This window comes from Hemiscyllium ocellatum, chromosome 33 (assembly GCF_020745735.1).
Source record: "Hemiscyllium ocellatum isolate sHemOce1 chromosome 33, sHemOce1.pat.X.cur, whole genome shotgun sequence".
Lineage (NCBI taxonomy): Eukaryota > Metazoa > Chordata > Chondrichthyes > Orectolobiformes > Hemiscylliidae > Hemiscyllium > Hemiscyllium ocellatum.
This window is the reverse complement of record NC_083433.1, coordinates 12,901,925-13,162,211: the sequence shown is the minus strand read 5'-3', so window position 1 is coordinate 13,162,211 and position 260,287 is coordinate 12,901,925. Positions and strand designations below refer to the sequence as shown.

The window sequence follows — 260,287 nt, the reverse complement described above, 5'->3', positions numbered from 1 at the left end:
TGTCACTGAGTCAAAATCCTGGAATTCCCTCTAAGGACATTGTGGGTGTACCTACAGCACATAGACTGCAGTGGTTCATTAACCGAGTCCATTCATTGTTGGAAACCCCTCAATAATCTCATCCCTTAATCACTGATGAGGGAATACAGCCTTTGTCAATGTAACTTACCCTTTCTATTTTGGCTCTTCTAATCACAGTATCTATCCGTCTATGCCGCTCCTGCTGACCCAGAGTCTATTACTTTTTTTTTGGACCAATGTAATTACCTGCGACACCACTACCTGTGACTTGATGTAACCAGTATAAAGTTAGAGCCATCTAGTGACCAAAACCAGCAACCACTCTGTGACTGTTGACATGGAAAAATTGAAAGGATGATATTGGCAGTGTGTAATCAAAAACCTAGTAAGGTTTTGGAAAAGAAATTTGGCCCCGACATGAGATGTTCAATTAGTTATGTGTTTTTCTTTTTTTAGTTTGAATGTCATTCTTCCATGATCGAGAATGGTAAGAATATTACATAGAACATAGAAAAATACAGCGCAGTACAGGCCCTTTGGCTCTCAATGTTGCACCGACCCAAGCCCACCTAACCTACACTAGCCCACTATCCTCCATATGCCTATCCAATGCCCATAAAGAGGGAGAGTCCACCACTGCTACTGGCAGGGCATTCCATGAACTCACGACGCGCTGAGTAAAGAATCTATCCCTAATATTTGTCCTATACCTACCTCCCCTTAATTTAAAGCTATGCCCCCTCGTAATAGCTGACTCCATATGTGGAAAAAGGTTCTCATTGTCAACCCTATCTAAACCCCTAATCATCTTGTACACCTCTATCAAGTCACCCCTAAACCTTCTTTTCTCCAATGAAAATAGCCCCAAGTGCCTCAGCCTTTCCTCATACGATCTTCTTACCATACCAGGCAACATCCTGGTAAACTTCCTCTGCACCCGTTCCAGTGCCTCCACATCCTTCCTATAGTATGGCAACCAAAACTGCACACAATACTCCAGATGCCCCCGCACCAGAGTCTTATACAACTGCAACATGACATCAGGACTCCGGAACTCAATTCCTCTACCAATAAACGCCATCTGCCTTCTTCACAGCACTATTTACCTGGGTGGCAACTTTCAGAGATCTGTGTACATGGACGCAAAGATCCCTCTGCTCATCCACACTACCAAGTATCCGACCATTAGCCCAGTACTCCATCTTCTTGTTACTCTTATCAAAGTGAATCACTTCACACTTAACTACATTGAACTCCATTTGCCACCTTTCTGCCCAGCTCTGCAGCTTATCTATATCCCGCTGTAATCTGCCACATCCTTCCTCACTGTTAACTACTCTACCGACTTTCGTAAATTCTGCAAACTTGCTCGCCCAACCTTCTAGCCCCTCCTCCAGGTCATTTATAAAAATGACAAACAGCAATGGTCCCAAAACAGATCCTTGCGGAACACCGCTAGTAACTGCACTCCAAAATGAACCTTTACCATCAACTACTACCCTCTGTCTTCTTCCAGCCAGTCAATTCCTAATCCAAACCTCGAACGCACCCTCAATGCTATACCTCCGTATTTATTGCAGTAGCCTACCATGGGGAACCTTAATCAAACACTTTACTAAAATCCATATACACCACATCTACCGCTTTACCTCGTCCACCTCCTTAGTCACCTTCTCAAAGAATTCAATAAGGTTTGTGAGGCACGACCTGCCCTTCACAAAACCATGCTGACTATCCTTGATCACCTTATTCCTATCCAGATGTTCATAACTCCTATCCCTTACAATTCTCCCTAAGACTTTGCCCACAACAGAAGTGAGACACTCGGCCTATAGTTACTAGGGTTATCCCTACTCCCCTTCTTGAACAAGGGAACCACATTTGCTATCCTCCAATCATCTGGCACTATTCCTGTAGACAACGAGGACATGAAAATCAAGGCCAGTGGCTTTGCAATCTCCTCCCTTGCTTCCCAGAGAATCCTAGGATAAATGCCATCAGGCCCAGAGGGCTTATCTATTTTCACACTTTCTAGAATTTCCAACACCTCTTCCCTACATACCTCAAAGCCGTCCATTCTAATTAATTGTGACTCAATATTCACATCGGCAACAATGTTCTGTTCCTGAGTGAATACTGACGAAAAATATTCATTCAGTGTCTCTCCTATCTCTTCAGCCTCCACGAACAACTTCCCACTACTAACCTTGACTGGACCTATTCCTACCCTAGTCATTCTTTTATTCCTATAATATTAAACAAATATTCTAATAATTGTTTACTGGGCTCCTCCCAACAGCAGTAACTTGTCTCCTCTTGGTCCTGTAACATTTTTGTATCAATGATCCATATAGCCTGATAACCAGGGACAGTAAGGGCTAACAGTCTGCCAGTCCAATTTGCTATCTTCCATCAAACATAACAAGATCCCTATCACCTCGATGTCTAATATATGTAATTCTCTGTGTCTGACTATATTGCAGTATCTGGATGCATTGCATGTCTGATCTAGTCTCTAAACATTTTTCTCTCTCTCCTACCTCTTTTATGTCTCCTCTGTCCCTCTCTTCCTTCACCCTCCTTGCTCACACTCCATATTTATTTCTCTCCCATCTCCCTGTTTTTCTCTATTTTCCCTTTCTTGCTGTCTCTCTTTCCCTCTGTTTCCTCTTCCCACTCCTTTCTCTCCAATCTCTCTCTCTCTCTCTCTCTCTCTCTATCTCTCTCTCTCTCTCTCTCTCTCTCTCTCTATCTCTCTCTCTCTCTCAATCTCTCTCTCAATCTCTCTCTCTCTCAATCTCTCTCTCTCTCAATCTCTCTCTCTCTCTCTCTCTCTCTCTCTCTCTCTCTCAATCTCTCTCTCTCTCTCTCAATCTCTCTCTCAATCTCTCTCTCTCTCTCAATCTCTCTCTCTCTCTCTCTCTCTCTCTCTCTCTCTCTCTCTCTCTCTTCCCCCTCCCACATGCTGCTCCTCTCTGACTGCCCTTGCCCTCTACTCCTCCCCCTCCCTTTGGCCCCTCTCTCCACTTGTCTCTCTCCTTTTTTTTCCCCACCCCCCTGCCCTCCTGTGCTTCTCTGTCTCCTCCCCTCCCTCATGCTTTTCTTTGCCACCCTTTCATGGATACTGTGGCAAAATTGACTATTTCAACTCTGCCACCCCCGCACTGCAGCCAAGAAGGAGTGGTGAGGTGAGTGTTGCCCACATTGAAATTATCAGTCTCTTCTCCCTAAGCTATTCACAGTCGCCTGCATACACCAAAAATGTCCTTTTATCTGTTGCCTTGTCTATCTGCGAACAACACTTCTTGCTACAATCACTATCTCATCATCAAGTCTCTATCTGCATGAGAGAATGGAGGAGTTTTTTTGAGTGGATCTTGATACTCAACTGAGGTCATTCCTGCCTTTGAGATCATTGTTCTGAAAAAGTATTAAAACAACAAAAAAATTACTTTGGCAAGATCATGGGAATAAAATCCTGGAACTATGGAGTGGATTCTTCAGCATCTGGAGGGCAAGAACAAGAATTCAGGTGCCTTGGGTGACTAACACACTTTGAAACAAAGTGCTTGTAATTATCAGATTCCCATTCGATTTGTCTGTTTTCAAATTTGCCATTGAGTCAAAGAAAATCGAGATTTGTATTGTGATTCAGCGCAAAAAGAGACCAGTCAGCCCATCATAGCCATTCTAGCTATTCATTCAGTGTGTTGAAGTTCACTCAGGGCATCTGAGTTGCTGTGGCAACGATGGTGGCAAAGTGATGGCAAAGGCTTCAATTTTCTCTCCGTCACTTGGCCAACCAAGAATCCCTCCCTTCTTGCTGTCTGCCCATGGCAGGTGTTTAAGGATCTTCGGGTTGATACTAAATCTAGTTTGGCTGCATTTCCTTGAAACTTAAGTTCCGGAGTGGGGCATGAAATTGGAGCTGTTGGTCCAGAGGCCACTTCTCAACAAGATCTTCCTTGCTTTTTGGTAAAGCTAAGCCTTTTTCCCGACTGATTTTCTATAGTACTGTCAACCTTGTCCTTCAAGAGTTTTTCCATATCGTTTTTTTTATATTATTGAATTTGCTTCCAGTACTTTCGTTGTCTGCACATTCTGGATTTTCTATTCATTCATGGGATGTTGGTGTTGCTGGCTAGGCCAGCATTCATTACCCATCCCTAATTGCTGTACTCTCAATCGTTACAAAATTCAGTTGGTTCATTAATGTCCTTTTAGAGAAGGAAATCTGACATCCTGCCTGGTCTGGCCTACATGTAACTCCAGACAACAATGTACTTGACTCTTAACCACCCCCACAAATGACTAGCAAGATGATAAGATCGGGGCCATTAGGGATGGGGGAAAAAAATGATGGCCTTGCCATTGATGCCCATATACCTTAAGCAAATTGACTGTAGGGTGCGTTAGGATGAATTGAAGATGAAAGTGCTGTATAAATTCCAGTTCTCCTTTACCGGTTAAGTAAGAAATTGAAACACTGACAGGAAAGCATAATTTAAACCTCACTAAATGTCAGTTTTCATGAATTAGTTACACTGAACTGCGTATAAAAGCTGTACCAGAACTTACTGAGTGAACTCTTTAATGATTGTCACGAGGAGTTGGCTTAATGTTGAACTATTAATAACTAATTACGTACCATTCCTCTCTGTACTATTGTCTCCTTAAAAGCTGTTTATGGGGATCCTCGATTATCCAGACGAGGTGGGCCGGCATTCAGTTAATCGATTAAATTACTTTCCTCTGGAGCTCGGAGTTTTTAAAGTCTGCTCCCCATTCAGGAGATTGCAGCAGCACAAGGCGCACGAGCCCACGGCCACCACGTCTGCCGCCCACAAACTGTCGAACACCTCTCCCTGTCCCCCGACACCGCCCCCGCCTCCCGCCCTCCAACACCGACTCCTGCCCAGCACTGCTCCTGGCCCCTCATCCCCATCCAACACTGCTCCCTCCTCCTCTCCAGGGCAGCCAGACTGGTCACCTACAATAAGACTGCTGTTGCTGCCTTTGTGGGGCAAGTCTCCACATAGTGCACGTGCGCACACACACTTTTTACTGCAGCGTTTTGACAGGTTCCACTTCTGCCCTGTACAGGACAATGATGGAGAGATTATTGTGGTAGGGGGGACTTAGGGTACATTCTCTGTAGGACTCCAGGGAAATTATGGAGAGAGAGAGAAAGGGTGGGCAGTCAGTCATTTAATCAATGTAAGCAAACGACGCAATCACTGCTGGAAACACATTTTTGATGCAATGTGTCTATCAGGACTGCGAGATCTCCATCACATAATCCGATTTTCGGATAATTGGTATTTGGATAACCGAGGTGTCCTCATGTACAGTGGAATCTCAAGTATCTTTGAAACATCAAAATGTGCTTCGCAGGAGTGCTTCAGAGGCCTGAGCTCTAGAAGTAAGTTCAAATCTCAGTACAACTGATGAAATTTAAATTTAATGTAATAAATTTAGAATTGAGGTAAATTTCAGAGTTGGAGTAACCATTAAACAAGTACATTTTTGTACAACCTCCCTCTAGGTTCACTTTTGATGTCTTTCAAGGGAGGAAATCTGTCAATCTTAACTGGTCTGACTACCTGTAACACCAAAGGTCACAACAGCCATTTAACTGTCCTCTGTAGTGGCCTAGCTGGCCACTCAGTTTCATTAACATCTACAGGGACACTGTACCTACGCTACATGGATTCCACAACTTCAAGAAATGGCTCCTTTTTGAGGGGCAGTTAGGGATGGACAACAAATGCCTGGCATGCTAGTGTTGCTTACATCCCTTAAATGAATAAAGATGAAGCATTAGAACAAGTTAGTCCAAGGGGTGGTTTTTAAGAAGGCTAACAAATTTGAGAGTAAATTCTGAAGGTGTAGACACCAATGGGAGACACTAGCTTATTTTTGTTTACATGAGAACTTAAAAAGAACATTGCCTAATCGGTCCTTCAAGCCTACTCTGCCGTTCGGTAAGGTCACGGTAGATGTGATTGTATCCTCTGACTGTACTTTCTTGCTTGGTCCCACAACCCTGCACTGCTTTGTCAATCCAGCTCAGCCCTAGATTCAACAGCCATAAATATAATCAATGACCAGCCTTTTGTGCTTTCTGGGGCAGGGAATTCCAAATACCAATAATCCTTTGGAACAAAATTCCTCCTCATCTCTGACCTAAATGGGAGACCCCTTACATTGAGACTCTCTCCCCTAACTTGTGACTCTCCCACAAGGGGAAACATCTCTTCACACCTCCCCTGTGAAGACCTCTCAGAATCTTTACACATTCAATAAGATCACCTCTGATTCATCTAAATTCCAATGTAGATCCAATCTTTTGTCATGAGGCATCATGTCTGTTAAAATTGCTTATCTGCTGGTATCCTGTGAATTATTCATCAAAGGTTGGTGATGAGTTGATACACAATCTCTTGTAGATATTTTCTTATTAGCCCGTTCAAGCATCTCTTGAGCAGGTGCTCCACAATGCTGGCTAACTTACTTAGTCTTTTCCAGCATTTGCTGTTCCACCCCTCTTTGTGGGTTTGATTAGTTAAATATGGAGTGCCAGCACCATCTAGAGTTCTAATGAAGTAACTACAGGGGAGGATCCCTGGCTTTAAATATTAAACAAGAACTGAGGATACTTAAGATCTGAAATAAAAACAAGTTGCTGGAGAAACTCAGCAGGTCTGGTAGTATCTGTGAATTCAGAAACAAAGTTAAGATTTGGAGTCCAGTGGCTCAGATGCTGTCAGACCTGGTGAATTTTTCCAACAATTTCAGTTATTGTTCTTGGATTAAATATCCATGATTATCAACATCACTGTCATAGTAAAGCCACTCATTTGCAGTTATTAATTTTATTCTCATATTCCACCATGTCACTCATCCATGTCGTTTTCAAAAATTCGATATGTAAATTCCAGCACCAAGATTTTGTGGGTGGGGTTGATGTGTGTTGATTATGGCAAGGACCAGAGCACACTTTGTCATTTACCTTGGGGGATGATGTTGCACTGTAGCAATCACAAGCTGACCAGGAAACTCTCCAACTCTTATAACCTACCTGTGGTGTATCAAAAGGAATTGCAGATTGATACCCAACCTGTTTGGCTTCATTGTGACACGTTCCATGAACACGGACCATCTGGCCCAGAAATACAGGTGCTACCCACTGCCACAAGACCTTCGTTATTCCAGTTGCAGACAGAATACATATTCTCCATGAAATTTGTTCTCCTTTATTTTATTAGTAATTCTACTTCTACACAGTGTGTTGGAATATTTGAATGCTACTTCTGTGGAAATGACATCCATTTGAACAACAGTGGTTCCTAATCTCATGGTTGTTATGCAGAAAGTGAATGGGATGAAATGTATGGTTGCAACGTTTAATTAATCTCCCATATCCCTACACTCATCAAATTCTGGACTCTTGATTATTCTATGGTCATGCCTACAGCTGCCTGAGTGCCAAAATATGGAATCCCTTCCCTAAACCTGCCCGCCGCCTAGACTTGTTTACCTCCTTTAAGGTACTCCTTATAACCCACATCATTAACCATATTTTTGGTCACCTGTCCAAGTATCACCTCTTGTGCCATGGTGAGAACCTTTTGATAACTCAAGTCTTTTTGAAACGCCTTGGAGAGATTTGGCTACATGAACAGTACTATATAGATGCAGCTTGTTGTTGACTGTGATTTGGACTTTGAATGGAACTGGGGCAAGAGGTGTTGAAGGATCTACACAGGAGCTGAATTTCATTGCCATAGAGTGATAAAGCACAGAAAGAGACCATTTGGTCCAAATAGTCCACACTGACCATGTTCTCAAACCAAATTAGTCCCACTTATCTGTGTTTGGCCCATATCTCTCTAAACTTTTCCTACCCATGTACTTATCAAAATGTCTTTTTTTAATGTTGTAACTGTACCTGCATGCACCACTTCCTCTGGCAGTTCATTCCACATTCCACTCATTCTCTGTGTAAAAATGTTGCCACCCTTTTTGTTTCACCTCTCACCTTAAAAACATGCCCCCTAATTTTGAACTCCCCCCACAGTAGGGAAAAGACCCTTGCTATTCACCTTATCTATGCCCCATATGATTTCATAAATTTCTGTAAGGTCACCTCCACCTCTTGCATTCTAGTGAAAAAGGTCCTAGCCTATCTTTATAACTCAAGCCTTCCATTCCCAGCAACTTCCTAATAAACATTTTTCGAACCCTCTTCAATATAATAGTATCCTTCCTATAGCAGGGCAATCAGAACTGGACACTATACTGTAGAAGGGGCCTATCTAACGTCCTGGAAATTCTCAACATGACATCCCAACTCTTATACTTGAGGCTCTCAGCAATGGAGACAAGCATCGAAATGCTTTCTTAACCACTTGTGACACAAATTTCCAAAAATAATGTATTTGAACCCCTTGGTGTCTCTGTTCTTCAGCACTATCCACCACCCTACCATTGAGTCCTTGTTTGTTTTATCAAAGTGCAACACCCTGCATTTAGCCAAATTGAGCTCCATTTGCTGCTACTCAGCCCATTCACCCAATTGATCAAGATCTTTTTGTAATCTTTGATAGCCTGTTCACTGTATCACCGATTTTTGCCTCCTAACCATGTCTCCTAAATTGTCATCCTGATTTTTTTATATAAATGACAAGCAAAAGTGGACCCTGTATCGATCCCTGTGGAACACTGCTGGTCACAGGCCTCCAGTCCAAAAAAACAACTCTCCACCACCACCCTCTGTCTCCTACCATCAAGTTAATTTTGTATCCAGTTGGCAAGTTTTCCCTGAATCCCATGTGATCTAACTTTTCTAGTTAGTCTACCATATGGAACCTTGTCAAAGACTTTACTAAATTCTATGTAAACAATGTCTACTGCTCTGCCCTCATCTATCTTTTTGGGTTACTACTTCAAAATACTCAAGTTTGTGAGACACTATTTCCCTTACATAAAGCCATCTGACAATCCTTAATCAATGCTTGCCTCTCTAAATGTATGTAAATACTATCTATTAGAATCACCTCCAACAACTTACTCACCACTGAAGTCAGACTCTGGTCTGAAGTTCCCATGCTTCTCCTTAAGTCATTCTTAAATAAAGGCACAACATTAGCAAACCTTCAGTCCTATAGCATCTCATTCCAGTTTCAATGGGCCGAATGACCTAATTCTACTCCAATGTCTTATCGTCTCATAGACTGAGTATCAGTGTTGAGTTTGTTGTATTGATGGAAGTAGTCTTGTATCCAAAGAAGGGCTGCTGAAAGGATGGTCCTTCCCAAGAAGTAGACACTATAACATGTTTCTTCATGTCCAGGACTGTGTGTAAGGCATTAAGTGGTCTCCATAAAGCCAAAGAATTTTCAATACCAATGTGTTCTGCTGTCTATTTTCTATTCCTCCTTGCTACTTGTTCTAGTACAAAGATTCCTCTGTCTAGTAAGAATAAACCTCAACCTTGACTGAAGGGGCCTGAGCCATGGGGATGTTGCATGACTAACTCTCTCATCCCTCATTGCTGTTCCAAGATAGGTTTTGGGCAAACCCTATTGTTCCCTCAGCATGCACAATTGCTCCAGTGCAATTGTTGTGGTTTGGATCACTTTGGCTTTCAGTGTATTAAGCATAGAAGGTGTTCAAAGAACTTCATTGAGGGTGGTAAAACTGATAGAATCTAGGTGATTATGAGGATTGGTCAGAGCAAATTTGAAAGCAGGACTTTAAAAAGGGATGGGATTTGTAGGCTAGTTCTATAGCGTGTGGTTCTGGATGCCTGCAGAAGCATGGATTGACGCTAAAAGAACATTTTGGGGAAAACATCCCAGCATAACAACTCCACTACCATTTCTAGATCTTTATAATGTGGCAAATAACACACTTTGGGTCAACTTACTTTGAAACATTTTGCAAAAGGTGGAGTGATGGAATTCACACCAACTCAAAATAGAATTCATACATTTGTGGGTCTCAGACCCTTCTATCTAACATTCAAACATCCCACATTTGTATAGATTTGCATTAGACTAAATCAAACTCAACTCAGCAATGGAGACATGAGAAATGAAGAGCATTTTAGAAGCCTGAAATGGATCTACTTCTGACTGGGATTCACTTTCGGATCTTCTGATCAGATGCCAAATACTCTAAGTTAGAGAGCTGTGGTGAAGGAAGGGCCACTGCCTTTCCTCATTAACTTTGCAAAGCTCCATTTAGATACCACTTCATGTCTACATTATAGTTGCAAAGAACAACACTACAATCTGCCATTCCCAGTAATCTACTTAGCAACCTTATTTTGATCTAATTGTGTACAATGTATTCTTAACTGTGTGTGATATGTATGTTTTAATAACGGGTCTGATTGATGTGATATTGGCTATGATTATTGACATGTGAATACAACCAGTATCCTGTAAACAAATCAATACAGGTCTATATTTAAATCTTTTATCTTGTGCATTTATTACTCTTCATCTATAATAAAACTTTTATTCTTTCTTTTGTGTGTTAGTGCTTTTGTTTGTATTTTTGCCCCAAAGATTCCACCTTAGAAAACAATATTCACCCTTAGTTTTTTGGTTCACAGAGAGAGGTAGTCAGTCAGTTGCTGAGCTATTCCACCATTCATAGAATATAAAACATAGGTGGAGATGGTCAAGAGCATTAAGTTCCTAGGAGTGATGATCATCAACAATCTGTTCTGGTCCACCCACGTTGAGACAATGGTCAAGAAAGCACAACACTATCTCTGCTTCTTCAGGAGGCTAAGGAAATTTGGTATGTCCACAAGGACTGTTACCAATTGTGATAGAATACTTTCAATAGTACATCTATCTGGATGCATCACAGCATAGTATGGCCACTGATCTGCCCAAGACCACAAGAAACAACAAGAGAGCTGTGAACACAGCCCACTCCATCAGGCAATCTGGCCTTCCATTCAGCTATACACCCTGCTGCCACAGGAAAGCAGCCAACATTGTCAAAGACTCCTCCCATTCCGGTTATACCGTCTTCCATCGGGCAGAAGATAGAGAAGTTTGAAAGCACATATGAATAGATTCAGGAACACCTTCCCCACTGTTATTAGACTTTTGAATGGACCTCTCAAATATTAATTCTATGCAACTTCTCTGTGGCTGTAACACTGCATTTGGCACTCTGTTCTGCTACCCTGATGCACTTTGTGTACAATCTGCCAAGATAGCATGCAAAGCAACACTTTTTTGCTGAATCTCAGTACACGTGACAACAGTAAATCAGTCAATCATAGGAACAGCCCTATCGACCCACCATGTCTCAGCTGACCATTACGCCATTCTATTCCAGTCTTTCAGCTGCACATGGTCTGTATCCCCTTATTCCCTGCTTGTTCGTGTGTCTGTCTAAATGGCTTGAAAACATCACTATCACATCTACTTTTACCATCTCCACCATCAATGCATTTCCAGGCATCTCCACTGTCAGTGCATTTCCAAATACCTCCCACCTGTGTAAAGAAGTTGCTTCACATATTTGCTTTAAACTTGCCCCCACTCACTTAAACCTTTATCCTGTAGTGTTTGAGATTTCCACCAGGGATTAAAAAAAAACTCCTGACTATTTGCCCTTTCCATACCTGTCATAATTTTATATACTTCTATCAAGTCATCCCTTAGCCTCCAGAGTTCTAGCAAAAACACTCCAAGTTTCTCCAACCTCTCCTTATAGCTAATACACTCCAATCCAGGCACCATGCTGATAAAACTCTTTTGTACTCTATCCAAAGTCTCCACATCCTTCCTATAGTTTGGGGTCCAGAACTGCACATAATACTCCAAATGTGGCATCAGAAAAATTTTATGCAGGTGTAACATGACTTTCTAACTTTTGTACGCAATGTCCTGCAGAAGTTGTCAAGAATGCCATACAACTTTTTTCCCATCTTATCCAGTTGCGTTGTCACTTTCGGGAGCTATGGACTTGGACCCCATGATCCCTCTATATATCAATTCAATATTGTAGTACCCTGAAGAGTGTTGAACAGAGAGACCCAGAGGTTCAGGTACATAGTTCATTGAAAGCGACATCACACGTAGACAGGGCGATAAAGAAGATATTTGGCATGCTTGCCTTCATTGGTCAGGGAATTGGAGTTGGGATGTTGTGTTACAGCTGTACAAGACATTGGTGAGGCCACTTTTGGTTAGCACTGCACACTTGTAAATTGTTTGTGCACTTTCCAATTTAATAAGGATATTGCCAGCACTGAAGGGTTTGAGTTGCAAAGATAGGCTGGGACTTTATTCCTTGGGCTCTAGGAAGTTGAGGGGTGACCTTACAAGTTTCTAAAATCAGATGAGGTACAGATCAGGTGAATAGCAAAAGTCTTTCCGCAGGGTAGGGGACTTCAAAACTAGAGGGCATAGCTTTAAGATGAAAGGAGAAAAATTTAGAAGGAACTGTGGGGCAATCTTTCCTGTGGCAGTTTATTCCACATTCAAACCATCTTCTGTGTGAAAGTGACAGAGGTGGGTATAATTATAACATTTAAAAGATATTTCGACAGCTACATGGATAGGAAAGGTTGAGAGAGATATGAGACTAGATTAGTTTGTGAAACCTGGTCGGTATGGACGAGTTGGACCAAAGGGTCTGTTTCCTTGCTGTATGACTAACACAATTTTAAAAACATATGCCCCTCTGAGAGAGAAAAAAATACTTCATCTCTGGTTTAAGTGGGTGATCCTTGATTTTTAAACAATGTCTCCTAGTTCTAGATTCTTCCATAAGGAAACATCCTTCCCACATCATGCATGTCAAAACCCCTCACGATTATGTATGTTTCAATCAAGTCGCCTCTTATTCTTCTGAACTCTAGCAAGAACAAGATTAACCTGTCCAACTTTTTCTGTTATGACAACCCACCCATTCCAAATATTACTCTGGTAAAATAAAACAAACTGCCGATACTGAAAATTTGAAAACAAAACAAATTGCTGGACAAAGTGACCAAACTGGTAGATGAGAGTAAACCGGTTGATGTGGTGCATATGGATTTCAGCAAGGCGTCCGATAATGTTCCCCACAGTAGGCTATTATACAAAATGTGGAGGAATGGATTTGTGGGAGACATAGCAGTTTGGATCAGTAATTGGCTTGCTGAAAGAAAAAAGAGGGATGTAGTTGATGGAACATGTTCATCTTGATGTCCAGTTACTAGCGGCGTACCACAAGGGTCGGTGTTGGGTCCACTGCTGTTCGTCATTTTTATAAATGACCTGGATGAGGGCTTAGAAGGGTGGGTTAGTAAATTTGCGGGCGACACTAAAATCAGTGGAGTTGTGGATAGTGACAAAGGATGTAGTAGATTGCAGAGAGACATAGATAGGATGCAGAGCTGGGCTGAGAGGTGGCAAATGGAGTTTAATGTGGACAAGTGTGAGGTGATACACTTTGGACGGAGTAATAGGAATGCAAAGTATTAGGCTAATGGTAAGATTCTTGGGAGTGCAGATGAGCAGAGAGATCTCGGTGTCCGTGTACACAGATCCCTGAAAGTTGCCACCCAGATTGACAGGGTTGTTAAGAAGGCATACTGTGTTTTGGCCTTTATTAATAGAGGGATTGAGTTCCAGAACCAGGAGGTTATGCTGCAGCTGTACAAAGCTCTGGTACGGCCACACTTGGAGTATTGTGTACAGTTCTGGTCACCGCATTATAAGAAGGATGTGGAAGCTTTGGAAGGGGTGCAGAGGAGATTTACTAGGATGTTGCCTGGTATGGAAGGAATGTCTTACAAGGAAAGGCTGAGGGCCTTGAGGCTGTTCTCGTTAGAGAGAAGAAGGTTGAGAGGTAATTTAATAGAGACATACAAGATAATCAGAGGGTTAGATAGGGTGGACAGGAAGAGTCTTTTTCCATGTATGGGAACGGCAAACACGAGGGGACACAACTTTTAACTGAGGGGAGATAGGTATAAGACAGATATTAGAGGTAGTTTCTTTACTCAGAGAGTAGTAAGGGTATGGAATGCTTTGCCTGCAACGGTCGTAGATTCGCCAAGTTTAAGTGCATTTAAGTCGTTATTGGACAGTCGTTATTGGAATAGTGTAGGTGGGATGGGCTTCAGATTGGTATGACAGGGCGGCGCAACATCGAGGGCTGAAAGGCCTGTACTGCGCTGCAATGTTTTACGTTCTATATGTTCTATTATACTCAAGTTTGGCAGCATTTGTGGAAAGGAAGCAGGGTTAACATTTTTCTGAAGAAGGGTTACTGGACTTGACATGTTAACTCATCTCTCTCCACAAGTGCTGATAGACCTGCTGAGTTTCTCCCACAATTTCTGTTTATGTTTTATTAACTCTGGTAAACTTTCTCAGAATAGCCTCCGATGCATTGACATTCTGCCTTAAATAAGGTTTGTAAAGGACTATATATTTGCTGTGACACTGATTTGCACTTCCTCCAACAGTGATTATTAATGTTGATTCATGAATATATAACACCCTTGAAAGGGACAGGGACAACTTCCAAAACAAAAGGCACTACTGATCTGTTCAGCAAATATGGGGCACAGGAAATATATCTGGGTGCTCCAATGTTGGGTGAGGGAGTGATCTGTAGATTGAAAAGGAATGATAAAATTAAGCTAAAGTGGGACAAGGAATTTAGACCATCTAGAAAGATAAAGACAGCAGATTCACAGGAAAACTACCAGTTGCAAATTCTCCTCCAAGACACATCATCCTGACTTGAATATATTTCAACATTCCTTCACTGTTTCTAGAACAGCATTGACAAGATTCCTACACGCACCGACTGCAGCAGTTCAAGAAGGATGCCCTCCCTCCTCATCTCCCCCACAAAGTAGAAATGGGCGACAAGTCAGGGAAACCTCTGATCTATATCCATCTTGGCATGCTCTGTAAAAACTCTTAAGTTTCAACAAAGTTATCCCTCATTCTTTGTTCTCTTAAAAGGTAGCGAATCTTTGGAATTCTTTACCACAGAGGGCTGTCGAGGTGGGGTCATTAAGTATAACCAAAGCTGATAAAGACTTTTTAATCAGCAAGGGGATCAAGGGTTATGGGAAAAAGTAGGAAAGTGGTGTTGAAAATTATCAGATTAACCACGATCTCATTGAATGGTGGAGCAGGCTCAATGAGCTGAATACCGCTTCTCCTATGTCACATTGTTTAAGAAATACAGATGCAGTCTCCTCAATCTCTCCTGATAAAACAATTCCAGGAATTAACCTGGTGAATCTCCATAATGTTCCCTGTGTACCCCTCTTTCAATAAAGACACCTAAACTATCCATCCACACCCTGATGTATTGCAGCATTCCTCCAGCAGTTGTCAGAGACACATTCAATCTTATATAATCACATTTTATATATACCGTACCTCGGTATTATGAACCCAATATGTTCTGATATACCCAAACCTCACATCCGATAAACTAGACGTTTCTAACATTCCTTGGCAGAACTGGGGGAAAAGAAAGTGAACATATACAATTTTGATTCTCCTGCTTTCAACCCATAATGGAATGAGAATCATCATCAAGGAACTGATTAGTCTCACAAGAAGAGGTTTTATTTATGGATGGCTTACAGGAATTGCATTTCTATCAATAAGAAATATATAGGTTGCTCAGAAGGAAAAAGCCAAATTGATGATATGAGTCAATCACTTAGATTGGAACAGATTCAAAGAGGTTGGATGAGGTCTGCTCTCCCTGAATATTTATGTTCTGTGGTCCTTGTGTTGAGTAATAGGAATATTTTTCTACATTGTGCGATGGGTGTTACTCCCAATTCAAGTGTACAAAAGCCAGAGGCTAAGTAATCTAGAAAATAGGAATAGGAGCTAAATGGATTTTTAATTAATAATGTGTTCTGGAGAGAGGGCAGGAAGATGGGGTTGAGGCCAAGCTGAGATCAACCATGATTGTATTAAATGATGGAGCAGGCTCGAGGGGCTGGATTGCCCACTCTGGTCCTAGTCCTTTGTTCTCACGAACCTTTCAGCCCTTAAAACCTGCTCTACTAATCCATTCCATACATGGACCATCTTTAAGCCTTTCCTAAGAGGGGGAATTGTCACTAATGGGTCAGTTTGAATAGAACTAAGATTGCCCAGACTAATTTTAGGCAGCGCCTTTGAGACTAGTGGCAAGGGAAGATCTTCATCCAAGAAATCTAGACTGGGTTTGAATCCATAACTCTAGAGAGGAAAGCTCAGTGTTGAACCATGTCACCCACCATCCACTATGTTTGGTGGAGGCTCTCATGAAATCAAATCTTTTACATCCAGACACTTGACAGAACTGCATGTTCCCAACATTTATTACATTTCTTAATTTCCAGCACTCATTGGTTGCTCCTTTTTTTTGTGTGGGAGCTGGTATGGTATTGCAGACATTTTAAATGAACTTGAAGGAAGCTATTTCGAAGTCTCCCCACACGGATATGTAGTCGATTTTATCCAAGGATAATCTGTTGGGGAACTCTATCACATGATCATTCGGGAGCTTTATTTCAAAGCTGTCCCCCTTGAAAGTGACATATAGCTGTGGAAATAAAGAAAAGAAAGATTTGAATATGAGTAAAACGAAGCTAAAAAAGACAAACTGGACCTACATCCTACTTCAAGAAGTAGGAATAGGCCGTTTGGCCCATCATACTGGTTTGCCATTCAGTAAAACCATGCACCAGAATCCAGGGAGGTCTTGACATTGTTACTTTGGGGCAAGATCTCAGCCAGGTGATTGATTTTGCTGACTCCATCCTTGCTAATGGTGGCTTATCATGGGAACCTGACTTCCCATAACAATTGGAAAGCAAATAGATTCTTGATGCCAAGAGGATGACTTTTGCAAGACAACCATACAAAATATTTTCCCTGCACCATTAGTTTTAAAATTATTTATTGAAAATGTTCACACGTAAAAATATTGCCTCTATGGTTTGACTTGCAATCTTTCAACTATTTATCATTCATAGAGACAGCACAGCTGTAAGCAACCTGTGTGGGCTTTATTCGGCAAACTTGTGTGATGTAACTATTCCTCCTGCATTTACTGCAATAAAACTCCCTGCTTTGATCAGGAGATGCTACTGTACGGTTGGTAATGCGTTATAATTTTACCACTTCACTATTTGCGAAGGGAAGCAAGGTTACCTTGGCAATGCTTAACATTCAGGCTGCCCTTACCTTGATTTCAATCCCTTTGGCGCAGGGGAACTCCATTTCCCTCTGCTCACTGCCCCAGCAGCCATCGCACTTCGAGTTGCAGACAATTACAGCACCATCAACATCATCGTGGAAACGAGGGTTGAAGTGAAGCCCAAGATGACCTTCATTGCTCCCCAAGTTCACCGCAAATCTGTGGCCAGAAAGGAGTTGGAGAATCAACCATTTTCCCCATTGTTTGTGGTCAGTCTGGGAGGGTGCTGCGTATTTCTGCACGTATGAGGCAGAAGAACAGCAACGAGGAAATAACCAGATAAACTGTCCTGTTGGTGAAGGGGTAAATATTATCAAGGACTCTGGGAGAACTCTGTTCTCCACTGGAGACAATAAAAAAAGGTCTCCTCAGTTGAAAGTTGATGCAGTGTTCAATTTTTTATGCTTTATTATATGTGTCTGCTAACCAATCTATGCCACTGTTTGCTTGATTGGTCAAGCCTAGGTGTTAAGGAGAGAAAGATAAATAGACAAGTAGGAAGCTACAGAAGCTGAAAGTTGAAATACTGTATGGTGGAGACATTTTAAGGCATTAATTCTGTAAAAAATCTTCATGAAAATCAATTGACATCTTTGCATAACTCGAGAGATATGAAATATTAAAAAGTTTGCATATTTGACAGTGTAGCTTGCCCTCAGTTCTATGCTCACATTTATGGAATGGGGTTAAAACCACAATGTCCTTGTACTCTGAGCTTTATCAGTACACTTTCCTTGTTTATGTGAACTATACACAAATTTATGCATACTTTTGTACATTGATGTTATATCTGTTTGCAGTTAGAATTTTCTTTGCAAGCATTTGGTCAAGAAACAGGGCAAAGAAGAACGAAAATTAAATCTTACCTGTCTGCATCATCAGTAATCTTTCCTTTAATCTTCAGAGTTTGTCCGCTCTTCAAATTAACGTTATGCATTTCAAACTATTTTCAAAATTGGAAAGAAGACAATGTCAATACTACCACACATAATGACTTTCCTTTGCAAAACTCCCCACAGATTACCACTATGAACAGGTTTGAATTTGTACACGTATTCTCACAAAGGTACTGAGTCATAGAGTTACACATCTGGGCTGAAAGAGGTAAGGATGAGCAGGTTAGGCCTATATTTGTTTGAGTTTAGAAGAATATAATGTAAAATTGCCACAGTCCTACAAGCCCACCGTGCTGCTGTCTCACTGGAGACAACTAATGATAATTCAACCTGAGAGTGACCATGCCACAGGTGAGGGAAAAGGTTGAGGTGAAAAATTGTGAGCACAGAGGAACCTCAATTATCCAAAGGACACGGGTGGTTAATTGGATGCCAGATAATCGAGTGCCAGATTATAGATAGATATATATATTTGTTCGGATAATCTAAACTTCGGATAATCAAATGCTGGATAATCATGGCTCCTCTGTACGTACACACACACACACACACACACACACACACACCCACCCACATGAACATGATGGTGACATCTTTTCTTCTACAACCTGAAAGCTTTCAATTATTTTACCATGACTCAGTGGTTGGAATCTTTCTTTTGCATAATGAGAGGCAAATTGATTTTCTACTGAATAGTACTGGGATGACTATACATGATCACATTAATCACTATTGATAATGATAGCTGATATGTTTTATGGTTTTCTGTGTGTTTGTCTGCATCATATATATCACCAGAGAATCATGTTCTTGTTGAGCCAGATGTCTTGAAGTTTCTGATCATCATTAACAATTTACTTGGCTACAAATCACAGACTAACGCAATATAATCTGGTTCTGTCCAACTCTATTTTGATTTAGTCCCTGCCCTCCCCTTCACTGTTTGATCACACAGCATTGCCCTTTTTGATGAGAAGGGCACTGCTTGTCACTGGCCACTCAGGTGTTTTCCTATTTTTCCTGGTGGTGGAAATTGAATAAAGAGTTGTACACTTTGTGTCTTTCACTGTGTCTCACACCTGCACACACACACACACGCCATGGGTGCTGGCGAAAAAATAAGCACTACCGCCAAGGGGATAAAAAAAAACAAACAGGAGATTTTTGATGAAAAAAAATAAACAGGTGAATGCCTGCCCCTCTTCTGCGGTTACGTTCGAGCCCGGGTGTCCTTGGAGAAGGAGCACGCGGTGTCCACCAACACCCTGGAGTTGTTCAGGGAGAGGTGGGCGCCGCAGGGAGTGGAGTGCATCATTTCCCCCTCCAACTCTATTTTGATTTAGTCCCTGCCCTCCCTTTCACTGTTTGATCACACAGCATTGCCCTTTTTTTTGATGTGAAGGGCACTGCTTGTCACTGGCCACGCGGGTGTTTTCCTATTTTCCTGGTGGTGGAAATTGAATAAAGATTTGTACACTTTGTGTCTTTCACTGTGTCTCACACCTGCACACACACACCATGAGTGCTGGGGAAAAAATAAGCACTACCGCAGTTAGGCGGTAGTGTGGGGGAATAATATAAGAGAAAAAAAAGAAAGAAAAAAATATATAATCTGGTTCTGTGCTAACTGCAGACTGATTTAAGTAAACATTCTATCCTGACTCCAATTTACATAGAGAGAGCAACTGCAGTTGAGTTGGGTACCTTTACATTGACACGTCATATGTCATGTCATAAAGGTACAAGTCTTCAAAGTTTGTGAGAAGATTTGTAGCTCGGGTGCTCGTTGTTGTGGTTCTGTTCACCGAGCTGGGAGTTTTTGTTGCAAACACGCACTCAGATGACAAACAACACGAATTCGATTGGGGCAACACCACTATTATAGGGCAAGCCAAACAGAAAACAGCCAGGGAATTCCTAGAGGCATGGCACTCATCCACAAATTCTATCAACAAACACAACGACCTAGACCCAATATACCGGCCACTGCAGCAGACAGCAACTGACAACCAGAAGCGGCAGCGACACACCACTATAAATGCCAGAGGAATCAGCACAGAAGCGCTTCACAGGAGGCTCCCAAGCACTAAGGATGTCACCTGGAAAGGGGACGAAACTCCCAGCTCGGCGAACAGAACCACAACAAGGTACAAGACTGTTGATCTAGAATCTATGCAGTATTAAATCCACCTTTTCCTTTGAAAAAAAAACTTCTTTATTTATTTGTGGGATGTGGGCATTGCTGCCTGGCCAGTATTTATTGTCCATCCCTTGAGAATATAGTGGTGAACTACCTTTGTTAAATATTGCAGTCCACTTGCTCTATATTGACCTGCAATACTGTTAGGGAGGGAATTCCAGGATTTTGATCAAGTGACAATGAAGGAACAGTGATACATTTCCAAGTCAGGATGGTGAATGGCTTAGAGAGGGACATGCAGGTAGTGGTGTTCCCATGTATCTACTGCCCTTACCCTTCTAAATGGAAGTAGCCTTGGAGTGAAGGGTGCTGCCTGAAGATCTTTGGTGAATTTCTGCATTCCATCTTGTAGAAGGTGCACATTGCTGTTATTGGGCGTTAGTGGTGAAGGCAATCGAAGATTGTGGATGTGGTACCAATCAAGCAAGCTACTTTGTCCTGGATAGTGTCAAGCTTCTTGTTGGAGCTGCACTCATCCAGGCAAGTGGAGAATATTCCATCACATTCCTGACTTTGCTTTGGAGATGGAGACAGGCTTTGGAGTATGAGAAGTAGAGTTACTCGCCACAGCACTCATAGCCTCTGGCCTGCTATTGTAGCCACTGTATTTATATGGCAAGTCCAATTAAGTTTCTGGTCAGTTATAAGCCCCCCAGATCTTGATAGTGCTGAATTCAGTGATGGTAACACCATTGACTGTCAAGGGGTGGTGGTTAGATTATCTCTTATTAGAGATGATCATTGTCTAACATTTATGTGGCACAAATGCTACTTGCCAGTTGTCAACACAAGCCTGGATATTGTCCAGATCTTGTTGTATTTGGACATGGACTGCTTCAGTATCTGAGGAGTCGCTACTGGTGTTGAACATTGTACAATCATTAGTGAACATTCCTATTTATGACTTTATGGTGGAGGGATGGTCAATGATGAAGCAGGTGAAGATGGTTGGGAGTAGGATATTACACTGAGGATCTCACAGAGATGTTCTGGAGCTGAAAGGACTGGCCTCCAGCAACCACAACCATCTTCCTATGCACTAGCAATGACTCAAACTAGTGGAGAGTTTACCTCCTGATTTCCATTGATTCCAGTTTTTGTAGGCCTCCTTGACACCATTCTTGGTCTAATATGGCCTTGATATCAAAGGTTGTTACTCTCACCTCACCTCTAGAATTCAGTTCTTTTTTCTATGTTTGAACTAAGGCTGTAATGCGGTCAGGAGTTGAGTGCCCATGGCAAGGTAATAGACTTTTTAAGTAAATGTGTACAAGGATGTACACAGGTATTTTGGACTGAATCTTACCTTTTTCTGGCTAAGTCCAAGATTTTTGTAGAAGGTTTTCCACTGTGAGACCTAGTAGGTTTTCCTGCAGTACCTTACCAAACTTGACTTGTTAACTACCTACCCTGCCTCGATGGTGTCAATTATTCCCAGTTACAGAGTACAGCATGGAAACCGACCCTTTGGTCCAACTTGTCCATGCTGACCAGAAATCTTAAATTAATCTAATCCCATTTGCCAGCATGTGGCCCATATTCTTCCAAATCCTTTCTATTCATATATCTATCCTGATGCCTTTCAAATGTTGTTATTGTATCAGCCTCCATCACTTCCTCTGGCACCTCATTCTATGTACATGAAAAGTTGCCTCATAGGACCCTTTTAAATCTTTCTCCTCTCACCTTCAACCTATGCCCTCTAGTTTTGGACTCCCCTAAACCAGGGAAAAGACCTTGGCTATTCACCTTATCCATGTCCCTCATGTTTTTATGAACCTCTATAAGGTCACCCCTCAGTCTCCGATGCTCCAGGGAAACAAGCCCAACTTATTCAGCCTCTCCCACAAACTTTCCAACCCTGACAACATCTTTATAAATCTTTTCTGAACTCTTTCAAATTTCAAACAATCCAGAGCAGGAACAACTGAATTGGATGCAGTTTTCCAAAAGTGGCCCAACCCATGTCCTGTGCAGCTGTAATATGACCTCCCAACTCCTATTCTCAATGCACTGTTCAATAAAGGCAAGCATACCTAATGCCTTCCTAATATCCTATCTACCTGCAGCTCCACTTTTAACTAACTATGAACTTGCGCTCCAAGATCTCTTTGTCCAACAATGCTCCCCAGGACCTTACTATTAAGTGTATAAGTCCTGCCCTGATTTCCCTTTCCAAAATGCAACATGTCACATTTATCTAAATTAAACTTCATCTGCCACTCCTCAGCTCGTTAACCCACCTGATCAAGATCCCATTGTACTCTGAGGCAACCTTCTTCGCTGTCCGCTACACCTCCAATTTTGGTGTTATCTACAAACTTACTCACTATACCTCCTATGTTCACATCCAAATCATTTATATAAATAGCAAAATGTAGTGGATCCAGCACCAACCCTTATGACACACCACTAGTCACAGGTCTCCAGCCTGAAAAACAACCCTCCCTCCCTACCTTCTGTCTTCTATCTTCGAGCCAGTTCCGTATCCAAATGGCTAGTTCGCTCTGTATTTCATGTGATCTAACCTTGTAACCAGTCTACCATAAGGAACTTTGTTGAATGCCTTACTGAAGTCCATATACATTACATCTAACACACTATCCTCATCAATCCTCTTTGTTATTTCTTCAAATACCTCAATCAGGTTAAGGAGACTCCATTTCCCAAGCACAAAGCTATGTTGACTATCCTTAATCAGTCCTTGTCTTTCCAAATACATGAAATCCTGTCCCTCAGGATTCCTTCCAACAACTTGCCCACCAAAGTGTCAGGCTCACCGCTGTATAGTTCCCTGGCTCTTCCTTACCACCTTTCTTAAATACTGGCACAATATTAGCCAAGTTCCAATCTTCTGGCACATCATCTATGGTTATTATGATCCAGATAACTTAGCAAGGGGCCCAGCAATCAATTCCCTAGCTTCCCACAAAGCTCTAGGATACACCTGATTAGGTCCCAGAGATTTATCCATCTTTATGTGTTTTAAGACACCCAGCACCTGCTTCTTTGTAATATGGATATTTTTCAAGATGTCACTATTTATTTCCCCATGTTCATTACATAGAACATAGAACAGTACAGCACAGAACAGGCCCTTCAGCCCACAATGTTGTGCCGACCACTGATCCTCATGTATGCACCCTCAAATTTCTGTGACCATACGCATGTCCAGTTGTCTCTTAAATGTCCCCAGTGACCTTGCTTCCACAACTACTGCTGGCAACGCATTCCATGCTCTCACAACTCTCTGTGTAAAGAACCCGCCTCTGACATCCCCTCTATACTTTCCTCCAACCAGCTTAAAACTATGACCCCTCGTGTTAGCCATTTCTGCCCTGGTAAATAGTCTCTGGCTATCGACTCTATCTATGCCTCTCATTATAATGTATCCTCAATCAGGTCCCCTCTCCTCCTCTTTTTCTCCAATGAAAAAGTCCGAGGTCAGTCAACCTCTCTTCATAAGATAAGCCCTCCAGTCCGGGCAGCATCCTGGTAAACCTCCTCTGAACCCGCTCCAAAGCATCCACATCTTTCCTATAATAGGGCGACCAGAACTGGACGCAGTATTCCAAGTGCGGTCTAACCCGATCTCATGACTCTTAAACTCAATCCCCCTGTTAATGAAAGCCAAAACATCACATGCTTTCTTAACAACCCTGTCCACTTGGGTGGCCATGTTAAGGGATCTATGTACCTGTACACCAAGATCCCTCTGTTCCTCCACACTGCCAAGAATCCTATCCTTAATCCTGTACTCAGCTTTCAAATTCGACCTTCCAAAATGCATCACCTCGCATTTATCCAGGTTGAACTCCATCCATTACCTTCCATATCTTTCTCCACAGCAAACATTGACGCAAAATACTCATTTCGAATATCCCCCATCTCTTGCAGTTCCACACATAGGCGGTCTTGCTGATCTTTAAGGGGCCCTACTTTCTCCCTGGCTACCCTTATGACCTTAATATATTTGAAGAATCACTTTGGATTCTCCTGAACCCTACTTCATATCCCATTTTTGCACTCCTGATTTCCCTTTTAAATATACTGCTACTGCCTTTATACTCTTCTAGGGATTCACTCAATCTCTTCTACCTGTATCTGACATTTGCTTCCTTCTTATTCTTGACCAGAACCTCAATTTCTCTCATCATCTGGCATTCCCGACACCTACCAGCCTTGCCCTTCACCCTAATAGGTACATACTGTCCCTTTACCAGCGAACATCCACCCTCAATCAACTTTTGAAATTTCATGCCTAATACTGTCAAAATTGTCCTTAATCCAATTTAGAAGTTTAACTTTTAGATCCAGTCTATCCTTTTCCATTATTATTTGAAAACAAATAGAATTATAGTCACTGGCTCCAAAATGCTTCCCCACTGACACCTCAGTCACCTGCCCTGCCTTATTTCCCTTCTTTAGTAGGTACATCCACATACTGAATCAGAAAACTTTCTTGTACACATTGAACAAATTCCTGTCCATTTAAACCCTTGACACTATAGTAGTCCCAGTCTGTGTTTGGAAAGTAAAAATATCATACCATAACCACCCTATTATTCTTACAAATAACTGAAATCTCCCTATAAAATTGTTTGAATTTCCTGCTGATTACTAGGTGGGGGGGGGTCTATAATACAATCCCAATAACATTATCATCCCTTTCTTTTTTCTCAGTTCCACCCAAATAACTTCCCTGAACATCTTCCCAGGAGTAACCTCCATAAGTACAGCCATAATGTTACAACTAATTAAAAATGCCACTCTCCCTCTCTCTTGCCCCCACTTTCTATCCTTCCTGTAGCATCTATACCCAGACATTAAGCTACCAGTCCTATCCATCCCTGAGCCATGTCTCTGAATGGCTATGTTTCCAAGTCCCATGTTCCCAACCATGCCCAGAGTTCATCTGCCTTCCCTGTTAGGCCTCCTGCAATGAAATAAATGCAGTTTAATTTATCAGTCCTATCTTGTTCTCTGCTTTGTTCCTGCCTGACCTGATTGACTTGCCCCTTTTCCCAAGGGTACTAGTCTCAGACTGATCTCTTTCCTCACTATTATCCTGGATTGCAACTTCCCCTTCCCATTACAAGTTTAAATTCTTCTGAGCAGCTCTAAAAAATCTTCCCACCAGTACATTAGTCCCCTTCCAATTCAGGTGCAATTTATCCTTCTTATACAAGTCATTTCTATCCAGAAGAGATTCCAATGATCCAAAAATGTGAATCGTTCTCCACTGCATCAGCTCGTCAACAATGCATTCACTGCTTTATCCTCCTATCCCTATCTTCACTAGCTTGTGGTATCTGAAGTAATCCAGATATTACTAACCTTGAAGAACTCCTTTTTAAATTCTTGCCTAACTTCCTATATTGTCTCCTCAGAATTTCATCCTTTTCTCATTCCGTGTCATTAGTTCCAATGTGTACAACGACCTCCTACTTGTCCCTCTCTCCTTTGAGAATATCTGCACCGTCTCTGAGATATCCTTATCCTGGCACCAGAGAGGCAGCACACCATTGTGGTATCTCACTGTCAGCCACAGAAATGTCTGTCTGTGCTTCTGACTAGAGAGTCCCCCTATCACAATTGGTCACTTGGAACCTGGCATACCCCTTGTTACATTAGGGCCAGTCTGAGTACCTGAAACCTGGCTGTCAATGCTGCATTTCCCTGAGAGTCCATCACCCCCTACATTTTCCAAAACAGCGTATTTGTTTGAGATGGGGATAGCCATAGGAGACTCCTGCACTACCTGCCTCCCTCTCCTCTCTTTCCTGGAGGTAACCCATTTACCTGATTGTATCTTTGGTTTATCTCCCTTCCTGCAACTGCCATCCTTCACTCGCCCAACTCCTGTATATTCCTCATTGTCTCTAACTGCCTCCTAACCAATCCATGCTATCCAATAGGATTTGCAACCAAACACATTTCCTGCAGACATAATCATCAGTAACATGGAAACACTCCCTAATCTCTCACATCCAACAGGAAGAGCACATCACTCTATTAAAAACTGTCTTTGCACTTTAACAATCTACAGACCCAGAAAATAGCACAGTCTTACTGTTCTGTAAACACTGCTCCAGCCTAACTTAGTACCTTTTTAAAATATTTTTAGTGTGTAATCAAGAGACAGATCGCACTAAAAACATATAATCAAAAAAGAACCAATTCTACTCACTGTTAAAGGTTTACAGAAGAACAGTAAGGTTACACTTAAAAACTAGCAATTAGCTGCTCTTCTGTGTGAGCGACCTCCCCTGCACCCCCCACCCCACCCCCTGACATAGGTTTCTCCGAGATCAGCTATAAATTTAGTTGTTTGTTAATTTTACTTAGATGAATTCCAATGTCCATAGATAGTTGAAACAAAACAGCAGAGGCAGTTAGCTATGCAGCTCACTGGCTGGGTTAGATAGCTGTGCAGGTTGTACTACTCCATTTGATTTACTTCCCATATAGTCACTGTCTTTGTTTCTCTTCTTCCTTTTTAAAGTGTCGTTGTTTTCGTCTTTTTCCCCAAATTTACAAAACAATGCAACAACTTGTAAAACTGTAATTACTTCTCCTATAATTTGAGCAAATCAGCTCCAACACTCAAAATACCTCAAAATAAAGAGCAGCTCTTACAGCCTCAGTTTTTAGCCCCTCCTCCATCTTAGGTTACTGATTCAGAATCACCAGAGAGAAAAGAGAAAGAAAAGATGGAATCAAAGTCAGCTGATTCAACCACCACTAGTGGGCACTGACTTGCTGAAAGTGTTGCATGGTGATCAACACATTACAATTGAAAGGAAGTGCCTGCTGCCAGTGAGTAAACTTGTTTGTTGCCTGAACATAAACCTTATACAATTCTGCTATTTGTGTTATTGAACCTGTATTGATCCAGTGTAGTACAAAGACCTTACAGTACAAACGTCAGAGGACAATTGTTCAGCCATAATTGTTGAGAGAGATGATGAAGTTTTGAAAAGGTTGTGCTTCCTTTCTTTGGAACAGAGGTGACCAAGGGGACATCTAATTCAGGTATACATGCCCAGTAAGAATAGGTAGGAAGGAGCTTCTGTAGAGACATCAATAGCCAGGGAACATCAATTTAAGGTTTGATAGAAAGGTTACAGGAGAGTTGAAGAGAACATTTTTCAATGAGGAGGTCATAGAATCATAGAGATGTACAGCATGGAAAAAGACCCTACGGTCCAACTTGTCCATGCCGATCAGATATTCCAACCCAATCTAATCCCACCTGCCAGCACCCGGCCCATACCTTTCCAAACCTTTCCTATTCATATACCCATCTAGATGCCTTTTAGATGTCGCAATTGTACTAACCGCCACCACTTCCTCTGGCAGCTCATTCCATACACATACACCCTCTGAGTAAAAACATTGCCCTTTAGGCCTCTTTTATATCTTTCCCCTCTCACCCTAAATCTATGACCTCTAGTTCTGGACTCCCCCACACCAGGGAAAAGACTTTGTCTATTTATCCTATCCATGCCCCTCATGATTTTATAAACCTCTATAAGGTCACTCCTCAGCCTCCGAAGCTTCAGGGAAAACAGCCCTAGCCAATTCAACCCCTCCCTATAGCTCAAATCCTCCAACCCTGGCAACATCCTTGTAAATCTTTTCTGAACCCTTTCAAGTTTCATAACATCTTTCCAATTGAAAGGAGACCAGAATTGCATGCACTCTTCCAACAGTGGCCTAACCAATGTCATTTTACAGCTGCAACATGACCTCCCAACTCCTGTACTTAATACTCTGACCAATAAAGGAAAGCATACCAAATGTCTTCTTCACTATTCTATCTACCTGCAGCTCCACTTTCAAGGAGCTATGAACCTGCACTCCAAGGTCTCTTGGTTTAGCAACATTCCCGAGGACCTTACCATTAAGTGTATAAATCCTGCTGAGATTTGCTTTCCCAAAATGCAGCACCATGCATTTATCTAAATTAAACTCCATCTGCCACTTCTCAGCCCATTGGCCCATCTGGTCCAAATCATGTTGTAATCTGAGGTAACCCTCTTCGCTGTCCACTACACCTCCAATTTTGGTGTCATCTGCAAACTTACTAACTATACCTCTAATGCTCACATCCAAATCATTTATATAAATGATGAGAAGTAGTGGACCAGCACTGATCCTTGTGGCATTCCACTGGTCGCAGGCCTCCAGTCTGAAAAACAACCCTCCATCACCACCCTCTGTCTTCTACCTTCAAGCCAGTTCTGTACCCAAATGGCTAGTTTTCCCTGTATTCCATTAGATCAAACCTTGCTAACCAGTCTCTGGGGAACATTGTTGAACACCTTGCAGAAGTCCACATAGATCACATCTACTGCTATGCCCTCATCAATCCTCCTTGTAACTTCTTCAAAAAACTCAATCAAGTTTGTGAGACATGATTTCCCATGCACAAAGCCATGTTGACTATCCCAAATCAGTCCTTGCCTTCCAAATACATGGACATCTTGTCCTTCAGGATTCGCTCCAATAACCTGCCCACCATCGACGTCAGGCTCACTGGTCTATTGTTCCCTGACTTGTCCTTACCACCTTTCTTAAACAGTGGCACCACGTTGGCCAACCTCCAGTCTTCCAGCACCTCACCTGTGACTATTGATGATATAAATGTCTTAGTAAGAGGCCCAGCAGTCACTTCCTGAGCTTCCCACAGAGCTCTAGGATCTCCCTGTCAGTATATTAGTCCCCATACAATTTAGGTGCAATCCTTCCTTCTTGTACTGTCACTTCTACCCCAAAAGAGCTTCCAATGATCCAAAAATTTGAATCCTTCTCCTGTACATCAGCTCCTCAGCCATGCATTCATCTGCTCTATCCTCCTATTTCAGCCCTCACTAGCTCATAGCATCGTGAGTAATCCAGATATTACTACTCTCGAGGACCTCCTTTTTAAATTCTGCCTAACTCTGTTATCTCCCTTCAGAATCTGAACCTTTTCCCTTCCTATGTCATTGGTTCCAGTGTGTACAATGACCTCCTGCTGGCCCGTCTCCCCTTGAGAACATTGTGCACCCTCTATGAGACAGCCTTGATCCTGGCACCAAGGAAGCAACACACCATTCTGATTTTTCGCTGCTGGCCACAGAAACATCTGTCTGTACCTCAGACTAGAGAGCTCCCTAACACAATCAATCTCTTAGAACCCAGAAACTTGGCTGTTCGTGCTACGTTCCCCTGAGTATCCATCAACCCCTACATTTTCCAAAACAGCATACTTGTTTGAAATGGGGATAGCCACAGAAGGATCCTGCACTAATTGCCTACCTCTCTTACCTTTCCTGGAGTTAACCCACTTATGTGACTGTATCTGTGGCTTTTCCCCCTTCCTATAATTGCAATCCATCACATCCCCTTGCTCTTATAAATTCTTCATTGCCTCTAACTGTCTCCAACTGATCCATTCGATCTGATAGGATTCACAACCAATGGCATTTATTGCAGATATAATGCTCAGTAACCTGTAAACTCTCCCTAAATGCCCACATCCGACAAGAAGAACATATCACTCTACTAAAGGCCTTTTTGCTTCTTTAAATCTACAGAGCCAGAAAATAGCAATGTCTTATTCCTCTACAAAATACTGCTCCAGGTTAAATTAATACTTATGGCTTATATTTTAAGTTTAATCAAGACATACCTCAATAAAACATAGAATCAAGAAAGAATCCACTCTACTCACTACTGCAGACTTACTGTAAAGACACACTTAACATATCCATTTATCTGTTTCTGTGCTGTGACCTCTCCCAAACAGGTTCCTCCAAGATTAGTTGTGAATTTCACTGCTTGTTAATTTTCCCAGATGCACTCAGATGACCAGCGATACATGAATTCAAACAGTAACTGTGCAGGCATTTCAAGACATCCAGCACTCCCCCTCTGTAATATGAACTATTTCCCTACATTCTATATCTTCCATGTCCTTTTCTACAGTAAATACTGATGCAAAATACTTGTTTAGTATCTCCGCCATCTCCTGCGGCTCCACATAATGGCTACCTTGCTGATCTTTGAGGGGCCCTATTCTCTCCCTAGTTACACTTTTGTCCTTAATGTGTTTATAAAAACCCTTTGGATTCTCCTTAAGTCTATTTGCCAAAGCTATCATATGTCCCCTTTTTGCCCTCCTGATTTCCTTCTTAAGTATACTCCTTCTGCCTTTATACTCTTCTAAGAATTCACTTGATCTATCCTGTCTATACCTGACATAAGCTTCCTTCTTTTTCTTAGCCAAACTCTCAATTTCTTTAGTCATCCAACATTCCCTATACCTACCAGCCTTCCCTTTCACCCTGACAGGAATATACTTTCTCTGGATTCTCATTATCTCATTTCTGAAGGCTTCCCATTTTCCAGCCATCCCTTTACCTGCAAACATCTGCTCCCAATCAGCTTTTGAACGTTCTTGCCTATTACCATCAAAATTGCCTTTCTCCAATTTAAAAATTCAACTTTTAGTTCTGGCCTATCCTTTTCCGTCACTATTTTAAAACTAATAGAAGTTGAAAGTTTGGTTAAGAAAAAGAAGGAAACATATGTCAGGTATAGACAGGATAGATCAAGTGAATTCTTAGAGTAGTATAAAGGCAGAAGGAGTATACTTAAGAGGGAAATCAGGAGGGCAAAAAGAGGACATGTGATAGCTTTGGCAAATAGAGTTAAGGACAATTCAAAGGGTTTTTACAAATACATTAAGGACAAAAGAGTAACTAGGGAGAGAATAGGGCCCCTCAAAGATCATCAAGGCTGCTTTGTGTGGAGCTGTAGGAGACAGGGGAGATACTAAATGAGTATTTTGCATCAGTATTTACTGTGGAAAAGGACATGGAAGATATAGACTGTAGGGAAATAGATGGTGACATCTTGAAAAATGTCCATATTACAGAGGAGGAAGTGCTGGATGTCTTGAACACATAAAAGTGAATAAACCTTTCACTGCATGAAAAGATGGCACAGACGGAAATTCTCAACGTATTTCAAAAAAGCTTGGGCAAGCCAAACAAAACTGTAGGAATTGGAAAGTAGTACAGACAGCTGCCACAATATGACCTCCTGTTTTGTCGTGAATTTATATGAATCCATAAACATAATACTTCCTTTTAAATGATTAGTAGTGTCACATTACATCATGTCCCTTCTATTCATATGGTCCCCTATCTATATTGCTTTCCTGATAAGGCCCACCCACTTATAGTTTATGTCTTAATAATACTTTTAATTGCTATTTCCTGCTGAGGTGTAACTCATTGCCACTTACTAAATGTATTTTTGAGAGTGAGAGAGAGAGATGATGCAATCCAAGTAAGCTAATTCAACCGCTGTCAGCAAACGGAGCATTGTATCCTCTTGGAATCCACTTACAAAATCTTGGTTTTCCCCGAAGGAACAAAGGAATATAGAGTTATTATGATGGACCTGACCACTCCCATCTTGCTTCTTGAAAATTATTTTTAAATTATTGGCAAATCTAGGTGAACGATCAAAGTCTGCAGCAGTTGGGTTGGAAAGAGTGGTAGAGAAGATTGAACTTAAGAAGATAAGAAACAGGAGTAGGCTATTTGGCACCTCGGGTCTGTACCACCATTTAATAAGTTTATGACTGATTTGATTTGGCCTCACCTTCACTTTCCTGTGTGTTCCTCCATGGCCCTTGACTCCATTGTGGTGGGGGAGAAATTTCTTCACCCAGAGAATGGGTGAGCCTGGGGAATTCTCTGCTCAGAAAGTGATTGAGGCCAAAACATTGAATATTTTCAAAAAGGAGTTAGATCTGATTATGTGGGCTAAAGGAATCAATGGGTCTGGGGAGAAAGCAGGAACAGGGTACTGAGTTGAATGATCAGCCATGATCATATTGAAAGATTGAACAGGCTCGAGACCTGAATGGTCTACCCCTGTTCCCATTTTCTACATTTCTGTTTTTTCTCAATATGAAATCTGTCTGTAGCTCAGCCTTGAATATTTTCTATGGCTGACAATGCAGAGGGTAAACCATTGTACACTCTGGTGCTTCCAAATTTCAAATAGCCCATCATAGCTTAGTGTTGAAGTGACTGGACAAAGCAACAAATTGCAGTTTGACACCTTTTGCATTAAAACCTAAGGCCCTTCATAGGGTTAGAATCTGACAAAATAAAATTTACACCCAAGGTGAAGGGATGACCTGAAACATCATTATTGATATAGGGTTTTAACAGGGTTGTAAAGTAGAAATGGTGGGAGGGAACTCAGAGCATGGGCCAGAAAATCTACTTCAACATGAACACTAACGATAAAACACATGCTTATATTGATGGTCAACTTCAAATATGGTGAAGTGACTTTAAGAAGCACTTGTAGCACATCAACTAAATCAAGAGAAGCTATACTCAAAATAATTTGTACTTCCCCAGTCTATATGTACGCTGCCTGATGCCCTGCAGACCATTTAACATCCCCAGTGTGGAATCAACTGATGAAAAAGGGGCAACAGCTACCTTCAAAAGTCTTGAGTGGGAGAAATTTGGATAAAAACAATGACTTTTAATTGTATAACATCTCTAACATGAGAGGGGGTGCCAAGGCACATCACAGGATTATTCTACAAAATTGAAGTACATAATATTGAGATATTGGGTCCAGTGAACAAAGCTGGAACAATGAACAAAGAGCCGAGTTTTGAAAAGTGTCTTAAGGGAGGAAAGTGAGATAAAAGGCAGAAACATCTAAGGAGATAATTCCAGAATTTAGGCTCAGGGAACTGAAAGCACAGTCACTAATGATGGAGCAATTAAAACCATGAATGCACAAGACACCAGAATTAAGAATAGTCAACATTTGCCAACCATTCGCCTTGATCCATTAAAGACTTAACGGCAAAATACTTTAGATGTTGAAAATCCGAAATAAATACAGAAAATGCTGGAGAAACCCAGCAAGTCTGGCAGTATCTATGGGTAGAGAGAAACAGTTAAAGTTTTGAGTCTGGTATGACTCCTCAGAACTAAAAGGTGTTGAAAATTGTTTTTTACTTTGCACAGGTTCAGAGGGGGAGAAAGAAGAGAGATGGAACAGAGACCCAGTGTAAAAAACAAAGGGGTTGTTGATAATGGAGAAAAGAAAGATGTAAAATGGGTGTAAATTAAGAAATGAAAGGGAGAGAATTAGTGTTGACCCTATGTGCAAAGTAATCAAGACACCAAAACGACATGGCTCTGAGGCAAGAGTAGAACAAGATGTTTCTTTCCCCAGCGAGGAAATAATAACATTTAAACAGGAAGAATGAAATCAGTTTTACATTGATGTCTCCAACTTGTAGGCATCCATTATACTGAATTACAGCTGATCTCGGCCTCAGCTGTATTTACCCATTGCAATTCAATGACTCTTGATTTCCTTGACTAACAGGGATATTACTGTTCTCAGGTTTCAACCTGCAGTTGTTCCCCTCTATGATCACAATCCTTTCTGAAAGATTCTACACTCCTTGATGTGGAGGTGGAAAAGCTTGGATTTTAAGATTGTGTCACTTCACTATTGAATATCTCAGAAGTATATTTTCCAAACCAACCTGTCGGACCGTAAAATTGTACAACACTGAGGAGGCCATTTGTTCAATCAAGACTGGACTGGCTATTTCCTGGTTTTTCCCCATATCGCTTGAACCTTTACTCCTTCTTCAATAACAGTCAAATTTGTTCAACGTGATTTTAAGCATTTGTATAAAGTTTCCTCTTTGTCTTCTCTGCTCCAAGAAATCAAACCCAACTCCTTCACATTGCTCATTCATTGTGATCCCTCAATCCAAATAAATATTTTCCGTACCCTTTGCAAAGCCTTCACCTCATTCCAAAAGATTGGTGCCAAGAATTGGAAGTAATACTTCAAGTAACTTGAATCCTTTTAAATGCTGCAATCTTATTGGCACTCAGGTTTCCCATATTCTAACCTAATTTTATCTTCCTTGCAATGCATTTGCATTCCTGCAAAAAGTTAAGGTCTGGCTTGTACGAATTAGTGTGACTGAAACCAGTTCTGTATCTGAGCGGAATCAAATTATAAACGAAACATCACTTCCATGTTTTGAAATGGGCCAGAGATTAGCTTTTTGTTTAATGGCATTTCAAGTAAGACATAACATTAACTTGAGTATGCTTCCTCTTTAAACTTTTGACAATTTGGCAGTACTCTACTGAAAAGGGTCTTGGTCCCTTCTCCTGGTTAAATACAAAGACAAAATGATAAACAACTTGACAGTCCATGTACTCTACTCACCGGCATCTTGTATCTACAGAGGAAGCTTAAGTACGTGAGGGAAGTTGTGACAGTCTTGTGAAGAGACAAACGTTAGCAGAACTGAGCGCATATATTAACCAAAGTGTGTTAATCATTGATCATGTTGCGTATCAGTTTTAAGTCCACTTGCAAATGATTTATAACAGTAATACAAATACAAAGCACTTTTCACTACAATGAAATGTCACACTTTGCAGCACATTAAATGCTTTTCATATGTTGTCACTGCTATAATGGAGGAAATGTGACAGTCAATTTATACAGCAATATAATATAATTAAGAACTATGGCTGTTGGAAATCTGAAACAAAAAAATGCTGGAGAAACTCAGCAGGTCTGGCAGTATACATGGAGAGAATTTATGGGGACTAAGTGGCACAGTGGTTAGCACTGCTGCCTCACAGCGCCTGAGACCCGGGTTCAATTCCTGCCTCCAAACTGTGTGGAGTTTGCACATTCTCCCCGTGTCTGCGTGGGTTTCCTCCGGGTGCTCCGGTTTCCTCCCACAGTCCAAAGCTTATGCAGGTAAGGTGAATTGGCCATGCTAAATTGCCTGTAATGTGAGGTAAAAGGGGTAAATGTAGGGGTATGGATGGGTCGGTGTGGACTTGTTGGACCGAAGGGCCTGTTTCCACACTGTAAGTAATCTAAAAAAAACAGTAAGTTCCTGCAGACTGTAATGTTGTTTGCAATAGATTGGCTAGGACTGTGAGGGTAACTTCCTTATTCTTCTTAAAAAGAATGTGGTGGGGTGTTTTGCATTTATCTGAGAAGTGCCTCATTTTGACATTTCATTTGAAAGCTGGCTGTGCAGTACATCCTGATAACCATTCTGGAGTAAGTGAGGGCTGCAGATGCTAGAGATCAGAGTCAAAACGTGTGACGCTGGAAAAGCCCCATATTCCTAATGAGGCGTTTACACCCGAATCGTTGACTCTCTTGCTCCTCAGACTTTGCCTGACCTGTTGTGCTAAACCATTCTGGAGTGGAACTTGAACACTGTGACCCAGGCTAAGGAGTGCCATGTGCTGATGCATGGCAGACACTTACATGATACGTGCCCTGAAAATGATCTATATTTTCAGTATCGAGTTCAATAATTTTAAGGCCTGAACTCTCCCATGTTCTAGCCCCCAACCCCACACACCAGGCCTTGTTATAACACAGTCTACCATTACACACTACTTATTGTTAGCCACTAAACGTCTCCATTAACAGCTTTCACTCTCCTCATCAGATCGTTATCCACTCCTTTGTCTGTCCAACTATTCTCTCTCTTTGGGCTCAATTCCCATTTATCGTTTACTCCTTACCCACTGTTCCCACCCTATCCTCTGCATGTACAGTGACATTTTCCTAGCTGCCATCAGTTCTGAGGAAGGGTCCCCGGACGTGAAACATTAACTCTGATTTCTCTTCTTAGATGCTGCCAGACCTGCTGAGCTTTTCCAGCAACTTCTGTTTTTGTGCACTTATCCACTTTCAGTCCATCCATTTTTTCCAAATGGCAACACAGTAGATCCAGTAAATGGAAGAAATTTCCTGGGCACCATCCAATTCTCAAAGGCAACACTGGAACTGATGGCTTCACTTTGACACACACTACTCACACATTTAGTCAGTGATGGGCAGTACATTGAATGCCATATAGACTCACAGACTCAGATATTTACAGCACAAATGAGGTAATTCAGCCCGCTATATTTGCAGAGTCAACAAAGATCTGACTAGATTAGATTACTTACAGTGTGGAAACAGGCCCTTCGGCCCAACAAGTCCACACCGACCCGCCGAAGCGCAACCCACCCATACCCCTACATTTACCCTTTACCTAACACTACGGGCAATTTAGCATGGCCAATTCACCTGACCCGCACATCTTTGGACTGTGGGAGGAAACCGGAACACCCGGAGGAAACCCACGCAGACACGGGGAGAATGTGCAAACTCCACACAGTCAGTCGCCTGAGTCGGGAATTGAACCCGGGTCTCAGGCGCTGTGAGGCAGCAGTGCTAGCCACTGTGCCACCGTGCCACCCTACATTACTCCCATTTTCCAGCTCTTGGCCCAAAGCTGTGGAGGCTATGGCAACACAAGTGGATATCTAAATTTAACCGAAATGTTACAAGAGTCTTTGACTCACCCACCCTTTCAGACAGTGAAGTTCCAGAATCCCATCATCCTGGGTGAAAACATTTCTCCTCGACTCTCTTCTTAGCCTTCTATCTCTTACCATGAATTTATGCCTCTTGGTTATTGATTAAGTGCCTTCCTATCCATTCTATTTATAATCTTGTATATCTCTATCAGGTCCCTTTTCAATCTTGGTCAGGTTGTGCCGTAGTTTCCAGTACTCCCACCTGGGCCCATTTATTATATAAACCTCTTTTGTCAAAGCGCTATGCAGTGTGTGCTATAGTCAGGTTTCTCAGGTATACGTGGAATTTTGGCATTTATTGCTTAATAAATGGAGTCTAAAAATTGGATGGAATTATATTGTTGCAACTGCACAAGGCATCGATGAAATTCCATCTGGGGTAATGTGTATAGTTTACATCACCTTTCTTGAGAAAGGATACAGTTGCAATTCAGAGGAGGTTCACCACATCAAATCCAGAGGTGAAAGACTTGTCTTCTCAGGAGACATTGAGCAGTTTAGGCCTATACTCACGAGAGTTTAGAAGAATGAGAGATCTAGTTAGGGTACATATGATGCTAATGGAGATTGACAAAGTAGATGAAGAGTTTATGGGGCAATCTAAAACAAGAGGTTATAGTTTTAGAATAAGGGATGGCAAATTTAAAACAGAAATAAGGGGGAATTAGGAGGAATTACTTCTCTCAGAAGGTTGTGAATCTGTTGCAATTCACTGGCCCACAGTGTGTTAGATTTCAGGACACTGAATAAATTTAAGTAGGAAATCGATTTTTAATTAATAATAGATTAAAGAGTAATGGCGAGTGGGCAAAACAGTGGAATTCAGGTTGAGTTTAGACCAGCCATGATTGTATTGAAAGGTGGAGCAGGCTCGACAGGCTGAATTTCTAAGTCCTTATGTTCATGAAGTGCAAGTTCTTAAAGGAAGTAAGTCTACCAAAAGTAAGTCCACCTACTTTAAATTGGAGCCAAGAGACACAGAAATGTCTTAATTGGATCCCAGGCTGAGAAATCAGGTAAATATGAATGAAACAAGATGCAAATCCTTTTCTTGATATTTGGTTGACCTACCAGAGTGCAGCATTACATACCTGTGCCTCCTATTTACTCACCCACTGTCCTATAAGTCTTTCCTTCATGGTGTTATGGCCAAAGGCAAGCAGACGTGGTATATAATATGGGAAAATTTGAAGTTACTTTGGTAGGAAAACAGAAATGCAGACCTGGGTGTTCTTACTCACAGGTCAAGAAAGTTAACATGCAGTTGTAGCAACCAATTAGGAAGGTAAATCTAATGCTGACCTTTATCACAAGAAGATTTGAGTACAAGGATTAGTAGTATGGCTACAGTTGTGCAGAGCCTTGGTGAGACTGTACCTGTAATACAATGTGCAGTTTTGATCTCCTTACCTAATCCAGGACATACATGCCACAGATGGAGTACAATAAAGGTTAACCAGACTGATTCCTGGGATAGCAAGATTATCCTATGAGGAGAAATTGAGGAATCTGGCTTCTGCATACTCTAGAGTTTTGAGGAATGTGAGTTGATGACATTGAAACATACAATATTCTTACAGGGTGTAAGAGTAGATGCAGGAAGGATGTTTCACCTGGCTGGAGTGGGGGAGGTGTCAAAAATTGGGTCAGAATCTCAGAATAAGGAGAGTGAGAAGAAGATAAATTTCTTCACTCAGAGGGTAGTGAATCTTTGGAATTTTGTTCTCTAGAAGGCTGTGGAGGCTTAGATAATGAGAAAGGTCAAGAGAAAAGTGGATCGATGTTAGATATTAAATTATCAAGAGATATGGGGTGGAAATTGACAGAGGAGATGATCAGATATGATCTGCTTGAAGTTCACGTTCATGGGATCAGCTGGCATATTCCTGCTCTAATGAGGTCTTCTGCAATTACCAAAAAAAGCAGACAGGGCCAGGGTTTATTGTCTCATCAGAAAGACAAGACCTTGACCATTTGAGACTCCCTCAAACTCACACTGGAATGTCAGCTTTCAAACCTCTAAAGCTACAACCTTGCTATGTAATGTGGCAAGAGTACTACCTGTGAGCCACCGCTGATTTTTCTATTCTGGTCTTTTGAGAAAATTAAAAGCAATTAATCAAATTAACAAATGAACAGTCCCTATTTTAATATAATTTCTTTAAAATTTCTATGGTAATGAATTTATAGGCACTTGGTTAAAGTTAGGGACAATGAGAAGCATAGTCAGCGGGGGACTTCAACTATCCAATTATTGACTGGGATCACTACAGTACGAGTACTATAGATGGGTCAGTTTTTGTCCAGTGTGTGCAGGACGTCTTCCTGACACAGTATGCACAGTATGTAGACAGGCCTACAAGGGGCGAAGCCACTTTAGATTTAATACTGGGTAATGAGCATGGCCAGCTGTTAGATTTGGAAGTAGGTGAGCACTTTGGAGACAGTGATCACAATTCTGTCAGGTTAATTTTAATGATGGAAAGGGATAGGTGTACTCCACGAACAAGAGTTACAGCTGGGGGAAGGGAAATTACGGTGCAATTAGAAAAGATTTAGGAAGCGTAGAATGGGGAAGGAAACTGCAAGGGATGAGCACATTAAAAAATGTGGAGTTTTTTCAAGGAAAAGCTCCTGTGTGTCCTAGATAAGTAGGTACCTGTCAGGCAGGGAGGAAGATATTGAACGCATGAGCCATGGTTTACTAAGGAAGTGGAATCCCTGGTCAAGAAGAAGAAGGCTTATGTTAGGACAAAATGTGAAAACTCAATTAGGGCACTTGAGGGTTACAAGGAAGTCAGGAAAGACCTAAAGAGAGAGCCCAGAAGAGCCAGAAGGAGACATGAGAAGTTGTTGGCGGATAGGAATAAAAGAATGATGGGAGTTAAATTAGGGCCAATCAAGGATAATAGTGGGAAGTTGTGTGTGGAGTCAGAGGAGATAGGGGAAGCATTAAATAAATGTTTTTCGACAGTGTTCACTATAGAAAATGAAAATGTTGGTGAGGAAGATACAGAGATACTTGCATCTAGACTACAAGAGATTGAGATTCACAAGGAAGAGGTATTAGAAATAATGCAGAATGTGAAAATAGACAAGTCCCCTGGGCCAGATGGGATTTATCCTAGGATCCTCTGGGAGGCAAGGGAAGAGATTGCTGAGCCTTTGGCATTGATCTTCAAATCATCATTGTCTACAGGAATAGTGCCTGAGGACTGGAGAATAGCAAATGTGGTTCCCTTGTTCAAAGAGGGTAGTAGAGACAACCCTGGTAATTACAGACCAGTGAGTCTCACTTCAGTTGTTGGTAAAGTGTTGGAAAAGGTTATAAGAGATAGGATTTATAACCATCTAGAAAAGAATAATCTGATCAGCGACAGTCAGCACGGTTTTGTGAAGGGTAGGTTGTGCCTAACAAATCTTATTGAGTTTTTTGACAAAGTGACCAAACAGGTAGATGAGAGTAAACCGGTTGATGTGGTGTATATGGATTTCAGCAAGGCGTTCGATAAAGTTCCCCACAGTAGGCTATTATACAAAATACGGAGGAATGGGATTTTGGGAGACATAGCAGATTGGATCAGTAATTGGCTTGCTGAAAGAAAAAAGAAGGATGTAGTTGATGGAACATGTTCATCTTGGTGTCCAGTTACTAGCGGCATACCACAAGGGTCGGTGTTGGGTCCACTGCTGTTCGTCATTTTTATAAATGACCTAGATGAGGGCTTAGAAGGGTGGGTTAGTAAATTTGTGGATGACACTAAGGTTGGTGGAGTTGTGGATAATGACGAAGGATGTAGTAGGTTGCAGAGAGACATAGATAAGATGCAGAGCTGGGCTGAGAGGTGGCAAATGGAGTTTAATGTGGACAAGTGTGAGGTGATACACTTTGGACGGAGTGATCGGAATGCAGAGTACTAGGCTAATGGTAAGATTCTTGGGAGTGCAGATAAGCAGAGAGATCTCAGTGTCCATGCACACCGATCCCTGAAAGTTGCCACCCAGATTGACATGATTGTTAAGAAGGCATACTGTGTTTTGGCCTTTATTAATAGAGGGATTGAGTTCTGTAACCACGTACAAAGCTCTGGTACGGCCACACTTGGAGTATTGTGTACGGTTCTGGTCACCACATCATAAAAAGGACGTGGAAGCTTTGGAAAGGGTGCAGGAGAGATTTACTAGGATGTTGCCTTGTATGGAAGGAATATCTTACGAGGAAAGGCTGAGGGCCTTGAGGCTGTTCTCATTAGAGAGAAGAAGGTTGAGTGGTAACTTAATAGAGACATACAAGATAATCAGAGGGTTAGATAGGGTGGACAGGGAGAGCTTTTTTCCAAGTATGGGAACGGCAAACATGAGGGGACACAACTTTAAAGTGAGGGGAGATAGGTGTAAGACAGATGTTAGAGGTAGTTTCTTTACTCAGAGAGTAGAAAGGGTATGGAATGCTTTGCCTGCAACGGTAGTAGATTCACCAAGTTTAAGTGCATTTAAGTCGTTATTGGACAGGCAAATGGACGTACATGGAATAGTGCAGGTGGGATGGGCTTCAGATTAGTATGACAGGGTGGCGCAACATCAAGGGCCAAAGGGCCTGTACTGCGCTGTAATGTTCTACATTCTATGTAATTCAAGCCTGCACTGAATCACACCAATGGATTCCAAATCCATTACCTTAACCACTCGGCCATAACTACAGATTAGTCATGTTGTTGTATTCTTTTGAATAACTAAATAAGAAATCAAACCAGATTAGACAACATTAATAGGAAATAGTCTCTTAAAGAAACACTGGACAAAGCCAACTCCACAAATTAAACTTAAAATTTAAAACTAGTTGTAGGAGGAGCACCCGAATTGCCTGTCAGTCAGGAAAGACTCAAGTGTATCAACAGAAATCACACACTCCCTCTCCAGGGGCAAATCCCTAACTGTTAATGCTTGAATTTGTCTATTAATTGCAGTTTGAAACACTGTTAAACATTTATTTAGCATGTCTCACAACCTCCAAGTATTTCACTACTGAATTAGTGATGAAAAAGTAGTTTTGAAGTGTAGCTGTCAGGTAGGGAACAACAGAGGCCAAATTGCTCACCGCAAGCTCCCACAAACAGCATTGTGACAATGCTTTTCTTTGAAGTGGTGCCATGGGAACATTTATGACCAAGTGTGAGGGCAGATAGGTCCTCAGTTTAACAAACAACAGCATCTCCAACAGAACTATAGTTAGGTCTCAGCTTTGTCTGAATGTAGCATCTGGATCAGGAGGTGAACCAACAGCTTTCATACTAAAAGGTAAGGTGGTAAAACACGGTGCCTTGTACATCCAACACTCATGATGTATGTTTATTCCGAATTACCATTCCTATTATTCATGAACAGAAATAATTATTAATGGGGAATAAATGGTATCAACTTGGGAATGAGATTGCTGATATTAAAAGTACGGCCAACACTGAGTTATAAGACACAGGACCTAAACAAATACGGTATTAACATAAGCTGGCCCTTCATGGTTTCAGAAGAACTGACTTTAGATATTCTGTTTCTCACACGTTCCCATTATTTCTGTCCAGACCTGGCTGCTGTAAATAGTAATAATTAACTCAAATTTGCAATATTAACGGCTAAAGTCCTATCTCTGTGATATTAAAGATAGGAAATAATTGCATGTCATTGCTTGTCAATGACTCAACTTATTTTGGTACCGGTCTGTGGTTGGTACATACAAACATTATTCTGTTACAAAAGGAAGTACAGTCAAATGCTAAACGTCCAAAAGAGTTAGAAAAGAGAAATTAGAAATATGCTACATATTACAAAGTGTAATAGAAGTTTGGAACTCTCTTCCATAAATGACAGTTGATGCACGATCACTTATTAATTTTAAATCTGAGATAGATAATCTTTTGTTAAGCAAAGATATTAAAATATATGGAGTTAGGCCACAGATCAGCCATGATCTTATTGAATGATAGAACAGACTTATGGTCTGAATGGTCTACTCCTGTTCTTATGTCCAATGATTCTATGTCAACAGCACCTCCAACATAGTAACAAAAAAAAACCCTGCCTGACTCATGGCAGTATAATCTGACAAACTACAGAAGATTAAATTAGGACAGGTGATTAAAGGCTCACCACAGTGGTAGCTGTACCATCTACAAATGCACTACAGCAAATAATCAAGACCCCTTTAATAACACCTCCTAAATCTGCAATCTCTACCATAGGAGATGCGTGGATCGCCAACACTTGCAAGTTCCCTTCCAGGTCACACACCTGATTTGGGACTATATGGCCGCTCCTTCACTGTGGTTGGGTCAAAATGCTGAAATTCCCATGGGTGAATTTACACCCTAAAGATGGTAGCAGTTCAAGAAAGCAGTTGAAAAGATTTACAAAGATGTTGCCAGGGTTGGAGGATTTGAGCTATAAGGAGAGGCTGAATAGACTGGGGCTGTTTACCCTGGAGCGTTGGAAGCTAAGGGGTGACCTTATAGAAGTTTATAAAATCATGAGGGGCATGGATAGGAGATATAAATAAAGTCTTTTCCCTGGGGTGGGTGAGTCCAGAACTAGTGGGCATAGGTTTAGGGTGAGAAAGGAAAGATACAAAAGTGACTTAAGGGGCAACCTTTTCATGCAGAAGTGCTGGCAAATGAGACTAGATTAGGTTAGGATATCTGGTCAGTATGGATTAGTTGGACCGAAAGGTCTGTTTCTATGCTGTACTTCTCTGTGACTCTACGACCTTCAGGGCAATTAGAGATGAGTACAGATGTTACCTCAACTTAGAGATGTCTACATCTCCTAAAAGAACGTTTTAGAAATCTGATGAACAGGTGTAAAAATATCTGGCTAGGTTGTCTAAGTCATTGCATGCCATCAGTTGGGATGGTGAGCGGTCATGCTATAACCCTGGTACAGCTCCTTATATGACCTTGCTTGTCCTGTTTTAGTTAATGTGATAGAAAGTCTGTAGGACATAGTTCACCCCTGTAAAAGAGCTAATGAAATTTGACAAAATAATCCCCTTTGTTTATTAAACGTTCTTACAGATTAAACGCACAAATAGATAAATGACATACCAGATGTCAATCACTTCCAACCAGAGGACAGCAAATGCAGTGGTGAAACTGTAAAATAAGATTTGTCATCTCTTTGTTACTCACAGACAGCAGTGACATTATCCTGACCTTTCGAGAGAAAGACTGTTCTGGGGAAAAAAAGCATTTTTTAAAAAATCCCAAACTTCATTGCATATTTAAGTTTGATAGATTAGCCACCATTCAGCTGAAATGTTAAACATAGAACATAGAACATAGAAAAATACAGCGCAGTACAGGCCCTTCGGCCCTCAATGTTGCGCCGACCGAATCCTACCTAACCTACACTAGCCCAATAACTTCCAAATGCCTATCCAATGCCCGCTTAAATGACCATAAAGAGGGAGAGTTCACCACTGCTACTGGCAGGGCATTCCATGAACTCACAACCCGCTGTGTAAAGAATCTACCCCTAACATCCGTCCTATACCTTCCACCCCTTAATTTAAAGCTGTGTCCCCTTGTAACAGCTGACTCCATTAGCGGTAAAAGGTTCTCAGTGTCTACCCTATCTAAACCCCTAATCATCTTGTACACCTCTATCAAATCTCCCCTAAACCTTCTTTTCTCCAATGAGAACAGCCCCAAGTGCCTCAGTCTTTCCTCATACGATTTTCCTACCATACCAGGCAACATCCTGGTAAACCTCCTCTGCACTCGTTCCAATGCCTCCACATCCTTCCTATAGTATGGCGACCAAAACTGCACACAATACTCCAGATGAGGCCGCACCAGAGTCTTATACAACTGCAACATGACCTCAGGACTCCGGAACTCAATTCCTCTGCCAATAAAGCCCAGTACACCATATGCCTTCCTCACAGCACTATTTACCTGGGTGGCAACTTTCAGAGATCTGTGTACATGGACACCAAGATCCCTCTGCTCATCCACACTACCAAGTAGCCTACCATTAGCCCAGTAATCCATCTTCTTGTTACTCCTACCAAAGTGAATGACTTCACACTTAGCTACATTGAATTCCATTTGTCACCTTTCTGCCCAGCTTTGCAACTTGTCTATATCCCGCTGTAACCTGCCACATCCTTCCTCACTATCCACAACTCCACCGACTTTTGTGTCATCCGCAAACTTACTCACCCAGCTTTCAAGCCCCTCCTCTAGATCATTTATAAAGATAACAAAAAGCAATGGTCCCAAAACAGATCCTTGAGGTACACCGCTAGTAACTGCACTCCAAGATGAACCTATACCATCAACTACTACCCTCTGTCTCCTTCCAGCCAGCCAATTTCTAATCCAAACCTCTAATGCACCCTCAATGCCATACCTCCGTAGTTTTTGCATTAGCCTACCATGGGATACCTTATCGAACGCCTTACTAAAATCCATATACACAACATCTACTGCTTTACCCTCGTCCACCTCCTTAGTCACCTGCTCAAAGAACTCAATAAGGTTTGTGAGGCACGATCTGCCCTTCACAAAACCATGCTGACTATCCTTGATCACGTTATTCCTATCCAGATGTTCATAAATCTTATCCCTTACAATTCTCTCTAAGACTTTGCCCACCACAGAAGTCAGACTCACTGGCCTATAGTTACTCGGGCTATCCCTACTCCCCTTCTTGAACAAGGGGACCACATTCGCCATCCTCCAGTCTTCTGGTACTATTCCCGTTGACAATGACAACATAAAAATCCAGGCCAATGGCTCTGCTATCTCCTCCCTAGCTTCCCAGAGGATCCTAGGATAAATGCCATCAGGCCCAGGAGACTTATCTATTTTCATCCTTTCCAGTATTCCCAAAACCTCTTCCCTACATACTTCAATGCCATCCATTCTAATCACTTGTGACTCAATATTCACACCAGCAACAGTGTCCTGTTCCTGAGTGAATACTGACGAAAAGTATTGATTTAGTGTCTCTCCAATCTCCTCCGCCTCCACGCACAACTTCCCACTACTATCCTTGACTGGACCGATACCTACCCTAGTCATCCTTTTATTCCTGACATACCTATAGAAAGCCTTTGGATTTTCCATAATCCTACCAGCTAAGGACTTTTCATGTCCCCTTCTCGCTGCTCTTAGCTCTCTCTTTAGATCCTTCCTGGCTACCTTATAACTCTCAATCGCCCCAACTGAACCTTCACGCCTCATCTTTACATATGCCGCCTTCTTCCCTTTCACAAGGGATTCCAATTCCTTATTAAACCACGGCTCCCTCACAAGACCCTTAACTCCATGCCTGACTGGTACATACTTATCAAGGACACTCAGTAGCTGTTCCTTGAACAATCTCCACATATCATTAGTATTCTTCTCTCGAAGCCTGTTTTTCCAATCCACACATCCTAAGTCATGCCTCACTGCATCATAATTTCCCTGCCCCCAGCTATAACTCATGCCCTGCAGTGTACACTTATCCCTCTCTATCACTAAAGTAAAAGTCACCGAGTTGTGGTCACTGTCCCCGAAGTGCTCACCTACCTCCAAGTCTAACACCTGGCCTGGTTCATTACCTAGAACCAAATCCAGTATAGCCTCACCTCTTGTTGGCCTGTCTACATATTGTGTCAGGAAACCCTCCTGCACACATTGGACAAACACCAACCCATCTAACGACCTCGAGCTATAGCTTTCCCAGTCAATATCTGGGAAGTTAAAGTCCCCCATAACAACCACCCTGCTACTTTCACTCTTCTCCTGAATCATCCTCGCAATACTATCCTCTACATCTCTCGGACTATTAGGAGGCCTGTAGAAAACACCTAACAGGGTGACCTCACCTTTCCTATTTCTAACCTCAGCCCAAACTACCTCAGATGGCAAGTCTTCCTCCATCATCCTTTCCACCGCTGTAATACTATCCTTGACAAGTAATGCCACACCTCCCCCTCTTTTACCCCCATGTCTGACCCTACTAAAACATTTAAACCCTGGAACCTGCAACAGCCATTCTTGCCCCTGTTCTACCCACATCTCTGTAATGGCCACAACATCGAAGTCCCAGGTACCAACCCACGCTGCAAGTTCACCTACCTTATTTCTTATACTTCTGGCATTGAAGTATACACACTTCAATCCACCCTTCTGTTTACAGGCACCCTCCTTCGAGATTGCTGCCTTGTTCATAACCTCCCTACACTCAAGGTCCTGTACCCTAAAGCTACAGTCCAGGTTCCCATGCCCCGGCGGAGTTAGTTTAAACCCTCCCAAAGAGCACTAGCAAACCTCCCCCCAAGGATACTGGTGCCCCTCAAGTTCAGGTGTAGACCATCCTTTTTATAGAGGTCCCACCTTCCCCAGAAAGAACCCCAGTTGTCCAGAAACCGGAATCCCTCCCTCCTGCACCATCCCTGTAGCCACGCGTTTAACTGCTCTCTCTCCCTGTTCCTCGACTCTCTATCACGTGGCACGGGTAACAAACCAGAGACAACAACTCTGTTTGTTCTAACTCTGAGCTTCCAACCTAGCTCCCTGAAAGCCTGTCTGACATCCTCACCCCTCTTCCTACCTATATCGTTGGTGCCAACGTGGACCACGATCTGGGGCTGCTCCCCCTCCCCCTTAAGGACCCGGAAAACACGATCAGAGACATCACGTACCCTTGCACCTGGGAGGCAACATACCAATCATGAGTCTCTGTCGCCCCCACAAAACGGCCTATCTGTACCCCTCACTATTGAGTCCCCAAGAACTATCGCTCTACCTTTCTCCACCTTTCCCTTCTGAGCAACGGGGCCAGGCTCCGTGCCAGAGGCCTGAACCTCGTTGCTTGCCCCTGGTAAGTCATCCCCCCCACAAGTATCCAAAACGGTATACTTGTTCTTGAGGGGAATGACCGCAGGGGGTCCCTGCACTAGCTGCTTCCTCCCATTCCCCCTCACTGTCACCCATCTGTCTATAACTTTCGGAGTAACTACTTCCCTAAAGCTCCGATCTATGACCTCCTCTGCCTCCCGAATGATCCGCAGTTCATCCAACTCCAGCTCCAGTTCCCTAACACGGGTTAAATCAAGGTCTCTATTACCTATCTGCTAAATCAGATGTTAAAATGATTCCATGATATGCATTTGAAGGAGAACAAAGATGTTTCTCCCTAGTGTCCTGGTCAAGATGTTTTCCCTCAACCAATGCTATTAAAACAGACTAACTAGTCATTTCATGCAATAATATTTGTGGACTTTGCTGTGTGCAAATTGGCTGTAAAGCTAAAGCTGAAAATGTGTTGCTGGAAAAGCGCAGCAGGTCAGGCAGCATCCAAGGAGCAGGAAAATCGACGTTTCAGGCATGAGCCCTTCTTCAGGAATGAGGAAAGTGTGTCCAGCAGGCTAACATAAAAGGTAGGGAGGAGGGACTTGGGGGAGGGCCGTTGAAAATGCGATAGCTGGAAGGAGGTCAAGGTGAGGGTAATAGGCCGGAGTGGGGGTGGGGGCGGAGAGGTCAGGAAGAAGATTGCAGGTTAGGAGGGCGGTGCTGAGTTCGAGGGATTTGACTGAGACAAGATGGGGGGAGGAAACTGGAGAAATCTGAGTTCATCCCTTGTGGGTGGTGGGTTCCTAGGCGGAAGATGAGGTGCTCTTCCTCCAGCCATCGTGTTGCTATGGTCTGGTGACGGAGGAGTCCAAGGACCTGCATGTCCTTGGTGGAGTGGGAGGGGGGAGTTGAAGTGTTGAGCCATTGAGTTGTTGGGTTGGTTGGTGCGGGTGTCCCAGAGGTGTTCTCTGAAACATTCCGCAAGTAGGCAGCCTGTCTTCCCAATATAGAGGAGGCCACATCGGGTGCAGTGGATGCAGGAAATGATGTGTGTGGAGGTGCAGGTGAATTTGTGGTGGATATGGAAGGATCCCTTGGGACCTTGGAGGAAAGTAAGGGGGGGGGTTTGGGCGCAAGTTTTGCATCTCTTGTGGTTGCAGGGGAAGGTGCCGGGAGTGGAGGTTGGGTTGGTGGGGGGGGGTGTGGACGTGTTGAGGGAGTCACAGAGGGAGTGGTCTTTCCGGAACGCTGACAGGGGAGGGGAGGGAAATATATCTCTGGTGGTGGGGTCTGTTTGGAGATGGCGGAAATGACGACGGATGATACGATGTATGTGGAGATTGGTGGGGTGGTAGGTGAGAACCAGTGGGGTTCTGTCCTGGTGGCAGTTGGAGGGCAATCGCCACAAGGACAGAACCCCACTGGTCCTCACCTACCACCTCATCAACCTCATATACATCGTATCATCCGTCGTCATTTCCGCCACCTCCAAACGGACCTCACCACCAGAGATATATTTCCCTCCCCTCCCCTATCAGTGTTCCGGAAAGACCACTCCCTCTGTGACTCGCTCATCACGTCCACATCCCGCCCCCCCCACCAACCCAACCTCCACTCCCGGCACCTTCCCCTGCAACCGCAAGAAATGCAAAACTTGCGCCCAAACCTCCCCCCTTACTTTCCTCCAAGGTCCCAAGGGATCCTTCCACATCCACCACAAATTCACCTGCACCTCCACACACATCATTTACTGCCTCCACTGCACCCGATGTGGCCTCCTCTTTATTGGGGAGACAGGCTGCCTACTTGCGGAACGTTTCAGAGAACACCTCTGGGACACCCGGACCAACCAACTCAACCACCCCGTGGCTCAACATTTCAACTCCCCCTCCCACTCCACCAAGGACATGCAGGTCCTTGGACTCCTCCGTCGCCAGACCATAGCATCACGACGGCTGGAGGAAGAGCGCCTCATCTTCCACTTAGGAACCCTCCAACCACAAGGGATGAACTCAGATTTCTCCAGTTTCCTCATTTCCCTTCCCCCCACCTTGTCTCAGTTGATTCCCTCGAACTCAGCACCGCCCTCCTAACCTGCAATCTTCTTCCTGACCTCTCCGCCCCCACCCCCACTCCGGCCTATTACCCTCACCTTGACCTCCTTCCAGCTATCGCATTTTCAACGGCCCTCCCCCAAGTCCCTCCTCCCTACCTTTTATGTTAGCCTGCTGGACACACTTTGCTCATTCCTGAAGAAGGGCTCATGCCTGAAATGTTGATTCTCCTGCTCCTTTGATGCTGCCTGACCTGCTGCACTTTTCCAGCAACCATTTTTAGCTCTGATCTCCAGCATCTGCAGTCCTTACTTTCTCCTGTAAAGCTGAAGTTCAATTAAACAACCCCTTCATTAGGTTTGAAATAGTTTAGGGTATCCCAATGACATAAACAACGATATAGTAGCAAATCTTTTGGTGGAAGAATAATTTAGAAATAGATGAGCATAGAAACCATAACAGAGGAAGGCTTTTTGGCCCAACTGTTTCAATGAAGTTGGTGCTACATTTTCAATGCATCTGAACATAAGGAATGGGAGCAGGAGAAGGCAGTTTGGTCCTTCGAGCCTGCTGTGCCCTTTCATCTGCTTTGACCCCGACTTCCTGTACTATCCCTATATTTTGTACATTATTGATCTGTGTGTGTATGTATATTGATATAAGAATTTTAATGAGGTTCAAGGTCTGAAATAACCTTGCTTCAGTAAGGAAGCTGTCACTGAACTATGCAACAACCCAAGCCTCAAACTATGGATAATGCAAGTGGACACAGCCTTAATGTCACTTCTCCAGAAAGGCAATGCTACATGACCTGAGCGCTGTACCAACATGATAAACTTGATAATTGATTCAACTCTGACACTGACAGCTTGAATTTCTCAGAGGGGAGAGTGCATCACTCTGACAATGATTTCCACCTATCCACTCCACCCTCTCCTCCCTGACCTATCACCTTTATCCCCTCCCCCACTTACCCGTTGTACTCTATGCTACTTTCTCCCCACCCCCACCCTCCTCTCGCTTATCTCTTCACGCTTCAGGCTCACTGCCTTGTTCCTGATGAAGGGCTTTTGACCGAAACATCGATTTCGCTGCTCCTTGGATGCTGCCTGAACTGCTGTGCTCTTCCAGCACCACTAATCCAGAATCTGGTTTCCAGCATCTGCAGTCATTGTTTTTACCTCAATGATATTACCTAATTAACAAATAATTACTTGTTAGGACAGAATTGAAACATTGCTCAAAAGAGACATAGTTTCTGTTCATTCCTATTTGCCCTTCAGAAGATGATGATGAGTCGCTTTCTTAACCTGCTGCAGTCCATGTGGGACAGGTTGACCCACAGTGACATGAAGGAGAGAGGTTTGGATTTGGATGCTGCAGCACTTAAGGACAGCGATATTGTTTCCAATCAGGACAGTGTGTGGTTTGGAGGAGAATGTGCAGATCTTGGTCTTACTAATATGTCTCTTGTCCTTGTGCTCTTGGTCGTGGGTTTGGGAAGGTGCTGCTAGAGGCAGTTGGGAAGAGTTGCTGAGTTTGTTCAGTGTTTGCATGTGTTTTCATTCTTTCATGGGACATGATCATCACTGAAAGGCCAATATTTGTTGCCCATATGTAAATGTTCTTGAACTGAGTGGTTCACTAAGCTACTTCAGAGGTGTGTGTGGATCCATTACTGTAGATCTGGAGTTACACATGGGCCACACCAAGCAAGGATACCATTGTACTACACCATTAACAATCAGTGGCAGATTATGGAATTCCAGATTCTTTTTAGGAATCACTAGGTTTATTAATGACTTAAATAAAAGTTGTGGATGCTTGAAATCTGAACTAAAATCAGAAAGCTCTGGTTATACTGAGCAGATCTGGCAGCAGCGTCTGTGCAAAGAGAAACAGAGTTAATGTTTTCAGAGCAGGGACTCTGCTTTTCTGAACAGTCACATTGGACACGAAATATCAACTCGGTCTCTCTCTTCACAGATGCTGCTCTCAAACCTGATGAGTTTCTCCAGCAACTTTTTGAACAAATCAATTAATTGCATTTTTAAAAACTCTTTCACAAGATGCGGGGATCGCCAACTAGGTGAGCATTTATTGCCCAGAAGGAAAAACCAGGAAAGTTTGTTTTGTATACCTTACAACAGTGCCCCAATGTGACTGGTGTATTCATTTCCAAATATTACTGCTTAATCCTTCTGGATGCCCACTCCTAGCTGTCCTTGAGAAGATGGTGGCAAGCAATGTTCTCCCTAAGCTACACTGCACACATGATGATTGACGTCATTCACAGCATTGAACTTTGGAAGTTTCTGCTACACGCCAGAGTAGAAGAAAAAATAATTGCAGGAACTTAGGTGGTGAGCTACCTTCTTCAAAGTCTGCAGTCCTTTTTTGTACTGTTCATTGATATGGCGAAACCTCTCAGATCGTTAGCGTGAACTTCTGGAGGGCTCATCTGGTGACGTTAGCCCTGTGCCTCCATCTATATTTATGCTTGAAACATCGATCCTTCTGCTCCTTGGATGCTCCCTGACCTGCTGTGCTTTTCCAGCAACACACTCTCAACACTGTAGTCAATCATCCCCAGGATAGTCATTGCTAGTATAAAAGGAGTAGTGAGATGCCTACCTCTTTCAGAGCAGCATTAAGGATGCCTCTTCCTTTAAGTAAAAAGTGAGGTCTGCAGATGCTGGAGATCACAGCTGAAAATGTGTTGCTGGTTAAAGCGCAGCAGGTTAGGCAGCATGCCGGGAGTGGAGGTTGGGTTGGTGAGGGGTGTGGAGCCGGTAGTGGAGGTTGGGTTGGTGGGGGGTGTGGAGCCGGGAGTGGAGGTTGGGTTGGTGGGGGGTGTGGAGCCGGTAGTGGAGGTTGGGTTGGTGGGGGGTGTGGAGCCGGGAGTGGAGGTTGGGTTGGTGGGGGGTGTGGAACCCAACCTCCACTTCCGGCACCTTCCCCTGCAACCGCAGGAAATGCAAAACGTGCGCCCACACCTCCTCCCTTACCTCTCTCCAAGGCCCCAAGGGATCCTTCCATATCAGCCACAAATTCACCTGCACCTCCACACACATCATCTATTGCATCCGCTGCACCCGATGTGGCCTCCTCTACATTGGAGAGACAAGCCGCCTACTTGCGGAATGCTTCAGGGAACACCTCTGGGATGCCCGGACCAACCAACCCAACCACCCCGTGGCTCAACACTTTAACTCTCCCTTCCACTCCACCGAAGACATGCAGGTCCTTGGACTCCTCCATCGCCAGAACATAACAACGTGACGGTTGGAGGAAGAGCACCTCATCTTCCGCCTGGGAACCCTCCAACCACAAGGGATGAACTCAGATTTCTCCAGTTTCCTCATTTCCCCTCCCCCCACCTTGTCTCAGTCGATTCCCTTGAACTCAGCACCGCCCTCCTAACCTGCAATCTTCTTCCTGACCTCTCCGCCCCCACCCCACTCCGGCCTATCACCCTCACCTTGACCTCCTTCCACCTATCACATCTCCATCGCCCCTCCCCCAAGTCCCTCCTCCCTCCCTTTTATCTTACCCTGCTGGACACACTTTCCTCATTCCTGATGAAGGGCTTATGCCCGAAACGTCGAATTTCCTGTTCCTTGGATGCTGCCTGACCTGCTGCGCTTTAACCAGCAACACATTTTCAGCTGCCTCTTCCTTTAAGTCATGATTTGGAGATGCCGTCGCTCCGAAAGCTAGTGTGCTTCCAATTAAACCTGTTGGACTATAACCTGGTATTGTGTGATTTTTAACTTCTTCCTTTAAGAGTAGCAGTAAGGGTGCCTGTCCCTTTAAGAGCAGCAGCAACAGTGCCTACTGTGCAAGACAAGTGAGAGTACCTGCCCCTTTAAGAACTGTCATGAAGATGCCTAATCCTGACAGAGCAGCTGTGAAGTTGTCTACTTCTTTAAGAGCAACAATGAGGCGCTGGCACTAAATGTGGCGTGAAGATGCCTACTCTTTAATAGCAGCAGTGTGGGTGCCTGTCCCTTTAACAGTAGCAGTGAAGGTCCCTACTCCTCTAAGAGCAGTGAGGGCACCTGCTCCTTTAAGAGCAGTATTGGTGCTGGGCCTTTTTATAACAATGAAGGTCTTTAATAGCAGCAGTGTGGGTGCCTGTCCCTTTTACAGCAGCAGTGAAGGTGTCAGCCTCGTTCAGAGCAGCACTGAGCGTGTCTGGCCCTTTAACAGTAACAGTGAGGGTGCCTGCTCCTTTAAGTGCAGCAATGGTGCCTGATCTTTGCAGAACAGTAGCGAGCGTGCCTGGCCCTTTAACAGCTGCAGAGAAGGTGCATATTTCTTTTTAAGAGCAGAAGCGGGGGCGCCTGGTCGTTTCGGAGCACCAGTGAGGGTGCCTGGCCCTTTAACAGCAGCAGCGAAGGTGGCTGCCCCTTTAAGAGCCAGCGCCACCTGTCGGGGGGAGGAGAGAAGTTGAAGTTGGATCCAAGATGGCGGCGCCGCCGGAGGAGGAGAGTTTGGAGTCGAGACTGAGTGAGTGTGAGCGGCAGAAAATAAAACACCCGCCGCACAGACTGACAATAAATAAACACGGTTATTTTCGGGGGCTGGGGTGGGGCACAGACTGGCATTGGGCAGCTTTTATATTTCTCTCGTGAAAATTAAACGCGGGGCCCACAACCTTGTGGAGCTCGCCTCAGAATATTCTAGAAGGCCGATTTCGGCTCACGGAGGGTGGGTACATCTCCAGGAGCGGGGGTTTAAAACGTGCTTTGAAGCTTCACTCTTTTAAAAACGTCGCTTTTATTTTTGTGCCCGCGGCGGCAATTGTTGGCTGTTTTATGTGGATTTGGAAGGACTAGGGGGTGGGGAACGGGCAGGAAGTGGTGATGATTGACATGTTCATCGACCAATAGCCGGCCAGTTGGCTTTGCGTCATCCGCCAATCAAGGAGGTGCTGGGCGGGACTTCCGCTCCTGTCTCTTTATGAATGGATCTGGCTTCAGGAGCAGCCTACCTCTAGTGTCTGGAGCTGGCTTTAAGTCTGTCTTTATATTGACACCTATGAGCTTGGGTTCAAGACAGGCTGTCACCAGACTTCAGCTTCTTTGTACTGCATCAAGACTCAACATTATGTTTTATCAGGTGAAAGTGAGGACTGTGGATGTTGGAGAGTCAGAGTGAAAAATGTGGTGTCTGGAAAAACGCAGCAGGTCACAAGCATCTGTGAAACAGGAGAGTTGACATTTCGGGCATATACCCTTCATCAGGAATGTCGACTCTCCTGTCCTTGGATGCTGCCTGGCCTGCTGTGCTTTTCCAGAGCGACAATTTTCGACTATATTTTGCCACACTGCCAGAATGATGTGGATACAAAGAAGGTTTATCAGGATTTTGCTTGGTATGTGGGATTTTACCTATGAAGAAAAGTGGGAAAGACTGGGTTTGTTTTCACTAGTATGCAGAAGGTTGAGGGGTGACCTGATGGAAGTTTATAGGATTGTGAATAGACTAGATTAGATTACTTACAGTGTGGAAACAGGCCCTTCGGGCCTACAAGTCCACACCGACCCGCCGAAGCGCAACCCACCCATACATTTTTACCCCTTACCTAACACTACGGGCAATTTAGCATGGCTAATTCACCTGACCTGCGCATCTTTGGACTGTGGGAGGAAACCGGAGCACCCGGAGGAAACCCATGCAGACAACGTGCAAACTCCACACAGTCGGTCGCCGGAGGCGGGGATTGAACCCGGGTCTCTGGCGCTGTGAGGCAGCAGTGCTAACCACCGTGCCGCCCACGGTGTTTTCCCAGGGTCAAGGGGTCAATTACTAGATGACACCGGTTCAAGATACTGGACTGTGGCTGGTTATGGGGTTTAAAAGAGATGTGCGAGTCAAGTTTTTCACTCAAAATGTGGTAAGTGCCTGGGATGTGCTGCCAGAGGTGGAAGCAGACCCAACAGCAATATTCAAGAAGCACCTTGACAAATTCATGAATAGGAAGGGAATAAAGGGATACAGATCCCATAAATGAAGGCAGTTTTAGTTTGGAAGGGCAAAATGTGTCAATGCAGGCTTGGAAGACCTGTTCCTGGTTTGTTTGTATATGATCAGACGTCCTTACAGTTACATGATGGTCTTAGTGTTATAGTGTCATACAGCATAGAAACAGCTCCTTTGGCCCATATGTCTCTGCTGACCCGCAAGCACCAAGCTATGCTATTCACATTTACCTCCACTTGATTAATAGCCTACTACACCTTGGGGATTGGCCAGGAAAGTAGGCTTGAGTTTTTGGATGAGCCACAATCCTGTAAAATGGCAGAACAAGCTCAAGGGGCTGAAGGGCCTACTTCTGTTTCTCATGGTCACATGCTCTTGTGTTTTTGGAAGACTGCACTTAATCCTCATTGTCTAAGGACATAAGGAGCAGAATAGGCAATTTGGTCCCTTAAGCATGCTCTGCCATCCAATGCCATCATGGGCAGGTCTTATCTCTGTCTCAACTTCACTTTCCTGCTTGCTTCCTATAGCCCTTCAGTGCATTACTCATTAAAAATCTGTCTGCCTCTTCCTCAAATTTACTCTCCTGCTGCACTCTGATGATGAATTCCACAGATTTACCAACCCTTAGAGATGAGTAAAAATTGCTTCTCTCAGTTTTAAATTTATCAGCCCTTACCTTGAAGTATGACCTCATTCTAGGTTGTCCCAAAAGGGGAAATCTCCCCTCTACACCTACTTTGTTAATTCGTTTCAGCATTTGTATTCTTCAATTAGATCTGCTCTCATTCTTCTAAACTCTAGTGAGTATAGGCCTAAGCTGTTCAATCTCTCATCATAAAATAAATCCCTCACCTCTATAATCTCGTGAATCACCTTTGAACTCCCTTGAATTTAACTACATCCTTCCTGAATGGGACCAGAACAGTACAAAATACTCCAGGCATGGTCTCACTAAAGCTTTGGACGGGTGCAACAATACTTCCCCACTTTTATTCTCTATTCCTTTAGAAGCAAATGCCAAAATTCAAATTGTCTTCCTTATTACGTGCTGTACCTGCATATAGCTTTCTGCGATTCATATCCGAGGAAACTTGTACTCTGAAGTTTCTCAGCTGGTGATTTGCCTCGCGGTTCTCCCGACAATATCCTCATTGTTTTGTCCAGTCGTCTTCAGTAAACATTGCGTGGTTCTTCGCAATATGCAGGAGAGGTATCCGCATTATTTTGTTACCTGCGGGAAGCCCCATCCCCCCCTCAGATAATGAGGGGTGAGTATATTCCATGAGCTCTAACTCTGATGCTTGTCAGTCCACTCCACAAGTTTCTTTCCATGTGTTTATAACACATTATTGTGGCTAAATTTCAGCTTCTGCCTCGCTATCACTTTCTCCTTAACTCTTCCCCAGCAAAGAGTAGCTCTAACATCATCACCAGGATGCTACATGATCCTGAAGCCCTTGTTCAATAATTTGACATGTTTATGCATTGTGGACCAGGGAATGGTGCTTTTACAAGAGATCAGCCCATTTCTGTGTACTCAGGCCGCCTTGTACATGAGCTGTAGGTTTCTCACTAAAAGTCTACCTATAGTTGTTTGGTCATTTGGAACTTGAGTATTGCTGAACAAAAAGGTGTTTTGTCAAAGCTTCTTCCTTGCGTTCATTGTTTGTAAGAAATACAAAGAGGGAACAACTGCATTTATGTTACACCTTTTGTATGTGTTAAGTGTTATTTTCTTTGGTATTTCTTATGAATTGTCCTGATGAGTGCAAAATAAAGATCTTCGACAAAATGTAATGAGTGCAAAAGTAAACTTTTACCCCTCTCAGTTCCAAGGAAGAGTCATGTTGAGCTTATATATTAATTTTGTTTCTCTTTCCGTAAATGTAGCTAGAGCTGATGAGTTTCTCCAGGACTTTGCTTTCATCCCTATCCCTCCCTATTCATTGGATCCATATTTGTGGCAACCAGCCTTAATTTGTGAACTCTGGAGTATGATGTGTAGTTTTGATCCTTTTGCTTAAGGAGAGATTCTTGCATTGGAAGCAGCTCACTCGACACATTCCTGAGATGAGGACGTTGTCTGGTGTTGAAAGTTTGGACCTATACTCATTGAAGTTTGGGAGAGTGAGAAGCGATCTTCTTGAAACGTCAGATTCTGAGGAGGCTTGACAGAGTAGATGTTGCAAGGTTGTTTTCCTTTTATGAGGGAATCTTAGAGCTAAGGCCGCAGTGTTTCCCATTTAAGGTGGTGATGAAACAATTCTGCTTTCAGACAATCAGTCTTTGCAATTCTGACTTCCAGAGAGCATTGCAGGCTGGTTGATTGAATACATTCCACTCTGAGCTCAATAAATGTTCTGATTGATAAGGGAACCAAGAGTAATGAGGGACAGGCAGGAAAGTGGAGTTAAAGCTCTGTCAGATTAGCCCCAATATTATTGACTGTTTGTGCAGGCTCAATGGGCTGAATGGCCCCTATTTCTTATTCTTTTGTCTTTACCCATTTGCGATACTCGATAAAACATATTGCTGTGACCAAGCTACTGGCCACTTGCCCTTGAACCTATTTTGTGTTGTGTAATGGCAAATTATGCTTCAAAATATTCCTGTGAAGTGCCTTGGAGTTATTTACTTTTGAGGGAGCTGATTTACATGCATTCCTTTTTGAAATGCAAAGTTCTAGATTTAAATCCTGTTTAAGGGCTTGACAACTAAATTAAGATCAAATTTTCAGTGTCGTGCCAAGAGATCCTGCATTGCTAGATGTGCTGACTTTCAAATAAGACTTTGCACCAAGGTCCTTACAGTTGCTTACATTGAAATGAATTATCCGTGGCACTATTTCAAAGAGGAGCAGGAGAAGTACCACAAGTGGCTTGGCCAATATGTATCAATCAATCAGCATTTCAAAAATAAACATGTCTGATTATTATCACAGCTAGTTGTGGGACTTGCTGTGTAAACTTGCTGCTGTGTTTTATACATTAACTGTGTCTACGCATCAAAAAGTGTGGAATTTACTGTAAAGTACTTTGAAATATCTTGTGAAAAGTACTTTTATTAATAGTGTTGCTTTCTAACTGCATATGTTAAAATTAAAAGGAAACTTCAAGTTGTCACCATCTTATCATTTCAAACCATACAGTTTTAATAGCTATTAAAACACAGGGTCGAATAGAAGAATAAATGGGTAATTCATTTATATTTATTTCTTTGTAGATCAAACTGCATACTCCTTGGGTTATTTGTTGGAGGCAGAATACAGGTCATACTTAACCAGCCCCCATGCACAAAACCCAAACAAAACATCTGCTGTTCAATGTGTTTTTCAGATGACAGCTCTTTCTGAACAATCCAGAATGCACCAATAACCGCACTGACAACCAATTTTAGATAATCAGTGAAGTTTGTAACATAACTCACTAGAAACTATATGTACTCATGGTCCTTTCATAGAAAACATGGACTTTGTCAGACAGGGAATGGCTACAATCACCTGGTTTGTCTTCTATCATAATTTTAAAAAATGACAAGCTGGAAATACTCAGCAAGCCAGGGAGCACGTATGGAGAGAGTAACACTATTAATCTGTCAAGTTAATGATCTTTGATCAGCATTGCCATCTCAATGATTATGTTGTAATGCCAATGGATCGTTTGATTTAATACTTTAATCTGGGCTGCTGCGGCTGAATAGACTCTTCGTTTGTAATTCATCTCTTGCATGATAAAACTGTATAAAACAGTCAAACTAAACTTGACACCATACCACACAAAGAGATATTAGGGTAGGAATTTTGGAGGTCTGTAGATGCCTGAAAGTGGCAACACTAATGGATAAAGTGGTCAAGAAGGCATACAACATTCTCTCCTTCAACTGGGACATCGAATGTAAAAGTTGGTAAGTTATGTTACAGCTGTAAGCAACTTTGCTTGGGCCACTTTTGAAATGTTGCATGCAGTTCTTGTTGCCACACAATTAGAAGGTTGTGGATGCTTTGGAAAGGGTGCAGAAAATGTTTGCCAGGAGGTTACCTGGCCTGGAAGTCTTTAGTTATGAGGAGAGATTTGATAACTCAAATTATCTTTCCATTGAAAACAGAGGCCGAGGGACGACCTGATACATGCCTACAAAATATGAGGCAAAGATAGGGTAGACAGGTAGATGCTTTTTCCCAGGATGAAAAGGTCAACTACCAGAGGGCATAGGCTCAAGTGAAGGGGGAGATGGTAATGGGTGCCTGGAATGCATTGCCAGTGCAGATGGTGGAAGCAAGCACATTAGCAACATTTAAGACGTATCTTGATAAATGCATGAATGGGGGTGAACAGAGTGATAGGAACTGCAAATGGGAAATAGTGGGTCTAAATAAGGATTAGGAATCAACCCAAGTTTAGTGGAGTCGAAGGGCTTGCTCCCATGCAGTATTGTATTGTACTACTGAGACCTGTAGGAGCTGAAGACATGGCTGTGACTGGAAGAGCAATTAAAGTCAAAATGTTGAAGAGTCTAAAATTGTAATGTAGAGAGATCTGAATTGTCGTAAGGTTAGGAAGGGGCAAGGCTAAAAATGGATTTATAAATGAAGATTCTAAGATTAGAAATATTGTCATCTGATGGCCCATATAGATCAGTGTGTGTAGGAATGTTGGATGTACAGGTCTTGTTGCAAATCAGGGTGTGGCTTGTAGGCTTTCCGATAACCTGCAGTCCAGCAGCAAGAGTTTTTACTGGGTTGCATTTGGAAGCAAATCTTCTTTTCCTTGGGTGATTTTTGCTGCCACAGTCACGTATGTTCCTAGACTCTGAAATGCCTAAATATGTTCAGTTAAAGATTTGAGTGACAAATTGGCGACAAATCTGTGGCTTTTATTGGAGGTGATTTTTCAATGCTGGTGTTGCAGGGCATATGAAATAGTGTCTCTAATATTAGTGATGCAACTGCACTGGTGGAAAGTGTGTATTAGAGTATATAGGATTAATTGTATTTACTAACAATATTTGCGATAGAGGAGTGGATGTTGGGAAGATGTTTCCATTGGTAGGACTAGGACCTGAGGACAGTCTTCAGGTAAAGGGAAGACCTTTTAGTGCAGAGATAAGAAGGAACATTTATGGAATTCACTGCTACAGAAAGCTCTGGAGGCCAGGTCATTGTGTCTGTTTAAGACGGAGCTAGACAGGTTCTTGATTGTCAAGAGCTTCAAGGGTTACGTGTATAATGGGATTTAGAAGCTTATCAGCCATGATTAAATCTACTCTGCCATTCAACGGGCTGAATGGCTGAATTTCTGCTCCTTTGTATTATGGACTTAATTTTATAATACAAGGACAGGAAGGATTTATTGGTCTTGGAGGCAGTACAGTGTAGGTTTATAAGAATGATACCTGGGCTTCAGGGTTGAGCTATGAGGAGCGATTTATATAAATTAAACCTGTTTTCTTTAGAATTTAGAAAGTTAAGAGTTGGTCTGACTGAAGTCTTTAAGAAAATACATGGTAGGTAAAGATAAACTATTTCCATTAGTTGAGGATTCTAGTACTAGGGTAGAGTCTAAAAATTAGAAGCAAGTGGTTCAGGAGAGATGTTAGTAACCACTTCTACACAGAGGATGGTAAAGGTTTGGAACACTCTTCCACAAGCGGCAGTTGACACTAAATCATTTGATAATTTTAAATTTTTTTTTAAGCCAGCATGTTAAGAGATATTCAAAGGACTCAATAGCCTACTCCTATTCCTATCTTCTCAGAATAAGGAAATCTTGCTATGATTGTCCAGGGATGATGAGAGGTTAAAATAACAGTGATGAGATTACAGAAATAGTTTATCAAGAATGATGTGTGACTTGGGAAAGTGTATTTCGAGCAGGAGTGACATTGGATTAGCTACATGTCTGTAATTTGTGTTAGGCGCAAATTGACATGGTAATTTAGGAATGTTTTAAAGAAATATATTATTAGCTCTTAGTGTTTTATCTGGGTGTCAGAAAATGAGCAGCTTCGAGCCAGCCCCATGTATAATATATTGCAAATTCTGGCTCTTAGCCTGGCAGTAGAATCCTAGAGCTATTTAGTTTTATTTTGGGTTTACATTTCCGAATTTAGTCATGTGAATTCTGAAAGCATGATCTTGAAAGTCAACCTTCTTGAATCTAAACCAAATTATGCTAAGGTAAAATTGAATGACTATCCAAATGCAATAAAGCTATGTTTTGTAGATCAGATTACTAAGCTAGATGACAATGTAGTTACGCTGCATGTTCAGCATTGGTGCAAAGTGGCTTTGGTTTCATGCTTCTAAACAAAAGTGCCAAGGCTTGAGTTTACTCCAAAGTACTGCATTCAGGTCAGGCCCTGCTCTGGATTTAGGCTCAGTTTACACTAAAACTGCAGTGTGTGGTACAAAACAAAACCATTTCACAACATTCTGCAGTAGTAATTTGATTGTAACCTGTCAGTAGACAAGTTTTAAGGTGATGTTACATAGCATTGACGTTATGTAAGTAATGTATCCCAATGCTCAGATGTTTCAATGCCTAGCAACAAGTTTTTGGGAGTATTATATTGGCTGTTGGTATTCTCAAAGGTTTCAGTCACTAAATGACACAATACTGGATTGCCTTGTAAATTCAGTGTGTGAGAATGGCTTAACTTTGTGTAGAATAACATGCCTTTGACGAGAGGCTGGATTTAAGAAAGGGCCGTAACCAGAAGGACCATAACTCAAGAAACAGAAGTTTATTATAGAGTTTTGAGAAGTTTATTATGAGGTTTTTCAGTGAATCCCAGAATGACATGCCAATCCAATGCCTTGTGCCATTCATGATTCATCTTGTTGCTATTATTATGATTAGTTGAATAGGACATTTCCCTCTTGAATGTTGAGACTAATGGTTTGAGGCAAGTTGAAGTTGTTGAGCCTCAAATACGTTGGGATTGCATCCTTGTTCTTCCTATTGTGCTTTCTTTACTTTTGAAAAAAAATTGGGGAAACTTTAAGTAGCAATTTTTAAAGTTTTTGGTTAATAACTGTGTGTACATAAAAGGACAACTTATCAGTTCACTTTGAAGAAATATGCTTTTGAGATGACTTGATGATAGTAGCCCAAAATAGCATTCAGCTGACTTGCAGTTAAAATCCCTGTGGGATCTCCATAGCAGATCACTCCTGTACAGAGGTGTAGCTCACTTAGTGTAAACGTGGAAAAAAATGTTTTTGTACACATCGCTGAAACATCAAAACCAGCTGATCCTATTTCCCCCGAGAAAAGATTTGTCTTGTCCCGTGAGTATCTACAGTGTTGCAGTAGTGCTGCTTATGAGCTGTATGACATTGATTATTGCCCAAACAGCAATTTCCATAAATTAAACCTTATTATCATATGTAGAAATTTGCATCTGCCTCTGAACTCTTAATTTAGTTTTCTGTTTATGATTGCAATACAAAATTTGAGTATTGCTAAAAGAACGTGTTGTCAAAAATTTTAATCTTGCATTCATCAGGACAAGTGCAAGAATGCCAAATTTCAACTGATTGCAATAATTTATTCTACAGAAGGAACAAGGTGCTGATTGACAATTCAACTTCTAGCTGAGGCGTTACCTTGGAGAAAGTAGCATTAACCTACAGGCTTCCTAAACACTCTCACTCAAATTAACTGGCTTCAAAAGAAAAAATAAATGTTATGTTACAGTTGCATCAGCAAGAGGACTGATAAAAACAAGTGTCCCCTCAAACTCTATTTTGATTTAGTCCCTGCCCTCCCCTTCACTGTTTGATCACACAGCATTGCCCTTTGATGTGAAGGGCACTGCTTGACACTGGCCACCCGGGTGTTTTCCTATCTTCCTGGTGGTGGGAATTGAATAAAGATTCGTGCACTTTGTGTCTCTCACTGTGTCTCACACCTACACACACACACATTATGGGTGCTGCGGAAAAATAAGCACTGCCGCAGTTAGGCGGTAGTGTGGGGGTTTTAAAAAAAAAATTAAAACAAGTGTGAACTGAAGATAGCCCTCTTTACTGCTGCGACCAAAAGCTGTATGTGAAGTAGAGATCAGGAACATTTAGAAGTTATCTTTATAGTTCTTACACCCATTCAGCCAGTGGAAACTAATGGACATCTTCGTATGCTTGCATTCATTTTACAAAAAGGCAGTTGAGAATTGGAGGTGTATAGAACAGTTGGAGCACAGAAGAACATCATTTGGCCTGTTGTGTCTGTGCTGGTTCTCGAAAGAAATGGCTTATCTTGTGCTATTTCCCTGCTGTTTTCCTATAGACCTCCATTTTTCCTTTTTTTTTGTTTCTTTTCAGATATGGAAATATGATTTCTGAACTCTGGATATATTTTCTTAAAAGATTTAAAGATCTCAGCTAGTGGTAATAGTGGGGAGATCCGATCCCAGAATGAAACGTGATTTTATTTGTAATTCGGAAGTGGTTATAAATCAACCATGTTTTCCAATTGATTTAATTTGTTTGAAGGGATTGGAGCCAGGCAATCATGACTGAGATCCTTGATTGGCCCAGGTTAATGACCCCAATCAGGAAACCCTGCTGACCAATTTAAGCAGGAGGGGGCCCTTTATGGCACAGTAGTAGTGTCTCTGCCCTTGGAACCGGAGACCTGGGTTCAAGTTCCACCTACACCAGAGGGGTGTAATAATGTTTCTGAACAGGTTGATTAGCAAAATAACTTAAACAATAAAAAATATAACAGGAGATTCAGAATCTCCTCAGTTCGGACTCTGACTCCGAACTGGCTGGCTACAGCCAGTATACTGTGCACAAGTAAATAAAGGATGACTTGGTGATGGGGTCTTAGCCTCTGTGCAGTTATTTCAATGTCAAAAGCCCATTAAGGGAAGTACAATCATCAAAAGTGAGAGGTAGTGGGCAAACCTGGTTTGATAGACCTGTGAATCACCTGATGAAGGAGCGTCGCTCCGAAAGCTAAGGTGCTTCCATTTAAACCTGTTGGACTATAACCTGGTGTTGTGTGATTTTTAACTTTGTACACCCCAGTCCAACACCGGCATCTCCAAATCATTTCTGAACATTGACAGAGATAGAGATTTTCTCTAATGCTGTCTGTCCCCCTCCTGAGGCACTCATCCATCCAAGATAACACACTGATTTCTTTTTCATTGAACTGTAAGAAATAAACTGCTGGGGACTACCATACAGCACATCTACTAGAATGGAGCTTTCCTTCTGAACTGCCAACTGCATCTGGTCTTTGACCATCTACTACTGTTGGTCATAAAAGCTCAAGTTAACCTTAAGCAGCATTTATCTCTCCAGGTAGCTTGTTGAGTCATTTAACTTGTCACGTGATTTCTTTAAAATGCTGTCCACAACTCACTGGTCCCAATGACATTTTTTAAAAAAGCAGTTCAGTCTTCACAGCACTGAAAGCCAAAATAATTTACAATCCAGATTATATGATGAACCTTCTTCACAATAGATGCAGCATTGCAAAGCTTTCCAATATCTTAGAAACCACTGCTCAGAATTATTGACATTGTAGGTATCATTAAAGTTCAACACAGTAGATTAAATACATCATGAAAGGCAACAATGCAACTGTGATTTCAAAATAGAATTAGATATTAGCAAAAATAAGAACTGTAGTCCTGTGAGTTATGCACCACAATCTCTTGTGTTCATTGGAGCAGTTCCAAATGACAGGTGAGAGAACCTCCCCACAAAAGTACACATACGCGCGCACCCAATATGCCCAACACACTCCCCCTCAAAGTGTAAACATGCCTGTTGGAATTAATTCACCCACATATGAGTGAGGAGTCACTCAGCTAGCTCATTGGTTGATGTGATGGACAGATTCCTTAAAACTACTTTATTCTTGGAAAATTATTTTCCAGAGACTGTAGAGCCAGTCGAAGATCACTGAGGAAATCAGGGAAGTTTAAAGTGAGAAAACCTGGATGGATTGTGAACCTGGCCTGTTTCACCGATCACAAATTGTGCTTAGTGTGAAAACCCAAATGCAGCATGTTTTAATTAAGAAATCCCAGAGCAACTTAACACACTGGTTTCTGAATATATATGTATCAATATATGGCTTGGCGCATACTGCATCTTGAACATTCTGCCCAATCTCAACAGTAAGATCTTGCTGAGATATTTGTACCATCGATAGTCACAGGTGAGGTGCCAGAAGACTGGAGGTTGGCTAACATGGTGCCACTGTTTAAGAAGGGTGGTAAGGACAAGCCAGGGAACTCTCGACCAGTGAGCCTGACGTTGGTGTTGGGCAAGTTGTTGGAGGGGATCCTGAGGGACAGGATGTACATGTATTTGGAAAGGCAAAGTCTGATTACGGATAGTCAGCATGGCTTTGTGCATGAGAAATCATGTCTCTCAAACTTGATTGAGTTTTTTTAGGAAGTAACAAAAAGGATTGATGAGGGCAGAACGGTAGCTGTGATCTATATGCACTTCAGTAAGGCATTCAACAAGGTTTCCTGTGGGAGACTGGTTAGCAAGGTTAGATCTCACGGAATACAGGGTGAACTAGCCATTTGGATACAGAACTGGCTCATAGGTAGAAGTCAGACGGTGGTGGTGGAGGAGGGTTGTTTTTCAGACTGGAGGCCTGTGACCAGTGGAGTGCCACAAGGATTGGTGCTGGGTCCTCTACTTTTTGTCATTTGCATAAATGATTTGGATGTGATCATAAGAGGGACAGTTAGTAAGTTTGCAGATGACACCAAAATTGGAGGTGTAGTGGACAGCGAAGAGGGTTACCTCTGATTACAACAGGATCTTGATCAGATGGGCCAGTAGGCTGAGAAGTAGCAGATGAAGCTTAATTTAGATAAATGCGAGGTGCTGCATTTTGGGAAAGCAAATCTTAACAGGACTTATACACCTTTTTAATGGTAAGCTTCTCCAGAGTGTTGCTGAACAAAGAGACCTTGGAGTGCAGATTCATAGCTCCTTGAGAGTGGAGTCGCAGGTAGATAGGATAGTGAAGAAGGTGTTTGGTATGCTTTTCTTTATTGGTCAGAATATTGAGTACAAGAGTTGTGAGGTCATGTTGCGGCTGTAAAAGGACATTGGTTAGGCCACTGTTGGAATATTGTGTGCAATTCTGGTCTCCTTCCTAACAGAAAGATGTTGTGAAACTTGAAAGGGTTCAGAAAAGGTTTACAAGAATGTTGCCAGGGTTGGAGGATTTGAGCTAGAGGGAGAGGCTGAACAGGCTGGGGCTGTTTTCCCTGGAGTGTTGGAGGCTGAGGGGTGATCTCATAGAGGCTTATAAAATCATGAAGGGCATGGATAGGATAAATAGACAAAGTATTTTCCCTGGGGTGGGGGAGTACAGAACTAGAGGACATAGGTTTAGGGTGAGAGGGGAAAGATATAACAGAGACCTAAGGGGCAACTTTTTCACACAGAGGGTGGTACATGTATGGAATGAGCTGCCAGAGGAAGTGGTGGAGGTTAGTACAACTGCAACATTCAAAAGGCATGTGGATGTGTGTATGAATAGGAAGGGTTTGGAGGGATATGGGCAGGATGCTGGCAGGTGGGACTAGATTGGGTTGGGATATCTGGTCGGCATGGACGGGTTGGACTGAAGGATCTGTTTCCGTGCTGTACATCTCTATGACTATGACTTTAGTCATTGAGGTGTTGCTAAGGAAGAGCCGCAAGGCTGATGCCCCACCTTGAGAGTTACAGTAATACAAAAGGCTATGAACAAATTGGGCTCTTCAGCCAGAACAAGAAAAATTTGAGAGGTGTTCTTGTCCACTTAGAAGGAAATTAAGATAATTACTTTAAATAGAGTTGGAGATGGAGCCAGAGGTTTTGTTTAATAAACAGTACATTGAAGACTGTGAGGGAAGTTTATGTAGTAATGTATGAATTGGCCTCCTAACTAGAGTGGTGGAAGCAAAAACTAATCATTTAACCAGTATCCATGATGGTGAGTGGATAGGCATTAGAATAAGAAGGAAAAGGTTGAATGGGATTCTTCAATGAGTCAGTACACTCTGTGCTGAATGGCCTCTTGTGTTGCAACATGTAATTTCATATTGCAATAATTTCTTTAACATTGTATATCAGTATTCATTGATTGAAATATTGCTCCAGTTTTTAAATGAAAGTTTTAGTCTTAGGATTTATGAAATCATTGTTTACTTTGAATTGTTTCTACATTGGGTAGAATCACTTTTGATCTGACTTGATCTGAGATTTTTGCAGCATAGGGTGGCACTCCTAGAGTTGGAGATTTTGTCTTCACTTGACACAATTCCCAGATTTTGTTTGTATTCTCAGCTGTTGACGTTGAGATTTGCTGTACACTCTTCCCCCTTTTATTCTTTGCAGCATCTAAATCTATGGATCAGATACTTCTCTCCAGTACTAAAACTCAGCCTTGGGATTTTAATTATTGCTTTTTGATCTGATTTTTGCAGTCTGTTTAGGGGTTCAGCTGAACAGAAATGTTTCAAGGTCAGTTTTGGTGAAGTTGTTTCTGTCACCTAATGAAGCAATCAAAACAGGCATGGCAAGCTTTGCATTGGAAAATTTTAGATCAGCAGTAAAGCGTAGCATATTTGTTCTAATATTGAAAGGGTGCTGTGTAATGCGAGAGAAAATTTGTTAAAATACTTGTCTTTATCCCAGTTTCCAAAAAAATGAATGAAAAGGAGTTTAGTACTTGTGCCAAATATCAGGAAAGAACTGTTGATTTCCTAAGTGTCTTTTAAATTCTCAATGTCTCAAAGCATTTCTCAACCAACAGTAATCACTTTGTTTTGGGCAAGCGCAGTGATTTGCATGCAAGAACTAGCTAATCTTTGGAAAATGTTGGATAGAATACCAGCATAACTCCCCAATTTTCAAAGATTACTGTTTAGAGGGATATGGGTTAAGAGCTGTAACTGGGACTAGATTAATTTAGGATACCTAGTTGGTATGAATGAGTTGGACCAAAGGGTCTGTTTCTGTGTTTTATATTCTGATTGTAAGTCGTCATAGAAACATTGTAGAGTACTGAAGTATTAGTGCTGAAGCCCCTGAAGTGTGGCAATGCTTGAATCAAAAATACTTTTATAATATTCAGACTTAACCAGGGTTATACAGTTATTCCATTTAGACAATGGTCTGTTTTCACAGATCATGGTTGAACAATCAGGTCTGTAATCTTTGCAAAACTTTCCCTGTCCTGCCCTAAAGCCATGTACTCCAGATAGAAACCATTTCGGTGCAAAAACAGTAATGTTTTCCAGCGCGATAAGAAAATGTTATACTTTGCATGTTGTCAGTTGTCACGATATCTTCATAAGCCATCCAGTCTTGTGACTGTATTCAAATGTTGAATATCTCATTTGAAATAAATCTTTTTAAATGGCAACGATACCATGGTTTGTTGGTGCTTCAGTGTTTGGAGGTGATAGTGTGCAAGACTGTAGCTTTTCTCATATAATAAAGCTGAAGACGCAAGTTGACTTTTGCCCTGACTTCCCACCCTTTTCACCTTTGCTGTGCCGTAGCTTGTCATTTTGAGTAAAAGCAGCCTTCTTTGATCTTGTCGTGTTTTCTTTATAAATATGTATAGTTAAGGAGCCGTTTCAGTGGCTGTGGAGTAGGGTCATAAGCCACAGAGTTTATAGTAAAGACCACAGTGTCATGCAACTGGATCAATATATTGAACAAACCTAGATTGCTGTTAAGTCTTTCGTCTTTTAGGATGGGTTGCAGGTTTCAATTATCCTTTTTCAGATCTTTATTGCTTTCTTGCATTTCTGCAGAAGCTTGATGTCTGTGTCGATATGCACGATCTTCTTGGATATCCTCTCCACTTTGAGCCAGCAGTGGTATCAATGGTAGCCATGATGTGGAGGTGTTGATGTCTGTGTTGGACTGGGACCTACAACCCATTCTAAAAGATGAAAGACTTAACAGCAATCCTAGATTTGTTCAATATATTGCTTCAGTTGCATGACACTATGGTCTTTTGCTATAAACTGTGTCTAATGATCGTGCTCCACAGCTACAGGACGAAGGAGCATTGCTCTAAAATGTAGTACTTCCAGATAAACCTGTTGGACTATAACTTGGTGTTGTGTGATTTTTAACTGATTTATGTCATGTGTTTCTAAATGCTCCACTATTTGAATTTTTTTAATAGACTAATATTTTCCCATAGAAGGTGTGAAGGTAACAGACTTACAGTTACCTTTTCTTTGTCTCCCTCCCTTTTTGAAGTAAGGGTGTTACATTGGGGTAGTTTTCCAATTCTCTGGGTCTTTTCCAGAATCCAAAGATTCTTGAAAGCTTAGTATTTCTGTAGCTGCTTCTTTTGAAATCTTAGAATGCAACCCATCAAGTCTAGGGAACTTACTAGCCTTTAGCCCCATAAGGTTTCCCAGTACATTCTTTTTTTGTTTAGTCCTTTTTGTTCCCTTGATTTTTTTTTTAAATATAGCATTCTTTTGGAATGCAATTCGTGTTCTATACCATGAAGACTGATGCAAAATATTCATTCAATTCTTCTGTCGTTTCCTGATTCCCGATCTTATTTCCTCAGGCTGATTACAGAATGAGCCTATGTTCATTTTGGCCCTTTTTTCTTTTTTTATATATGTTTTTGTTTTACTTGCTAGTTTGCCGTTGAAGCATGTTGATACTTTTAGGCCATCTTTGTTGTCTTAAAATTTTCTCAACGCTATGGTTTGCCACTGATCTTTTCTGTCTCATGTGTTTTTGTTTCAGTTTGTTACTGCCCTTAACCTGCTTCCTAGAATCCTTCTGCCTCACTAAACTAAATCTTTCCTGTGAATCATGCGCTATTTTCTTAGATGTCTGCCATTGTTCTTCAACGATCTTTTTTGCTAAACTCCTTTTCCAATCCGCTACAACCAACAATGCCCTCAACCCAATGTAATTACTCTGGTGTAAGTACAATTATTTTTAATTGTTTCTGTCTTTCAAACTGAACACTAAATTCCTCCTTTTTGTGGTCCATAAGGGATATTTTATGAGATCATTTTATTAGGCCTGTCTAATTACATGTCACCGTATTCAAAATAGCCTGAACCTTGGTTGAATCGACTGCATTTTGTTCTAAGAAACTGTCTTGAATATGCTCGATGAATTCTTTCTCATGGCTTCCCATTTGATCTACAAGATTTAAGCCACACATAATTATTATACTGCCTTTTCATGTCATAATCATCTCCTGATGTATTCTCTCTTTCCCAGCAGAACTGCTACTGGCGGGGGGCCTATAGATTGTTCCGACCAGTGTCTTAATTTCCCACTTAGTTCTTACCCCTCTCCCTGCCCAACCTGGATTCTACACCATCCAGTCCAAGATCATTTCTTACAATTGTGTCTCATACTAACAAAGCTACCCCACAACCCATCCTTTCTACCAGTACTTCTGAAAAGTCATATACCTCTAAATATTTAATTTTCTAGCTTTGATCTCCTTGCAACCATGTCTCTATTGGCTAGAAGGTTATACCCACTAACCTTGTGCCATTGTATTCAATACAATAGAATTAAAATAATGTGCATTTCAGAGCACCCATTTTGCCCTTTTACCACTTTTGACCCTATTTGCTGCTTGTCTTTATGCTTGTATAAATTGTTGCTTCTTACCCATTCTAGGAATCATTATCAAAATAGTTGCCCTGCAATGCTGCCATATCCTTTTGCTTTGTGAACCTATGGATCCCCCCTCCTGAATCCTCCCCTCCAACTAGTTTAAAATGACTCTCTGCAGCCGCAAGTATTCCATTCACCAAGGAACCAGACCTAGTACTTTTCAAGTGAAGCCCATTTAACCTGAACAGCTGCCTGCTGTCCTAGTACTAATGCTCCAATAACATTAAACCCATTTTTCCCACAGCAAACTTAAAGCTATACATTTAATGTATTTCCTTTATTTACCATATGTCAGCTGGCCTGTGACTCCGGTCATAGTCTCAAGATTATTACCTTAGAAGTCCTGCTTTGTAGTTTAGCTCCTAACTGTTCAGTCTTTCAGTATAACCTTTTATCCAGTCCTATCAATGTCATCATATCTATTTGGATGATGACAAACGAACTCCTCCCCTTCTAATCCAAATTCCTCTAAGGTCATGAGGATATGAGCGTAACTCTGGCATTGATTAGATCCCCTACAGTGTGGAAACAGGCCCTTTGGACCAATCAGTCCACACCGACGCTCCGAAGAGTAATTATTCTCCCACTTGAATGGTTCTTCGAATCACTGTGTCATGGTCAGATTGCTCACCCTCTCTGCAGTCCTCATGGCTTGAAACACCTCACCTGTTGGACAGTTGCAGAGGCAGGGTCCTTGAGACCTATTCCTTGGGTCCCCATGTCTTCCTGACCTACGTTTGCAGTCCTGTCCTTAATCACAGGCCATTGTTGAATTACCTAATCTAAGAGTATGACTGCCTCCTGGATCAAAATGTATAAGTAACTTTTTCCCTTCCCTGATGTGATGAAATGTCAGCAGTTCGGACTTGAGCTCTTCAAGTTTGATCCAAAGTTACTCTACAAACAGTTGCCACAGATGAATTCAACCTAGATTACCTCTGTGTCTAATATGTCACAGCAGCAACACCTCCCCCGATCTGCAATCATGATCATATTTTAACCTGATTGTTAAATGAATCCATCTCTAGTATCCCTGTTCCTTACACTTGCTTAATGCACGCTGAACAATTCAATGTATTTTTTTCATGCAGCAGTATCAATGTTATTTTAATATGATATTTTTAAGAAAAAGAGGGAAAAATAACTAGAGACCTAGCAGAAACTAAAGTCCTTACTTTAAAGACTAGTTTGTTGGGAAATAAGTTTACTTGCTGAACCATCGGGGAAATATACATTAACATTTCAGATTGACTGCTTGCTTTAACTTGTATTAAAGAAACCATTCCAGGCATTTTCTCAAAATGGATCTATTTTCCACAATCCTTCAAAATTCAAGTCCTCAAAGAAATGTTAAACATGAAGTGTCTTCATAACAAAGTCAAGGAAATTTTGTGATAGTAATTTTCCAGTCCTAGAGCTGACTGGATCATGACAGCAAGATTCATCATCTGGAATTTATAGTAATCTGTGTTTATTTTGTTTCCAACATAGATAAAGCCACAAATCCTTTAAATCGAGAACTGGAATGGAACTACATTCAAGAATTTTGTGACCAGCTGAACAAGGAATTGGAAGGGTAGGTACTTCATGAAAATCAGCGCAATTGGACAAACAGCACTGCACCCATTTGTTGAATCAGTTATACAAATATTTACAGTGACCAATAACAAACCTTGGCTTTTGTGCATCTTATCTTTTGGTGGTTGAAGATTGGCTGATCTGAGTCAATGAAAAATGTCAAGTTTTGTCAGCGAGCCTGAAAAACGAAAATTGTGTTGAAGGATATGCAGGATGACCCCAGAAGTTGGAGTAATTGTAGAACTGTAGGCACAGATGTAGCTTCAAATTTGCACAGTTATTCAAGGTTAGGTTTACAATGCATTTGTGACCGTGGCCTCATTTGGCACACATTGCCATCCACTAAACATACTGGACATTAAAATGGGATTTGACTTGTTTATGTTGAGTCATCCCGTTTGAACCCAGTTGCTAAAGGTGAAGGAGATAGCTAGTACTAGTGAAGGCATACCTGTGAAGGGATTGGAGAGATTCTGGGAATCATAGCTAAACAAACTGGTTGAGATAAGAACTGATAACATTCGAGATTAGATTGGATGGGTGGATGAAGATAAAAGGGAATAGACATGGATAAGTTCATTTAGACCATAGGGTTGCATCATTTTGATTATTCAAAAATGTACCTGTAGATTGTTTTCTTCAATTCATTCACTGGATGAAGGTGTAACTGGCTGGGCCAGCATTCATTGCCCATCCCTAATTGCACAGAGGGCTGTTCAGAGTCAACTACATTGCAAAGGGTCTGGACACTCATGTAGGTCAGACCGGGTAAGGATACCAGTTTCCTTCCCTAAAGGACATTAATGAACCAGATGGGTCTTTCCAACAATTGACAGTGGACTCATAGTCACAATTAGACTCTTAATTCCAGAGATTTCTGTGATTGACTTCAAATTCCACCATCTGCCAAAGTGGGCTTTGAGCCCGGGTTCCCAGAACATTGGGTCTCTTGATTAGCAAACCAGCGATAATATCACTAGGTTAGGATTGCTTATTAATTCACAGTAATGTCACAACAATGTGAACTTGCATCTTGTTTAATGTTCTGTTTTGTAGAGTATCATGCATAATGCTGAATCATTCTTACACTTCTCTTCCCTTAGACCACAGCTTGCCACAAGATTTCTGGCACATAAGATCCAATCTCCCCAGGAATGGGAAGCTATTCAGGCCTTGACAGTAAGATTTACTGTAACTCTTTGTCTGAAGCCTTTTTGCTGTTAAATGATCTTGATGGATATCGATATTATTTAAGGGATATGCTGAAAGTGTGGGCAAGTGGCATTGAATCGAGATGATCAGCCATGTTTTTTTTTCTAACTGAATGGTAAAGCATGCTTGATGGGCTGAATGATCTACTTCTGCTCCTGTGTTCCTAAGTATTGAGGTCTGAATCTATGATTTTTAATTTTTAAATTTTTGTAGACTTTGTTTCAGCTGATTATTTTTCAGTGCTTTTAAAAACGTTAAAAATACCATTAAAAGTTTCGCATTATTTTGGGAAAGGCTCCACCTTGGAGCCCAACACCATGTAGTTACGGCGAGGAGAATGGTAATGGACCACTCCTGTATATACCTGGAGTATCCTGCAGGTTGGTGCCACAATATAATAAGGGCAACTTTTAATTTTATTGGAATGTGAGCTTTGCTGGAAAATCAAGCATTTGTTGTTCATCTTAAAATGGCCATCCTTTCTTAGCAATTGGGGATGGACAGCAAATGCTGCTTTTTTTGTTAGCCAGACCCACATACTATTAAAATAATTAAAAGTTGCCCTTTTGGTGACAGTCTGTTGGAGGCTGCCGCACCATCTGTAAAACGAAAACTATAAAATTCTACACAATTTATAAAATAAGAATCACTCTGCTGAGATACTCATTGACATTTGCAGTTGGGGTCTGTCACCATCATGATGTGATAAGCAACACTTTCGGTCCTAAATGTCAATCTTAAAAATGTCACCAATTCAGAACCTACTGTGCACTTGGCTTGTGAGATTGTATTTTTCTTTATTCATGGGACCTTCTGTTCAGCATTCAGCTATTAACTGGCATGAATTCACTTGCTAATCATTTCATCATTATTATTTGAACATCTCATTGCAGATACACTGATTTCTGTAGGTCTGCAGGGTGAAACAAGAACATGAACTTAAAATTTTCTGTTTTAAGCAATCCCATAATGGCTGAGGTACATTCTCTGTTCAAGCCATTCATACCAAACTGCCCTAGATTTGATCCTGGGTATTAGTTTTGTAAAATCAGGCAAGATTGCCCATCCTGATTGTTGCCCCAATCAAAAGTGCAAATATTGGACAAGAGCAGGAGATTACTTCATTGTAACACTGTCCACAATTAGAAAGCCCACGGTATTAATGAACAAAAGTGGCATGTAAAACATGACCACTAGCATTAGATACCAAAAGGTGACTAATTCCCATGAAACCAGGTTCCCAGTGTACAGCCAGTGGAGCTAAATTTCTGTAGAGTTTTCTCCTCTCCATCCTCCGTAACTTGGCTGAAATTCCAACCAAATCACATTTTGCTTAAATTCCTGGGTTCCAACTATTCTTCTGCCAAAGTTAACGTCAGATGGGAGGAAGATCTCTACAGAACCTCAGGAGAAGGAAGGAAGCATGTTTTATTTTATTTCAAGAAGTGAAAGGGCAGTGAAGCATGGATGAAAAGATGAATGTATTTTTTTTTAATTCATTTTATTCAGTGTCAAAGAAATTTAAATTTCTCAATTTTTGTTCAGGTCCTGGAGACATGTATGAAAAACTGTGGGAAGCGGTTTCATAATGAAGTAGGAAAATTCAGGTTTTTAAATGAATTAATCAAAGTGGTGTCGCCCAAGGTAAGTCTATTGTAGGGGATTCCATAATCTTTTAGCCTCATTGTACCATGATGGAAAATAGATGAGCAAATCTCTAGTTGACTTGCTTGCCATCTCATTCTCGTGACTAAAATATAGAGTACTTGTTTGAGCATAATGGGCACGTTTGTAGAGCAAAGGAAAATGTACCTTGTACCATATGGCTGCAGGAACAAAGTCATAATAACATCATATATGGAACTGGAGCCTGGGACTGGAGAGCTCCAAGTGAGATGTCCTCTTGTAGCATCTGTGTATTGTGTTACAATAAAGTCAGCTGTTGGTCACTCACAATTGTAAATTTCTCATTGCAGTTGCAATAGCAATAGAGCTGACATTGTATGTTATTTTGCGTGGAAGCTTGCTTGAGATATGAGTGTCTTCATTGGTGACTAATGCAGAGGACCCTGGAAACCTGTGTTAACAGCTCAGAAGAGTATGAAAAGATACTGAAATTAGGAGGGCCCCTCAAATGATGCAGGTGACCAAATTGACAGTCTAATCACATAATGCCTGTTTGGATTTGTCTTTTGAGAGAGATTAAAAATTTGAAAATCCTAAAGAACATGGTGCTCAATGTATCTTTCCTGCATATGACTTCCCAGGGAAATGGAGTAGCACTGAATGGATTCTTTATTGGTGGTTTGTACTGCTGGGTTTATCCTGGGTAATATGCCAAGAATTCCAGAAAGTGATTCAAAGAGCTAACGTTTCCATTTTACAGTGGGGCTGCTTCATTGCTTTACCGGTTGCAGAAAGATTGGAATGTCAGCATTGAAAAATGTTTGAGTTTAAAAGCTAGTCTCTTCAACAAATAAATGGAGTTTCCATATAAGAATTTCCTTATTTACCTCCATGGGTTCTTCCTGCATTTAAATTTACCTTTGAGTTGAAGCAATATAATGCATCCCTTACCTCAATGTACCAGTTGAGAAATCTCCTACAGTCTGCTGCAAGCCCATTTTCACTGGTGAATATTTGCATTGGGCGATACCTATAATTCCATGCACTATAAGGTCGGCCTTATTGGCAACCTTGTAAACAGGACCAGAGCCCCGTTTGCCGAGCTTGGAAGATGTATTCAAAGTTTGAGCAACAAATGGAACTAGATGCTTCACATGCTGTTATGCATTAACTGCACTGGGGTTGATGTTCTGTCTGCTGCACATGAGTAATCTAGTACATGAAGTTCAGTTTATGATGCTTTCTGCGTAGGCCAAATGTCCCAACAACTTGTAGATCATTATGAAGCAGCATGTTTAAAATAAGTACTGACCGTGCTCGACCAAACCTTGCTTCCCCAAACTAAAAGAAATCTCCAACCTTGAGTGTTGTCCAATCACAGAATCTCCTCTAACAATTCAGAAGTGCTAGAAGTAATACTAACAACCAAATCAAAATTATAATTTAGTCTCGTTTATGTTTGTCAGAAGCTGTACTTGTACTTATGCATATGCAGGAGCTGTGCTTTGCAAACAAATAATGTGAACACATTACATATTTTCAACTAAGCAATAGCTTGGGGTTGACTATTTTTTGGTGCATTCTCAGCTAACTGATCAGCACCCTCCTCTCATGCTGTATAAATTGTTCCCTTTTGAGATTTGTTATTCTTTTGATTCTCTCCTGGTGAATGTAAGACAATGAGCTTCAACAGCATGTCTCTTTTTTTTTCTCCAGCAGTGCTTGAATTCTTTATTGTTTAGTTGCACTATTAGTAATTCTAATTTGTGGTTAAGGAGTGTTTTAACATTGTTTTTCCCATTAGTATCTTGGAACGCGAGCTTCTGAGAAAGTAAAAGCTAAAGTTTTGGAACTAATGTTCAGCTGGACAGTGGGTCTACCAGATGAGCTGAAGATCACAGAGGCCTATCACATGCTTAAAAAACAAGGTTTGTTCAGTACTCTGCTATAAACTACTGCTGTTTCTGACAATACGTCCTGATCCTGAACTACACAATTCTATTGAATAACCACTTTCTGTACGTAAAATTCTGTGACTCTGTCAATCTGCACTATTATTCTAAAAGTTACTGTATCAATACCTGTCCAAGTATGTATACTTCATTAAGATGCAATAAATGTTTTCCAAAAACTCTTACTCTTCTTGGCAAGAGTAATACCAGAACCGAGTAGTGATACCTATCAGAAAGGATTGAACAGACTGGCGTTCTTAACTTTGCAAAAGTCAAAGCCAGAGGAGAGTCTGTTGGAAGCCTTTATCATTATCAGAGAGTTTCTACGTGGAGAGACCACAACTAGTGATCCCAAGTATAACATAGTTACTAATAAATCAAGAGAAGTTTCTTTACCCAGGGAAGGGGGTTAGAATTGTGGAATTCACTGCCACAAGCTTTAATTAAGGTGATTTGTAGGAGCAAATTTAAGAGGATGGACAAACAAAAGAGTGAGAAAGAATTGGAAAATTATGCTGCTAGAGTTAATGAAGAAGGGTGAGAGGAGACTCATGGAAAGCATAAATATTAGATTGGGCTCGTTGGACCAAATGACCTGTTTCTGTGCTGTATGCTCTATGCAGTCGTTCATTGCGAATGTGTCCGGCTTTGGGTTTGACCATTGATTGGCAGCACCAAATACTGTGGAATTCCATGTTTGACGTGTTGTCAGGGTGAGCAGTTTTTGTCTACTTGGAGACTGTAGCCAAGGTTCAATTAGATGAGGAATTGTCATTTTGTTTGGATGTCTTGCAGGTTGGATTTAGCCTCTTTTTTTTCTTGTGTGAAATCCAATTGATTTAGAGAAGTCAGTGTTTGCCCATGAGTCACTGTGACTCCTGCAAAAACTTTCCTTTTGAGCAGACGTAAATGGCTGCAAACAGTCCCTAGTTAACACAGATTTTCACTGAAACATAGGCTCCTAATTTGTACATTCGTAAGTAGGCTATTAACCCCTGAGCCTGTTGTGCTTTGCAATAAAGTCATGTTGAACTGACTGTGGATTTAGCTCTATTTCCTGATAACCCTTGATATTCTTACACTCTTCTGTTAGTAATGAATCCATCTACCTCTGACTTAAAAATATTCAGTGACCTGGTCTTCACTGCTGTGTGGGGAAAGAGTTCCATGGAGTCGTAGAATTTTTACATTGTGTAAATGGGTGCTTTGGCCCACCATGTTGATACAGGTCATCATGTTATTTTTAATCTCATTTCCCAGCACTTGGTCCGTAGTCACGTCTTCAGCTTTCTTAAAAACTTCTGCCTCTACAACCATTTTAGGCAGTGAGTTCATTTTCTAGGTGAGTTTTTTTTCCCCTCAAATCCTCTCTCAACCTCCTATTGCTTGCCTTAAAACTATTCACCTGGTTATTGACCTCTCCACTAAGGGGAAATTTTATCTCTATCTATGCCTGAACTCTGTGCATGTCAGTCAGGTCCCCCATTCAGCCTTCTCGGCTTTAAGGAAAATGACCCCAGCCTATCTAATCTCTCTTTGTCGCTGAATTGCAGCAGTTCAGGCAACATCCAGGTGAATGTCCTCTACTTGTTCCCCTTAAAGGGGAATACAATACTCATCTCTCCACTAAATAGGCACTGTTTAATTTTAAACTGTGTCCACTAGTTTTAGTGTCTTCCACAAGAGGAAATGTGAAAGAGGCTTCATTTTTTTTAAAACTGATTCCAGCAAATTGAACGCATAATGTAAATTTTAAAGGCAAGTGGTTTGAGTTGAAGACCAGTGATCAGTTGCTAATCAGTGTTAAATTTTTATTTTAAAACTTTAAAAAATGCTTCATGTTTGCTTGTTATAAAGATAGAATCAGTTATTAGTAAGAAGTAACTTGATGAGAAAGAGATGAAGTACAAAGAGGCAGGTTATAATGGATTTGGAGAGAGTACTAGCAAGTTAATAAGCTGAAAAATCAAAGTTACTAAATCAGAGCTTCTCATAGCCCTGTCTTCAGTGTGTTTCTCACATTGGCTGAGTTGCGTGGAAAGTGTTTTGCTGTTTGCTGCGAATTTTCTGTGTTAATATTTTGCTTTACTATTCCACAGGAATTATAAAACAGGATCCTGTGTTACCTGATGATGAACCCCTTCCGCCGCCACCTCCACGCTCAAATGCCATGTTTGAAGATGAGGAAAAGTCTAAGGTATTTTGTCCCTGTCCCACTGTTTGCAGGAACCAAAACTAAGGACACTGCTGAAGCCAACACTGTTCATGCTGTACTATTAAATTACTCTCTCAAATCTTAAAAAGATGCACTTTAAAGAAATTACCTGCGTCAGCATGCAGGTAAACAGGAAAACAGGTAGTAAATTCCTCACAATGTGGGATCTCTAAATGTAATCAAAGGGAACATTTAATCTTCAGGTCATGTCAAGGTAGAGAAGAGGAGCTAGTTTGGACCCTGATAATTCATGTCATTCATTTTAAAGTGTGAATTCTATATTTTGTTTGAGTAGATAGAAGTGCTCAAAATACACAAGGATGCAGGTAAAGTATTCCTGAGAGTCCCCATATTGCCTGTAAAAATTCAATAACGCGGGTAGGTGCTTGAAAAGGCTCAGCAGGTCTGGCAGCATCTGTGTAGAGAAATCAGAGTTAAAGTTCCAGGTTCAGTAACCCTTCCTCAGAACTGATGGTGTCTAGGAATAAGGTTAGGAAGCGTCACTGGACCCAAAACATTAACTTTTTCTCTTCACAAATGCTGCCAGATCTGCTGAACCTTTCCAGCAATTTCTAACTTTGTTTTTGATTTTCGACATCCGCATTTCTTTCAGTTTTTATCATAGGGGAAAAGCCAGCGGTGATTGGATGATCAAGGTGAATTTAGCGTTTAAAAATGCTTGTAGTTCGAAGGGCTGTTAATGGAGTGGTAGTGTCCTTATCTCTGGTCAAGAAGGACTGGGTTCAAGTACCTTCTGCTTCAGAGGTGTCAAATGTATCTGAGTAGGCAGATTAAAAGTACTTTCAAGCAGTTCCAAAGGCTCGTTGCAATGGTAATGTCCCTGTCTCTTAGCCAGAAGGATTGGTTTCAAATCCTATCTGCTCCAGAGATATTTCGTAACAGCTCTGAACAGTGTTGTTTCAAAAATATCTGTACTACTGTGAATCTATGACTTGTCTACACCTAACCTTGTTAAACAAACTGGGTATTTGGATGGCACACACCTGGCAGTATTGACTGCAGTACCCTTTCTGCCCCTGGCAGACAGCGATTGTGATCTGTACTTATATAAAATAAAAGCCAAGCTTTTCCCCATTGGAGAGTTGATTTCTTGTCAGGGAAAGGTGAAAAGTTATGTTTGTACTGCACGGTGTAGATTTACAATAAAACCTTTACAGCTTAAACCGATATCAATATGTCAAATTATGAGTCAGGAGCGAGGGGTTGAGAAGGGGAAGAGGGGTCCACAAAGGGTGGAAAGGGTCTGAAAAGGGTTGCAAAAGGCAGAAGAGATTTTTCAATTTTTCAGCAAAGGAATACATCCCTACAGGGAACAGAAAACTGAGGTAGTAACTTCCTCACAATGTGGTATCTCTATATTAAAGTCCAGGTGCTACTCTCTGGGAAAATATGTTGTGGTTCTAGTGTAATGAACACTGTCAATTGTAAAACTTAATATTGAACAGTTTTATTTCAGATAAATTTGCACTTTTTTGTTTTCACACACCTCAAATGTTTTGCATACTATGAATTACTTGAAGTCCATTGCTGTGTTGGAGATGGTTTAGCTATAACCTCACTAATCCTCAGAATATGTGATTAGATGTCTTTTGTGTATAGAAATATGTCAGTTATTTTTGCTTAAAAGCATTTATTGCTGACTTGTGCCTGCCAATTTAAATGTTGTATCTAGGATTCGTGGATTTAAATTTAATGGATCAGTAATGATCAATGGAGATATTCATAAATTGTAATTACGTTTTGATGCGTAACAGTTTGGGATGCTGGCTGGAGTCATTGTAATATTGTTACAGTTCGTGGAAAAGTTTGAAGAGTAACTTTGAAAAGTCATAAGCTTTTTAATATGTAGGCTAGTGAAAGTTAGTAGGCTAGCTTCCTGTTTTGGCTGAGTTCACCATGAAGGACTCTCCTTCTCAACCTGTCCCCTAACTTGAGGCATAGTGACCCTCGAGTTAAACTCACTACCAGTCGCCTCTCACTAATCTGAGAGAAGCCCGATGCTCTGGTAGGACTATGACAACTTTACCTTTTTAGTGTTTGCGCCTTGTTATTGTGAGACAATCAAGAACCTTAATGCTGGAGCAGAACTTCTGATTTCTAGTGTCTGAATAACTTAGGTTTTAATTTCTATTACATGAGGTGCTTTGAAGGTCTGGTGTTTAAAGCTTTTAGAGTTAAAAACTCCAATCTGAATCTTCAGATAAAATAATAGCTGGAATGACTCCCTAAAATCAGTGGGATTTTTTAATGAAGAGTTGTGTTAAAGGAGCAGGCATACTTATTCATTTTTCCAACTGTGTAAATAAGTAAGTTAGACATACATTTATCAGGTTCCTTTCACAACCTACGGATGTTCCAAAGCGTGTTACAACCATCAAAGTACATTTGGTGTATTGTTACTTTTGTTTAACAAAACTTCATGTTTGCAAGCCCACTCGGTTAACTGGTCAGGAGAATGGCCCGGTTTATATCTATTGCTGTTGTAGTATTCATTCCCATCACTAGATGGTACTGCACATTTATGTTTTCACATTAGCTCTCAAATAGTGCAGAGTTTTAGTATGGTAGCACATTTGCATTTGATATGTAAAATGCCTTTGAACCATTATCAGGAAGAGAATTGGCAGAAGTTTTGCCTCTTGATTGATTGATTTTTCTTTTAGTGCAATTTTCTGTTTTAGCTACTGGCCAGACTTCTGAAGAGCAGCCATCCAGAGGACCTCCGAGCTGCAAATAAATTAATCAAGGAGATGGTTCAAGAGGTGGGTCTTGTTGTCTACTTGGATGTGTCCAGTAAAAGTGTATATTAATATCTACATGTACTTTTCTGTATCTCCATTTTCACTTCTGCATCTCATAATGTGGAGGTGTTCGTGCCAACAAATGAATTTTTGCCATCCCAAAGATGAATCTTTGCCATCCCAACTGTGTCATCAACAAAATGTATAGCAGTAACTCACCAGAATGTCTTTGACAGCATATCAAACCCACACTCCCACAAATGGACAAGGACAGTAGGTGAGCTGCCTTCTTGAGCCACTGCAGCCCATGTGATAGCTGTAGACCCACTTCCTCCTTGGGGAGGAAATTCCAGGATCTTTGACCCTGCAATACTGAAGGAATAGCGATATTTTTCCAAGTCAAGACGGTGTGGAGCTTGTGTCTGCTACCCTTATTAGACTTCTAATCTAAGGAGTCTTGGAGAATTTCTGCACTGTAAAGAGTACACGTTCCAACTGAACGTCAGTGGTAGAGGGAGTGGATGTTTGTGGATGTGGTGCCAATCAAGTGGGCTGTTTTGTCCTGAATGGTGTCAAGCTTCTGCAATGCTGCAGCTGCACTCATCCAGGCAAGTAGAGAGTATTTGATCACACTCGTGATTCATGCGTTGTAGATTGTGTGCAGGTTTTGGGGGAGTCAAGAGACGCTAGATTTCTAGCCTCTGACCTAATATTATAGCCATTCTATTTATATGGCTAATCCAGTTCAGTCTCTGGCCAACAATGACGCCAGAAACCTAATTGGAAAAGTGATCTGATTAAAGTCCACCTCAGAGGTGTAAAACTACTGAACCAGTCAGGTCATTGCCCACCACCCCATCACCCTCATTTTCTGTTTTTTCCTCATATTGCTAATAATTCAGTAAAGGTGTTCTACTTGTAGAAATTAGATTAGATTAGATTACTTAGTGTGGAAATAGGCACTTCGGCCCAACAAGTCCACACCGACCCGCCACCCACCCATTCCCCTACATTTACCCCTTTACCTAACACTACGGACAATTTAGCTTGGCCAATTCACCTGACCTGCACATCTTTGGATTGTGGGAGGAAACCGGAGCACCCGGAGGAAACCCACGCAGACAAGGTGAGAATGTGCAAACTCCACACAGTAAGTTGCCTGAGTCAGGAATTGAACCCGGCTCTCTGGCGCTGTGAGGCAGCAGTGCTAAATAATGTTGTATTAAGAATGAGGTCTGTTCTTTAAACTCTTTAGGACCAGAAAAGAATGGAGAAGATTTCTAAAAGAGTGAATGCAATTGAAGAGGTGAACAACAATGTTAAACTTCTGAGTGAAATGCTGGAGAATTACAGCAAGAATGAAACATCTGAGAGTAATGAAGAAATAATGAAGGTACATATGGGACAAAAATATTTTTATCAGGCTGTGATTATAATGTGTACATGTTTGTCAAAGTGAGCATCATCACATGTGGAAAATAAAGCTTGCACCTAAATAATGTTTGAACCATTGAACCTGCTAGAACACTGGCTGCAACATCATTCATTGGTAAACCATCCCAGCAGTACATTTCCTATTTTTCCCAATCCTGGTGCCAGTGCCCGGTGACCCCTCCAACCCACTTCTCCTCTGCAACGCCATCCGAGATAATTACGCTTTTGAGATTCGGCTTGTTAATTTTGTGCCAAACTCTTCATATTTACTATGCAGGGCCTCTTTCCTTGTTCTCTTTATCTGGCTGGTGACTGCATGGACCATGATGACTGAAACCCTTTCCTACTGCAAATTCTTCTCCAGCCATGAGCATATGCCCGAAAAACTGGTACTGGCCAGGTTTTGTAACTTTACACATTAGGGATATACTGTATGGTTTTTGGGGTTATTAGATTGACATAACCCCTTGTGAAAACATTGTTTCAATTTAGCCTTGACAGCATGTGACCTTGTGCCTTCTCCAGACATAAGAGCCTTGCATGCAACAAGATATCCTTAAACCAGTTCCCCTCAGAAGTAAGGAAGTATGTAAACAGCGGTTCAGTTGAGAGGGACCACATGTTACATAGTGCAAAGAGGTTCCCAGTTGTTGTTGGAGTAAAATTATAACAACTTCACACTCTCTGCACTATATCTGAGGCAGCGAGTGATGGATGACAGAATTGGAAATATGTCCTCTTCCTCTGTGCACAAAAATACACAAGTGCACCATTGGTTTGTATCATTCCTCCGATGTTGAAGTGTATAACTTACCAGCAAAGCAAAATGCCTTTGCAAGTTAGGAGCTCATGTTGGGAAGTCCCAGATTGTGTCCTTTTGAGAGGATTGAGGGTGTTATCATAGAGCTATGCGCAAGTAGTTAAATGGAAAAATGCTAAATGGGGCGAAGTATTTCAGAGTTTCTTATGTTGGTGCTTCCAGAACCATTACGGAGGAACTTGGATTCTCTAAAGATAAATGCAAGGTGCTGTTTTTTGGGAAAGCAAATCTTAACAGGACTTATACACTTAATGGTAAAGTACTAGGGAGTGTTGCTGAACAAAGAGACCTTGGAGTGCAGGTTCATAGCTCCTTGAAAGTAGAGTCACAGGTAGATAGGATAGTGAAGAAGGCATTTGGTATGCTTTCCTTTATTGGTCAGAGTATTGAGTACAGGAGTTGGGAGGTCATGTTGCGGCTGTACAGGACATTGGTTAGGTCACTGGTGGAATATTGCGTGCAGTTCTGGTCTCCTTCCTATTGCAAAGATGTTATGAGACTTGAAAGGGTTCAGAAAAGAGTTACAAGGATGTTGCCAGGGTTAGAGGATTTGAGCTGTAGGGAGAGGCTGAACAGGCTGGGGCTGTTTTCCCTGGAGCGCTGGAGGTTGAGGGGTGACCTTATAGAGGTTTACAAAATTGAGGGGCATAGATAGGATAAATAGGCAAAGTCTTTTCCCTGGGTTTGGGGAGTCCAGAACTAGAGGGCATAGGTTTAGGGTGAGAGGGGAAAGATAGTAAAGAGACTTAAGGGGTACGTGCATGGAATGAGCTGCCAGAGGAAATGGTGGAGGCTGGTACAATTGCAACATTTAGAGGCATTTGGATGGATATATGAATAGGAAGGGTTTGGAGGGATATGGGCCGGGTGCTGGCAGGTGGGACTAGATTGGGTTGGGATATCTGGTCAGCATGGATGGGTTGGACCGAAGGGTCTGTTTCCATGCTGTACGTCTCTATGACACTGGCAGGGAGTATTTCATTCGGTTAATCAAATTCTGGATAATCGAATGCCGGATAATATTGTTTAACCAAGCACTGGGAACTTGCGATCTTGCCGGATAATCTAATATTTGGATAATCGAATGCTGGATAATCGAGGTTCCTCTGTAATCAGTTTAGGATTATTAATGGCCAGAGGAGTTTGTCATCCCATCTGTCTAGACTACAACAGGGATATTTCCGGCACAGCAGCTCCCATAACTCATCCTGATTCCACATGCTTCTAATTGCTTTTAACTTGAAGTGAGATACTTGGAGGATATTTGTTCATTTTCCTTAATTAAATTATTCTTTTGTGCATGTGCTCGCTGCAGGAATTGTACCAACGATGCGAAAAGATGAGGCCCACACTATTCAGATTGGCCAGTGACACTGAGGACAATGATGAGGCACTGGGTAAAATAAATGACTAAATCTACTTAAATTTTATTTACCATATGTATTATTGTATGGATAATTCTGTTGGTCCTAGGCCAGAAATCACACGATGCCAGGTTATAGTCCAACAGGTTTATTTGAAATCACAAGCTTATGGAGCGCTGCTCATTCGTTACCCAGTCCAACACCAGTACCTTCACATCATGGCTGCCATCTATTAGTTCTAGTTCAACAAATATCCAATTATATGAAATAGCTATAATTATTCTATTAAAATGAACTTCTGTCACACCATGTAGATGTGATGTATGTGGGAGAAGTGAGCTTGCTACATGTAGGTGAAACATCTTTCCTGTGTTTACATACATGCGACACTATTGAAAAGAAATGAAAGCAAGAATTGGCTTCTAACTGACCACACTTTGCTCCAATTAGACTTTGTGGCTGTGTAAACAAATTGCATGTCATATATGCACAGAGGTACAGCAGATGTAACTCTAAAATAAAAGCACAATCTACTGGATTGTGCGAGAATCTGTTCAAATGGCTGGCATTATTTTAGAAACCTGAGCATATTTTCTGTTTCTGATGGAAAACACCTTGTGTATTTCTGTCATTTTCTCCTTGAGTTTTCTCATTTTTATAAGACTTGGCCATCGTATCCAGCTAGAATTTATAGTTGCTGCATGGCCTTATGATCCCTCGGGGCATATGAACTGCAGGAAGTTAAGGAGCAGTAGGTGCTGTAAATGAACAGGTTGTGTTTAAAAAGTTTACATGCTCATTTCCAACTTTGTTTTATTTTTGCCTCAGCTGAAATCCTTCAAGCAAATGATAACTTAACTCAGGTCATTAACTTGTATAAGAAGGTAGTGAAAGGAGAAGAAGTTAATGGGGTGATCGATCTGCCAAACATTAAAGGTATGTAATGTTATCTGGTACATTTCCCTTGACATGTAGTGCCAAATGCAGCAGAATGTAAAGCATATAGATGTATCAGACAGTTTCACGTTCAACTGCGTGTGTGTTATCTCATCTTTCTCAGCTTGTAGTGTGCAGCCTGTAATATTACTTGCATTTATAAAGCACTTTGTCTCTTCTCAAAGCACGTCTTCCATAGACAAACTCTTGAGGGTACTGTTGTACAGTTACTTGGCAGCCATCCTGAGTCAGAAATATCTCCAGCAGCGATGACATGAATAGTCAAATAATTGTTTTCAGTAGCTTTGACTGAGAGAATGTTTTTAATATTCATAAACTAAACATGGGCATCACTGGCTAGAGTAAAAAGTGAGGTCTGCAGATGCTGGAGATCAGAGCTGAAAATGTGTTGCTGGTTAAAGCACAGCAGGTTAGGCAGCATCCAAGGAACAGGAAATTCGACATTTCGGGCCAGAGCCCTTCATCAGGAATCATTCCTGATGAAGGGCTCTGGCCCGAAACGTCGAATTTCCTGTTCCTTGCATCACTGGCTAGGCCAGCATTTATTGTCCATCCCTAATTGCCCAGAGGGCAGTTAAGAGTCAATCACACTGCTGTGGGTCGGCAATCATGTGTATAGCCAGACCAAATGAGGACGTCAGATTTCCTTCTCTGAAGCATACTAGTGAACCAGATGGGTTCTTCCTGACAATCAACACTGGTTACATGGTCATCATTAGACTATTCATTCCAAATTCTTAATTGAGTCCAAATTCCACCATCTGCCATGTTGGGTTTTGAACCCAGATCATCACTAGAGTCTCTGGATTAATAGTCAAGCCATAATGCCACTAGGCTGAAAAAATCTCTTCCCCCTTTCCCAAGGATTCTTTTACAGCCCACCTGAACCAACAGAATAGTTCCTACTTTGGCTAGTTGGTTGGACAGCCAGTTAATAACATCAACAGCATGGTTTCGATGCCTGTACCGGCTGAAGTCAATGAAGGTCTTGCCTTCTCAACCTCTACTAAGAGGTGGTGACATTCAGGCTAAAACTTGCCAAAAGTTGTCTCTCTGTAATGAGAGCTGATGGTCCTCTGTATTGTAGTCACTTTTGCTGATATCACATCTGAAAGATGATACAACTGTTCCTTACACATTTACAAATTTAACAGCCTCTTCTATCAGATGAATTACGAGTATGGGACTTGAACACACAACTTTTGGCCTAGAGATCATACTGTAGCCAACTGAGTCATCATCGATGTATCTGTATGGTAGTAACGTGACTTCACAACTGATCATTTCTTGGACTCGATGATATTGAGAGGAAGTCAGCATGCCTCCAAATAACTGGGTTAAGACTCTGCTAAACTGATATGATCTATGTGCAATGCATGTGGACAGAAACTGATAAAAGTGCAAGACCCAGAGAAGCTGCAAATGAGAAAACTAATTTGGAGAATCTTGGTTCAGTTTTTGGTAGTATGTGGTTCCATATCTAAATTGCCCACCTTTCTACACCATAGTGCACACTCTGGATTCTTTTTAATAATGGTTACTTTAGAAATGCTGGTGTATCACTGGTACAATTGAATCAGCTTTGGGAGATTTTAATCAAGCTGCATAATTGGTTAAAATAGAAGAATTTTAAGTCCAAATTTAACCAGTCCTGAATGATCTATTGCATTTTGATGGCCCGAGATAATTGTAACAACTGCTTTGCTACCTTTCTGACTGCAGCTTGTAACATACAATAATTGGGTTTTCCAGCATTTTGCAAGTACAGAATGTAGATAGTCTAGAATTAATCCGTGCCCACTTTATTAACATCAAGAATATGACAACTTGTGGAATAATCCATTGACTACTGGGTCAGTACACCACTATGTTTGAAACAGTATCCAACCAAAGGGAGGGAGCAGAGGCACATTCTTGAGTAGCCTTATCTCCATTCCATGTTCGGTGGTTCCCAGTCACAGTGCAGCACTACTAAAATGTTCTGTCGATTTGGAGCTTATTTGTGCTTTTATGCCCCCCCAAAAAGCTCCATATAGGAATGAGTGAAGAATAATTTATTTTGTCTTTTTTTCAAATAAATTTAAACTAATTGATAACTAAATTGGCTTCATAGTGGGGGTTGTTTTTTTTTTAAACTATAGTTCAGAAGACTTGCATGCTTTGTGACTTAATATGCTGTTAACTTTTCTTTGTTATTTAGCCAGCAGTTCAGCTCTACTAGACCTGACGGGGTTGGACACTGGCTCAAATACTCCTTCCTATCCTGCTGTCCCTGCCAGTAAGACCTGGAATCCTGATCTGGCACAGGAACTAAGCAGCTCTGTATCATTACTAGACGATGAATTAATGTCATTAGGTGAGAATTATTTTTGCATTGCTTCTCTCCAAACGTGACATTTTAATATCCCCTTGTTAGCGTAACATTCTACTAATTGTAATTCCAGCATATTAGCTGCTGAAACCCTTGTCTGTGCCTTTGTTACCTCCAGAATTGATTATTCCATTGGTTCGCTGATCTGTTCCACCTAAAGCTAAGCTCATGTAAAACTCCGCTGCCCCTATCTAATTTGTTTCAAGTTTTACTCACCAGTCATCTGTCTGCTGACTTCAGTTTACTCCTGGCTCAAAATTAACACGTGAGAACTTTTTAAAATCCTCTTTGGATTTGATCCCCTCCCACTCTGTAACCACCTCTAGCCCACAAGCATCTAAGCCCTCTCTTTCTGATGTGTCATCTACCAACCAGCAACTTTAACTGCTCCACTATTGGTGATCATGTTCTTAGCTACCTAGGCCCTAGCTTTCAGTACCTTGTTGACTTCTTGTATATCATGTTCAAACTTTATTTGATTATGAGTTTTGGAATGTCTTTTACTAGTTAAAGGTGCTATATAAATGCAAGTTGTTCTTTGCTTGTGTGGTGTATAGGTTTGGTTTGATTTTAGAGAGTTTACCTTATCTAGGATGTTATGCATTGGTGCTCAACTAAGTTATTAGTGTACTGTTGTAAGAGATTTCAACTTCAGTGAAGTAGATGGATGTTCATGTCTAGTAGTTAAATGCTGAGCTCCCATACAAAAAGTCCATAGCTTTAAGTCACTAGGGTATCTTGCCTTTTCAAACTTTCATTTACCACAGTTGTGAAAGTTTGGTTTTATTCCATATCAGAAGATTTACTGATCACTAGTGGGATATTGGAAGGAATTAACCATTTTGTGGATTTGTCGATTAGAAACTGATTGGTGAGACCTCTGCTCAAAATTGGCCCAGTCTCTACTTGGTCCTTCAGAGAAGTGACTGAACAGCTCACAGATGCCATGGAGGTACATTTCATCCCTGATCTGAATTGCTATGTTAGAATCTTCTGTTACAATTCTCTCCTGTTTTTCTCACTGAAGGGCTGAATGATCTAGTTCCTAATGCCGTACCTTCATCACAGTCTCTTGAATCAAGTAACTGGAATACATTTCAGGTAAGAAAATACAGGATATGGGTCTTGATATTGTATTTCATGTAGCATTGAACTTAGCATATGACATTTTAGAGAATCATTGTCATCCAGTGAAGAAGAGATCCTTTGACCTAATCTGCACCAAAAACAGGATACCACTTGGACATTGTGAAGTTTCCTACCTCTATTGCCCTCCCAGTGATGTTGCACTGTCCCCTAGATGGAATACAGTTTGCTCAAGTTCCCTCCTAGCCTTCACCTTTAAAATTTGTTCCCTTGACATTGACCCTTGAACTAAAAAAAAAGCAACTTGCCTTCTGAAGGAAGAAGGAAAATAACCTTATCAGATTTGGTTCTGAATAATGTTTGCTAATTAGAATCAATTAATTGTCTATCGTGGTAAGCCTAAATCTGTAAACCATTCACTGAAAAGCAAACCATATTGGAAAATTTAAGACTTTGCTTTAATACAGCATAAAAGGTTCCTGCTCCCCAAGTTCAAAGTAAAGATTCGGTAATTATTTTTAGAAAAGTATTCCAAAATTTATATATTTTGAAACTGTAGTTTCAGTTGTCAAACCAAATTTACTATGGCTTAAACTTGAAACGTTAGTGGTTTGTTTTTAAAAAAAAAAAGAGATTAATGAGATAACAATTTTGGCATGCATGCTATATAGCAGACTTTACAGTGAATTATACAAGTTACACTGAATTTACAACACTTCTCATCTGTGCTGATGTTTATACTTCACACAAGTCTCGTCTCTGCACACTTAATTTTACTTTATCAGCATGACCTTTTACACCTATCTCCCTCGCTTATTTGATCCAATTTCTCTCAAGTGCATCTGTAGTTATCTCAGTTGTTCTAATTTCTCCTTTCTGGATAAGCAAGTTTATCTGAGTTCCCATTATTGCCTCTAGTTTTATACTTTGCTGATAGCATCTCCTCATCATTTATCCTCATAAACACCATCATAAATTTTAAGGCTTTGAGTAGGTCTCCTCTGTCTTCTGTTTTCTAGAAAAACATGCCCCAGCCTTTCCAACCTTGTCTGTTGGCGCTAACTTCTCAATTTTGAGATAATTGTTTGTAAATTATTTGTAAACAATTGTAATCGTTTTTGAACCTTCATCAGTACTTCCTATTTTTTTTTTGCTTTCATAATACATAAAAGACGTGCTCACTTTCCATAACAAAAACACATGTTATATTTATCCCCACTAGTCCTCTGAGTCTGAAGAGCTGAGTGGCCCCGTAACCTCAGCAGAATCCGGCGTATTGTCCTCTGAGTTGTTGAAGCCAGCAGCTTCGACAGCTGGCCAGCAAAATCCTGCCCCTGCCTGCGTGCCTGCATCCTCTGGGAGCAGAGCCTTGGATGACTTGGATATGTTGGGGAAAACCCTCCTTCAGCAGTCGTTGCCTCCAGGATCTCAACAGGTCAAATGGTAAGACACTGTGGGCAATGAATTACAAGTGCATTTTGAGCTAGCATTGTCATTGTATCTTACCTTGTTGTGGGGAATGCAGCTCATCCAATGATTCCCACCTCTGCCACCAGTAACAGCTGTGCGCCATTGGGTTGCCAGCGGTTCTTTTTGAGGAATAAGACAGTCATATAGTATCTGAACCTTTTTTTTAAAATGAAAAAAATCTAAAAGGTTATAACTTGTAGTGGAACAAGGTTCTCAGAAGACAGGAAGAAGCCTGAAGGGTTTGGATCAGAGTGGTGCTGGAAAAGCACAGCAGGTCAGGCAGCATCCGAGGAGCAGGAAAATCGATGTTTCGGGCAAAAGCCGTTCATCAGGAATAGAGGCAGGAAGCCTCCAGGGTGGAGAGATAAATGGGGTAAATGGAGGTGGTGGAACTGGGGAAAAGGTAGCAAAGAGCCCAATAGGTGAATGGGGATGGGGACAGAGGTGATAGGGCAGAGGGGAGGGTGGAGTGGATAGATGGGAAGGGAGATTGGTAGGTAGGACAGGTCATGGGGATGGTGCTGAGCTGGATGGTTGGAACGGAGGTAAGGTGGTGTTGGTGGGGGGGGGTGGGGGGGTGGGAGGGGGAAATGAGGAAACTGGTGAAGTCCACATTGATGCCCTGCGGTTGAAGGGTCCCAAGGCGGAAGATGAGTCATTCTTCCTCGAGGCTTCGGGTGGTGAGGGACCGGCGGTGAAGGAGGCCCAGGACCACCATGACCTCGGCAGAGTGGAAGGGGGAGTTGAAATGTTGGGCCACGGGGCGTTGTGGTTGGTTGGTTGATTGATTGATTGGTGAGGGTGTCCCAGAGATGTTCTCTAAAGCGCTCTGGGAGGAGGCGTCCAGTCTCTCCAATGTAGAGGAGACCGCATCGGGAGCAACAGATACAATAAATGACATTGGTGGATGTGCAGGTGAAACTTTGGGTGTGGAAGGCTCCTTTGGGGCCCCGGATGGTGGTGATGGAGGTGTTGTGGGCGGAGGTTTTGCAATTCCTGCCGTGGCAGGGGAAGGTGCCAGGATGGGAGGGCGGCTTGTTGGGGAGTGTGGACTCGACCAGGTAGTCACGGATGGAACGGTCTTTGTGGAAAGGGGTGGGGAGGGAAATATATCTGGTGGTGGTGTCTGTTTGGAAGTAGCGGAAATGTTGATGGATGATGCGGTTAATGCGAAGGTTGATAGGGTGGACTGTCCTTGTTACGGTTGGAGGGGTGGAGTCTGAGGACGGAAGTGCAGGATGTGGATGAGATACGTTGGAGGGCATCATCAAGGGAAATTGCGATCTCTAAAGAAGGAGGTCATCTAGTGTGTTCTGTGGTGGAACTGGTCCTCCTGGGAGTAGATATGGCGGAGGCAGAGGAATTAGGAATACTGGATGGCATTTTTGCAGGAAGTAGGGTGGGAAGAGGTGTAATCCAGGTGGCTGTGGGAGTCGGTGGGTTTGTAAAAAATGTCAGTGTCAAGTCGGTCGTCCATAATGGAGATGGAGAGGTCCAGGAAGGGGAGGGAGGTGTCAGAGATGGTCCAGGTGAATTTAAGGTCAGATTGGAATGTGTTGGTGAACTGCTCAACCTCCTCACGGGAGCACGAGGTGGCGCCGATGCAGTCATCAATGTAGCGGAGGAAGAGGTGGGGAGTGGTTTTGGTGTAAGATGGACTGTTCTACGTAGCCGACAAAGAGACAGGCATAGCTGGGGCCCATGTGGGTGCCCATGGCTACCCCTTTGGTCTGGAGGAAGTGGGAGGATTCGAAGGAGAAACTGTTAAGGGTGAGGACCAGTTCAGTCAAATAAATGAGTGTGTCAGTGGAGGGGTACTGTTGGGGACGTTGAGAGGAAGAGACGGAGGGCTTGGAGGCCCTGGTCATGGCGGATGGAGGTATAGAGGGACTGGATGTCCATGGTGAAGATGAGGCATTAAGTGCCAGGGAAGCAGAAGTCTTGGAGGAGGTGGAGGATGTGGTTGGCGTCTCGAATGTATGTGGGGAATTCCTATACTAGTGGGATAGGACAGTATTGAGGTAGGTGGAAATGAGTTCGGTGGGTCAGGAGCAGGCTGAGAGAATGGGTAGGCCGGGGTGGTCAGGCTTGTGGATCTTGGGAAAGAGGTAGAATCGGGCGGTGCGGTGTTCCTGGATGACGAGGTTGGAAGCTGTGGGTGGGAGATCTCCTGAGGTGAATGAGGTTCTGTACGGTTTGGGAGATGATGGTTAGGTGATGGGGAATGGCGAAAGTGAGGACTGCAGGTGCTGAAGATCAGAGCTGAAAATATGTCGCTGGAAAAGCACAGCAGGTCAGGTCAGGGATGATTCCTGAAGAAGGGCTCATGGCCGAAATGTCGATTCTCCTGCTCCTTGGATGCTGCCTGACCTGCTGTGCTTTTCCAGCAAAACCTTTTCAGCTCTGATGGGGGATGGAGTCATGGTCGAGGGGGCAGTAGGAGGAGATGTCTTTGAGTTGGTGTCTCCGTGACCCTTTTTTTAAGATTAGATTAGATTACCTACAGTTTGGAAACAGACCCTTCGGCCCAACCTGTCCACACCAGCCCTCCGAAGCGTTATCCACCCAGACAGATTTCCTACTGCACCTAACACTATGGACAATTTAGCATGGCCAATTCACCTGACCTGCACATCTTTAGACTGTGGGAGGAAACTGGAGCACCTAGAGGAAACCCACACAGACACAGGGAGAATTTTCCAAACTCCACACACAGTTGCCTGAGGCTGGAATCGAACCTGGGAGCCTGGTGCTGTGAGCCACCGTGCCAACCCTTGTTAATGAAATAAGTAGAACGTCTGTACAAACCCCTTTCTCCCTCACAAAGGAGAGTCCTCCGTATGAATATATGTAATTTCTAGAGCATGAAATTCATTGCAAATCCAGCGGGGATTTTTTTTTTGTTTCTTGAGTCCCAGTCTTTTTGAGTGCAAGATGGAAATTTTTAACTTTGTTTTCCTTGTTCCTTAAAGTTAAATGATTATAAAACACCTTTTCTGACCAGGGGTAGGCAAAAACGCCGCAGTATCCATCAATAACATTTTCTTACAATTGTAATTTGCTTTACCAATAGGTCAGCTCCTCAGCAAAGACAAACTCTTCGAGATCTCCAAAATAAATCGAACACTAGCACTGCAGTTGCCTTGGGCACGTCGCCACTTTATCCTGCTTCAAGCAAGAGCGTCTCGCCAGTTTTAAGCACAGCTCTTTCCGCAGGCCTTGCCCTTCAATCTGATCAGCCTGCAGCATTTACAGGCAGCTCTAACTTACCCACAGCTTCAGCTGCACCATGTATAGAGCAGCCTGGGATGCAGCACGATGCACAAGGAGGCCTCAAAACCTCACCTATGCCTCAGCAGGAAATTTCCCTCACTAATGTTTTAGTACCTCTAGAATCAATTAAACCAAGTGAGTATTTTCACCTTGTTCTTTACTTTAGTGCAGAGGCTGCAGTTGTTCTCCTTTTTGTGGCAGACTGTGTTAAAGGGAGTTCTGATGAAACTGTTTCTGTTGGCAGAGGGTCCTTAGGCAGATGGCACTGGTTTAAAGTGGTTGGTTAAAGGAGGACATGAACAGTTTTTATGATCAAGTTGCAATCTGGAATGGACGATCGAAAAGGATGGTGGAAACCAATTCAACAGTAACTTGCAGGATAAGCTTGTAATGGAACATTGATCGGAGCAATAGGACAGGAGGAGTACACCTATTAGATAGCTCTTTCGAAGAGCTAGTGCCTGGAAATCTCCTGGGTTATTATTCCATGATTATGAAATGACTTTGGGAGCATTCACTTTGCAAAGACACTTTAGCAAGTCATTTGATAAGGTTCCCTATTGTAGGCTCATTCAGAAAGTGAGGCATGGGATCCAGGGAAATCTGGCTGTCTGGATACGGTATTGACTGGCAGAGAGTGGTAGTAGATGGGAAATATTCAGCCTGGATCAGTGATCAGTGGTGTTACGGAGGGATCAGTTCTGGGACCTCTGCTCTTTGTGATTTTTATAAGTGGCTTGGATGAGGAAGTGGATGGGTGAGTTAGTAAGTTTGCTGATGACATGAAGGTTGGTGGAGTTGAGGATAGTGTGGAGGGCTGTTGTAGCTTGCAACAGGACATTGACAGGATTCAGAACCACAGTGATAAGTGGCAGATGGAGCCCTGAAGAAGGGCTCATGCCCGAAATGTCGATTCTCCTGCTCCTTGGATGCTGCCTGACCTGCTGCACTTTTCCAGCAACACATTTTCAGCTCTGATCTCCAGCATCTGTAGTCCTCACTTTCTCCTAGAAGATTTTTTACCCAAGGTGATAGGGTTGTTAAGAAGATGTATGGTGTGTTGGTTTTCATTAGCAGGGGGATTGAGTTTAAGAGCTGCAAGGTTATGCTGCAGCTCTATACAGCCCTGATTATACCACACTTTGAATATTGTGTTCCGTTCTGGTTGCCTCATTATAGGAAAGATCTGGAAGCTTTAGAGAGGTGCAGAGGATATTTACCAAGATGCTGCTTGGACTGGACAGCATGTCTTATGAAGAAAGGTTGAGGGTGCTAGACCTTTTCTCATTGGAGTGAAGGAGATAAGAAGTGACTTGATAGAGCTGTACAAGATGTTGAGAGGCACAATTAGAGTGGATAGCCAGAAACCTTTTTTTTTCCCATGCGGAAATGTCTATCACGAGGCGGCATAAATTTAAGGTAGTTGGAGGAAGGTTTAGGAGAGATGTCAGAGGTAGGTTCTTTGTGTAGAGTGGTGGGTGCGTGGAATGCACTGCCAGCAGTGGTAGTAGAGTCAGACACATTAGGGACATGTAAGAGACACCTGGAAAGACACGTGAAGGATATGTAGTTTAGTGTGATCTTGAGTGCTGTACTGTCCTATGTTTTATGTAATTTCATGAGCTGGCAGAACTGCGTTTTATATTAAGTACTACAAAAGTGAAGAGCTTTGAAGACTTTTTTTGTTTGGTGCATGTGTAATGGTGGGGGAGTAATTTGCTCCTATCTTACAGACGTCACTCAGGTGTTTAGTCCCATATGTGAGTGTGTGTTGCTGGAAAAGCACAGCAGGTTAGGCAGCATCCAAGGAGCAGGAAAATCGATGTTTCAGGCCGGAGCCCTTCTTCAGGAATGAGGCTGGGAGTCTTGGGGGTGGAGAGATAAATAGGAGGGGGTGGGGCTGGGGGAAAGGTAGCTGAGAGTACAATAGGTGGATGGAGGTGGGGGCGAAGGTGATAGGTCAGAGAGGAGAGTGGAATGGATGGGTGAGAAGGAAGATTGACAGGTGGGACAGGTCATGAGGGCGGGGTTAGAGGGTCCCAAGGCGGAAGATGAGGCGTTCTTCCTCCTGGCATCGGGTAGTGAGGGAGTGGTGATGGAGGAGGCCCAGGACCTGCATGTCCTCAACAGAGTGGGTGGCTGGGTTGAAATGTTCGGCCACAGGGTGGTAGGGTTGATTGACACGGGTGTCCTGAAGATGTTCTGTAAAGCGCTCTGCGAGAATGTGTTTAGTCTCCCCAATGTAGAGGAGACCGCATTAGGATAAAATAAATGACGTGTGGAAGTGCAAGTGAAACTTTGGATGTGGAAGGCTCCTTTTGGGGCTGTGGACAGAATGAGGGGGAAACATGTGGGTGCAGGTTCTGCAATTCCTATGGTGGCAGAGGAAGATGCCAGGAGGGGAGGGTGGGTTGTTGGGGAGGCTTTTCCAGCAACACACTCTCAACTCTGATCTCCAGCATCTGCAGACCTCACTGTCTCCTGTTTGGTCTCATAGATGATAGCAGATTTCCTAGCCAACTAGTCTGCTTCTGACTGTGAGCATTAGGCTTTTATATCTCACTGAGCCCAATCCCAATCTCATCTAGCATCCATACAGGCAGACAGACACATGCAGTAACTTTCACAGTCTGTCCCTCATTCACCCGTCTCTTGCACATCTTGTTATGTGATGTGGAACAGATGATGGTTCAAGATGAAGGGAGAGAGAAGATGCCTGACCAACATTGGTTGAGGTGTTTGGCAAAAGGTTAGAGGGCAGTGCTGGATGAATGGTAAGTGCATGGTGTTAGAGATGCTCACTGTATGGGAAATGGCAGGTGGGAGAAACTACTGTTGCAGCATTTTATGATCAATACATTTCACTTGACTTTCTTCTCCATCTCTGCCACACAGGTAGCATCTTGCCAGTTACTGTATATGATAAGAATAGTTTTCGAGTTCTGTTTCATTTTGCGAAGGACCCTCCACCAGGACAGCCAGATGTTTTGGTTGTTGTCACTTCCATGATCAGTACGGCACCACAACCAGTGAAAAATATAAGATTCCAAGCTGCTGTTCCTAAGGTATAACGGACCCCAGGGTCCTTCTTTATATTAGCTCTTTTCCACATTCTTTGTGCAAGTTGTCATTTTGCAAGATTGGATTATTTTTAAATGTAGTTACCCTTCTCCTGAATGGACTAACTCTGACTTGCATTCCATAGAACTAATTCCTTAATACTTTCCCAAGTATCTTGTGTCTTATCCCACATCTTGGAGTTAGCTACTCCATTGTGATGGTCTACTGGTCATTATAAGTTATATTTACACAGTCTGCATTTTCCATTGGGATTCTGTAAACAGTGATCAGAAGTACGATGTCTTCTGATGTATTCATCTGCTGTTCAGGCCATGTATTCTAAGACTTGGTTGTAGTGCTGTTTCTGCCACTGTAAATGGCAGCATTGTCTCGGGACTGAATCTGGGATATCTCTGATATGTTGCTCACTTCCATGTTTTTTTTATTATTCTTTCATAGGATGTGAGTGTTGCTGGCAAGGTCAGCATTTGTTGTCCATCCTTAATTGCCCTTGAGCTGAATGGCTTGCTTGGCGATTTCAGAGGGCAATTTGGAATCAAATACCATAGGTCTGGAATCACATGGACTGGATCAGTCAAGCATGGCAGATTTCCTTCCTTAAAGGACACTAATGAACCAGATGTGTTATTATGACAATCAACAATGGTTTTGTGGTCCTCATTTCCAAGAGGAATTCTGGATTTGTTGAGTGAATTGAAATTCCACCTGCTGCTGTGGTAGGATTTGAACCAGTATTCCCAGGGCATCAAAAACAAGATAGAATGGAGAAACTCAGCAGGTTAGGCAGCATCTGTGGGGATAGAAATATCATTGATGTTTCGAGCCAAATGTGACTCTTTGGGGAGTCATATCAGGCTTAAAACATCAACTCTTTCTTTCCCCACAAATGCTGCCAGACCTGCTGAGTTTCTGTTTTTCAGAGTTGCAGCATCTGCAGGTTGTTCCCAGAGTATTAGCATGGATCTCACTACTAATACTCGAGTGACATTACCTTTATGTCAGTGTATCCCCCTAAAATCATTCAGCTCTTTGATCAGAATCTTTTCCCCAACCCAGAGAATGGGATAGCTTTTCAATTTGCAGCTTCCATTGGTAATATACCATCCGCAGCTTAGCTACTGAGCATCCCACATGTCCTCCAATAAATTGAGTCCCTTAGGTGGCCCTTTGTCTATCAGCTGCTGAAAGCAGAGCATTCTGCCTCAGCAGGCTGGAAGACATGACAGCAGGGAAAAATATAAATCATGACTTTCAAGGCCAGAGGACACCACTTAAAAATACGGGGTAAACCATTTAAGATAGAGATGAGGAGAAACTTCTTCACCCAGAGAGTGGTGGCTGTGTGGAATGCTCTGCCCCAGAGGGCAGTGGAGGCCCAGCCTCTGGATTCATTTAAGAAAGAGTTGGATAGAGCTCTCAAAGATAGTGGAATCAAGGGTTATGGAGATAAGGCAGGAAGAGGATACTAATTAGGAATGATCAGCCATGATCACATTGAATGGCGGTGCAGGCTCGAAGGGCTGAATGTGGCCTACTCCTGCACCTGTTGTCTATTGCCAGCAGCGGTGGGCCTGTGTAAAACTCAGCCTTTAATTCAGTGCTTTCATTGAAACTGCTGGATGTTTTTTTTTAAAAAAAGCACGAGGTTTCTGTTTTATGATTTCTGGCTCCATTTGCCATTAATAAACTTGTTTAGATAATTCCTTCTTGAATTAGAGATGCAGGAAGCGGACTACACATACAGTCTGTTTTGGTAGGTTATTTTATAGAATCCCGATGGTGTGGAAACCAGCCCTTTGGCCCAATAAGTCCACACCAACTCTCCGAAGAGTAACCCACCCAGACCCATTCCCCAACCCTATATTTACCCCTGACCAATGCACCTAACCTACGCATCCTTGAACACTGTAGGCAATTTAGCGTGGCCAAATCACCTGACCTGCACATCTTTGAATTGTGGGAGGACACCGGAGCACCCGGAGGAAACCCACAGACGGGGAGAATGTGGAGTCTGCACACAGACACTCCCCCCAAGGCTGGAATTGAATCCAGGTCCCTGGAATTGTGTAGGCAGCAGTGCTAACCACTGAGCCAGCATGCCACCTCTTTTATTGTTCCCCAGAATGGATAATTGGCTTCAATCCAGAGGCTAGAGATTGAGAATCACAGCTCCATATTAAGTATAGCTGACCAGGAGACTCTCCTGTTCTTATCACTCACTGTAAGTGCATTAGAAGGATTTACAAACTAATGATCAACTTGTTTGGCCACACTGTCAATGAACCTCTCATAATTGTCAAATCTGTGGAAAGTTTCAACCAAGTGCTTCTGATTCAAAGTCGGAGACACTACCCACTTCACCAGAGATCTTCATTGTTTGCAATCATAACCCTTGATTATACTGCTGCCTGTATTTCATCCTCAGCCTTCCATTTATCCGATGTGTCTAATCTGATGCTTTCACACCATCGATGAACAGCACTTACTGTATATCAAGAATTTGGGCATGTATCTTTATTAACTGTCAGATATAGCTGTTGGGAGAACTTTAGCTCATCAGGGGTGTGAACCAATAGGGAATATTGGGGTCAAATGCTGGAGTGTACAAAATACTTTGAGAAGCAGATAGCATTTGTTTGTGAATGGAATATCATTGTGGGAAGCTGGAGTAAGGAAAGTATTGCAGTGCTGGAGAAGGAAGGTACCTGAGGGTTCAAAGAATCAATTTGGCAAGAGCTAATGATCAAAAAGGTTGCAATTGCATTGTTTAAGACCATAAGAAATTGGAAAAGGACGAGGCCATTCGGCCCCTCAAGCCTGCTTCACCATTCAATAGGATTGTGACTGATCCAACTTTCCTCGCATCCACTATGCTGCATTTCCCCATAACCCTTGATTCTCCTACTGATCAAGAATAAATCTATCTCGGCCTTAAGTATAAACAAGGTCTCTACCCCCACAGTTCTCTGTGGCAAGAAGTTCCAAAGACAACTCAATCCTCTGAGAGAAGAAACTCCTCTTCATCGTGTTCTTTTGTAAAGACAGATGCAAAAATATTGATTATTATTATTAACACTTAAATGTCTCTAGCCCTTGTGTAAATCTCTGTTTTGATGCCCCTTAATTCTGAGACTACGCCCTCTGGTCCTAGACCCTCTTTCATGTGGGGAAATGTCTTCTCATATATGAGCATCCTATATATTTCAATGAGATCACTGTTCATTCTTCTAGACTCCTATGAGTTCAGTCACAAGCTGTCCACTTTTGGTCCCAAGATAATCTCTCCATACTGGGAATCATCCCAGGGAACCTTCTGTTAACTACCTCCAGTGCTTGGTGTAGTTTATAGACGACCAATGGGAGCAACTTGGGGGAAGATGTGCAGGGAAATTACAGAGAGGTGCAACATTCTGGAGTGAATATACCTCCCTGAGTGCAGACTGGGACAGAAAGGGAAAAGTGTTAAATGTTCCAGATTGTGTTCAGGAAAATCTTCTACATTGTGTCCAGCCCACAAGAAAGGACGCGCTAATGGATATGGTTCTTGGAAATGACTTGAGGCAAGTACCTCAGATATCAGTCGAGGAATGTTTAGAGATAGCAGTCACTGTATAATAACAACATGTGGGATGATAAAAAAGAATAATAGGAAATCCAGAGTAAGAATAATTAACTGGGAGAGAGCCGACTTGAATAGGACAAGGACAGAACTGTACAACATGGAATGAGAGGTTGATGGAAAAAATCTGTAGCAGAACAATAGGCTCCCTTTAAAGAGGTGAAAGTGAAGACCGCAGATGCTGGAGAGTGTGGTGCTGGAAATGCACAGCAGGTCAGGCAGCATCTGAGGAGCTGCATCAATGTGGATTTCACTAGTTTCCTCTCTTTCCCCCCTCACCCCCCCCCCCCCCCCCCCCCCCCCCCATATCCCTGTTCCAACCCTCCAACTCGGCAGCGCCCTCATGACCTATCCTCCCTGTCCATCTTTCCCACCTTGACCTATCACCATTACCCCCACCTCCATCTACCTTTCACACTCTCAGCTACCTCCACAGCCCCTCCAACCCCCCCTCCCATTCATCTCACCACCCTCTTGGCGCTCAGCCTCATTCCTGATGAAGGGTTTTTACCCAAAATGTCAATTCTCCTGCTCCTTGGATGCTGCCCGACCTGCTGTGTTTTTCCAGCACCACACTCTCAACTCTACCTTCAAAGAGGAGCTGGGTTCAATTACAATCCAGGTATATTCTCTCAAAAGTGAAAGGGAGAATAAACCATTTCAGAGCTCCCTAGATGAGAAAGCTGATAGCAATTAAAATAGAGGAAAAATATGTGCTTATGACACGCCAGAAAGGTTCATTTGAGAACCGAGAGGAATTTAGAAGTTTCAGAGGGGAGGCGAAAAAGCATATTCGAGAACGGCACGGTGGCACAGTGGTTAGCACTGCTGCCTCACAGTGCCTGAGACCCGGGTTCAATTCCGGACTCAGGCGACTGACTGTGTGGAGTTTGCACGTTCTCCCCGTGTCTGCGTGGGTTTCCTCCGGGTGCTCCGGTTTCCTCCCACAGTCCAAAGATGTGCGGGTCAGGTGAATTGGCCATGCTAAATTGCCCGTAGTGTTAGGTAAGGGTGTGTAGGGGTATGGGTGGGTTGCGCTTCGGCAGGTCGGTGTGGACTTGTTGGGCCGAAGGGCCTGTTTCCACACTGTAAGTAATCTAATCTAAAACCAAAGAGAGATTGAGAAAAGACTGGTAGCCAACAGAAAGAGGAATCCTAAACTTTTCAATCTGCACATAACTCATATGGTTAAAAAGAGCAGGAAGACCAATTAAATACCAAAATGGGGATTTACACACAAGGGCAAGAGGTATTGCTGGAGTGTTTAATAATAAATCATTAATATTTTTGCATCTGTCTTTACAAAGGAACTAGATGTTTTCTATGCCATGGTGAGAGAGGAGGAATCACAGTCACTAGAAGGGTTCAGAATTGATAAGGAATAAGTGTTGGGTAGACTGTAGGTGTTTAGTGTTGACAAGGCACCAAGACGAGATGCATTGAAGGAAGTGAGAGTAAAGATTGCAGGGGCGTTGACTATATTCTTTGTCTTCAGTAGCCTCAGGAGAGGTGATAGAGGACTGGACTACTGCAGGTGTTCAGCCCTTGTTCAAAAATAAGCACAGAACAGTCATGTTTAACTGCTGTGGTGGGAAACTTTTAGAAATAATTAGTCAGAAAAGAATTATCATTACTTGTTAAAAAAAGTCTTCAACCATCACTATTACTAATCTGGAAACTTGGTGAAAGTGCAAAGCGTTTATTTAAAATCAAGAAATATGTAAAGCCGGTAAATATTGAGGCCACAATGATTGATGTGATTTTAATTGCATGAGATATATGAATTTCTTCTCTGCTTTTTTGGTCTGGTGAGCTATTTCCCATCTTTGGTTCTTGTTGTCTCCATATTTCTTGCTGAGAACATCGAAGCAAGAGCAAGGCCATTCAACCCACTGAGCCTGCCCCACATTATGAATCGTGACTGATTATCTCCTCAATGCATTGCGTCCCTAACTCTTAATGTCATTAGTTTCCAGAAACCTCCAGTCAAGGCCTTGCAGTCATCTACAGCCTAAAGATTGCCCTCAAAGATCCTGAAATCAGTTGTCTTGTGGCAGCAGAGCGCAAGCTTTCTCCTTCTCTTTAATTTTACTCCTTGCATAGTCCGAAGGGTTTTTTTTAAGAATAGTGTCACTGACTGACTAGTTTGGAGAGCAGGAGATGTGTAAAGCCTTAAAAAAGTGTTAGGCTGCTTTACAAAATGTTGTTCATAGGAACATGGAGTACACCATTGAGCTCCTTTGAGCTTATGCTGCCATTTAGTGAAATTATAGCTGATCTCTGACTGGTATTGGTTTAAAGATAATGGGGTTTTGATGACAAAAATCTGTCAGTCTGGTTTTGAACATTTTAATTGACTCCCCAGTCTCATTTTGAAGGAGGATGTTCGAAAATGCCACAGCCCTTTCGGTGAATAAATATATTTTATAACATCATCCCTAAACAGTCTGGCTTCAGTTTGCGTTACATCCCGTTCCACTGGGCGCTCCTACCAGAGGAAATTGTTTTTCTCTTTTGCCTATTTGTGACCCCTCTCCTTTGCTGTCTCACCTGTTCGCATCCGCGCTCTCTCACCCATTCTCTAGCTGACCGACTCATTGTGAAAATTTTTAATTGCATCGTTTTGCAGGTCATGAAGGTCAAGCTGCAGCCTCCCTCTGGCACCGAGCTACCAGCATTTAATCCAATACTTCAGCCTTCTGCAATTACACAGGTCTTGCTACTAGCAAACCCACAGAAGGTGAGTGTGCTTTTAATTATTGTGCACATGTTAACACACTAATAACTGAGGCAAGTGATTTTGGCAGAGCAATAACTTATCCCCTCTAACCCTGTCTCATCGCTGATCATAAGCAGTCTGAAGAATGTTTCTTTGTTAAAATGGTAACATAAATGTTCACTGCTACTGTACAGCACTGCATTGTATAATCAGTCTTGACGTGTATGTACATCATCCCTCTTGCTCAGTTCAAGAAAGTATTTTCTGCTGCCTTGTGGAAGGAGTTCAATATTAGGGGTTGCTTAATATAAAATAGTTGTGAATAAATTCTCAGAAAAAGCCATTTGAAATCTTAGGATGATCATTCCTGCCTGGTTGGGAGAGTGTCTCTAAGCCGAGGTACATGTTCAATGCTGAAGATTATGAACCATACCCAGTGGCAAATCCACCAGAGCTTTTGGTGATAGTAGAAGGATTAGAATGTTTTGGGGCAATTGTTACTCCTAGACAGAGGACCCTTTGGTAAAGGGCATGATTCCTAGAGGGACTCATGAGGAAGGCAATGGGAAAGTTCCTCGTGCATCCGAGAGTACTGGTGCCTTTTGAAGTTGAAAATGGGTTCTCTCGACAGAACCCATGGAGGAAAGCTTGAGGCCAAAACATGTGGAGAAATGAGCAGAGGACCTGCCCTGGGACAAATCATTACAGATAATTCCAAGAGGGAATTGAGGTGCAACTTCTTTATCTAGAGAGTGGTTAGAATGCATGACTTGCTGTTGTGGGGATTATTAGAATAGATAGTCTTCAAGGCTGGCTGGATGAATAGATGCGAGAAAAGGTAATGAATTGGACGTGTAGATAAGTTCCTATAGATCTTAAACACTAACACAAACCAGTTAGGTTGAATGGCCTCTTGCAGAGTGCAGATCCTGTGTAATTCCCAAGAAGGCAAAGAGGTGAACTGTTCAGATGACTCGGTCAGTGAACAAGGCAAATGAAAGAATGTGAGGTCCTCCTCTCTGGAAACTTTCAATCCTACTGTGTTGATGTTCCTGGTCCTTGTCATGGCTTAGCATAGGAACAAAGGTAAGACCTACACATGGAAAACACAGGAACCCAAGCACAGTCTCTTCAGAACTCAAGATGTTCAATACTCCACTCAAGTGAAAACCAGATAGTTTGATTTATTTTTAATAGGGCTGATGATATTGCACCTCTGTTGTTAAGAGGTAATTTGTTTCTTTTGGAAAATGTTCTTGTTTGGATGTTTATGAACAAAAGACTAAAATGCAGTATCACTCTTTACAGGAGAAAGTCCGGTTACGATACAAGCTCACATTTACATTGGGCGAGCAAACCTTCAATGAGATGGGAGACGTAGACCAATTCCCACCTCCAGAGTCGTGGGGAAAGCTCTAACTGGGTCATAAACAAGGACACTATACAATACTACTGCTCTGTTGTTGGGTAACCACCACCAGTTTTGCTGATAAGGTGAACAACGGGCAATGATAACTAAAACTGAATCCTGATTTCAGTTGATTTCTGATTTCTAAGGCAGATCTGATAGTACACCACACTAATCTGGAACGAGACCTCTGTCCTGCTATTGGGCAGGATGCTGTTATTCCCTCCTGTTAACTGGCAATGTCAAAATAGTCCCTTCTCTTTGTATGGTGGTGTTACACCTGATGTCAGTGTATGATAAAATTGTTCAAAAATTTGTTGTTCTGCCTGGCTTCAAAGTCTCCTTTTTCTGAAGTACATGTTTTACTCTTATTCCCAAATTGAATCAGTGTAGGTTTCCCAGTTGATGAGGCTAGTATGGACCTAATACATGAGGACCAGAATATTTGATTCCTGCTCCGAGCTAAATCAGCCACTATCAGTTAGAGCAACACCGCTGCATTGACTCTGTGCTAGCAAGACTGAAATCAGACAGCAATTCCAATTCAAAGTTTTAACAAGTGGGCCGTCCTCCGAAGTGCCTCTCTGGGTCATTGGGGCTTGACTGCAATATTCTTGGTTGTCAAATACTCCTCTGGCTCATTTATGAAGATTGACCATTTGGACTCTGAAATGGTGTAGGGAGTGTAGGTTGTGGGATAACAAACCATCCAGCAAAAATCAGCCCTTTTTATTAAAGGCAAATATTTTTAGAAATTTAATTTTAAGATTGAGAGATTTTTTTTGTCTTCCTCAAATACAGTATCATAATTGTGACTTGGCACAGTGGTTGGATTGTTTGATTTGCACAGTTTGGAGTGCGTCAGCATGCCACACTCCGAGCTTACAACCTAAGAAGTTCAGATATGGTAGCAGAGAATCTCTTACCAATGTTCCCCTGGAGAGTGTATCATTATAGATTCAACCAGCAATCTATTGTGAATTTTGATCTCGCCCCCTGGACAAGTTCAGCAAGTTCATTGTGGCACTGCAGATTCTCCTTTTGTACTGAATGAGGACAGGGGATATTTGATGGGGTTTTCCATCATCCCATGTTCAAATGACCCAGCCCCTCAATTGTAAACAGGTAATTCACTTCCTGTCCGGCCACTAAGCACGCACAGTTGGTTCTCTGTGCCTTCTGGATGACCCAAACAGGCATTGATATTAAGTGCAGGAGGAATATTCAGGCAAAACTGATGGTACTGACTGCAAAATGCGCACACATTGGGAGAAGCTATTGCCCACAGCCCACCCCTGCTGCCTTTTTGAAACTATATAGCTGCATTTATCTTTCAAGGCATACAGTGCAAATATTCTGCGAGCATGTTTCTTAGGCCTTCACTACATCCGGCGTAAAAGCAGTGCAGATGATGATGTAATCCAGGGGAGGACAACTACTTTAGACTGCTGGTCTCTGGTTGAGTGTTGCAGTTTTTGAGTCCTTTCAGTTTACAATTATTGGAAATATTCGTGCGGCCCCTTTAAACAATGAAATAGAATTGATTGTGTAGGGACTATAAAACTGAAAGCCCTGTTTTGGCTTATCAGAAGATGTACCGTATAGTTGCCACGTTTGTGTCCCTGCACAAATATTTAAATTCCGTTCAAGGATAAGCCATTAATCTGAGCATTTTAGAAGCAATGTTGTGTAATTTGTCGTTTCTGTATAGAACATAAAATGCAAAAATAGAAGCTTTCTATTTCCTCCCAAAATTCTATTGGAGCTGGAGCTGGTAGTGGAAAGGGGAGTGTAACCTGGTGACAGATGGGGCAGGAGGAGGCAGAAACTGTAAAACATTAGTAGCTTCTGCTCAGTAAGTGATTCTATATCATGCTGAAAAACCTTTTAAAAATTTGGTAGTCGTGACATTAATTGCAGTCAATTGCTGAATGACCTAGTAGAATGTTCTAATGACAATAAATATTGTTCACCAGTAAGGTTTTGAAACAATCCAGTAGAAGATTTATGATGGTAAGGGCTTTTATTTCTAATTCTAATCTGTGTCTTTCCATGAAGATGGAGGCTGGTGAATTCCGTACTGTAGTGTTTTCGTTTATCCAGTGACACTCAAGAAGCTTTTTGGGGGATATATTTATTTAATGTGATAGGTTGTAAATTTTACAATTGTACAGATTTACATTAACTTTTAATTACAACTCATTTAATTGTTTGATTCAAATTTGTCAGTGCTTTGTCTTTTAATAATGTTTTTAAACCCTCCACCAACATGACCTAAGGCTCATTATCTTGTTTTTTTTTTTTGGCTCCTTATCGCTTATAAGGACCTTGTGCACAAATTGAATGCCTCACTTGCCTGCATTAATGTTGAAAGATATTCCATTAGTTGAAAAGAACTTTACAACAGTCTGAAATTATGAAGTTTTTTTGCATAAATGCAAGTTCTTTTCAATTGAATTATTTTTTAGCTGTAATGTTACCAAATGTGAATTTGAATGATCAGGAGTTAAGATGATGATCCAATAAAGTTACAAGATTATTAACTTCACCCTCCCCAGTATAATTTCAGCATTGCTGTCACAAAACTAGTTTATATTTTTGTTTTTCCATAAGATATCATTGAGTGAAATTATATCAATCTGTCTGTGGACTATGCTGTTTCTCAATGCCTTCTACAACCTGTCACATTGGACTACATCCAATCTGTTTAAGATTCTTGAGAGAACTGCAGAACTTTATCTCCAAATTAATTGAATAAATGTTCAGAAGGACATTGAGTAATGATTTTAAAGTCCAGTGCAGCCTTCAGAGCTTATCATCCTGTGGTCCAACAATCCTGAGATTATCTCTTCAGCGGGGAGAGGGAGCTTTTTGGCCTTGCTTCTTAAACAAAGCTGGGATAGAAGGGCAAAGCAAAATACTACGGATGCATAAAACCTGAAAATGTTGGATGCACGCAACAGTTCAGACAGCATCAAAAAGGAGAAACTTCCACATACCAGAGCCATGTGCACACCTGAAAAGTGAGAGGTTGATGAGCAAATTAATAAGATCAGAAAAAGAGGGGGCGATATGTAGTGTGTATTTCTTTAAAAAGAGCACCGAACAAGCTTTGGCTGAAATCCAAAGGAATGAACAAAAAATTAAGAACTTTTAAGATAAAGGTTTCTAAATGGCTAAAGAAGTAGCTGACCCAAAGAGTGGGGGAGTTGGAAATCTTAATCTGGTCTCGTCTGAAATTAAAACTGTTGATAAACAGGATATGGCTTAGGTCTGCAAGGTTCGGACCCAAAGGGGGTTGCAAGGTATTTTGGAGAAAGATTACATTGTTCTTGCAGGTAAAGTTCCAGTTTCATTCCCATACGATGACAAGCAGTTTTACTTCGCGCAAAACTGTGTAGTACAGGTAGTTAGTTTCCCCAGGAATTAATATATGTAGGTGTTTCTGACAATGAGCCAATTTCATGCTGTGATAAAAAAAGATGTTTTGTGATTATATCTTCAGTAGCTGAACTGCTAAATTGCATTGATTAGGAGTGGGGTTCACATAGCACGTGGTACAAGTTTGCCGTTTTAATGTATGATTCATGGAACTTTCAAAGAGCTAAAATAGAAATCAGTAGGAAGGAGAGAGTGTAAGGTGAAAGTGCTCCTCTGTAACATAAGGGGCAGGAGCGTATTTGGTTTTATCTCCCCAGTTGTATTTTTATCGAACTATTTCATTTGTGTAATTGTAGCCATTCTTAAAATTACTCTGCACTTACTCTGTTTATAATGTGGGACAGATTTATTGACAACCAGAAGCTACACAGCCACAAGAGTCACATGTATAATTGTAACACTAATACTCAGATGCTCTCAACTGTCAGGGTATGGTTAGTACATACAACATTAAGCTGCGTTGGTGGTCCTTGCAAATAGACTACGAGTCAGTCAACAGGCTGCACCCTAAATAGAACTTGATTTTCCAAACATTGCCAGTGGCATGGCTTACATTGGATTCTGCTTGCCCTTTCAGTCATGCAAGATGGGGATCCCTCCTTCTGTCAACTTCTCGTCAGTGGTAACTCTGCAATTTATTTTATAAGGGAAGTTACTTTGAGTCAGAAAGGCTTGTATTTACATAGCCCCTCAGGATGACCTCTGTGCTCATAGTCAGATTTTTATTTTGAAAGGCAGACACAAGATACACAGCAAGATCCCACCATCTGTGAACAACTGATAATTGTTCAGAAGCGTTTGAGAATTAATCTGCAGCAGTGTTTGATTGCCCCCTTTTTCTCCCGCTAAGAGCGTGAGCTTCAGAGGTCCCACTGATTTTCAGATCTCTGACTGAAATGGAGAAACAGCTGTAAGCTCCAACAGGAGCTGCATAGAGTTAATTATAAGCCATTGTAACTTCCCATTTCTGAAAGGACAATCTTCTTTGGTGCCTGCCTACCTGTGGGGAGGGAGAGGTTGGACCGTTTGTTCTCAGTACATAGTGTACCATTGATAGTAGTGAGTTTCACCAAGGTACTGGCTTCTGGCAAGTTTGTTTTATTGAGGCCTAGAAATTGGTCATATCTGAATTGCATGCACCAGGTGAGCTTGGTAATAGGGCCAAGGGAAATTGACTTGTCCTCATTATCTTGCTATTGGTGAGTTACTGCAGCTGTGGAGGAGCTTGACGACAGCAGGTGAGACCTGGATGGGTATGGTGGTACAGTGATTTTATGTGGAGCTCCCCAATAGATCATGAAAGTGAGTTAATTCTTGCCTCTCCAATGGAGCCCTGTTACACATCTAAAGAAACTGGCCATGAAATGACTAATTTGGCACCTTACTTGTGTATGCAAAGAGACTAATGTCTGTTTGGGTCATGCACCCTGGCTTGTTCCAGAGCAAACCATCCAAAGTGGCGTGCATGCAAATTTCTAACATGAGGTGAGCATAGGCATTTTGATTGCCATCTTGGATCCTTAGGTATTCATTTGATACAATCTAATTTCTAGGCCATTAACAAGTTATCAGCCTTCACAGTATAAAGTGGCTGCAGCAGCGTTGCTGATAAAATGTCTTCTGGACTATGTTCACTTTTCTTCTGTTGCTATTGTTAATTTGATTCAAGGACCCTCTTTACAGCACAGTCTTCGTTTTTGTCTATTTGAAATGTTTGTACCTTCAGTGGTTCGATGTAACTGGCCCAAGTCAGCTTGGGTGTGCTGAAATAATGTATGAGGAAATATTAATGAAACAGACATGATGGCTGGAAAATATGTCACTGTTCAGTGACTTTACAGACCCCACCAGAAAGTAAAAATTTTAAAAATGAAAATCTTCAATCTCATTACCCATTACCAAGATGAATATGGCCTGTCAACAGAAATTGGCTTTGGCTGACTATTATTTTGTCCCATGCACAGTGATACTACTTAGGTGTGTCACCTTTTTGCTAATGCAGCTTTCACTGAATCTCCAGTACCTTTTAGGGCTTGTACGAGCTGAAATAATTTCTTAAAAGGTAGTTTGACCACTTCAAACAGCAGCTGACAAGACCCACCAAGCATAGAGCCATGTAAGGCCTTTTGAGAGAGTCGATAACAAGTGTCAGCAGTGAGTGTATCACCTGTGTGGTACATTGCCAAGTGAAATCTTAATTCCTTCAGGGAAATGCGATCCATCTGTTCAAATTGGAATCCTTGCCCAGGTTGTGTTTGATCTGCCTCAGAAAGTGGAAATGTGTTTAGTCTGAGCACAGAGGTGTTGTTTCCTTTATTCTAACACAGCTTATCTATTTGTTCCAATAAATACCCTTTGTCTCCCCTGCTTGGGATCTGTAGAACTGACTTGTGTATATATTTATATGGTCTTTTGGAATTATGTACATTTAGAGCAAAAATTTATTTATGGGAATTAAAGTTTTTGTTTTCCTGGGATTGTGAGAGTCACGTGATGTACACTAGGTGTCTTTTTTCTTTTGTGTATATCTTTTTCTCAATAAATTATCCAAGATCTTTTTTTTATTTTTCTATCAGATTTCAAGGGAATCTTTTTACAGTTTTCACAGTAAACAGCAGAAGTGACTGTGCCCGTCTGTCAGAACTGGACTTGAACCCAGATTCTGCAAATAAAAAGCAAATGTATGATGAGCAGTGCAACTGTAGCCTGTAGAACTGAAGGAACTTTACATTTTCAACACTGATGCAATAGTGAGCGAGAGAGAGGAGGTTAATGAAACATTGCTTACTATTTGATCTATCAGCAACGTAAGTACTTTAGTCTCTGTTGTGTCTGGTGCATGATTACCAACTTCCATGTTTAAAATAGTTGAAACAACATTTTCACTCATGAGATGTCTCTTGGAGTGTGTTCGGTTTACCTCTGTGGCCCTCACTGCAGCCCGGTCTTTATTTTGTCTATTCAAAATGTTTCCTTCAATAGTTCAATATAACTGGGCCAAGTCAGCTGAGGTTCGCTGTAATAATGTGTGGGCAAATGTTGGTCAAACAGCCCTTCCTCAAGAAGGGCTCATGTCCGATTCTCCTGCTCCTTGGGTGCTGCCTGACATGCTGCGCTTTTCTGGCAGCACATTTTCAGCCCTCAAACAGACATAGTGTCTGGAAAATATGCCACTGTTCAGTGACTTGACAGACCCTGCTGAAAAATAAAAATTAAAAATCTTTGACCCATTGCCAGGATGAAAATGATATGGCAACAGGAATTTGGCTTTTCTTTTTTACTTGGGAAGTGATGCTGAGATGAAACCCCAGCCTTTTTTCTCTCGTGCTGTTTCTCGCACGTTATCTCACTCTCGCTCTTTCACTCTCTCTCCTTTCTTTTCCCCGCCCCCTCTTTCCCCCACCCCACGCTCGCTCTCTCTCCTGCCATTCACTTCACCTATACCTTCCTGATTTTGGAAACCTCTACGGTTACCCCTCAACCTCCTACCCTCTACGACAAAATCCCAGCTTGTCCAGCCTCTCCTTATAATTCAAACCCTCCATTCCCAGCAACATTCTGGGATACCACTTATTGAGATTATATAGCATGTTCCATACAATTGTGCTCTTAACATGGCTGACTGAATGAGCAAACTTTATCAGGTACGCTACAAAGAGTTCATCCTGAGCAGAAGGGATTTTAGCTCACTGAACAGAATCACAGAATTGTTATAGTGCACGAGGAGGCTGTTTTGTGTACAGTGGCGCTCTGAGCAGTTTCCATTAACACCTGGAACCTGCATGTTTTCTAAACATTGTCCAGTGTTTAGATTTCACTAAACATCTGATGCCCTGTTCAGCATATCAATTGAACAGGTCTTTGCCACACTTCTGGTCGTGCATTTCAGACCCTAACTAGCTGTTTTAAAGATGTCTTTCTCCCCTCTCGTTTTCTTCTTTTGAAAAAAACATGTTAACAAAATCACAGTATAGTCTCCTCTAGCCCCCTCTTTCTCTACCTTCCTCTACTCTTTCTTTCTCTCCCTGTCTGTCTCACGTGCACATACTCATACACTCATCACTCACTGAAACATGTGTGCACTCTTTTTCTGTCCATCTCCACCTCCATGTGTGTTCTCTCCCTGCACACTCCCTCCCCTCCGTCATCCAATACAGTGTGTGGCCTTATTGAGAAAACATGCACGTTATGTTCCCATTTCCAAAGGTGGTGAGATAGGGAGTGTTGAGGTAGCAGTGAGGATGGGGAAGGACTGGACAGGCTGGGAGCGTGGCAAAGAAGTGGCAGATTGAATATAATGTGGGCAAGTGTGAGGTTATGCACTTTGAAAGCAATAACAGAGGTGTAGATTATTTTCTACACAGACAAGGCTTCAGAAATCTGGTGCACAAAGACTTAGGAGTCTGAGTTCAAGAATTCTCACAGTTAATCTAGGTTTGATTGGCAGTTAGGAAGACAAATGCAGTGATAGCGTTCATTTCAAGAGGGCTAGGATATAAGAGCAGAGTTGTATTACTGAGGCTCTATAAGTCTCTGTTTAGACTGCATTTGGAATATTAGGAGCAATTTTGGGTCCCATATCTAAGGAAGGATGTGCTGGCCTTTTGAGGTTCAGAGAAGGTTCACAAAGATGATGTCAAGAATGAAGGGCTTGTCACATGAGCAGTTGAAGACTGGCGAAAGTGAGTACTGCAGATGCTGGAGATCAGAGACAAGTGTGATGCAAGAAGGGTTGATGAAGGGCTTTTGCCCAAAACGTCGATTTTTTTGCTCCTCAGATGCTGCATGACTGCTGTGCTTTGATTAGTAAGTGGATCAAGAATTGTAGACACAAGGCAGGAGAATGTGTTGTGAAACACATCAGCCATGATCAAATTGCAGAGTAGACTCAGTGGGCCACATGGTCTAATTCTGCACCCATGTCTTATGGCATCAATGCCCAAGATTTTGTCAAGACATCTGTATTCTCTTACCTAAAGTTCAACACAATCACATTGTACATCTTTATCAGGATAGTTGACATGGTTGATTCCACCATTCCCTAGATGTTGAGGGAAGAAATACCACCTTCCAAGGGATGAAATGCACGTGTGTAACCATCTAAGGCGGAAGGAGTCAACATGGGATTACTGCTGCAATTCAGAATTAAGGGCCTTCTGCCTTTGAACTGGTTTCCAGTCCTTGGAATTTGAATCACCCCAACAGGGAGGGGCATGAGTCCTGGTACAAGGTCGTTTAAGAATTTTAGAGCTGCTCCCTGTAGCTGCCACCTCAACATCTAATTGACTCTGTAACTTAACTGACCCTGCTCAGCTCATAACCCTGTATACCTACTTTTCTAATTGATGAGAGTCAACTGTGCGACACTTACGTATCTCATGGCTGTGAATGGGTAAGGTGCCAGCAAAGAATCCTGGAAAGCAGTGCTAATGTGAGGAATGACATAGCACATGACTCTTATCAGAAGTGCTCAGCCTGAGAGTTTGGAAACAGATGAAATTAAGAGTGAAAGTATCCGTGCTGAGAACGCCAGCGATGCTGTGGGGGAGCAGGACCAAGTGAGCCTCCATTTTCAGTAAACTGGCACAGACTCTGGTTGCAGGTGAGAAGTTGTCTGTTCAGCCCGTTATGTCATTCTGTTCTGCGGTTCCTCCAAGCGCACATGTTTGTTAGATGGACAACTTGATTAGCTGATTTTGTACAGCCAGCACATTGAGGCTAAACAACATTGAACAGCAGGAGTGATGAGCTTTTAATCATTGATTCAAGAGAGTTATTTATTCCAACATTGTGTTGGCTTTTTGTAAGACCTGAGCAGTTGGTCCAGCTGAACATCCTGCAAGATGGCAAGAAGTCATACGTAACTCTATGCTAATCTCAATCTGACCTTTGCCCATGTTCCTGTGATTTGTTTATCCTTTCAGCTTTATGTTCAATCTTGATCTCTCTTGCTCTCAATCTCACAGCTAAGTTGGGGATAATGGTCCCAGCCTGTTAATTCCAGCCCCAGAGGTTGCAAGAACATTTTGGAGAATTGTTAAAGCATCAGCTTAGAAAGAGTTGAACAAAAGAATTGAATTGGGAAGGTTTTTGATAGAAAATTATAAATTTATTAGTCTATTTACAGCAGAATACCTGCAGTTTGTTTTCCACAAACCAGATTTTCAGCCATCTTTAAACAAATATACATAAAGTTTATAACAGATAACAAAATACATACATAGCTTTCTAAACCAGGCATGTATACAAATTGTTTCCTTTCTTTCACTACTTAAACAGTGACAGTTGGAGAAGATCAAATTTCACTGAAGCCATTTCCTTAAGTATAACGTAATGTTGCTCTGTGTATTACAAGATCAGTTTAGTTCAGTTGGCTGGATGGTTGGTTTGTCATAAAGGGTGGCGCCAACAGCATGGATTCAATCTCCACACCTGCTGAGGTTACTATGAAGGTCTCTCCTCCTCAACCTGTCCCTTCACCTGAAGTATGGTGGCCCTCGGGTTAAATCACCGCCAGTCATGTATCTCTAATGAGATCAGCCCTTTGGTCTGGTAAGACTATGGCGACTTGACTGCTGCTGTCAAGTGTGTAATCTCTAATTGTGCTTTCAGACTTGCACAAATGTAAAGAGCTAAACGATGAAAGATAGGTTTCCCACAATAACTGAAGTATAAATGTTGGCCGGGCACTAAAAGAATAGTGTAGCTTGTCTTCAAGTAGTATCTCGGGATCTTTACACCCACTTGAGAGGGCAGGAGGACCAGGCTTCCGATAATACTGACCACGCTCAGTACTGTACTGAAACATCAGCCTGGAAAACCAAGTGTTGGGACTTGAAGCCACAACCTTCTGTTCAAGATGCAGCAGTGCTAGCTACTTAGCCACAGCTGCACACTCTGCAAGATAACAAAACGTCTGAAGAAGTCCTATTCGACTTGACATGAAGCCTCTTACTGTTTCTGCAGCTGTGGCGAGACCTGCTGGGTTTTCCAGCTCTTTCTGCTTTTAGTATAGAAGTCAGCAGCATTTACTGCTTTTGATTTAAACTTGTTAATCTCATCTACATTGCTAATAAAAAGGTATTGGATCTGTCAGAATAATAGCTTTCTGAATAGCTTGTTCATGCTCTGTGTTTAAAAATAATTTCCATTTCAGAAATTTTGTCACTTGTTGAGATGTAGCCCAAAAAGAATAAATGTTCAGGGTAACAAAATTCTTGAAGGTGGGCTAAGTAGCTTATCGTAATTAAAGATTCAGTATCAAGGGACAGTGTATTTGAACCATTCAAAACACAGCATGAAGTTTGTAGAACTATTAGTTTTTATTTCTAACCTCTATTTATTCAGTGCTTTATTCATTAAAACCTACTTGACACCGATAATACATTAGATATAATAATCTCTTTTTAAAAAAAATTCATTATTAGACACTCAATATGTCTGTTCAGTAAGTTTCAATTGAACAATGTTTTTACACATTTCAATCTATAAAGTCCTAATGATAGCAAGGCAGTCACTGGTGCTGGGAAACTGTCCACACCACACATCAAATGTCAGCAGTTATCTGAATCAGTTGAAACACAGCGGCTGTAAAAGGAGTCATTTTCAATTGCTGCCAGTATTTAAGAACATAGGGAGCAGAAGCAGGAGGAGATTATTTGCTCCCTCCACTTGCTGCACTATTCAGCAAAGATCAGGACTAGTCTTCAATCAACTCTACACTCCAAAACTTACCCCCATCTTCTTCAATTATCTTAGTCAAGACAGAGATCGTTAGAGCTATACTCAGCAATCCATGTACAGAATTCCAAAGATTCATAATATATCAAGAAAGATGTCTAGATCTGGGTCCCTTATTTTGAGACTCTGACCCCAGTTCTGGACCCTTCAACCAGAGGAAACATCTATTCTGCAAAGGTATTCGATAACCTCGTCCTTTCTTATTCTTCAAAACTCCAGGAAATATAGGCCTTGTCTAGTCAATCTGTCCTTGTAGGATAGACCCCTCATCTCCGGAAACAGTCGAATGAACTTTCAATGAAGTCCCTTTAGGGTGAGTAGATAATGCTCTTTGATAAGGAGACCAAAATTGTGCGTAGTACTCCATGTATGGAGTCACTAATGTTTGATATGTGTTATGGGATACTAGGAGGACATTTCTGGCTAAGCCAGGATTTGTTGCCCATCCCTTATTGCCCAGAAGGCAATTAAGAGTGAGCCATGTTGCTATGGGTCTGGAGTCACATGTTGACCGCATAAGGTAAGGAAGGCAGTTTTCTTCCCTAAAGTACATTAGTGAGCCAAATGGAATTTTACCTGACAGTTAAGAGTGGTTTCTTGGTCATCACTTAATACATAGTTCCAGATTTCTTTTGTTGAATTCAGCTTCCACCATCTACCATGGCAGATTCGAATCTGAATCCCCATAACATGACCTGGGTTAGTGGATTAACAATCCAACGATATTATCACTGTCATTGCCTCCCCCCTCAATCACTTATAAGGCTTCTGGTTGAATGTGAGGCCATGATTCAACAGTTATCCCAGACAATATATTTAGAACTTAAGCATGGAAGGTCTAGGAGAAATCCACAATACGTGTCAATGGAACATAATTGTTACTATTGCATATTCATGCTCCTACATAAGAGTGCAGGTTCAGTGGCAATTTTCAGGCTATGATAGCACCAATGAGCTTCTGATCATTTATGATTATGACTGTAACTGGAGCAAAGGACAATACAAGTCTGTCCAAAGTGTAATTCACAATAAAATAATTCAGAGATTTATGCACATCCTGATGGAGGAACGCTCAGGGATTATTTTGGAATGGTCCAAACAGGTGTAGTCACCAAAAGCACAAGTTCACACAATACAGGTGACTCGCTTATTTATCCAACCACTTGAGAGGTAAGAAACAAAGTGCATCCTTTCAATTTGACTTGTTGACAGTTAACTTTTTCTTTCGAGAAGCTACCATGTCGTAGAAAGGATCCCGCGTGATGCTGGCTCTGAAATATAATACAAACACAATAAGTTTGATTTATAAGAGGGAAAAGACAGTAACTGTTATCACTACACGTTATAACACAAAATACTTCACTCACTTAACTTTTGAGTCCACCGTTTATGTGAAGATGTTCAGGTGTCAGGAATAGTTCTGTCTTATTTAATTTCTCCTTTTTGTCCATCACCATTGTCTTGTGCCTAGCACCATCATCCATTTTGTTATTTAACCTTTCATCCTTTTTGTTCTGTCTCCCTCCCTCCACACCCTCCTGTCACCATGCCCCCAAGACACCTACCTCTACAACTGGCTTTGAAGCAACTACACCTCATAACTTTTTTTTTTCCCAGCTCTGTTGAAAGACCATCAAACCGATACATTAATTCTGTTTCTTTCCCCACAGCTGCTGCCTGACCTACTGAATATTTCCTTCTGTTTTTGCACTATCTGCCAAATCCTGCTTTAGAGCTAATGTACAGATTGTGCATTTTAAATCATAATTTATTCTTGTGTTCCGTAAGGGATTTGTTCAAAATCTAGTCCTCACTGGGTGCACTTGTTTGGTATTAGATCATTAACCAGAAAAGATTGTAACAATTTCGACTAACTGCATTCTGACAAAAAAAATCCTTTAAATACTTTAGCTCATTCAATCACACAGCATTACGGCTCAGTTTTACCTGATTGATTTAATCCATTCATCTCTCTCTTCCCTCGACGGGGCAGATATCCTGTAAAACTGGTGGTTCCCTTCAACAACCCGTCCATCATTGTGTGTTTTGCAGGCTTTAATGGTATGACCTTTGCTGTTGGGACTATACAAGTCAAAGCAATTCTGTAACATCAAAGTAGGTTGGTCTGTGGTTAGTCTGTTTTTCTGTGCAAATATAACCTTCTTGCCTCATATACCTTTTTGTCATCAACGTCCTGGAGGTTACCATTGACCAGAAACTTAACTGGACCAGCTGTATAAATACTGCATCTACAAGGAGCACTTCAGAAGTTGGAACAGGCAGGTGGAGAGTAACCTCCTGACTGTCCAAAGCCTGTTCACCTTTCACAAGCCAGGAATATGATGGAATACTTTTCACGTGTCTAGAGGAATGCGACTGCAATAACACTGAATATGCACAACATCATCCCAGAGTAAGAACCCCAGCTAATGGGCACCCATTCACCAGTTGAAATATTCATTGACTTTATCCCTGGTGTATTGGTTTGTGCAAGCCATAAGATGCACTGAAGCAATACGCCGAACCCATGACTACAATCACCTAGAAGGACAAGTGTAACAGATGTTTGGGAACACCACCTGAATGTTTTCATTTCCAGTTTTGACTTGGAAATATATATTGCCATTCCTTCAGTATCGCTGATCAATATCCCAAGACTTTCTCCCTAAATGCACCATTGAATTATGGGTTGCCAACTCTCATAGGTTTGTAATCAAAATGTAAGTTTGCATTCAAAAAAATGTGTACCATTTTAAAAGTCATTTTCTGTGAAGAATTTTATTTGATATAAAAATCACAAGAGATGAGAATGCAAAAAAGGCCATTTGATTGGACATGGGTGAGGAGTGGTTCAGGGGTTAGCACTGCTGCCTCACAGCACCAGGGACCTGGGTTTGATTCCAGCCTCAGTCAACTGTGTGGAGTTTGCACATTCTCCCCGTGTCTGTACTCAGCTTTCCTCCCACACTCCAATGATGTGCAGTTTAGGTGGAGTGGCCATTCAAAATACCCAAAGTGTTCAGAGCTGGGCAGGCTAGGTGGATTAGCCATGGGAAATGCAGGGTTACAGTGATAAGGTTAAGGGCTGCTGGGTCTAGATGCATACTCTTTGGAGGGTCGGTTCGGACTCGATGGACCAAATGGCCCCTTGCTGCACTGTAGGGATTTGAAGGACGTTAGTGAATCAGATGGGGTTTTCCCAATAATCAACAACAGTTTCATGGTCATCTTTAGCCTCTTAATTCCGGATTTTTCATTGAATTCAAATTTCACCATCTGCCACGGTGGAATTTGAACCTGGGTCCCCACAATATTACCTGGGTCTTTGGATTAATAGTTCAGTGATAATACCACTAGGCCATCATCTCCCTTTTCTTGCCTAAATGGCTCATTTTAACCTCCTCCTTTCCCATCTCTCTTATTTTTACAACTACAATTGCTCATAGGTGAAAGAAAACGTTTAAAGGGATATGGGCCAAATGCTGGCAAATGGGACTAGATTCATTTAGAGTATCCAGTCCGCGTGATGATTTGGACCAAAGGGTCTGTTTCCGTGCTGTACATCTATATGACTGTATGTAAAACATCTTGTGATATTTCCCCAGGCGACGCTACAGCAGGAAAAAAAAAATCACTGTAATCTTTGAAGTCTCAGGCAACTCCAGCCAGGTGTCATCTCCGGCCTACAAATGGGGCCTAGTCAGACGGAAAATCACCTGATCCCTTCTCAGCAAGCAACAAAACCTTGGTGCTGTTTTTAACTTTCTGTCAAGTCTCCAATGAAAGATTTCACTTCCTATTTTAAATATCTTGTAACCCCTTTAACTTAAAATATGAGATCTTTTATTTAAATTGCATACCAATTTTCTGGAGTCTTCAGACACTTTGACACATAAATTTTCCAAAGGAATAATACCGCGGGGTTCTTTATCCTGCCAAAACAGAACAGAGCAGTGCCTTTGTTGGAAATATCTTACTGGAAAATGTATATTTTGCTAGAACAAAATGTAGTCGTGCACCCAGAGGTGAGGACAGGTCCTCAAGTCTTGGCTAATACAATGCTACTTCTGCACATTCAGCACGAGTGAGAGCAATTCAAGATGTCTCACTTCCCAACTCTTAACAAACCTGCGAGCTGTTGTAAGAGATGCCCAGATCTTTGGATAGGTTTACTGCCAACCCTTCCTCGAACATTAGTCATCGAAGTGTACTCCTATTTAGTGGTGAAGGATTAACATACTAATAAATCATCAGAAGAGGTATATACTTGAGTAACAAAACTATTACCTTCCAGTAACAAAATATTACATGAGCTCAAGACTTGTTAACCACATTAGCACTGGGGAAGAGATATTGTTATCTCGCAGCAAAATTTTCTAATCAAACTGTTCAGGGATGTTATTGATGCATCACTGTAGCAGGTGGGAAAGGAACCCAAGTCTCCTGGCTCAGAGATAGGGGCACTACCATGCAAAACAAGGAGTTCCCCCTTTACCTCCTAAGAGAAAGTTTCTAATAGGTTTTATTACACACCTCTGTAACAGGTGGGCCTTGAACTCAGGTGTCCTGGCTCAGAGGTAGGGACACTACCACTGTACCACAAGAGATTTCTATCCCACCTCCCCTCCCCCCCCACCTTTGTTTCTTAAGAGAGATTTTTTAAGAGTTTTTTTGTGCACCCCGGGGGCAGGAGGACCTCCTGGTTCAGAGATACTGACACTACCATTTTATTTCCTATAGCTATTGTAATAGTCTATGTAATACAGCTGCAGATTGTAAAATTTATAATGTACAACAAACTGACTAACTCCTCCCGCGAGTAGGTAAAATATAAATAACAATATCTCAGTGGGTAGAACTATTCCTAAGCTTCTGGATAACCTAGAATGAAAATCACAGAATTGTTGCCAGTGCAGACAAAGATCAATAAGCCCATTACCAGTCTCAGATGAACTCTTTCTATAATAGAAAGTGAGTTTCTCATTGTGTTTTGGGTTGGGGGAGACGGGGGTGGGGGTGGGGGGAGGTGGTGGTGTGGAGGTTTGTGGAGCTGTAGTGGAATGAAAACATATTTGGATTTGGAATGTTCTCCCTTTTGAGGAGAATAGCATAATGATTGCGAGTATCACTGTTACGTTGTCAGTAACAAATCCGATAAAGCATTCAGATTATACCTTTATATGACTTGGGGAAGCAGTCTCAGTTCAACGTGGGAATGAACTATCCCCTCAATGGCTCCTCTGCTTCAATGTGATTGGTTGTGAGATCAGCAGGAGTTCAGTCTCTGGGTAATGGGCTGGGTTGGCCACATTCGTGGATTTGAATTCTTTGCTCCAGTTGTGGATCAAGTGACCTATTTTCCCTGACTCTGAAAGCTGGGATGGACCAAGGAGTGGCACATAAAGTTTAATTTAGGTACTAGCGAATTTTGAGAAGATTTGTAGCTCAGGTTAAGGTTTTGGATGTAGGTTTGCTCGCTGAGGTAGCATTTCGTCACCATACTAGGTAACATCTTCAGTGGGCCTCCAGGCGAAGCACTGCTGCTAATTTATGTGTTTGAATTTTTTTGGGTTGGTGATGTCATTTCCTGTTCTTTTTCTCAGGGGTGGTAGATGGGGTCTAACTTGACGTAGAGTTCTGGTTGGAATGCCATGCTTCGAGGAATTCTCGTGCATGTCTCTGTTTGGCTTGTCTTAGGATGGATGTGTTGTCCCAGTCGAATTGGTGAAGAAACATCTGGAAATGAACCTTCCAGCTCAGTGAGCAAACCTATATTAATTTAGATACGTGTGAGATGTTACATTTTGATAAAGCAAATCAGGGCAGGACTTATACACTTAATGGTAAGGTCCTGGGGCATGTTGTCAAACAGAGATCTTGGAGTGTTGGTTCATAGACCCTGAAAGTGGAGTTGCAGGTAGATGGCATAGTGAAGAAGACATTTGATATACTTGCCTTTGTTGGTCGGTGCATTGAGTATAGAAGTTGGGACATTCGTTAGGCAACTTTTAAAATACTGCATTCAATTCTGGTCTCCCTGCTATAGGGAATATGTTGTGAAACTTTAAATGGTTCAGAAAAGATTTAGAAGGATATTGTCAGGGTTGAAGGGTTTGAGCTACAGGGAGAGGGTAAATAGGCTGGGGCTATTTTCCTTGGAGCATCAGAGGCTGAGGGGTGACCTGAAAGAAGTTTATAAAATCATGAGGGGCATGGATAGGCTGCATAGTCCAAACCTAGAGGGCATAGGTATAGGGTGAGAGTAGAAAGATTTAAAAAGGTGGTTGAGGGCAACATTTTCATGCAGAGGGTGGTGTATGTATGAAACTAGCTGCTAGAGGAGGTAGTGGAGGCTGGTACAATTACAACATTTCAAAGGCTCTGGATGGGTATATGAATAGGAAGGGTTTAGAGGGATATGAGCCAGATGCTGGCAAATGGGACAAGATTAATTTAGGATATCTGGTTGGCGTGGATGAGTTTAACTGAAGGGTCTGTTTCTGTGCTGTATGACTCTGACTCTTAATGCAACGTGAAACTTTCTCTAACAGTGAGTGGTTGAAGTGAGCAGTTTTGATGCATTTAAGGGCAAGTATTTGGACACGTATTAGAAGGAGCAGGGAACGATTGTGATAATAAATTTAATTGAGGAAAGATGGAAAGGATTTCAACAGGAGCATAATCGATGGTATAAACTGGTGGGGCTGAATGGCCCGATTCTGTGCCTTACCTAACTTCACTTTACATGAATAAAACATGACTTACTGTCGTGTATTCGAAGTAATACAGGCAGTTGTCTGTCAGAATAAACCAACGACGTTTCCATGTCTTCACGCGGCCTCCTGTAATGACAGTGGGGCGGGGGGGGCATTGATGAGGGGCATCATACAGTAGATTATTTAGACTGCCCCCCGACCTCTGTGACACAACGTGAACAGATCACAGCCATATACAGGAAATATCGTAACTCCATCTCTGACCCCACTCATTCTGCCATTGAAACCTCAGAAACTGAACTTTTGTCAAGTGTACTGCTGTTTTAAACTAAAAGTAAACATCCCCAAACACTGTCCCCATTAAACACTCCGAGGACAGGGACAGCATGGAGTTAGATACAGAATAAAGCTCTCTCTACACTTTCCCCATCAAGGACAGGGACAGGATGGGCTTAGAGACATAGAAAGGCTCCCTCTACTCTTTTAAAATGAGAGTAAAGGTCTCTGCCTTTTTAAAATGAAAGTATTTTCTACACAGTCCCCATCAAACACTCCAAGGACAGGGACAGCTCATTCAACTCTTCTGTACTGGAAGTTAAGTTCTCTTGATACTGTCCCCATCAAATACTTCCAGGGCAGTGACTGCACAGGGTTAAGCATTTAGTGTCTATTCTTGCCCTGAAGAGCCTCTCCTCATCTGGAGACACATGAGATAGACAAAGCACATGATTACATTTGGTTTTCCCTAAACAGACAGCTGGCCCATCATCAGAGGCTAGATGCCAATCCACATCCAGGAGTGGCTAACTTGGAGTCTATCCCACTGTTTTACTGCCCTGCCTATGTAGGAGTGTTGGAAGGGTCTGTAGATTGACACACCCGTTAGGTTGTGTTATGAATGCACTTTCTGCATCCATCAAGTCCTGGAGTGGGACACACAACCAGCGCCTTCTGATTTAATGACAGAAGTTTTACCCACTGCACCACAAGACTTCCAGATAGTGGGTAATATATTTCACATCAATAGGGCTCCTGGACTCCCAGTGCAGAAGTCAAACTTATGTCATACCACCACTCCACCACACCCCATCCCTCTCACTGGATGCAATGGGCTGCCCCTCAGCCATTTAATAGCCCGAAGGGCATTAAGTTCAGAGCTGAACTTCCATTTCCCCATTGAGGGAACAAGTCTTTTCTCCAAAAGCTGTCAGCCAGTCAAATGACCAGCTGATCTCTGCTCCCATCAGTGCCATCAGAAGAGGTGGCCAGTACCGGAATTACAGTTGGCCCCAACACACATCGTTGTTGCATACAGATGGAAGGGCTACGTTGTGGAGGAGAAAGTGTGTGTGTGGGGGGAGGAGTCCAGGCGAGGAAGCAAGACAAGATTTGTAGGAATGGAGAGCTAGGTTGCAGAGCCCAGATTAACAGAGGAAACATGGGGAGGAGAGGGTTGAGAAATAGAGAGCCTGATAGACCAAGGTAGACCGTAAAGTGACGCATCTTTCACCCTTTCCCATCAATAGCCCAGGATCTGGAATCCACTGGGCTGCCTCCTCCTCCCTCTACAAGGGGACAAAATTTCGGAAGAGGCCCTTGAGTGACTATTTATGGTGCACAATTATCCCAGAGGTGGTGGGCAGGGGGAACCTGACACCTCTCCACCGCCCAGTTGTTTTGGGGGTCAGGAATGAGTAGGGAGGTGCTATCAAAGGCACTGGAAATGTCATTTGAATCCTATGCCTGAGTCCTCCACCTGCGCCCACTCCCCACATCCTGTGGAATAAGAAATGTTGCCCAGTGAGACCCCCACAAAAGATCACATACAACATGGCCCTGTGGCCATTTATCTATTACTCTGGTTGTATTTGGTCCATTATCCTTAAATGCTGTCAAAGTGCACAGGGATTATGTATCTTTCACTCACCCAGTTTCGAAAGCCATCCTTCCCTATCTGGGTTGAAAAATGTATGTGTTAAATCATTCCCATCATCCTCTGGGATTTTAAATGGCTCGTTCCGGATGCTCTCATACAAATTCTGTACGAAAATAATCAAAAGGTGGGACGAGGTGTTACTTGAAATTGTTGTAATCTGACAATACAATTTGATGCAAAGTTCCATCCAACTGACTTCAAAATCCCTGACATTGCAGGCTGAGTCCGTCAGGAAGGATGTATTGTCCTAGGGAAGACTGATGCAGCTTCACCAGATACTGGGGCTGAAAGAGTTAAGATATAGATCAGCCATGATTAAATCAAATAGCAGAACAAGCTGATGGGGCTGATGGTCTGCTCCTGTTCCTTGAGGGTAGACCTGGGGTTAGACTTGCACAGATCATTGTACATGGCAGGACAAGTGGAGGGGGCAGTTATTAAGGACACAATGACCTCAGCTTTATTAATAGGAGTACAGAGAACAAGAGTTAGATGGTGCTGTTGGACTTGTACAAGACACTTCTTATCAGGTAGTGTGACCAAGCACTAGATTAAGGCTCCAGTCTCTTTGGCGGCAGGGGTTCAAATCCCACCACTGCCAAACCCTCCTTTAGGGCAGCACGGTGGCTCAGTAGTTAGCACTGCTGCCTCATGGCACCAGGGACCCAGGATTTATTCCCACCTAGGGCGACTGTGTGGAGTTTGCACATTCTCCCTATCTCCCCTGCGTAGATTTCTGCTGGGTGCTCCAGTTTCCTCCCACAATCCAAAGAATTGCAGATTAAGTGAATTGGCCATGCTAAATTGCCCATAGTGTTAGGTGCATTAGTCAGGGATAAATATAGGGTAGGGGAATGGTTGTGGGTGGGTTATTCTTCGGAGGGTTGGTGTGGACTTGTTGGGCCAAATGGCCTGTTTCCATACTGTAGGGAATCTAATCCAATACCTGCTAGACTTCTGCTGGAGTATTGTGTCCAGTTGTGGGTGGCACATTATAGGAAAGATGTGAATGCGCTGGACAGAGCACAGAAGCGATTTACAAGACATGGTTCCAGCTATGAGGGTAGATTGATGAGGTTGAGACTGTACTCCTTGGAGAGAAGGCGGCTGAGGGATTTGATAGAGGTTTTCAAAATCACAAGCAAGCTGAATAGTGTCGGTAGAAAACAGCTGTTCCTACTCATAAAAGGAACAAGCGGAAGAGGACATAGATTTCAAGTGATGTGCAAAGAAGCAAGGGCAATGTGAGATAAGAATGTTTTCACACAACGAGTCGATGATTTATTACTCTCACGTGTACCGAGGTGTTATCTTATGTCTTTACAGGCAGATCATACTATACAAGTGCATTAGGCTAACAGAATAGAGTGCAGCTAAAGTCCAGAATGCACTGCCTGAAAATGTGATTGAGGCAGGTTCAATTGAGACATTCAAGAGGACTATTCCCCCCTCCCCCCATCCACTAGTGGGCCACAGATGTTTTGTTTTATTAACCCAACCTGTTGAGAGATGTTCTTACACACCTCTGGAGCAGATGGGACTTGAACCCAGTCCAGAGGTAGGGATACTACCACCGCGCTACAAGAGATCTTATAATTTTGAAAAATTATTTTGTTTAACCTATTTTTCAAGAGGGTATTAGATAATTAATGGGACAGAAACAACAGGCAGGAGTATGGGGAGAAAGCAGGGAGATTGGCACCGGGTAATGATGCTCATTTCAAGGGTGCAGTGCTAGTACAATGGGCTGAATGACCATCTTCTGACCCATCTTTGGGCAGCACGGTGGCTCAGTGGTTAGCACTGCTGCCTCACAGCACCAGGGTCCCAAGTTTGATTCCCGCCTCAGGCAACTGTCTGTGTGAAGTTTGCACATTCTCCCCGTGTCTGCGTGGGTTTCCCCTGGGTTTGCTCCAGTTTCCTCCCACAGTCCAAAGATGTGCAGGTCAGGTGAATTTGCCATGCTAAATTGCCTATAGTGTTGGGTGCATTAATCAGAGGGAAATGGGCCTGGGTGGTTTACTCTTTGGAGGGTCGGTGTGGATTGGTTGGGCCGAAGAGCCTGTTTCCACACTGTAGGGAATCTAATCATAACGCTTCTGTGTTACCCAACCTATTGTTCTTTCTTTAATTACACCCAGAAATGCCCTTACACACAACCGAATGTTTTACTCCCACATCATCAAATCCCCTTTTTTCTTCTCATCTATTACCCATCACCAGTAAAGTGCCGTGTTCTCCAACTGATGAATTTACACAACGCCCTTTAAGGGTAATAGACCATCAAAGGTGAGGGAGAGTTTGGGAGAGGGGGAGGGTCACCAAATCAATTTGGAGTTGGAAGCCCCCTGTTGTTTGTCAATGAACCAGGACCTTTGTCAGCTACAGGCAGTAAATGATGAGCAAATACCTACCCGGAGAAGATCCTGAGGAAGATCCCCTCCGTTGTTAATCCCACGGTTCATTGTTATAAACCTCTCCAGTGTTGGCTTGTCCTTAACATTGGGATTATGGAGACTTGTGTTCAACATGATTATGGCAAAGGACAACACGTAGCAGGTATCTGCAATGAAAGGTAAAAGGTTAGACCTTAGGATGCATCTGCAAATCCACACTCTGATCAAGTAATTCCAAGACAATAAGTAAATGAATGATAACTCCAACAAGTTTGTTTCCAACCAGAGGCTTGTTATAAATCCCAGGGCAATGTTCACTTGTTCTATTGAACGATGTTGTAAGAAAAACATAATTATATCTCAAAGAGTTAGCACAATCCTCTGAGCATAGAGTAATACAGCTCACAAACATGCCCTTCAGCCCACTATATTATGCTGACCAACAAACACCAAACTACACTAATCCCATTTACCTGCACTTCGTCCATAGCCAGCTATGCCCTAGCATTTTAACTGCTTTTCCAGAAGCTTCTTATATGTTGTGAGAGTACCTGCCCCTACTACCCTCTCAGGCAGTGTGTTCCATATTTCTACCACATTTGGGTAGGCATGGTGACTCAGTAGTTAGCACTGCATCCTCACAGCACCAGGGACCTGGGTTTAATTCCCCCCTTGGGTGACTGTGTAGCCACGAAACGACATGACCAGCTATCCCTAGTAGCCATACACTCAGATGACAAACAACATGAATTTGATTGGGACAACACCACTATTATAGGGCAGGCCCAGCAGAGAACAGCCAGGGAATTCCTAGAAGCATGGCACTCATCCACGAATTCTATCAACAGACACATCGACCTAGACCCTATATACCGGCCACTGCAACGGACAGCAACTGACAACCGGAAGCGGCAGATTCAAACCAGTATAAATGCCGGAGGAATCAGCACAGAAGCGCTTCACAGGAGGCTCCCAAGCACTGAAGATGTCACCTAGAAAGGGGACAAAACGTTTGCAAGAAAAACTCCCAGCTCGGCGAACAGAACCACAACAATGACTGTGTGGAGTTTGCACATTCTCCCCATGTCTGCGTGGGTTTCCTCCAGGTGCTCTGGTTTCCTCCCGCCGCCCAAAGATCTGCAGGTTAGGGTGGATTGGCCATGCTAAATTGTCCTGTAATGTCCAGTGATGTGCAGGCTAGGTGGATGAACCATGGGAAATGGAGGGGAACAGGGATAGGGGAAGGGGTGAGTCTGAGTGGGATGCTCTTCAGAAGATCAATGGCCTGCTACCACATTGTTGTGATTCTGTGTTAGAAATGTTTCCTCGGATCTTCTGTCAGCCACTTAATCCTCGCCTTCAACCTATTCCCTCTGGTCTCAAATATATCTCCCACTGGGAAGAGATTCTCATGGTTTATTCTGCCTACCCCTCATAATTTTGTATACCTCAAACCAGATTGCCTCCTTTACTCCAGGGTAAACAAGCCCAGTCTATCCTGTCTCTCCTCATGACTGGAAATTTCCATCCCAAGCCATATTCTGGTGAATCCCAACTGCACCCTCTCCAGTGCAATCAAGCATTTGGCCTCAGCACCATTCTGTGACCAATCATGGTGAAGACTGTTCCCTACCATGTCTCATTCTTCAGCCCAAAGGGAGAATAAACAGAGACCATGATAAAGCACTAACGTCTCTGGTCTAGTCACACAGAGGCCCAGACTAAATCCTAGCCATGACATTGAACATATCTAGGAGGTAACCTTGGTTGGGCTGACCATGACAATGAACACTGATTGACATAAAGCCTATCTGGTTCACCAGTGTCCCTTCAGGGAAGGTTATCCCTGCCCTTACCTAGTTTGGCACACTTATGACTCTAGATCTATTGCAATGCGACTGATGCTTAACTGCCCTCTGAAATGGCTGAGCAAACCACCCAGTTCAAGGACAATTAGGGATCAGCAACAAATAGTCTTGTAGGTGAGAGCAGGAGGTGGAAGAAGTTAAAGAGGTGCCCCCCTAGTCGATTGTGTCAGCTATGGCTCGGTGAGTAACACTGTTCTCTCTGAGTCGAGAAGGTTGTAGGTTCCAATCCCACTCCAAACTCCTTAAGCACAGAATCTTGGACTGATGCTCAAATGCTGAGGGAGGCCTGCACTATCATTGATTTTAGACACAATGTTAACCCACAGCTCCATTTGCCATCTCAGGTGGTAGTTAAAGATTGCAAGGCATTATTTCTCAAGCTCTCTCCGGTGTGCAGTCATCTCTCACTCAATACCTAACCAGATCTATTATCTGGCTATTATTACCTTGCTGTTACCAGAAGCTTCCTGTGCATTCTAACAGTGACCACATTTCAACAAGTACTCCATTGGTTCACAAGTGGTTTGGGATATTCTGGGACCATTGCTTTGCAATATAAATACAAACCTTTTTCTTTAAATTGCTTTGGTAGTGCCCAGGGTTAGTTGAGTTTATAGAGGATGGTGACAGAGTTAGTACTTGCTGGATAGTGTCACCTATGGCAACTGCGTGGAACTACCCTGGAGAGATTGTACTGAGGTCAGCTAGGTGGACCTCATAGAATATGAGTTCCCTTATAGGACCTGATTTACAGCCCCAATCAGGAAGCCCTGGCTGACAGATATAAACAGGAGTGTCTTCCCCCTCCAATTCTATTGTGATTTAGTCCCTGCCCTCCCCTTCACTGTTTGATCACACAGCATTGCCCTTTGATGTGAAGGGCATTGCTTGTCACTGGCCACTCCGGTGTTTCTTTGCTTCCTGGTGGTGAAAATCGAATAAAGATTGATACACCTGTTGTCTTTCACTGTGTCTCACACCTGCACACACACACACACACACACACACACACACGACATGGGTGCTGGGGAAAACATAAGCGCTACCGCAGTTAGACGGTATTATGGAGATAAGAAAAAAAATTCTAAAAACAGGAGTATCAGGGATTCCAAGAAAAGAAAAAGAGGCATTTCAGACATTCTGTTCACTCTGAGAGCTGGCTCTGAGGGAGCAGGACTAGAGTCAAGGGCTGTCTATATAAAAATAAAGGGTGAATTGGTGATGGGATACCGGCCTCAATGGAGTTATTTCAGAAAACATAAATAAACAGGAGTGTCAGGGCTTCTGCTCACTTTAGGAGTCGGCTATGTGCTAGTATGGACCATGGACATGTAAATAAAGGTGACTGGGTGACAGGATACTGGCCTTTGTGGAGTTATTTCATACACAGTTGACTTGGCAGGACTGAATGGGAAATGACAACTCAACAAAATTGAATGTTGAGAGGAAAGTGCCACTGAAAATTGTGACAATGGGTAGAAGGTTTACGAACAGGCGGCGTGAAAGTTTATGACAAATAATTTTCCCTGTAATGTTATTGGAAGCGTTAGTAAAGAGCTTGACCGTTTCCTACCTGTTGATTGAAAAACGTCTGGGTTGCAATGGCAGTACTGTGTTGCAAACGCCTCCATCATTCTGTCGATCTTCTGTGCTTCACCCGGCAACCGGAAGCTCCATAGAAACTGCCTGCAAGTTAGAGGAAGCATATAGTTTGGGAAAGCATTCAGGTAGAGACACACTGCATTTTTTTTTTGCACACTTCTGTTTTTTTTTATTTTTTTATTTTACCCCCAGCACCCATGGTGTGTGTGTGCAGATGTGAGACACAGTGAAAGACACAAAGCGTAACACACTGCACTATACTGGGGACAGAAGGGGAAAATAATTGGATATAACATCCTGTTCAAATGAGAGGTTGTGATTAGATTCCCTAATCTAATTTATTATTTTCTACAACATGGAAACAGACCCTTCAGCCCAAACCAACCCTCCGAAGAGTAATCTACCCATTCCCTATATACACCCCTGACTATGGGCAATTTAGCCTGACCCATTCACTTAACTTGCACATCTTTGTGATTGTGGGAGAAAACCCATGCAGACACGGGGAGAATGCATAAACTCCACACAGACAACTAAGGCAGGAATTGAACCTGGGACCCTGGTGCTGTGAGGCAGCAGTGCTAACCACTGTGCTAGCAAAGAAATTTTACAATTGTGGCCTGGATCTGAATGTAAGAATGAGGAATAGGCGGTTCAGCCCCTGAAGCCTGCTCTGTCTTTGATACGATTGCGGTTCATCTCATTTCTGCCTCAACTCCAGTTTCCTGCCTGCTCCCCATAACCCTTCAACCCGTCACTAAATAAAAATTAATTTATCTCCTCTTCAAGTTTATTCCGTATTCCGGGGGAGTGAATTCCACTGATTCATGACACTTTGAGAGGAATCATTTCTCATCATATTAAAAATAGAACAAAGAGCTGCAGTCGCTGAAGGTCTGGAATAAAAAGGTATCAATACGGAAAGAGAAATCTGTAATTATCTGGCTTTTCTTTATTCTTTCTGGAGGGTCAGTTTTGTTCACAAGGACAGCAGTTGCTGCTCATCCTTGAGCTGTGCAGCTTACACAGCTATTTCAGAGGATGGTTGCTACAGGTCTGGAGTCTCATGTAGGAGTTTGCACATTCTCCCCGTGTCTGCGTGGGTTTCCCCTGGGTGCTCCGGTTTCCTCCCACAGTCCAAAGATGTGCAGGTCAGGTGAATTGGCCATGCTAAATTGCCTGTAGTGTTAGGTGAAGGGGTAAGTGTAGGGGTATGGGTGGGTTGCGCTTTGACGGGTCAGTGTGGACTTGTTGGGCTGCCTCTACAGTGTAGGTAATCTAATCTAGGCCAGACCAGCTAAGGATGGCAGATTTCCTTCCTGTCACTGAACACTATATTTTGAGCTGGTGAAGAAAAGTCTCATTCCACCAAAGTGGATGATGAAGCAGGTTATCTCAAAGTACAAGAGAGATGCTTGATCAGGTGGGCCAAGGAGCGGCAGATGAAGTTTAACTTAGATAAATGTAAGGTGCTGCATTTTGGTAAGACTTATACACATAATGGTAAGGTCCTGGGGTATGTTTCCAAACAAAGAAACCTTGGGGTGCGGGTTCATAGTTCCTTGAAAGTGGAGTCACAGAAAAACAGCATTGCGAGAAAGTGGTGTTTGGTACTCTTGCCTTCACTGATCAGTACATTGAGTATAGAAGTTGGGAGATCATGTTATAATTGCACAAAACATGGGTAAGTCCCCTTTTGGAATTCTGCATTCAATTCTGGTCTCCCTGTTATAGGAAACTGTTAAATTAGAAAAGGATATTGCCAGGGTTGGAGGCTTTGAGCTACAGGGAGAGGCTGAGCAGGCTGGGGCTGTCTTCCCTGGAACGTCAGAGGTTGAAGGGTGACCTTATAGAGGTTTATAAAATCATGAGGGGTGTGGATAGGGTGAATAGTCAAGGTTTTTTACCAAGGGTAGGGGAGTCCAAAACTAGAGGGAGTAGGTTTACGGTAAGAGGGGAAAGATTTAAAAGGGACCTAAGGGGCAATTTTCACAGAGGTGTTGTGTGTTTCAACTGAGTTGCCAGAGGAAGTGGTGGAGGCTGGTACAAGTTCAAGGCATCTGGATGAATACATAAATAGGAAGGGTTTAAGAGGGATGTGGACCAAATGCTGGCAAATGGTACTAGATTAATCTAGGATATTTGGTCAGCATGAACAAATCGGACCGATGGATCTGTTTCTGTGCTGTTTGATTCTATTTTGTATGAAATTGTTAGTTCATTACATCATGATAGAACTTGAACTGGCAAATTACTAATTACATGGCATTGCCGTGCCCCATTATCTCCCCTGTAGTTACCTAACAGTTTCACACAAATATTGTCCCTTGCCACTGCCTGTTAGGAAGTGATAGGAATTGTCAGCTGCACTTTAATGAAACCTAGAGGAGAGTGGTAGGGAAATGGTTAGAAAGGGAATGAGGGTAGATAGGTAAAAATGAAAGAGGGGACCAGAAATTGAAGAGATTGGAGGTAGGATAAGCGGGAACAATTATGACAAAATGATGGTTTGGACGGTTTGTACAGGAAGTGACACCATGGAGGACCCTCCTGACTCTGAGATTCCTTACCTCAGTGCCTGCACAAGGTTGAGATCTGCAAACTCATGAAGCTCAACAAAACATTGTAGGGTCTTGATGTATGTTGCCTCTCTGAAGAAAGAAAAGCAGAAAATAAAACTAAAGCAGTGTTTCTTCAATTAAATTTATCAACTCTAGCTGGACACATTCCCAGAGATTTCTCTTGTTTCCCATCAACATCCCCACACACACTCTCACCTCCACTCCCTTATCTAACCCCACCCTCAACTGCACATCTAACCCCACATCCAGCCCCCCAACCTCAAATCTAACCCCATCCTCAATCCCACCCCATATCCCCCTCACCCCACCACTTTATCTAACCTCATTCTCACTCCCACCCTTACCCCATAAAAACCCCCACCCTCACTCCCACCTGCAACCCATATCCAACACCACTCTCACTCCTTCTCCCACCCCACCCTCACACGCACCACTACCCCATATCCACCACCATTTCCATATCCCACCCTGCTCTCACTCCCACCCCACCCATATCTATCCACACCTTTACTCCTATCCCCATTCCTATATCCACTCCCAATCTCATTGCCAGATCCAACCCCAACCTCATCCCCATATCCAACACCACTCCACCTCCAACCTCACTCCATGTGGTCATCACTACGTTGCTGTTTATGAAGGTCAGTGAAGAAACTGGCCGCTCCATTTTTTAAAAAAATATTATGACGTGGGGGTCAGTTTTGATCTGTTAACTGTGGCTGGTTTGTGATGCAGAGTGATGTCAATACGATTCCTGTATGGTCTGAGATAACTATGACAGATTTTCCCTCTCAATGTCTCCCTTTGCCTGATGAGCGGTGACACCACCAGTTGCCTCTCTCTCTTATGAGACAGACAGCAACCCTATGGTCTCGTAAGACTGTGACAACTTTACCTTTATTATAACTTGACACACGAGCGTATGCCATTGGCCTTAAGACTTGAGTTCATAAACCTTGCTTTTTAAATGCAAGTTAATTCTGTTTCTTCCACAAGTTTTTAGGGACACACATTTTACTATTAATTAATCCTACAACCTTTATTCGATATGGATCTCACCTCTCTCCAAGATAGTCTCCTATGGCTGTTTTATGCAGGCCTTCCCCCTTGTATAGGAACTTGGCAACATCTTCTTCCTTCGGAGATAACAATTTGTTCTCTACCAAATACTCTATACCCTAGGACAATGAGAAAATGAATTATTAGCACAGCTCCTGTTGGGTTATATCCCACAGTTAGTACAGAAGTATGCCTTTAAGAAACATTCTCGTATCACTAAATCATAACATGTGGCCTGAGCATATTAAGGTCTCAAACTCTCTCTTACCTCAGATCATTTGAAGCATGGCAGTCGACTGGAAGTATGCTGCTCTGTTGAAATCTAATAGCTTTATGTTAGCCCAGACACTTATGTGCCAGACGAATGTAGTACTTGTACATAATAGTTCACTAATGTCTGTTGGATTCTTCAATACCACAAAACCCATTTTCAGTTTCTTATGGTACAGGAGATAACCTAATCAGGAAAAATACTCTGCTGGGGACTAACTCTAACTAACTTTATATTAACACCTGTCTGAACCTACTGTGCTTTCACTCAGACACCCCAGAATTTGGAATGTTTTCAATAAAAATAAGATTGCATTTGAGTGAATCAAAAGTACCTGATATTAACAACTTTGTGTATTTACAAAATGCCTTTAACCTTGTAAATGTTTGACAGAAAGCCACATCAGGGATATTAAGATAGGTGAATGTGAGGTTCTAATTTGTTGTGGGGCTTGTAGGAGCTGAGAATAACAAAGGACAGATCGGGGGTTTAATGTTGTATGAAGATTTTCTTGTGGTGCAGTGGTAGTGTCCCAATCTCTGAGTCAGAAGTCATATTTGTTCCAGAGAGTGTGTCTCAATATCTGTGAACTCGTGTCCCTGGAACAGCGCTGAAATATATATCCAAAAAAAGATTCAAAATGCTATTCTAATTCTAGTGGGTTTTAAAATTGAGGTACTTTCCTCACTTTAGTTCTTCATTATTTATTTAAAAGGCCCGGTTGTCATGGACATCGCAAAACACCTTTTGCAAGTGTGACACCACGACATATAATTTCTGTGAAGAGGGCACTTGTAGTGCAGTGGTAATGTCCACATCTCTGAGCCAGGAGGCATGGGTTGAAGTCATGCTTGTTCCAGAGGTGTGTCATAAAATGTCTGAGCAAACTGACATGTAAATAATGTGACTCAATGGGTCATGACAGATAGAAAGGTTTTGGTCTAACTGGCACGTTGGTTATGTCACCGTGCTGCCCTATACAAGTCAAATATTGTGTAAATCAACTCAAGAGGACACCTTTCAAAGGGGCATAGTAATTAAAATAAAGCAAAACTTCAATGGAAAATTATTGAATTAAGATATAATTCCAGGGGCTTTTGATAGTGCAGTCCCAGAGTGGTCACCTGGAAACACAATGATCACTGGAGATGTTCATAGAAGAATTTTCTCCATTTTGTTGCCCACTTTTCTTTTTGATTTTGTTTAATTGACTCTCTCAGACTGTCAGTGAGGACGGCAATCTGATCATGATATTGTTAGCATCGTGAATGTAGAACAGACCAAATAAACCAGCTAACCTTTACCTGTCCATTGATTTCCTGAGTTCATACTTACAAAATAATAATTACCATCAAGCCTTCAAAGTTCTTTTTATCTCTATTTCGAAGACTTTAGCATTTGAGTGAGATATCAGTTAATCAGCTCTTCAGGTTGAGAATAGACTTTGGCATTTTTAATGTGCATCTTTGTTTCCTGTGGTTTTTCAGTGTTACTGCCCACACAACAAGCTGCACTCGACAACAGCGTTCGCTTCACCTTGCTCTCCCTCCAGCGAATTGTTTGCATCTCAACAAACAATGCAGTGTTTTGCTGCACGTTAATCTAACACAGCATCACACCACACTGTCTAGGTTAAGAATGGATCGCTAAGTTCAGGCCATTCCTATCTCAGCTCAGACCAGACAAAGCTGAAAGCATAACTGAGCCCACTGGACTGACCTTGGTTTGACCAAAGCGCACACATATCCCGTTCAAGTTGTTTGATGGAGGAGAGTTTTGTCTCTGTAAGACCTCCTCCAGCCCCACAACTTCTGAGGGCATTGTGTTCCTCCGAATGCAACTGGATGGGTATATGAACAGGAAGGACTCATATGAGCCAAGTGCTGGCAAATGGGACTAGATTAATTCAGGATATCTGGTCGGCTTGGACGAGTTACACCAAAGGGTCTGTTTCCGTGCTGTATGACTTTATGATTCTAAACCTCTCGCGCTTTCTCCACACCCTTCAACCCACCAAAGGGGGTGAGGCCATTAATCATCCTGACTCTAAACTCCGGAGCTAAATTTCCACCCCCCGCCAACTCCCTCCCTTCTTTCAACACTATGCTAAACCCCTTACCTCCCGAGTGAAGAGTTGGGCCACCTATCCTCAGAGCCCAGGACAGAGGCACTACATCAGGGCCCAAAACCAGAGGGCTTGCTGTGTTCTGGTTGGGGACAGGACCTCGTGGTACCTGGGTCAGGGAAGCAAGAGGACCAAGCTAGGAGCAGCACCGGGCCTGTCATTTGTTTCCACACCCCTGCTGTAAAGTCTTCTTTGGCTCAGTGTCAATTTTTGTCTACTTCTTGAGTTGGTTGGGGAGCAGTTCTACTACATTTAAGGGTGCTACATAAGGGCAACACGGTGACTCAGTGGTTAGCGCTGCTGTCTCCCAGGGATCCAGGTTTGATTCCAGCATCAGGGGACTGTCTGTATGGAGTGTGCATGCTCTCTCTGTGTCTGCGTGGGTTTCCCCTGGGTGCTCTGGTTCCCTCCCACAATCCAAAAGATGTGCAGGTTAGATGGATTGGCCTGTGGGAAATTGCCCATAGTGTTGGGGGGTGTACAGGGTAGGTGGGTTAGTCATGGTATAGATGCTACTGGAGGTTACAGGGATGGGGTAGATGCTCTTCAGAGGGTCAGTGCAGACATGATTGGCTGAATGGCCTCAATCTGCATTGTAGGGATTCTATGAAGTGTCCAAAGATTTTCTCTTTTTGGAGAAAACGGAAATCACACTTCTATGATGTGGTCCTGTCCCTTTCAGAGCAGGATATGGACTCCATTTTAATTCCTGGAGGTTCCAGAACAATACAGGAGAGCTGACAACCTCGTGTTGATCGGTGATCGTGTGACACAGTTGCCATGGGAATCCATGTTGCCATGGTGCCGTGCATGTTGCAGTTTAGAGCTATGGACAGTGCAGGCTCCAGCAATCGCTCCGTTCGAGGGCTGAGCAGTAATCCCACTTCCTCCTACTCTCACTGCCAGCTATTGGAGGGATTTGAAGATTGATACTGAACTTGATTGGAACACCACTCCCTTGGCTGTCAAAACCTGGAGTGGGACATGAATCCAGAATCTGCTGGCTCAGAGACAGGGGCATTGCCTGCTGGTACCACCAGTTTTCCAAACCCTGTTGGTTGGGACCATGAAGTAATCCAGAGCGATCATAAAAGAGAATGTGTCAAAGGACTGGAGGCTGCGCACAATTTTAGAAGCCACAGTTTATCACCTGATCTCCAAAGTGAAAATGAGTGAATCAATGATCATGAACCTTTGGTCCATGTTCTTGCAAAGCTGAGGGATGGTCAAGTTGAGAACTTGTGTTTGTTTTTTTGATAAAATTGTGAAATGCTGCCTATACAGAAGGAAGCCATTTTGCTCATTGTGTCAGCGCCAGCCCTCTGTAAGAGCTTACTTTTCTATTTTATTCATTTGTTGGGTGAGGGCATTACTGGCTACTCCAGCATTTACTGCCCATCCCAGAGGGCAGTTTCAGAGTGAGCCACTTTGTTGTGGGTCTGGAATCACATGGAGGCCAGACCAGATAAGGACAGCAGTTTCCCTCGGATACGTTAGAGAGATCTTTGAGAATGAGAGAAAATGTTACCAAAGAACAGTTAACCTCTCGAAACGGAAGACCTATCAAATGTTAGAGACTCTTCCCTTTACGGAATACTTTAAACTCTGCAAATTCTAATCTAAGGGTATTAAGCGATGGTGAGGTGCAGAAGAACAAATTATTTTTGCAGTGTGGCACTGTGCTTTTCTTATGGTTTCCTGTCATCGCTGCTAAGTGTGCCACAAAAAATGTAACTGTGGACAATCCTGAGTCAGCGCAGGCATTAACCCTTTCCCCACCTTGCCTTCTTGAACCGCTGCAGTCCACCTGCTGTGGGTTGACCCATAATGTCGTTTGCGAGAGAATTCCAGGGTTTTGCTCCAATGACACTGAAGGAACAGCGATATAATTGCCCTTTCAGGGATCCAGGTGGACAGTGAAGCTACACTGAGGAAGTGGTTTAAGAAACCCAGGACTGTTTTTCTCAATGGTCTCGCTGTATTCTTCAATCTCTTCTCAGTCCAGAAGATTGTCCCATTTTAATCCAATACCTTCCCTTGTAACCCCATTCTGCAGCTTTACTATCATTTTGAGTGAAAAACTATTCTCTGGCTTTATCTCTTTTCATTGAATCAAATCTGTCATCCCTGACTCTGAAGGACTGAGCAAACAACTCCCAGGGAACTTTATTTGTTCCATTCCCTTCACCATTCGGACTACTGGTCCTCAAAACTGGAGAGAGGAAGTTGGGATTAACCTTTGCTTTTTGGAAGAGCAGCCACGGATGGATGGACTGAATGGCCTCCTTCTGTGCTGTACCATTCTAAAGTGTGTATGAAAGCACCGTAGAATGGTATGGATTCTAATCATTGCGCATCTACCATTGACGTCTTTAGAAATAGGGTGGAACAAAAAGACAAGGACACAAGAAATAGGAGCAGAAGCAGACCATTTGGCCCATCAAGCCTGTTCCTCTATCCAATAGAATCATAGCGGATCTTGGGCTTCAAGTCCAATTTCCCACCATAGAGTCATAAATCATAGAGATGTACAGCATGGAAACAGACCCTTCGGTCCAACCCATCCATGCCGACCAGATATCCCAACCCAATCTAGTCCCACCTGCCAGCACCCGGCCCATATCTCTCCAAACCCTTCCTATTCATATACCCATCCAAATGCCTCTTAAATGTTGCAATTATACTTGCCTCCACCACTTCCTCTGGCAGCTCATTCCATACTCATACCACCCTCTGTGTGAAAAAGTTGCCCCTTAGGTCTCTTTTATATCTTTCCCCTCTCATCCTTAACCTATGCTCTGTAGTTCTGGACTCCCCCACCCCAGGGAAAAGATTTTGTCTATTTACCCTATCCGTGCCCCTCATAATGTCAGATGTTTTGTAAACCTCTATAAGGTCACCCCTCACCCTCCGACACTCCAGGGTGTACAACCCCAGCCTGTTCAGCCTCTCCCTATAGCTTAGATCCTCCAATCCTGGCAACATCCTTGTAAATCTTTTTTGAACCCTTTCAAATTTCACAACATCTTTCCAATAGGAAGGAGACTAGAATTACACGCAGTATTCCAACAGCGGCCTAACCAATGTCCTGTACAGCCGCATCATGACCACCCAACTCCTGTACTCAATGCTCTGACCAATAAAAGAAAGCATACCAAATGCCTTCTTCACTATCCTATCTACCTGAGATTACACTTTCAAGGAGCTATGAACCTGCACTCCAAGGTGTCTTTGTTCAGCAACACTCCCTCGGACTTTACCATTAAGTGTAATTCCCATTTACAGCAGAAGTTGGGAAAGAAATAGATCAACGGCAGATGAGAATGAAGAAGGAAGGTGCTGGTGCTGGAAAGGGATGGGACATAGAGAATAATCAATAGAAAGCCAAATCGAATACTCAATACCTTCTTGGGGTCCATGTTGAATTTCTTCTTTCCCATGGCCATCAGCTTGTTCCTCTCCGCAAGTGTGCTAAATGAAAAGGGAAGGAAAATTCTGTGAGGAATATCACTCAACATTGAACTCTAATCGGAACTGGGCCCTGTCTTCAAGGAAACATCTTGGAGCAACAGCATTGTCCCAGATTGAGCAGGCTACTTTCCTTTCTCTGATATTTCAAATGTAAATGACAGGCAAGAGGATTGCCTACCGTTACCTTTTCCTAAGTCTCTGATATTGAAGTGGTTGTAAACTAACTGCACTTGCTGTTGCCATGATACCATTCTCCCAGCAGTAACAGCCAAAAGGACCAGTTAAGGTCACCTGGGTTACTTATTTATTCAATCCTGCAGACTGCAAACCTATACTTGACTTCCAATATAACTGCAATAGATCCAAGAGCAGGTAAGAGGTTAGGAATACTGTGGCAAGTAACCCATCCCCTGACTCCTCAAAGTCTGCTCACCATCGACAAGGCACAAGTCAGGAGTGTGATGGTATTCTCCCCACTTGCCTGGATGGATGTAACTCCAACACTTGAGAAGATCCACACCATCCAGGACAAAGCAGCCCGCTTGATTGGCACCACATCCACAAATATTTATCCTTCCACCACCAGTGTACACCACCAGTGTACAAGATGCACTGCAGAAAATCACCAAAATTCCCTCGACAGTGCCTTCCAAACCCATCTAGAAGGACAAGGGCAGCAGATACATGGGAACACCACCTCCTGCAAGTTCCCCTCCAAGCCCCTCATCATCCTGATTTGAAAATATATCGCCATTCCTTCACTGTCGCTGGGTCAAAATCCTGGAAGTTCCCTCCCTAAGGGCATGGTGGGTCAACCCACAGCAGATGAACTGCAAGAAGGCAGCTCACCTCCACCTTCTCATGGGGGCAACTAGGGACAAGCAATAAATGCTGGGCCCAGTCAGTGACACCCACATCCCACATGTGAATAAAAATAAAAACATTAATAAAAATTAATTCTATGCTGCTGGGTTCAGCAATTAGATTAGATTAGATTGGATTAGATTAGATTACTTACAGTGTGGAAACAGGCCCTTCGGCCCAACAAGTCCACACCGACCCGCAGAAGCGCAACCCACCCATACCCCTACATTTACCCCTTATCTAACACTAAGGGCAATTTAGCATGGCCAATTCACCTGACCCGCACATCTTTGGACTGTGGGAGGAAACCGGAGCACCCGGAGGAAACCCACGCAGACACAGGGAGAACGTGCAAACTCCACACAGTCAGTCGCCTGAGGCCACCAACCCAGAGACAGCAGGGATCCTTCTGTAAATAATGTTACAAACCAGACCAGACCCCTCAAAAGATTTTACGAAGGTTACCTAGGCCCCAGTGATTCCCTATTTTAAAGGCAAGTGTCATGTTCTGTGTTCCAGATGCAATGCGACTGGTCAAACTACTCGACATGAAAAATACATTATGTTCAAACACTGTAGTTAAAATACAGCCAAAGAAGGAGGAATTTGGAATAACAACTCTACTGGAAAACTTAACAGAATGATAGCTGCAGTAACTATCACTAATTAGCTGTTCCAAAATAGTAACATCCCATAAACACATCCCTTGGCAAAAAGGCAAATTCAGTAAAATAGATTTGTTTGTCAGGTAACCCAGCAGCAGAGAGAAACCCCAGCTTCTAGCTGTAACTGAGAGAGGGAAAAGATAGCCTCTACCTCTTCAAAACTCCAGCAGCTTCTGCCGTGATGAGATTCCAACAGCGACTGCTTAAATCTAGCCCTAAAACAAAACTAGAAATCCTAGCCTGAGAGAGCTGGCCACACCCATCCAGGTTGCTTCTATTGTTCCAACCTTTGAAAACAAAAACACCTCAAGGCCGCTAAAGCTGTTTAGGTAACCACAGACAGCTCAATGTCTCTAACTCAATCTCTCTCAAAAAGTAACCAGGATACAATACACCTCTTAAAGATACATCATCATCACAATAAGCAGATGGGGATTAAATGACGGCACATTCTTTTCCTGCAATTTTAACTCTGGCCTGAATCAAAAAGATCCGATTAGGTTTTTTTTTCTCTTGAATATATTCCTGGGATGTAACCCTGGCTGGCAAGGCCACCATTGGTTACCCCTGGTCATTGCCCCTTGTGAAGGTGAACTGCCTTCTTACAACCTTGCAACTCTGTGGCATCATCACGAGGTTGCTCCAGGGTCCTAATCCTAACCCATCAAAAGGTATCTGCCATCATATCCCAACAGGTAGTTAGGCAACTGAGTTTGGAAAGGTGGGCAGCGAGAAACAATAGTTTCAGTCTTCTCAATAATTAATTGGAGGAACATTTGCTCCTTCAGTACATCAGGTAAGCAGTTTGCTAATTTAGTAACAACTGGGGAGGGCTGGTGACGAATTTGGACGTCATTGAACATTGGGAGACAGAGTGCCTGCAGGTGTAGACTCATTTGGCCGACCGAGAAAGAATGCAAGTCTTAGACATGTGATGATGTTGTGTCTTTTAAAAGGTTATTTTGTTCTGGTTTTGTTTTGAAGAGTGATTGTAAAGAAGAGGTAAAGCACTGTCTCTAAGAAAGTAAATAACTTGTGATGGATTGGGTATTTTTATTTTAAAAGTTGGAACGATGGAAGCAGCCTGGGTGTGGCCAGACCTCCCAGACCAGGATTTCTAGTTTTATTTACAGTTTTAGGTTTAGATTTAAGCAGAAGCTATTGAGGTCTCTAAAGAGTTGGGAGCGTCAGCGAATGTCTCTTGACTGCTATACTCTCTGAATTTTCTCTTGATGGTTTTTTCTCCTGGATTAGAGAACTTGGGCCAAAGGATCTGCCTCGATGCTGTATGACAATAACTGCATGTGAGAATTCGTGTGAGAGTTTTCCTTTTTGTCAAAGGGTGAGTTTATGGGATGTCACAATATTGGGACAGTAATGTTTACTGTATCTATTGTTCTGTTCAGCTTCCCGTCCATTAATTTATTCTAAATTCCTCTTTCTTTGGTCGTATTTTCATTGCTCGTGTTTACATAAATGGTGTTTTGCCAGTTTGACCAGTTGCATTGTATTCTGAGACACTTTACATTTGCCTTTTAGAATAAGAACATTTTGGGATCTCGGCCACTTTCTTAAAATATTTCTGAGGGGGTCTGGCCCATAACAGACAACCGTAAAATATCCCACGTCACTTCACCGAACGGAATTTGATACTGATGCCCACAAGGAGATTGTTAGATGAAGGGGACGCTTCAAGGAGCATCTCAATAAGGAGAATAGAGAGTGAGTAGGTTCAGGGAGGCAAATCCCCAGGTGAGGCATAATCACATATGGTTAGTAATATTGATAATATCGACTGGTAATAATATCCACCAACATGGTGACTCAGTGGCCAGCAGTGCTGCCTCACAGTGCCAGGAACCCGGGTTCGATTCCAGCCTCGGGCAATTGTCCATATGGAGTTTGCACATTCTCCCTGTGTCTGTGTGGGTTTCGTCTGGGTGCTTCAGTTTCCTCCCACAGTCTGAAGATGTGCAGGTTAGGGTGGATTGGCCATGCTAAATTACCCATAGTGTCCAGGGATGTGTAGGTTAGGTGCATCGACCATTTCTTCTCGAAGTTCATTCCATACAGGAACCACTCTCAAAGTAAAACATCGCCCCCCCCCCCCATGTCTTTTTTAAATCTTTCTCCTCTCACCTTAAAAATATGCCCCTCATCTTGAAATCCCACACCCTAAGGAAAAGACACCTATACCCCTCATGATTTTATAAACTTATATAGCTTCCTATGCTCCAATGAAATAGCTCACCTTATAACTCAAACGCAACATTCAGAGCAACATCCTGGTAAATCATTACTGAGCCCTCTCCATCTTAATAATATCATTCCTATAACAGGGCGACCAGAACTAGACGTAATACTCTAGAAGAGAACTCAACAGCGTCTTGTACAACCTTAACATAACATCCCAACTCCTATACTCAAAGGTCTAAGCAATGAAAGCAAGTGTGCTAAACAATTGAACCAACTTATCAATATTTGACACAAACATCAAAGGATTATGTACCTGAGCCCCCAGGTCTCTGTTCCACAACATTACCTTAGATCCTATCCTTTTCTCTGTTATGTGGGTTTTGTAGTGCTCTCCCAAACAAAATTTGAAAGAATTGCCAATTGGAAATGAGCTTTGAAATGAAGTTCCATTTTGACATGTACAAAATGTGTCACATTCCAAACGTGTCCAGTTTTATTCCTTTCAAATACATCTATTCAGATTATCTCACCTACTCTGTGGTAGCACATACTGCATTCATATCAGATATTCCCAAACTCGTACTGAAGAGATAGGTTGAGGAATTTTCCCACAAACAACACAGCTGAATTCACAGGTGGCATGGTGGCTCACAGTGCAAGGGCCCCAAGTTCAATTCCACCCTCAGGGAAACTGTCTGCGTGGAGTTTGCACGTTCTCACCGTGTCTGTGTGGAGTTGCTCTGGTTTCTCTCCGCAGTCCAACGAAGTGTGGGTTAGGTGGATTGGCCATACTGAAATTGTCTGTTGTAGTCAGGGATGTGTGGGTTAGCTATGGAAAGAGTGGAGTTACAGGATGGGGTGGGTCTGGGTGGGATGCTCTTTGATGGGCTGAATGGCCAGATTCCACACACTGTAGAGATTCTATGATTAGTCTCCACTTGATTTGTTTCCCTACTGCTGCTAGTTTCACAAGACTTTACTTTGGATCATCGTGGCTACAATTTTTCTTTGTCCTATACCACCTCTCTGACTTTCTTTCATCATCTGAAGCACATTAGTTCTGGATCAAGTGACTTATCCATGACTTCCAGACTTATAGTCAGACTGCATCTGATCGTAAACACATTGATAGAGACTGAACACTGCAATTAGCCAAAAAACACTCCATTATCTTTATTGCATGCAATTCTGGTCTCCTTCCTATCGGAAAGATGTTGTGAAACTTGAAAGGTTCAGAAGAGATTTATAAGGATGTTACCTGGGTTGGAGGATCTGAGCTACAGGGAGAGGCTGAACAGGCTGGGGCTGTTTTCCCTGGAGCGCCAGAGGCTGAGGGGTGACCTTATAGAGGTTTACAAAATTATGAGGGGCATGGATAGGGTAAATAGATAGTCTGTTCCCTGGGGTCGGGGAGTCCGGAACTAGAGGGCATAGGTTTAGGGTGAGAGTGGAAAGATATAAAAGAGACCTAAGGGACAACTTTTTCACGTAGAGGGAGGTACGTGTATGGAATGGGCTGCCAGAGGATGTGGTGGAGGCTGGTACAATTGCAACATTTAAGAGGCATTTGGATGGGGATATGAATAGGAAGGGTTTGGAGGGATATGGGCCGAGTGCTGGCAGGTGGGACTAGATTGAGTTGAGATATCTGGTCGGCATGGACGTGTTGGACCAAAGGGTCTGTTTCCATGCTGTACATCTCTATGACTCTGTGGCTGTATATGGTGTCACTACCAGGATGGGTAGATTTTTTCAACAAATGTTTTCTAAAAACTTTTCCTTCAATGAATATTTGGTGCATCATGACAGACTTCTTCCCAACTGTAATAAAAGTTCTGAAGATGTCATACTGGACTTCAAAACATTAACTCTCTCACTCTCTCTCCACAGATGCTGCCAGACCTGTTGAGTTTCTCCAGCATTCTCCACATTAGTAATCCTGAGGCCCTGGAATAGATGATCTGAGTTTGGCTAGTAATTGTTCACTACTCACCCTTCCTCTGTGTAATTAAAGTTCTCAAGCTCAGTGATGATTTTTGCAATTTCCATCTTCAGTCTCTGCAAGAGAGAGTTCACAATTACGATAAGGACCCTGGCAAGGGAAACAGCAAGAGGGACGTGGGATACATTCACTGCTAAATGGTATTTCAGAAACTTCCACAGAATAAGCTTTCTAACAAAGCTGTATCTTGTGAAATAAAAGGGATCTGGCAGCATAACTAGCTGAGTGACGGGCAACACAGAGCAGGGATAAATGCTTGTTTGTTTTTGAACTGGAGGACGATATAGAATGAGGTTTCCCAAGGGTCAGGATTGGAATAGTTGCTTCTTTTGATGTACATTAAGAATCCAGACTTGGATGTACAGAGCTCAGTTTTCAGAGTGCGAGGAGAATAGTGATAGGTTGACCAGAGGGTATGTGACAGAGAGAGAATGTAATAGACAGCAAGTAGGAAGTGACTCATTTTGCTCGGAAACATGGGGAGAGGCAAAATGCCTTCAAATCCCACCATGCCAGATGGTGACAATTTGAATTCAATAAAAATCTGGACCAATGTCAACCATGCACCCATGGCTGATTATTGTTAAAAACCCATCTGGGTCTCAAATGTCCTTTAGCAAAGGAAATCTGCTGTCCAAACCTGGCCTACATGTGACTCAGACCCACAGCAATGTGGTTGACTCCTAGCTGCCCTGTGGGCAATTAGGAATGGGCAATGAATGCTGGCCCAGCCAGCAATGCCCTCATCACATGAGGGAATGGAACTAAAGTTGGAATGGCATCCCTCAAACAAAAGCCTTCAGTGACAAGCTGGCTGTAGTGACTCTTCATGTTTTCAAGACAATCTACATGGATTCTGTTTACTTGATTCAATGGGCTGAATGGCTTACTTCTGCTCTGTGTCCCATTCTGGGTTTATTTATAGCTATAACGAAAATAACTATTGCTGCGTAATCCCTAGGCATGTGCTTGGTCTTGGATGCTGCAATGCAGGCTGATGATAGTTTCTGGTCATGAGATGATATCCTGGCTTTTGGCCCATCCACATATCGAAATCTTAAAGCAACAACACTCTTCAAATGATTGGGCCTCACGGGCAACTTGTTTCAGAAAAAAATGAGCTGCGGAAATAGATATCAACACATACTACATCAGTGCTGTGCACCACAGGCATGAGGAGAGAGAAAAAGAAGAAAGGTAGGCATGAGATGGGTGGTACACTGGCTCAGTGGTTAGCACTGCTACCTCACAGTGCCCGGAACCTGGGTTCGATTCCCACTTCGGGCAACTGTCTGTGGGGAGTTTGCACATTCTCTCTGTTTCTGCTTGGGTTTCCTCTGGGTGCTCTGGTTTCTTCCCACAATCCAAAGATGCGCAGGTCAAGTGAATTGGCCATACTAAATTGCCCATCGTGTTAGTTGCATTAATCAGGAATAAATGTAGGGGAATGGGTCTGGGTGGGTTACTCTTCAGAGGGACAGTGTGGACTTGTTGGGCCGAATGGCCTTTTCCATACTGTTGGCAATCTAATCTAAAAGAACAGACTAACCTGGATGTTATTGACGGTGGAAGGGTAGATTAGAAAGGGGTTCAAAAGGGCTTACTTGGATTCTGTGTTTGATAAATAGAATGACAAAGGAAATAATCAATTAAGTTGTGACAAACATTAATAAAGCACTATTTTGGCCAAAAATTAAGTATCAAGTCACACTCAGGTCATTATTAGAACAGGTGTGACACTTTTAAATGGGTGCCGAAAGGGTTTACAAGAATAGACTCTGGAATGCAGAACTCCATTTATGTGGTACTGGGTAACACCAGAGCGGTTCCCTTCAGAGGAAAGAGCATGATAGGATATGTGACAACGATGTTCACAGCATGAGGATAGGTAGAGAGCAACTGTTCCCACCAACAGCAGGGGTTTGAAAACAGGAGGACACAGACCTCAGGTAAATGGCAAAAGAAGCAACAGCAGAGTGTGCAAATAAAAGTTTTACATAGCGAGTGGTTAGCATCTAGGGCAGCACGGAAAGGTTGGGCTGAAGAGCCTGTTTCCATACTGTAAGTCTCTCTGACTCTATCTGGGCTGCACTGCCTCAGAGTGTGGTGGAGATAGGCTCGATTGTGGCTATCAACAGGGATTCGGATAATTACCTGAGGAGAAAAAGATTTGCAGGGCTACTGGCAAAGTGCAGGACAGTAGGTGATGAGCCGTCACATAAAAAGCAAAATACTGCAGATTCTGGAGAGTTGAAATAAAAACAGGAAATGCTGGAGAAACTCAGCAGGTCTGGCAGCATCTGCGGAGAGGGAAGTCATTAGTATTTGAAAAATGAATGAACTATCTCCAGAATCCTGAAGAATGGACATATTGGACCTGAAATATTAACTCTGTTTCTCTCTCTACAGATACTGCCAGACCTGCTGAGCTTCTCAAGTACTTTCTGTTTTTATTTAATTCAGATGAGCTGTTAGTTGTTGCAGAAAGCTGACATGGACAGGAAGGGCCCAAAAGGTGGTAATTATTCAGATAATTATCCAACTTCCTGTAGATAGCCACAATGGAGCCTACCTACACCTGAGGCAGATAGAGTCAAAGAGGATTACAGCAGACAGTAAAGAAGGCAAATGGTAACTTGGCCTTCATTGTGAAAGGTTATGAGTACAGGAGCAGGGATGTGTCGTTGCAGTTACACAGGGCCTTGGTGAGGCCACACCTAGAATGTTGTGGGAAGTTTTGGTCTCCTTTTCTGAGGAAGGATGCTCTTGCTCTCCAGGGAGTGCAGTGAAGGTTTCCCACGCTGGTTCTGGGGATGGTGGGACTGGCGTACGAAGAGAGATTGACTAGGTTAGCACAGTTTTCACTGGAGTTCAGATGAATGAGAGGTGATCTCATAGAGACTTACAAAATTCTAACAGGGCTAGACAGGGTAGATGCAGGGAGGATGTTCCCGATAGTGGGTGTGCGCAGAACCAGGGGTCACAGTCTGAGGATTCAGGGTGGATCATTTAGGACGGAGATGAGGAGACATTTCTTCACCCAGGGAGTGGTGAGCCTGTGGAATTCATTACCACAGGGAGTAGTTGATGCCAAATATTGAATGTGTTCAAGAGACGGCTAGATATAGCACTTAGGGTGAATGGGATCAAAGGTTATGGGGAGAAAGCAGGATTGGACTATTGAGTTGGACAATCAGCCGTGATCATGATGAAGGGTGGAAGTGACTTGAAGGGCTGAATGGCCTCCTCCTGCTCCTTTCCTCTTTGGTTTAATAGTTTCCTTGCCACAGCCATTCAATGGATCTGCAATAACTGGCCAACTAGAAATGTTTGTACTATACTGCTGTACCAGATCTTATCTGATAAGCTCTGTAATCTTCAGCTCCTTGGTTTAAGACCAGGCGATGTTAATAACTGGGAAACCAGGTTCATGGAAGAGCATTCTCAAGATAATTCTAGCTCACTTGTCAAAGATAATCTGGACATCCAAGTAATCTTTCTGTTCTGCACTGGACCAGAACACTGAAAAGGCTGTCTTCCCTCATGGGGGAGTCTCGAACCAAAGGATCTACCATTGAAAATGGAGATGAGGAGGAATTTCTTCTCTGAGGAATTGTTTGGAATTGCCTCCCCAGTGAGCAGTGAGGCTGGGTCAGGAAATATATTCAAGGCTGAGCCAGATGGACTTTCGATTGACAAGGGTTGTGGTGGGCAGCAGGAATAGGGAGTAAGTGGGGTTAAGGGCACCATTAGATCAGCCATGATTGATTGGCAGAGCAGACTCTTGGGGTCAAATGGCCTACCCCTGCTCCTATGGGCGGCACGGTGGCACAGTGGTTAGCACTGCTGCCTCACAGCGCCAGAGACCCAGGTTCAATTCCCACCTCAGGCGACTGACTGTGTGGAGTTTGCACATTCTCTGTGGGTTTCCTCCGGGTGCTCTGGTTTCCTCCCACAGTCCAAAAATGTGCAGGTTAGGTGAATTGGCCATGTTAAATTGCTCGTAGTGTTAGGCATAAGGGAATGGGTCTGGGTGGGTGGTGGGTCGGTGTGGACTTGTTGGGCCGAAGGGCCTGTTTCCACACTAAGTAATCTAATCTATTTCTGATTAATCCATATGATCTGGTCATCTGTCATTTGACGGCTAACAGCTCTATAACTGATGCTGTCATCTTGAAAGAGAACAATATATTCCCCGGTGATGTTATTTAAATACTTCTGAGGAACAGACAAGGGGCAGCAATAGAAAGTTAAATGACTGAAGTATACCCCATTTTGGGGATGCTTGCAGTTTCCCTGAGAAATATAAAACTAGGAGCAAAAGTAGGCCATTCAGCCCTTCAAGACTGCTGTCCCATTCCATGTGACCATAGCTGATCATCTCTACATTATGTTGCCGGCCTCTCCTCTTTCTTGAATATACTTAGTGACCCAGCTTCCACTCTGGTACTGAATTCCAAGGCTGACCACGCTCTGACTGAAGAAATCCTAAATTAATTCCCCATATTTTGAGATTGTGACCCCCTGGTTCTAGACACCCTAACCAAGAGAAATATCCTCCTTGCATCTGGTGTGTCCAGCCCTGCTAGGACTTTATATGTTTCAAACAGAGAATGTTGTGAAACTTGAAAGGATTCAGAAAAGATTTACAAGGATGTTGCCAGGTTTGGAGGATTTGAGCTGTGGGGAGAGGCTGAACAGGCTGGGGCTGTTTTCCCTGGAGCATCAGAGGCTGAGGGGTGACTTTATAGGAGTTTATAAAATCATGAGGGGCATGGATAGGATAAATAAACAAGGTCTCTTCCCTGGAGTGGGGGAGTCCAGAACTAGTGGGTATAGGTTTAGGGTGAGAGGGGAAAGATATAAAAGAGACCTAAGGGGCAACTTTTTCATGCAGAAGGTGATGCGTGTATGGAATGAGCTGCCAGAGGAAATGGTGGAGGCTGGAACAATTGCAACATTTAAAAGGCGTCTGGATGGGTATAGGAAAAGGAAGGGTTTGGAGGGATATGGGCCAAGTGCTGGCAGATAGGACTAGAGTAGGTTAGGATATCTGATCGGCACGTAAGAGTCAGACCTAAGGATATGTTTCCGTGCTGTATATCTTTATGCCTCTATGACTCATCCTTCTCAACTCTAGTGAATACAGACACAGTTGAACCAAATTCTCCTTATAGAACAGTTCTGTCATTCCTGGTATCAGTATAGTGAACCTCCACTGCACTCCCTCTATGGCAAGGATATCCTCTCTTAAGGAGGTAGATTAAAACTGCACGCAATGCTCTGGGTGTGGACTTACCAAGGGCATGTTTAATTATAGCAAGACATCCCTACCTCTGAACTCAAATCCTCTAGTAATGAAGGCCAACATACCAACTCTTTCCTAAGTGTTTGCTGCACCAATCGGTTTACTTTCATTGGGGAGAAATCAGAGTTAATGCTTCTGATTAGAACGGTTCTGAGGAAGGGTCACTCGACGCTCTGGTCAGCATAGACGAGTTGGGCCGAAGGGTCTGTTTCCACGTTGTGCATCTCTATGACCCTATGACCTAAAGTGTTAGCTCTGATTTCTCTCCAAGGTGCTGCCAGACCTGTTGAGCTTTTCCAGCCATTTTCTGTTTTTGTTTCCGATTTGCAGCATCTGTTTCAGGATTTGTTTACTTTCACGACTGGTGTACCAAGGACACGTGTCCTTAAATGGTTCATGATCCCCCTCCTACCTGAATGTCGTTCTGCAGCTCTTCCTTATGCAAACGGACTCTCTTGATCTCTTCTTTTTCCTCTGGTGTGAGGTCTGAGAACTCTGATAGGAAAAAGTGAGAGAGTACACTTAGATTATATCCACAAGGAGTCCGTTTTCAATGACAAGTTATACATTCACGGGCATCTCTGGCAAGATTGGCATTGAGTAAGTACCAGGATTTTGACCAAGCCACAGTGATATATTTCCAAGTCAGGATGTGAGAGGCTTGAAGGTGGTGGTGTTAGATGCTCTCGAATTGCAGATGTAGGATAGACATTCTGTAGCAGTGAGTTTAACACTAGCTGCATCCATTCATGAAACTCAGCAGGTATGGCATTGCAAATAAAACCAAAAAGCCAGTCCAATTATTTAGAGCTTGTGTTTAAAATAAACAAGGAATTGGATTTATACAGCACTTTGCAGGGGTTTTTGAGTAGATAAGGAGAACTTTTCCTCTAGCAGAAAATTCAAAAAAGAAAAAGGGCAATGATGGAAGATAGCTGATAATAGTACCAAAGGAGACAATAGTACCAAGGTTATTCCAATCGAACAAATTGTTATAATCTGGAGTGCACTGTCTTAGAGAGCATTCGGAGCAGACTCAATAATAACCTGGAAAAGAGGATTGCAAAGGCAACGATAACAAACAGCAAGGAGGATTAGGACTGGCTGAGTAGGTCTTTTAAAGGGCTAGTACAAACACAATGGGACAAAAGGGTCTTCTTCGCTGCTGCTTGATTCTACAATTCCAACCAGACAGCACGGAAACAGGCCCTTTGGCCCAACCCCGTCCCTGTCCCTGTCCCTGTTCCTGTCCCTGTCCCTGTCAACCAGACATCCCAACCCAATCTAGTCCCACCTGCCAGCACCCGGCCTATATCCCTCTAAACCCTTCCTATTCATATACCCATCCAGATGCCTTTTAAATGTTGCAATTGTACCAGCCTGTACCACTATGACTTTAAGACTCAACTTTGATGCTAATGCCAGAAACGCACTTTGCAAACTTCCCAGCACGGGTCCGAACAAACGAAGCAACTTTTGTAAAATGTCTTACCTGCTAATCCTTTGGAGTTAGGTTCCCTCAGTCCAATTGACAGATACCACACAGTTCAAAACAAACACATATTTTTGCAATCAATCTGACTTCATCCCGAGCAAGACCCTCTCTCTCTCTCGCTCCTATGATTAGTCCAAGGCTTACGGCTGACACCAGAGAGTTCACTAGTTATAACCCAAACGTGCTTTCTAAATGACTCCGTGAAACAGTCTTGAACAGTTTCAATAAGTTTTTCCCCTTAGATCGTCAAGTTGTAATGTCAGTCGACTGACCCCAGCCTCTGAATAACACCGCTGCAAAATAGATAGGCACTGTATGGGAACTCACTCATCAATTGCACTCACATGTCGCCTGACTGGCAGTGGCTCAGCAGGACAGGTTTTGGTATATGTCAGCTGCAGTTTAATATCATTTCAAAACTCAATGCCCACAGACTCTTAGTAGCCGCGAGGAAATAATCAACAGGGAACTTACTGATCATGCCCACAATGTGCAGAGTGCCAGAAAGTGGCTGGAACCGACCAAGTATACAACCCCGTCCAGTAACAGATTCAATTGGATCTCCCAAAAAGCACTGAAGGTCGGGCACAGCCAGGCATCAGGACTGACTCTTACACGTGAAACTATCAACAGAACAGAAACCCGCCCCCTTGCAAACCCATGCCCACAATCAGTTCCTGGAACTGACACATCCTTTTTTATTCAGAATTTAATTTTTTTCATGTTGTAATGGTACAATTGTACTTTCTCATTGTCTCTGGTGTATACAGTGTGCGTCAATAATAAATAAACTTCAAACGAGCAAAAGCTGGGAATCTTGCAGTGAGTAACTCACCTCCTGATGCCCCAAAGCCTCTCCATCATCTACGAGGCACAAGTTAGGAATGTGATGGAATATTCCCTGCTTGTCCTGGATGGGTGCAGCTCCAACAACACTCAAAACATTTGACACCATCCAGGACAAAGCAGCCCACTTGATTGGCACCACATCCACAAGTATCCACTCCCTCCAACATTCAATAGCAGCAGTTTGTTCTATTACAAGAGGGAGTGCAGAAATTCCTTAGACAGCACCTTTCAAACCCCAGCCACTACCATCTAGAAGGACAAGGGCAGCAGATACATGGGATACAAGTTCCCCTCCAAGCCACTCACCATCCTGACTTGGAAATATATCACCAGTCTTTCACTGTTGCTGGGTCAAAATCCTGGCACTTGCTCAATCATGGCATCATGGATGTACCCATGGCACATGGACTGCAGCGGTTCAAGAAGGCAGTTCACCACCACCTTCTTGAGGGCCACTGGGATGGGCAATAAATACTGGACCAGCCAGCAATACCCACGTTCCAAAAACAAAAATTCAACTATGCAGTGTTTTGTTTCATCTTAGGAAGGGTAGAAACTCCCAGCTCTCTGCTGGGAAGGCCATAACTATAATAAGCGATGGAATGTGCAGCCAATGACAGTGCCAACTTTGTGTCATCACCTAAGCATCCAGTACTGTTCAAACACAACATGGACCATTGGAGCAGATGTTAAATGGGTCGAATAGCCTGCTTTTGTACTGTAATTCTATTATTGCAACTTGCTTTTATATGACACTTTTGATTAGATTCGATTTGATTCCATTCCCTACAGTGTGGAAACAGGCCCTTTGGCCCAACCAGTCCACACTAACCCTCCGAAGAGTAGCCCACCCAAACCCATTTCCCCTCTGACTAATGCACCTAGCACTATGGTGTAATTTAGCGTGGCCAATTCACCTGACCTGCACACCTTTGGACTGTGAGAAGAAACCAGAGCACCTGGAGGAAACCCACGCAGAGAATGTGCAAACTCCACACCGACAGTCACCCGAAGCTGGAACCGAACCTGGGACCCTGGTGCTGTGAGGCAGTAGTGCTAACCACTGAGTCACCTTGTTTGGTTCAATGATGTCCCAGGCATTTAACAGGACGATTGATTTGGAGGTGCCAGTGTTGGCCTGGGGTGGACAAAGTTAAAAATCACACCACACCAGGTTATAGTTCAACAGGTTTATTTGGAAGCACTAGTTTTTGAAGCACTGGTTGATGAAGAACCAACCGATGAAGAAGCAGTGCTTCGAAAGCCAGTACCTCCAAATAAACCTGTTGGACTATAACTTGGTGCTGTGTGAGTTTTAACAGGAGCGTTGTCACACAAAACCTAACTCACTGAGCAGCCTAAGTGAAAATGGAGAGACCATGGCCTAGTGGTATTATCTCTGGACTGTTATTCCAGAGACTCAAGTAATATTCTGGGGATTTGGATTCATAATCCTGCCACGGGAAATGGAATTTGAATTCAATAAAGAAAATCTGGAATTAAGAGTTTAGTGATGACCATTGCAATTGATGGAAAAACCATCACTAATGCCCTTGAGGGAAGGAAAGCTGCCATCCTTACCTTGTTGGGCCTACATATGACTCCAGACCCACAGCAATGTGGCTTTTAACTGTCCTCTGGGATGGGCAATAAATGATGGCCTCCCCAGTGACACCCCTCATCTTTTTCGTTTCTTTTTCCTAACTGCGGTAATGCTTATTTTTTCCCCAGCACCCATGGTGTGTCTGTGCAGGTGTGAAACACAGTGAAAGACACAACGTGCACAAATCTTTATTCAAATTTCCACCACCAGAAAGAAAGGGAACACCCGAGTGGCCAGTGACAAGCAGTGCCCTTCACATCAAAGGGCAATGCTGTGTGATCAAACAGTGAAGGGGAGGGCAGGGATTAAATCAAAATAGAGTTGGAGGGGGAAACAATGCACTCCACTCCCTGCGGCGCCCACCTCTCCCTGGTCCTCTATTTATTTTTTTTGGATGTCTGGCACCCTTTTTTTTTCTTTGTTTTTCTTTTTTTCTTTGTTTTCTTTAATACCTGAGTGATCCCCTATTTACTTTTTTTTCTTTGTTTTGGTCCAGTGACAAGCACTGCCCTTTTCTCCTGCTCATTTTTTTTCCTTTTTTTTATAATTAACCCCCACACTACCGCCTAACTGCGGTAGTGCTTATTTTTTCCCAGCACCCATGGTGTGTGTGTGCAGGTGTGAGACACAGTGAGAGATACAAGGTGCACAAATCTTTATTTAATTTCCACCATCAGGAAGATAGGAAACACCCGGGTGGCCTGTGACAAGCAGTGCCGTTAAAGGCAATGCTGTGTGATCAAACAGTGAAGGGGAGGGCAGGGACTAAATCAAAATAGCGTTGGAGGGGGAAATGATGCACTCCACTCCCTGCGGCACCCACCTCTTCCTGATCCCCTGTTTATTTTTTTTGGATGTCTGGTACCCTTTTTTTCTCTTTTTTTCTTTGTTTTCTTTAACATCTGAGTGATTCCCTATTTTTTTTTGTTTTGTTTTTTTTTGCCCTATCACACCAATGTATTTTTTATCCCCAGCACCCATGGTGTGTGTGTGCAGGTGTGAGACACAGTGAGAGACAAGGTGTACAAATCTTTATTCAATTTCCACCACCAGAAAAAGTAGGAAAACACCCGAGTGGCCTGTGACAAGCAGTGCCCTTCACATCAAAGGGCAATGCTGTGTGAACAAACAGTGAAGGGGAGGGCAGGGACTAGATCAAAATAGCGTTGGAGGGGGAAATGATGCACTCCACTCCCTGCGGCGCCCACCTCTTCCTGATCCCCTGTTTATTTTTTTTGGATGTCTGGTACCCTTTTTTTTTCTCTTTTTTTCTTTGTTTTCTTTAACATCTGAGTGATCCCCTATTTATTTATTTTTTCTTTTTTCTTTTTTTTCTTTTTTTTGTGTGTAGTTGTGAGACACAGTGAGAGACGCAAAGTGCACAAATCTTTATTCAATATCCACCACCAGGAAAAGAAGGAAAACACCCGAGTGGCCTGTGACAAGCAGTGCCCTTCACGTCAAAGGGCAATGCTGTGTGAACAAACAGTGAAGGGGAGGGCAGAGACTAGATCAAAATAGCGTTGGAGGGGGAAATGATGCACTCCACTCCCTGCGGCGCCCACCTCTTCCTGATCCCCTGTTTATTTTTTTTGGATGTCTGGTACCCTTTTTTTTTCTCTTTTTTTTCTTTGTTTTCTTTAACATCTGAGTGATCCCCTATTTATTTTTTTTTTTGTGTGTGTGCAGGTGTGAGGCACAGTGAGAGACAAGGTGTACAAATCTTTATTCAAATGTCCTGGTTTTTTTTTTGTGCCCTTCACATCGAGAGACTATTTTATTTTTTTTTTATTTTTTTTCTTTTTTTTTGTGATCAAAACAGTGAAGAGACACCTGTTTATTTTTTTTTTTCTTTTTTTCTTTCTCTTTTTTTATTAGTGCTTATTTTTTTCCAGCACCCATGGTGTGTGTGTGTGTGTGTGCAGCTGTGAGACACAGTGAGAGACATAAAGTGCACAAATCTTTATTCAATATCCACCACCAGGAAAAGAAGGAAAACACCCGAGTGGCCTGTGACAAGCAGTGCCCTTCACGTCAAAGGGCAATGCTGTGTGAACAAACAGTGAAGGGGAGGGCAGAGACTAGATCAAAATAGCGTTGGAGGGGGAAATGATGCACTCCACTCCCTGCGGCGCCCACCTCTTCCTGATCCCCTGTTTATTTTTTTTGGATGTCTGGTACCCTTTTTTTTTCTCTTTTTTTTCTTTGTTTTCTTTAACATCTGAGTGATCCCCTATTTATATTGGTCAGCCATGGCTTCCTGATTGGCTCAGGTTAACAATTTCAATCAACGATTGGTTAGTCAACAAGATCCACCTGGTTCCAATCACTACAACTAGAAGCTCCTTTGTGTGATACAGAATTACCGGGATAGAATAGTGCTACAGTAAAAGGTCCACCGTGTTGCTGACTAGTGTGAGTTTTATTTATCTAACCTATGCTATTGTCGATCAACCTACAGGCACAAAATAGAGAAGGTAGAATATTGGTCTCAGTCTTGACTTAGTTAGCAGCACTTCCACCTCTGAGTCAGCAGGTTGAGAGTTCAAGCCTTGCTTTACCACATTCGGAGTTGAAGCAATGAGTGAGTCATGATTAGGTTGGTAAGTGATTGGGGTGAATAGATGGAGCAAAGTTTGGGTGAAGTAACGAGGAATAATGAAATGTAACTTGCTAACATTTCCAAAGACAAGATTCCAAAGATTACAGATTTACAAAGAGCTCATAGTCTAGGCCGATCCCTGTAGTGATTGTAATGAGGTCAGCCAGATGGACCTCATAGAATATGAGTTCCCCCAACCTGGGCTGTTAGACAGGTCCAATCAGGGAGTCCTGGCTGACAGGTATAAACAAGAGTGTCAGAGGTTCTGCTCACTCTGAGAGCTGGCTCTGAGGGAGAGGGGAGAAAGTAAGGACTACAGAAGCTGGAGATCTGAGTTGAGAGTGTGGTGCTAGAAAAGCACAGCACAGTCAGGCAGCATCCGAGGAGCAGGATCAGTGTCAAGGAACTCTCCACGTGGAAATAAAGAGTGACTTGGTGATGGGATACTGGCCACTGTGGAATTATTTCAGGACCCTGTGCAGTATTGGGGGTGTACTGTACTGTCAGAGATTCTCACTTTTGGATGAGATATCAAACTGAAGCTTGTCGTCTTTTCAGATTGATTTAAAATACCTCACTGCGGTAGACAGATAAGGAGAATGTTACTTCTCTCAGAATCTATGGATTTTGTTTCCACAGAGGTCTGGAAAAGCTGAGTCATTAAAGTCTATTCAAGTCTGAGATAGACAGATTTGTAATCAGTGAAGGGAGTTAAGGGTAATGGGGAAAAGGCAGAAAAGTGGACTATTAGATCAGCCACAATTTCAATGAATGGCATAGCAGGCTCAATGGGCTGAATGGCCTGCTTCTGCTACCGCACCTTATAGTCTGATACACCATTTGGAGAAAAGCTGTAACTCGGCCAAAAGGCATTCCTCCACGTGTATGACTGAAGCAATGGCTGGTCGTTTACCTGACTGTCCCTTTGTGGGATCTTTCTGTGCCAATAAAAAAAACAGCTGTCCCCACAGTGGCCGCAGTTCAGATGCACTTCGTTCAGCTGCAGCACTCTGGGAGAATGCGAAAGGCACTCTACAAATGCAGGTTCAGCCTCAGTGAAAGAAGGGAAATCCAGTAGCGGATGGTGGCTACGCAAACACAAAGGGATTATTCATTGCTTTGGTGGTGTTAACCACGGCTCTGACTCAGCCCGGCTTCACTAGTGTTTTCTTAGCCCTGTGTAAGAAAGGAAGCAGCCGCACGCTGAGTGCAATCGGGGAACCTCACTGCAAAAATTCCAATCTCCTACTCCCGGTCACTCTAACCCTGAGGTATCTGCACCTTTTACAGGAAGCAGCTGTAAGCACAATGGGGAAAGTGACATTCTGAGAATGGAGGTGACACATTGCCAAATGTATACAAAGGAGCTTCTTATACAGGGTCCTGCCTTGGGCTAGGGTGGGCCCTCTGCCTGACATTGGGACTTGCTGCAGCCTAATGGGAAGAGATGGTGGCACAGTGCTAATCCAGTTCTAGGATAAAGTTCTGAGGCGACGAGTTCAAGTCCCACCATGGTAGCTGCTTAAATTCAATTAATTTTAAATCGAATCGAACACCAGTCTTAGAAAGGGTCATCCGCTGATTGGTGCTAACGCCCCATCTTGTTTGCTGACACAGTTGAGGGGAGAAACGTTACCAGGCTTATAACAGCCTAAGTCAGAGGGACAGAAATCAGCCATTCGGTCCATCAACCATCTGCTACACCACCCAAAGAGATCACAGCTAATTGTGCAATCCTCAATTCTACTTTCTTGCTTTTTATTTGATTCCCTTACTGATTAAATATCTGTCTATCAGCCCTTGAACAGACTTGATGTGGAGGAGCCAGTGTTGGACTGGCGTGGACAAAGTCACATTACACCAGGTTACAGTTCAACAGGGTTATTTGAAATCACAAGCTTTTGGAGCACTGCCCCTTCGTCAGAGCTGATTGTTCTTGGCTACCTTCCCCCCCACCAGCCCCCTCCCCCTCCCATTTATCTCTCCACCCCAGAGGCTCCCTGCCTTCATTCCTGATGAAGGGCTTTTGCTCGAAATGTCGATTTTCCTGCCCCTCGGATGCCGCCTGACCTGCTGTGCTTTTCCAGCACCACTCTAATCTAGACTCTGATTTCCAGCATCCGCAGTCCTCACTTTTGCCTTAATGACCCAACCTTTACAATCTTCTGTGGTTAAAAAAAATCCGCAGATTCACTGCCCAGTGAGAGAAGAAACCAGATCTAAAATAGCCCGATTCCTGGTTGGAACTGTAACAAATTGTTCTACAAAGCTGTTCTGACCGTACACTATGAATTCTTTTTCTGTGGCTACCTCAGTAATTTGTCTGTGCGATTGACATGAAGGTCAAAGTCATCCACAAATAATATACTGTCTTTTTCTAACATGCCCGAGATTATCGCCTGGTTTATTATCTGCCCTACCATCCAGATGCTGTTCGGAGACCTATGGACCACTCCTACCATTGTCTCCTTTCCCTTACTACTCCTTACAAATAGAGTACACGTCATCTAATCTAAGATCATTTCTTGCTATCATACTTAATCCATCTTCTCCTACTATAGTTACCACATCACCATTCCTTTGAAAGGTCACATACTCCTGAATATTCAGAATCCCTACAATGCAGAAAGCTCTTCGAAGCATCCCACCCATAACCCTATCCCCATAACCTCACATTAAGCCTGACTAATTCATCTAGCCTGCACGCTTCAGCGCAATGTAGCTTGGCCAATCCACCTAACCTGCACATCTTTGGATTGTGGGAGGAATCCGGAGTGTCCAGAGGAAACCTACACAGACATGGGGGTTACACAGTCACCCAAAACTGGAATCAAACCCAGATCATCAGTGCTGTGAGGCAGCTGTGCTAACCACTGAGCCACCATGTCATCATATTTCCCATTTAGTTGCTAGCTTTAAACTTCAAATAACCATGTCTCTGTATTGGCTCCAAAATCACATCCATTAAACTGTATTTATGCCATTAATTCGTTCATTCTCTTCCATTTGCGTTGAAGTAAGGAGCCATTAATTTTGCCTAATTACCATGTTTTCCCCAGTGACCCTACTTGCTGTTTTTTTTTCCCTTATGTTTGTATGCTATGTCCCAGTCTGTGTCATTATCTAAGTATTTATCCTTCAATGCCTCCAGATCCTCTGGCTTTGTAAACCTCCTGCAACCCCCCCCCCCCCCCTTTGATTAACTTAAAGCCCTCTCTATGCCCCTAGTAACTTAATTCATCAGGACACTGTCTCCAGCACAGTTCAAGTGAAGCCGACTTTTGCCCGATCTGAGACTCCCCATCCACAGCAGCATGGGTGACTCCTAACTGTCCTCTTTATGGACCTCTTAAACTATTCACCAGGTGGGGAACAAATGCTGGCCTCAGAATTAATCTATATAATAACTTGGCGGCACGGTATCACAGTGGTTAGCAATGCCACCTCACAGCACAAGGGACCAGGGTTCAATTCCCACCCTCGGGCAACTGTCTGTGTGGAGTTTGCACATTCTCCCCGTGTCTGTGCAGGTTTCCTCCCCCAGTCCAAAGATATGCAGGTTAAGTGAATTGGCCATGCTAAATTGCCCATGGTGTTCGGGGAATGTGTATGGGTGGGTTACTCTTCGAAGGGTAAGTGTGTTCTTGTTGGGCTGAAGGGCCTGTTTCCATGCTATAGGGAGTCCAATCTAAAAAAAATTCATTTGTTCATTGGACTGAAATATTCTGCATTGTTGTTCATTGTTTAGTATGTTGTTGCACACAACATCAATTGTAACCAAAGCACTGCACCCTATAACAGACTTCCAGATGAGAGATCTGCCCCGTTATGCATATTGTTGATATTACCCCCTGTTAGTGAGGCTGGTCAGGTGTAAGAGAATGGATCATTCCCAAGGTCAACCTCAAGGGTGTGGAGGAGCAGAGTGGAGTGTTTCAAGGAGGGACATAGGGGTGGGGGTGGAGATGGGGTGGTGGACTGTCAATTAAACTTGACTGGAAATGCATTAGTGGTGTTCATGTTGTTCTGATGCTTGTTTGACTTAAAGAGAGAAGGCTGATTTACCTCAGCTTCCAGGTCTGGGTTTAAAATTTCCAAGGGTTGGGTGTTTAAGTAGATGGAGTACAGCTCATCGTTTTATAAATGACACTTTCTATTTCTGACACCGGGACCACCTGGATCCCTCTGGCTCAGTGCACGACAGACAGTTCCTCATCTTCAAACCACAATCATTCATCGCTTCCTTTTTCCGTCTGTGTCACAAAGCTCAGAGACATGTGAGAAGGCCATCCTCCCTCCCACTATATACCCCAGTGACTTGAAGCGACACAAATTACTGTTGAATTTTTTTTAAAAATTACTGTAGGCCTTTTACTAAAAATGGCTTCTTCTTCTGTTTTCTCTTCATAGTAAGGCCAAACCCTCCGCTCCAGAATGTCAAGGAGGCAATTTTCTGAATTTGATCTCAGAAAGAGCAGGGATCGAACCCCGTACTATTGGCATTATTCCATAACCAGCCAACTAAACCAACTGGTCCTGAAAAAGGCCTGAGTTGCTGTAGCAACATCCACCTTTACCTATTGAGTCATAGAGTTACACAGCATGAGTTTTGGTCCAACTCGTCCATGCTGACCAGATATCCTAAATTAATCCAATCCCATTTGCCAGCACATGGTCCACATCCCTGCAAACCCTTCCTATTCATATGCCCATCCAGATGCCTTTTAAATGTTGTAATTGTACCAGCCTCCACCACTTCCTCTGGTAGCTCGATCCATACACGTACCACCCTCTGCATGAAAAAGTTGCCCCTCCGGTCCCTTTTAAATCTTTCCCCTCTCACCTTAAACCTATGCCCTCTAGTTTTGGACTCCCCTATCCTGGGAAAAAGACCTTGTCTATTTACTAATCCATGACCCTCATGATTTTATAAACCTCCATAAGGTCACCCCTCAGCCTCCGATGCTCCAGGGAAAACAGCCCCAGCCTATTCAGCTTCTCCCTATAACCCAAACCCTCCAACCCCATCTCATAGAGTCATAGAGATGTACAGCACGGAAACAGATCCTTTGGTCCAACACGTCCATGCCGACCAGATATCCCAATCCAATCTAGTCCCACCTGCCAGCACCCGGCCCATATCTCTCCAAACCCTTCCTATTCATATACCCATCTAAATGCCTCGTAAATGTTGTAATTGTACCAGCCTCCACCACTTCCTCTGGCAGTTCATTCCATACACGTACCACCCTCTGTGTGAAAAAGTTGCCCCTTAGGTCTCTTTTATATCTTTCCCCTCTCACCCTAAACCCATGCCCTCTAGTTCTGGACTCCCCAACTCCAGGGAAAAGATTTTGTCTATTTACCCTATCCATGCTTCTCATAATTTTGCAAACCTCTATAAGGTCCCCCCCGCCCCCCCTCAGCCTCCAACGCTCCAGGGAAAACAGCTACATCCTTTTAAAACTTTCCTAAACCCTTTTACGTTCCACAACATCCTTTCTAAAGCAGGGAGACCAGAATCAAATGTAAATCTCTGGGTTCTGAGTAAGGGTTACTTAAATGTTAACTCTGATTTCTCTCCACAGATCTGCTGAGCTTTTCCAGCAATTTCTATTTTTGTCCAAATCATATTTTTGTCTCTGATTTACAGATATGCACTTCTTTCGGTTTTTAATAAAGGCAAGCATAATAAACTCTTTCACTACCCTGTCTACCTGGGACTCCACTTTCAAGGAACTATGAACCTGCACTCCAAGGTCTTTTTGTTCAGTAACACTCCCCAGGGTCTTACCATTGAGTGTATGAGTCTTGCCCTAAATTACCTTCTCACACTTAACTAAATTAAACTCCATATGCCACTGCTTGGCCCATCTGATCAAGGTCCCATTGTACGCTGTGGTAACCTTCTTCACTGTCCACTACACCTCTAATTTTGGTGTCATCTGCAAACTTACTAACCATACCTCCTATATTTACATCCAAGTCCTTTTATATAGCTTGTAGCTTGGAGATATAGACTGATTGGAGAGGCTGCAATTTCTTTCTATCACCAGGCTGACCAGGAATCTGCCCTTATCTTCCTGCCATCATTGGCTTCTGTTGGAAAGATTTAGAAGTTGGTAGTTGATCCATTAACCCCCCCTCCCATTTTATTGGCACATCTTTCTGATCCATCAAGTCCCTGAATAGGATTCAAACATGGAGTTTCTGACTGATATCTAAGGAACAAATGCATATAATTGCGACAGTTTTACATTTCTTTTTGGTTGTAAAAATGCAACAGGAAAGGTGGCCTGAACCACGGCTAACAAAAGAAATTAAGGATTGTTTTATGATAGCTTTAGATCCAAAGAGGGTCTGTAAAGTATCTAGAAAAAAGTAACAAGCCTCATGACTTGGAGCAGTTTAGAACTTAGTAAAGGAGGCTCAAGAGGGGAAATAGACTATGAAATGAAATAGACCATTTTTTTTGCTTGTGGGCTGTGAGCTTCGTTGGATGGTCAGCATTTATTGCCCATCCCTAGGTGGGAGTGAGCTGCCTTCATGAACTGCTGCTATGGGTTGATCCACAGTGCCATTAGGCAGGGAATTCCAGGATTTTGATCCAGTGACAGTGAAGGAACTGTGATATATTTCCAGGTCAGGATAGTGAGTGGCTTGTAGGGGAACTTGAAGGGGGTGGTGTTCCCATGTATCTGCTGCCCTTGTCCTTCCAGATGGAAGTGGTCATGGGTTTGGAAGGTGCTGTCTGAGGATCTTTGATGTATTTCTCCAGTGCATCTTGCAGATGGTACACACTGCTGCTACTAAGTGCCGGTGGTGAAGGGTGTGTATGTTCGTGATGCCATTCAAGTGGGTTGCTTTGTCATGGATGGCATCATGTTTCTTGAGTGTTATTGGAGCTGCACGCATCCAGGCAAGTGGGCAGTATTCCAGCACACTCCTGACCTGTGCGTTGTAGATGGTTGGCAGGTTTTGGGGAGTCAGGAGATGAGTTACTCGCCACAGTATTCCTAGTCTCTGACCTGCTCTTGTAGACTATAATAGGCTAAGGAACAAATAACAGACCGTAAAAGTTTGTATAAATGCATCAAAAGGATTAGTGATGACAATTGTAGGTCCATCACAATCTGAAATTGGACACTTAATAATGGTGAACAGAGAAATGTCACATTAATTAAGTGACTGTTTTAGTTCTGTCTTCACAGAAGACCACACAAATATCTTCTTGGAAATATTAGAGAAGCAAGGGTCTGTTAAGAATGAGGAATTGAAGCAAATTGGTATTAGTAAGAAAAAGTGTGGGAGAAATTAATGGGCCTGAAAGCTAATAAATCCATCTGATTGTTTGTATTGTGAGATCCGACAGGAGATAGTTATGAACATAATGGATGTGTTGTTTGTCATTTTCTAAAATTCTGTAGATTCTGGAACAGTCCTGGAAAATTGGAGGCCAGCAAATGTAACCTTACTGATTGAGGAAGGGAGAACCATGGCTAACCTATCCAAATTAGTCTAAAATCTGTAGCAGGGAAAATGCTGGAGTCCATTAGAAAGCATGTGATAACTAATGGCTTATGCCCAAAACATCTATTCTCCTGCTCCTCAGATGCTGCCTGACCTACTGTGCTTTCTCAGCACCACATTTTTTAACTGTATATTAAACCCTGTCTGACTTGCAGCTCCCAAGACTGCTGTGCTCTGTCATGGACAATGTGCTGTTCCTCCCATTCAATGCCCTCCTCCTCCTCCTCCTCGGAAGACTGTTTATGTTCTCCCTGGTCCTCAGCCTCCATCACATCCCCTCACTACCTACTCCAACAGTGCGGGTACAGCCCACGTGGATGATGTGGTACACTCTGTCTGGAGTATACTGTAGAACCTCAGCACACTGATCCAAGCAATGGATACCTCATCCTCATCGTCATCAGGTCTGTCGTGTACTCCCTCCATTGGCCCTGGTCAAAGAATGGGCACCATTCTCTACATTGCACCTCAGGAAGAGGTTTGCATAATGTGGCACCATCCATGGATGTAGTAACCAGCACTCAACTCAAGTATCCAGCCACACAAGATGCCTAGACCCTCAAAAGCAGCGGGAACATGAGAATTCTCAAGGACTTAGGTATTGCAACAGCTCCTCTGCTATTGGTTACAAACTTCTAAAATGCGGTACTGATGGTGACAGATCACATGCACACTGATGGGGTGGGACCCTTTTCTATAGATGGACTAACTCTACTTTAAGTGGAGCTGATTGCCTTAGTGGTATTATCACTGGACTATTAATCTAGAAACCCAGGCAAAGTCCTGGGGATCTGGATTCAAATCCTGCCAGGGCAGATTGTGGAATTTGATTTTTTTTTAAAATCTGTAATTAACGATGTAAAGATATTTATGAAACTATTGTCAGCTGTTGGAAAATCCCATCTGGTTCACTAATGCCCTTTAGGGAAGGAAACTGCCATCCTGACCTGGTCTGGCCTGCATGTGACTCCAGACCTGCAGCAATGTGGTTGATTCTTAACTGCCCTCTGGGCAATTAGGGATGGGCAATAAATGCTGGCCTAGCCAGCGACGCACCCATCCCATGAATGAAATAAAAACATAATTGAAACTTTGAGACTTGGCTTTATTCCAATGAATGCAGCACGAGACATGTCATAATGAGAAAGTAGGAGGGGGGTATGAGTTCTGTATACGCAAGTTTTGTAACCTCCATCTCCCAACTCACATCATGCAGGAAAGGCATCATTGCAGATGAGGAACAGACAGAACTGCTGTGCTTTTCCAGCACCACTCTAATCTAGACTCTGGTTTCCAGCATCTGCAGTCATTATTTTTAACCTTGCAGATGAGGGAGACCTGCACTGTGCTCAGGTGGAGAGAGAGTCAGTTCGATGCAGCCGAATGAGTGTTACATGAGTTTGGGAACAAACTTGGACAGAAAATGCGAAAACCCAATTCCCATCCAAGAGGTTGAGACGTGGAATGGTAGCTAGTGACACAGCAGCCCAACCGACTTGAGCTTATAGCCACTATTAAAGAAATGAAGGAGTCAGTAAGGAGGACGTTTGATGCCGAGGGTAAATAGAATACCGAAACAGTAATGGATCCAGAAAATTCTGAATGGGTTCAGAAAAGATTTACAAGATGCTGCCAGGGTTGAAGGGAGGCTGAAGACACTCGGGTTATGTTCCTTGAAGTGGCAGAGGCTGAGGGGTGACCTTTACAGAAGTTTACAAAATCAGGAGGGGCATGGATAGGGTGAAAAGCCAAGGTCTTTTCCCCAGGGTGGGGGAGTCCAAAACTAGAGGGCATAGGTTTAAAGTGAGAGGGGAAAGAGACCTAATGAGCAACCTTTTTTAAGCAAAGGATGGTGCGTGTATGGAATAAGCTGCCAGAGGAAGTGGTGAAGGCTGGTACAATTACAGCATTTAAATGGTATATGTATAGGAAGGGTTTAGAAGGATATGAGCCAAATGCTGGCAAATGGGACAAGGTTAATTTAGAATATCTGGTCAGCATGGATGAGTTAGAACGAAGGATCTGTTTACATGCTGCACATCTCTATGACTATCTCTATGATTAAGTGGAAAATAGCTAGAAAGGAGAAAGAGGGTAAATGGGGTTAATTCTGTCAGAGAGAGACAGAACTGTGGCTGAATGGCATAAAGGGAATCAATAAAGCTAATCCAGTAGCATAAGGTGCGGGAGCTGAAGTAGGCCATTCAGCCCATAACGTCTGCTCTGCCATCGGCTAGTCAGATAATCTTCAAGTCCCACTTGCCTACCATTTCCCCGTGATTCTTGATTCTCTTACTGATTAAAAATCTGTCTCGGCATTGAGTACACCTGCTGAGCCGGTCTCGACAGCCCGCTGCAGTAAAGAATTCCAGAGGTTCACTACCCTCGGACAGAAAAACCTCCTCCTCATCTCCATCTTAAATGACCACTTACTGTGAGATCATGCCCTCTGGTCCTAGACTCTCCCACCACCTTTCCACATCTACCCTGTCAAGTCCTTTGAGAGTCTTGGACGTTTCAGAGAGTTCACCTCCCAATCTTCTGTATTCCAACCAGCACAGACCCAACCTAAATAACCTCTGCTCAGAAGACAGACCTTCCATAGCTGGTGTCAGCCATCTCTGGACTCTCTCCAATGTTCGCCTACTTTTCCTTTGATAAGGGGTCCAAATCCCATTCCAACTGAGCTTGCAGAGACCAGAAACCGCCTCAGTTGAATGTTCTCAGTGTGTCCCAAGATGGAGGCACACCAGTGTGGAGGTTCTCCAGCTCAATGGTGACTATTTGGCTGGATCAGGAGTAAGTGAATGATGGCCACTTGGTCTGTGGGGAGCTCACTGCTAGCACAAGGCTGCCTGGGAGGGTAATCCAACTGGGAAACCTCACAACCTTTGAAAAGTACTTGGATGACTTGAAATGTCATATCACTCTAGGCAATGGGCCAAAATGGGATTCATGTAGATTTAGAACAGTTTTGTTTTTGTTGGTGCAGACATGATGGGCCAAGGCCTCTTCTGTACTGCATGATTCTCAGAAACCAATGGCCTATCTCACACAAGGTGGTCTGTAAGAGAGACCACACGTTGACTGGGATCAGACTTAGTGCATGGGGGGGGGGGGCTAACCAGAGCCTGGCGATGAGCATTCTGGGTCTGTATTCGATGGAGCTGGTTGAAGCCTACAGAATACTGAGAGGCCTGGATAGAGTGGACCTGGAGAAGACGTCTCCATTCGAAGGAGAGACTAGGATCCAAGGGCACAGAGTGAAGGGACGACCCTTTTAAAACTGAGATGAGGAGGAATTTCTTCAACCAGAGGGTTATGAATCTGTGGAACTCATTGCCACAGAGGGCTGTGGAGGTCAAGTGATTGAGTGTGTTTAAGACAGAGCTGGATTAGTAAGGGGAATCAAAAGATATGGGGGTGGGGGAGGAGAGAGAATGCAGGAGAATGGGGTTAAGAAACATGTCAGCCAGGATGGAGGGGTGGAGCAAATGTCCTTCTGCTCTGATATCTTACGGTCCGGAAAGAGGCAGGAAACGACTAGATGGCAGAATGATAGAAGGATAGAAAATCATCGGCCAAACTCAGACCAATGCTATTTGTCTGCAGCGGGCACTGGCACTCTCTCTGAACCGATCTCTCCAGGCGGTATCCAATCCAAAAATGGCAAACCCCCTGGATACAGCCCGTGCAATGTGACTCTCAGAGAACGAGGAGTTGGTCAGATATTTTAAGCTACTGGGGGGAACAAGCTGCATTGTAAATGAGTGGGGGGGTGCTTCTGTACCCAATGTGAGGTGGGGAGAACAACCAGAGAGACAGCACTGCACAGTGTCGGAAAGTTGCTTCTTCTTATCGTGTGTTATGGGGCTCAATTCATGTGTCGACAGGGACACAGCCTGATCACCACCCAGCAAAACCTTCCAATGTGAAAGATTCGGGGTGAGACTGCAGTGAACATCAATAGATTTAGATTATTATTGAACTGGACTTTCTAAGGGCTTGTCTACAAGAGAATCTCTGCTCACATTCACGTTGCTCTCATTAATAAGCCTGGCAGATAGTGCGGTTAAAAGATGCAGAAATGCATCGCCTTCAGTTTCACAGGCCACATCCTGCCCACTGCATCAAACGTATCAGTAAGTGACTCACTGGAGCCTTAGAAAGGCTGGTTTATTGTGTCAGTGCTGTGTTTTCTGGATAGGCCTAAGCTTTGTCACAGCAGGAGGCAGCTAGCTTGCAAAGAAACCCTCTTTGCTTTGAAGTGGGCTGAACGAACAAGCAACTAAATAGAGAGACCAGATTTCCCTTTGAAAAATCGCTCTTATTTCAACTTGACTTTGGGCAGCCAGTATGACTCATCTCTATAAATCCCCAGATAAAGTTGGGGGTGAGCTGCCTTCTTGAACCGCTGCAGTCCATGTGCTGTGGGTAGTCCCACAATGCCCTGAGGGAGGGAATTCCAGGATTGTGACCCAGCGACAGGGAAGTGAAGGGAATAGGTCTGCACATCAGAAGGGAGTGCGGCTCAGGGAGGAAGTGGTGCCTTTCCCTTGAATCTGCTGCCCCTGTCATTCTAGATGGTAGCTATGAATGTGGAGGAGCCAGTGTTTAGGTTAGATTAGATTACTTACAGTGTGGAAACAGGCCCTTCGGCCCAAAAAGTCTACACTGACTCGCCGAAGTGTATGCCACCCAGATTAGACTGGGGTGGACAAAGCTAAAAATCACGCAACACCAGGTTATAATCCAACCGGTTTATTTGGAAGCACTAGCTTTCGGAACGCTGCTCCTTCACCAGATAGCTACCCGATGAAGGAGCAGCGCTTCAAAAGCTAGTGCTTCCAAATAAACTTGTTGGACAATGACTTGATGTTGTGTGATTTTTAACTTCTTGATGCTAAAGGTGGCAGGTTTGGAAGAGGGTGGCTGAGGAGTCTTGGCGAATTGCTGCTGTGTGATTTTTTTTATATTCATTCACGGGGCAGGTGATCACTGGCTCTGTCTCCACAAGGACATGCAGTGGAGTCACTGAAAGCAAGACGGTTGTAGAACAGATATTCCCGCACCAGGTAGACGGACGAGGTTAAATCGCTCCTCCTGACTGGCTCCCATCTAGCTCCAAGAGGTAAGGATTTTATTTCCTACTTGAGATGAGAATTATTTGCATATGGGTCTGAGAGGGTTAATACTTGACTGAGCATTGTAAGTATCCTCTTTGTGATGATCCCAAATGGCCTTGATCAAAGTCAGGAAGGAACTCGGAGAAGACAGACCCTGGCCTATGTTGCAACTGACACTGTCTGCAGCAAAGTACTTGGTATGCAAATAACCAGTAAATAGTTGCAGTAATTTACTAAATTTCATATTATTTAATCATAGGATCCCTACCATGTGGAAGCAGGCCATTCAACCCATCGAGTCCACACCAACCCTCCCACCCTATTCCTGTAACCCTGCATTTCCCATGGTTAACCCGCCTAGCTGTCACATCACTGGAACCTGTGAGCAGTTCAGCATGGCCAGTCCACCTAACCTGCACATCTTTGGAGTGTGGGAGGAACCCCTTGCAGACACAGGGAGAATGTGCACAGACAGTCACCCGAGGATAGAATTGAGCCTGGGTCCCCGGCGCTGTGAGGCAGCAGTGCTAACTGCTGAGCAACTGCGCCATAATTTAGTTGCAATGATGGATGACAGGACTCGATCTGAAAAAGTGAAGCTGGTCGGCATTGTTAAGTGTTGAGAAGCTTTGGAGTACACATGGCAGGGTGGGGCAGAGGGGGCAGGGTGGGGGATGGAATCTGTCAGTTCAGTTGGCTGGATGGCTGGATTTGTAATGCACAATGATATTAACAGCATGGGCTCAATTCTCACACTGATTAAGATCGCTATAAAGAACACTGTTTCTCAACCTCTCCTCTACTCAGGGGCATAGTGACCCTCAGGTTAAACCATCACCAATCATTCCCTCTCTAACAAGAGAGCAGCCCCTGTAGTCTGGTAACAACCTTACTTTTGATGTGGTTAGGAGACGATGGGTGTGGAGTGGAGGGAGCATGAGAATAATGTTTGGTGCTGCTAATGCCGAGAAGCAGTGTGGTTTATCCAAAGAGCACAGCAGTGAGGCTCATAAAATCTGACTCTGAGACAGAAGCACAGCAAGAAGAGGGATAGCAGATAGACTGGGGGTAGAAGGGTCAAACTTGTATTTCTTCACATTGACATGATAATTCAGCCCCTGAGTTTCCTCATCGCAATCTAGAACAGTCTATTGCTAATCTTGACCTAGATCTGAACACTCCCTCATGAAATAATCAACTTCCCCTTAGCTTCATACATGTTGTTTACCTCAGCTCTGTCCCAAGATCATGAGTTCCACATTCTAACCACTCTCTGGTTTAAGGAGTTCCTCTGAATTCTTCATTGAATCACCTTCTATTTTTTGCCAGTGAGTGGAAACATCTTCCCCATTGCGGCTCAATCAAATCCTTCTGTGATCTCAGAGAGCTCCGTCTGATATCACCCCCTCCCATCCCCACAGCTCCCTACATTTGAGGAATATCAGCTTTCTCCTCTTCCCAGGAGTGGGGTTAATTCCCAACATTTGGTCAGAGCAGTGGAAGTTACATTGTTGGAATTGAGTGGCCAGGTATATCCTGTGGAGGTGTCAGGTAGGGGTTTGAGGGCATGGAGAGGGTGCTTATTAGTCCCTATTCAGGTACCCTGTGCCATACAGGAAGCTCTCCAATGGAAAGGGCATTATTCTTATGCCCACTAAACCACACCCTTCACCCTCCATGCCCCTCAAAAGCCCTGTACCCTCTCAAAGCCCCATGCTCCTTCTATGTCCACCTATGATCTCCAAGCCCACTCTGTGCCCCTTTACACTTCCACCATGACCCATACCCCCCAAAATCTCACCGTGCCCCTTACTTCCCATACCTTCACCATGCTACACATGCTCCCCATGTTCCATCATGTCCCAGTACTCCCCAAAATCTCACTGTGCCCCTTATCCCCCAAAATCCCACCATGCCCCATACTCCTCCGTCCCACCATGCACCATATTCCCCATGTCCCACCATGCCGCATACTCCCCATGTCCCACCATTGTCCCACCATGCCCCATGTCCCACCATGGTCCCAGTACTCCCCATGCCCCACCATACCTCTTACTCCCCAAGTCCCACCATGCCCAATACTCCCCTTGTCCCAACATGGTCCCAGTACTCTCCATGTCCCACCATTGCTCTTACTACCCATGTCCCACCATGCTCCCAATATTCCCATGTCCCACCATGCCTCATACTGACCCGTCCCACCATGCTCCCAATACTTTCCATGTCCCACCATGATCCCAGTACTTCCCATATCTCACCATGCCCCCTACTATCCCATACCTCCGCTTTGCCTCCAATATTCCCAATATTCCCTATTCATCCAGCATGACCCCAAAACCCGATATTAAATCCCAGCTGTAGTACCTTTACAGTACAGATGGACTTCCATCTAGAAGGACAATGGCAGCAGATACATGGGAACACCATAACCTTGAAGTTCCCCTCCAAGCCACTCACCATCCATTCAGTCCATCAAGTTGATGTCAGCTCTCAGTAAAAGCTAGTCCTGCTACCCTGCTGTTTCGTTGGTAACCCTGCAAACATCTCTTTACATGTTTATGAATGGAATCAGCCTGGAAAACCTTTCCAGCCGGTTTATTCCGGAGTCTAGGATCCAGTTTCAAACCTACGCTGCACTGACGCACAGGATGATCAAGAACAAACATCACAGCTTGTTCCACCCACAGGTTTGACCTCAAAACCCACAGGTGACGTAGCAGTTTAGGGCATTTATTTGAAAGGGCTTTTGTTCTTTGAAGTGCTGGCAAATATGGACCAAGTGACCTCTTGCTGTGCAGTCATGTGACCAGTGGTCTGACCAGTCAGACTCTGTGCAGAGATGACCAGCATCCCAGACCCTTACCCTGAAACCTTCAGCTGTCTGGGCTTCACAAAATCTGGTCTTAGGTACCATGGTGTCACAGAGCAGACATGCATATGTTTATTCCAACCATCAGTAAATGTTTCAAACATTTCCCTCATGAGCCATGAGTCATGTCTCATCATTAGACTGAGGCAGCATTAGAGTGATAATGGCCATTCAACCCATCGAACCTGTGCTACCTTCTAAAGGCCCATCCCCCTTAGCTCTGCAAACTACGCCTTCTCGGGTATTTATCCAATTCCCTGCGGAATGTTGCCATTGACCCTGCTTCCTGGAAGGAAGACCTGTCCTGTACAGCTAACGCATGGTCTGATTGGCCAGCAGCTCAGTGGTCCGACAGTGTCTCCTCGAGGCAAAGGTTGGGACTGCAGCCAGGCCTCACTGCTGAGGAGTCAGGGCTGACAAGTCTGGTGTTGGGACTCACAGGGAGGGGTGGAATGGAGGCAAGGGGTTGGTGGGTGTGGGAGGGGGTTGAGGGGTCAGAGTCTGGGGTTGGAGATGTTGGCGGGATGGGGTGGTGTTAAACCAAAGATTTTCATAAAGAAAGAAGACTGGTGGAACTGCATTGACCCAACCATTCTTTACAACCACTGCATGTCTCTTTTCAGCCAATGGGGCACGTTTGAAGGCAGTCAGCATTGGTTAGGTGGAATACAGCAGCCGATGTAACAACAAATGGAGGAGGAGGTGCATAGTGGCTCTTCCATTGCACAGAGGACAACAGTGACTCACACCTTTCCTACATGTTCCCAGAAGCCAGACAGATATCAGCTTCTTTGCTGTCTGCTTTCAGATTTCTTTCTACCAGTGTTGGATCAGTTTTCTCCAGAAAGGGGCTGACTTTCTGCTGCGGTGCGATCACACACAGGGCTGGCTTCACTGCTCTGTCTGGTTGAATGAGCCATTCCTCAACTGAGCCACAGTATGAAGAACCAGCCAGCTGTTCAAAATGCCAAAAGTGGGCATTATTCTGTCTCTCTCTGAGTTCCATCTTATGTATTGTTCGCTCACAGGACTTGGGTGTTTTTGGCTGGGCCAGCCTTTATTGCCCATCCCTAGTTGCTCCTTGAGAAGGTAGAGGTGAGCTACCTTCTTGAACTGTTGCTGTCATGTGCTGTGGTTGACCCACAATGCCACGAGGGAGGGAATTCCAGGATTTTGCCCCAGAGACACTAAAGGAACAATAATATGTTTCCAAGTCAGGATGGTGAGTGGCTTGGAGGGGAACTTCAAGGTTATGGTGTTCCCATGTATCTGCTGCCATTGTCCTTCTAGATGGAAGTGGTCGTGGGTTTGGAAGGTGCTATCTGAGGATCTTTGGTGAATTTCTGCAGATCATCTTGTAGATGGTACACAGTGCTGCTACTGAGCATCGGTGGTGGAGGGAGTGGATGCTTGTGGATGTGGTGCCAATCAAAAGGCTGCTTTATCCTGGATGATGTCAAGCTTCTTGAGTGTTGTTGGAGCTGCACCCGTCCAGGCAAGTGGGGAGTATACCATCACACTCCTGACTTGTGCCTTGTAGATGGTGGACAGGCTTAGGGAGTCAGGAGGTGAGTTACTCACCGCAGGTTTCCGAGCCTCTGAACTATTTTTTGAATCACTATATTTATATGGTGAGTACAATTCAGTTTCTGGTCAATGGTAGCTTCAGGATGTTGATAGTGGGCAATTCATGGCTGGCAACATAATTTACATACTGCTCACAGGATCCCAACGAAAAGCAACAGTTCCGGCTGATTATTCCCTTTGCTAATCCAGTGGTGGTCGGGACATTTTTGTAGGGCAGGATCAATTAACTCAGAAAAGTATTGCAATTCTTATTTCTGGTGTCCCTGTTTATAGGAAGGCTAGTGTTAGGGTTCAGAAAATATTTACCAGGATGTTGCGGGAATGGAGAATTTGAGTTACAAGAACAGGTTGGATGGGCTGGGACATTTTTCACTGGAGCGTAGGAGGTTGAGGGATGACCTTATAGAGGTTTATAAAATCATGAGGGGCATAGATAAGGTAAATAGCAGGTGGCTTTCCCTGAGGGTGGGGGATTTCAAGACTAAGGGGTATATTTTTAGGGTGAGAGGAGAGAGATTTAAAAGAGACATGAGGGGCAACTTTTTTGCACTGAGAGTGGTTTGTGTGTGGAATGAACTTCCTGAGGAAGTGATGGATGCAGATACAGTTACAATGTTTAAAAGGCATTTGGATAAGTTTGTGAATAAGAAAGGTTTGGAGCGAGATGGGTCATGTGCAGGCAGGTGGCACTAGTTTAGTTTGGGAACATGGTCAGCATGGATTGGCTGGGTCTGTTTCCATGCTGGATGACACCACGATCGGTAGATTCACTCTTAACTGTGCTATAGGGGCAGTTCTAACATGAAATGCATTCCAGCTACTTGTTATAACATTGGTTAACTGAATAAACGTAATAAGCCAAGGAAGAGGAGCAGCGGATTCACTTGTGAGAGTGACTCTGTGCATCGGACAGTTTCATTTGTTTATCAGATGTGGGTGTCATTTTCAAGATGGGTATTGTAGCCCACCCCGACTTGGCCTTCGATTGAATGGCACACTGGGGCATTTCAGAGGGTGGTTCAGAGTCAGCCACATTGCTGTGGGTCTGGAGTCACATGTAATCCAGACCAGATAAGGATAGCAGATTCCCTTCCCTTAAAGAGCATTCATGAACCAGATTGGTTTTGATAACAATTGATGATAGTTTTGTTTTTGCAATTACTGAGGCTAACTTTCAATTCTGAGCATTTTCTCAAAGATCTCTTTTTACGTGTCAAATGTAGAGTCTGTCAGTTACCACAATGAGATCTGAGCTAAAATTCCCAAAGCATTCGCTGGACCCCCTGGGTTATGAGTGCAGTGGCAATGACACCAGACCATCATTTGACCTACAAGGTTAAGGCATTTAGATAGACAGACACATGAACATAACTCAGTTGGGTCATGTGACTACAGACCTACAGCAATGTGGTTGCCGCTTAACTTCCCTCTGGGCAATTAGGGATGGACAATAAATGCTGGCCTAGCCAGCAATGCCCTCATCCCGTGAATGAATAAATAAAATATAAACAGCCAGACAATAGAGGGATGCAGACCATTTTCAGGCAGATACAATGGCATCATAAAGAACAAAGAAAATTTGCAGCCCTTCGGCCCTCCGAGCCTGAGCCGATCCAAATCCACTGTCTAAACATGTCGATCAATTCCTAAGCATCTGTATCTCTTTGCTCCCCACCTCCTCATGTATCTGTCCAGATGCACCTTAAATGAATCTACCGTGCCTGCCTCTGCTACCTCTGCTGGTAACGCATTCCAGGCACCTACCACCCTCTGTGTAAAGTATTTTGCACATGTATCCCCCTTAAACTTTTCAAGTCTCACCTTGAATATGTGACATCTCGTTATTGAATCCCTCACCCTGGGAAAAAGTTTATCTCTATCTACCTTGTCTATACCCTTCAAGGTTTTGTAGACCTCAATCAGATCCCCCCTCAATCTCCTTTTTTCTAATGAAAACAATCCTAACCTACTCAACCTCTCTTCATAGCTAGCACCTTCCATACCAGGCAACATCCTCATAAACCTTCTCTGCACCCTCTCCAAAGCGTCCACATCCTTTTGGTAATGTGGTGACCAGAACTGTATACATTATTCTAAATGTGGCCGAACCAAAGTTTTGTACAATTTTAACATGATCTGCCAGCTCTTATATTAAATACACTATCCAATGAAGGCAAGCATACCTTATGCCTTCTTAACCACTCTATCCACCTGTGCAGCAACTTTCAGGGTACAATGGACCTGAACTCCCAGATCTCTCTCTTTCCCAAGGCTCTTCCTTTTACAATATAGTTCACTCTAGAATTAAGCTTTCGAAAATGCATTATCTCACATTTGCCTGATTGAACTCCATCTGCCACTCCTCTGCCCAACTCTCCAATCTATCCATATTCTTCTGTATTCTTTGACATTCTCCTATGCTTTCTGATCCTCCACCAATCTTTGTGTCATCTGCAAAACTTACTGACCAGACCAACAATGCCCTCTTCTGGATCATTTATGTATATCACAAACAACAGTGGCCCCAACACGGACCCCTGTGGAACACCACTGGTCACCTTGCTCCATTTCGAGAAAGTAAATCATGTTCAACACAGTCAGAGTGAGCCAAAGGGCCTGTTCCTGCACTGTTCTATGTTCTATGATCAGTGCACTGCTGAAAACACAACGGTGGACACGCTGAAATTCTTGTTGTTCTCTCTCCAGCTCCAACCTTGTTGCCACGTGCAATATTTTCTGAACAGCAACTTTCCAACTTTGCCGTGAACGAGTCAGGCACTGATCTGATTCCCTGCTCACGTGATTTCAACATTCCCACTCTGTCGGTCAGCCTTAATCCAAGCTGGAGTCTCAACCGCATTTCCATTGATAAGGCTACAGATGATCTGAGCAAAATCTCTTCTTCAAATGTTTTCCAACCATTTTGCATAATGCATACACACTATTGTGACGATGTGCTATCTGAAATCTTAATTTAGTTCACCCACTGAGCACATTTCCCCACTTGGACTTTTTTGGAAGGAATATTTTGCAAAACGAAGGAGGCTGGTTACAACAGCGAAATTATCTGCATTTGCAAAACATACAGGCTGCTCAGTCAAAGTCACTATATCCAAAACAAATTCAGAGAGAGGTCACACAAGTTTTTGAATGCAATGAAATGATTGGATTTAAACACACACCACTCACTTACCTGAAATAACAATATTCACCCTTTCTCTCTCTTTCTCTGAAATCCCTCTCACCAAAGTACATGAGTTGAATACTCACTGGAATGCCTCAAAACCACAAGCAAAGGGTTAGGGAAAAGTCTGAATAAATTCTACTGTCTCCAGTTGAAAAGAACTCAGCTCACCATACCTGATCCAGGAAGAAATCCCAATGTCAACAGGGTTTCCTTATGCAAAGTGATTTGCAAAGTATTTGGAACAATTAGAATTTTTATTTCTGAATTCATCCATTAAATGGCCAAAGCCCATTTCAAATAACACACTGTTTGTATTTGTGTGTGTTCTTTTTCAAGAAGGGTGCTGTATAAAATTGTAGTTTAAACCTCATGTTGATTGAATCCCGACAATCTGGAAGCAGACCTACCCTTTCTGTGTAACCCTGCATTTCCCATAGCTAACCCCCACTGCCTCTACATTCCTGGACACTATGGGCAATTCAGCACGGCCGATCCACCCTAACCTGCACATCTTTTGACTGGGCAAGGAAACCCACACAGATGCAGGGAGAACGTGCAAACTTCTCACGCACAATCACCCGAGGGGGGAATTGAAACTGGGTCTCTGATGCTGTGAGGCAGCAGTACTAACCTTATTTGAGTAAAAAGTGAGGTCTGCAAATGCTGGAGATCACAGCTGAAAATGTGTTGCTGGTTAAAGCGCAGCAAGTCAGGCAGCATCCAAGGAACAGGAAATTCGACGTTTCGGGCAAGAGCCCTTCATCAGGAATGAGGAAAGTGTGTCCAGCAGGCTAAGATAAAACGTAGGGAGGAGGGACTTGGGGGAGGGGCGATGGAGATGTGATAGGTGGAAGGAGGTCAAGGTGAGGGTGATAGGCTGGAGTGGGGTGGGGGTGGAGAGGTCAGGAAGAAAATTGCAGGTTAGGAGGGCGGTGCTGAGTTCGAGGGAATCGACTGAGACAAGGTGGGGGGAGGGGAAATGAGGAAACTGGAGAAATCTGAGTTCATCCCTTGTGGTTGGAGGTTCCCAGGCGGAAGATGAGGCACTCTTCCTCCAACCGTCGTGTTGTTATGTTCTGACGATGGAGGAGTCCAAGGACCTGCATGTCCTTGGTGGAGTGGGAGGGAGAGTTAAAGTGTTGAGCCACGGGGTGGTTGGGTTGGTTGGTCCGGGCGTCCCAGAGGTGTTCCCTGAAGCATTCCGCAAGTAGGCGGCCCGTCTCCCCAATATAGAGGAGGCCACATCGGGTGCAGCGGATGCAATAGATGTTGTGTGCGGAGGTGCAGGTGAATTTGTGGCGGACATGGAAGGATCCCTTGGGGCCTTGGAGAGAGGTAAGGGAGGAGGTGTGGGCGCAAGTTTTGCATTTCTGCGGTTGCAGGGGAAGGTGCCGAGGGTGGAGGTTGGGTTGGTGGGGGGTGTGGACCTGATGAGGGAGTCACGAAGGGAGTGGTCTTTGCGGAACGCTGATAGGGGAGGGAAATATATCCTTGGTGGTGGGGTCCATTTGGAGGTGGCGGAAATGACGGCGGATGATACGCTGTATACGGAGGTTGGTGGGGTGGTAGGTGAGAACCAGTGGGGTTCTGTCCTGGTGGCGGTTGGAGGAGCGGGGCTCATGGGCAGAGGAGCGGGAAGTGGAGGAGATGCGGTGGAGGGCATCGTCGATCACGTCTGGGGGGAGTCTGTGGTCTTTGAAGAAGGAGGTCATCTGGGCTGTACGGTATTGGAACTGGTCCTCCTGGGAGCAGATGCGGCGGAAACGAAGGAATTGGGAATATGGAATGGCGTTTTTACAGGGGGCAGGGTGGGAGGAGGTGTAGTCCAGGTAGCTGTGGGAGTCAGTTGGTTTATAGTAGATGTCTGTGTTGAGTCGGTCGCCCGAGATAGAAATGGAAAGGTCTAGGAAGGGGAGGGAGGAGTCTGAGACAGTCCAGGTGAATTTGAGGTCGGGATGGAAGGTGTTGGTAAAGTTGATGAACTGTTCAACCTCCTCGTGGGAGCATGAGGCAGCGCCGATACAGTCATCGATGTAGCGGAGGAAAAGGTGGGGGGTGGTGCCAGTGTAGTTGCGGAAGATGGACTGTTCCACATATCCTACAAAGAGACAGGCATAGCTGGGGCCCATGCGGGTGCCCATGGCAACTCCTTTAGTTTGGAGGAAGTGGGAGGATTGGAACGAGATAACCTTATTTGAGTACCTCCTTGCTTGATTAAGTTTATTGTTTCCAATTCTTTAGTCTTTACTTAACGGCATGATCTGACTTGTTTCTGACACTGAGCTGTATAAACTCTGATATATATAACTGGCAATATCACCTCCATTTTTAACTTTAAATGTTGTTGCGTTTATTGGAGGAGTGGGACATGAAAAGGAATTGGTTCATCCCTTCCCATTCAAGTATAACAATGTAAATTGTCAAAGAGGGTTCCAGACACAACTGCATTGACCCACTCAACGGATATGACACTATCTATATCAGTATCAATTTCCTCTACATGCTCAGAAACATACATTCTGAAGATGTGACAGATAATGTTTAACAGTTGAATTGTGGTGAGTTGCAAACTAAACAGGAGTGTCAAAGCTCACAGAATGTGGATGCTTCAGATCATAGAATCCCTACAGGTGTGGAAGCAGGCCATTCAGCCCATTGAGTCTACACTGACCCTCCACAGAGCATCGCACCCAATCCCTGTGACCCTGCATTTCCATGGCTAGCACCTAACCTACACATCTCTGCACACCACGGGCAATATAACACGGCCAATCCACGCTAACATCTTTAAACTGTGGGAGGAAACCGGAGCACCTGAAGGAAACCCATGCAGATACAGGGAGAATGTGCAAACTCCACACAGACAGTCACCCGAGGATGGAATCGAACCCAGGTCCCTGCTACTGTGAGCTGCTGCAAATGTGACGCTGGTCAAAGCACAGCAGGTTAGGCAGCATCTCAGGAATAGAGAATTCGACGTTTCGAGCATAAGCCCTTCATCAGGAATAAGAGAGAGAGCCAAGCAGGCTGAGATAAAAGGTAGGGAGGAGGGACTAGGGGGAGGGGCGATGGAGGTGGGATAGGTGGAAGGAGGTCAAGGTGAGGGTGATAGGCCGGAGTGGGGTGGGGGCGGAGAGGTCAGGAAGAGGATTGCAGGTTAGGAGGGCGGTGCTGAGTTGAGGGAACCGACTGAGACAAGGTGGGGGGAGGGGAAATGAGGAAGCTGGAGAAATCTGAATTCATACCTTGTGGTTGGAGGGTTCCCAGGCGCTCCTCCTCCAGCCGTCGTGTAGTTGTGTTCTGCCGGTGGAGGAGTCCAAGGACCTGCATGTCCTTGGTGGAGTGGGAGGGGGAGTTAAAGTGTTGAGCCACGGGGTGATTGGGTTGGTTGGTTCGGGCGGCCCAGAGGTGTTCTCTGAAGCGTTCCGCAAGTAAGCGGCCTGTCTCACCAATATAGAGGAGGCCACATCGGGTGCAGCGGATGCAATAGATGATGTGTGTGGAGGTACAGGTGAACTTGTGGCGGATATGGAAGGATCCCTTGGGGCCTTGGAGGGAAGTGAGTGTGGAGGTGTGGGCGCAAGTTTTACATTTCCTGCGGTTGCAGGGGAAGGTGCCGGGGGTGGAGGTTGGGTTGGTGGGGGGTGTGGATCTGACAAGGGAGTCACGAAGGGAGTGGTCCTTGCGGAACGCTGATAGGGGAGGGGAGGGAAATATATCCTTGGTGGTGGGGTCCGTTTGGAGGTGGCGGAAATGGCGGCGGATAATACGTTGTATGCGCAGGTTGGTGGGGTGGTAGGTGAGAACCAGTGGGGTTCTGTCTTGGTGGCGGTTGGAGGAGCGGGGCTCAAGGGTGGAGGAGCGGGAAGTGGAGGAGATGCGGTGGAGGGCATCGTCGATCACGTCTGGGGGGAATCTGCGGTCCTTGAAGAAGGAGGCCATCTGGGCTGTGCGGTGTTGGAATTGGTCCTCCTGGGAGCAGATGCGGCGGAGACGAAGGAATTGGGAATATGGGATGGAGTTTTTACAGGGGGCAGGGTGGGAGGAGGTGTAGTCCAGGTAGCTGTGGGAGTCAGTTGGTTTATAATAGATGTCTGTGTTGAGTCGGTCGCCCGAGATAGAAATGGAAAGGTCTAGGAAGGGGAGGGAGGAGTCTGAGACAGTCCAGGTGAATTTCAGGTCGGGATGGAAGGTGTTAGTAAAGTTGATGAACTGTTCAACCTCCTCGTGGGAGCACGAGGCAGCGCCGATACAGTCATCGATGTAGCGGAGGAAAAGGTGGGGGGTGGTGCCAGTGTAGTTGCGGAAGATGGACTGTTCCACATATCCTACGAAGAGGCAGGCATAGCTGGGGCCCATGCGGGTGCCCATGGCAACTCCTTTAGTTTGGAGGAAGTGGGAGGATTGAAAAGAGAAGTTATTCAGGGTGAGGACCAGTTCAGTCAGTCGAAGGAGGGTGTCAGTGGAAGGGTACTGGTTGGTGCGGCGGGAAAGGAAGAAGCGGAGGGCTTTGAGTCCTTCGTGATGGGGGATGGAGGTGTACAGGGACTGGATGTCCATAGTGAAAATAAGGCGTTGGGGACCGGGGAAGCGAAAATCCTGGAGGAGGTGGAGGGCGTGGGTGGTGTCCCGAACGTAGGTGGGGAGTTCTTGGACTAAAGGGGACAGGACCGTGTCGAGGTATTGGGAGATGAGTTCGGTGGGGCAGGAGCAGGCTGAGACAATGGGTCGGCCGGGGCAGGCAGGTTTGTGGATTTTGGGCAGGAGGTAGAAACGGGCGGTGCGGGGTTGTGGGACTATGAGGTTGGAGGCGGTGGATGGGAGATCCCCTGAGGTGATGAGGTCCTGGATGGTCTGGGAGATGATGGTTTGGTGGTGGGAGGTGGGGTCGTGGTCAAGGGGGCGATAAGAGGAGGCGTCCGCGAGCTGGCGTTTGGCTTCAGCGGTGTACTCCGCGAGCTGGCGTTTGGCTTCAGCGGTGTACTCCGCGAGCTGGCGTTTGGCTTCAGCGGTGTACTCCGCGAGCTGGCCTGCTACTGTGAGGCGACACTGAGTGACAGTGACACCCATTGCTATGCATTGCTATGGTCCCAGCCGAAGTTATCACTGGGAATATCAGATTCCTGACTGAAATATGGCTTGATAGATCTAATGCTGTTTCATTTTTATTTAACGCTTTGGCCTTTTTCTGAAATGCCAGTGTACAATGCTGCAGATTCGGTGTTCTCAGTAAAACAAAAGAAACCAGAATAAAATAAACCAAACGACCAGCTTTACATTTAGCACAGTGTGAAAGATTTTGAAACACATGGTAGAACAAAATCCCTTCTATCTCAACACCATTATTTTAAGGTACTGAAGTATCACAGTTCACTTGTCTATCATCTCTAAACATTTGACTTACCTGTTACTTTCAATTCCCAATCTTGATAACATTTTACATAATTATTTATACAATTGAGATTAAACTTTCTTAGCTTAAAATAATCCTCTTCAGGATTCTAACCAAACACTGCTGATCTGGAATTTTAAAACGTAAATCCCAAAGTGACCCCATTTAGGGGGTGGCACGGTGGTTCAGTGGTTAGCTCTGCTGCCTCACAGTACCAGGATCCCAGGTTCAATTCCAGCCTCAGGTGACTGTCTGTATGGAGTTTGCACATTCTCCCCATGTCTGTGTGGGTTTCCTCCAGGTGCTCCGGTTTCCTCCCACAATCCAAAGATGTGCAGGTCAGGGTGAATTGGCCATGTTAAATTGCCCGTAGTGTTAGGTGCATTAGTCAGAGGGAAATGGGTCTGGGTGGGTTACCCTTTGGAGGGTCGGTGTGGACTGGTTGGGCCAAAGACCTGTTTCCACACTGTAGGTAATCTAATCTAACTGTGCTGAATATTGCCTTGAGAAGCAGTTCTTACATCTGGTACCTGCCAATTCTTCTGTGATTATTCCAAAATCTTTCTAATCTATATGATTTATTTTCCTTAAAATCCATTCTTGATGCTTCCAAACCAGAAGCCAGCTAATATTACTCAATATAAACAAATTCTTACTCCAGGAGGGCACTGACCAGTTTCTCTCTGACACATTCTGATTTGAAGTCATGTCTCTAGAAATACTGACAAATTAATTATTATGTTTTCATACACAGACCCCCAAGCCACATGCCACTATTACAAAATCCAAATTTTAAAATACTTAGAACATTGAAAATTACAGCACAGTACAGGTCCTCTGGCCCTCGATGATGCGCCGACCTGAAAGTATAGAATCCCTACAGTGCAGAAAGAGGCCATTTGGCCCATTGAGTCTGTACCAACCCTCCTTAGAGCATCTCAACTAGATCCAGCCCCCACCCAATCCCTGTAATCCCACATTTTCCATGGCTAAACCACTCACCTGCACATCCCTAGACACAATGGGGCAATTTACCATGGCCAATCCATCTAACCTGCACACAGAGTCATAGAGTAAAACAGACTGGATATAGACCTTTCGGTCCAACCTGTCCACGCCAACCAGACATCCTAAACTGATCCAGTCCCATTTGCCAGCATTTGGCCCACATCACTCAAAACCCTTTTTATTCATGTATCCTTCCAGATGCCGTTTAAATGTTGGAATTGTACCAGTCTCCACCTCTTCCTCTGTCAGGTTGTTTCAAACACGAACCACCCTCTGTGTAAAAATGTTGTCCCTCAGGTGATTTTAAAATCTTTCCCCTCTCACTTTAAACCTATAGTTTTGGACTCCCCTGTCCTGGGAAAATGATCTTTGCTATTCACCCCAGCTATGCTCGTCATGGTTTTATAAACCACTATAATGTTACTCCTCAGCCTCCGATCCTCCAGGGAAATAGTCCTCACCTGATGAAGGAGCGACGCTCCAAAAGCTAGTGTGCTTCCAATTAAACCTGTTGGACTATAACCTGGTGTTGTGTGATTTTTAACTTTGTACACCCCAGTATTGAGGGAGTGCCACACTGTCAAAGGGTGAGTACTGAGGGAGTGCCGCACTGTCGGAGGGTGAGTACTGAGGGAGTGCCGCACTGTCGGAGGGTCAGTACTGAGGGAGTGCCACACTGTCGGAGGGTCAGGACTGAGGGAGTGCCGCACTGTTGGAGGGTCAGTCTGAGAGAGTGCCGCACTGTCAGAGGGTCAGTACTGAGGGAGTGCCACACTGTCAGAGGGTCAGTAGTGAGGGAGTGCCGCCCCATTGGAGGGTAAGTACTGAGGAGGTGCCGCACTGTTGGAGGGCCAGTGCTGAGAGAGTGCTGCACTGTCGGAGGGTCAGTGCTGAAGGAGTGTCACACTTTCAGAAGGTCAGTGCTGAGGGAGTACCGCAATGACAGAGGGTCAATACTGAGGGAGTGCCGCACTTTCAGGGGGTCAGTGTTAAGGAAGTGCTGCACTGTCAGAATGTCAGTGCTGAGGGGGCGCCACTCTGTCAGAGGGTCAGTGCTGAGTGAATGCAGCACTGTCGGAGGGTCAGTACTGAGGGAGTGCCGCACTGTCAGAGGGTCAGTACTGAGGGAGTGCTGCCCTGTAAGAGGGTCAGTACTGAGGGAGTACTGCGCTGTCGGAGGTGAAATGTTTCAGGTGAGACGCTAAGTCGAAATTCCAGAATCCTGCAGCTACGAGGCTGCAGTAGGAAAGATGGACCTTACTCCAGCAGTGATCCTCTGCTGTGTTGGCTTGCTCTCTGAAAAGGTGTGAACAATAGGAATTGGAATTGGAGCCTCTGACCAGAAACGCAAGTTCCAGAAGAAGGTAAGTAAAAGGGATCAAAGTAACAATCTGATTGAGATAACTGCATTTTGCAAAATTCACTCTACAACTGCCCCTCACATTGAAAGTAAAGGACCTTGTACTTAGAAAGAGCTGAGCTTACTTTCAGCCAGAAGTATTGATGTCAAACTTTATAAAGGGTCTATTGGGCTATTGGTCTGTGTTGGGACCCCTGCAACAAAGGCATTAGATAAAATGCAATTTGTTCTGACTGTTATAAGGTGTGGGCAGAGGTGCAAGTGATGGAACAGTGCAGTTCAATTGGAAATGACCGTGAGATCTCAGTCACCTCTCTCTGCGTTTACAAGAATGCAAAACCAACAATGTTACCACAGGCCCTGGCTGTCCCAGCTTACTCATAACTCCGGTCACCATGACAACGAGGCCTGCTGCTCATCAGATGCAATTCATCACACCTAAATTGACTCTTTTCCTGCCCAGATATCTGTCTAACTCCAAGGTGTGAAGGAAGTATTCGGTCTGTCTCTGCAAGTTACCTTTTTTTACATTCACACCTTGACATGTAACATCAAAGGGCCAGTGAGGGTCACAGTCAATCTAGTCTTATTTTTATTCAGTCGTGGGATGAAGGCAGGGCTGGCCAAGCCAACATTTATTGCCCATCCCTAATTGCCCAGAGGGCAATTAAAAGACAGTTACATAGCGTCACATGTAGGCCAGACCAGGTAAGGATGGCAGTTTCCTTTCCTAAAGTGCATTAGTGAATCAACAATTGACATTGGTTGCCATGAGGCATACTTTTTTAAAATCAAATTCAAATTCCATCATCGCCCGTAGCTGGATGCGAACTCAGATCCCCAGAACATTCCTGTATCTCGGAATTAACCATCCAGTAATAATATCACTGGGCCTTTGCCTCTCCATTTTTGTCACCGCATGGATTGTCCACACCCACATGTTCCATGTGGACTCTCTAGGTGTTAGAGACAGGAACCCAGGGGAATGTTTTTTTTAGATTAGATTACTTACAAGTAATCGGCTTCATCCCACTTCGGCCCAACAAGTCCACACCGACCCGCCAAAGCGCAACTCACCCATACCCCTACATTTACCCCTTACTAACACTACGGGCAATTTAGCATGGCCAATTCACCTGACCCGCACATCTTTGTGACTGTGGGAGGAAACCAGAGCACCCAGAAGAAACCCACGCAGACACGGGGAGAACGTGCAAACTCCACACAGTCTGTCGCCTGAGTCGGGAATTGAACCCGGATCTCAGGCGCTGTGAGGCAGCACTGTGCCACCGTGCCGCCCTTCCTTAGGAAGCCATAGCCCTATGGAGCAGTGCTCTCACCTCTAGGCCAGAAGGTTCGTGCCTCAATTTAAGCCGGAGCTCAGACATTTGAGCCTTTTTTTCTCGTACGGAGGTGTAGGGAGTTGGTTCCCCATGTTTGTGGGGTAACGGTACAGTGGGTTAGAGAAAAGGGAGGGAGGAGAGGGTGTCTAAATCAAAATGAATTGGAGATGGTAACTGTTAACTTCCTTAGTGACGTGGAGGTGCCGGTGTTGGACTGGGGTGTACAAAAATAAAAATCACACAACACCAGGTTATATCGGGGAGAAACTGCGGACTGCAGATGCTGGAGATCAGAGTCAAGAGAGTGGCACTGGAAAAGCACAGCAGGTCAGGCAGCATCTGAGCAGCAGGAGAGTCGACCTTTCGGGCATAAGCCCTTCATCAGAGATGTCGTTATAGTCCAACAGGTTTAGTCAGAAGTACAAGCTTTCAAAGCTACCTGACGAAGGAGCAGTGTTCCGAAAGCTTCTATTTCCAAATAAAGCTGTCAATCTATAACCTGGTATTGTGTGATTTTTAACTTCCTTATTGGACAGGAATGTAAGCCTCCTCTCGTTGCTCAAACTCTCAGTTCTGACTCAGAGGTTTACTGGTACAGTCTCGACCTTGGGCACCTCGTCAGAGCTGACCGTCCCAGTGCTGTACTGAGGGAGGGCTGCACTGTCAGAGGTGCAGTGGGGTATTAAAGCAGGAACCTACCTCCTGTCTCTGGTGGATATAAAGGATCCAGAGCTGATTGTCAAAGAAGAGAGTTCCCTCCCTTTGGTCTGTCCATTAACTAAACCTGCTTATGAGAGGAGTTGATTATCTCCCTCTTTGTACTATGTCAACCTAGTCCCATTTTCTCATTAGAGGGATGACTGGTGGTGAGTTTAACCTGAGGGTCACAACACCTTGGGCAAGGAGACAGGGTTGAGAAGACAGGACTTTCATGGTGACCTTAGCCAGAGCGGGAATCGAGCCCACATTATTGGTGTCGCACTGCATCACGGACCTGTCAGCTGAGCTGACTGACTCCTGCAGCTATGAAAACATGCACTATGTGCAAGCTGGTGGGGTGGCTGAGTGATCAGCTCTGTGTGTCTCACAGCGCCAGTGGCCCTGGTTCGATTCTGCCCTCAAGCAACTGTCTGTGTGGAGTTTGTACATTCTCCCTGTGTCTGCATGGTCAAAAGATATGTAGGTTGGGTGGACCGGCCATGCTAAATTGCTCCATAGTGTCCAGGGATGCGCAGGTTGGGTGGATTAGCCATGGGAAATGCAGGGCTAGAGAGTAGGGAGCTGGATCTGAATGGGGTGCTCTTCGGAGGGCTTGGTGCAGACTCGATGGGCTGAAAAGCCTCTTGCTGCATTGAAAGGATTCCGTGGTTGCTGTGCATCGTAGAATAGTCCAACAGGTTTAATTGGAAGCACACTAGCTTTCGGAGCGACGCTCCTTCATCAAGTGATAGTCTATCACCTGATGAAGGAGCGACGCTCCGAAAGCTAGTGTGCTTCCAATTAAACCTGTTGGACTATAACCTGGTGTTGTGTGATTTTTAACTTTGTACACCCCAGTCCAACACCGGCATCTCCAAATCATTGTAGAATATTATGCTTCAAGAGAGCTTTGACTGGTCATGACGATCTCTGAATAACTGCAGAGTCTCTTTTTTTAATATCATTTTTCCTAATATTTCATTCCTTTCACCAAACTGAGCAGCTGTCTGATCGGGTCAATCCTTGGGAAAACGAGCCAAACTTCCCTCAGTTTGTCCAATATCTGGCTCCCTGCCCTATATGTCCTTCTGCAGGAGACCCTTGTGCCTGCTACATCTCTTCTTAGGAACTCACACAACACCAAAGCCTGCAGACCAGCAGCAGCCAGGAGGTCACAACAATTTCAGATGTACTCCCTTTACAAAGAACTCACTTGCTCCATCCAATGGTATCCTGGCACAGAGTGCACCCCTTCCCTAACCCCACCCACCCACACCTATCCAGTGCCTCAAAACCCACTGCCATCCTTTCACTCCAATCGTTGACAGCCATTCAACCTTGTGGTGCGTCACACTCGATGTCTGAACCCTTCAGCCGGGAGGGAGAATGGTCAGGAGTGGCCTTTGGTCTAAGGGAGGGCACTGCAATTGGGATCTTCCTGTGCTGTTGGTCTCACCTCTGCAACCACAGACCAACCCGACCAGCAGCAGTCAGTAGACGGAGGGGGGGAATAAAAAGTAACTTTTTACCTACCCTCTTGGTTATCCTCCATGGCTGGTTCGGATTCTCTGAAATTCTTCACCTCTTAGTTCAGTGCTATTGAGTAACAAGGCAGTCAGAATGGGTGGGGACTGGCCCCGAATGACTCTAGCCCCTGATGAGACAAGTGGGTTTCAGTATCTCCAGTCTTGCATTCGAATGTGCACTGACCCTCAGCTCTCTGATCACAATCACTTCCTCCTGAGCTGTTCAGGCGCAAGACACTTTTGTTTGCAACAATTACCATAAATCTTTGAATGGAGCTAATTGTGGACTGCAGAAACGTCAGCACTGTGGCTAGGGACTTTACAGAGGCTGGCTCAGAGCACGGTCGGGTGCTATTTAACTCCAAGTGTAGAGAAGGGAGTTCAGCAGAACGGGTACAGGGTTGCAGGAGTTTAACCCCAAGGGTTGGGCTGGAGAGAGTGGGGCTTGCTCCGCACGGAGCAAAGGAGATTGAGGGGAAAATTTGATTGGGGCGGATGAGATTGAGACAGGTTTAGACAAGCCAGTTTTGAGAAGATTTGTAGCTCAGGTTGAGGTTCTGGATGTAGGTTTGCTCGCTGAGCTGGAAGGTTCATTTCCAGACGTTTCATCATTCTACTAGGTAACATCTTTAGTGGGGCTCCGAGCAAAGGTTTAGACAAGGTAGGACAAGTACAGCAGTCATCATGGTCTGTGAGGATCATTCGTTCACCTGGTGAACACTGGAGGTTGGGTTGTTAAATACTGAGCTAAGACTCCCACAGTCCAAAGCTGTGCAGGTTAGGATGGACTAACCATGCTAAATTGCCCATAGTATCTACGGGTGTGTAGGTTAGCTGAATTAGTCATGGGAAATGCAGGGTTACCGGGATAGGACAGGGGAGTGGGTCTGGCTGGGATGTTCTTCAGAGGGTCAACGTGGATTCAATGGGCCAAATGGCCTGCTTCCGCACTGTAGGACTTCTACAATTCTCCGGTAAGGGTGCCCTGGGATACAGATGACATCACGCAAGTTCACAATTGGATCTGCCATATTTTCTTGACAGCTGGAACAGATTCAAGAAGCTAAATGGCCTACTGCTCCTGTTTCTTATATTGCCATGACTGTAGAAAGATTAGGCAAAGCAGCACGGAGCTGAATTTTGAATTAAAAAGTAGGCTCAAGGGGCGAATGTCCTCCTTCCATCCTGTATTATTCTGGGATGTAAACTATCCTCAGTCCCAGGCATCTCCAAAAGAGGAATGTGCTCATTTTCAGGCATGGAAACATCCCCCATAGGCAGGGATGGAGTTAAAGAGGCAACCCTGCCCTTTCCTGGGAAGGTTCCTAACAAGGTGCATGGGTCTCGACCCTGGGCAGACCATGAAATAAACAGCAACACACAAAAGCAAAGCCTGAAAGTGGATGGAGGTAATGCTCAATGTGTCAAACGTGAGAGCAAGAACTAAAAGGTGTGTCTAGAGTGGTGTAAATGGCAGGGCTCCAAATGGACACCATCTTTCTTTTTCTTTTACCTTTATTTCTTCATTTCTTCCCATTGAATCCACATCAACCCACCGAAGAGCGTCCAGCGAAGACCCATTCCCCTGTCCTATCCTGTAACCCTACATTTCCCATGGCTAATTCAGCTAACCTATATTCCCATGGACACTCTAGGGCAATTTTGCATGGCCATTCCACCTTAACCTCCCACTTGCACTGTGGGAGTCTGAACTCAAGCCTGCCAATATTTAACGACCCAACCTCCTGTGTTCACCGAGTGAAGAAATGTAATGCAGAACTTTCAGAATTTTCCTTTATTTCTCTACTTTTGCAACTAATCTATTTTAGTAACTAAGATTTGTAAGTAGGTACTTTCTACATAAGATAGTGCCGTGCGGGGTGGCATTGTACACATTTCACTGCACTCCTTGTACTTGAGTCCACATGAACAATGAAACCTAATTCTAAATTCTGAGGCAGAGGAAATGAGAGAGACAGAAAAATGAGAGAGAAATACGACAGCAACAAAGAGAAAAAAGATGAAATAAAATGGGGGGGCGGGGTTAGGATCTAAAATTGTTGAATACAGTGTTGAGTCTAAGAGGCTATAGTGAAAGATGAGGTTTTAGCATCAGCAATATCTTAAAGTAGACCTCTGTGACTTCCTCTTGACTCTCATCTCTGTGGCTTCAGAGCGATCTAATTGGTGACTATCCCTCAGTCTTTATTGAGCATGCAGTAAAAATCAGGCATGCGTGTCCATCTCTCCCAATTAATGCCAAGTCAGGGAAGAGACAAATCTTTCAAAGGAGCTTTGTCAATCAGAATCATCTCTTGAATCAGTCCGCTGCTGACACGAAGTTTCTTTAAATCCTGGTCATAGAGTCAGAGAGTCATAGAGATGTACAGCACAGAAACAGACCCTTCGGTCCAACCCGTCCATGCCGACCAGATATCCCAACCCAATCTAGTCCCACCTGCCAGCACCTGGCCCGTATCCCTCCAAACCCTTCCTATTCATATATCCATCCAAATGCCTCTTAAATGTTGCAATTGTACCAGCCTCCACCACTTCCTCTGGCAGCTTATTCCATACACGTACCACCCTCTGTGTGAAAAGGTTGCCCCTTAGGTCTCTTTTGTATTTTTCCCCTCTCACCCTAAACCAATGCCCTCTAGTTCCGGACTCCCCCATCCCAGGGAAAAGACTTTGCCTATTTACCCTAGCTATGCCCCTCATAATTTTGTAACCCTATAAAAGGTCACCCCTCAGCCTCCGACGCTCCAGGGAAAACAGCCCCAGCCTATTCAGCCTCTCCCTATAGCTCAAATCCTCCAACCCTGGCAACATCCTTGTAAATCTTTTCTGAATCCTTTTAAGTTTCACCACATCTTTCCAATAGGAAGGAGACCAGAATTATATGCAATATTCCAACAGTGGCCTAACCAATGTCCTGTACAGCCGCAGAATGACTTCCCAACTCTGGTCATTGTATGAGATAATAGTTTTGGTGGAATTCATGTTGAAACTCCATTCACTTCACCCAACCTGAGAAGACCATAGTCCAATCATCAGATATAGGAGCAGTATTAGGCCATTCAGCCCATTGAGTCTGTTCCACCATTTGATCATGCTTTCTCAAAACCCATTCTCCTGCCTTCTCCCCATAACATTGATCCCCTTATTAATCAAGAATCTAACTTTGTCTTAAATACACTCAATGCCTTGGCCTCCACAGCCTTCTGTAGCAAAGCTTTCCACAGATTCACCACCCTCTGGTTGAAGAAATTCCTCCTCACTTCATTCTAAAGGGTCATTCCCTTCACTCTGAGACTGTGCCCTTGGGTCCTCGTCTCTCCCTCGAGTGGAAACATCTTCTCCACGTTCTCTCTGTCCAGGCCTCTCAGTATTCTGTAAGTTCCAATCAACTGCCATCCACCACCACCACCCTTCTAAACTCCATCGAGTGCAGACCCCTAGTCTTCACCCGCTCTTGCCCCTTGAAGGTGTTGCACAGGCTTTGCTGAAGAAAGTCTTCCACATGCGTCAAATGTGACATACCTTGCTCCTGATAGTTCAAGCTATGTCTAATTGTACCTAAAGGAGAACTTGCGTTACAGTGGTAGTGCCTCTACCTCTAGATCAGGAGGAAGTGAGGACTGCAGATGCTGGAGACCAGAGTTGAAAAATGTGATGCTGGAAAAACACAGCAGGCCAGGCAGCATCCGAGGAGGAGGAGAATCGACGTTTCAGGCATAAGCCCTTCTTCAGGCTCATGCCTGAAACGTCGATTCTCCTGCTCCTCGGATGCTGCCTGGCCTGCTGTGTTTTTCCAGCATCACATTTTTCAACACTAGATCAGGAGACTTGGTTCAAGTCCCACTTGCTCCACAACTGTAATAACATCTCTGAACACTTGGTTAGGAAAATATGTAAACTTTGCCTACTTACGTAATATTGGTGCCTCTCCTGGTCAGGACTAACTGATGGTCTATCCTCTGTCACTGATAATTAGAACCAGTATGCAATGGCCCAGTATACAAACCATCCCTAACACAAGCCACCAGTGGCTGGTAGCCAGAAGCTGAGCAATGGTGTGGATTCAAGTTCCATTCAACCCTGAAGAAAAGAGCTGAAGGTGTTATCACTTTGAGAACATTGTTGCCTTAAGAAGTCACAGATAGTCAGCTGGAGTTGTGGGAGCAATAGCAGAGCCAACACAGCACTCCAGTGCACCGGGAATATTGTGCACAGTTTTGGTCTCCTATTGAGGAACGATGTAGTGGCATTGGAGACAGTTCAGGGGAGGTTCACTAGATCCCAGAGATGAGGGGTTTGTCGTGTGAAGAGAGATTGAACAGTTTAGGCCCATACTCTCTGGAATTTGGAAGAATGAGAGGAGATCTAATTGAGGTATTCAAGATGATGAAAGGTGTGAATAAAATAGATCTGGAATGGATGCTTCCTCTTGTGGGGCATTCTAAGAGGAGAGGACACAGTCTTAGGATAAGGGGTAGCGAATTTAAAACAGTGTTGAGGAGAAACTACTTCTCCCAAAGGATTTTGTATCTATGGAAGTCACGACCCCAAAGTGTGGTGGATGCTGGAACAGTGAGTAAATTTAAAGGAGGAGTTAGACAGATTTTTAATGAGTTGAAGGGTTATCAGGAGAAGACAGGAAAATGGGATTGAGGAGCTGATCAGCCATGATCGAATGGCACAGTGGTCTCGATGGGCCGAATGGCCTAATTCTGCTCCCATAACTTATAAGGAGAGTTCCACTTCGGGGCCAGGACCAGCCGTGTGGGGTCGGAAAAGAGTCAGAGCTAGCACACTGTGAGGAGGCAAATGCCTTCGAGATGCAGTCTGTGTAGAGAGTGACAGAAGGCTCTTGATTTAAAGATAGAGGTCACTGAGAGAAGCAGGAAAGAAGTTTACAAAAATAACGTGAAGACCACGCCGGAAGGAAAATGTAAGTTCTCAGAACAAACTGCCATCGCAAATCGGCTCCACAAGGCAGAGCTGCAAGGGATAAAGTCAAACCTAGAGAAATAACTTAGACAGGGGCTGCAATATTGGAGAGGTCAATCGTGGGATAACTTGTCTGAAATGGTTGGGAAAATCCTCCAAGGTAGAACTGACACTTTTTGCTTTTTAAAAAGTGCAGGAACACTTCTACACACATCCCTCCCCAACCACATTCCCCCCCATATGCCCCCCACAGCCCCTGTCCTTATACCCCCCTCTGCCTATACACCCCCATCCCCCCCCACTATCCCCCCATATTCCCCCCTACACCCCCTTTCCCCACACCCCCTCCTCTTACACCCCTTCTCCCTACACACCTCACTAACCCACACACCACCTCCCCTACCCAGACCACCTCCCTCACCCCTCCTCTACACACTGACTCCCCCCACCCACAACCCCCTCCCCACACACTCCCCTCCTCCCACACACAACCCCCAACCCCATATACCGTCTTCCCCAACCCCTCCTCCCACACATCACCTCCCCCACATTCCCCTCTCCCCCCCCCACACACTCCTCCCCCACACTGCCCCTCCATACACCCACACCCTCTCCCCCACACACAGTCATCCCCCACTGTCCCCCTCATCCTACACATCCCAATCCCCCCTCCCCCACAAAGACCCCTCTCCCCATCCACACCCCTTGCCTCCCACACAGCCCTCCCCCACACTCCCCCTCCCCCAAACACACCTCACCCACACCCTCCTCTCCCACACACACCCTCACCCCCACATCCCACTCCCCTCACACACATCCTTCCTCCCACACGCCTCCCTCCTACACTCAGCTCACCCCCAGCCCATCCCAGCAATCAGTGCAGAGATACAGAATTGCTATTCAATACAATATGAAAGAATTAACACAATACTATTTCACTAGTTAACAGAATTAAAAGTTTTATTGGAAGAATACCGTACACTATTGCTCCAAAACAGAGTTTAAAAGTTTGAATTCATTTGAAATTAATGGAATTTCAAACAGTATTGACTCTAATACAAAGTTAAGAAAAAAGGAAGACATTCTGGATATTTGAAGGAATTAGAATAACGGAGTGTGTTAAGAGGAAATAGAAGGAGAAATAATATTTCCAAAACGATGTCGATGATAGTCATGATGACAAGCACCTGAAGAAGGAGCAGCACTCTGAAAGCTAGTGCTTCCAGTTAAACCTGTTGGTCTATAACGTGTTGTTATGTGATTTTTAAATTTCCAAAAAGGTTTAATTAGCGAAACAGAACACAGGATTGGAGAACTTAGAGAAAACATTTTTTTTTCATTCATTATATGGTCATCACTGGCAAGGTTGACATTTGTTACCCACCCATTTGTTCAGCCAAGCTAATGGTCAACTGCACGGCTATGGATCCGAAGGCACATGTAGGCTAGGCTGTTTAAGGATGGAAGATTTCCTTCCCTAAAGGACATCAATGATTCAAATAGGCTTTTATGAGGCATGCACTTTTTTCAAAAAATTTTGGATTTTATAGGTTGAATTAGGGTGACACAATGCCTCAGTGGTTAGCACTGCTGCCTCACAGTGCCAGAGACCCAGGTTCAATTCCAAACCCCCCCCCGGGCATGGAGTTTGCACATTGTCCAATGATTGCATAGGCTTCCTCTGGGTGCTTCGGTTTCTTTCCACAGTCCAAAGATGTGCAGGCTAGCTGGATTGTCTATTGTGTCCAGGGATGTGTTGAGTTGGCCATGGGGAGTGGGGCTTACAGGGATAAGGTGGGCCTGGGTTGGGATGCTTTTTGTAGTGTCCATGTGAAGTTGATGGGCCAAATGGCCTGCTTCCACATTGTAGAAATTCCATGATTAAAATTATCGTAGTTCAAAACTCTCATTAAAGAAAGAGGAGTGTCACTATGTTTCAGATGCAGAGTTGGGGGTGGGGTGGGGTAGTGTGGGAGGGAGACGTTGAGAAAGAGAGTCCTTCAAGGTAACCATAGCCAGTGTGAAATTGAACCCAGGCTGTTAGCATCAGTGCACATCAAAAACCAGCCAGCCAGTAAGTTATACAGATGACACAACTGATGATAGGTGGAGGGGCAGGTAGTGTTGAGGGAGTGGGGAGGCTACAGAAGGACTTGGACAGTCTGGGAGGGTGTCAAAGAAGTGGTAGTTGGAACTGAAGGTGGGAAAGTATGCATTTATGCACTATGATAGGAAGAATAAAGACATAGACTATTTTCAAAATAGGAAGAAGCTTCAGAAATCTGAAACTCTAAGAGATTTGAGCGTCCTAGTTCAGGATTCTCTTCAGGTTAACATGCAGGTTCAGTTGGCAGTTAGGAAGGCAAATGCTTTCATTCCAAGAGGGTTAGAATACAAGAGAAGAGATGTACTGCTGAGGCTGCATATGGGTCTGGTCAGACCACATTTGGAATATTGTGAGCAGTTTTGAGCCCCATATCTAAGGAAGGATGCGCTGACCTTGGAGGGGATCCAATGGAGGTTTACAAGAATGTCCCTGGGGATGAAGGGCTTATCGTGTGAGGACTCTAGGTCTGTACTCGATGGAGTTTAGAAGGATAAGGAGGGACCTCGTTGAAACATACAGAATACTGAGAGGCCTGGATAGAGTGGAGAAGATGTAGGAGAGGCTAAGACCTGAAGGCACAGCCTTAAAGTGAAGGCATGACCTTTTAGAACTTCCTTAGAATTTCTTCAGCCAGAGGGTGGTGAATCTGTGGAACCCATTGCTGCAGAGAGCTGTGGAGGCCAAGTCATTGAGTGTATTTGAGACAGAGATAGAAAGGTTCTTGATTATCAAGGGGATCAAGGGCTACAGGGAGAGGGCAGGAGAATGGGGTTGAGAAACATATCAGTCATGATCGAATGGTGCAATAGACTCGACGGACCGAATGGCCTAATTTTGCTTCTATAGCTTATTATCTAATGACTTAACCAACTGAGATAACTGACCCCTGGCCCTGCCATGCCACCAGCTGCGTTATTGAAATTTGGACCCATGCCCAGCAAAGGCATTACAAATCTAGTAACATCACCATCTCCCCTTCACAAAACCTGAATTACTTTAAAATTAAACACTAAGTCTGAGCTGAGCGGATTATTACATTATTGTATTCACTGAGTCCTATACTGGATGATGTTATGAATCATCAGAATAAAAAAGAACGTACAAAATACTTCTGATGGTTGATTCAAACCGAGAGCAAATAAAATTCTCGTATGACCAAGACAAGACAGAAGAGTTCAGCTTCCAAGGATATCCATATATAATTTCATTTATGATCCCTACAGGTAAGTGGAAATGGAGCTTTGAAGTTAGAATTCATGAGGGAAAGAAGTGTGGTTGGAGTCATTGAAGGATCTGTGTTAGATTTCTTACAGAAAGAAGGAAGATTTCTGTTTGGAGGAAGCTGTTCAAATTGTGCTGTTTAAATTGCAGAAACTAGGAAAACTCATGGACAGATCTTGAGAGAGAAGAATGACTACCTCAGAAGAGGAATAGAACCTATTTACTGCATAAGGTACTCAATAGGGGCACATAACAGGGCAACACAGAGTACTTCAAACAGAGGCAGTATCTGTGAAACAACAAAATTTCAGCAAAGCTAATGGCATGCTGGTCTCCATAGTGAGGGGTTTTGCGTATCAGAGTAGGGATGTCTTGCTGCAGTTGTACAGGGCCTTCGTGAGGCCGCACCTTGAGTACAGTGTGCAGCCTTGGTCACCTAGTCTGAGGAAGGAGGTGGGGGAGCCCAGAACTAGAGGGGCATAGGTTCAAGGTGAGAGGGGAAAGATTTAAAAGGGACCTAAGGGGCAACTTTTTCACGCAAAGGTTGGTGTATGCATGGAAAGAGCTGCCAGAGGAAGTGGTGGAGGCTGGTACAATTACAGCATTTAAAAGGCAGCTGGAAGGGTATATGAATAGGAAGGGTATGGGGGAGGATATGGGCTGGGTGCTGGCAGGTGGGACTAGATTGGGTTGGGATGTCTGGTCGACGTGGACAAGTTGAACTGAAGCGTTTGTTTCTGTGCAGTACATCTCTATGACTCTATGATTCTATAAATACAATTTTACTAGATCAGGAAAAGTGATAAAAATTAATACACTGCATAAAAATCCCCTAAGGTTTTCATCAGGGTTACAGTTCCTTTTTTATTTTGTTATGAATCAATAGAATGTTAAAAAGATGAACAATACAGTGAGACAAATCTGCAGGATATAGACTTTCCGCTGAGTCTAACCTGTTTGAAATCCTGATTTATCATTGAGCTTTACACCTGCACATGTCATTGTATTACCAAGAAACCCATGGGGAAAACCCAACATATCTACTTATGAAATAGACCAGCCTTATTGACATTATCAACCTGATGTGTTTGCATTTCTAATAACGACGGCTACAAAATGATCCAATAGGTAGGTGAGTGATGTGACACAAATGCAAAGACCTTCTTTCTTCTGAAACCCTGTTTGAATTAAATGTAAAAGTCTCATTCAGCCACGACACAGTCTCAGATCAGCGCCTCACCTCTCCGTTGAAAGGCTGCGGGTTCAGACCTCATCCCAGAGACTGGAACGCTGCTGTTCAGTGTTGAGGGATTGCTGCACTGAGGGGAGATACCTGCTTTCAGAACCAGAACAGACTGAAACTGAGGTCCCATTTGCCCTCTCAAGTTAGGGGAAATCTCCTTCAATCAACACCTAAAGTATAATGCCTGAAGAGACGGTTGCTTAGTCCAGTGAGGTTTGTGGGAACTTGCTGCGTACGTATTGGCTGTGGTGTTTCCTGCATTACAGCAGTGTCTACTCTTTGAAAACTGTTTCTTTGGCTCGAAAGAGCTTTGGAACATCCTGAGGTTGTGCAAGGTGCTATATAAATGTAATGTTCCTTCCATCCTCTCACAACTAGGGTATAGCATTATCTAATGTGTGGGCTGTGAATGGGACACATTGCTGCCTTTGTCTACAAATAATTAGACTTTCCCATCACCCAGGGCACCAGGTCTTAAAATAGACCTCTGATATCCAAATCTTAATACACCCCAGACCCTCAAAGTTGCAGCTCAAACAAGGCTGATGCAGCCTTTGATGGCTTAGAATCATAAAATTCCTACAGTGCCAAAAGAGGACGTTCAGCCCATCAAGGCAAAATAGATGGTGTAGCAGACGGCGAAGAAGGTTATCTCAGGGTTCAATGGGACCTTGATCAGATTGGTCAATGGGTCGAGATGTGCCAGATGGCGTTTAATTTAGATAAATGTGAGGTGCTACACTTTGATAAGACAAATCAGGCAGGACTTATACAGTTGATGGTTGGGCCTGAGGAAGTGTCGCTAAATAAAGAGACCTAGGGGTGTAGGTTCATAGTTGCTTGAAAGTGGAGCTGCGGGTAGACAGGGCGGTGAAGAAGGCATTTGCCATGCTTACCCTTTTTGGTCAGTGCATTGGGTATAGGAGTTGGGCGTCATGTTACAGGGCATTGGTGAGTCCACTTTTGGAATGCTGCATACAGTTCTGGCCTCCCTACTATAGGAAGGATGTTGTGAAACTTGAAAGAGTTCAGAAAGGATTTATAAGGATGTTACCAGAATTGGAGGGCTTGAGCTATAGGGAAAGGCCAAATAGGCTGGGGCTGTTTTCCCTGGAGCATCGGAGGCTGAGTGGTGACCTTATAGAGGTTTATAAAATCATGAGAGGCATGAATAGGATAAATAGACAAGGTCTTTTCCCCTGGGGTGGGGGAGTCCAGAACTAGAGGGCATAGGTTTAGGGTGAGAGGGGAAAAATTTAAAAGAGACGTTAGGGGCAACATTTTCACGCAGAAGGTGGTGCATGTATGGAATGAGCTGCCAGAGGAAGTGGTGGAGGCTGGTACAATTACAGCATTTAAAAGGCATCTGGATGGGAACATGAATAAGAAGAGGTTGAAGGCCAAATGGGACTAGATTAACTTCAGATATCTGGTCAGCATGGACAAGTTGGACCAAAAGGTCTGGTTCTGTGCTGTTTCTTTCTCTCTCTCTCTCTCTCTCTCTCTGTCTGGGTGACACAGGGCTAGCACTGGTGTCTCACAACGCAAGGGACCTGTGTTCGATTCCCACCTTGGCTGATTGTGTGGAGTTTGCACATTCTCCCCATGTTTGTGTGGGTTTGCTCCGGTTTCCTCTCACATTCCAAAGGATGTGCAGGTCAGATGAATTGGCCATGCTAAATTGCTCATAGTGTTAGGTGCATTAGTCATGGAGAAATGAGTCTGGGTGGGTTACTCTTCGGAGGGTTGGTGTGGACTTGTTGGGCCAAAGGGCATGTTTCCACACTGCAGGGAATCTCTCTCTCTCTCTCTGTCTCTGTCTTGCTGTTACGGCTCAAAGCTGGGGTTCTCTCTCTCTCTGCTGCCAGAATCGCATGTGAGCCAATCTGTTTTTACTGACTTTGTCTTTGCCAAAGGTGTGTTCAAGGGATGTTACTGGATTAGAATAGTTACGTTTGGTAGTTAAAATAATCCAAGTTTTCCAATAGAAATAAAGACCTATTCTTCTTTCTTTTATTTGTATTTTAACTGTAGGGTAAGAATAAAGCATGCTTTGCTTAAAGCCAAGTATTAAAATCGAATTACATCTTACACTTGCCTTTAAAAGTGGGGGTCTAGGCTATCTCCTGGATATATTTGAAGGGGGTGTGATCTGGTCTATAACACACCCATCACTGGGCTCCAGGACCTCTTTGCAGTAGATCTTGTGGCACAATGGGGAGCATTCCTACTTCAGAGTCAGAAACTGTGGCTTCAAGACCCACTATAGACCTTCATGGGCATGGAAGGCTTGTTATACGTCACCTCAATGGCTTGTTTGTCAATGGAAGCCTTCCAACCCACCAAGAGTCAGCAGGAAGAGCAGTGGGGTTTACTGGTCAACCAGAATCAAGTGATAATGACAGTGCACTTACACCTTCTTCATGTGAAAGGATATCAAATGGATCTTCTTTTCCCATACCGTGCTCTGTCTTTCTCACTTGGAGCCAATGCAAAAGAGAGACAGCCTTCCCCTGGCCTCACCATCCTCATCAGTTACAGAAACCTGAGATACAATCTCAGTAAAGGAATCGGGCATCAGTGGTACCCCCTTATCAGATCAGGATCAAATCTGGTAGAACAATTCGGAGAGAGAGACCTGAGTGCTCAGATTACATTTGGCACATTTATTAAAAGAATTACGGTATCTAAGAAAACTGGAGCTTCAAGGAAAGAGGAAACTGAAGAGATTTCAGGAACTGCGTTTCAGAGAAAAAAAATCCAAATGGCTTCCTCTGTTCCTGACATATTTCAGTCACAGATGATCTGAATTTTTTGCAGACTCTCTTCCCCCACAAGGGAGATGGCATGGAGATTGTCCAAAATTCTACCCATCCAACATCTTCAAAGTGAGGGTCACAAGAAAACGCTTGCACATGAGGCTGGAGTTAAACCACACTGAAGTCCATACCTCCAGCATTCTGTTAACTATTGCAAATATTAGGTACTGAGCTCTTCCCTCAGACTATCACATATCCAGTTAATCCTGGGAAACCATAAAGCTGAGATGTTCTTCCATCTCACTGAGAAAGCTTTTGGCCAAGCAACATCCAACATCCTGCTCTGAAGCCTCTGCTCACATTTTGACAGCAATGACAAATATCATCACAGCAGATAAGGAATTGGATCACATTGACATAGCATTCTAACAGAAAACCTAACCTGCCCCATCCCCGATTAGATTCCCTACAGTATGAAAACAGGCCCTTTAACCCAACAGTCCACACTGACCCTCCAAAGAGTGACCCACCTAGACCTATTCCCCAATCCTATTTTTACTCCTGACTAATGCACCTAACACTATGGGCAATTTAGCATGTCCAATTCACCTGACCTGCACATCTTTGGATTGTGCGAGGAAACCCATGCAGACACAGGGAGAACGTGCAAACTCCACACAGGTAGTCGCCTGAGGCAGGAATCAAGCCCAGGTCCTGGGTACTGTGAGGCAGCAGTGCTAACCACTGAGCCACCGTGCCACCCATAATGTTTACAACTGAAAACAATTCCACGATCTTGATCCAAATCTGCAACTTGCTGAAAAATTAATTACTTCTTCCTTGGGCCACATATTAATCTGTGCACCAAGTCTAATGGAAATCAGTTCTAAATGGATTTGAAATGTATTGTTTGTAGACAGTCTAATTAACAAAAGGGAAATCCATGGAAAATCAATTAATATGGAGATAGGGAATTATAAAGTCAGAGTTGACGTAAAATGTAACAGAAACCCTGATAACTTAAAGAAAGGTTCTGTGGACAGGAAACACATGGAGTACAAGATATAGGGGGTTATAGTTGCATCAATTGAAGGACGGACATACCAATTCTTCCTTGAAAAAAATGCATGTTCTTTCTACGGTTCCATCCTCCAGATTAATGTTAATCTGGAAGGTAATCAATTTACAAGCTATTTAAGGGATAAGGATGTCCTTTGTGATACCTCACTCCAAAGCATAGGAGAACAGTTAGCTTAGATGACTAGGGAGTGGTGCACATTAAAGCCAACAAAACAGGTTCAATTCCTGCTAAGGAAACTCAGGATGCCCATGAGGACCCTCACCAACTTTTACAGATGCACCATTGGAAGCATTCTATCTGGATGCATCACAGCCTGGTACAGCAACTGCTCTGCCCAGGACTGTAAGAACTTGAGAGAGTTGTGAATATAGCCCAGACCATCACACAAACCAATCTTCTCATCCATTAGCTCCATCTACAACTTCTCGCAGTTAACAGACAGTTAACTGTCTCGCAGTTAACAGACAGTTAACATCATCAAAAAACCCTCCCACCTCTTCTGTTGGGTAGAAGATACAAGTTTAAACACAAATACCAACAGATTGAAGAACAGCTTCTTCCCCTCTGTTATTCAATTCTGAATGGCCCTCTCAAATTTCAAATCTAATGTGGATCTTGCTTTTTATACACCTTCATCGCAGCAGTAACTTTATAGCTCTTGCTCTGTTCCATCATCCTATCACCTTTGTATGGTATGATCTGCCTATGAACACCCAAAGCAAAACTTTTCACTGGATCTAGGTTATGTGATGATAATAAATCAAATCAAAAAAATTAAAATCAAATCATGGACTCCTGAGCTTATCCCACACTGCCCTCAAGTTATTGCCTCTCTCTATTCCTATGCCCCCTTTGTAGAACGTAGCTCCAAAATGCACTGATGGAATTGGGAATTATAATTGGTATCCGTTGTTGATTAGATTAGATTAGACTTACAGTGTGGAAACAGGCCCTTCGGCCCAACAAGTCTACACCGACCCGCCGAAGCGCAACCCACCCATACCCCTACATTTACCCCTTACCTAACACTACGGGCAATTTAGCATGGCCAATTCACCTGACCCGCACATCTTTGTGACAGTGGGAGGAAACCGGAGCACCCGGAGGAAACCCACGCAGACACGGGGAGAACGTGCAAACTCCACACAGTCAGTCGCCTGAGTCGGGAATTGAACCCGGGTCTCAGGCGCTGTGAGGCAGCAGTGCTAACCACTGTGCCACCGTGCGTACAAATGTGAAAGTTATGAAGGTGAGTTATACCAGTCTGCTTCCTCTCCACAGAGGCTGCCTGCTTTACTAATAACACAATGTATAACAACAACCAGTAATAACACATTCCTGATGAAGAGCTTATGCTCATAATGTCGACTCTCCTGCTCCTTGGATGCTGCCTGACCGGCTGTACTCTTCCAGCACCACACGTTTTGACTCTAATAACAACAGTAGCCAGCTTCTCCTGAACCTGTCTGTGGGTACCCTTCACACTGGAGCTTGGAAAAACACTCAGCAAAGGCAGGCCATTCGGCTCCTCGAGTCAGTTCTAACTTTTAACTAAATCGTGGCTGATCTTCCATGTCCATAGCACATTTTTCTGGCCTATCCGCCTCTCTTTCAATATCTTTAATATCCATAAATCTACCAATCCTTGTCTTGAACATGCTCTGTGACTAAGTATATCTTCATCTCCCCTCAGAAAAATAATAATGTGGGCGGCACATTGACTCGTTGGTTAGCACTGCTGCCTCACAGCGACCCATGGTTCAATTCCATCCTCGGGCGACTGTCTTTGTACATTTCTTCTGTCTCTCCGGTTTCTTCCCACAGTCCAAAGGTGTGCAGATTAGGTGGATTGGCCATGGGAAATGCAGGGTTACATGATTAGGATAGGGTAGGAGGTGGGTCTGGGTGGGATGCTCTTCAGAGGGTCAGTGCAGACTTGACGGGTTGAATGGCCTGCTTCAACACTGTGGGGAGTCTATGATTCTATGAAAGCAGCTCACCAGCACTTTCTCGATGGACGGGTAGCCCACTTTTATAGATGCACCATTGAAAGTATTCTATCCAGATGCTTCCTGACGGCCACATCCTATGAATGAATAAGTTGGATGATATGACATGATTGATCAATGCACTTTCCTTTCCTCCAGTTCTGCCCTCTTGCACACACCCACATCTCAGCCCTGATCTTCAAAACTCTTATCTTAAGCTCCTCCACCTCACTCTCTCCTCTATCTCTTCGACCCAAATTTCCATAATATATCATTACTGATCGCAATGCATCATCCCCCCTGAAGGGCCGGTTGGTCACATTCAAGGTGCTATGTAAACTCAAGCAGTAATTGTTGCAGCAGCCCACAAGTAAAACCGGAATGATACAACCATAGACTATTCTACCCCCGGGGTCTTGGCGTGAGATGTGAGTGTGTCATTGGGCCAAACGTCGTGCACAGCCCTGAGTTAGGACGTTTACTGTCAGAAAGTGAACGGAAGATGCAGCACTTCCCCTGAGCTGTGCGCTGAGAAAGAGCAGCTCACCCCCATCAACCTCATTAACCACACATCTGACAGCTCTGCTCAGTATTGGACACAGCTGCACAGACCTTGAGGTCATATTCTATTTGCAAACAGCCCTTTTGGACAGGAAGCAGCTCCTCGCTGTTCATTTTCCTTTTCTGTGAGACAGCTCATTTGACAAGCTCAACCTCAGAAGCCCCGTAAGTAGGGAATTCAGTCACTTTGGCCTTAACTTCCTACTTTTGGACTCACTTTCTGTATAACTTTGGAAGTGCGTCAGAGACTCATGCGAATATAGATTGATGAGGAAGCATATCTTCAACATGAGATCCCGGATCGTAAGGGGGCAAATTTAATTGATGTCACTAATTTCTTTTCCAGTTTGGGGATGACATTTGGTGCACTGAACTGAACTCACAGTATTCCTCTCTGTTATCTTTGCTCAAACCTTCCCAAAGATCAGACTCTTTTTCCCACGTATTTTTAATCTCTCAACTCCTTGCCTGAATAATCTCTGTTTCGTTTTATTGCAAGAATATGCTTTTTATTCATAAAACAACATCTTTAGTGACAATCACAGGAACTAAAGCAGTTCTGTACAATCTTGGTGTATTAAGAAAAACCAATATTGGAATCTGACATTCCCTGCAGTTGCAAAAAACCAAAGGCATTTTTTACTCATGCAGGGCACTATCTACCTACGTTCTCAGGCATACATCGTCTCTGAAGCAATTTGGTTCTGTACTGTAGCATATGAAGAAACAAACATATCTTGGAATTTGATTCTATCCAACAAACAAACCAAAGATTTCTTACTTATACAAGACTGTATTTACATATAGTCAAGATTAGAGTGGTGCTGGAAAAGCACAGCAGTTCAGGCAGCATCCGAGGAGCAGGAAAATTGACATTTCAGGAATGATGAAGGGCTTTTGCCCGAAACGTTAGTTTTCCTGCTCCTCGGATGCTGCCTGACCTGCTGTGCTTTTCCAGCACTACTCTAATCTTGACTCAAACCTCCAGCATCTGCGGGACCCACTTTCGCCTATATTTACGTACATTGGAGCCTTCAGAAGGTCTGATAATTGCACGGATCCCCATTTAATTTAATCAGAAAGGTCTCAGACAATGGTCTTTCCCCACTGTGCCTTGGCGGCAGCTGCCCCAAGCTTTAGAGCATCCCTCAGCACATAGTCATGGACCTTGGAATGTGCCAGTCTGTAAGACTCGGTCAAAGTCAACCTCTTGCTCTGGAAGACCAACAAGTCTTGGACAGACCAAAGAGCGTCTTTCCCCGGGTTGATGATCCTCCAGGCGCAGTTGATGTTTGTCTCGGCGTGTGTCCCGGGGAACAGAGCATAGAGCACAGAGTCCCACATCATGGAGCTGCACGGGACAAACTTCAACACTGCATCACCTACTAGAATATTGCGTACAGTTCTGGTTGCCACATTACCAAAAGGAGAGGATGCTTTGGAGAGGGTGTACAGGAGGTTCACCAGGATGTTGCCTGGTATGGAGTGTGCTAGCTATGAGGAAAGGTTGAGTAGATTGGAATTATTTTCATTAGAAAGACGGAGATTGAGGGGAGACCTGATTGAGGTCTACAAAATCATGACAGGTAATGACAGGGTGGATAGCAAGAAGCTTTTTTCCCAGAGTGGGGGCAATCAATAACTAGGGGTCATGAGTTCAAGGTGAGGTTAGGGAGATATGTGTGCAAAATTCTTCACGTAGAGGGTGGTGGGTGCCTGGAACGTGTTGCCAGCAGAGGTGGTAGGGTTGGGTACCATAGCGTCATTTAAGATGTATCTAGACAGATACATGAACAGGCAAGGAGCAAAGGGATACAGGTGCTTAGAAAATAAGCAACAGATTTAGGTGGAGGATTTGGATTGGCGCAGGCTTGAATGGCCGAACGGCCTGTCCCTGTGCTGTAATTTTCTTTGATTTTTGTTCTTTGTTCTGTCACCCGAATCATCTCCCACATCGTCTGCATGTCAAAGATGGATTGTGTCCACGTACCTCATCCTGACGGCCATCTTTGTGTGTGGGTGCATCAAGCTGTGCAGAGACGCAAACACCAAGTGTCACTATGTACTGATATTCTACCTGTCCCTGGTGTTACGAAAGATGGGCCTGGCCTCATTGCTGTGGAGCGCTCCGAGTAGTTGGACCATTCCATATTACCTGTCCTTCGTGGAGAAATTTGTAAAGAAAAGCACCTTTGACTGCAAGTCCGTCAGGAAATGGTCAGCATGTAGTGTCCTCGAGATCCTGTGGGAAAGGGAGAGGGTGGATCCTGACGGGTTGTTCCCTGAGCAGACTGTCAAAGCCATTTGGCAGAATGATTCATCACCAGAACTTTCCAACAAGCACCAAGACATCGCTTGGCTGGTGGTGAGAAGGGCATTACCTGTGACATCCTTCATGCACGCCCGGTCTATCTGTGCCACTGCGCTGTGCCCATCGAAGCAGCTGTGGGGTTGAGAGACTGTCACACACCTCTGGAGACCCTGTTGCCTGCGTAAGAGCAGACTAAATGTCGAGGAAAGCTGTGTCTGAACCCAGCCGAGAGCCGAGAGCCACTCACATAAACAAATGTGCTCCCCGATACATGCACTCACACTGCACGCACAAACACATGCAATCATGTTCAATGTTATTGTAGAGAGTCAGGAGGCAATTGTATGTGTACCTGTTCCAGGGGACCATATCCATGGCAATACTGGAGAGACAACTGGCTTGTCTCAGGACACTAATCCTGAAAGGTGTTGTACCAAGTTAGTATGGCAAGCTGTATTTAAACACAAGGCAGTGTTTCCTGACACCAGCAACTATGGGGCAGTGACACATACGCACTCCTTCGGAAATGCATGGTGAGGTCATCCCATAGACCTTACAGCACTGTAATAGTGCACGTGGGCAGGGGATCATGTGGCTTGTAACTGGGCTGCAATGGTGGGCAGAGGCTGCAGGATTGGGTGGAGTTGTGGAAACTCCCTGATGTCAGTGAGAGAGGGAGAGGGCCCAGTATCCGAAAGGGGTGGATGGAGGGGCAACAAGGGGAGCCCAGGAGCTCAGAGGCACTCTCCCCCTTCCTCCCATCTGTACCCACCCCAGCTCTGCCCACCTTCTCACCCACCTCTGGCTCTCACTTCCCTCCATTCTTTTTTGGTTCTTCCCCCACCCCCATTTCCCTCCGGCTCTCTCCCCTCCATTCCCCTCTGACTCTCTCCCCCCTTCTCCTCTGACCCATTCCCCCTTATTCCCTTCCCTTCCATCACCTCTGGCTTCCTCCCTTCCATCTCCTCTGCTTCTCTCCCCTCCAGCCCCTTACGCTCTCTCTCCCATTCCCCTCCTACTCTCACCCCCTCCCCCTCAATTCCCCTCCAGCTCTCTCCCCTACTCCTCTTTGGCTCTCCCCCCCAAACCCCCATCCCCCTCTGGGTCTGTCCAATCAATTTCCTCCAGCACTTCCCTCACCATCCCCCTCCAGCTCTCCCCCTCCAGCTCTCCCCCTACATCCCCCTCCAGCTCTCCCCCTACATCCCCCTCCAGCTCTCCCCCTACATCCCCCACCAGCTCTCTCCCCCTACATCCTCCTCCAGTTCTCTCCCTTCCATTCCCCTCCTGCTCTCCCCTCAATTCATCTCCTGCTCTCTGCCGCCATCTCCCTCTGGCTCTCTCCCCTCCCCCTCTGGTTCTCCTCCCCCACTCCCCTCTCTCCTCCATCCTCCTCTAGCTCACCCCACTCCCCATTCACCACCAGCTCTCTGCCCTCCTCCCCCTCTGGCTCTCCCTCCCATTCCCCTCTGGCTCCCTACCCACCTACCTCAGGCTCTCTCCCCCCACCCCCTTCTGGCTCTCTCCCCCAGCCCCCCCGGCTCTCTCCCCCAGCCCCCTCTGGCTCTTCCCCCCATCCCCCTTCCGGCTCTCCTCCCACCCCAATCTGTGGAGGGAGGAAAAAAGGGTTTACATTTTGAATTCAATGTGACTGTCCTTTATGCTCATTCCTGAAGAAGGGCTTATGCCTGAAACGTCGATTCTCTTGCTCCTTTGATGCTGCCTGACCTGCTGCGTTTTTCCAGTGACACATTTTTAAGCTTTATGATCACAGCCCATAGTACACCTGCACAATTCAGGTCAATAGATCACAAATTGATTCTTGTTATTGAATATGTTTCACTGAAATAGAAGCACACGGGGCTGCAGATTGGTTTTAACAATAAAACAAGTTTATTGCATAGAAGAAATTTAAAACAATTATCTAAATATAACAGTTAGAAAAACTTCAAAACATATGACAGAACAATATCCCGCCTCCTTCCCCACACCATCACTTTACCACCAATCAAATTCCAGAGAAACCTTCCTTTCCTATCAAAGCTGTCAGTTTGACCTAACTGTTCTCAGTTCCTATCCTGCTAGCCATTTAGTTGAACACTCAGACAGCTGAGAGCCTAGACTCCCCTAGTTTTTTAGTAAGATGACCACAAGTCCATCAGGAAGCGGTCAGCACGTAGTGTCCTCGAGACCCTTCGGGAAAAGGAGAGGGCGGATCCTATTGAGCGGTTCCCTGAGCAGACTGTCAAAGCCATTTGGCAGAACGCCTCATCGCCAGAACTTTCCAACAAGCACCAAGACATGGCTTGGCTGGTGGTGAGAAGGGTTCTGCCTGTGAGATCATTTATGCACGCCCAGACTCTCAGCCGCACCGCACGCTGCCCTCGAAGCGGCTGCGGGGGGGGAAGAGACTGTCACACACCTCCTTCTGGAATGTACCTATGCAGAGGAAGTCTGGAGAGGAATGCAGTGGTGTTTGTCGAGATTCGTCCCAAGCAGCGCCATGACACGGGACTCCGTGCTCTACGGTCTGTTCCCTGGGACGCACACCAAGACGAACATCAACTGTGCCTGGAGGACCATCAACCCGGTGAAGGATGCTCTCTGGGTGGTCCGAAACCTGTTGATCTTTCAGCTGAAGGAGTTGACCCCGACTGAGTGTTGCAGACTGGCACACTCCAAGGTCCAGGACTACGTGCTGAGGGATGCGCTGAAGCTTGGGGCAACTGCTGCCAAGGCGCGGTGGGGAAAGACCACCGTGCAACATCAGCCTGCCTGCCTAATCACAGGAGTCCCACGCAGTCATTTGGGCTCTGCTGACGCCTCAGCTAATTATATGGGCATATGATTGAAAAGTGTACAGACCTGTATAAAAATGATAAATTCTGATCTCTGTATGTAAATATTTACATATGTATGGCATGACCAACTGTACAGCTGCAAATGTGTTGCTGGTCAAAGCACAGCAGGTTAGGCAGCATCTCAGGAATAGAGAATTCGACGTTTCGAGCATAAGCCCTTCATCAGGAATCCATCAAATTATCTTATGAATAAAGTATATTTTTGAAATTTAAAAAAAAAGATAATTCTACCCTAGTCTGGAAGTTTCACAAACTTCAGTCTTTAACTGAGGTACCTTATTCCTTTACCTGCTCTGAATAATTCCCTTTACTAGAAAAGAATATATTTGCATTTGGTTTGCATCTCCTCTCAACTGAACCCAAAAACCTTTGAACTTTAAACAAAAACGTACTCATCCTATATTCTGTTAAAGCTAATGACTTAATGTTTACTCTCCTGTTCTAATTACCCACAATAAACAAACTTCCATTTACTCTTCAGGAGGCTTTGCTGTCGTCTGACACATATTAGTTAAAGGAGAAAGTAAGGACTGCAGATGCTGGGACACAGGCACTAAACAACCCCGCTGCCCTGTGGCTGACCACTTCAACTTCCTCTCCCACGTCACCAAGGATATGCCAGTCCTGAGACTCTTCCATCGTCAAATCCTAGCCACCTGACGCCTGGAGGAAGAACGCCTTGGGACCCTCTAACCACATGGGATCAATGTCGATTTCACCAGTTTCTTCATCTCCCCTCCCCCCACCTTATCCCAGATCCAATCCTCCAACTCGGCACCACCCTCTTGATCTGTCCTATCCACCCATCTTCCTTCCCACCTATCTGCTCCACTCTCCATTCCAATCTATCACTATCACACCCACCTCCATCTACCTATCGCATTCCCAACTACCTTTCCCCGGCTCCATCCCCGTCCCATTTATTTCTCAACCCCCTTGGGCCTCCCCCACATTCCTGGCTCGAAACGTTGACTGTCCTGCTCTTTGGATACTGCCTGACCAGCTGTGCTTTTCCAGCACCACACATTTTGACACATATTAGTTAAGACCATGGTTCCAGAAAGACTGACCTAAGTAAATTCTAAATCCCATCACAGAAGTCAGCTAACACTCATATGCCACTGGATTGAAATCCAAATATAAACTTGCAAATCTTTTCAAATCATTCCAAGAGCAGGTGGTAGGAGCAGGACAGATTCCTTATCGGCAGGTGTGATGGAAAGAAATTGGAGCCTTTACCATCACGGTCCATAGTTCCAGGCTACAACATGTGGGAAAAGGTGTGTTACCATAGCAACTCAGAATCCTTCATGGGCCAGTTGGCTCAGTTGGTTGGAGCACCTGCCACAGCACCTGATGCAAGCACTGCAGGGTTTGGTCCCCATTCTGACTAGGGTGAATTCAGGACCTGGATCCTTGTCTGATATGCAGTTAAGGTCACAACAGTGTGGGTTGAATCTGACGTTGGGCAAAAAGTTGAAGATACCAAGAGGAAAATATTTTCTAAGAACAAAGCCTCTATTTTCCAATGGGTTTTCAACACTGCCATTGATAAGACAGGAAAGAGAATCCCTCAGAGTAACACATCAATGTAGCTCTGCAGGCCCTCAGCAGGATTATCTTATTATCTTCACCCAAACATAAAAATTGGATTTATAATGTACTTTATTTTTGTTCTTGTTTCCAAGTAGAGACGTGAAACCGAGCTTGTGAAGGTCAAAGATTAATCAAGGATTCCATAATGGTTGAGGTGCCTATCAAATGAGCCCTTCCTTTATCATTTTGGGTCCAGATGCACTGATTGGAATCCAACTGGAAATGGCAGCTCTTCAACTCATTGAGAAAAACGATTGGTCACCTCTGATTATGTGATTTCCTGCTTGAAAAGATGAGGATTATGTTCCTAGAGTATAAATTTAACACTAAAAGGTAATGGTAGCTGTTATTGAGCATTGTGTGTGGGGCTTTTGGGGAAGAAAATAGGAATCAGGATAAGGCTTCTTTTGACAAAATGGCCTCACTGGTTTGTCAAAACTATCACCAGGATTGTGAAGCTGCTGTCAACAAGCAGATTAACCTCGAGCTCACTGCCTCCTATCTCTATCAGTCTTCGGTAAGTTTTGTCTCTGCTTTTTCAAATAAAGCCTTTCTTTTTATAAAATTAAAGTTTCTGTTTTCGATTTGACCTGAATAGTTTCTTGTTTAGACTTCATGGCTGTCTTAACTATTGATGTCAGTCTTATACTTGGATAGATATGGGGTGTGTTCTTTTAATTAATCCACTCCTCAGATGTTGCCACAACATGTTTTAGTTGTACAAAACTGTGGTGTGGCTGCACTTGGAGTATTGTGTACAGTTCTGGTCACTGTTATAGGAAGGATGTGGAAGTTTTATAAAGGGTTCAGAGAAGAACCTGGTATGGGAGAAGGTCTTGAAATGGCTGAGGGACTTGAAGCTCTCCTTCTTGGAGAAGGTTGAGATGGCTTAATTGAGACATATAAAAGTGATTTAGAGAGGTTGGACAGAGCCTTTCCACCTTGGATGGTGATGGCTAGTATTAAGGGCTATAAATTTAAATGGAGGGTAATAGATATAGGAAAGATGTCTAAAGTAGTTCAGTAGTAGGGATGTAGAATGTATTGCTTGCAACAGTTGTTGACTTGCCAAATTTTAAGGGCATTTAAATAGTCATTGGATAGGCATTTCCATGAAATGAAATGGAATAGTGTAGGCTAGATGGGCTTCAGATTGATGTAACACTGAAGGCCTATACTGCATAGTAATGTTCTTTGTTCACATCTGGAGCAGGTGGGACTTGAACCTGGGTCTCTGTCCCTAGACCAGGGACAGTATCAGTGTTACAAGTGTCCTAAAGGGTCTAATATCAGCTGGACTTAATACACTTGCTAACTGTCCCTGAGTTTGGTTGTAATATCAATCTCTGGGTGTAACTGATGTTTCTCCCTCTCTTCTAACTGATCAGTTCAGATGTTTCACCTGTATCTAGTAAATGGAAAATAAACCTGGGTTTCTCAACTCTGATGCTATCACTGCACCACTACCCTCTTTCTTTCCTCCCCTGCCCCTATATTGGTGGAGTGGCTTATTTGCTTAGACTGGGTGGTTTGAACTAGCTCCATTTATAGGAATGGAATTACTGACTAGCCTAAGCAATGACAGTTTGAGCTTTCTGGTAAGACTTGTATTTCTATGCTTGGCTTGGAGCAGAGTCCAGCCTGGGCTTGGTCTCTGCATTAGTACAGTACCCCGCCCACCCTCTGACGACCCCTTCTCCCGCCTCCAACACACCCCATCCACCTGGACACCCCGTGCAGGCCTCCTACCCGCCCTCGACCTCTTTATAGCCAACTGCCGCCGTGACATCAACCGACTCAACCTGTCCACCCCTCTCACCCACTCCAACCTCTCACCCTCAGAACGTGCAGCCCTCCACTCCCTCCGCTCCAATCCCAACCTCACCATCAAACCCGCAGACAAGGGAGGCGCGGTGGTAGTTTGGCGCACTGACCTGTACACCGCTGAAGCCAAACGCCAGCTCGCGGACGCCTCCTCTTATCGCCCCCTTGACCACGACCCCACCTCCCACCACCAAACCATCATCTCCCAGACCATCCAGGACCTCATCACCTCAGGGGATCTCCCATCCACCGCCTCCAACCTCATAGTCCCACAACCCCGCACCGCCCGTTTCTACCTCCTGCCCAAAATCCACAAACCTGCCTGCCCCGGCCGACCCATTGTCTCAGCCTGCTCCTGCCCCACCGAACTCATCTCCCAATACCTCGACACGGTCCTGTCCCCTTTAGTCCAAGAACTCCCCACCTACGTTCGGGACACCACCCACGCCCTCCACCTCCTCCAGGATTTTCGCTTCCCCGGTCCCCAATGCCTTATTTTCACTATGGACATCCAGTCCCTGTACACCTCCATCCCCCATCACGAAGGACTCAAAGCCCTCCGCTTCTTCCTTTCCCGCCGCACTAACCAGTACCCTTCCACTGACACCCTCCTTCGACTGACTGAACTGGTCCTCACCCTGAATAACTTCTCTTTTCAATCCTCCCACTTCCTCCAAACTAAAGGAGTTGCCATGGGCACCCGCATGGGCCCCAGCTATGCCTGCCCCTTCGTAGGATATGTGGAACAGTCCATCTTCCGCAACTACACTGGCACCACCCCCCACCTTTTCCTCCGCTACATCGATGACTGTATCGGCGCTGCCTCGTGCTCCCACGAGGAGGTTGAACAGTTCTTCAACTTTACTAACACCTTCCATCCCGACCTGAAATTCACCTGGACTGTCTCAGACTCCTCCCTCCCCTTCCTAGACCTTTCCATTTCTATCTCGGGCGACCGACTCAACACAGACATCTATTATAAACCGACTGACTCCCACAGCTACCTGGACTACACCTCCTCCCACCCTGCCCCCTGTAAAAACGCCATCCCATATTCCCAATTCCTTCGTCTCCGCCGCATCTGCTCCCAGGAGGACCAATTCCAACACCGCACAACCCAGATGGCCTCCTTCTTCAAGGACCGCAGATTCCCCCCAGACGTGATCGACGATGCCCTCCACCGCATCTCCTCCACTTCCCGCTCCTCCGCCCTTGAGCCCCGCTCCTCCAACCGCCACCAAGACAGAACCCCACTGGTTCTCACCTACCACCCCACCAACCTGCGCATACAACGTATTATCCGCCGCCATTTCCGCCACCTCCAAACGGACCCCACCACCAAGGATATATTTCCCTCCCCTCCCCTATCAGCGTTCCGCAAGGACCACTCCCTTCGTGACTCCCTTGTCAGATCCACACCCCCCACCAACCCAACCTCCACCCCCAGCACCTTCCCCTGCAACCGCAGGAAATGTAAAACTTGCGCCCACACCTCCACACACACTTCCCTCCAAGGCCCCAAGGGATCCTTCCATATCCGCCACAAGTTCACCTGTACCTCCACACACATCATCTATTGCATCCGCTGCACCCGATGTGGCCTCCTCTATATTGGTGAGACAGGCCGCTTACTTGCGGAACGCTTCAGAGAACACCTCCGGGCCACCCGAACCAACCAACCCAATCACCCCGTGGCTCAACACTTTAACTCCCCCTCCCACTCCACCGAGGACATGCAGGTCCTTGGACTCCTCCACCGGCAGAACACAACTACACGACGGCTGGAGGAGGAGCGCCTCATCTTCCGCCTGGGAACCCTCCAACCACAAGGTATGAATTCAGATTTCTCCAGCTTCCTCATTTCCCCTCCCCCCACCTTGTCTCAGTCGGTTCCCTCAACTCAGCACCGCCCTCCTAACCTGCAATCTTCTTCCTGACCTCTCCGCCCCCACCCCACTCCGGCCTATCACCCTCACCTTGACCTCCTTCCACCTATCCCACCTCCATCGCCCCTCCCCCTAGTCCCTCCTCCCTACCTTTTATCTCAGCCTGCTTGGCTCTCTCTCTCTTATTCCTGATGAAGGGCTTATGCTCGAAACGTCGAATTCTCTATTCCTGAGATGCTGCCTAACCTGCTGTGCTTTGACCAGCAACACATTTGCAGCTGTGATCTCCAGCATCTGCAGACCTCATTTTTTCCTTACAGTACCATCGTGGCTACCTTAAACTTGAAGGTGTTCTCCTACTGTTGTGGAGTAGGAATTGTCCAGCTTGACCAAATTGAGTGGTGCTGGAAAAGTACAAGTCAGGCAGCATCTGAGGAGCAGGAGAATTGATTTTTTTTTTAGGCAAAAGCACTTCAGGAAGGGCTTATCACATTGTCTAAAATGTTGACTCTTGCTGCTTGGATGCTGCCTGACCAGCTGTATCTCCTGACTCTGATCTCCAGCATATGCAGTCCTCACTTTCTCCAAATTTGACCAAATGGTCAAAGGCCTAAAGTCTAATCGCTTGGCTAGAAGTGACTTTAATTTCCACTTGATATTTCTCATCCTTACACTTACAAAACGATCAGTGTTCAACTTCTACTTGTGAACAAATAATACAATTGTTTCCCTAATTCAGTGCAAAATTGTAGTTTTGTTTACTGGACTTGAATGCTTGTCAAGCTCCATTTTCAAACAGTTGCTTTTTCACTTTAATGATCTTCCATAGTCAATAAATCTGACTTCATATTGAGCATATTTTTTTAGACCCCTAAAGAGGACTTTTTACTTTAAACTAGAATTGGGCCCAGGTGTTAATGGGATGGAAATGGTTCTCTTTCAGATGTCCTACTTTGACCAGGATGATGTTGCCCTGCACCACTTCTCCCAGTTCTTCAAAGCTCTCTCCCAGGAGAAGCAGGAACATGCAGAGAAGCTGTTGAAATTCCAGAATCAGCGTGGAGGCAGAGTCCTCCTCCAGGATGTGAAGGTGGGAATGTTGGGGATGGAGGGGGAGGAATGGCTGCTCTCGTGATGTGGCTTTAAGTCAGTGACTAGGTTATCACATCCTGATGGGGAAGTGACAAGGTCTTCTGTTTGGCTTCCCCAATGATCTTCTCCATCTCCAAGTCACAGCATAGACACAGGCCCTTTAGTCTGTGCTGACCAATCAACACCAAACTACACTAATCCCATCTACCTGCAATTGGTCCTTAGACCACTACACCCTGGATATGAAGTATCTGTCCAATGCTGCTGGAATGTCACTGCACTAGCTGCCTCCACTCATCAGGTGATGCATTCCATATTTCTACCACTCTGTTGAGGAAGCTTTCCCCAACATACTGATGCCTAAACCTGTGCTTTCTAGTCTTGCTGTCTGCCATGGGGAAGAGATTCTCACTACTGTCCAATCAGATAACCCCATCTACCTCTGTTCCAATAAAACATCCAGTCTTTCCCCTCAATGGATTTTCCATCTTGTGCAACATCCTGCTGAATCTCATCTGAACCTCCTCCAGTGCAATGCCATCCTTGTAGTGTGGTGGCCAGAGCCAGTGTTCCTTTGTCCTAATGGATTTTTCACTGCTTTGTAAAGCAGGACTTATTCCTACATTCAATGCCACAACTCCTGCATCCCACCTTCACCCAATCTACCTGTACTGAATGGTTCTGGGATCTATGACCTTGTATCCAAATCTTTTATTGTAAACATTTTGCTGTCCCTCAATTGAATTGCATGCACACTTTTAATCCATGTACTTGGCAAGTGGGACTGCACCTTGTGGACAAGAGGTGGGACACAATGGTTATTGTGCCAAGATAAGGATGTGACTATCCTGATCTAAGTTCTCAAATGGACACTGATTCAAAGCATTTTTTTGTAAAACTTAATCCTGATCTCAACAATGACCTGTTCCTGAACTTCCTGCTTCAGACCAGCCACATCGCCAAGGTGGATGTAGCTCTCAAATAACTGATCTGTCCTTTTTTTTGTTTCAGAAGCCAGAGAGGGATGAGTGGGGTAACGGTCTGCAGGCAATGCAGGTTGCCCTGGATCTGGAGAAGAATGTGAACCAGAGTTTGCTGGATCTACACCAACTCGCCACTGCCCAGACTGACCCTCATGTAAGCTTCACCACCACCTCCTCATTCTCATCACTGCCACACCCTCTGGGCAACACCTCACTGGTTGGTCTTTGGTCTTTGTGGGTTTGAAGTTCAGTAATCCAGCACTTTTTCCAGATGTAACATTGATCATTCCAGATCATGCTGATGTTTACAATGTTACAATTCCTCAATAAAGTCGAGGAACAACTTTGATTGTAATCTGGTGAGTGCTGAAGTGGTTCTTGGCCACTGAATCCCCTTTCAGGACCATTACAGTGGACTGATCACTGAACACCACATACAGCGGGCTCCAGTTAGAAACAGCAAGATGAGCCAGCTGAAAGGTATTGTCCTCACCAGCACATATTCCTGAAAAGTCTAGCAAACTCTAATATCTAGAGCTATTAATATTGATGCTGAAGGCTCAGTGGGAAAGTGCAGCAAGTCTGGCAGCAACCAAGGAGCAAGAGTTGACATTTTGGGCACACTGTTTTGTAGTGGAAATTCTATAATTCACTTTGTGCTAATGTAATGAGCTGTAATATTCCTGTGTTCCAGCTGTGTGACTTCCTGGAGACCCACTATTTGGATGAGGAGGTTGAGATCATCAAGCAACTTGGGGACTACATCACCAACCTGAAGCGTCTGGGAGCTCCTGAGAATGGGCTGGGAGAGTACCTGTTTGACAGGCTCTCACTGGAGGACAGCAGTTAGTGGGGCCTGGGGGACTCTGCTTTTGTCTGAATGCATTACTGACTTCACTTGGACAATCTGGCTTCCCCCTCCCAGGGAGAAGGAGCATGTTGGCAAAAACGTAATGGCTGTACCACCTGAAATGGAAACGAATGAAATCTTGCTGATTGTCCATCATTCAGACCACTGATACTTTGCTTTGGAAGATCTCTTGAGCTTGGAATGAGTAATTTGGCTGATCAAATAACTAGTAAAAAATGAGGTCTGCAGATGCTGGAGATCACAGCTGCAAATGTGTTGCTGGTCAAAGCACAGCAGGTCAGGCAGCATCTCAGGAATAGATGATCAACTGATGACCAGCTCACCTCTATTCCTGAGATGCTGCCTGACCTGCTGTGCTTTGACCAGCAACACATTTGCAGCTGTGATCAAATAACTAGGTTGAAACTTTCACTGGGTTTTCTTTTCCTCTTCCCTACCCCACTCATCATCCAACTGGACTGGGATCTCCAGAAGGTGCTGCTCTGGAGTAACCATGAGGTCAGGCCAGCCCTGCACCACCCCCTCTGTAGAATGTAAGGATAGATTACAGTCTAGGGGTGGACAGTCTTCATTCCTTTCTTTCATACTACAATTAACACTTATTTTTGTCTGGACTTAATAGCTACATTTGTGGTTAAGGAAAACTGAGGTGATACAGAAACTTCCTTTCACAAACAGTCAAGTGCAGACATCCTTCAAATAGCTTACCTAAGCCTCCAATGACTTATTTTCACTTTCACAATAAATCTCAATTGAGTCTAAACTGATGACCAGCTCACCTCCACTAAGGTGCGGTCCATCAGGCTCTGGTTTCTGTCCAGATTGTGGAACCAGCCAACCTGGAAATGATACAATCCCAACATTTCTTGCATAGCTGCCCCTAGAGTGCCAGAACAACTATATTCCAAGTGTTGTGGCTTCCTTGGACAATGGGCCCAGCCTAAGGTTCTAGAGGGCCAGTTGGGTTTCTGACCAGGGTCAGTACTGGGCTCTTTGATTTTCACCTTGTTTCAGCAGTTAGCCACACTGACCATTCATGCCCTCCTAATCTCCACACGTACTGCTCTGGCTGGGAACTTTCAATGCCCCTCTTGGAACAACAAGGAGCCAATCCACACTGTAGGGGGGCAACTTTCCCAGAAGTGAGTTGTCCTGTGTGAATCCCTCATTTTACTTTCCCTAGCAGACTGCACAGTCTCAATCAGGCAGCCTTACCCATTGCCCCCCCCCCCCCCCTGTTTTTTTTTTTAAAAAAACTTCAGGCCTGGTAGCCCAGAGCAGGGGACCATTCCAGGGAGTCAGCTCAAGGAACTTTCCTGAGCTGCAATGGATTATAATGTGTGCTCTGCATTGCTCCCTACAGCTGAAATGAGCAGGATGACTGTGATCTGGGAATAACAGCAATGCTTGAGGTTAGATGCTTCCATCTGATTTACTCTTGCTGCTAAAGTCAGCAGTTTGCAATCCAAGCTTCCTCCCAGCTTCCCATGGGGTGAAGGATTCTCCTGATGCAGTTTGATTTGACCCAGTGATGTTGAAGGAACAATGATTGCTCTCCATGTTGGGGAGTGGGTATGACTGGGAGAGAAAACCTGGAGATACTGACTCTCCTGTACAGCTGTTTTATTAATCTTTCAAGGTTTCAGGGATCATGGGTTAGGGAGGGGGCTGTCAGAGACATCCGGGTGATTGTTTCAGTGCATTTTGTTTAACTAGTGCATTCTGCAACCTTCAGGGTGGGGGTGAGACTTTAAGACACTTAACATTTATTCCAGCACATAAATCCTTTTATTTTAAACAAACATGAAGTCATGCTGATAGAATCCCTACAGTCCAGAATGAGGCTATTCAGCCCATTGAGTCAGCATCAATCATCTGAACAGCATCCTGTTCAGACCCATGCTATACCCCATATCCCAAAGCTGATCCACTTAGCCTACCTATCCCTAGATGCTATCAGCAATTTAGAATGGCCAATCCGCCCAGCCTGATATCTTTGGTCCTGGGAGCCAAGGTAAATTGAGACAAAGAGCAAAACCATGTTAATTGGCAACTGGGCTGACCAATCCTTAATCCTTTATCCCTTCACAGTCAGGACAGATTACCTGAAGGTGCTGGGAGTACGATTCAGAGTGGTGTGTGCAAAATTTTGGGAGGAGTGCATTGCCAAGGTGAGGCAGAAACTGGGCCTTTGGGAGCACCACTCCCTCTCCATTGTGGGTAAAATCCTGGTCATCAGGTGTGAGGCAATCTCTCTGTTGTTGTCTGTGATGCAGGTCTGGCCTGTTCCCTGAAACTGCGCTGTTACCTGAGCCATCTTCCACTTCACCTGGAGGTCTAGAATGGACCGTGTCCATAGGGACACCATGCCCAAAACTCTGGATGAGGGAGGGAGGAAGGAACATACTGTCCTTATTCTGATGGCCATCTTTGTGTGCAGCTGCATCGAGTTGTGTATAGACCCCGGTACGCAGACACCAAGTGTCACTATGTACTGAGGTTCCACCTGACCCTGGTGTTGTGAATCATGGGCCTAGCCTCATTGCCGTGAAACCCTCCAAGTAGTTTGACCATTACATAACACCTGTCCTTTGTGGAGAAATTGGTAAAGAAAAACACTTTCGACCACAAGTCCCCCAGGAGATGGTCAGCACGTAGTGTCCTTGAGACCCTTCGGGAAAAGGAGAGAATGGATCCTGTTTGGTTGTTCCCTGAGCAATCTGTTAAAGCCATTTGGCAGAATGACTCATCACCAGAACTTTCCAACAAGCACCAAGACATCGCTTGGCTGGTGGTGAGAAGGGCACTACCTGTGAGATCCTTCATGCACGTCCAGTCTCTCTGCGCCACCGAACCCTGCCCGCGAAGCGGCTGCCGGGGATAGAGACTGTTCCACATCTTCTTCTTGAATGTGCCCTTGCAAAGGAAGTCTGGAGGATGATGCAGTGGTGTGTGTTGAGTGTCGTCCTGAGCAGATCCATGACGTGGGACTCTGTGCTCTATGGTCTGCCCCTCAGGATGCACACCAAGACAAACATCAACTGCGCCTGGAGGACCATCCACTCAGTGAAAGGCCCCCTTTGGTCTACCCAAAATTTGGTTGGTCTTCCAGAGCAAGTAGTTGACCCCGACTGAGTGTTGCAGACTGGCACATTCCAAGGTCCAGGTCTACGTGCTGAGGGACGCGCTGAAGCTTGGGGCAGCTGCCGCTGAGGGGCATGTGGGGAAAGACCATTGTCTGAAGTCTTTCTGCTGAAGGTTAATGAGGATCCATTCAGTTATTGGAACTTTCCACTGCCTCAAATGCATGTAAATATAATCTGGTTCAAGTAAGAGAAGTCTTTGGTTTGTTGGATAGAGTCAAACTCCAATATTTGTTCCTTTGATATGCAATTGTACAGAACCAAACTGCATTTGCGACAATATATACATAGTCCAGTTTACAAACCAAAACACTAAATGTGCTGAGTGGCTCAGCCATGTAGTAGGCCTCAGGCCTCCATGTCTAAATTGCTGCTCAAAACATATTGTACATTCAACTTTTCTATCTCCATGTTCAGTTTTTACTTGTTTCAAGAAGAACTAGCCCTCAACTTGAGCATGTTTCCAAATAGCGGGATTATTATTCTAATTACATTGTATTCTGTAGAATGTACTGCTCAGAAACTAGTCTCCGAACTCTATGTGGTCCATACCCACAGCGATATGGACATGAGGGTGTCTCAACCTAATGTTGAATGTGTTGAATTGAGCAGCCTCCAGTGGAATGGTGGGCTGGGAGAGTTTGGGGATTGAAGGTCCCTACTCAATGTTAGGGTATGATCACAGCCTCGATGGATGGATTGGTGGAAACAAGTTATTTTTTACCCAATAACTTTCCCAAATACCAGGTTACAGTCTAGCCATTACTTGTCAGATTGAGTTACAAGTTTGAATATTATACACGTAACCATGGTCAGAGGTAAACCCTGATAAATATTCATGGCAATGAGAGTAAGTCAGAGGCTGGGAATTCTGTTGTGAATTTCTCAACTCCTGACTTTCCAGAATCAGAATCTTCCCACTTGGAAACATCCTTGAGTTGAGGGCTGGTCCTTCTTGAAACAATTACAAATTGAACATGGAGACAGAAAAGCTGAATGTACCATAGGTTTTGAGCAGCAATTTAGACATGGGGGCCTGAGGCCTACTACATGGCTGAGGCACTCAGCACATTTACCATTTTGGTTTGTAAACTGGGCTTCCAGCGACCCAAGGTCAAAGAGGTCACAGCAGATTTAGAATGAATCCACAAAGTTGCCTGCACTAGGACCCAAAAGCACATTATTTCTGTCACTGTCAAGCAATAGGCAAATATTTAATGTCAACATAATCTAGCCATTTTTCAATGGACTCCCAACACTGCCATTTAAAAGACAGGAAGACAAATCCCTCAGATGAACAAACGAACAAACAGAATTCTGCAAATCTGTGTTGAGCATGTCTTTATAATAAACAACCTCAGATGCAATAGTGAAGTTTTAGAGTATGTTTTATTTTCATTTTCAGGTAGATGCACTTCCAGAATTTGCAGTTATGCAGCAGGTCAAAAGTCAATCAGCAATGACATCATCAACCAGTTGTCAATTCTGTTTGGCTTCTGGATCCAATTCCCATCCTGTGCTGATTGGACATGGCAGCTGATGGATTGACTAACAAGAGTGATTGGCCATCACTGATGATGTCATTTCCTGCTGAATAAACTGAGGGTCAACTCCTGAAGTATAAATAAACGTCCAAAGGTAGTGTTTGTTTAGGTACAGTTGGTGTTAATTTTCAATTTGTGATTGGGCTTTTTTGGGGGGGGAAGAAAAAGAAAGCCAAAGTAGTATTCATCACAGAATGGCCTCCCAGGTTTGTCAAAACTATCACCAGGATTGTGAAGCTGCTGTCAACAAGCAGATTAACCTGGAGCTCACTGCCTCTTATCTCTATCAGTCTTTGGTGAGTATGCTCTCTGAGGGTTTAAAATTAAATCTATTATGCTGATGTTTCTAAATAAATTTGATGTTCTTGTGGTCTCCTCTAAATATGAATTGAAGATAAAAATGTTACAGCAACCATGGAATATGATGTAAAATATCTAATGCCTAGATGGCCTTCAGTGACACATGCAGGATGAAGTGTTCTTCAGGGTTATTCTTATTAATCCCTGATAGGGTTGTCACTGGTAGTAACTGTCATTCCCTCCCTGTAGTTGTCAAAACTGGGTATTTCTAAAATAGTCATTTGGGCCAACCATATGGTGGAATGGAAATATCCATTGTCTAGTCACCTTTTTTCTTCTATGGAACTAAACTGTGATATTTCCTTTAATTTTCTGCTGATCCTAAATAGCCATTATGCTAGTTTTGAGGCTGTGGAAGGGAGTTGTGGATTTTTCAAGGTTTGAAGGAGCAGAAGTAGAAGTTCAGGCTGTGACTGGCATATAGTTAAGGCCTCAGTTGAGGCCTTATCTGGCTTTTAGATTACCTACTCATGCATAAATGCAATGGTCAGGGAACCATTTGTTGTCCGTAACTCTTTCTAGCAGAGTTGATCTGCTAAAGTATTGCTGCATCCACAGGAAAGCTGGAATTGAGGCTTTTGACCAATGACTGAAGATCTAATCTCCAACCAGGATGGCATGGTAACAAAATGGCTGGCTGTTTTTACTCTAGATAGTGAGTTGCCCATGCCCTTCTGACATGGTGGAATTTGTTTAGGTGTTAACTCACCTTAGTGAGTGCTGTAGGGTACCTGGTAGACAATCCACACTGAAAGGAGGTGGAAAATGTAGCGCTAGTAGTGGGCTGCTTTATCTTGGATGATGTCTGCTTGCTTGTTTTAAATGCTCTTGTCTAGACATGTGTAGAATATTTATTCATCAGTCTGGGTTTGTATGGTTTTTGCATGAGAATGAAGTCCCTAAAGCATAGCTTGTTAGAGATGGGAACAGCTTTCACTGGTGAACCAGTAAGGTTTTCTTGTATAACAGGAGTGTCCCAGAATAATAGACCACTCACTTCCACTCTGACCTGAGTTGTGACCCTTCATAGATATCTTCCTACAGTCAAGGACCTCTAAAGGTAGCCCAGACCTAACCTTTGTTATAAAAGTATATGTATAAATGGCTATTTCAGGAGTGATGAAGCTGGCCAAACCATTCTGCCTTGTGGAAAAATGTCTTTGAAACAAAAATCTGAATTTAGAATAACTTTTTTTTTTCTTTTAATTTTGGGAAAACTGACTTGATGATCACTTCATGAAGGAACTGTTCCAATTCCTGCAACATTGCAAAAACACACCTTTGCAAATGGTAGATTCCTATCTGGTTCTCAGAATTCTTTCCGGCAAGAAATATCTGTTGAAGCATGGAACCTTATCACTGTAAAAGCTTCTGCCTGCATAAGAAAACTTCAACCTGGTGGACTGGCCACTCCCCTGACATGTTTAAAGTAGCTACTTCCAGACATAGCAGCATCCCTGCTCTTTCAATGGAGACCATAGAGGCAATGGACAAAATAACCTTGTTAAAGGGCAGCATTGTCACACCATTTACTTATGAACATGATGCCTCAAATGAGGCAAATATGGATGTCGATCTAAATGGTTTGAGCTTAAATCAAGCGTAGTGCTTTTCAGCTTACACTTTACCTGCAGATAATATCAGCAGCTTAATGGTTGATCTCTAGGTCACACTAGGTCTTTCCTGTATTGCATGTTTCACCTGAGTGAATCTGATGCTTGTTTACAAGTTTCTGGAGGTTTGTGTGCACTGTATACACAGGCCTGTAATAAACTGCTGCAACAATCCAGAGCCTGTCATTGAGCAGGCTTTCCTTAGCAAACCCCTGGGGCTCCTTTTTTCTCTCTCATTCCCCTCCAGATAAGAGTACACTTGTACATCATTGGATTGGATGTACCAATCACTTGATCTGTACAAGTTGCAGAAAACTCTTTCTCCTGACTAAATTAGTGCCAGCAGTGTCCAACATCCATTTTCCAGTTTGTTCCTTCAGGGTTAATGTAGTGCCATGCAGCAGCCTCATAGTTAATTTCTCATTGAATGGCAGGACAGGCTTGAGGGGCTGAATGGCCTCCTGTCCCTGTGTTCTGGTATCTGTTTAGTATCTCCATGTCCTGGTGACTGGGTATTACCCTCTGGTTAATGTTGAACTTAATACTCCAGTGGCTTTCCTCTTCAGACAACTGAACCATCACCTTGTTCAAGGTTACAACTTCCAATGTTCTGCACTGAACCAACTCTACACTTTCTATAGCTGTAGAAATGTACAGTATGGAAACAGACCCTCCAATCCAGCATTCTCCTGCCTACCAGATGTCCGAATTAATCTAGTTCTACTTGCCCCATATTCCTCTGCTCTTATTCTTGTACCCATCCAATGCCTTTAAATGTTGTCACTGGGTTTGCCTCCTCCACTCCCTTTGGCAGCTCATTCCATACACTCATCACTTTTTTTTTGGAAAAGCTGTCTCTCAGGGTTGATTGTGATAGATTTAATGGACCTATGTCCTCTAGTTTCAGACTCCTCCACCCTGCAATGTAGTTTCCTTCACTTTGCTCAAATCCTATTCGATCTCTAATATCATACAATTCTGATGGTGGTTAATAAGCAGATACACTAATTCAGTGTTTCTCTCCTCTGATGCTGTGCCAGACCTGAGCAATTAACCAGCTGTTTAATCAAGGTAAAAATGTGTCCCCAGGAGGAAGCTGGGGTTGTTCACCTCCTCCAGTTAAAGGAGCTGCTGGTTCACTGGACAACACTAATATATTAAAATGGCTGACAACCCAGAGGTTTAACAGCTGAATAGTCAGCCTGGTTTCAAGGGCTAAACTAGTGCCCTACTTCTGATAACACATCACTGGGACCAATTCTAGTAAATGGTTCTCTTTCAGATGTCGTACTTTGACAGGGATGATGTTGCCCTGCACCATTTCTCCCGGTTCTTCAAAGCTCAGTCCCAGGAGAAGCAGGAACATGCAGAGAAGCTGCTGAAATTCCAGAATCAGCGTGGAGGCAGAGTCCTCCTCCAGGATGTGAAGGTGGGAATGTTGGGGAGGGGAATGGCTGCTCTCGTGATGTGGCTTCAAGTCAGTGATGGGGGAAGTGACAAGGTCTTCTGCTTGGCTTCACCATCTCCTCCAAGTCACAGCATAGACACAGGCCCTTTAGTCTGTGCTGACCAATCAACACCAAACTACACTAATCCCATCTACCTACAATTGGTCCTTAGACCACTACACCCTGGATATGAAGTATTTGTCCAATGCTGCTAGAATGTCACTGCACTAGCTGCCTCCACTCATCAGGTGATGCATTCCATATTTCTACTCATCTGAGGAAGCTTTCCCCAACATACTGATGCCTAAACCTGTGCTTTCTAGTCTTGCTGTCTGCCATGGGGTAGAGATTCTCACTATTGTCCAATCAGAGAACCCCATCTGCCTCTGTTCCAGTAAAACATCCAGTCTTTCCCCGCAATGGATTTTCCATCTTGTGCAACATCCTGCTGAATCTCATCTGTACCCCCTCCAGTGCAATGCCATCCTTGTAGTGTGGTGGCCAGAGCCAGTGTTCCTTTGTCCTAACTGATTTTTTACAACTTTGTAAAACATGACATATTCCTATATTCAATGCCCCAACTCCTGCATCCCACCTTCCCCCAATCTACCTGTACTGAATGGTTCTGGGATCTATGACCTTGTATCCAAATCTTTTATTATTGTAAACACTTTGCTGCTCCTCAATTGAATTGCATGCACGCTTTTAATCCATGTACTTGGCAAGTGTGAAACCATTGTGCTAGTGGGACTGAACCTTTGACCTTCTGGTCAAGAGGTGGGACACAATGGCTGTTCTGCCAAGATAAGGATGTGACTATCCTGATCTAAGTTCTCAAATGGACACTGATTCAAACAATCTTTTTTTCATAAAACTTAATCCTGATCTCAACAATGACCTGTTCCTAAACTTCCTGCTTCAGACCAGCCACATCACCAAGGTGAATGTAGCTCTCAAATAACTGATCTGTCCTTTTTTGTTTCAGAAGCCAGAGAGGGATGAGTGGAGTAACGGGCTGCAGGCAATGCAGGTTGCCCTGGATCTGGAGAAGAATGTGAACCAGAGTTTGCTGGATCTACACCAACTCGCCACTGCCCAGACTGACCCTCATGTAAGCTTCACCTCCTCATTCTCATCACTGCCACACCCTCTGGGCAACACCTCACTGGTTGGTCTTTGTGGGTTTGAAATTCAATGCAACACTTGGTCCAGATGTAACGTTTTAACCAATAGCATGATCTGGAGTGATCAATGTTACAATTCCTCCTTAATAAAGTCAAGGAGGAACTTGGATTGTAATCTGGTGGGAGTGCTGAAGTGGTTCTTGGCCACTGAATCTCCTTTCAGGACCATTGCAGTGGAATGATCACTGTACACCACAATACAGTGGGCCCCAGTTAAAAACAGCAAGATGAGCCAGCTGAAAGGCTACTGTCCTCACCAGCACATATTCCTGAAAAGTCCAGCTTACTCTAATATCTAGAGCTATTAACATTTGATGCTGAACGATCAGTGGGAAAGTGCAGCAAGTCGGGCAGCAACCAAGGAGCAAGAGTTGACATTTTGGGCACACTCAGTTTTGTAGTAGAAATTCTATAATTCACTTTGTGCTAATGTAATGAGCTGTAATATTCCTGTGTTCCAGCTGTGTGACTTCCTGGAGACCCACTATTTGGATGAGGAGGTTGAGATCATCAAGCGACTTGGGGACTACATCACCAACCTGAAGCGTCTGGGAGCTCCTGAGAATGGGCTGGCAGAGTACCTGTTTGACAGGCTCTCACTGGAGGACAGCAGTTAGTGGGGCCTGGGGGACTGTCTGCTTTTGTCTGAATGCATTACTGACTTCACTTGGACAATCTGGCTTCCCCCTCCCAGGGAGAAGGAGCATGTTGGCAAGAATGTAATGGCTGTACCACCTGAAATGGAAATGAATAAAATCTTGCTGATTGTCCATCATTCAGACCACTGATACGTCACTTTGGTCGATGTCTTGAGCTTGGAATGAGTAATTTGGCTGATCAAATAACTAGGTTATGAAACTTTCACTGGGTTTTCTTTTCCACTTCCCTACCCCACTCATCATCCAACTGGACTGGGATCTCCAGAAGGTGCTGCTCTGGAGTAACCATGAGGTCAAGCCAGCCCTGCACCACCCCCTCTGTAGAATGTAAGGTTGGATTACAGTCTAGGGGTGGACAGTCTTCATTCCTTTCTTGTACTACTAACACTCTCTATTTTTCTCTGGACTTAATAGCTACATTTGTGGTTAAGGAAAACTGAGGTGATACAGAAATTTCCTTTCACAGTCAAGTGCAGACATCCTTCAAATGGCTTACCTAAGCCTCCAATGACTTATTTTCACTTTAGACTCGACTGATTATTTATTGCTAAACTGCTGACCAGCTCACCTCCACTAAGGTGAGGTCCATCAGGCTCTGGTTTCTGTCCAGATTGTGCAACCAGCCAACCTGGAAATGATACAATCCCAACATTTCTTGCATCACTGCCAATAGAGTGACAGAACAACTATATTCCAAATGTTGTGGCCTCCTTGTGCAGTGGGCCTAGCTTTGTGGGCGGCGTGGTTAGCACTGCTGCCTCACAGCACCTGAGACCCGGGTTCAATTCCCGACTCAGGTGACTGACTGTGTGTGGAGTTTGCACATTCTCTCCCTGTCTGCATGGGTTTCAGCCGGGTGCTCAGGTTTCCTCCCACAGTCCAAAGATGTGCAGGTCAGGTGAATTGGCCATGCTAAATTGCCCGTAGTGTTAGGTAAGGGGTATATGTAAGGGTATGGGTGGGTTGTGGGTCGGTGTGGACTTCTTGGGCCGAAGGGCCTGTTTCCATACGAAGTAATCTAATCGAAGGTTCTAGAGGGCCAGTTAGGTTTCTGATCAGGGTCAGTACTGGGCCCTCTGATCTTCACCTTGTGTCAGCAGTTAGCCACACTGACCATTCATGCTCTCCTAATCTCAAATGTACTGCTCTGGCTGGGAACTTTAAATGCCCCTCTTGGAACAACAAGGAGCCAATCCACACGTGGGGGCAACTTTTCCAGAAATGAGTTGTCCTGGGTGCATTCCCTCATTTTACTTTCCCTAGCAGACTGCCCAGTCTCACAATCAGGCCACCATCCCCACGGCCCCCAACCTAGCTTTTCTTTTTTAAAAAAAAACAATTCATGCCTGCCAGCCCAGAGCAGGGGAAAATCACCAGACATTCCAGGGAGTCAGCTCCAGGAACTCTCCTGAGCTGTATTGGATGATAATGTGTGTTCTGCATTGCTCCCTACAGCTGAAATGAGCAGGATGACAGTGATCTGGGAATAACAGCAATGCTTGAGGTTAGATGCTTCCATCTGACTTACTCTTGCTGCTAAAGTCAGCAATTTGCAGTCCAAGCTGATCCCAGCTTCCCATGGGCTGAAGGATTCTCCTGATGCAGTTTGGTTTGACCCAGTGATGTTGAAAGAACAATGATTGCTCTCCATGTTGGGGAGTGGGTGGGACTGGGAGAGACAACCTGGAGATACTGACTCTCCTGTACAGCTGTTTCATTTATCTTTCAAGGTTTCAGGGATCATGGGTTAGGGAGGGGGCTGTCAGACATTCTTGTGATTGTTTCAGTGAATTTTGTTTAACTAGTGCATTCTGCAACCTTCAGGGTGGGGGTGAGACTTTAAGGCACTGAACATATTTATTCCAGCACATAAATCCTTTTATTTTAACCAAACATTAAGACATGCTGATAGAATTCCTGCAGTCCAGAAAGAGGCCATTCAGCCCATTGCGTCAGCATCAATCATCTGAACAGCATCCTGTTCAGACCCATGCTATACCCCATATCCCAAGGCTGATCCACCTAGCCTACGTATCCCTAGATGCTATCAGCAATTTAGAACGGCCAATCCACCCAGCCTGATAGCTTTGGTCCTGGGAGCCGAGGTAAATTGAGACAAAGAGCAAAACCATGTTAATTGACAACTGGGCTGACCGATCCTTTATCCCTTCACCGTCAGGACAGATTACCTGAAGGTGCTAGGAATACAATTCAGAGGGGTGTGTGCAAAATTTAGGGAGGAGCGCATCGCCAAGATGAGGGAGAAACTAGGCCTTTGGGAGCACCACTCCCTCTCCATTGTGGGTAAAATCCTGGTCATCAGGTGTGAGGCACTCTCTCTGTTGTTGTCTGTGATGCAGGTCTGGCCTGTTCCCTGAAACTGCACTGTTACCTGAGCCATCTTCCACTTAACCAGGAGGTCTAGAATGGACCGTATCCATAGGAACACCATGCCCAAAACTCTGGATGAGGGAGGGAGGAACATACTGCCCTTATTCTGATGGCCATCTTTGTGTGCAGCTGCATCAAGTTGTTCATAGACCCCGGTACGCAGACATCAAGTGTCACTACGTATTGAGGTTCCACCTGTCCCTGGTGTTGTGAATCATGGGCCTGGCCTCATTGCCTTGAAACCCTCCAAGTAGTTTGACCATTACATAACACCTGTCCCTTGTGGAGAAATTTCTTAAAAAAAACACCTTCGACCACAAGTCCCCCAGGAGGTGGTCAGCACGTAGTGTCCTTGAGACCCTTCGGGAAAAGGAGAGGGTGGATCCTGTCGGATTGTCCCCTGAGCAGTCTGTCAGAGCCATTTTGCAGAATGACTCATCACCAGAACTTTCCAACAAGCACCAAGACATCACTTGGTTGGTGGTAAGAAGGGTATTACCTGTGAAATCCTCATGCACGCCCAGTCTCTCTGCGCCATCGAACGCTGCCCGCAAAGCGGCTGCCGGGGATAGAGACTGTTCCACATCTCCTTCCTGAATGTGCCCTTGCAAAGGAAGTCTGGAGGATGATGCAGTGGTGTGTGTTGAGAGTCGTCCTGAGCAGATCCATGACGTGGGACTCTGTGCTCTATGGTCTGCTCCTCAGGACGCACACCAAGACAAACATCAACTGCGCCTGGAGGACCATCCACTCAGTGAAAGGCCCCCTTTGGTCTACCCAAAATTTGGTTGGTCTTCCAGAGCAAATAGTTGACCCCGACTGAGTGTTGCATACCGGCACATTCCAAGGTCCAGGTCTACGTGCTGAGGGACGCGCTGAAGCTTGGGGCAGCTGCCGCTGAGGGGCATGTGGGGAAAGACCATTGTCTGAAGTCTTTCTGCTGAAGGTTAATGAGGATCCATTCAGTTATTGGATCTTTCCACTGCCTCAAATGCATGTAAATATAATCTGGTTCAAGTAAGAGAAGTCTTTGGTTTGTTGGATAGAGTCAAACTCCAATATTTGTTTCTTTGATATGCAACTGTACAGAACCAAACTGCATATGCGACAATATATATGTAGTCCAGTTTACAAACCAAAACACTAAATGTGCTGAGTGCCTCAGCCATGTAGTAGGCCTCAGGCCTCCGTGTCTAAATTGCTGCTCGAAACATATGGTACATTCAGCTTTTCTGTCTCCATGTTCAGTTTTTACTTGTTTCAAGAAGAACTAGCCCTCAACTTGAGCATGTTTCCAAATAGCGGGATTATTATTCTAATTACATTGTATTCTGCAGAATGTACTGCTCAGAAACTAGTCTCCGAGCTCTATGTGGTCCATACCCACAGCGATATGGACATCAAAGTGTCTCAACCTAATGTTGATTGTGTTGAACTGAGCAGCCTCCAGTGGAATGGTGGGCTGGGAGAGTTTGGGGATTGAAGATCCCCACTCAATGTTAGGGTATGATCACAGCCTTGCCGGATGGATTGGTGGAAGCAAGTTACTTTGACCCAATAACTTTCCCAAATACCAGGTTACAGTCTAGCCGTATTTTGTCGGATTGAATTACAAGTTTGAATATTACACATGAAACCACGGTTAGAGGTCAACTCTGATAAATATTCATGGTGATGAGAATAAGTCAGAGGCTGGGAATTCTGTTGTGAATTTCTCAACTCCTGACTTTCCAGAATCTTCCCACTTGGAAACATCCTTGAGTTGAGGGCTGGTCCTTCTTGAAACAATTACAAACTGAACATGGAGACAGAAAAGCTGAATGTACCATAGGTTTTGAGCAGCAATTTAGACATGGAGGCCTGAGGCCTACTATATGGCTGAGGCACTCAGCACATTTAGCATTTTGGTTTGTAAACTGGGCTTCCAGAGACCCAAGGTCAAAGAGGGCACAGCAGATTTAGAATGAATCCACAAAGTTGCCTGCACGAGGACCCAAAAGCACATTATTTCTGTCACTGTCAAGCAAGAGGCAAATGTTTAATGTCAACATAATCTAGCCATTTTTCAATGGACTCCCGACACTGCCGTTCAAAAGACAGGAAGACAAATTCCTCAGATGAACGAACAAACAGAATTCTGCAAATCTGTGTTGAGCATGTCTTTATAATAAACAACCTCAGATGCAATTGTGAAGTTTAGAGTATGTTTTATTTTCATTTTCAGGTAGATGCACTTCCAGAATTTGCAGTTATGCAGCAGGTCAAAAGTCAATCAGCAATGACATCATCAACCAGTTGTCAATTCTGTTTGGCTTCTGGATCCAATTCCCATCCTGTGCTGATTGGACATGGCAGCTGATGGATTGACTAACAAGAGTGATTGGCCATCACTGATGATGTCATTTCCTGCTGAATAAACTGAGGGTCAACTCCTGAAGTATAAATAAAAGTCCAAAGGCAAGGTTTGTTTAGGTACAAGTTGGTATTAATCTTCAATTTGTGATTGAGATTTGGGGAGAAAGTTAAAGCAGCATTCATCACAGAATGACATCTCAGGTTTGTCAGAACTATCACCAGGATTGTGAAGCTGCTGTCAACAAGCAGATTAACCTGGAACTCACTGCCTCCTATCTCTATCAGTCTTTGGTGAGTATGCTCTCTGTGTGCTTAAAATTAAATCTATTATGCTGATGTTTCTAAATAAACTTGATGTTCTTGTAGATTGAGTTTTATAGTCTCACCTAAATAAGAATTCAAGATAAAAATGTTACAGCAACTATGGAATATGACGATGAGGTAAAATATCTAATGCCTAGATGGCCTTCAGTGACACATGCAGGGTGAAGTGTTCTTCAGGGTTATTTTATTAATCCCTGATAGGGTTGTCACTGGCAGTAACTGTCATTCCCTCCCTCTGGCTGTCAGAATTGAGTATTTCTAAGATTCTTATGAAGTCATTTGGGTCAACTATATGGTGGAATGGAAGTATCCATTGTCTAGTCACCTCTTCTACTATGAAAATATACTGTGATATTTCCTTTAACTTTCTGCTGATCCTAAATAGCCATTATGCTAATTATGAGGCTGCAGAAGGGAGTTATGGATTTATCAATGTTTGGTTGATCTGAGCAGAAGTAGAAGGTCAGGCTGTGACTGGCATATACTTAAGGCCTCAACTGAAGCCTGATCTGGCTTTGATTACCCACGCATGTGTGAATACAATGGTCAGGGAGCCATTTGTTGTCTGTAACTCTTTCTAGTAGAGTTGATCTACTAAAGTATTGCTGCATCCACAGGAAGGCTGGAATTGAGACTTTTGACCAATGACTGAAGATCTAATCTCTAACCAGGATGGCATGGTAACAAAATGGCTGGCTGTTTTACTCGAGTGAGTTGCCCATGCCCTTCTGACATGGTGGAATTTGTTTAGAAGGTGTTAACTCACCTTAGTGAGTGCTGTCGGGTACCTGGTAGACAATCCACACTGCAGGGAGTTGGAAAATGTAGTGCTAGTAGAGTGGGCTGCTTTATCCTGGATGTCTGCTTGCATGCTGTAAATGCTCTCGTCTAGACATGTGTAGAATATTCATCAGTCTGGGTTTGTATGGTTTTTTTCATGAGAATGAAGTCCCTAAAGCATAGCTTGTTAGAGATGGGAACAGCTTTCACTTGTGAACCAGTAAGGGTTTTTTTATATAATGGGAGTGTCCCAGAAGAATAGACCACTCACTTCCATTCTGCCCTGAGTTGTGACCCTTCATAGACATCTTCCTACAGTCAAGGATCTCTTAAAGGTAGCCCAGACCTAACGTTTGTTATAAAAGTATATGTATAAATGGCTATTTCAGGGGTGATGCAGCTGGCCAAACCATTCTGCCTTGTGGAAAAAAGTCTTTGAAACAAAAATCTGAATTTAGAATAACTTTTTTTTTTAATTTGGGAAAACTGACTCGATCACTTCATGAAGGAGCTGTTCCAATACCTGCAACATTGCAAAAACACCCCTTTGCAAATGGTAGATTCCTATCTGGTTATCTCAGGAAAATTCTTTCCGGCAAGAAACATCTGTTGAAGCATGGAACCTTATCACTGTAAAAGCTTCTGCCTGCATAAGAAAACTTCAACCTGGTGGACTGGCCACTCCCCTGACATGTTTAAAGTAGCTACTTCCAGACATAGCAGCATCTCTGCTCTTTCAATGGAGATCATAAAGCAATGGACAAAATAACCTTGTTAAAGGGGCAGCATTGTCACACCATTTACTTGTGAACATGATGCCTCAAATGAGGCAAATATGGATGTCTATTGAAATGGTTTGAAGTCAAATCAGGCATAGTTCTTTTCGGCTTACACTTTAAGCTGCTGATTATTATCTGCAGATAATGGTTGATCTCTAGGTCACATTAGGTCTTTCCTGTATTACATGTTTCACTGAGTGAATCTGATGCTTGTTTACAAGTTTCTGGAGGTTTGTGTGCACTGTATACACAGGCCTGTAATAAACTGCTGCAACAATCCAGAGCCTGTCATTGAGCAGGCTTTCCTTAGCAAACCCCTGGGGCTCCTTTTTTCTCTCTCATTCCCCTCCAGATAAGAGCCCACTTGTACAGATCAAGTGATTGGTACATCCAATCCAAGATGTACAAGTTGCAGAAAACTCTTTCTCCTGACTAAATTAGTGCCAGCAGTGTCCAACATCCATTTTCCAGTTTCAACCTTCAGGGTTAATGTAGTGCCATGCAGCAGCCTCATAGTTAATTTCTCATTGAATGGCAGGACAGGCTTGAGGGGCTGAATGGCCTCCTGTCCCTGTGTTCTGGTATCTGTTTAGTATCTCCATGTCCTGGTGACTGGGTATTACCCTCTGGTTAATGTTGAACTTAGTACTCCAGTTGCTTTCCTCTTCAGACAACTGAACCCTCACCTTTCACAAGGTTACAACTTCCAATGTTCTGCACTGAACCAATTGAAATTTCTACAGCTGTAGAAATGTACAGTATGGAAACAGACCCTCCAATCCAGCTTTCTCCTGCCTACCAGATGTCTGAATTAATCTAGTTCTACTTGCCCCATATCCCTCTGCTCTTATTCTTGTACCCATCCAATATCTTTAAATGTTGTCATTGGGTTTGCCTCCACCACTCTGTTTGGCAGCTCATTCCATAAACTCATCACTCTTTTTTTGGAAAAGCTGTCTCTCAGGGTTGATTGTGATAGATCTAATGGACCTATGTCCTCTAGTTTCAGACTCCTCCACCCTGCAATGTAGTTTCCTTCATTTTACTCAAATCCTATTCCATCACTAATATCGTCCAATTCTGGTGGTTAATAAGCAGAAACACTAATTCAGTGTTTCTCTCCTCTGATGCTGTGCCAGACCTGAGCAATGAACCAGCTGTTTAATCCAAAGTAAAAGTGAATTTGTGTCCCCAGGAGGAAGCTGGGGTTGTTCACTTCCTCCAGTGAAAGGAGCTGCTGGTTCACTGGACAACACTAGTATATTAAAATGGCTGACAACCCAGAGGTTTAACAGCTGAATAGTCAGCCTGGTTTCAAGGGCTGAACTAGTGCCCTACTTCTGATAACACATCACTGGGACCAATTCTAGTTAATGGATGTAAATGGTTCTCTTTCAGATGTCGTACTTTGACCAGGATGATGTTGCCCTGCACCATTTCTCCCAGTTCTTCAAAGCTCAGTCCCAGGAGAAGCAGGAACATGCAGAGAAGCTGCTGAAATTCCAGAATCAGCGTGGAGGCAGAGTCCTCCTCCAGGATGTGAAGGTGGGAATGTTGGGGATGGGAATGGCTGCTCTCGTGATGTGGCTTCAAGTCAGTGACTGGGTTATCACTTCCTGATGGGGAAGTGACAAGGTCTTCCGCTTGACTTCCCCAATGATCTTCTCCATTTCCAAGTCACAGCATACACAGGCCCTTTAGTCTGTGCTGACCAATCAACACCAAACTACACTAATCCCATCTACCTGCAATTGGTCCTTAGACCACTACACCCTGGATATGAAGTATTTGTCCAATGCTGCTGGAATGTCACTGCACTAGCTGCCTCCACTCATCAGGTGATGCTTTCCATATTTCTACCACTCTGTTGAGGAAGCTTTCCCCACCATACTGATGCCTAAACCTGTGTTTTCTAGTCTTGCTGTCTGCCATGGGGAAGAGATTCTCACTACTGTCCAATCAGATAACCCCAGCTGCCTCTGTTCCAATAAAACATCAGTCTTTTCCCCCAATGGATTTTCCATCTTGTGCAACATCCTGCAGAATCTCATCTGAACCCCCTCCAGTGCGATGCCATCCTTGTAGTGAGGTGGCCAGAGCCAGTATTCCTTTGTCCTAACTGATTTTTCATAACTTTGTAAAGCAGGACTTATTCCTATATTCAATGCCCCAACTCCTGCATCCCCCCCTTCACCCAATCTACCTGTACTGAATGGTTCTGGGATCTATGACCTTGTATCCAAATCTTTATTATTGTAAACATTTTGCTGATCCTCAATTGAATTGCACGCACACTTTTAATCCATGTACTTGGCAAGTGTGAAGCCATTGTGTAAGTGGGACTGAACCTTGTGGTCAAGAGGTGGGACACAATGGCTGTTGTGCCAAGATAAGGATGTGACTATCCTGATCTAAGTTCTCAAATGGACACTGATTCAAACAATCTTCTTTTATAAAACTTAATCCTGATCTCAACAACGACCTGTTCCTGAACTTCCTGCTTCAGACCAGCCACATCGCCAAGGTGAATGTAACTCTCAAATAACTGATCTGTCCTTTGTTTCAGAAGCCAGAGAGGGATGAGTGGGGTAACGGTCTGCAGGCAATGCAGGTTGCCCTGGATCTGGAGAAGAATGTGAACCAGAGTTTGCTTGATCTACACCAACTGGCCGCTGCCCAGACTGACCCTCATGTAAGCTTCACCACCCCCTCATTCTCATCACTGCCACACCCTCAGGGCAACACCTCACTGGTTGGTCTTTTGTTAGTTTGAAATTCAGTAATCCAACACTTGGTCCAGATGTCACATTGATCACTCCAGATCATGCTGATGTTTACAATGTTACAGTTCCTCCTTAATAAAGTCAAGGAGGAACTTGGAATGTAATCTGGTGGGAGTGCTGAAGTGGTTCTTGGCCACTGAATCCCCTTTCACGACCATTACAGTGGAATGATCACTGTACACCACAATACAGCAGGCTCCAGTTAAGATGAGCCAGCTGAAAGGCTACTGTCCTCACCAGCACATTCCTGAAAAGTCTAGCAAACTCTCTAATATCTAGAGCTATTAACATTTGATGCTGAACGATCAGTGGGAAAGTGCAGCAAGTCAGGCAGCAACCAAGGAGCAAGAGTTGACATTTTGGGCACACTCAGTTTTGTAGTAGAAATTCTAGAATTGTCTTTGTGCTAATGTAATATTCCTGTGTTCCAGCTGTGTGACTTCCTGGAGACTCACTATTTGGATGAGGAGGTTGAGATCATCAAGCGACTTGGGGACTACATCACCAACCTGAAGCGTCTGGGAGCTCCTGAGAATGGGCTGGGAGAGTACCTGTTTGACAGGCTCTCACTGGAGGACAGCTGTTAGTGGGGCCTGGGGGACTCTGCTTTTGTCTGAATGCATTACTGACTTCACTTGGACAATCTGGCTTCCCCCTCCCAGGGAGAAGGAGCATGTTGGCAAGAATGTAATGGCTGTACCACCTGAAATGGAAATGAATAAAATCTTGCTGATTGTCCATCATTCAGACCACTGATACTTTGCTTTGGTAGATCTCTTGAGCTTGGAATGAGTAATTTGGCTGATCAAATAACTAGGTTATGAAACTTTCACTGGGTTTTCTTTTCCTCTTCCCTACCCCACTCATCATCCAACTGGACTGGGATCTCCAGAAGGTGCTGCTCTGGAGTAACCATGAGGCCAGGCCAGCCCTGCACCACCCCCTCTGTAGAATGTGTAAGGTTGGATTACAGTCTAGGGGTGGACAGTCTTCATTCCTTTCTTCTGTACTACAATTAACACTTTATTTTTTTTCTCTGGACTTAATAGCTACATTTGTGGTGAAGGAAAACTGAGGTGATACAGAAACATCCTTTCACAAACAGTCAAGTGCAGACATCCTTCAAATAGCTTACCTAAACCTCCAATGACTTATTTTCACTTTAGACTCAATTGATATTTATTGCTGAACTGATGACCTGATCACCTCCACTAAGGTGCGGTCCACCAGGCTCTGGTTTCTGTCCAGATTGTGGAACCAGCCAACCTGGAAATGATACAATCCCAATGTTTCTTGCATAGCTGCCAATAGAGTGCCAGAACCACTATATCCCAAGCAGTGGGCCTAGCTTTGTCGGCAGCATGGTGGCATAGTGGTTAGCACTGCTGCCTCACAGCACCTGCGACCCGGGTTCAATTCCCGACTCAGGCGACCGACCGACCAGTGGTTTCGGTGGGTTGGTGTGGACGTGTTGGGCTGAAGGGCCTGTTTCCACACTGTAAGTAATCTAATCTAAGGCTCTAGAGGGCCAGTTGGGTTTCTGAAGAGGGTCAATACAGGGCCCTTTGATCTTCACCTTGTGTCAGCAGTTAGCCACACTGACCATTCATGCCCTCCTAATCTCAAATGTACTGCTCTGGCTGGGAACTTTCAATGCCCCAATTGGAACAACAAGGAGCCAATCCACACTGGGGGGTGCAACTTTTCCAGAAATGAGTTGTCCTGTGTGCATTCCTCATTTTACTTTCCCTAGCAGACTACCCAGTCACACAATCAGGCCACCATCCCCACTGCCCCCAACCTAGCTTTTTTTTTTTAAAAAACAAAACTTCATGCCAGCCAGCCCAGAGCAGGGGAAAATCACCTGACATTCCAGGGAGTCAGCTCAAGGAACTCTCCTGAGCTGCATTGGAGTATAATGTGTGTTCTGCATTGCCCCCTACAGCTGAAATGAGCAGGATGACTGTGATCTGGGAATAACAGCAATGCTTGAGGTTAGATGCTTCCATCTGATTTACTCTTGCTGCTAAAGTCAGCAGTTTGCAATCCAAGCTTCCTCCCAGCTTCCCATGGGCTGAAGGATTCTCCTGATGCAGTTTGATTTGACCCAGTGATGTTGAAGGAGCAATGATTGCTCTCCATGTTGGAGAGTGGGTATGACTGGGAGAGAAAACCTGGAGATACTGACTCTCCTGTACAGCTGTTTCATTTATCGTTCAAGGTTTCAGGGATCATGGGTTAGGGAGGGGGCTGTCACAGACATCCTGGTGACTGTTTCAGTGCATTTTGTTTAACTAGTGCATACTGCAACCTTCAGGGTAGGGGTGAGACTTTAAGGCACTAAACATTTATTCCAGCACACAATGTTTGGTTAAAATAAGAGGATTTAAGTCATGCTGATAGAATTCCTGCAGTCCAGAAAAAGGCCATTCAGCCCATTGAGTCTGCATCAATCATCTGAACAACATCCTGTTCAGACTCCTGCTATCCCCCATATACCAAGGCTAATCCACCTAGCCTACATATCCCTAAATGCTATCAGCAATTTAGCACGGCCAATCCACCCAGCCTGATATCTTTGGTCCTGGGAGCCAAGGTAAATTGAGACAAAGAGCAAAACCATGTTAATTGGCAACTGGGCTGACCAATCCTTAATCCTTTATCCCTTCACTGAAGGTGCTGGGAATACGATTCAGAGGGGTGTGTGCAAAATTTTGGGAGGAGCGCATCACCAAGATGAGGCAGAAACTGGGCCTTTGGGAGCACCACTCCCTCTCCATTGTGGGTAAAATCCTGGTCATCAGCTGTGAGGCACTCTCTGTGTTGTTGTCTGTGATGCAGGTCTGGCCTGTTCCCTGAAACTGCACTGTTACCTGAGCCATCTTCCACTTCCCCTGGTCCATCGTAGACTTCTGTGTCCTTAGGGACACCATGCCCAAAACTCTGGATGAGGGAGGGAGGAACATACTGCCCTTATTCTGATGGCTATCTTTGTGTGCAGCTGCATCAAGTTGTGCATAGACCCCGGTACGCAGACACCAAGTGTCACTACGTACTGAGGTTCCACCTGTCCCTGGTGTTGCAAATCATAGGCCGAGCCTCATTGCCTTGAAACCCTCCAAGTAGTTTGACCATTCCATATCACCTGTCCTTTGTGGAGAAATTTCTTAAAAAAAAACACTTTCGACCACAAATCCCCCAGGAGGTGGTCAGCACGTAGTGTCCTTGAGACCCTTCGGGAAAAGGAGAGGGTGGATCCTGTCGGGTTGTCCCCTGAGCAGTCTGTTAAAGCCTTTTGGCAGAATGACTCATCACCAGAACTTTCCAACAAGCACCAAGACATCACTTGGCTGGTGGTAAGAAGGGTATTACCTGTGAAATCCTCATGCACGACCGGTCTCTCTGCGCCATCGAACGCTGCCCGCAAAGCGGCTGCCGGGGATAGAGACTGTTCCACATCTCCTTCCTGAATGTGCCCTTGCAAAGGAAGTCTGGAGGATGATGCAGTGGTGTGTGTTGAGAGTCGTCCTGAGCAGATCCATGACGTGGGACTCTGTGCTCTATGGTCTGCTCCTCACGACGCACGCCAAGACAAACATCAACTGCGCCTGGAGGACCATCGACTCAGTGAAAGGCCCCCTTTGGTTTACCCAAAATTTGGTTGGTCTTCCAGAGCAAGTAGTTGACCCCGACTGAGTGTTGCAGACCGGCACATTCCAAGGTTCAGGACTAGGTGCTGAGGGACGTGCTGAAGCTTGGGGCAGCTGCCGCTGAGGGGGATATGGTGAAAGACCATTGTCTGAAGTCTTTCTGTTGAAGGTTAATGAGGATCCATTCAGTTATTGGATCTTTCCACTGCCTCAAATGCATGTAAATATAATCTGGTTCAAGTAAGAGAACTTTTTGATTTGTTGGATAGAGTCAAACTCCAATATTTGTTTCTTTGATATGCAATTGTACAGAACCAAACTGCATATGCGACAATATACGCATAGTCCAGTTTATAAACCAAAACACTAAATGTACTGAGTGCCTCAGCCATGTAGTAGGCCTCAGGCCTCCATGTCTAAATTGCTGCTCGAAACATATGGTACATTCAGCTTTTCTATCTCCATGTTCAGTTTTTACTTGTTTCAAGAAGAACTAGCCCTCAACTTGAGCATGTTTCCAAATAGCGGGATTATTATTCTAATTACATTGTATTCTGCAGAATGTACTGCTCAGAAACTAGTCTCCGAGCTCTATGTGGTCCATACCCACAGCGATATGGACATCAAAGTGTCTCAACCTAATGTTGATTGTGTTGAACTGAGCAGCCTCCAGTGGAATGGTGGGCTGGGAGAGTTTGGAGATTGAAGATCCCCACTCAATGTTAGGGTATGATCACAGCCTTGACGGATGGATTGGTGGAAACAAGTTACTTTGACCCAATAACTTTCCCAAACACCAGGTTACAGTCTAGCCGTATTTTGTCGGATTGAATTACAAGTTTGAATATTACACATGAAACCGCGGTTAGAGGTCAACTCTGATAAATATTCATGGTGATGAGAATAAGTCAGAGGCTGGGAATTCTGTTGTGAATTTCTCAACTCCTGACTTTCCAGAATCTTCCCACTTGGAAACATCCTTGAGTTGAGGGCTGGTCCTTCTTGAAACAATTACAAACTGAACATGGAGACAGAAAAGCTGAATGTACCATAGGTTTTGAGCAGCAATTTAGACATGGAGGCCTGAGGCCTACTACATGGCTGAGGCACTCAGCACATTTACCATTTTGGTTTGTAAACTGGGCTTCCAGAGACCCAAGGTCAAAGAGGTCACAGCAGATTTAGAATGAATCCACAAAGTTGCCTGCACTAGGACCCAAAAGCACATTATTTCTGTCACTGTCAAGCAATAGGCAAAAGTTTAATGTCAACAAAATCTAGCCATTTTTCAATGGACTCCCAACATTGTCATTCAAAAGACAGGAAGACAAATTCCTCAGATGAACAAACGAACAAACAGAATTCTGCAGATCTGTGTTGAGCATGTCTTTATAATAAACAACCTCAGATGCAAGAGTCAAGTTTTAGAGCATGTTTTATTGTCATTTTCAGGTAGATGCACTTCCAGAATTTGCAGTTATGCAGCAAGTCAAAAGTCAATCAGCAATGACATCATCAACCAGTTGTCAATTCTGTTTGGCTTCTGGATCCAATTCCCATCCTGTGCTGATTGGACATGGCAGCTGATGGATTGACTAACAAGAGTGATTGGCCATCACTGATGATGTCATTTCCTGCTGAATAAACTGAGGGTCAACTCCTGAAGTATAAATAAAAGTCCAAAGGCAGTGTTTGTTTAGGTACAGTTGGTGTTAATCTTCAATTTGTGATTGGGATTTGGGGAGAAAGCTAAAGTAGTATTCATCACAGAATGGCCTCCCAGGTTTGTCAGAACTATCACCAGGATTGTGAAGCTGCTGTCAACAAGCAGATTAACCTGGAACTCACTGCCTCCTATCTCTATCAGTCTTTGGTGAGTATGCTCTCTGTGTGCTTAAAATTAAATCTATTATGCTGATGTTTCTAAATAAACTTGATGTTCTTGTAGATTGAGTTTTATAGTCTCACCTAAATAAGAATTCAAGATAAAAATGTTACAGCAACTGTGGAATATGACGATGAGGTAAAATATCTAATGCCTAGATGGCCTTCAGTGACATATGCAGGGTGAAGTGTTCTTCAGGGTTATTTTATTAATCCCTGATTGGGTTGTCATTCCCTCCCTCTGGTTGTCAGAATTGAGTATTTCTTAGATTCTTATGAAGTCATTTGGGTCAACTATATGGTGGAATGGAAGTATCCATTGTCTAGTTGCCTTTTCTACCGTGGGGATATACTGATATTTTCTCTAACTTTCTGCTGATCCTAAATAGCCATCATGCCAGTTTCGAGGCTGCAGAAGGGAGTTATGGATTTATCAATGTTTGGTTGATCTGAGCAGAAGTAGAAGTTCAGGCTGTGACTGGCATATACCTAAGGCCTCAACTGAGGCCTGATCTGGCTTTCTGATTACCCACGCATGTGTGAATACAATGGTCAGGGAGCCATTTGTTGTCTGTAACTCTTTCTAGCAGAGTTGATCTGCTAAAGTATTGCTACATCCATAGGAAGGTTGGAATTGAGGTTTTTTTGACCAATGACTGAAGATCTAATCTCTAACCAGGATGGCATGGTAACAAAATGGCTAGCTGTTTTACTCTAGAGAGTTGCCCATGCACTTCTGACATGGTGGAATTTGTTTAGATGTGTTAACAACCTTAGTGAGTGCTGTAGGGTACCTGGTAGACAATCCACACTGCAGGGAGGAGGAAAATGTAGTACTAGAAGAGTGGGCTGTTTTATCCTGGATGATGTCTGCTTGCATGTTGTAAATGCTCTCGTCTAGACGTATAGAATATTCATCAGTCTGGGTTTGTATGGTTCATTCGTGAGAATGAAGTCCTTGAAGCATAGCTTGTTAGAGATGGGAACAGCTTTCACTGGTGAACCAAGAAGTTTTTTTATATAATGGGAGTGTCCTAGAAGAATAGACCACTCACTTCCCCTCTGACCTGAGTTGTGACCCTTCATAGACATCTTCCCACTGTTGAGGACCTCTAAAGGTAGCTCAGACCTAACCTTTGTTATTAACGTACATGTATAAATGGCTGTTTCAGGGGTGATGAAGCCAGTCAAACCATTCTGCCTTGTGGAAAAAAATGTCTTTGAAACAAAAATCTGAATTTTTAGACTAACTTTTTTTAAACTTTAGAAAACTGACTCAATAAGCACTTCATGAAGGAGCTGTTCCAATACGTGCAACATTGCAAAAACACCCCTTTGCAAATGGTAGATTCCTATCTGGTTCTCAGAAAATTATTTCCGGCAAGAAACATCTGTTGAAGCATGGAACCTGATCACTGTAAAAGCTTAAGAAAACTTCAACTTAGTGAACTGGCCACTCCCCTGACATGTTTAAAGTAGCTACTTCCAGACATGGCAGCATCCCTGCTCTTTCAATGGAGGTCATAAGGCAATGGACAAAATAACCTTGTTAAAGGGGCAGCATTGTCACACCATTTACTTGTGAACATGATGCCTCAAATGAGGCAAATATGGATGTCTATCGAAATGGTTTGTAGACACAGGCCTGTAATAAACTGCTGCAACAATCCAGAGCCTGTCATTGAGCAGGTTTTCCTTAGCAAACCCCTGGGGCCCCTTTCTCTCTCATTCCCTTCCAGATAAGAGCACACTTGTACAGATCAAGTGACTGGTACGTCCAATCCCAATGATGTACAATTTGCAGAAAACTCTCTCCTGACTAAATTAGTGCCAGCAGTGTCCAACATCCATTTTCCAGTTTCAACCTTCAGGGTTGATGAGGCTTCTGCAAGGCACTACATGGTTAATTTCTCATTGAATGGCAGGACAGGCTTGTGGGGCTGAATGGCCTACAGTCCCTGTGTTCTGGTATCCGTTTTGTATCTCTACTTCCTTCCAGAAAACCTGTCCTGGTGACTGGGTATTACCCTCTGGTTAATGTTGAATGGAGTAGATTACACTTAGTACTCCAGTGGTTTTCCTTGTCATCCAACTGAACCCTCACCTTTCACAAGGTTACAACTTCCAATGTTCTGCACTGAACCTATTGAAATTTCTACAGCTGTAGAAATGTACAGTATGGAAACAGACCCTCCAATCCAGCTTTCTCTTGCCTACCAGATGTCTGAATTAATCTAGTCCTACTTGGCCCATATCCCTCTTGCTCTTATTCTTGTACCCATCCAATATCTTTAAATGTTGTCATTGGGTTTGCCTCCACCACTTCCTTTGGCAGCTCATTCCATACACACATCACCCTTTTTTTTGGAAAAGCTGTCTCTCAGGGTTGATAGTGATTAGATATAATGGACCTATGTCCTCTAGTTTCAGACTCCTCCACCCTGCAATGTAGTTTCCTTCATTTTGTTCAAATCCTATTCCATCTCTATCTTCCAATTCTGATGGTGGATAATAAGCAGAAACACTAATTCAGTGTTTCTCTCCTCTGATGCTGTGCCAGACCTGAGCAATGAACCAGCTGTTCAATCCAAAGTAGAAGTGAATTTGTGTCCCCAGGAGGAAGCTGGGGTTGTTCACCACCTCCAGTGAAAGGAGCTGCTGGCTCATTGGACAACACTAGTATATTAAAAGGGTTGACAACCCAGAGGTTAACAGCTGAATAGTCAGCGTGATTAAGGGCTGAACTAGTGCCCTACTTCTGATAACACATCACTGGGGCCAATTCTAGTTAATGGATGTAAATGGTTCTCTTTCAGATGTCGTACTTTGACCGGGATGATGTTGCCCTGCACCATTTCTCCCAGTTCTTCAAAGCTCAGTCCGAGAAGAAGCAGGAACATGCAGAGAAGCTGCTGAAATTCCAGAATCAGCGTGGAGGCAGAGTCCTCCTCCAGGATGTGAAGGTGGGAATGGTCACTCTGGTGATTGTGGCTTCAAGTCAGTGACTAGGTTAACACATCCTGATGGGGAAGTGACAAGGTCTTCTGTTTGGCTTCCCCAATGATCTTCTCCATCTCCAAGTCACAGCATAGACACAGGCCCTTTAGTCTGTGCTGACCAATCAACACCAAACTACACTAATCCCATCTACCTGCAACTGGTCCTTAGACCACTACACCCTGGATATGAAGTATTTGTCCAATGCTGCTGGAATGCCACTGCACTAGCTGCCTCCACTCATCAGGTGATGCATTCCATATTTCTACCACTCTGTGAGGAAAGCTTTCTTCAACATACTGATGCCTAAACCTGTGTTTTCTAGTCTTGCTGTCTGCCATGGGGAAGAGATTCACTACTGTCCAATCAGAGAACCCCAGCTGCCTCTGTTCCAATAAAACATCCAGTCTTTCCCCTCAATGGATTTTCCATCTTGTGCAACATCCTGCAGAATCTCATCTGTACCCCCTCCAGTGCAATGCCATCCTTGTAGTGTGGTGGCCAGAGCCAGTGTTCCTTTGTCCTAACGGATTTTTCACTGCTTTGTGAAGCAGGACTTATTCCTATATTCAATGCCACAACTCCTGCATCCCACCTTCACCCAATCTACCTGTACTGAATGGTTCTGGGATCTATGACCTTGTATCCAAATCTTTATTATTGTAAACATTTTGCTGTCTGTCAATTGAATTGCATGCACACTTTTAATCCATGTACTTGGCAAGTGTAAAACCATTGTGCAAGTGGGACTGAACCTTGTGATCAAGAAGTGGGACACAATGGCTGTTGTGCCAAGATAATGATGTGACTATCTTGATCTAAGTTCTCAAATGGACACTGATTCAAACAATCTTTTTTTTATAAAACTTAATCCTGATCTCAACAATGACCTGTTCCTAAACTTCCTGCTTCAGACCAGCCACATCGCCAAGGTGAATGTAGCTCTCAAATAACTGACCTCTGTCCTTTTTTGTTTCAGAAGCCAGAGAGGGATGAGTGGGGAAACGGTCTGCAGGCAATGCAGGTTGCCCTGGATCTGGAGAAGAATGTGAACCAGAGTTTGCTGGATCTACACCAACTCGCCACTGCCCAGACTGACCCTCATGTAAGCTTCACCACCCCTCATTCTCATCACTGCCACACCCTCAGGGCAACACCTCACTGGTCGGTCTTTGTGGGTTTGAAGTTCAGTAATCAACACTTTCCAGATGTAACATTGATCATTCCATGCATTCCTCCTTAATAAAGTCAAGGAGGAACTTGGATTGTAATCTGGTGGGAGTGCTGAAGTGGTTCTTGGCCACTGAATCCCCTTTCAGGACCATTGCAGTGGAATGATCACTGTACACCACAATACAGCAGGCTCCAGTTAGAAACAGCAAGATGAGATAGCTGAAAGGCTATTGTCCTCAACAGCACATATTCCTGAGAAGTCTAGCAAACTCTAATATCTAGAGCTATTAATATTGCTGAAGGCTGTGGGAAAGTGCAGCAAGTCAGGCAGCAACCAAGGAGCAAGAGTTGACATTTTGGGCACATTCAGTTTTTTGTAGTGGAAATTCTAGAATTGTCTTTGTGCTAATGTAATATTCCTGTGTTCCAGCTGTGTGACTTCCTGGAGACCCACTATTTGGATGAGGAGGTTGAGATCATCAAGCGACTTGGGGACTACATCACCAACCTGAAGCGTCTGGGAGCTCCTGAGAATGGGCTGGGAGAGTACCTGTTTGACAGGCTCTCACTGGAGGACAGCAGTTAGTGGGGCCTGGGGGACTGTCTGCTTTTGTCTGAATGCATTACTGACTTCACTTGGACAATCTGGCTTCCCCCACCCAGGGAGAAGGAGCATGTTGGCAAGAATGTAATGGCTGTACCACCTGAAATGGAAATGATTAAAATCTTGCTGATTGTCCATCATTCAGACCACTGATACTTTGCTTTGGTCGATGTCTTGAGCTTGGAATGAGTAATTTGGCTGATCAAATAACTAGGTTATGAAACTTTCACTGGGGTTTCTTTTCCTCTTCCCTACCCCACTCATCATCCAACTGGACTGGGATCTCCAGAAGGTGCTGATCTGGAGTAACCATGAGGTCAGGCCAGCCCTCCACCACCCCCTCTGTAGAATGTAAGGTTGGATTACAGTCTAGGGGTGGACAGTCTTCCATTTCTCTTTTTGTACTACAATGAACGCTTAAGTCCAGATAAAATTAAATAGCTACATTTGTGGTTAAGGAAAACTGAGGTGATACAGAAACTTCCTTTCACAAACAGTCAAGTGCAGACATCCTTCAAATAGCTTACCTAAGCCGCCAATGACTTATTTAAACTTTTTAGCAACAAATCTCAATTGAGTCTAAACTGATGACCAGCTCACCTCCACTAAGGTGCGGTCCATCAGGCTCTGGTTTCTGTCCAGATTGTGGAACCAGCCAACCTGGAAATGATACAATCCCAACATTTCTGGCATAGCTCCCAACAGAGTGCCAGAACAACTATATTCCAAGTGTTGTGGCTTCCTTGGACAGTGGGCCTAGCTTTGTGGACGGCATGGTGGCACAGTGGTTAGCACTGCTGCCTCACCGCGCCTGAGACCTGGGTTCAATTCCTGACTCAGACGACTGACTGTGGCGTTTGCACGTTCTCCCCGTGTCTGCGGGTTTCCTCCCACAGTCCAAAGATGTGCGGGTCAGGTGAATTGGCCATGCTAAATTGCTCAGTATTAGTTAAGGGGTAAATGTAGGGGTATGGGTGGGTTGTGCTTCAGCGGGTCGCTGTGGACTTGTTGGGCCAAATGGCCTGTTTCCACACTGTAAGTAATCTAATCTAAGGTTCTAGAGGGCCAGTTGGATTTCTGATCAGGGTCAGTACTGGGCCCTCTGATCTTCAACTTGTTTCAGCAGTTAGCCACACTGAGTATTCATGCCCTCCTACTCTCAAATGTACTGCTCTGGCTGGGAACTTTAAATCTGAAAATGTGTCGCTGGTTAAAGCGCATTCCTGATGAAGGGCTTATGCTCGAAACGTCGAATTCCCTGTTCCTTGGATGCTGCCTGACCTGCTGTGCTTTAACCATGAACGCATTTTCAGCTCTGATCTCCAGAATCTGCAGACCTCAGTTTTTACACTGGGAATTTTAAATGCCCCTATTGGAACAACAAGGAGCCAATCCCCACTGGGGGACAACTTTCCCAGAAATGAGTTGACCTGTGTGCATCCCTCATTTTACTTTCCCTAGCAGACTGCCCAGTCACACAATCAGGCAGCCTTCCCCCATTGTCCCCCAATCTTTTAGTTTTTTCGAAATAAACTTCAGGCCTGGCAGCCTAGAGCAGGGGACAATTCTAGGGAGTCAGCACAAGGTACTCTCCTGAGCTGCATTGGATTATAATGTGTGCTCTGCATTGCCCCCTACAGCTGTAATGAGCAGGATGACTGTGACCTGGGAATAACACAGCAATGTTCAGGGTTAGATGCTTCCATCTGATTTACTCTTGCTGCTAAAGTCTGCAGTCCAAGCTGATCCTAGCTTCCCATGGGGTGAAGGATTCTCCTGATGCAGTTTGATTTGACCCAGTGATGTTGAAGGAGCAATGATTGCTCTCCATGTTGGGGAGTGGGTGTGACTGGGAGAGAAAACCTGGAGATACTGACTCTCCTGTACAGCTGTGTCATTTATCTTTCAAGGTTCCAGGGATCATGGGTTAGGGAGGGGGCTGTCAGAGACATCCTGGTGACTGTTTCAGTGAATTTTGTTTAACTAGTGCATTCTGCAACCTTCAGGGTGGGGGTGAGACTTTAAGGCACTTAACATTTATTCCAGCACATAAATCCTTTTATTTTAACCAAACATTGAGTCATGCTGATAGAATCCCTACAGTCCAGAAAGAGGCCATTCAGCCCATTGCGTCTGCATCAATCAACTGAACAGCATCTTGTTCAGACCCATGCTATACCCCATATCCCAAGGCTGATCCACCTAGCCTACCTATCCCTAGATGCTATCAGCAATTTGGCACAGCCAATCCACCCAGCCTGCTATCTTTGGTCCCGGGAGTCAAGATAAATTGAGACAAAGAGCAAAACCACGTCAATTGGCAACTGGGCTGACCAATCCTTAATCATTTATCCCTTCACCGTCAGGACAGATTACCTGAAGGTGCTGGGAGTACGATTCAGAGTGGTGGTGGGGGGTGCAAAATTTTGGGAGGAGCGCATCGCCAAGGTGAGGGAGAAACTGGGCCTTTGGGAACACCACTCCCTCTCCATTGTCGGTAAAATCCTGGTCATCAGCTGTGAGGCACTCTCTGTGTTGTTGTCTGTGATGCAGGTCTGGCCTGTTCCCTGAAACTGCACTGTTACCTAAGCCATCTTCCACTTCACCTGGTCCATCGTAGACTTCCGTGTCCTTAGGGACACCATGCCCAAAACTCTGGATGAGGGAGGGAGGAACATACTGCCCTTATTCTGATGGCCATCTTTGCGTGCAGCTGCATCAAGTTGTGTATAGATCCCGGTACGCAGATACCAAGCGTCACTACGTACTGAGGTTCCACCTGTCCCTGGTGTTGGGAATCATGGGCCTGGCCTCATTGCCGTGAAACCCTCCAATTAGTTTGACCATTCCATAACACCTGCCCTTTGTGGATAAATTTCTAAAAAAAAACAGTCTCGACCACAAGTCCCCCAGGAGGTGGTCAGCAAGTAGTGTCCTTGAGACCCTTCGGGAAAAGGAGAGGGTGGATCCTGTCGGGTTGTCCCCTGAGCAGTCTGTTAAAGCCTTTTGGCAGAATGACTCATCACCAGAACTTTCCAACAAGCACCAAGACATCGCTTGGCTGGTGGTAAGAAGGGTATTACCTGTGAAATCCTCATGCACGCCCGGTCTCTCTGCGCCATCGAACGCTGCCCGCGAAGCGGCTGCCGGGGATAGAGACTGTTCCACATCTCCTTCCTGAATGTGCCCTTGCAAAGGAAGTCTGGAGGATGATGCAGTGGTGTGTGTTGAGTGTCGTCCTGAGCAGATCCATGACGTGGGACTCTGTGCTCTATGGTCTGCTCCTCAGGTCACACATCAAGACAAACATTAACTACGCCTGGAGGACTATCCACTCAGTGAAAGGCCCCCTTTGGTTTACCCAAAATTTGGTTGGTCTTCCAGAGCAAGTAGTTGACCCTGACTGAGTGTTGCAGACCGGCACATTCCAAGGTCCAGGTCTACGTGCTGAGGGACGCGCTGAAGCTTGGGGCAGCTGCCGCTGAGAGGCATGTGGGGAAAGACCATTGTCTGAAGTCTTTCTGCTGAAGGTTAATGAGGATCCATTCAGTTATTGGATCTTTCCACTGCCTCAAATGCATGTAAATATAATCTGGTTCAAGTAAGAGAAGTCTTTGATTTGTTGGATAGAGTCAAACTCCAATATTTGTTTCTTTGATATGCAATTGTACAGAACCAAACTGCATATGCGACAATATATACATAGTCCAGTTTATAAACCAAAATACTAAATGTGCTGAGTGCCTCAGCCATGTAGTAGGCCTCAGGCCTCCATGTCTAAATTGCTGCTCGAAACATATGGTACATTCAGCTTTTCTATCTCCATGTTCAGTTTTTACTTGTTTCAAGAAGAACTAGCCCTCAACTTGAGCATGTTTCCAATTAGCAGGATTATTGTTCTGTTTACATTGTATTCTGCAGAATGTACTGCTCAGAAACTAGTCTCCGAGCTCTATGTGGTCCATACCCACAGCGATATGGACATGAAAGTGTCTCAACCTAATGTTGATTGTGTTGAACTGAGCAGCCTCCAGTGGAATGGTGGGCTGGGAGAGTTTGGAGATTGAAGATCCCCACTCAATGTTAGGGTATGATCACAGCCTTGACGGATGGATTGGTGGAAACAAGTTACTTTGACCCAATAACTTTCCCAAATACCAGGTTACAGTCTAGCCGTATTTTGTCGGATTGAATTACAAGTTTGAATATTACACATGAAACCACGGTTAGAGGTCAACCCTGATAAATATTCACGGCGATGAGAAATAGTCAGAGGCTGGGAATTCTGTTGTGAATTTCTCAACTCCTGACTTTCCAGAATCAGAATCCTCCCACTTGGAAACATCCTTGAGTTGAGGGCTGGTCCTTCTTGAAACAATTACAAATTGAACATGGAGACAGAAAAGCTGAATGTACCATAGGTTTTGAGCAGCAATTTAGACATGGAGGCCTGAGGCCTACTACATGGCTGAGGCACTCAGCACATTTCGCATTTTGGTTTGTAAACTGGGCTTCCAGAGACCCAAGGTCAAAGAGGTCACAGCAGATTTAGAATGAATCCACAAAGTTGCCTGCACTAGGACCCAAAAGCACATTATTTCTGTCACTGTCAAGCAATAGGCAAAAGTTTAATATCAACAAAATCTAGCCATTTTTCAATGGACTCCCAACACTGCCGTTCAAAAGACAGGAAGACAAATCCCTCAGATGAACGAACAAACAGAATTCTGCAAATCTGTGTTGAGCATGTCTTTATAATAAACAACCTCAGATGCAATAGTGAAATTTTAGAGTATGTTTTATTTTCATTTTCAGGTAGATGCACTTCCAGAATTTGCAGTTATGCAGCAGGTCAAAAGTCAATCAGCAATGACATCATCAACCAGTTGTCAATTCTGTTTGGCTTCTGGATCCAATTCCCATCCTGTGCTGATTGGACATGGCAGCTGATGGATTGACTAACAAGAGTGATTGGCCATCACTGATGATGTCATTTCCTGCTGAATAAACTGCGGGTCAACTCCTGAAGTATAAATAAAAGTCCAAAGGCAGTGTTTGTTTAGGTACAGTTGGTGTTAATCTTCAATTTGTGATTGGGATTTGGGGAGAAAGTTAAAGCAGTAGTTGTCCCAGAATGACATCTCAGGTTTGTCAAAACTATCACCAGGATTGTGAAGCTGCTGTCAACAAGCAGATTAACCTGGAACTCACTGCCTCCTATCTCTATCAGTCTTTGGTGAGTAAGCTCTCTGTGTGCTTAAAATTAAATCTATTATGCTGACGTTTCTAAATAAATTTGATGTTCTTGTAGACTGAGTTTTATAGTCTCACCTAAATAAGAATTCAAGATAAAAATGTTACAGCAACTATGGAATATGAGGGAAAATATCTAATGCCTAGATGGCCTTCAGTGACATATGCAGGGTGAAGTGTTCTTCAGGGTTATTTTATTAATCCCTGATAGGGTTGTCACTGGCAGTAACTGTCATTCCCTCCCTCTGGTTGTCAGAATTGAGTATTTCTAAGATTCTTATGAAGTCATTTGGGTCAACTATATGGTGGAATGGAAGTATCCATTGTCTAGTTGCCTTTTCTACTATGAAAATATACTGTGATATTTCCTTAAATTTCTTCTGATCCTAAATAGCCATTATGCTAGTTTTGAGGCTGCAGAAGGGAGTTATGGATTTTTCCATGTTTGATCTGAGCAGAAGTAGAAGTTCAAGCTGTGACTGGCATATACTTAAGGCCTCAACTGAAGCCTGATCTGGCTTTGATTACCCACGCATGTGTGAATAAAATGGTCAGGGAGCCATTTGTCTGTAACTCTTTCTAGCAGAGTTGATCTGCTAAAGTATTGCTACATCCACAGGAAGGCTGGAATTGAGGTGTATTGACCAATGACTGAAGATCTAATCTCTAACCAGGATGGTATGGTAACAAAATGGCTGGCTGTTTACTCTAGAGAGTTGCCCATGCCCTTCTGACATGGTGGAATTTGTTTAGGTGTGTTAACTCACCTTAGTGAGTGCTTATAGGGTACCTGGTAGACAATCCACACTGCAGGGAGGTGGAAACATTAGTCTTAGTAGAGTGGGCTGCTTTATCCTGGACCATGTCTGCTTGCATGTTGTAAATGCTCTCGTGTAGACATGTAGAATATTCATCAGTCTGGGTTTGTATGGTTCATTCATGAGAATGAAGTCCTTGAAGCATAGCTTGTTAGAGATGGGAACAGCTTTCACTGGTGAACCAAGAAGTTTTTTAATATAATGGGAGTGTCCTAGAAGAATAGACCACTCACTTCCCCTCTGACCTGAGTTGTGACCCTTCATAGACATCTTCCCACTGTTAAGGACCTCTAAAGGTAGCTCAGACCTAACCTTTGTTATTAACGTACATGTATAAATGGCTGTTTCAGGGGTGATGAAGCTAGTCAAACCATTCTGCTTTGTGGAAAAATGTATTTGAAACAAAAATCTGATTTTTTTTTTTAGAATAACTTTTTTTTTAAACTTGGAAAACTGACTCGATAAGCACTTCATGAGGGAGCTGTTCCAATACCTGCAACATTGCAATAACACCCCTTTGCAAATGGTAGATTCCTATCTGGTTATTTCAGGAAAATTCTTTCAGGCAAGAAACATCTGTTGAAACATGGAACCTTATCACTGTAAAAGCTTAACTTCAACCTGGTGAACTGGCCACTCGCATGACCTGTTTAAAGTAGCTACTTCCAGACATAGCAGCATCCCTGCTCTTTCAATGGAGACCATAGAGGCAATGGACAAAATAACCTTGTTAAAGGGGCAGCATTGTCACAACCTTTTACTTGTGAACATGATGCCTCAAATGAGGCAAATATGGAGGCCCATATCCCTCTGGCTCTTATTCTTGTACCCATCCAATATCTTTAAATGTTGTCATTGGGTTTGCCTCCACCACTTCCTTTGGCAGCTCATTCCATACACACATCACCCTTTTTTTGGAAAAGCTGTCTCTCAGGATTGATAGTGATTAGATATAATGGACCCATGTCCTCTAGTTTCAGATTCCTCCACCCTGCAATGTAGTTTCCTTCACTTTGTTCAAATCCTATTCCATCTCTAATATCTTCCAATTCTGATGGTGGTTAACAAGCAGAAACATTGTTTCTCTCCTCTGATGCTGTGCCAGACCTGAGCAATGAACCAGCTGTTTAATCCAAAGTAGAAGTGAATTTGTGTCCCCAGGAGGAAGCGGGGGTTGTTCACCTCCTCCAGTTAAAGGAGCTACTGGCTCATTGGACAACACTAGTATATTAAAAGGGTTGACAACCCAGAGGTTTAACAGCTGAATAGTCAGCGTGATTAAGGGCTGAACTAGTGCCCTACTTCTGATAACACATCACTGGGGCCCATTCTAGTTAATGGATGTAAATGGTTCTCTTTCAGATGTCGTACTTTGACCAGGATGATGTTGCCCTGCACCATTTCTCCCAGTTCTTCAAAGCTCAGTCCCAGGAGAAGCAGGAACATGCAGAGAAGCTGCTGAAATTCCAGAATCAGCGTGGAGGCAGAGTCCTCCTCCAGGATGTGAAGGTGGGAATGTTGGGGAAGGGAATGGCTGCTCTGGTGATGTGGCTTCAAGTCAGTGACTAGGTTATCACATCCTGATGGGGAAGTGGCAAGGTCTTCTGTTTGGCTTCCCCAATGATCTTCTCCATCTCCAAGTCACAGCATAGACACAGGCCCTTTAGTCTGTGCTGACCAATCAACACCAAACTACACTAATCCCATCTACCTGCAATTGGTCCTTAGACCACTACACCCTGGATATGAAGTATTTGTCCAATGCTGCTAGAATGTCACTGCACTGGCTGCCTCCACTCATCAGGTGATGCATTCCATATTTCTACCACCCTGTTGAGGAAGCTTTCTCCAACATACTGATGCCTAAACCTGTTTTCTAGTCTTGCTGTCTGCCATGGGCAAGAGATTCTCACTACTGTCCAATCAGATAACCCCTTCTACCTCTGTTCTAATAAAACATCCAGTCTTCCCCTCAATGGATTTTCCATCTTGTGCAACATCCTGCAGAATCTCATCTGTACCCCCCTCCAGTGCAGTGCCATCCTTGTAGTGTGGTGGCCAGAGCCAGTGTTCCTTCGTCCTAACTGATTTTTTCACTGCTTTGTAAAGCAGGACTTATTCCTATATTCAATGCCACAACTCCTGCATCCCACCTTCACCCAATCTACCTGTACTGAATGGTTCTGGGATCTATGACCTTGTATCCAAATCTTTATTATTGTAAACATTTTGCTGTCCATCAATTGAATTGCATGCACACTTTTAATCCATGTACATGGCAAGTGTAAAACCATTGTGCAAGTGGGACTGAACCTTTGACCTTGTGGTCAAGAGGTGGGACGCAATGGCTGTTGTGCCAAGATAAGGATGTGACTATCTTGATCTAAGTTCTCAAATGGACACTGATTCAAACAATCTTTTTTCATAAAACTTAATCCTGATCTCAACAATGACCTGTTCCTAAACTTCCTGCTTCAGACCAGCCACATCGCCAAGGTGGATGTATCTCTCAAATAACTGATCTGTCCTTTGTTTCAGAAGCCAGAGAGGGATGAGTGGGGTAACGGTCTGCAGGCAATGCAGGTTGCCCTGGATCTGGAGAAGAATGTGAACCAGAGTTTGCTGGATCTACACCAACTCGCCACTGCCCAGACTGACGCTCATGTAAGCTTCACCACCTCATTCTCATCACTGCCACACCCTCTGGGCAACACCTCACTGGTTGGTCTTTGTGGGTTTGAAATTCAGTAATCCAACACTTTTTTTTTCCAGATGTAACATTGATCATTCCAGATCATGCTGATGTTTATAATGTTACAATTCCTCCTTAATAAAGTCAAGGAGGAACTTGGATTGTAATCTGGTGGGAGTGCTGAAGTGGTTCTTGGCCACTGAATCCCCATTCAGGACCATTGCAGTGGAATGATCACTGTACACCAGAATACAGCAGGCTCCAGTTAAGATGAGCCAGCTGAAAGGCTATTGTCCTCACCAGCACATATTCCTGAAAAGTCTAGCAAACTCTCTAATATCTAGAGCTATTAACATTGATGCTGAACGATCAGTGGGAAAGTGCAGCAAGTCAGGCAGCAACCAAGGAGCAAGAGTTGACATTTTGGGCACACTGTTTTGTAGTGGAAATTCTATAATTGTCTTTGCACTAATGTAATATTCCTGTGTTCCAGCTGTGTGACTTCCTGGAGACCCACTATTTGGATGAGGAGGTTGAGATCATCAAGCGACTTGGGGACTACATCACCAACCTGAAGCGTCTGGGAGCTCCTGAGAATGGGCTGGGAGAGTACCTGTTTGACAGGCTCTCACTGGAGGACAGCAGTTAGTGGGGCCTGGGGGACTGTCTGCTTTTGTCTGAATGCATTACTGACTTCACTTGGACAATCTGGCTTCCCCCACCCAGGGAGAAGGAGCATGTTGGCAAGAATGTAATGGCTGTACCACCTGAATGGAAATGAATAAAATCTTGCTGATTGTCCATCATTCAGACCGCTGATACTTCACTTTGGTAGATCTCTTGGAATGAGTAATTTGGCTGACCAAATAACTAGGTTATGAAACTTTCACTGGGTTTTCTTTTCCTCTTCCCTACCCCACTCATCATCCAACTGGACTGGGATCTCCAGAAGGTGCTGCTCTGGAGTAACCATGAGGTCAGGCCAGCCCTCCACCACCCCCTCTGTAGAATGTAAGGTTGGATTACAGTCTAGGGGTGGACAGTCTTCATTCCTTTCTTTTGTACTATTAACACTTTATTTTTGTCTGGACTGAATAGCTACATTTGTGGTCAAGGAAAACTGAGGTGATAGAGAAACTTCCTTTCACAAACAGTCAAGTGCAGACGTCCTTCAAATAGCTTACCTAAGCCTCTAATGACTTATTTTCACTTTAGCAATAAATATCAATTGAGTCTAAACTGATGACCAGCTCACCTCCACTAAGGTGAGGTCCATCAGGCTCCAGTTTCTGTCCAGATTGTGGAACCAGCCAACCTGGAAATGATACAATCCCAACACCTCTTCCATAGCTGCCCATAGAGTGCCAGAACAACTATATTCCAAGTGTTGTGGCTTCCTTGGACAGTGGGCCCAGCCTAAGGTTCTAGAGGGCCAGTTGGGTTTCTGACCAGGGTCAGTGCTGGGCCCTTTGATCTTCACCTTGTTTCAGTAGTTAGCCACACTGACCATTCATGCCCTCCTACTCTCAAAAATACTACTCAGGCTGGGAACTTTAAATTCCCCTATTGGAACAACAAGGAGCCAATCCACAACTTTCCCAGAAATGAGTTGTCCTGTGTGCATCCCTCATTTTACTTTGCCTAGCAGACTGCTCAGTCTCAAAACCACACAGCCTTCCCCCATTGCCCCCGACCTTTCCTTTTTTTTTAAAAAAAAAAATCTTCAGGCCCGACAGCCCTGCGCTGGGGACGATTCCAGGGAATC

The 260,287-nt window shown here is 43.9% G+C and overlaps 8 protein-coding genes across 12 annotated transcripts; 6 read left to right on the top strand and 2 right to left on the bottom strand.

Moving 5' to 3' along the window:
* Positions 1-16,342: 16,342 nt before the first annotated feature.
* On the bottom strand, positions 16,343-34,703 carry LOC132831365 (galectin-2-like). Of its 2 annotated transcripts, none has more exons than XM_060849466.1 (4): positions 34,666-34,703; positions 18,141-18,217; positions 17,262-17,433; positions 16,343-16,617 (listed from the first exon to the last, which is right to left on the bottom strand). In XM_060849466.1, the coding sequence occupies exons 1-4, from the start codon at positions 34,669-34,671 to the stop codon at positions 16,471-16,473; spliced, it is 402 nt and encodes a 133-aa protein (XP_060705449.1). In that variant the 5' UTR covers positions 34,672-34,703; the 3' UTR covers positions 16,343-16,470. The 2 variants fall into 2 exon arrangements, with proteins under 2 accessions (XP_060705449.1, XP_060705448.1); XM_060849465.1 differs by lacking the exon at positions 34,666-34,703 and adding an exon at positions 27,010-27,036.
* Positions 34,704-54,188: 19,485 nt separating this feature from the next.
* LOC132831134 (ADP-ribosylation factor-binding protein GGA1-like) lies at positions 54,189-112,251 on the top strand. The gene is made up of 17 exons (XM_060849128.1): positions 54,189-54,249; positions 72,878-72,962; positions 74,068-74,143; positions 75,722-75,820; positions 77,607-77,730; positions 79,854-79,951; positions 82,672-82,752; positions 83,987-84,124; positions 86,301-86,382; positions 87,178-87,285; positions 89,507-89,662; positions 90,705-90,778; positions 91,986-92,206; positions 95,307-95,641; positions 98,402-98,571; positions 104,836-104,946; positions 106,234-112,251. The coding sequence occupies exons 1-17, from the start codon at positions 54,207-54,209 to the stop codon at positions 106,342-106,344; spliced, it is 2,112 nt and encodes a 703-aa protein (XP_060705111.1). The 5' UTR covers positions 54,189-54,206; the 3' UTR covers positions 106,345-112,251.
* A 3,610-nt stretch (positions 112,252-115,861) lies between these two features.
* LOC132831528 (cytohesin-3-like) lies at positions 115,862-190,931 on the bottom strand. 4 transcript variants are annotated; one of them, XM_060849728.1, is made up of 13 exons: positions 190,755-190,931; positions 152,988-153,070; positions 147,259-147,323; positions 141,474-141,540; positions 135,674-135,792; positions 134,603-134,683; positions 132,004-132,116; positions 128,581-128,729; positions 126,158-126,269; positions 124,280-124,356; positions 121,375-121,446; positions 119,462-119,616; positions 115,862-118,785 (listed from the first exon to the last, which is right to left on the bottom strand). In XM_060849728.1, the coding sequence occupies exons 3-13, from the start codon at positions 147,312-147,314 to the stop codon at positions 118,707-118,709; spliced, it is 1,080 nt and encodes a 359-aa protein (XP_060705711.1). In that variant the 5' UTR covers positions 147,315-147,323; positions 152,988-153,070; positions 190,755-190,931; the 3' UTR covers positions 115,862-118,706. The 4 variants fall into 4 exon arrangements, with proteins under 4 accessions (XP_060705711.1, XP_060705709.1, XP_060705710.1 ...); XM_060849726.1 differs by having other exon boundaries at positions 190,759-190,931; XM_060849727.1 differs by lacking the exon at positions 190,755-190,931 and adding an exon at positions 154,545-154,622.
* Positions 190,932-213,847: 22,916 nt separating this feature from the next.
* Positions 213,848-220,067, top strand: LOC132831416 (ferritin, middle subunit-like). The gene is made up of 4 exons (XM_060849550.1): positions 213,848-213,949; positions 218,086-218,232; positions 219,246-219,371; positions 219,912-220,067. Exons 1-4 carry the CDS (start codon positions 213,848-213,850, stop codon positions 220,065-220,067), a joined length of 531 nt encoding a protein of 176 aa, XP_060705533.1.
* Positions 220,068-224,969: 4,902 nt separating this feature from the next.
* On the top strand, positions 224,970-229,997 carry LOC132831532 (ferritin, heavy subunit-like). The gene is made up of 4 exons (XM_060849737.1): positions 224,970-225,071; positions 228,031-228,177; positions 229,182-229,307; positions 229,842-229,997. The coding sequence occupies exons 1-4, from the start codon at positions 224,970-224,972 to the stop codon at positions 229,995-229,997; spliced, it is 531 nt and encodes a 176-aa protein (XP_060705720.1).
* A 4,977-nt stretch (positions 229,998-234,974) lies between these two features.
* LOC132831214 (ferritin, middle subunit-like) lies at positions 234,975-240,038 on the top strand. The gene is made up of 4 exons (XM_060849225.1): positions 234,975-235,076; positions 238,067-238,213; positions 239,235-239,360; positions 239,883-240,038. Exons 1-4 carry the CDS (start codon positions 234,975-234,977, stop codon positions 240,036-240,038), a joined length of 531 nt encoding a protein of 176 aa, XP_060705208.1.
* Positions 240,039-244,872: 4,834 nt separating this feature from the next.
* Positions 244,873-249,741, top strand: LOC132831477 (ferritin, middle subunit-like). Its single transcript, XM_060849640.1, has 4 exons — positions 244,873-244,974; positions 247,802-247,948; positions 248,962-249,087; positions 249,586-249,741. The coding sequence occupies exons 1-4, from the start codon at positions 244,873-244,875 to the stop codon at positions 249,739-249,741; spliced, it is 531 nt and encodes a 176-aa protein (XP_060705623.1).
* Positions 249,742-254,893: 5,152 nt separating this feature from the next.
* On the top strand, positions 254,894-259,171 carry LOC132831328 (ferritin, middle subunit-like). The gene is made up of 4 exons (XM_060849408.1): positions 254,894-254,995; positions 257,193-257,339; positions 258,369-258,494; positions 259,016-259,171. Exons 1-4 carry the CDS (start codon positions 254,894-254,896, stop codon positions 259,169-259,171), a joined length of 531 nt encoding a protein of 176 aa, XP_060705391.1.
* Positions 259,172-260,287: the final 1,116 nt, after the last annotated feature.

Coding starts and splice junctions, on each gene's coding strand:
- LOC132831365 (XM_060849465.1), bottom strand. CDS start 27,036: ATGGAGGAGGGGCTAAAAACTGAGGCT. Junction 18,218..27,009: donor AGGGGCTAAAAACTGAGGCT/GTAAGAGCTGCT, acceptor TTTTGAAAATAG/TTTGAAATGCATAACGTTAA. Junction 17,434..18,140: donor ATTACTGATGATGCAGACAG/GTAAGATTTAAT, acceptor TTCTGGCCACAG/ATTTGCGGTGAACTTGGGGA.
- LOC132831134 (XM_060849128.1), top strand. CDS start 54,207: ATGGCGGCGCCGCCGGAGGAGGAGAGTTTGGAGTCGAGACTGA. Junction 54,250..72,877: donor GAGTTTGGAGTCGAGACTGA/GTGAGTGTGAGC, acceptor TTTCCAACATAG/ATAAAGCCACAAATCCTTTA. Junction 95,642..98,401: donor TCTAGAATCAATTAAACCAA/GTGAGTATTTTC, acceptor TCTGCCACACAG/GTAGCATCTTGCCAGTTACT.
- LOC132831528 (XM_060849726.1), bottom strand. Junction 121,447..124,279: donor ATTACTTCGAATACACGACA/GTAAGTCATGTT, acceptor CTGTTTTGGCAG/GATAAAGAACCCCGCGGTAT. Junction 119,617..121,374: donor CTGAAGACTCCAGAAAATTG/GTATGCAATTTA, acceptor TTGATGTTACAG/AATTGCTTTGACTTGTATAG.
- LOC132831416 (XM_060849550.1), top strand. CDS start 213,848: ATGGCCTCACTGGTTTGTCAAAACTATCACCAGGATTGTGAAGCTGCT. Junction 213,950..218,085: donor CCTATCTCTATCAGTCTTCG/GTAAGTTTTGTC, acceptor GTTCTCTTTCAG/ATGTCCTACTTTGACCAGGA. Junction 218,233..219,245: donor TCCTCCTCCAGGATGTGAAG/GTGGGAATGTTG, acceptor TTTTTGTTTCAG/AAGCCAGAGAGGGATGAGTG.
- LOC132831532 (XM_060849737.1), top strand. CDS start 224,970: ATGGCCTCCCAGGTTTGTCAAAACTATCACCAGGATTGTGAAGCTGCT. Junction 225,072..228,030: donor CTTATCTCTATCAGTCTTTG/GTGAGTATGCTC, acceptor GTTCTCTTTCAG/ATGTCGTACTTTGACAGGGA. Junction 229,308..229,841: donor CTGCCCAGACTGACCCTCAT/GTAAGCTTCACC, acceptor CCTGTGTTCCAG/CTGTGTGACTTCCTGGAGAC.
- LOC132831214 (XM_060849225.1), top strand. CDS start 234,975: ATGACATCTCAGGTTTGTCAGAACTATCACCAGGATTGTGAAGCTGCT. Junction 238,214..239,234: donor TCCTCCTCCAGGATGTGAAG/GTGGGAATGTTG, acceptor CCTTTGTTTCAG/AAGCCAGAGAGGGATGAGTG. Junction 239,361..239,882: donor CTGCCCAGACTGACCCTCAT/GTAAGCTTCACC, acceptor CCTGTGTTCCAG/CTGTGTGACTTCCTGGAGAC.
- LOC132831477 (XM_060849640.1), top strand. CDS start 244,873: ATGGCCTCCCAGGTTTGTCAGAACTATCACCAGGATTGTGAAGCTGCT. Junction 244,975..247,801: donor CCTATCTCTATCAGTCTTTG/GTGAGTATGCTC, acceptor GTTCTCTTTCAG/ATGTCGTACTTTGACCGGGA. Junction 249,088..249,585: donor CTGCCCAGACTGACCCTCAT/GTAAGCTTCACC, acceptor CCTGTGTTCCAG/CTGTGTGACTTCCTGGAGAC.
- LOC132831328 (XM_060849408.1), top strand. CDS start 254,894: ATGACATCTCAGGTTTGTCAAAACTATCACCAGGATTGTGAAGCTGCT. Junction 257,340..258,368: donor TCCTCCTCCAGGATGTGAAG/GTGGGAATGTTG, acceptor CCTTTGTTTCAG/AAGCCAGAGAGGGATGAGTG. Junction 258,495..259,015: donor CTGCCCAGACTGACGCTCAT/GTAAGCTTCACC, acceptor CCTGTGTTCCAG/CTGTGTGACTTCCTGGAGAC.